This window comes from Megalopta genalis, chromosome 7, assembly GCF_051020955.1.
Source record: "Megalopta genalis isolate 19385.01 chromosome 7, iyMegGena1_principal, whole genome shotgun sequence".
NCBI classification, from domain to species: domain Eukaryota; kingdom Metazoa; phylum Arthropoda; class Insecta; order Hymenoptera; family Halictidae; genus Megalopta; species Megalopta genalis.
The window spans coordinates 1,000,370-1,288,727 of record NC_135019.1 but is presented as its reverse complement, the minus strand read 5'-3'; the positions used below and the strand labels follow the sequence as shown (position 1 = coordinate 1,288,727).

The window sequence follows — 288,358 nt, the reverse complement described above, 5'->3', positions numbered from 1 at the left end:
TTTTAACAAGAATAAATTAAAAATCCATTTTAATAAGAATAAGATAAGAATCCATCTTTCGCTTTAGTATTTCTTGTTAAAGTAAAAATCTATTTTGATAAGAACAAATTAAGAGTCCATTTTAATAAGAATAAGATAAGAATCCTTAAGAATATGATAAGAATAAAAATAGATTTTTATTTTAACAAGAACAAATTAAGAATCCATTTTAATAAGAATAAGATAATAATCCATCTTTCGCTTTAGTATTTCTTGTTAAAATAAAAATCTATTTTAACAAGAATAAATTAAGAATCCATTTTAACAAGAACAAAATAAGAATCCATCTTAAAAGGAATAAATTACGAATCTATTTTAACGAGAATGCACGAAGAATCTGCTTCGATAAGAACAGATTCTAACGGAAATAGTTCCGAAGTAGAGCAATGTTCGCGAGCTAACGCGATTCTCGCGTATCATTTCGGAAATGTTCGCGACTATATTCCGCGGCCAAAAATAAATTGCAACGGTGACAATCGTGTATTCGCAGCGGTGGCAACGACACCGCGCGTACGCGATAGAAAAATATGCTTGTGCATTATTTAGGGTCGCGACGCACGGTGTCTCCGGAGACCCGGAGACGGGGCGCTACGGACGTCACAGGTTTCCATCTATCCATCTGCATATGCTTTGAAACGTCGAATGCACGACGAGGACGGCTCTCCGTGGTAGATTTGATCTATATTCCTTCTAGCTCGGAGAAAAGAAAACACGTCTAAACAAGAACGACCAATCGGCAAACGGAACGTCGTAGAAATTCTTTGAAACAAATTACACGTACGCGCGATGAAACAGATAAATTTTGAGTTACAAATAAATTCGCATACTTCGATCGAGCAAAGATCGAACGTGAAAATCGTCGGACACGTTTCTCCTCGTCTTTTGTTTCGTTTAAGTTTTTATTTATTTTATTTAGGGCGGAGTTCGACGTGGAATTTCAAATATCGCGCGCACATATTGGACAGATAATGGCGATAACTATCAATAAACAAATTAATCGACGCATTCATTCTAAACAAGAACAACCAATCGGCAAACGGAACGTCGTAGAAATTCTTTGAAACAAATTACACGTTCGCGCGATGAAACAGATAAATTTTGAGTTACAAATAAATTCGCATACTTCGATCGAGCAAAGATCGAACGTGAAAATCGTCGGACACGTTTCTCCTCGTTCTTTGTTTCGCCAGCATTCGTTTAAGTTTTTATTTATTTTATTTAGGGCGGAGTTCACAACGTGGAATTTCAAATATCGCGCGCACATATTGGACAGATAACGGCGATAACTTTCAATAAACAAATTAATCGACGCATTCGTTCGCTTGAATTCAAATTTCTATCGATTAAATAGCGGGAAGCGAGATTGAATGAGCTTTAACGTGTAATTCCGCTGTTGAACAAGCAGAACATCGATTTGTAATAATGTTCAGAAGTTATTGTTAATCTTGAACAATTGTGCAGTGTTCGCTGTTGTCTAGGAATCTGTGAAAAGAGTCCGTGGCCTTTTTATAAATATTAGACGTGTAATTGTTTTCTAGAAAATTCCTTGTTGAAAATTGAAATTGGAGTAAACGCTTTATTGATTTTAATTAATCTATACTTTCCTCTGCACTTTAGATTGTTGTTTTAATACTAGAACTACCGAACCCTAAACGCGACTATTGTATATTATTTTATTAAAATGACAAGACTGGATTTACTTAAACTTCCTATGATTTATTATTGTAATATATATTTTAATAAAGAAGCGTACCTAAAAATTTCTCCTAGAAATATATTCGTAATTATATTTATAATAATTCGTAATATTCGTAATTATATTTATTATATAATATTCGACTGGATTTACTTAAACTTCCTATGATTTATTATTGTAATACATATTTTAATAAAGAAGCGTACCTAAAAATTTCTCCTAGAAATATATTCGTAACATCGGGAACTGTAAAATAAAAATATCAAGAACCAGTTATTTTAATTGGCTCGGTAGTTCTGGCGTTAAACATCGACGATAGAAAATTAAATGCATTAAATGCCGACGTTATCTTCCGAACAGTCTGACGAAACGTATAATAACGTTGTTAACGCGCTCGCTTGTCTCCAAAGGCGGGGCGACGTTTCAAGAAGTTAAAATTGGACGGTAGATTCCCGCGAAACAACGAACAACCGGCAAACAGCAGCGCTATAAAGGACCTGTCTCCGGGCAAAAGAATCGCCGGACTAATCAAAGTCTGCCGGAAGTGAGAAGGCAGAGCGATTAACCTCGCGTAATGGAGGTCAGCTCCTTCGGGGCTGAAACTCGGACTTTGCGAGAGCCAGTCTACCCTCCTCGGCGAAACCGAGCCGAATTGCAATCGTTTCAGTCTGAACTGTCACTTTGATTTCCGTCAGCGAACAATCGGAACGTCTAATGAGTTCAATTGAATTAGGCGCGATCGACCACTCTCTCGACGGAGCTTAACACTTCTGATATCCTCGTTCTTTCTGCTAACAGTACGTACGTTTGATCTTTCTAAATGTAATGTAGAATTAAGAAAAAGTAAATATTATGAAATATATTATAATTGTAATTATATGTATATGTTATATATTAGAATTATATATTAAATATATATTTATAAAAAGTCAATATAATAATAAAGAAAAATAAAGAAAAATAGTACTGTAAATTCTCCCAAATTGACGTTCAGCTTGGAAACAAAAATGGACAATTTGGGAAGCACGATTATTCCAGCCTTACGGCTCGTTTTTATAGTTGTTGATAATCGTTAACCATAAGATAATCGCATCTCTTCTTCCCAAATTGTCCATTTTTGCGTATAAGCTGAGCGTCAATTAGGGAGAATTTAGTGCACTTCTTCGTTCTATCTAATCGTTCATCCGGAAGCTCGGAGCGTTAAACATCGGTGAAACTGTTTAAACGAACGACGACACGTTGCTTTATTTGTCACGATTAAAATGTTACCAACAGCATCGTTGCTTCGATTTCGATCAGCACCGTCTAAAGCAGGGGTGTCAAACTCAAAAGCTAACTTGGGCCAAATAAACGATGCTTAACTTTAGGTGGGCCGCAAAAAGAAGATCAATGTTTATAGAAACAAATATTTCTATTTTGACTAGTACATTGTAATAAACATATATAAAGTTTAATTATTGTTTACGTCCTGATACTTGACATCTCTTCTCCGATACTATCTTTCCTATTTCGGGAGAAATTTGATTGGCCGAGACTACTTTGAAAATTTCTAATTCACATTGCTATTTTATTTTTACTTTGCGTCGGATATATTGACTGGGCCGCATTTGGGAGAATTTACTGTACTATTTTTCTTTATTTTTCTTTATTATTATATTTACTTTATATATATATAACTTATAAAAAAGTAAATGTATATATATATATATATATACATACATTTACTTTTTTATAAGTTATATCATCTCGGGCCGCGAGCTTAACACCCCTGGTCTAAAGTATAACACGAAATCGAAGAACACCCAGTCGACGAGTCGCAAACAGCTCGTCGAAAATTGTTGATTTCCCAGCTCTCGACACCTGGAAAGTCGACTCCGCTTCGCGGAAGCATCGATATCGCGTCGCGAAGTGCGAGCCGCCCGATGGAAGCGGTTTCTTGTGTCAAGCTCGACGTGCCGATGCGGCCGTCGACGACGGTGTGCACGCGCGCGTCTCGCTCGTCGATGGAATTCGAGGCGATTGTTTCCGCCAGGTTTCGGGGGGCGGTATAGTTTTCGGCGCGGCGCGTCGCGCCCGGTCAATCTATCAGTAACAATTCCGAGCGGCGACCGGCCTGGAACACGGAGTTGCCCGCGAAAGAAGCGATGGGTGGGGTTCCATTTTTCCGGTGAATTTCTCGGTTGGTAATCCTGCCACGTCTACGGAAGCTCGCCCCCGACCCGGCAGCCCTAACCGGATCACGCCTCGAGGATGATGTATGATTGTGCCCGCGAAAAAATTAAACGTACATTTGATAAATAGAGTTGGCGGCAGTGACTGTGGTGTCCGTGGAGAGGGAAAAGGGTGGTAAAAAGGTCGGTTAGACCGTGCCACGGTAACATTGCTGTAGTCGGCTGCTATAGTGGTAACGCGAGCTATCGTACCTTTCGGTTTTCCTCCGAAATTCACTGTCCCACGGGATCGCCTGCTCTCGATGGTGTTCCGTGCGGGAGATCGCGTTCGTTTGATCACACTTTCCGTAAATCATTAAAACCTTTTAGCGCGGCTCGCGAATAAAAATTTTCCCGCCGCTGACTCTTGGACCGGCGCTATTTCACGGTAAATAACCGATCGACGAATTAGGACAGAGCCGTCGTCTTTCGTGCTCGAACGAACATCCTCTTCGCCACACTTCGATCGAATTCAAAAAACGCGGCAGCTTGCTCGATTGACGACGGAACGTGTCGAAATCACCCCGTCCCGGTTTTCCTAAGCTTTATTTTTATCTATTAAAAAATCTGGCAGGAAACTATTGGGATTATGGCTTGGATTATTTCTCAAATGAATACGATATTTATTCTTTTTCTTAAAAGTTTCATTCTCGCGTAGGAGAATATCGCATAGCGTTGTAAAAGGATTGTCGCAATTTCCACACCGTGTCACATCGAACCCGGGTTCCCGAAGAACAGTATTATAGGAGGACGAACAAATTGGTTCAAGCGTTAAATTGTATCGCGGATTCTAAGTTCCGAGGTCTCGTTTTTTCACGCACCGAGAAATTAATCTTGATTCCAATGCACGCACTGACGGGAAACAGAAAAACCCTACATTCGTATATTTCTATCTTCTCTTATCTCGGATATAGAAATATAGAAGCGCGGCGTTTTATTAATATTGGGATTATGGCGTGGATTATTTCTCCAATGAATACGATATTAATTATTTTTCTTAAAAGTTTTATTTTTACTTTTATTCGAGAGAAGGTATATGCACGAAATGATCGAGCGACCAAATTCAACCGAGAGACCGGCGACTGAAAATCGCCTGCTTATATACCCTTTTCGGTGCGGTCTTCTCCACCGATCAAAGACGGTCATTCGTCGCGTTTTACATTGTATACGCGATACTGCGATCGCTAACAGTCGGAGCACGATGTGCTCTAACGACACCGGCGATGATGTATCGCGGTATCTATAATATACAGTTTGCATCACCATTTGTGCGCGCTCACGGAACCGGCGGAAATATAAACTGATATTTTCGAATTTCCTAAGTAAACTATAGGTTAATTTTTGTCCGAGGCTAAAGTTTCTTTTTCAACAGAAACATTGGAAGAATAGGCACGATTGTTTCGATGAAAATATATCAACGAAGTTTTATTGAGAAAATGAATATCTCTTCTCTATATTTGACACAAAAATTCTCAGTAAAAAATTTCTCTTCGTCTGAAAAACAGTCTGGATTCGGCAGTGTGTAAACTGGAAATAAATAGTTTTGGTCCACTAAGGGTTAATACGCTTTCAATTAACTGAACCGTGTCTAATTGAGATGATCTTAGAATGAGAGAATAATTTTAAGAGAATTTGTTACGTTGTATCGATCTAAATAATTTCATGGATTACGGATGAGATCGTCGCGGTTCTGTAACAATTTTTTGAGAAATTCTCAACCGTTAGTCTTCGATTTTATAACAATTAGAATACTGTGTGATCTTAACACTTTCTTCTCTGTCTTTATCGGTTTCCGGGCATTTTTCAAGAGATTAATAAAGCTCTATATGACCTATGTTTACATAATATTTTTTTCTTGCTTCGTGCCATAGAATACACTGACAAAGTTTGAACATTAAAACCTGGGACGCCCTGTATAATTAAAGTCACTCGATCGATCCCAGTGAAAATGTCTCCACGATATCAACAATTTTCAAATGAGAAATGTGCCAGTCTGTTCACCATATTTGTCTCGCCACGGCAGGGTTCGGTGTTAATCGAACGGTCGGTAGAATCCGAATAACCGGGTTCGCGCCGTTTCTCGAGCAAATACCGTGCGGGATCGGTATTCGGCCGCGAGCGAAGTAACCTTTAGCCCTTCGAAGGGAATCATTGGAAAGTGTCGGGGAAGAGAGCCGACGACAGGAAGTTCCGTTCCGTGCCATCTGAATTCTTCGACGCGGCCGTCGTGCCATCTTCCATACACAAGATCGTATCAAAAGCGAAAAGGAAGGTTGCGGCTGGTAGAAGCCACGGTGGCTGCAGCTCAGCCCCGAGAAATTATGGCTCTTGTCACGGCTGTTCATTTGTAGATGGAGTTTTTGCTCCCCGAGGAGGCTGCCCCAATCACGAGCCGCGGAAATTGCACCCCCCATCCCCTTCCCTTACTACTTCGCCTTCCCCATCCTCTCACGGAGCCCGGAGAACTACCCCTTTTCTTCTCTCTTTCTTCCACGCTCGAGCCCCGCAACCGCCTCGTCCTCCTCCCACCAACCCCGGCCCTGGTTTCACCCTAACTTTTCGCCGACGCCTTACGTCTCCGATACCGCGGCGGATCTATTGACGCGCTCCGCGCACTCGACTCGAAATGATTTATCGAAAATTGGAAACCTGACGATTGTCGATCGTCACACCCCCTCCCATCCTCCACTCTGGGCTGCCTCCGCCGGCGCGCGCGGAAACGAACATTTTTACCTGTCTGTACCACGCCGGCTCTCTCTCTCTCTCTCTCTCTCTCTCTCTCTCTGTCTGTCTCTTTCTCTCTCTTTCACTCTCACACGCAACGTTCCTTCGCCAACCTGCTAATTGAACGGTCTTTCTAATTGCTACGCGTTTAACGCGTTCACCGAACAACGCCGACCAACATGCCACGCGATCGAAACTGTTTGTTTACCGCGATAATAAATAATTTATAAAAATAAAATAATTTGCAATTAACCGGTTAGCCGTGGCGCCTCCTTTTTAGAGCGCGCGGATGAGTATACTCGTCGCGACACAAAATACAGTAATGTCTCCCTTACTGAAGCTCAGATTGCGCAGAACACTGGACAATTTGGAAAGAGGGGACACGATTATTCGAACCTTGACACAAACTTGACGTAACGTTGCACTTCGTTTTTATAATCGTTGACAATTCGTGACTATGAAAACAAACCGCAAAGCTCGAATAATTGCATCTGCTCTTCCCAAATTGTCCGTTTTCGGGCGCAATCTAAGCGTCGATTAGAGAGACATTACTATACTGCCGCTTCTCCGTGACGAGTATACTCGTCCGCGCGCTCTAAAAAGGAGACGTCACAACCATAACCGGTTAATTGCAAATTATTTGACCGATATCGATGCTTCGCTGTCCAAAACGTATATTACTCGTCGAACGCAGCTAACTGATTAGGTTCGAGAATATCAGGAATCAGTCGCGAGCAGGAGAAGATCTTTATCTTAGATTGGTTGTTTGGTATCGTTTATTAGCATCGGAGCTTCTAAAATAACAATAACCGGTAATAACGGTCGCTCGAATGAGCTTAATTACCTCAATCGCGGTAAAAAAATTCTATTCGAAGCGAGCAGCGTCAAAACTTTCCCAGTATATAACGTCGAGAGGGGAAACAGAAGGGTGTGAAATCGTTGCAGAAGCGTCATACCAACAATCACGGCATCTGAGGCTTTTAACGCGGCATAAACTATAAGCTAAATGATTTAACGAGCGCCGCGCGAGTTTTTATGCTTTGTGAAATTGGACGAACTGCATGCGAACGTGTGTCGCGGTAATAAAAAGATTATAAAGGATGGAATACAGATAATAGTTTTCTAGCGGCCCGGAATGGAATTTTAGGCAGCGGAGAAGGTTACGAAGCTGCCAAAAACACCATAAACATCAAAAATATATTCAACAACATGTTCGGAACATGCGTTTTTAAGAAACTGTGTCCGTAGAATTTAAGGAAAAAGAAAATTTATTCCACTTACCATCGTTATTAGCTCATTTTTATGCCATACGCCTCGGTAGTAACTAATGCCATGTAATGATATGTAACCAAACGGCTGTCCAATGTAAAGCAGCTGTAATAAATCTCGAAAGAGGTTGCATATGCTTAATAAAAAATAAAATATTCGGAATAACTAATAATTCATTAACAATACGTTAAAGGAGACTGGAAATGATTTAATATCCAAATACAGAAGCAAACATCTTTTTTTTTATTACAGATATTCCAGAAAATTTTCGTCGAATACAGGTATTAAATAGTAAATCGGGATAACATTGTTCAGGAAACATCAAAGCAGCCACATTGTAAATGAAAATTGATTAGTTCAACGTCTCATATTTTTACGTTCGTATCCTCTGATAAATCGAACAGATGATACTTAATGTTTTATCGGTTATAATATTTTATAGGAACGATGATCTGGATATACTCGTTGCACGTAATATTTTCTTAATTATATATGTTTGTTATATATTTATTATATTATACTAGTTATTATATTATACTAAACTATATTATACTACTTATATATTATACTAAACTATGTTATACTACTTATGTATTATACTGTTATATTGTGTACTAAACTATATTATAGTACTTATATATTACATTGTTATATTATACTAAACTATATTATACTACTTATATATTACATTGTAATATTATACTAAACTATATTATACTGTTATATTATACTACTATTATACTGTTATGTTATACTAAACTATATTATACTACTTATATATTACACTGTTATATTATACTAAACTACTTATATATTACATTGTTATATTATACTAAACTATATTGTACTACTTACATATTACACTGTTATATTATATTAAACTATATTATACTAAATTATATTATACTATACTAAACTACTTATATGTTACATTGTTATATTATACTAAACTGTATTATACTATACTACTAGGCTGACAGCTTCGTTACTATGAACATATAACAATATTTCTGTCTATGAATACAATTGTTTAAAGGCATCTCACTGTTGCACATAATTAATATATCGCTAGACAAACAAATGTATCAAATATTCGCGAAATTTTAAAAGAGATCAAGACAAATAAATCACTGTAACAAAAATATCACATAAAATCAACAGTGACCACCTGAAGCACACTTACCAAGCTATCACCATCGGAAACATCTATGAAATGCAAGCCAGTTCGAACGACGAAGCATTTTCCTTCGGATCCCTGATTCGCCCAAGATTCGAGTCGCCGAAGTTGTTCCGCGAAGAAAGGCACTCGTTTCGACCGCTCGGAACCGATTTCCCATGCGATAGCGTCGTATGGTAATTCGCGCAATTTCCTCCTTGGCCTTGCCTGTCGCAGGTGAAGTAACATTTTCGTAATTAAAGTCGAGGTGTATCAAAGAGGCAAGGCGAGACGCGACGAGACGAGACCAGACGAGGCGAGACGAGACGATGCAAAGAAAACCGTCAGAAGGAACGACCTAGGCGGATCCATCATGGCGTGGTAACGAAGGCATCAACTGATGACACATTTTAATATCTTAAAAACAAGCAGCTGGCAAGCCGAAGAATTTCTGTTCTCGTCGCCTCTCTGTCGCCACGAGCAACAAGAGACCGCGTCATGCATTATCCTTCTGGTTTTCCAGGCTTCCGTCGAAAACCCGCGGTAGAGAAAGAGAAAAGACAGCGAGATGCCCTGTGCAGAGCTGCGTGGGCGGAGGCGACGAGCGAAGTCCCCAGGTGCCGGCAGAGAGCGATGATTAAGCTCGCATTTTAATCAAAGAGCCCGAGTGAAAAGTCTTGTAGTATGGAGATGATAGGATTTCCTGCTTGATAAATCAAATCGGTATTTGCTCCGGTTCGCCACTAATAAATTCTTTTATCTTCGGCTCATCCTACGAACGCGCGCGGCCCTTTTCACCGATTTCATATTCGATCCAATCATCCCCGATGTATTATGATTTTTCTCGCGAGCCCCGTCGCGACGTCTGACTTCTGCGCCCCCGTTCCCCGCTCCTACCCCTGCCGCTTTTACCCCCGAGGGCATCCTTGCGAACGTTCGCGCGAACTGCGGGAATATTACTAATATTTAATCGAAGCTCGCTCAACCGAAGTTTTCAAACACTTTTCTGTTCTACCGCCACGCAAGGTCGTCGCTGACTTCGAATGGAGGATTAACCGGTTAATCGTTTCCGTCGAGTATACTCGTCGCGAAGAAACGGCCGACGATTCACCCAACTAAAAAGCACGCGTATTATACATATATCTTTGGAAACTATGCTAACATGTTGACATAATGGAAAGGGGCGATTCCTGAGATCATTTGAAGCAACTTTTTCCTCAGCGAAAATTTTCTCCGAGGCGTCGTTAACGAGTTATTAACGAAAAACACTGACCAATCAGAGGCGACGGGCGGTCGAAGCCCAGTTCCGCTGATTGGCTCGGCCGCCTAGCGCCAGCCGCGCCAGGCCTCGCCTCTCATTGGTCACCGTTTTTCCTTAATAACTCGTAAACGGAGCCGCGGATTGCATTTTCGCCAAGGAAAAAGTTGCTTCGATTTACCTCAGGAATCGGATGTTAACATAATTATGGGGCATCCTGTATAACACAATTTTCTCGAGCTTATGATATTAAAGAGGAAATGAAAACGTAGAGGGTAGTAGAGAATCTAATCCAAACAAGATAATACAGAATACTTTAATAATATAGAATATATTATATTCTGAAGAATATATTACAGAATATATTATTATATATATTATAATACAGAATAAGCGAAGGCAATGAATCTGACTCCAATAAGGTAGCGATCGAACAAAATTTGATAAGCCTAATTATTCGGCTTGGAACACGTATAAACACCATGACAGGATTCAGAGAATAAGTAGCAACGCTGCAACATTCTTGGTGAAAACAATTTTCAGAACGTAACGTCGATACACGGCTTTCAAAAACAAAGTTTTATAAGCCTATTCTCGCCAAGGAAAAAGTTGCTTCGAATGACCTCAGGAATCGGATATTAACATAATTATGGAGCATCCTGCATTTCTCGAGCTTATGATATTAAAGAAGAAATGAAAACGTAGAAGGTAGTAGAGAATCTAATCCAAACAAGATAATAGACATGTGATACAGAATAAGCGAAGACAATGAATCTGACTCCAATAAGGTAGCGATCGAACAAAATTTTATAAGCCTAATTACTCGACTTGGAACACACACGAACGCCATAGCAGAATTCAGAAAATACCTAGCAACGCTGCAACATTATTGATGAAAACAATTTTCACAACGTAACGTTGATACAAGCATTTCTAAAACGTATAGATGGGGCGTAGTCCTGGCACAGATGCAGTTTTGCAAGGACCAGCTAACGAGGTTAGCTGCCAGGGCTACTATAGTCCGCGAATCAAAGTTGCCCGGAGGCAAGTGACCTCCTGTGTTCGAGCTGTCCGCGAAATCCCATGGCAGGCCGTTCCGGTTGGGTTTGGACACAAATTTTATGAACTAAATTATTATAACGGGCGAGATGCGAGCGAGCGCATGCTTTACGACTCCCAGCATTCTCGTATAGCCCCCTCTTCCCTTCGCCGTTCGCCCGGTGTTTCCGAGAGCGGATCCTTCCTCTTCCTCTTGTATACGATAGAGCCGAAGACACGTCGCCATCATCCATACATTATGTACGGACTAATGCTGTTTTTATTCAACGGTCTCCGCGCCGTATACACGGCCGGCCCCATCCGCGAGACGCTAAACCCCCGGGCATCGTTCTTTACGGCGATATAATTTAATTTTTCAGATTTAAGAACCGCCTATTCTCCCTCGTCTACGTCTTCGCGCCGAGCACCGCGCGCCAAGAATTTTACTCCGAAGAGCCACCGGCTACGAGACTTTATGGATTTTGGATTGTCTGTTGATGCCTGCCTAAAGGACCCCCGAAACGACTCGCTGCTCCCTCGCGTCTTGATGCGCGATTCTTTTTCTTTGCGTCGAGAGACCCGGGTTACAGCGCGATGCTGTGACGGTTTTGTAATTACGCTGTTCGACGAGTTTTACGGGTTCTGAAATTTTAGTAGAATTTTTAATATATCTTGGAAATTAGACACGTTGAATATTGTGTTCTAAATCGCTGTATAAAGGATTTAATCTTCATTGGAATTGAACAGTGTAATATTAACGGTTGGTAATTATACTGTTCGACGAGTTTACGGGTTCTGAAATTTTAGTACAATTTTTAATATATCTTAAAAATTAGACACGTTGAATATTGTGTTCTAAATCGCTGTATAAAGGATTTAATTTTCATTAGAATTGAACAGTTAATAGTGCTAAATAAACAGCTAATAATAACAGCTAATAATACTAATACTAAAGGTTGGTAATTATACTGTTCGACGAGTTTACGGGTTCTGAAATTTTAGTACAATTTTTAATATATCTTGAAAATTAGGCACATTGAATATGATGTTCTAAATCGCTGTATAAAAGATTTAATTTTTATTGGAATTGAACAACGTTTTTTATGGATTGAGTTTAATGTAACAATAGAAATAGTACAATATAAGATTATATTGTACGTATATATTATACTGTATGTCTAAGATTATATATATATTTTTTTTGGACATAATATGCACGTTCTGCATACCTTTTAAAACCGAATAACTTCTCTAAAATTGGCCCAAATGATTTGAATATTTTTGAGATAGTAGAAGGGTTGCTTTCGTAGACAATGCATAACAAATATTTTGCGGACATTGCACACATAAAATGTGTTGTTGAACTTTTGATTATATGCTCAATTAAAATAATTGAAGAGCTATTTAATCGACTATCTCTATTATTAAAATTTCTTGAACGAAACAACCAGAAATTCAAATATTAGAGCACCTATATCCCAGACAAGATACCACAATCTAAATAATTTCTATCTAATTAATTAATTTTTATCTAAATAATTATACAATTAAGCCTAGGCGGAGGGTCATCCTGTATTTATCTACACGATACTGTAGAAAATAAGATATAAAAACTGTATAAAAGAGCATCGTTGCAACAAAAATACAAGTATAAAATTCTGCGGACATTTTCCGACCATCCCTTAAGCATGTTAAGAAAGAAAACGCTGTAAATGATTGCACACGTGTCATTGCACAAAATTATTTCACACAAATTGTCAAGATCAAATGGTCGAAACTATTAAAAAAACAAGCTTCAGCAGGTGCGGCATCGCGGATTCGTCGGAGGACGAGTTAAAAAGCGGCGGGATCCAGAAAAAGTATCCGGGCCGAGGGCGTCGACTGTAGAAGCGGTCTCGGCGTTGCATGCGAGACGATTGCCGCGTCAAAGAGATCGAAATTGAAAATTTGAATGACAACCGTGCACTCTCGCCCGGACGTGCGTCACAGGGAGGTGCGCGAAGGTGAGTAGGTGAGACCCAGAGCGAGAGTAGCTTGCGACGCGAATGAACAAAAAAGAAAGTCAGAAGGGATGGAAAAGGGATGCCGCGTTCTCAAAGGGGACATACCGTGGATGATATTTTATTCGTGGCCCTCTGCCCCCGTCCGCCCCTCCAGACCCGACATCTTCCAGGTCTTCTCAGTCCCGTTGATGCCGTTCTCGCCGCACCAACGTAAGTAGCGCTGGCAAACGGGGCTCGAGGCCTGGTCTGATGGATTTCACGACTCCATGGGGTCCCCTCAATCTACGCTCACCCCTCACCCCTGACCTCGCTGTCGCTCCGACCTCTGTGCGTTTCTCTACACACGTTTTCACACGTACGCGGGCATAGGTGGCCGCGTAAGTACCACGCGTTCCCGCGACACACGTCGGAATCGACGCCCATCGGCCGCAGAACTCTCTCTCTATCCTTTCGATCCCTACGATGGACATGATGGTATCCCGCGTGATCTCTCACCTGGACCGACCGTTTAACCCTTCCACGGTGTTCGTAACAACTTGCGTTAACGTTGCTATTTCCTTCATTTTTCCGCGCGAGACTACTTTTTCACGCGAGATTTACGGTGCAACAAAAGCAGCTGTTTTAACTCTTTGCACTCGAGTGGCGAGTTTGGGGCACCGTTAAAATTGTTACATCACGTTGCAAGATCATTTTTATATTATAGAAGTCTAGACGTAAGAGATTGTTAGAAGTGTAATTGTTGTACGAGTCGCGAGACTATAAATTTCGTGTGCATAAAGTGCACTTTTTCGTATAAGAAGGAAATACCATAAGTCAGAAAAATTAATTTAGATTTACAGTTAAATTGACTTCGTGTGCAAAGGGTTGACACGTCCCGTGTCACGTGTACCACCGATGGTACATGCTTCGCATGTTTATTTAATGGACTGAAAAAATTGCATATAACAAATTTAGAACCGAATAAATAATTTCCACCGCAAGAATGGGTTATTATAAGTTCGTTTCGTTGTTGTGTATACGAGAATCAATAATTACGTGTAATATATCAAGTTTTAGTAAAATATGAAATAACCAGTGTGAAGAGTCGAGGAAAAACAGCTCGGCAGCCTGTGGAGCCTCCCTTTCAGAGCGCGCACCTATATGCGTCGCGAGAATCAAGCGACGAGTATACTCGTCGAACACAGCTAACTGGTTAATATTAGCCCTAGCGGTCCTTAGTACTCGAGAAACGCGCGGAGCGCTAAGGGTTAACCTTATAAAAGTAACTGTGACAAAATTTTGTTACAACTTACTCGCACGTTTCTCATAAGTCTTCTAATATTGTTTACGTGTATAGCAGGCTCTATAGCAGATATCTCTGCGGAGGGAAAAATACCGCTTATTATAATAGGAAATGGGTGCCAAAAGACGTCATACATTAATCCAAACGATAACGCATTCGACAGCCGCGTCAGCCATATCAGGACGGAGGAATCGTTCGCTTACTTCTTTCTAATTCGATCAGAATACCCCCCCCCCCCAAAAAAAAACTGTTGAAAATGTAATCGACGCCACAGAACCTAGCTGTTCAATTTTAATTCCATTAAACTTCGGTCGAGAAGCGTTAACACGCGCACACCGAGAGGCTCTCTTCGAGGTTTATTCGGAATTGGACGATTGGTTTACGAGCGGCGAGGCGGCGGCGTTGTAAAATGTTCTTGTAAAGAGGCGAAATGAGACGCGTGCGATTTTCGCGTAGCGACGCGACAATGCGATTACTAAAACATCGTCGTAACACAGTCAATAAAGCTGTGATACTACTGCCTGCGACGGCGATCCTCCCTCGGCCTCTAACGTTACGACTGCGATCGTGGCGAGGAGAGATCGGCGCGGCGCGTGTTGTCAGCCGTATACCCTCGCGCGGCCCGGCGAGGAGTGAACGCGCGATGGGAAATTCAAAGAAAGCGTAAAACCTTCCTTGGTGACAAATCCATTGGTCGTATTCCGTAGAATTTTCAATTATCGCTTAAATAAAATATCGCCCGGCGTAGGAACGATGGAAACGAAAAGCAGGGCGGTACGATATGACGTAAAACTTCCCTTACGGCGTCCTCTAACTGAATTGTGCATGCCTCGACGGTACTTTTATAGGGCCCCGCGTCTCCCAAGGTAAGGAAACGGGGGCTACGCAGCTCGTAAAATTATCGGACAGTAATAAACGCGGAACAACTGCGGCACGCCGATAATAAATTACGGTCGAATCGACGCCGCGAGGCCAGCCAAAATATTTATCCCGCACCGAAGAATCGTAAAAACACCTTCCCCTCAGCCGTGACCGATGCATCGTGGATTTGACGCGTATTCGTGAAATGTGCTGCTCGAAAAAATTACACCGCGGAATATTTTTCGAGAGAAATTGGCTAAATTCGAGCGACGATAGCTTTGCGAAAAATCGTCGCAGGACGATCAACTTTCCTTTCGAATAAAGCTCGAAGCCTCTACTTTTAGATGATATGGTTCTCGATTTTAAGTTCGATGCACCCTCGTCGCCATGACCGCCATTCACCCTTTGAACGTAGGGCCATGATGGTTGCGATGAAAATTGCGAAGTTCGACGAAATTCATGAATCTTGTAAAAATTGTGATTTTCGCTTCAATTGCCCCGCCAATGAACGTCGACTTCTATTCTAATTAATTTTAATAATTCTTTAAGTTCGACGGGCACATTTGGATTTTTATCGCTGGACGTCGCGCCGCGAATTCGTCGTTCTAAAAATCGCAAAATTCGTGGTTCTTCTTTATCGAATAACGAAAAAAGAAAGATTTCTGCTTGCGAAACGAAACGAAAAGTTCCAACTGTAATGGTTTGGAACGCGCTATCCTTCCCGCAACGGGCACAAATTCCGGCATTATCGCCGGCCGGACAAATGATAAAATATTTTCGAGATCCGGGAAACAAACGAGGAGGTTCCGCAGGTATTGCCGCACCCTTTTCCCGTAACCGGTCACGCGGAAACAAACGACGTTGAAGTTTTTAATATTCCCCGTAAACAGGCAACATCCACCTCTAGAACGAACTTTGAATTAGCAGAGACATATTCATACGTGGAGTTTGCATCGAGGGTCATTCCTCGGAGGGCACTCCGTCATCTCACTGCTTCTCGCTCAACCTCACCTTCCCCGGCACTGTCCCATGGACGTCCTTAGGGAGAAGCTGCTCATTAATTAAGTCTTTTTGCAGACTGACCCGCACAAGTGGCAACGAAAGCTTAAAAAGCAACCGGGCACCGTCACCTACACTGGCCGCACGGTCTCATCTTCCTTTGTCCACCGTTGCTCGACCATATTAGACTAGTTATGTTTGTTCTCATCTTCATCCGGACCATGGACCCCGGAGAATCGTTATCGAACCCGCCTTCGATCAATTCTTTACTCGATTTCATAATCATTTTAATGATACTTCCAATGAAACAGATCTATATTATTATATCAATGTTGAGTCGGAGCGGCCAATTCGTTGACTTCGACAATAATTTCTAGGAAATACAGGGTGTTCCAAAGTTATGGTATTTGAAACGAGGGGTTGTTGAGGTCATTTGAAGTAACTTTTTCCTTTGCGAAAATGCAATCCGCGGCTTCGTTTGCGAGTTATTAATCAAAATAAAGTGACCAATGAGAGGCGAGCTCGACTAGCGCGAGGCGGCCGAGCCAACGAGTGGAGGAAGCCCAGTTCCGTTCATTGGCTCGACCGCCTCGCGCCAGTAGAGCTCGCCTCTCATTGGTCACTGTTTTTCGCTAATAACTCGTAAACCAAGCCGCGGATTGAATTTTCGCCAAGGAAAAAGTTGCTTCAAATGACCTCAGGAACCCTTCACTTCCCAGAGGTACCATGATTTTAGGAAATTTTTACAAATTTTATATTTTTACAAATATATATGTACTAAAAATCTTCTTGACTATGCAGCTTCTTAATTTCTGATGGAGAAATGTTTGCCTATATTTACACGGCGGATGAAAGATGCTTCAGTAATTTCACAACAATGATTCTTGCACCTAAATAATTTCTCAGAATCGTATAAGCTATAAATTCGCGTAAGTCAACAATATAATCACCGATCTAGTAAATTTCGAACATTTATGCTTTCCAAAATTTGTCCGAAGCATTTGTTCCACGAATACATAATGCACTTCAAATATTCATACTATTAACACTAAACCTACCGCGGTCAAAGTGACCGCTTTCTTATTTTGCAATTCGGCAAAATTCCGAGACTCTTTCGTGGAAAACGCTTGAATAAGTTATATTATTGGAGCAAGTTTTATAATAAAAACTTTAGAAATTCCAAATAAATTCGGTCTTCTCACTTTTAGTATTATTGCTTGCCGGTTAGTATTATTGCTTGGTAGGTTTAGTGTCAAATAGTCGCACGAATGAAACGCCCGAAGATAACAGGGCGCAATAACCGATCAATGAAAACACTTTCGATTGGCTAAAACAGCGTTTGCTCGTGGATATAACTGATACGTCGTGATTTCCGCAGCTCGATTACACAAGACGTGCGAGCCGCAGCACGGCTATGGAACATTTGAAATTTAGAGGAGGCCCGTACGACCGAGCCGGGTCGTAGAATGGTCGCAAGTGAGTTTCCTCGGCGTGTTAGCGGCAAATTGTTAAGGGATAGGGAATACTACGTACGTGAACATGACATCTGAGCCGTGCTGGAACTACGGTAGCGTACATATTGCCTTCGCTCACGTATGCAAATAAGTTCCCGGCCGGGTTGAAGAACCTCGCAGGTGTGAAACGTAATAAGGACAAGTGATTTTCGATACCACGCTACGTCCGTTCGAAACGCCGGCACCTAATCCTGCAGTCTCCTTTTACTCTCGTATTGCTGATACTTCGATGCAACTGCCATTTGGAAATTCTGAGAACTATTAACGAAGGCAATAATTGCTTCGATGCTGAGGTGTTCGGTTCAATTATAAATTCGAAATACAGTAATTTCTCCCTAATTCGCGCTCAGATTGCGCACAAAATGGACAATTTGGGAAAAGGAGATACGATTATTCGAACCTTCCGGCTCGTTTATATAGTTGTTGACAATCGGTAACTATAAAAGCGAGCCGCGAGGCTGGAATATATAGAGTGTCCCAGAAATGTCTCGCAATCTGAACGTGGCGGATTCCTCGGGTCATTCGAAGCAACTTTTTCCTTTACAAAAATTTTCTCCGAGGCACCGTTAACGAGTTATTAACGAAAAACAGTGACCAATGAGAGGCGAGCTCGGCTGGCGCGAGGCGACCGAGCCAATGAGCGGAACTGGGTTTCGCGCGCTGGTTGGTTGGGCCGCCTCGCGTCAGCCGTACTCGATTCTTATTGGTCACTGTTTTTCGTTAATAACTCGTTAACGGTGCCTCGGAGAAAATTTTTGTAAAGGAAGAAGTTGCTTCAAATGATCTAAGGAACCCGCCATTTCCGGATTGTGAAACATTTTTGGGACACTCTGTATACAGCAATGTCTCTCTAATTGACGCTCAGATTGTCCACAAAAATGGACAATTTGGGAAGTGGAGATACGATTATTCGAACCTTTCGGTTCTAATTGACACTCAGATTGTCTACAAAAATGGACACTTTAGGAATAGGAGATACGATTACTCTAGCCTCGCGGTTCGTTTTTATGGTTACGAATTATCAACTATAAAAACGAGCTACAAAGTTCGAACAATCGTATCTCCTCTTCCCAAATTGTCCATTTTTGTGCGCAATCTGAGCGTCAGCTAGGGAGACATTACTGCATGTCTGAGCGTCAATTAGGGAGAATTCATTGTAATATGATAATTATCTTGCGTTTTATTCACAGAGGAAGTCAATCTCAACACGAGAATATAAAATCAGTCAAAGTTTTATTCGTAATAAATCCGACTGCGGATTTTATGCACTAACTGACAAAAATCAAGACGACGCTTTTGCAAATAATGTGCAAATAAATATAGTGCCAAACGATCGAACTATCCGGCGTTTCGTTCGATGCATTTCGCAGATCTATTTCACGAACGTGTTTCCTTCGTTTACGAACAAATTGAAATCAAAATTAAAAATAAAATACGACGCGAGACGGTAGAAAATAACTAAAGAAAGTTCTACATCCTGGTTGCATAACCTCGCGTGACATAACTGCAACATATGGACGTCACTCCCGTTTTCTACAACGACTGCAGGAAATTTGTGTTTCGCCCAAAAGATTCGCGATCTAGCAATAATTGCACCATATTTCGAAGCACTTCTTTCTAATTGTATATATATAATATATATTATTAATAATAATATATATAATAATAAAACCTATAATTTCCAGGTTGCCTATTGCTTTATCGGTGACCTCTGATTTTTAGAAAAAAACCGTTAAATCATGGCCTATGGATGAAACTCAAATGTACAGACCGTAATTGGATAAAACTAGAAATAATGACTCGGCGGGGCGGCGGAAGGATCAGAAAATTAGAATACGCAGCTCGCGAGCTATTTTTGCCAGGTTCGAAGTTGCACGGCAATTGACGAAGAGGAATCGAGGAGGAGAACGTTTTCAACCGCGAGATAGCCTTCACCCTCTCTCACTATCGCCACGGCCCAAACGAAACAAACAATATGTTAGCAACCCTCGACGATATTTCGAATTTGAATTTAAATAACTTGGCAGGATCGGCTCTGGGACTCTGGGACCACGCACGAGTATTCCTTCTCTCGTTTCTCGTATTCCCTTCTCTCTTTCTCTCTCTCTCTCTCTCTCTCTCTCTCTCTCTCTTTCTCTCCCTCTCTTTCTCTCTCTCCCTCTTTTTCTCTCGCTTTCTCTCGCGTCGTCTCTCGGTCTTCCGCGTTTCACCTCTTTTTCTCGTTTCCTCGATCTCTCGCTTCTATATGTACGTGCCGCGATATTTGACTCCGACACATCCGCGCGCACACACGCGCGCTCGCGGACGCTTGAACACACACACGCACGCAGACGGTCGTGAATGTGCACAGGCACGAAAGCGCGGCGCAAACACTTGCGCACACAAACAAGAATCGTCGGATCTCGACTTATAAAGTCGTTAGCCCTTGCAGAACCTCGAACGCCGTGAATGAGAAAGAACAGACAGGGGAATACTTGGATACTGACCGTGTGTTAATTCTTAATTGATCTAATATTTATAATATCGTCCAGTCTCGGGAACCTAGCCAGATTTCCCCTGGTGACCGGAGTTACGGCGCCGCGGTTATATTGAAAAATATCGAGCCGTCAAAATGTTTGCACGTCCTTTACGTTCCCTTCCTTTTTCCTGGCCTCTTTTTTCTCTGCCCGTTTTGTTCTCCCGGTTCCGAACACCCTTCCTCTGTGGAATTTTTGCCGGGCTCGGACCAAGGCACGGTTTGATTAAAGTTTACTCTCCGCGAGGTCGGCAAATATGTCGTTTAAAAACTAGTTTCGCCTCGGTCAGATGAAATCGTTTCTTCCGAGCACCCGCGAATTCGGCGATCGAACGCGACGGCCGTCGAAACTATGGGATTTTCGTGCGACGCGGTTCCTTCGTTCCACCGATCGTTTAGTATCGTTGCGAATTACGCCATTTCTCTCGCGTCGCGGCATTTTATTTACAATAAAGAGTATTAACTATAACACAATTCGATACAATTATATTTCAGATCTTTCAATTTGAAATGTTGATCGTTCGGCGGTCCGATCTCGACTCTTCGATTGTCTATTCGTAACACTCTTCCGCGGCAACCCCTATCTTCCATTATTTTTTTAAGTAATTGCTCGCAACAGGGCAGTTTCACGTTACAGCGACTCGATTTGGACAAGTCGCCGTAACAATATTATATTACACGTAACCCTACAAATATTATCGCACAGGTGATCGCCGATTGCTGTTAAGCAGTCAGCCGACGCTAAATTTTGACCAATTTAGAACATTTATTTCCATTGTAATGTATCTGAACAAGCAGAATTTGACTAGGACAAGAAGCCTAGATCAAGAAAATAATGTAAAAATGTAACGCAGAACTGTTGTATATATTGTTGCGAATCACTCCGTTTCTCTCGCGTCGCGGCATTTTATTTACAGTAAAGGATATAAACTATAATACAACTCGATACAATTATATTTCAGATCTTTCGATTTGAAATGTTGCTCGTTCGACGGTCCGATCTCGACTCTTCGATTGTCCGTTGGTAACACTCCTCCGTGGCAACCCCTATCTGCTATTGTTCTTTAAGGAGTTGTTCACATCAGGGCAGTTTCACATTACAGCGACTTAATTTGGACAAGTCGCCGTAACAGTATTTATGTTATTTTGGAAGCGTGGAATTTAAGGGAGCCTTTCGAGTACGACAGTCGAAGTGAACCGTAATTTTTCGCGATTTAAATCGAATCTGTTGAATACACGATGGTGTGAATTTCTTTTCTTTTTTTCTTGGAGATAAACTGAGATAACGATGAATTTATTCTCTTAATGGTAAAAATACGCGGTCCAATGATTAATTATTCGAAGGAACTTCTACATTTTTAGCGATATTTAAACGAAAACTTTAAACGGAACACCGTATTTGTATATTTCTATATTCAAAATAATAGAAATTAAAAATATACAGATTGACTTTTTGTTCGTTATTAAATATCAGTGAATTTGTATTATTCGCAATATTTAATTGTAGTATTCGAAGAATATAAAATTATCTATTAAGGCGAAGTTACGATGTTACAAAGAAAGTACCTCGAATAACAATCTTTTTTAGCGAGATAATTTACGCTACAGTACATAAATAGTCGCCTGATTCGTCTATGATCGCAGAACATGCGAATCTTCGGAGTTTGATCTGTCAGCACCAAGAAATAAAAAACAAGAATATACATATAGTATTATGAGATGCAATAAATAATTAACCCCGTGTCTCCAACTTTAACTTATTTCGCGAAATAAAATCGAGGAGAGCCCAGTTGGCAAAAAGATGGTGAATTATTTATTCCATTTCATAATTCCGTAATTAATAATTCCATTTCATTAATTTATTCCATTATATCTTCTCGACCCTCCGTCTGCAACTTAACTTTTTAGAAGCAGAGTAAAATCGTGGACTCGATATTCAAACGTTCGCAATTATAATAATAATAAATAAATAATAAATAATATATATTATTATTAGATACATAATATATATGACATTAATATTATTATTATACACATAATATATATTATATTAATATTAGTATTATATACATAATATATATTACATTAATATTATTATTATATACATAAAAAATATATATTATATTAATACTATTATTATATACACAATACATATTACATTAATATTATTATTATATAATAATATTCCAGTTCCCATTTCTACGTCTTCTTTTTCATATGCATTCGATACACATATTTTTAACCGACGATATTTTTAACTTTATTTTCACCGACGAAATGAAATAAAAAACCACTCACTGTGCGGTCCAGAGGGTTAAATAGATCGACTAAAAAATAATTCGACCGAGAACAGAAATATGAATGGACGTTCGCGTAGCATTGTTGCCAGCCGTTCGAGTACAGGGAGCCACGAAGAAGAGCGTCTACGCAGCGCAATCCTCCAAGGGACGCCAGGATTTTCCTGTTGATGCGTAACAGCACGTTCGTGTATTATTCCCGCAATGAGATGGATCCGTCTTTGGGCAAACAGCAAGTGGTAAGGATCAGCCCGAGCAAGCTGTCGCCTCGTCGGGCACCGGGTGACAACGTTAATATTTGAGAATCCGCTTATCGCGTGCTTAATATGCAAGGGTTAATATGAAGGCGCCCCCCAGGAGTCGTAAGGTGGTAGCACACGTATGCTGGATACGTCCATGCCACCCTTTACCCGCGAGTAACCGGGGGCTAACACTCGCTGCATATTTCATATTTATATTAACCTGATTAAGACGTGTCGTCCCGCGGCTTAATGCAGATATGTGGAGTTTGTTTCTGAACTGGCATTCATTTTAATGGAATTTGTAATTAAATGAGCTATGCCGCGGCTGGCCCCGTCTCGTTCGCGAACCATGCGACCCTCCTAACGTCCCCCCCCGCCGCTCCTTTCCTGTCTTCGATCCATCAAACATCCCTCTTCTTCGCGATCTAAGATTCTCGCTCGCTTCGTCAAATCTGGGTCAACGTTCTCCGACCACGTTCGCGAAACCTGTACGCGACCATTTTCTGTCTTATATGATCGTAGATATCAATTTTCAGTTTTGCTATATCCAGTTAGACGTAATATTAATTTCTTTTTTTTGGAAATAAACGATGAATTTATTGTATCGATGGGGGAAAAATACATGGTCCAATAATTAATTACTTGGGACAGGGATATGATGATACGGTTAATTATCTCTGCTTGATGACGATGAATCTCAGCTTGCTGGTGAATAGGTTTTGTACACTCACGATAAAAAAGTGTAGCTGTGATGTGCGAGTTGAATGCGGTAAAGATGTGCTATCGAATTGACGATGCCTTAAAAGTCTACGATAATACTCGACTTTAACGAATGTGTAATTAGTAAACATGTTAAACAAACCAAAGCGATTGAACGAGAAAAAGAATTAAAAATTTGATCGGATGTATTTAGTTTGTAAAAGTCTAAGGTGATAGAACGATTTTCCGCAGACTTGTTAAAATATATACAGCAATTTCTCCTGGAAATGCCAAATTTCGGGTGGCTAAGAATTTCCTTGTGCTAGTCCTACGTCTATGTAGTTTGTTGATACGTCGATGCTAAGGATCGACGTTTAGGTGTTAGTCAGATGTTAGTCAGAAGATATGTGACTCCGAATTGTCTTCGAATAGTGGCATGTAGCCTCCGAATTGCCTTTAAATAGTAGCATGTGGCCTCCGAATTACCTTCGAATCGTGTCACGTGGCTTTCGAATTGCCTTCGAATCGTGTCATATGGCCTCCGAATTGCCTTCGAATCGCCTCCGAATCGTGTCATGTAGCCTCCGAATTGCCTTCGATTTGTGTCACGTGGCCTCTAGATTGCCTTCCAAATTGCCTCCAAATTATTTTCAAATTGCCTTTGAATTACCTTCGAATTGCCTTCGATCGTGTCACGTGGCCTCCGAATTGCCTTCGAATCGTCTCATGTGGCCTCCGAATTGCCTTCGAATCGTGCTATGTGGTCTCCGAATTGCCTTCGAATAGTGGCATGTGGCCTCCGAATTTCCTTTAAATAGTGGCATGTGGCCACCGAATTGCCTTCGAATCATGGCAAAAAATTAGAAATAAAAAAGTTCATAGTAGAAATAAAAAAATCGTCTTATTCTAGCATAACTATATATTAATATACACCGGCATAATGGCCGCAGCCATTTTTTGCCGATTGCCCCGAGTTAAAATAAATCGATTTAAAATAAATGTGTCAAAAATTGACGATCAAAATAATAATCAAAATCATGGCAATCGTTAACAGAAACTGAACAGTGTTCCAAACTGAGGCAATTCAAAATATCGTAAATGACAAATCGATGAAGACAGAGACAAGGTATTGTAAAAAATCAATTTCGTTCTTTCACAAACAACTTACTGATTTTGGGTAATTTAAAAGAAAAATAATAACAAGAACAAGAAATGAACGATCTGATCGAATCGGTGCCCGGCTCGTGGAAGGTTAAGCGACGGAAAGAAAGGAGGACAAGATAGAGCCGTTTCACGACACGCGGGCTTTCGGTCGAGGTCATCCGTAGTAAAGAGGGTTAAGACGGCATCGGGTGATATTTAACGTTGCTAGTGGGCTGCGGTCGAATCAGGGTCACAGAGTGAACGAACCGCCCAGAGGTAGCAAAGGAGCGAAGCGAGCGGCGCGGGGGCGGGAGTTCGAGGGTCCGGTGCGAAGCTCGGCCGAGGGCAGAACGGCATAATGGACACATTAGTGCTTGGCCTCCAGTTTAATTAGTTTACATTACGGTCGCATCGTCACCACCGCGAAAGGGAAGGCCCGCGGACCAGAAAGGGAAAGAGAGGAGCAGGGATCAGAAGCCGGAAGGTGGAGAGAGAGAGAGAGAGAGAGAGAGAGAGAGAGGGAGTAGGGGCGAGGAACGTGCGCGGAGCACCGTAGGGCCAGGTCGACTTGATTAATCGGGAAAGTTTGATGTGAGTTGACGGAGACGCTAATCACGCCTCGTAACCGAATAATACTCCGCACTCTAACGTGCAATATTCATGAATCGTTCGCTGTACACCTACCAAACGGAATTCATTATCAACGCGAACCGTTCGATACGCTAACCCAAGGAGCCGGCTTCTCGTTTCATCGGCGCTTAAGATTTTCTATTGGCAGAGACAAAGAAGCTGAATCAGCATGCGACGAATCGTGTAACACAGGGGTGTCGAACTCAAAAGCTAACTTGGGCCAAATAAACGATGCTTAACTTTAGGTGGACCGCAAAAAGAAAATCAATGTTCATAGAAACAAATATTTTTATTTTTTGACTAGTACATTGTAATAAACATATATTAAGTTAAATTATTGTTTACGTCCTGATACTTGACATCTCTTCTCTGATACTATCTTTCCTATTTCGGGAGAAATTTTATTGGCCGAGACTATTTCTATTTTATTTTTACTTTGCGTCGAATATATTGACTGGGTCGCAAAAATGTTCATCTCAGGCTCTGTGATGTGCCTGCAATGTTCATCACGCGAGTTTGACACCCCTGATGTAACGGATCCGCACGCAATCGAGTAAATTTATTGTTAATAATACAATCGTTTAATATTCTAGCCTGAGAAGCTTATTTGTCTCATTGTCTCATCAGCGGGTCCTCAATTTTCTGTTTAATCCATAGAAATCGTTAGGAATCGTTTTTGATCGGCTTCTCATTTCATCGGCGCTTAAGATTTTCTATTAGCAGAGACGAAGAAGCTGAATTGGTGAGCATGCGACGAATAGTACAATTAATAACGTTAATATTCGTAATAATATTACGAATATTATAATATTAAATGTTAAATTCGTATATATAATATTATAATATTATTATATTCGTAATATTATAATATTATAATATTCGTAATATTATTATTATAATATTCGTAATATTATTATTATAATATTCGTAATATTATTACGAATATTTTAATAATAATACGTTTAATATTCTAGCCCAAGAAGCTTCCTTGTCTCATCATCGTTTGATATCCTAACCTAAGAATTTATCTATCTTTAATTCATCAACAAAGAAATAAATAAATTCTGCTAACGAAGAAATAAGCTTAAGACATATCGCTTCAAGCAGTGGTAATAATACTACCAAGTATTTAAGACAGCGTTCCAGCGTCCTATAAAATTCTTGGAGCGATAAGGGTTGATAATTGTCTTCGAACTACTAAATAAATATTCGATAAATAGACGAACCACGCATTGTTTCATCGCATTAGTTATTTAGAAAAATAGTCGAAATAATCTAGAAAGCATTGTTTTGTATCGCAGCAGCTGCAACTAATGCTACATATCGAGTTGAGAGTTTTACTCTCGGCAGCCGCCCTCGGGAGCAGAACTCCGCTGGACACGGAGCTGGGAGAGCAACTCTCCAATAGCTATCGTTCCTACCCTCAAGAGTAATATTCACAAATGCCTGCTCTTATTTAAATAAATATCGCAAGATCAATAGAGCACGATCCTAATAACTGGTACAAGAAAATAATAGAAATTTCAGCAGAATTCGATTTTATTTAACTCTTGACGCTCTCTTCTCGGGGAACATGATAAAATAAAATAGTAATATTCACAAATACCTGCTCTTATTTAAATAAATATCGCAAGATCAATAGTGCACGATCCTAATAACTGGTACAAGGAAATAATAGAAATTTCAGCAGAATTTGATTTTATTTAACTCTTGACGCTCCCTTCTCGGGGAACATGATAAAATAAAATAGTAATATTCACAAATACCTGCTCTTATTTAAATAAATATCGCAAGATCAATAGTGCACGATCCTAATAACTGGTACAAGAAAATAATAAAAATTTCAGCAGAATTTGATTTTATTTAACTCTTGACGCTCCCTTCTCGGGGAACATGATAAAATAAAATAGTAATATTCACAAATGCCTGCTCTTATTTAAATAAATATCGCAAGATCAATAGTGCACGATCCTAATAACTGGTACAAGAAAATAATAGAAATTTCAGCAGAGAATTTGATTTTATTTAACTCTTGACGCTCCCTTCTCGGGGAACATGATAAAATAAAATAGTAATATTCACAAATACCTGCTCTTATTTAAATAAATATCGCAAGATCAATAGTACACGATCTTAATAACTGGTACAAGAAAATAATAGAAATTTCAGCAGATTTTTATTTTATACTTTATTATTATTTGCAACGTTCTATGATCTCATGTTTTCTTTAAAGCATTACTTAGTATTAAATAAATACCTCCGAATCTTTGGTAAAAGTGTTTCAAGAGAATTTTCTGCATCCGAAAGGTTTATTTATAACAATTTATAACAATTAAGAACGAACTTTAAATAACCACAATTTTATCCTTAATAATGAAATCCATGAAAATGTTTTATATAGTGAAAGTTAGTTCGAAATTAGTTCAACAGGATAGAATTGTCAACGAAATTGTCTTTTCTTTTTTAGTAAGATTTTAGTAAAATTGTGTTTTCGCGACTTCGTCGCAGAGTCAACAATTTCATAAACGATTCGGGGGCATCGAGTTACGTCGGCAGACCCCAGGCATGGAAGGAAACAACAATGGGCTTCGTCAAAATAATTAAGTGCATCGTACGCAATTCTTCCTTCTCCCTGAAAAAAATATCCATCAACCCTTAGCAGCTCACCCCCAAGTACCAGCGAGGGGGCACGACTATCAATTATTAACACCTCCATCTGTTGGTATATCTTCTCGGGGCCCTCTACTCGTAGACTGTTAACAATGAGCCTCCTACATCATGTTACGTGTCGCAATGAGTATCATAGTGAAACCTACTCTTTAGTTTTTCATTGGAAAACTATAGCATTCGAGTCGTTCAACATTTTTCTCCAATATCTCGAATATCGAAAAGATAAATAATCTTCGCGTAACCATCGATGTTCATTAGAAACTTTCTGTTACAAGTCTTTCAACAATTTTAACAACTGATTTCTCCCTCCTCGATTATTTCATAATTTCTGATTTTACAGTTAGTTGGTAGTTATTTAATTATCGAAAATTGTCGAGATTTTCAAGACTATTTTTTTGACATGTTTGCATGAAAACTGAAACGAATTTTTTTTTTAAGAAGAAAACTATTTTTTGGAAGTTTCATTTTTGCATACTTACGCATAATAAGTAAATGTTTAACGTATACTGCTTTTTCTATGCTAAAATTCGTGTAACAATAAAATATTTAATGTATTTTAATATTTTAATGTTCAATATATATATTAATATTAGCACATTTGTATAGTATATTAATATTACTATATTAATATTAATATGTTAATATTACTATATTAATATTAGTATATTAATATTAATATGTTAATATTACTATATTAATATTAGTATATTAATATTAATATGTTAATATTACTATATTAATATTAGTATATTAATATTAATATGTTAATATTACTATATTAATATTAGTATATTGATATTTCTATATTAATATTGGTATATTAATATTACTATATTAATATTGGTATATTAATATTACTATATTAATATTAGTATATTAATATTGGTATATTAATATTACTATATTAATATTAGTATATTAATATTACTATATTAATATTAGTATATTGATATTTCTATATTAATATTGGTATATTAATATTACTATATTAATATTGGTATATTAATATTACTATATTAATATTAGTATATTAATATTACTACAAGTATTTTAATATATTAATATATTAACTATTTTAATATATCACAATATATATTTTAATACAGTAAAAATATTTAATATTCAATATTTCTAGTTAAATAATAACAATTAAATTATAACGTAACGACAAATTGCTAAAAATATCAACGAAATCTGTTAGCTTTGTTTACAAGTCAAAATGTTTGTATAGAATAAACGAATTTGCACTCATTTGATTGTTTTCGCGCGTTCGCAAGAGCTATCGCAGCAATATTAATTGTAAGATACAGAGCGGCATTCGCTAGACAGAGACAGCGTCCTTGGTTCGTCAGCGAAATTAGCCTCGGCGGAGCAATCCCTTTGCATCGTCGTGTAAGAGTGTTTTATGCGACGGAGAATGCAGTACGGTGTTTTAATCAAGTGGCGTAGCATATTGTGCCTTGAGCAAAATGCGATTCTACGCCGTCCGCTCCGCAGGGGTTCCTTCTACAAATTGCTACCTATCGCGCCCCCCCGCAGTTATGTCAACGATACGTCATGACACCCTGAATTGCTGAATTCGACATTAGAACGTATTATATCACTGTACCTGCATAAGTGCATAGTACTTCGCTGCGTTCGGACGTGTCATGGATAAATCCAATTGCATGAAATGATTCCCTAGAAAAGACTTAGCATAAGCTGATTATACTGTGCAATATTTTTCAATCTTCTTTTTTTTTAATATATATAAAACATTTTTATCGTTTTTGTTACTTTCATCGAGCCGAACTAAATTCGTGATTTTTCGTTTTAGCGAAATATAGTTGAATCGAAAAATTGTTAAAGAAGGAAAGTATTTTTGATTCGAATAGGAAAATGCTCCAATTTAGTATTGTTGATTATGTTAGTTAATATGATTTAATAGCGAACATTTCACAGAAATGTGAACCTTTGCGAGCTCAATTTTCAATTTTCAATTCTCAATTCCCAATTCTCAATTTTCAATTCTCCATTCTCAAATTCTCAATTAATAAATTCTCAATTCTCAATTCTCAATTCTCAATTCTCAATTCTCAATTCTCAGTTCTCAATTCTCAATTCTCAATTCTTAATTCTCAATTCTTAATTTTCAATTCTCAATTTTCAATTCTCAATTCGCAAATTCTCAATTAATAAATTCTCAATTCTCAATTCTCAATTCTCAATTCTCAATTCTCAATTCTCAATTCTCAATTCTCAATTCTCAATTCTCAATTCTCAATTCTCAATTCTCAATTCTCAATTCTCAATTCTCAATTCTCAATTATCAATTCTCAATTCTCAAGTCTCAATTCTCAATTCTCAATACTCAATACTCAATTCTCAATTTTCAATTTCAATTTCTATTTTCCTTTATTACTTATTTGAATAAATATCCAATAACTTGGCCTGTTTCGTCCATTCGCATAGACAAAATTTGGTCTGCAAACAGAAGAACGAACGAGTGGCTGGAACACGAGGGGGCGATCGAAGACAATAGTGTTTTTTAACGGTGTTATCACGGAAAAGAGAAGCAGGTCAGTGGATCGATATACGGGCTCATAAAGGCGGCAGTCATTACAGTTTTATGCGCCAACTGTCACTGCACAGCAGGTTGTGTTTATAGGCGTAAAACAATTTTCAGCATAGAAAATCACGCGTTATACTTTCGTATTATAGCATAACGGCACGCCATTCACCGTGGCTCGTAGGGCTAGCCCGGCATTCGTTACGGGGGTATTCATAAACCATCATAACTTTGCTCGCGTGGGTTACGGGACGTCCCTTCCTCCATTCGGGACACATTCGCCAACCTTTCACGAGAAATGAGTCATTAGGATATTTGCCAAAGTTCGCGAACGTTTAACTATCGGAACTGAAAAGCTGTAACTCCATGCAAATGCATTACATTATCGTAACATTTTATGGGGTGGTTCTGTTAGATCCGATTGATCACATTGCTGCAGAACAATCGTGGAAGTTCTACGATGATCCCTAGAATTTATTTTTAATTGTTTACTATTTAAGTATTTCCTCGTTTCAAGACAGTCGTTTATCAATATCTCAACGCACACTTTTAAGGGAACTTTATCGATCGTCGTTCACCTTTTTAAGGTAACTTAAATTCTTCCTTATTGCTAGACTGCGGATTTTGACTTGATTATTTAAAAAGTTCTGCCACAAAATGAGGATTAAGTCTCATATGTCATTATCGCGACAATTGATTTAAAATGTAGAAAATTATGATTTATTACAATGATTTCAGCATTCATGATTTTTATAAGAATTCACGTTCAGCGTCTCGCACATTCCTGCACTTAGTTCTCAAATCAAAATTAAGCGTACAGATCATTACGTTACATGTAATAGAGTTACACGTACGTCGCGTTGCACGCAGATTTCCCGAAAATTGTGAATGCTCGGGCCGATAAATGAATTTGCGGGAATCGCGTCGCGATTCCTCAGGCAAATTTAATTCGCCTCCGTTGACGACGAGCGTGCACGAAAGTGCACGAGGAAAGACACAACTATCTACGTGGACCGCTATCCTCTGCCCCTTGTACACGTTCTGAACGATAGTTTGCCAGAGATACAGACTAGTCCTTCAGGGCTCGCAAACCCAACGGCTAGCCACGGCGCCCACGGGAGAAACCCCGACAACTATCCTCGAACAGAGGAGCGAAGGAACTTCCGAATCCCGCGAACTGCAACTACGGTAGTTAGCCGCGTTGCTGTTTTTGATAAGGATATTAATAAAGTTTAATGCCCATACCGGCAGCTAATAACACGACCGAAGCCTGAGAACAACCCTCCGTTCGCCAGTTTACGCTAAAAAATCATTCATCCCGCGCGATCGCCGTCTACGAAAAAGCCAAATCGAACTGGCGACGGTGTTTTTCCTTGGACCTGCGAATTTAAGGCGTTCCGTCAATTTTTCGATTAGTATTTGGAAGATATTGGGTTGGCAACTAAGTAATTGCCGATTTGTTCAAAGAAATAAAAATTTTTTTTTACTTGGAACGAAGTTTAATCTGTAATGTATTTTCCATTTTGTTCGATGACCTTTCGCCACCTCTCCGACAACTTGAAAATTCCACGCTCGCAGAAAGTCTGATCCTTTTCGGCCAAAAACTGAGTTAAGTGAGATTTTACAGCGTCATGATCGTTAAAAGTTTTACCACGAAGGGAGTTGTCCAGGGATCGAAATAAGTGGTAATCCGATGGCGCGAGATCAGGGCTATATGGTGGGTGTAACAACAATTCCCAACCAATATCCATGAATTTTTGCCGAGTGGACAAAGACGTGTGCGGCCTAGCATTGTCCTGCTGGAAAATGACACCTTTACGATTGACCAATTCTGGTCGCTTTTCCTTGACCGCTGCATTCAATTTGTCCAGTTGCTAACATTCACGGATAATAAAAAATAACATAATAATAATAATAATAATAATAATTTTATAATATAACATTTACGAATATCATAAAAATGGGAGTGAGAGACATCTATAACTGAAATCGGCAATTACTTAGTTGCCAACCCAATAGTATTTGCGATCAGCGCGCCGAAGAAGTAGCGAAATGTGGGGTGCGACGTGCATAGTTGCATCTTTCCTCGTGCACGCTCGTCGTCGGCGGAAGCGAATTTTTGTCTGAAGAATCGCGACGCGATTCCCAGAAATTTATTTCTCAGCGTGAGCATTCACAATTTTCTGGGAATCTGCTGAACGCGAAAGTGCATGTAATGTAATAATTTGTACGCTTTTATTTGAGAACCAAGTGCAGAAATTAGCGCGACGCTGAACGTGAATTTTTATAAAAATCGTGGATGCAGTAATCATTGTAGTAAATCATAATTTTCTAGATCTTAAATTAATTTATGGAGTATCGTTGGTATTGACGAAGAGAACTTTATTTTGTACATATTGTGTATTGATATATTGTACATATTGTTATTATTATACATATCGTGTATTTCTTCAGACACTATAATATTTTCCAGAAGTATTTCCACGTATTGTTTGAAGTAACAAAACATGTAAAGAGGACAAATATCGCGGGAGATACTGTGTAATGATGGTAAGGAAACGCTGAATCATTTATTGAAGGGTTGTCACGTAGTATGATAAATAAAAATATATAACACGGATGAGGGAAAATTATTTGGCAGGAAGGAAACGGAATGGAGTACAGCAAATTCTCCCTAATTCTCCTTCAGCTTGTCTGCTCTTCTTAAATTCTTCGTTTTTGTTTACAAGCTGAAGGAAAATTAGGGAGAATTTACTGTAGTTTTAAAGAATTTACGTGAAGATAGAAATTATAGTAAAGAAAATCAAGAGGTGGACAGAAAACTGTGAAAAATACATTGTTGAATGTAATTGTATTAGTATTTGAAGGGAACTATTAATTAATCTAAGTGCACTAGTGAACAATATTATTATTGTTATCTATGCACTTAGATTAATTAATAGTTCCCTTTAAATAAGACACCATCGTAAAAAGGAATTTATAATATAGCCACTGTAAAGAGCATATAATTTAAAATAGTTTATGTTGAATTAATATCTTCATGAAAAATTACATCGGTTCAATTTCAACACAAATAATTACTGTAAGTAATAACTTGGATATAATAATTACTATAAATAATAACTTGGATATAATAATTACTATAAATAATAATTTGGATATAATAATTAGTATAAATAATAATTTAGATATAATAATTACTATAAATAATAACTTGGATATAATAATTACTATAAATAATAACTTGGATATAATAATTACTGTAAATAATAACTTGGATATAATAATTACTATAATTAATAACTTGGATATAATAATTACTATAACTAATAACTTGGATATAATAATTACTATAAATAATAACTTGGATATAATAATTGCTATAAATAATAACTTGGATATAATAATTACTATAACTAATAACTTGGATATAATGATTACTATAAAAAATAACTTGCAATGAATAATTACTATAAATAACAACTTGCAATGAATAATTACTTGGAGAAAATGATAAGACATTTTAACGCTTGCTCAGAAGAATCCTACCTGCGCGATGCGCGCGTCGATTACTTCACAGATAAACGACAGCCGCGCTTCCACCGTATTCAAACGAGATTTTCGATAAAATTAAGCTTGTTGCCGATCCATTACACTTCCACGTCCCCGGCGAAGTTCCAGCAAACAAATCTCGGTTTCGCGGTGACAACGAATTGTTCCATCGTGGTGCGGAGGTGACCAGCTCCCTAGCCCACCCCCTGTCACCCCTTGATACTCAGGTTGTACAGCTTTCAGCAGAGTCGGCAGCAGGAGTTCCTGAAGTCGTGACGGAGGCACGAAGCCAGCTAGTGGCCCCCACAGGGGCTGTGCACTGACTTTCGCCCCTATCTACCCTAAACCACGTTCTAGAAGCTTCTCTTCGTCCTCCAACCAGCAGATCGCTGGTGGCTTGGACCCAACTCCAGAAGACTCTACCCTCCTTCCCCTTGATTTGCCTCTTTTCCCGCCGACTCGCCGAATATCAGCGATACTTCTGATCTTTTCGTGTACGTCGATTTTGCTTCGTACGTACACGCGCGATTAGTTTACTACTTTACTTTTTAATATTAATAATAATAATAATAATAATAATAATAATAATAATAATAATAATAATAATAATAATATAGTCTCTGCGAAGCCGTGCTTCAAATTTTATACTTTGAACGGAGCCGTGCTCCAAGGATTGTAAACCGTGGACTGTGGAGTCCTACCAAATAAATCGTTTTCGTCTCCTTACGACCTCCGGCAGTTATTTTGTGCCGTGCACAAAATATATATAATATTATAATATATTATATATTATTATAATAATATTATATTAATTTAATTAATATAGTAATATAATTATTATATTATATATTAATTAATATTAATAATAATAATAATAATATAGTTCAATTAATATAGTAATTATATATATTATATTATTATTATAATATTACATTAAATAACATTATTATTTTATTATATTATAATATATAATATATTATCATAATAATATTATATTAATTTAATTAATATAGTAATAATACTATAGTTTACTACTTACTTTTTAATATTTTTAGACGAAGAGAAATTTTTTACAGAAAATTTTTCTATCAAATACGGAGAAGAGATATTCATTTTTTAAATAAAACTTCGTTGATATATTTTCATCGAAACAATCGTGCCTATTCTTCCAATGTTTCCTGCCAGATTTTACGGTTTTATTGATTTCTGCCGTGTGTTTGGCGGCATTGGACCGTTAAGGGTTAAAATTCCTCAGTTATCTTTATTAACATCAGTCGAAACGACTGATTTCTGATTTTTTCTTTTACAGTTTCCGATGTTGTACAAATATTTCTCGGAGAAATTTTTAGGTATATTTCTTTATCGAAGTATAGGTTATTATATAAATAATATAATAATATAATAATAATAAATTATAAATATATATGTAATAATAAAATATAATAAAATATAATAATAAAATATAATATAATAATATAATAATAATATATAAATCGTAGGAATTTTAAATAAATTCGGTCTTGGTCTTTTTAATTTCTTTAATTTTCTTTCTAGGTTCAAATAATAAAGTTTAAAAACGAGTGCTTTTTATCTTCTGCTGTCATTTCATGTAACAACAAAAATTAAAAAAGTTATGCTAGTCATTGTACCGTGAATTAATCCCATTAACATTTAAAAAATCATTCAAGTCACTCGGACCAACTTGAAAGGAGTCATTGCATTTCGAAAGTTGGACGAATACTTTCTGCCACGGATTGTAGACAGTTTAAAAATGACGAACGCGACTTTCTGGACGAAGCGCGAACAAAATTCCGATATTCATAGTCCGCGCGTTCGCCTTGTTTGGCAAACAGCGCGATTGTTGCTGCTCGGACAATGGCGCGGAACGATTCCGAAGGCGGGCAGGTTCACTTACCAATGGGAGATTTGCATTTTGAACGAGGTAAATTCACCTCGAGTAGAACGAAACAAAGACACCGTTGGGAATGCGGGAGAAGTGTAGGAATAACTGACTGGCGCTCGTAAAACGTCGCCGGGTAGTTTAATTGGCAAAATATGCTAAAAGTCAAGATCACGATGAGATTTATTTGTTCGCTCTTCCTCCGATCATGGCAACGTGCTCGGAAATTTATCAAAACCCAGGAGAGTACTCCTAGGAACCCCGACCCGTTATTGTATTGCTTCGGGATACGATACGTAGACGCAGGCGAATCGTCCGCGCGCGCGCACGCTCGCGTAGACAACATTTTATAGTTAATCTTAATCTTTTTCATACTGCGTTTTTCTGATCACGCTACTGAACGTTCGATGGTACCTGCAAGGCATCCATTATTCGACTTCTGCATCTTTTTTATCGTCGCTTTCAGCGTTGAAAAATTAAGGTAATCTGTTTTTTTTTTAAATATATTTGGTGATTCGCTCCTTTCTTTGCAGTCGATTGGTGGAATTCGTTGGTTCAAATTGTATATGAAAGTGTACATTTCGTGGTAAAGTTTATGAAAAATGTATTACGAATGAAGATCGGAGGAAAACATTGATGATTCTTCATTTTTAGTCTGGAAATATGCGAATCACTGTATGCAGTAATTTCTCCCTAATTGGCGCTCGGATCGTACACAAAAATAGACAATTTGGAAAGAGGAGATAGGATTATTTGAGCCTTGACATTGACTTTTATAGTTACCGATTCGCAACAGCTATAGAAAAAAGAGCCGAAAGACTCGAATAATCGCATCTGCTCTTCCCAAATTGTCCATTTTTCTGTACAATCTGCGACAATCTGATCAATTAGAGAGAATTGATGCTGTCTAAATCGCATGAATTAAGATAAAAGTATCATATAATACAACGATAAAACGATATTTACGAATAACACGTGAACAATGCCGCGAATCGCATTTGCGGCAAGGAAAAAGTCACAACAAATTCTGCCTAATTATCCATCGGCTTGTAAACAAAAATGGACAATTTGGGAAGAGGAGATAGGATTATTTGAGCCTTGACATTGACTTTTATAGTTACCGATTCGCAACAGCTATAAAAAAAGAGCCGAAAGACTCGAATAATCGCATCTCCTCTTCCCAAATTGTCCATTTTTCTGTATAATCTGAGACAATGTGATCAATTAGAGAGAATTGATGCTATCTAAATCGCATCAATTAAGATAAAAGTATCACACAATACAGCGATAAACCGACGTTTACGAATAACACGTGAACAATGCCGCGGATCGCATTTGCGTCAAGGAAAAAGGTCACAACAAATTCTCCCCAATAATCCCTCGATTTGTAAACAAGAATGAACAATTTGGGAAGAGGCGGTACGATTATTCGAAAAATCGTGTCTCCTCTTTCCAAATAATGCATTCTCGTTTGCTCGTCAGCTGTCGGACAATCGGGAAGAATTTACTGTATCCTCGAACATCCTTGAAGCTACCCGTCGTTTCCGGATTGCTGGTGACTTTCGGGACACCCCGCGGAGCAGAACAATTTACAGCCGCGTCGGTGTTTTGCCCTTCGTTCATAGATAGGATTAGAGAGCGTTGTATGGCCACAGAGGCGGCCGGGTTTTAATTAATTGCTTTAAAACGGCCGGGATCGTGTAATCCCTGGGAAAGCCCCATTCGAAAGTCCGGCTAAGTCTTTGTTTAACGCTCGGTCGGATAATCTCTCGCTTTGATGTTCTCGGAGGAGAGGGTAAATAGCGTGAAAGGAGTCGGAAGAGACTCGGGGACGGCGAGGAGACGCGTTACAGCTGCAAGACGCGTCAGCTATTGGCAACACAAGGAGATGATACAAAGGCGAAATGAATACAAATGATGCTTGGGTCACCTGCGCCGTAATTGGATGATCGTCTATTTCAAGGATTAGCCTTCGACGAATGTCCCGGGGAGGCCGCCCACACTCACGGTGCCCGCCCGCCCATTCCCGACTTTCCAGCGGGCGGACAAATTTCTGCCGGACCGGCAGCGTGGCCCGCAGAGTGGCCCAACAACGGCGGCCCTCGACAGTGGCCCTCGACACAGTGGCCCTGCCAGGCGTCCCGGCAGGAAGCGAAAGCCGAACTTTTGGGTCCCTCCTCCCTCCTCCTTTCGGTCCCTCCGAAAAGAAGTCTCGCGAGATTCGGCCGAGAGGACCGTAAATCCGGTTACGGTCTAACAACTCCTCACCGCCTAAACAAGCAAATAATGTCGTGTCGCGCGGACAATGACGGTACATCACGTTTCCTAATACCTTTCACGGGCCGTGGAAGTAGGCTGGCGAAAACGTACGGCTGCGGTATCTGGCGCGGTTTCCACGCTTCTAAACGGACCACCGAAACGTTTACGAGCGGAACGAATTAGCGGTTGGTTACCGCGCGGCGTCCGTTGACCCTCCTACCGCTCTTCGGGATACTCCTTCTTCTGCTTGCACGAGAAGATTCTATGGAGGTCCTGCCCCGTTAGACGACTCGTCGGGTTTTTGGAAATTGCGGAGACAGATTGGTTGTAGGACCGTAAATCGACGGATGGGTCCGTGGCAGAAACGTTAGGACGATTCGTTTCGAATTTGCATTCGTAGTGGGTCAATAGTATTAACCCTTTTTGCACTCGAGTGGTGACCCTGAGGCACCGCTAAAATTGTTATATCACGTTTTATGGTCATTTTGATATTTTTTATCGGAGTTTAAATTTTAAACATTATTAAAAGCGTAACTGGTGTATGAATCGAGAGACTCAATTTCGTACGCGTAAAATGCACTTTGTCCTGCAAAATGGAAATATTGGATAAGTCGGAAGAATTATTTTAGATTTACAGTTGAAATGGCTTCGAGTGCAAAGGGTTAAAGTAAATATAACGGGTTATATAATTATAACCCGCAAATATAACCGGTTAATATAAAGGGTTAAAGTATAATATTGTTCTAGCCTTGCGGCTCGTTTTTTATGGTTACCGATTGTCAACAACTATAAAAACGAGCTGCAAGGCTCGAATAATCGCATCTCCTCTTCCCAAATTGTCCATTTCTGGGCACAATCTGAGCGTCAATTAGGGAGACATTACTGTAATTAATTATTCCTTCCCGTCATTATTTCAAGGTAATTCAATTTTTATGTTAAACAAAAATCATGCTATCCAGTGCAGTAGAAGTACAGTGTCGTACAAAGAACAAATTGCATCTTCGAACTACTTCGAGAAATCGAGAAAACGGCGTAAAAATATTATTTTAATGAAACAATATTATTATATTATATTATATTATATTATATTATATTATATTATATTATATTATATTATATTATATTATATTATATTATATTATATTATATTATATTATATTATATTATATTATATTATATTATATTATATTATATTATATTATATTATATTATATTATATTATATTATATTATATTGTATTATATTCTATTATATTATAATATTCATAATATATAATATTAATATAACAACATCATTTCTCGTGTCTTCGCATAATTTTATATTCCAACGACACATAAGCGCATAAAATCCGTAGTCTGGGTACAACGATCTACGAGACCGACGGACCGACTCTCGCCGAGCAGCTCGATAAGATGACAATGGCGCACGCCATCGATCACCGGCGTAATAGGAAATGCACATATGACGAGGTCTTCATGGCTCGTTGCTCGTCGAAGCGAAGCCTAGAGGCACGCTTATAATGGAGAGAGCATTGCACTTGTCCGATCTGATGCGGTCTAAAATCTGACGCTCCCTCCGGGCACGGCCCCCTCGGTGATGGCCTCGTTTCCCCTCCAAGTAGCCGGCCTGTATCTCTACATTTAGCGAATTTGAACGATAGCTCGATTCTAAAAAGAGAGCGAGAGAGCTGCGACGATGCGTTCGTCGTTGATGCAGGGAACGGAGGAGGGGGGGGGGGGGATGGCAGCACGGCGATACGATGACCGCATCTGTTTGCAATTGAAACAAGTGGTCCGATCCTCTTGGTTTCATTGGTTTATTGGTCACCGTTCGACCTGCTGCGAAATCTCTTTCGATGGTCCTCGAGCCGCGCGCGAACTTTATTGCTTTTAATCTGTTCGAGCACTTCCGGCGTTTCTCGTTTCGATCCATCCCGCCCGCGTCCAGTTCAGCCTTTCCGCGTTTTCCCTTCCCACGACACCCGTGCTCTCTAAATTGCACCTGTAATCGGAACCGCGGGGAAGCCCACCGCGCAGGTGACCAATTTTCGACATATTTTTGCATAACGAATCGGTCGAATTTCGTCGACTCCGTCGCGCACATATTTTCTTGGCGACGAGGATGGACGAATCTGGACTTGCGTCGTTTTTGTGGATAAAAACAAGTTAATTTCGATACTTTTCGCTGGAACGGTTGCTTTTCTTTTTAATAGAGCGAGCGTGTCTCTTGAAAATTCGCGAAACTTGGGCTTCGATTTTTAATCGATCCACGCGTTGTTCGCGAAAATGTATATTGAAGGAACGTGTTGATAATATTTACAAGTAAATAACGTGCGGATTGCATCGTTTATCGTGTTCGTTTTAAGATCATCGAAACAAAAATGTCAACTCGCTTTTAGTTTTCTTTCGAGTTATTATTCCACGAGAATCGGTCCAAATCGTTTCTGTTAATTTTTGTCATTTACAATAAAATTATGGTAACACGTTTTCACGTTATACACTAAAAAATGAGACCTTTGTCCATAAGCTATAACATTCGCAATTCTTTAGTCTATTACTCGCAACGTATATAATTATTTAATTATAGAAACGCGTAGTTATTAAATAATTGCAGAATTTAATTATAGAATTTAGATCCGTCAACTTCTTTTCGCGATAGCAAAGATAATAGAGAGAAGTTGATGCGTACGAGATAAACGAGATAAAAAGTAATGTTATTTTATTTTAGTATTGTTTTGCAAAGTAGTTAGCAAGGGGCCGACTCGGTTTGCGGGCCAAGAAGTAAAAAAACAAAGAAATGATAGTTAAGGTTCGCGAGAATCGGTCCTAATCGTTTCTGTCAATTTGCGTCATTTACAGTAAAAATATGGCAACACGTTTTCACGTTGTACACTAAAAAATGAGACCTTTGCTCATAGACTATAATATGTGCGGAACATTTGCAATTCTTTGGTCTATTACTCGCAACGTATATAATAATTTAATTATAGAAACGCGTAGTTATTAAGTAATTGCAGAATTTAATTAGAGAATTTATATCCATCTACTTTTTGTCGCGATAGCAATGATAATAGAGAGACGTTGACGCGTACGAGATAAACGAGATAAACGAGATAAAATTTAACGTCATTTTATTTTATTATTGTTTTGCAAAGTAGTTAGCACGGGGCCGACTCGGTTTGCGGGCCAAGAAGGAAAAAGACAAAGAAACGATCGTTAAGGTCCGCGAGAACAAAGGGCCGGCGGCAGGTAATACCTCGAGAACATTCGCTTTATGGATAAGTGTCGACAGTCGTTTCCATACCGGTAAGCAGAGATGATGTTTCAATAAGAGGCGGCAGTTAGGCGTCTCTAACGTGCGTTTTGGCCGTCTGGCATTGTCGTTTCCATATCTGAACAACCGTTATTTGCAGCACTATCGCGGCCGCCTTGCGTATCACATTCACCTTAACTCCCGCGAAATCATCCCCATGCAGTACGTATTACTTTTGATTAGGTCTCGCACAATAGACCCGACGACGTGAACCCAAGTAAGTCGCTGTTGCCGCCGCTTCCGTATTTTCTACTTTAATTGAACCTGGTCTTGTTCGGGCGACGCATCGAGCGACGGGCATTTTTTTGTTCGATTAAACAAATTTGACGTTCCGCAAAAAGTCCGGCGTGTGAAATGTGCCGGAACCGCGAAATCTGTGTTCGAACAAAATATTGATTCAGAAAACGGCGGCCATTATAAAAAGCGGTTACACACCGCGTTTTAGCCGCCGCGCTTTGGCGCGGAGCAAATATTAGTTTTCGGCAGCTTCGCGGTTTTCACGCGTCCATCGCCTCGCTGCTTTTTTTATTCGGAATATCGAAATTTGCACGTTGCCGGTTTACGAATCGCTGTAAATCGAAACATATTCGAAAATCTCGTTCTTATAAATTGCTCGATAACGTCCGGAACGAAGCGAACGTTGCTTTGTGTTTCAACAACAAAAAATTGTGCCGCAATAAATGCTGGTTTATGAACGTTTGTTACGGGTTAATAAATGTAACGGAAGAAGATTAAAGATCCACCGAGCCGACATTAAAGTTGATCCGTCGAATAAGCTTGTCCTTTCGAAAAGTCGAGTTGTCCTGGAGAAGTCGAGTTTGTTCGTCGACGTTAAGGAAGCTGTATAAATTAAAATTCCAATTACGAGAAATAATTGACAAATAATTGACAGGCGTTTCAATAAGCTTGTCCTTTCGAAAAGTCGAGTTGTCCTGGAGAAGTCGAGTTTGTTCGTCTACGTTAAGGAAGCTGTATAAATTAAAATTCCAATTACGAGAAATAATTGACAAATAATTGACAGGCCTTTCGATAAGCTTGTCCTTTCGAAAAGTCGAATTGTCCTAGAAAAGTCGTCGTTTGTTCGTCAACGTTAAGGAAGCTGTATAAATTAAGATTCCAATTACGAGAAATAATTGGCAAATAATTGACAGGCGTTTCGATAAGCTTGTCCTTTCGAAAAGTCGAGTTGTCCTGGAAAAGTCGTCGTTCGTTCGTCAACGTTAAGGAAGCTGTATAAATTAAAATTCCAATTACGAGAAATAATTGACAAATAATTGACGGGCGCTTCAACGTTTGCCGGTGTCGTATCCGTTGACTTTCGTGAGCGATGAAGAGTTACTCTGGCCGTGCGATCGGTCGAAAACGTCGAAAGGAGACGGTCGTCGTGGTGCGCATGCAGCGAAATGGAGTATAGCGCGCTATTGTCTCGCATTAGGGGTGGGTGTAGTGGTCGAGACGCCTCGTTGGTCACCAAAGGACGATGCCTTTCTCTCAATCTGTCATAGCGGTCGCGAAACCATGCTGTTCCGTACCACTCGGTTCTCCTCTCCTCTCTCTCTTTCGTCTCTGTTTATAGACACCAACGAAGCTTCAGGTCCGTAATCCAAACAGAGGGTGCCGAACTCACTAACCGTAACCATCCACCATGTGTTCATTTACCGATAGATAGCTGCCGGTTTGCTGACAAGTATCTGCCAATCTGAAGCTTAAATTTTACTGTAAATCAACAGCGCCTGAAATCTCGGAGAAAATACTGGCCGAGGGAAACAACCAGAGACGCCTTTCTATTTAAACAGTTGTAAAATCATTTTCAATTTATATGTTTATTCGCCGTTTTGGTTTTTGATATTCTTGCTTCACTTTGTTGAGTAAATATTAAATTATTATTAAATTATTATTTTTAACTACAATTTTAATCAAATCATTATTACAATTTTTATTCACAATTAAGCAGGTTCAAATGCTTTTCAAATTTCGACAATTAATTGCTCGATGATATTACAGGATTGAAAATGAGACTTTTCGTACGAAATTAAACGGATGAAAGCGTGGTTAGAACGATTTTATTTTATACTCTTTAAGAATTTATTTTCTTTGTTCTTGTTTATGTTTGACAATTTTAGAAGTAGCTATGCATTTCGCAGGCAACATGTTAGTCAACGTTATTTGCAACAGGCATTATTACGTATATTATAGAGGCAAAATTTATCTATTCGTGGCCAAATACATCATAAAAAGTTTGCTAACTATATATCGCTTAATTTTCTTACAATAAATTCACAAAAGAAATCTAATTTGCGTGATTTGATTTAAAACATTAAATAGAGCACGGAAAAGACGTACCATAATCTGGAACAGCGATAAAACAGTTTGTAAACAAAAATAACAATTTGGTGCAAATCTCCTCTTCCCAAATTGTCCATTTTTGTTCATAAGCTGAAAAAAAATTAAGGAGAATTTACTGTAAATTCCAAAGAACCGATAAGAAAACTCAACGTTCTATGCACAATTTAACTATAACCTTTAATGAGATATAACGAGAAGATTGAAATATCCCAAAGAACATCTTCGAGAACATGAATAAAAGCTCCAAATAAATTGTTGAGCGTTCCCAATAATCGTCGAGCATGCGACGGTCGAAAACATCGATCCTGACAGGGTTGAATAACCATAATCCTCTTCTCAGCAGCGGCCTATTCCTACTTGACGGAGTGGTACTAATCGTCGCCGACTTTTCTGTAGCGAGAATCCGGTTAATCACGGTAATCTTTTGCCCTTGGTGATCCACGGGGTGGCGGCGGTGGAGGGGCGGAGGCTCGTCATATCTCGACAGAAATCCCTGGCGCAGAGGTCTCAGGTTACCGAAACGAGGCTGCTCCATCCCTCCGAGAATGATTCACGTATTAACGCCGCGATATTTGCGGCCTAGGCGGAGTTTCGACGAGGTCGACGCGTTCGAACATAAATCGCGGAGCAGTCGGGCCAGAAAACCTCGAACGCTTCGCCATGTGTTTCGGCGATCGGCATCTGTACACGGCCGCGCAACGAAAGAATTCCTCTCCTCGACCGTTCCGCTACCCCTTTCGCGAACGAACGACCCCTTCCTCGGTGCCCCGAGGCCCCGAGGCTCTGCCTCGACCGCGCCGCTAATTCATGGTCGGTGACATCTCGTTGCCTTCGTAACAAGTACCATTGTCCAGAACAACTGGATCCCGGCCGGCTTTGTGCGCCCTTCGAAGGCTACCCGGCGCATCCGGGCACGGTACCTGACAGAGGAAATGTTCACTGAGCAATTTTTCCAATTAATCAAGGCGCGCGGGGTAATTGTTTGTTTGAAAACACGGCTCGCTCCTTGCTCTTGACCGAACAATGGCCCCCGCAGATGCGACTCGGCGCTGCCATTTCTGTTCGGAGTCGCTCCGCGGGGACTTTGGCAGAATTCGGGTGACGTTCAGGGGGTGGATGCGGTGGATTTTGATTTAACGATATCTTTAAATGCTTCTAATGATTTTACGATTTTACGGTTCCGTGTTTGATCTATCTGCTGGTTATATTTATCGCGACGAAATATATAATATATTAACATATATATAATATATAATATAATGTATTAATCGCGACGAAAGGACAGTGTGTTTTTTGTTTTTTCAATAGGCATATCGAACGGTAGGAGAAGACGGTCGCGATTCAAAGTTAAATTAAGCTATTCGCGGTACAATAATATGACGAAAAATAGTTTAAAACTAGCAGACTTATTTTCTCGAGCATTCTCCATGAATGCATTTGTGTCACTAAGTGATTGAAACCATCGTCGAAGTGCAAAATAATAGACGAAATAGATAATAGACAAAATAAACGAACAAAAGTTGTCGCATGCAACAGGAATTACAGTAATGTCTTTCTAATTGACGCTCAGATTGTCCACAAAAATGGACAACTTGGGAAGAGGGGATACGATTATTCGACCCTTGACATAACCTTGACAATTCGTAACTATGAACCGCAAGGCTCGAATAGGATTTAGACAGCTATACAGAAAATTCTCTCTAATTGATCAGATTGTCGCAAATTGTACATTATTTGTAAATTATTCGAGCCTTGCGACTTATTTTATACTTGTTGCGAATCGATAACTATAAAAGTCAATGTCAAGGCACGAATAATCGTATCTCCTCTTCCTAAATTGTCCATTTTTGTGCAGAATCTGGGAGATCACAATTAGGGAGACATTACTGTAAACATATGTACAGGGTGTCCCAAAAATGTCTCGCAATCCGGAAATGGCGGGTTCCTTGGATCATTTGAAGCAACTTCTTCCTTTACAAAAATGTTCTCCGAGACACCGTTAACGAGTTATTAACGAAAAACAGTGACCAATAAGAATCGAGTACGGCTGACGCGAGGCGGCCCAGCCAACCAGTGCACGAAGCCCAGTTCCGCTCATTGGCTCGTTCGCCTCGCGCCAGTTGAGCTCGCCTCTCATTGGTCGCTGTTTTTCGTTAATAACTCGTTAACAGTGCCTCGGAGAAAATTTTTGTAAAGGAAAAAGTTGCTTCAAATGACCCGAGTAACCCGCCACTTTCGGATTGCGAGACATTTTCGGGAAGCCCTGTATATAAAAACGAACCAAGTATAAGCCTAAGTATAAGCCTAAGCTAGCCTAAACGCGAACAAAGTCACGAATCCAAAGAAATATCGAATGATGAAAAGTCGAGCGCCGCTAGCATTTCGTTCGAAATGAAAAGGTGTGCTTTACGCTCGGCGACGAAGGTGCGAATGAACTGAGCGTTGCATAAACAGACATAATTGGTCGCGCGGATCGCTCGAATAGATAGAGGCAAACACACCATCGATGGCACCCCGCATCCGCATCGATTTCGCCGTTCCATCGCGTGGCCTCGGCTGCGTTGGTAGCTTGTTATGAAACGCGGGCACGTTTGCATTTGCGCGGGCTTTCTCGCTTTCTCGCTTTCCCGCTTTCTCGTTTTCTTTCACTCCCTCTGATCGCTCCTCTCGTCGCTCTCCGCGCCCTCGCGCTCTCCTCTTCCGGCACCGGGTCTCTCGCTATCCTGTATGCAAAGCAAATGTATCATATCACACGGGCCCCCAGGGTTGCATTACAAGCCCGATCATAGTATGTTTCCGGGCGTATTAATACCCCGGTAAAAATGCAACCTCTATTTCGCGACTCGAGCGAACTAAACCGCCGGCTAATTCCATTTGCTGCCGATCGAGTGTATACAATGGCCACCACTCGCTCTCTCTCTCTCTCTCTACTTCTCTCCCTATCTATCTCTCTTCCTCTCTGTTTCTCTTCCTCTCTCTCTCTCTCTTTCTCTCTCTCTTTCTCTCTCTCTTTCTCTCTCTCTCTCCTGTTTTCCCATTACCGGCCCGCCACTTCTTTCCCAATAATTTATTCGCGTCCGTCAGATTCCCCGCAGAAAATAACTGCCGAATTGTTTCCACAATCGTTAAAATACTGCAATTTTTCTTCGTTTTCGTTCTCATTCTACGACACTGAAACCCTAAAATAAAGCTCATGTCCAGCCTCGCGGTTTATTAACCTGTTAACCTTGACATAATGAAATATTTCGTCGATAATATATGTAATATACTTAAAAGTGTCAGGGCATACTGAGGAAAACTGTATAACAATAGGATATTATATTAACTGTATATTGTTTATATAAATTATATAACCTTATAAAAATACTATAAGTATATATAATATGTATTAGTAACATATTTTACTTTTATAACTTATATAACAGTATATTAACAACGATCCAACTAAAATACATTGTAAATTCATGTAATATATCAACTCATCAAATTGACACCTTTGCAACGTAAATCGTCATATACATATATATAAATATTTCGACAATAATTATATATTATATATTACATTTTAACTGTACATTCTTTATATAAATTATATAACCTTATAAAAGTACTATAAGTATATATAATATATATTAGTAGTAACAACGATTCATCTAAGAGTCATTCTAAATTCACGTAATATATCAATTCATCAAATTAACACCGTTGCAACGTAAATCGCCTTGCACTTTCCAATTTCGATAATATACAATATATTCGATAAATTACAATATTTAGTATATACAATTATATTATTATATATTTTAATAATATAATCGAAATATACAATATTTATACTGGAACAATAAACTAGCGTTAATTGGCAATCTGCTCGAGGCTTAAATGGAAATGAAATTCTATCGCGCGCGTTGCTTCGCATACTCCGAACATACGAGACTCTGAACTTACTTCGATCCCCCTGCGTTTCGATTACATCGTACGCGCTTCGCTCGAGAAATCAATTCGATCGTTTGTTCCTTCGATCGAAGCAAGCTCGAGCAAAAAGATTCGAAGCCGCCGACAGGAAAACAGCCGAAAAATCCGGCGTCGACGAAAGGAACCGTGTGGCCGGAGAAACGCCGGCGTAAACGAGCGTAATTTTTGGTATCGCGCGCGCCTGCGTGTCGGAAAACGATTAACCGGTTGTTTTATTTCCGGGGGAAAGCAAGGTGGCCATACGGTCGTTCCGTGACCACGGATGTATACGCCGGATGAACGAGTAGTTGGGGACCAACGAGTGATAATAAAACCTGAACAATCAAGCGGCACGTGTAAGATGGTGGAAACCGAGGAACGAGTGTCGGGTGTACGAGAGGCGGAGTAGCACAGGATGCCTAGACGTCTGACACGGACCGCAGGATCTCGTTGGATGGCCGTGCAGGGTGGAGACGATAAAAAGCAACCTTTACGGCGTGACGGAATTACCACTATCCACCGACGAACCACCGACGAGAGCCACCGACGACGAGCCACCGCGGATGCCGTGCCGTGCCGTCGCGCGCCCTCGCCCCTGCCGCCGCCGATCCCCCGATTTCAACCTTATTCCTCCGCGTATAATTGTACCTCGGCCGAGATTCCGTAGTTACCGCTTTGTTAGCGCGTACGTAATGAGCTCTTTCCTGTTACCCAACTTTCCTGGATACCGCTTAGGTTTCCGGCATTGCACACCGAGGAGCCGGCAATCCGCCTCTTCGTTACGCGATCTTAATCGATATCGTCTCAGCCCTGTTCCACTTCCGATTAACAACGACGCTTTCGTTTCTCTCGGTGTTACGCTATTGTATGTACTTTTTTTCTTTTTAATTTAATTTATTTAACCAGTTAACCGGTTGGTCAGGGCATACTGAATAAAACTGTATAACAATAGGATATTACATTTTAACTGTACATTATTTATATCAATTATATAACCTTATAAAAGTACTATAAGTATATATAATATATATTAGTAGTATATATTACTTTTATAACTTATATAACAGTATATTAACAACGATTCATCTAGGAGACATACTAAATTCATATAATATATCAACTCATCAAATCATACACTTCTTAACCAGTTTGACGAGTATACTCGTCATGGAGAAATGGCAGTATTTTGTGACACGACGATTATACTCGTCGTGCGTAAGAAGTAGCGACCATTGGCTGTTTAAATTGTAATTTTAAGGGAAAGAAAAACATATTCTCAAATTTCAAGATGTTCAGAATACTTTTAGGTGAATCCTGCGCGAAGTTGTTTACATTGTTATAAGAATAAAATTAGAAAAGAATCGCGGTATTGGTGTTCGACGTGCAAAGTGCCGTTATACAGGATGTCCCAAAAATGTCTCGCAGTCCGAAAGTGGAGGGTTCCTCGGGTCATTTGAAGCAACTTTTTCCTTTACAAAAATTTTCTCCGAGGCACCATTAACGAGTTATTAACAAAAAACAGTAACCAATGAGAGGCGAGATCAGCTGGAGCGAGGCGGCCCAGCCAATGAGCGCACGAAGCCTAGTTTCACCATCTTAGGAAAATATTTTCTGGAATGTCTTTCAAGGATTTGTTGTTCAAAATTGTTCGGGTTGGCTCTTACACGTCAACGATGTGAAAATAATTTTGATAAACTTATTATTTTTACATTCTGTTCGAAACTTTTTGATAGGACGATTTCGTTATCAACGATTCCAAGAATTGTCCAACTTTCTCCGACTATTTAACTAGCGGTGAAATTGAATTATTTTTTGTTTATGCATCCTTATAATCCCTGTTACAAAATTTTTTTACGACACTGTTTTGTGATCAAGTTTATTGTATACGCAAAGTTTGTTGTAACAATAACGTCCTGTTACGACTACGTTGAAACAATTCGTTCGCAAGATTCTTTTTTGATGTATGAATCGTGGTTGCTATTATTTTTATTTACTTTGTAGTTCGTCGTCAGACAACATTACATTCTGTATTTTCATTTCTTTACACAATATCGTATATCGCGTTTCATATTTCGTCCAGCAATATTTTCTCAAATCGAACAAAAATTAAAAACGTATGATAATTTATTAATTAGCATATTATACGCGCGACACGGCCGAACAAAATTCTCCGCGACGATCGCAAAAATTCCGGATAGATTTTAACCCTAGAAAGATAACCATATGGCAACGTACGTAAAAGATAACCATACGCTTCAGAGGCGCATGCTTTTCTAAGGCGTCAATTTTATACTAACAATGGATATTTATTTAAGTTAATCTAGTCATTTTAAAGGTTTGGCATTATTGCAAAAAAATAAAGTGCATTTATATTATATTTTTTTATATTTTAAGTAATTTTAAACTTAAATCACTAGACCTCTATGAAAAATTAACAAAAATCAACAGTCTTCGCAGGCGCCTCTGCGACGTAGGTTATCTTTCTCGGGTTAATTACGAAAAAGTGGTTCCGATTTTGAAATCCTCGAAAATAATTGCGGTCATCCGCGCGCGGTCGGCCAAAGGGTCAAATGAAATCGATCCGCTATAGGTAGCTGAGAAAAATAAGTTCCGCGACGTTTTCAGCTCGGCGACTAGCGCAATGGTAAATGTACAAAGAAAACAAGCAAACAGGGTGTCCGAATTAAGCGAGGCGTGGAACAAACAGTGGATATTGCACGCAATGTGTCCCCGGTACGGGCCCCGGAATCAGTCCTCTGTAAACAGACTAATGTGCGAAATACACACATCCCACGGTGGCTAATATTGCGGGAACGTTGCCGGACGAGACCCTGTCGCATTGTCCTTTCGTAAGGAACGTTACTTTGATTACCACTGGGGACAAACAGAGACATTTCAATCCCGTCTGCGCTCTGTCGCCGGAACCCCTGTAAATAATGCGAAATATTTCGAACCGATTACTCGAACCAGAAACCACTTTCGATGCTCGTCGTCTATATACGAGCCGTTTATTTTAAAAGTGGCATAAGTCACTTTGTTCTTAAGTCGGTCACTTTGTTTTTAAGTCGATATATTTAAGGGTTTGCGTTTTAACACGTTTAAAAATATGGATGCTAACTTTCGAGAAGATTTACTTGTATTTGTTATCTCAGGATACTGATATTTTTCTCGGTATAAACAATTTCGTATAAACATTAAAAAATCACCACTTTTCGTTACGGTAAAGTGACTTATGCCACTTTCAAAATAAACGGCTCATATTTTGGCGACAATTTTCTTTTTCGCTGCGATCGTTAATTGGTAATCGATGAATTTCTTACCACGCTTTTTTAGCATAGCCATTTTAATTGTTCAATATTCTTGTGGAATATCGCAATTATTGCAAGCACGTCGATCTATTGTGATTTCCTCGAAAAATAAATTTAAGAACAGAGAAGTATTTAGACTTAATTTAAGGGATATTTTTATTTATATACTTATATTTTTATTTCCTCGGAGTAAAACTGCTAAGCAATTACAGATCTGAATCCATGGCGCAGTGTACAAGCTTGAATCTTTATATTTATGAAAGTTTTATAATTTTTTTTTATTATTTTAGAGTTTTATAAATTAATTTTATTATCTTTATGAAAATTTTATAAAACGATACGAGACTGTACATCGAATTTGACAGACTTGTTACGGGGAGGGAGATGCTTGAGCCTCTTAAAAATCATTGCAATTCGAGAGTAAAAAATTGCGATAATCCGTAAAATTGTCGAATAAGAAAAATTGCCGCTTTTCACTGAACTCTTCGACGTAAAACTATGTCCAAATAATAACCAATTTAGGAGCGTGAAGGTACAGTCTTCGCCCCATAAAACAAGTCCAGTACGACCATGCGCTCAATTTTTGTTCTCGACGTTCCAACGATTTAAGCGATTCTTTTTTCTCGGACAACGCTTTAACGCTAATTACGGCGCGCGTCATTCGCAATAAACAATAACTCGTAATAGAAATAAAATTCTATCGCGTTTCCTAGGACTCGCGATTCGTATGCAATCAAGAATCGCAAAAATCGAACGGACAGTTCCGCTTTTCGCGGTGCGCGCTCGTTCGAATGAAAATGTTTTCCGTTGCCGTTCAGAAGTTACGCTCCTGTCCGGGACTCGATTATACGAAGATACATATTTCAGGGGGCCACGTTGCGTAATTACCGGATGCACTTGCGGTCGGTGTCGCGATCCGCGATAATCGTAACACGATTAACTGCGCCCGCTGTATGACAAACATCTCTGTCACCTTTCGGTAAATATTTGGTAACGCGGGCCGCGTCGAAACAAAACGCGCGGCGTTTAAACAAAAATAGACCGTAGCCGAGATTATTATTCGCGGCACGATAAGCGATCGCACGGATGTGCGAAGCTCCGCGGATGGGTGAATCGCGCGTTCGTGTTCGGTGTTTCCCGTTTCGTTAGGGGTTGGAGGTGCGCGCAGAGGGATATCCGGGTGCGTTTACGCAATTACTCGATATTACTGCTCTGGGCATCGGTAACTCTACTAGCTCTGTACCAATAAATGCATAATCTCGTAATACCATTGATTTTCAATTCGTTATTTGGCCGCCCCTCGGGCCCCGCGCCGGCCGTTCTCGAATGGAAGAAGTGATTTTGCGCAGTTTAATCGACTCGTCGATTTGCGCCTTGGCCAACCGACCGTAAAGTTGCGACGGCTAGTTCGAAAAAACATTTGGAACCAAAAAAAAAAAAACGGCGCGGAGCTCTCGCCATCCGAAAGGCCAATGATCTGGAATGCGCCGCCATCGAAAGGGCCGGGCATTTTCGGCGAACGATCCGAAATGAATTACGTACGGGCCCCATTGAAATAGTTTGAGTTATCGCGCGAGAATCGTAACCGACTAACTGCTCGGTAATTACAACGGAATGCATTAATATCGAAATGTATCGGCCGTGCCGAAACGAATTCGCGGCACGGTCGAACCTTCGGGGTGTATCGGTGCGTGCGCCGATGCAACAGACCGTTTCAAATAGGTAATGCATGCGATATTAACATTGGCAATTTTTCGTATTAATTAACCGAGAATGCACGGCGGCGCCCAATTAAAGCCGATAAAATGTGTATGCCGGCCGCCGACATTGGGATCCGGAAGGATTCTTTCCGCGCGGCGCCATCTAATAAATAAAATATTATTTGTACGCGACGCGTGTTGCATACTTATTGCGTTTATTTCACCCGGCGGCCCCATAAATGCACGTCGAGACTATCGGTGATAATGAGTTGATTTGTTCGGATTTTCCATTGCATAATTATCATTCGGAGAGCCGTCGTAAAATCTCGTTGCCGGGGCCGCGTCTCCGTTTTATCATGGGCTTATAAGTAATTCGAAACCGCGGAATTTAATGCGTTTGCGCGCCGCCTCGTTGCCCGTGTGTAAAACGAAATTCTGTAACTCCCATTACGTTTTATGGTGTCGTTACGCCGCGGTTCTTTATGCAAGCCTCGATTTTTATCGGCTGTTACGTGGAAATCGGGATCAAAACATTTTCATTCGGCCGATGCCGAAATTCCTTCCGATATCATATCGTGTGCGTAACAATTCGTGCTTCTAACGTCGCGCTATCGTCTAAATATTGCTGCGAACCTCTCTGTTTTTCTCGCGTCCAGGCATTTTATTTACAATTAATATAGAATATAACGCAACGCAATTCGATTATATTACAGATCGTTGAATTCCTAATGTTGATCGTTCGACGGTCCGATCTCGACTCTCTCGACTGTCTGTTCGTATAACTATTCCGTGGGTACCTCTATCTTCCATTATTTCCTAAGGACAGCGACTTGATTTGGACAAGTCGCCGTAACAATATGTACAGGCTGTGAAAAGAGTAACGATGCCAGTTCGAAGTCCAGCGAATTTTCAAATATAAAGTTACAATTCATAAATATAACATGCAATAATTGACGATAAATATCGTCAGTAATCCATGCGTAAAGTACACAAGATGGCGCTAGAAATGGCAATATTTTGTATTACAACGCGTGCAAAAAATGACGCATGCGTAAAAAGTATTTCACTTCAATTTAAATTTGCCGTTTAAGTACAACAATTTTAGCGAAAACCGAAACATATTCTTAAAGTTTAACCCTTAGCGCTCCGCGCGTTTCTCGAGTACCGCCTACCAGCAACTCCGGCATATTTTTTGAGCGGAGCGCCCGAGATAAAGGAAATCTTATTTTCAGCGGAAAAGATTACACGTCCTTGCGAATGCATTTGATTTTATTTATTTCATAAATATACATTTTCCTATTGTAAATAAAAGATCAATTTTAAATTCTGTAATTCACCATGGTGCGATATCTTTGGTAACAATCTCCCGTGTGCATTCTGGGTTTACTTGGACAAGTGTCACAGTATTCGCTTTGCCAAATAAAGTTACCAGATATTTCTTTCAAGTTTAGAACATTTTCTGCGTAATCGTTGGTTTCCTTTATAATTTCATTTACCAATTCGTCCGTGAGAAATAATTTAAAATATCGTATCGGCTGTTCGATGTTTGTAGGAACTTGTGGTCCAACGACCTGTGGCAATACGATAAAAGGTATTCTATCTGGAATATGTAATTCTTCCGTAACATCGCGCCATTCGTCCAAGTCTTGTAACGAATCTTCGCTTTCGCTTTCAATAATTCTCATTCTTCGTCTCTTTGGTAGTATAATTTCGCTACTACCACTCGAAGTGTCAGAATCATACCAACATTGTCGTCCACAATGTCTTTTAACTCTTCAAAATCAAATACGTCTTCGGTATCGCTCGGCTCTAAATTCTCATCGTAATATTTATTTTTCTCCATGTTGCTAACCATAGAAAAGGTGAAAAAATGGTTTAATCGTAATGGTACAGACTCAGCACGTTTTAACTACAGATAAGAATTGCTAACGCCGACGATAACGTATGGTAAAAACATTTGGCTCCGCAGCGGAGCCTTCGGAGTTACGGAACAAATGACAAATGTCTCCGTAGCGAAGCCTTCGGAGCGCTAAATAAAGAGCGCTAAAGAGCTAAAGAGCGCTAATAAAGATATTGTGAACCTTCGAATGCTAAGATGAAATAAAACGGACAAATAAAACAATATAAACAACCATCGTGAAACCCCCATGCGCGGCACGAACAAATCCCTTCCTTTGCGACACATTTTACGTGCACGCTGTTCGAACAAGTCGCAACAGCTGACCGGTTAAATGACACCGATGTCGCGAGAATATTTGAAGTCGACGCTCGCCGTTTAGCCTGTCGAAGCAAAAAATTACGGTTCGATGTGTTCAGCGTTAATTACGGTTGCGCGAGTATACGTGTTAGGGAGGCGTCGGCGGTGATACGCGACGCGGATCGGGATTTTCGACAGTTTTCGGAAGTTCCGGCGGCCCGATACGAATATCAAATCGATATCAGAACCAGAGTTGAACGCCTTTGTTGCCTGACGTCATCGTCTGTCCGTAAGTTTATGCAAAGGGGTGGCAGGACATCGGGTCGGCGGGCAGTGGATACCTACATAGGAGAACAAGATGGCGTCGTCCCATGAGGATTCCCGAACGAGGCCGCAATCCAGCGGATACACGTCCCGTCGACAACGTTGGAAACCTCCCCCTACGTTCTCCCCGGCGCCGTTTCTGTTCTTCGTCGTATCCACACTTTTTTCCCCCGCTTTCTTCTTCCTCGTCTTGTTTCGTGCGTGGCTTAGCCGCGTTCCGCGGCGCCCGTCTCGCAAGCCCTTCGCCAACTTTTCTCCATACAATACGAACCTACCCTAAACACGTGAACATTTAATGGGGTCTGCGAGCGCGCACGCGAGCACGAGTCTGCGAATTAGCGGCCGGTGATCCATATCGACGAGCATCAGACCCTAATCCACTTAGAAATCGTGGACGAACACGTTCCCGATCTTCCACGGAATCGTACACGTAACACGGCCCTTCGATTGTCATTCGTCCGACGTTAATATTTATTTATCATCGATTTACCGATCTTTATGGTGAACGAATTCCTCGGGGTTCAAATTCAACTATTTTCTGTTTTTAGATTATTATTTCTTCGATTGCAGCGTTGTAAATGTTTTAGCTTGGAAATAATAATAATATAATATAAATATAGTAATATATGATAATAATATGATATAAATATAGTAATATATGATAATAATATAATATAAATATAGTAATATATGATAATAATATAATATATAAATATAGTAATATATAATAATAATATAATATAAATATAGTAATATAGAATCACAGTTGTTTTAAAGTCTACAGCACAATTAACTGAAGCGAGAAGTTAGTTTCTTTCGTGCAACTTATTTCTGAAGAACGCACGAAGGTTAACCCTTTGCCCTCGAAATTATTATTTCAACTATAAATCTAAAATAATCTTTCTGATTTATAGTATCTTCATTTTATAGAACAAAGTGCATTTTATGCATACGAAACAATTTTAACAATTTTTTAAATCTAAACTTTGTTAATACAAAAATTATCTTAGAACGTGATATAACAATCATTCGAGCGCGAAGGGTTAATCAATTGGAAGTAATAAATTAATCCAGCGACGAACATGCATCATCGATGAATGCTTTCCATCTTCGAAAGGGTTGAACAGCCTCTCGATTATTGCAGAGCTGACGCAAAAATTATTAAAATATCGGAGTGACTTTAATATTAATTTTAACACGTATCGATTACAAGAATTTCCATTTTCAACAAATTTCTTTAAGTAAGTTACAATTCTTTAACACTTAGCCAACCGAATGGGGAGATCTCCCCGTTTCAAATCCAGTCGATTGACGACCGAATGGATGATTAATGAAACATTAAAACTGATTGCTTAATTTTATTAAGAATGCTGAAGAAGTAATTGACGCCATATAAGTTTGCTTCGTAATTTTTGTTCAATAGAATAAAATATTTTAATTTTATGAAAATCTTCGAGGTCTCTAGCGCGGTCGTGGAAGTGTTAAGATCTAATCTCGAAAACGAAAAGTATTTATCTAGAAAACTCGCTTCATTCTCAGGCAGCGCAGAATACCGAAGTTCGATCGTCTACTTCGGGGACACCCCGTATAAGAAGTAGCAATGTGCGGAAATAACAATTACATCGGAACCGCGCAGTAATACAGACGCCGCCGATTGCGCGGATTTCCTATCTTACTTATAAGATACTCATTTGCGAAACAACGGTGTGTACATCGCGGGTCCCGGCGCAGGTTCCGTAGGATAGCAATCGACATCGCCGCTAATTGTAAGTACTCCGAATTACCACTGACCCTGTACATCGGCGATTTCATTCGAGGTTCGTCGAGGGGGCGGAAATGCTCGTGCGCCGAGTCGTTAGCCGATCGTTTTGGGGATGAACGCGGGGAATTCGGCCAGTTAGCCAAAGTGTAACGATGCATCCAGGTCGAGAAATCGTTCCGGGGAGAGGCGATACGGTGATCCGAGGGTGGAGAATGCGTCGGTCGAAGCTAGGACACCCACGAGGGCCGTAGGGCCGCGCGGCTTCCACCTGGATGCGTGTACTAAAAATTATCAAAAGTCGAACCCCGTTCTTCGGGAACGCTTTTCGAAGTAGCCTCCTCCGCCGCACAGATGCACGGTAGTGAACGAAATTATGCGACGCTTTGAGTTATCACGCTAAATCCTTCTAGGCATAGCGAAAAGTAAAAGTGAAGTCAATAAAAAATAAATAAATAAAAAAATAGAGTCAATGAAAAATAAACAAATAAAAAGATAGAGTCAATAAAAAATAAAAAATAGAGTCAATAAAAAATAAGCAGATAAAAAAATAGAGTCAATAAAAAATAAACAAATAAAAAAATAGAGTCAATAAAAAATAAACAGATAACAAAATAGAGTCGATAAAAAATAAACAGATAACAAAATAGAGTCAATAAAAAATAAATAAATAGAAAGATAGAGTCAATAAAAAATAAACAGATAAAAAGATAGAGTCAATAAAAAATAAACAGATAAAAAAATAGAGTCAAAATAGAGTCGATAGCTTTCGAAACGGTTGCCACGTTTGTTCAGTATTTTCGATTACAAAAATTGTCAAGGGTCGAGAGTGACAATTTAAATTTTCAATAATGTTTTCTGCAGCACCGCGGCACGATCATTTAATACAGCGTATCAATTAGTCGTGGAGAGAATTGAAAGTGTATAACAAATTAATTAAGCCATGCTTACTACACGTGGATCCACGAAGTATTTTTATCGCGTGTGTGACACGTGCAGCAACCCTGGAAGAGTCAATATTTCATCGTATTCGACGATGCCTTTTAAATCTTTCAGTGCACGCAATTAACAGCCACGTTCTCCCTGAAATAATCATTCGAAACGGTACGACATATTTTTTTTCTCTGTTAATGACTGTCAGTCTTCATTTTGTAATTTTTGTCGATATCACAAACGCTTGTATTTGGCGGAGCGCGGTCAAAATTTACTCCATGCAATATAATAGATAAAGTAAAAATATAAAAATATATAAATAATATAAAATATATATAATATTATAATAATATAAAATATATATAATATTATAAAATATAATATAAAAGCAAAAATATTGGAAGGAGTTACAGTAAATTCTCCCCAATTTTTCATCAACTTGTAAACAAAAATTGACAACTTGGAAAGAGGAGATACGATTATTAGAGCCTCGCGGCTCATTTTTTGTAGTTATCGATTTCAACAATTATAAAAACGAAGTGCAAGGCTCTAATAATCGTATTTCCTCTTCTCAAAAATTGTCCATTTTTGTTTACAAGCTGAAGGATAATTAAAGAAAATTTACTGTAAATGAAGAACTGTATGAAATGAAGAACTGTAAATAATTTACTTCTAGGCCAAGGGTGTCAAACTCGCGGCCCGAGATGAACATTTTTGATGTCAAGTATCAGGACGTAAACAATAATTTAACTTTATATATGTTTATTACAATGTACTAGTCAAAATAATAATAGTTGTTTCTATGAACATTGATTTTTTTTGCGGCCCACCTAAAGTTAAGCATTGTTTATTTATTATTATTGCCCAAGTTAGCTTTTGAGTTTGACACCCCTGTTCTAGGCAATTAAAAATTATCGACCGAGTCTAAATTGCGAGCAACAATAATAACAGTTAAATAGTATTAAATAATAAATTAAATAATATATAATAAGTTAATATATATATAATAGTATATATATAATAAGTTAAATAGTAAAATAAATAATAATTTTAAATATCGATTTAACGAACGTTGGTCGTTAAATATGCGCCGTTCTGAATTTGCAAAATAAAAACGGAAATTATTTGTACTCGAAGCTGTTCGCTGTTTAATAGGACGACCGATAATCCGGAAAAGTGTTCTGCTGCGTGAAAAATAAATTCGGAAGCACGGCCGATCTAAAGGAAAAGAATAACAAATGAAATGTGACAATAAGAGGGGAGCGAAGGAAATCTCGCGCATTATGGGTATTGGAGGAAAATGGAAAAAACGTAACCGTGGTACGGCCGGTTCTATTCACTTATAGATATATGTCATAGGGATCGTAGAACGGACAGGAAGGTATCGAGTGACCGTGCCAGCTTATCACTAATTCACGGGAACGTAGATCCCCGGATATAAAAATAATTTGCTTTATGGAAACAGACGCGTGCTCCGATCGTGGTAGGGCGGAGTTTCGCTCGTGGTCGCAATACCGTGCCCGTGGATCCGCTTGGAATAAATCATGAACTGCTGCCTCGAACTTTCTCAAAATGTATAGAAATTTTTGGTCCCATCAAATATTTGATTCGACGAGAATTCATTGGTTCGCGCTCTCGGCTCGATCGAGAACCTTATTTCATGGAACATTTCTGTTCGTTTCTCGGGAACGCGATTTTTAACAACCGAAAAGACACGTATGTTATTTTTACGTATTGCTTGGAAGTTGGAACGTTATTAGACGTTATTAAGACGTTATTAAGACGATGGGGATGTGTTAAAAATATATAACACGATTCTCGCTAAACTTTTATGTTCAGACCCCGGATTTTACGCATTCGTAGCAAAAATGAGTAGCTGGAAGATTAAATTGTGAGAAGAATTTGATAATATCCTTACGCTATTTTCTAGTTATCAGAATTGTTAGAAGAAACAATTTATTATAATCTCGTTTCTGTTTCCTCCGATAGTTTTGTACTTCAAAATTAGATGGTCCAGTGGGGAAATAGAAAAATGTAACATTGAAAAAAATAGCTCCTTTTATGTATACTAAATTTTTTAAACGCTTATATTATTTCAAACTTATTCGTTTATATACGTATCGTGTCATGCCTGCATTTTTTCACGGGAATTCGTAATTTGCTGTGTGTTTTCTATAATCAAATAAATCAAAATCGTATAAGTTTATTTATAAGTGTTAATTTTCTAAGACTATTTTCAACACGATCTTTCCACTCTCAACTCTGTCAACTCCCTCGACTCTCTCAACTCTCCCAACCCTCTCAATTACTTGAGTTATCAGTTCTCAGAGTTGATAGAGTGTAAACTCAGAGTTAAGAGCTGAGAGTTCTGTCTGAGAGAGAGAGAGAGAATTGAAAAGAGAGTGAGTTGAGAGAAAGAGAGAGAGAGAGAGAATTGAGAAGAGAGTAAGTTGAGAGAGAGAGAGAATTGAGAAGAGAATGAGTTGAGAGGGAGAGAGTGAGAGAGAGAGAATTGAGAAGAGAGTAAGTTGAGAGAGAGAGAGAATTGAGAAGAGAATGAGTTGAGAGGGAGAGAGAGAGAGAGAGAGAGAGAGAGAGAGAGAGAGAGAGAGAGAATTGAGAAGAGAGTAAGTTGAGAGAGAGAGATAATTGAGAAGAGAATGAGTTGAGAGGGAGAGAGAGAGAGAGAATTGAGAGGAGAGTGAGTTGAGAGACAGAGAGAGAGAGAGAGAGAGATAGAGAGAGAGAGAGGAAGCGAGAGAAAGACAGCGAGAGAGAGAGCAATAGAGGGAGAGAGAATTTAGAAGAGTTTGAGTTCAAAGAGAGAGAGAGAGAGAGAGAGAGAGAATTAAGAAAGAGAGAGAGAGAATTAAGAAAGAGTGGGAGAAAATAGAGAAGAGAGTGAGTTGAGAGAGAGAGAGAGAGAGAAAAAGTTGAGAGAAAGAATTGAGAAAAGAGAGAGAGAGAGAGTTGAGAGAGAAAGAGAGAGTTGAGGGAGAGTTGAGAGAAGTGTTATCGGTACAAAGGTAACCCTCAAAGGACGGGGAACAAAAACGCAACGCCTAATGACGTTGACGCGGCAACCTGTTGTCCAGCCCTTTTGAATGGGAGCATACAAGCAAGATAACCGCGCTAATAAATGGTCCTGTCCAGAGACGCATCTGCGTTGGAAAAACTTTCGCCGAAAAACCTGAGCACCCCTTGGGGGCCACTGCGCGCCCCCGCGTTCTCCCCCATCGGAACAGAGGACGGGTATTATCATTATAATTGTGTATCGATGCGCTGATCAGCAGTATTGTTACACCAAATGCTGAACCTTCAAGTAAACGAACGTGTACATACAATGCACCAGTACCGCGATGCTCTTATTGTCGTGTTCTCGTGAATACGGTTCAATGCGCGTAAATTATACGCTCGAACTATGCGCAAAATAGTGTAACTATTACGAAATTCACGATTGATCGCTGAAATCTGTTAATTTCTCGATCGGATCTCGTCAACTCAACAAGTTTTGAATCATCAAACTCGATGAATTTCAATTTTCAGCTCGCACGAATCTAACATAAATTGAATGAACTCGATGGGACGAAAATTAGTAGCGCAGTTTACGCGATAGTTATACGACACTATACGACAATAAAGTAAAAGAATTATTGGTTATTAATTAACTGATACGAATATAGATCTAATCAACACATTAATTATAGAATCGAAACGGAAAGAAATGCTTTCTTTCGCGAACTTACTTGGACTCCGCTTATTTTCTCTCTCCAAACAGCATAATGTTTCATATTTCGCTCATACATTGCACTCGAACTATTTATTGGCGAAATACAGTAATGTCTCCCTAATTGACGCTCAGATTTTCCACAAAAATGGACAATTTTAAAAGAGGAGATACGATTGTTCGAGCCTTGTGGCTCGGCTTTTTTATGGTTATCGATTGTCAACAATTATAAAAACGTGCTGCAAGGCCCGAATAATCCTATCTCCTCTTCCCAAATTGTCCATATTTCTGCACAATTTCGGCGTCAATCAGGGAGACATTACTGTACGTAGTAAGTAACGCTTTAAAGAAGATATGAAACGATAGAATGCTGGACGCGATATCGACATCAATTTTACGAAACGTTAATTTAATTTAACGTTTTTTTTGTATTAACGTTTTTTATCAATTTAATTAATCGTTAATTCTACCACAATTGTGCGCGCAGAGGGTTAAAACGTGTCCACTAAAGTACGAAATTTCAAATAGAACATTACAGGATCCAAATAAGAATAAAAATGAAAAGAATAATCGCGCGTCATTCGTTGGCAAAAATCGACAGCAAATCCCGTAACAAAAGCTCGCGTCGAATTCGGGGTCGCCGTGAGAATATTCTCGTTGAATTTCTTTTGAATTCTCGTTGAATTTCTTTTTCGTTCTCAGCCGCCGGTTTTTCGATCGCGGCGAATTGATAAACGGCAGATAGGCCGCCGGGTCCTAGAAGACAAAAGTAATCACGCATCCACTTCACGATCCGTGCCGTGCAAGTGCAAACAAACTCCGTCATAGAATTCTGGACAGTTTTGCCCCAGCACGCACATGTTCAGAATTCGGGCGAGCCTGTCGGGGGCTGCCACCCCACATAAGCATCGCATATGTTGGAACATCTTTGGCAGGACCCCTCTCGAGCGGCCTTCGAGCAGGATACGAGAGGCAGGATACGGGAGCCGGTGCCCCTGAAGCGGGCGCATCACGCTATACACGCAGGGTTCACCTATGGATAACATTACAGCGGGGCGAATGCGGTTCACTCCGTGGACACGCCTCCGTTGGCTTTCAAAGGACTACAATATCCTGCGTCGCACGCAAATTCGCACTGTCACTGAATGGGCGCCGACAAGTGCGCGAATTACCGTTCGAAGAAATCAGCTGGACATAATCGTTCTTTGTGAACGGGGAGGCGTGCGTTTCGCGACGTGAACGTCGCCCGATGGAACTACAAATCGTTGACGAGAGTGAACATTCTTTTTCCGGTTTAATAACGCGTGTGTTTTACTTCGTTCGTCGACTATTAGACGACATTACGGTAATGTCTCTCTAATTGACGATAAAATTGTTCACGAGAATGGACCATTTGGGAAGAGGAGATACGATTGTTCGAGCCTTGTGGTTCGTTTTTTATAGTTACGAATTGTCGACAACTATAAAAAACGAGCTGCGAGGCTCGAATAATCGTATGTATCTTCACTTCCCAAATTGCCCACTTTTGTGCGCAATCTGAGCGCGAATTAGGGAGACATTACTGTAATAGAAATTTCCAATGCAGTAAATCCTCCCGAATTGTCCCTCAGATTATAAACAAAAATGGACGATTTGGGAAGAAGAGATACGATTATTCGATTATTTCTCGTTTTTATAGTTGTTGACAAACGGGAACTGTAATAATATATAATATATTAATCGTATCTTCATTTCCCAAATTGTCCACTTTTGTGCGCAATCTGAGCGCGAATTGGGGAGTAATTACTGTAACAGAAATATCCAATGCAGTAAAACCTCCCGAATTGTCCCTCAACTTATAAACAAAAATGGACAATTTGTGAAGAGGAGATACCATTATTAGAGCCTCGCTTTTATAGTTGTTGACAATCGGTAACCATAAAAACGAACCGCGAGGTTCGAATAATCGTATCTTCACTTCCTAAATTGTCCACTTTTTGCACAATCTGAGCATCAGTTAGGGAGATGTTAATATAACCTTGACATAACCTTGACATAACCTTGACAAAACCTTGACATAATCTTGACATTGCCCGGTTTTCAATGTGAATATTTTCAAGCTAGGATAAGTGTAAGTATTACTGCGATTTCTCATCGAAGGGGAACTTTGACAGAGAAAATAAGACCTTTTAGGCCAATAAATTGACAACTCGAGCTAAATCCATTATTCTTTAACTTGAATATTTATTTTCCTCGAAATATTGGATCACTGAGAGCGCAAATTTCATTGAAAAGCCTAATGCAAAGAAACCATACGCGTGCATATATTACCGTGATTATGTATATATTACTGCGAGCCAAATACTGCGGACGTTCCGATTACTGCGTGTCGAGGTTATTATTATATCACAAATTATCAATATGAAACACATAAAAGAATTATGAAATTACACACCATAAAATGTGAGATTTCACTACTTTCATAAAATACCGCAGTGTATTCGGAGCGTCCGCAGTAATGCCCACACTTACCCCAGTCTATTTTGTAACACAAAAATGTACGATACCGGAAAATTCTGCACGTATCGACGAGATTCGATGATTAATTGAGCCGTTTATTTTGAAAGTGGCATAAGTCACTTTACCGTAATGAAAAGTGGTGATATTTTAACGTTTATACGAAATTATTTATACCGAGAAAAATGTCAGTATCCTGAGACAACAAATGCAAGTAAATCTTCTCGAAAGTTAGCATCCATATTTTTAAACGTGTTAAAACGCAAACCCTCAAATATATCGACTTAAAAACAAAGTGACTTATGCCACTTTCAAAATAAACGGCTCAATTAAGTAAACGTAAAATAGGGATTTTCAGATATTTTCAATAGGAACGCGGACCTTTTGTGTGCCGCGGTCGTATTAGGAGAAATAAGATTGACGCACTCGCGTTCACGCAGACATATGCCGGCCGAGCCGCGAACAAACAGGCAAACTGGAGACGAAATATTATCATAGCCCAATAATAGGCTTAGGACACTTCTGTGCTAGTTGTGCGGTCGGCACCGTCGCGACTCTAAGTCGTAGCCAATGAGGAATCGCGCGACCCTACCGATGTGTTATTGGATTTAGCCGGTGCGCCGATGTTCATTTGACATCATTGAGACAAGCGTTGCCACATTGACACCGTTTACTATTGGATTTGCTGAATATTTAGGCAGCCTTTGTGGTGCTACTCGATAGCGTTTCGCAGAAACGCAGACCGTCGAAACCAGTCTATTCCTAATCATCGATTTGCAATATCTTAACACGTTCCGTGCCACGTGTACCATCGATGATACACGCTTGCATGTTTACTTAGTGAACTGAACAAATTGTTTACAAGAAATTTAGAACCGAAGAATCAATTTCCACCGCAAGAATGGGCGTTGATAAGTTTTTGTTACGTTGTTATGTGTACAATTAATAATTGCACGTAATACATCAAGTTTTAGTAAAATATCAAAGTGTGAAGATTCGAGTAAAAAAGCTCGGCACGGAACGTGTTAAAAACCTGCGATACGATAAAGAATCTTAAAGGATTTCCTTTTACAATAATGATTACAGAGACAATTAGATCATGTTACTCATCGACGAATAAAATTGCTATTGACAAAATTATAAAATTCTTAGCTGCAAACGGAATTGAATCCGGTGAGATTCGATCGTTATTCTTTAACGAGCAATTAATGGCTGTGTTGCGCACGGCACAAAATTAAACCGCCGGAAGTCGTGAGGAGACGACACGATTTATTGATTTGGACTCCACAGTCCTTCGGTTTACAATCCTTGGAGCACGGCTCCGTTCGACGTATAAGATTTGAAGCACGGCTTCGTATGAACTATAAAATTGAAGCACGGCTTCGTATGGGCGCAAGGAGCGCTAAATAAAACTTGACTGTTAACGATAACGATATCTTGGAGAATCCCCCGTTATCAAATTTGCGGCAGTATATATAGACACCTGGCCGATGTTCAAGGAGAAGCATCGTCAGGCGTCGGAGGCCGGTCATTGCCTCCTAAGGCAAAAACACCGCGTATACATTTAGGCCGAGGCGAGCGTTTGACGGTCGGACCAACGCGCGTCGATCGTGTTATTGTCTTGCCGCCTCGCCGTTTATTCGACAAAAACGGCGAGACGGCGTACATCGAAAGTCGAACGTGCGTTGACCCGCGGTCCGCGATTCGGCCGGAACAGGCTGTTTTCTCACGATATAGTTCTTCGTAGAAATTTGCATCGATTGCAATATCTTAAAAATCTGCGATACTATAAAGAATCTTAAAGGATTTCCTTTTACAACAATGATCGCAGAGTCAATTAACCCGAGAAAGATAACCTACGTCGCAGAGGCGCCTGCGAAGACTGTTGATTTTTGTTAATTTTTCATAGAGGTCTAGTGATTTAAGTTTAAAATTACTTAAAATATAAAAAAATATAATATAAATGCATTTTATTTTTACAATAATGCCAAACCTTTAAAATGACTAGATTAACTTAAATAAATATCCATTGTTAGTATAAAATTGACGCCTTAGAAAAGCATGCGCCTCTGGAGCGTATGGTTATCTTTTACGTACGTTGTCATATGGTTATCTTTCTAGGATTAAATCATGTTACCCATCTCAACGAATAAAATTGCTGTTGACAAAATGATGAAATTCTTAGCTGCAAACGGAATTGAATCTGATGAGATTCGGTCGTTATTTTTTAACGGGCAATTAATTGCTGTTTTCTCACAATATAGTTCTTCGTAGAAATTTGCATCGACTGTAATATCTTAAAAAAACCTGCGATACTATAAAGAACCTTAAAGGATTTCCTTTTACAATAATGATCGCACAGAGAATTAAATTATGTTACCGATCAACGAATAAAATTGCTATTGACAAAATTATAAAATTCTTAGCTGCAAACGGAATTGAATCTGGTGAGATTCGATCGTTATTTTTTAACACGCAATTAACGGCTGTTTTCTCACAATATAGTTCTTCGTAGAAATTTTCGCTTCTTTTATAAAGCTCGTACAATAATTTATCAACTATTTTATTACAAAATTGAAAAATAAGCTATGTTAGAGGAGAATATTGGAATATTATGCTTTACTCTGTTTTACACACATTGTCTCTCTAACTTTCTCCATATAATTCTCTATAAGTTTTAGTAATTGGGAAAACGTAGAGATTTTCGTGCCAAATAATAGCGGCACACGTTAATTCTATTCAATTATTGAGATATATAAAATTTGGAACGCAGCGTGTCCCGGCTGAAATATTGGTGGGTGGAAATCCCCAGCTTTTTGCAAGCCGCGACACGGTTTTTTCTCGGATCAAACGTTCGCGAGGCGAACGCAACAGCTCCGCCTCCAAATGAACTCCCATACTGTGGACCACTCGGCTCGTTGCCATAAGATTGCAATGTTACAGGCTGTTGGGCAGCCGAAAAGGATCTCATGAATCACGGCTCCGAGAGACGAGCGTTTGAAAAGAAAAGGAAAAAAAAAAGGAGGGAGTGAAACCGGTTTGGCACGCGCGCATCTCGAACGTCTCATAATGACGCCTGCAGATCCTCGTTAAACTTCATTATCCTATCATGCGGCGGAACAGTCGTCTGTGTTCCCGTTGCAACACATCGATTCGACACACTTGCGCACCATAAATCAGACGTTTCAACCGGGCAATCAGCCTGAATTATGATATTCGAAAATATCGGAATTATTTGTTTATTATTGTATTATATTTAGTTATAGGAATAACTTCGATACGATTTTCGCTATTTGAACTTTCAATTAGAACTTTTATTTAATTAAAAAAGATATAAAATATGTTCTCTCTAATTGGCGCGATTAATTGACACGGTTAAAACAATAACGACAATCAGCCTGACGTTTCGAAAATATCGGAATTATTTGTTTATTATTGAATTATATTTAGTTATGGGAATAACTTCGATACGATTATCGCTATTTGAACTTTCAATTAGAACTTTTATGTAATCAAAGAAGGTATAAAATATGTTCTCTCTCTTTATGAGATGTCTGCGTTAATTGACGCGATTAATTGACACGATTAAAACAATAACGATTGGGGAAGAGAAAATACATTGTCGCATGCCTTCGCGATTAAATCAGGTGGTAAATAAAAATATATTTGCTAGATTGATTTTTGTATTCAACCTATTTGTTAAGATTTAATATTTAATTATTAAAGTTTCAAGTAGATAGAACCCTTTGACAGAGGAATTTTGAGAAATTATGTATTTAGAGAAATTATAACAAATCGTTGGAAAATTTATGTATACATTTTATTTTTCCCTCATATTTTAATCGAGTAGTACTATTACTATTTAAATAATAATCGTAAGAATTAATTTTGTGAACCTTAATACGTCTCTTCCCAAATTCGATTTAGATATGTTTTCAGGCATTTTAAATAAATGCCGCAAACATAGTTATTTTGTGGAATTGGTCCAATTTTACTAGCAGGTTAATCGATATGCATGAAATATGTAAAGTCTTCGGTGAACACGAGTCAAATATTAATAGATTCGTCGAGCCGGTACAAACCAGCGACTTTTATCCAGCATTCGGTATTTCTATCGATGATAAACCCTTAACGTTATACGCATTTATTCCAAGAGAAACAGTCTTTCGATCAAAATCGTAGAATTCAAGAGTAGATACAACGTACTCGTAACATAATCACACACACGCAACACAATGCACGAAATTATTTTCATCCGTACGAATTTATGAAATAAAATGATATAACCAGACATTAGAGTGAAACTAATCTAAAGCATCGTTCTAAACCAGGGGTGTCAAACTCAAAAGCTAACTTGGGCCATAATAATACATAAACAATGCTTAACTTTAGGTGGGCCGCAAAAAAAGATCAATGTTCATAGAAACAAATATTTTTATTTTGAAACATATATATTTTTAAACATATATAAAGTTAAATTATTGTTTAGGTCCTGATACTTGACATCAAAAATGCTCATCTCGGGCCGCGAGTTTGACACCCCTGTTCTAAACGATCGAAAACATAAATTTATAGTATTACAAATACGCGTAAGAAACAACGAAAAACCTCGACGTTCGTTTTAAGGTACGAAACGGGGAATTATTATCTTCGGAAATGTTGTTCCGGTTGTTTTCGGATGCAAAGAGTTCGAGGTGCGTCCGAAGGAGGACGCCGACGAAAGAAGGACGGGACGCCAAATTACCCGACACGGAATGTATTATCTTCACTCGATAGACCCTGCGCCCTAGCAGCAGTGTTTCTCAGACATGAATCTTCCCGCGAGCGAATTTAAAAGTAATAGGCTTTCGACGGGAGACCAAGAATATTGAGAAACACTACGATCTCTCACGGCTTTGCGTTCTCCCCACGGATTCACGATTTACTGCCGCCGATTCTTTTTAACGCAGAAATTTATTCGGACAAATTCTATAATTACTTTTCCGACCGGCGTGTCACGGAACTTAAGATTTACGTTACGTTTCAGTCGCTTCGAGAAGTTCTTACACTGCTCGACCCATTAAGTCTCATTTCAGCGTCCTATTGTTACACCGTGCACCGAGATCTAATAATGTAATGGCTAATAGAGTGATCAAACTTTCGTAGAAAATTAGAAGAGAATTTTATAAACATATTTTTGGAAGCGAAGTTTAGTTATTGCATAGTTATACGTACGTGTCTTTAATTTAAAAATAACAAATTCAGACAGCGTTTCGCAATAACCACGTTTCAGCTATGATTTTCTTAGGCTTCTTTTAACCCTTTGCGCTCGAGTGGTGACCCCGAGGCACCACCAAAAAATGTTTACATCGCATTCCAAAATAACTCTTACATCGAGAAAATGTAGACTTGAAAAATTGTTAAAAGCATAAACTGTTGTATAAGTCACAAGACACAATTTCACGCGCATAAAATGCGCTCTGTCGTATAAAATAGAGACAGCGTAGGTCGGAAAAATCATTTTAGATTTACAGTTAAAATGGCTTCGAGTGCACGAGTGACGAAAATTTCTAGTATTAACATATTAACTAAGGATGTTATTCTGTCCTTTAAAAAAATTCGAGCAAATTTAGGCACACGATAAACGTCAATTTTCTTTTCCTTCGAAGAAATCATGCAATCGAAAAATTTCTAATCGCAGCAACTGCGAAGAACATGGCACGTCAAGGGGTTAAATACAGAGCTATGGTGAAATAGTTAGCAATGTGTAATGTACGAATTTCAGAGGACCTTTGTGCGATCCTTGCTTCAGCCATGGGAGTAAATATTTGCAATAAACATTCTGGTAAAAGAGGAAACACTTGTAATAGCGCAACAATATTCTTGCACTTTTCTCAAGCATGAAACAATCATTTGGCGGTGATGTCAAAGAAAATGTGAATGGACCGAAGATAACCTCGGTTTAAAACATGTCGATCTAGCTATCTATTTTTCAATAAAAATATACCTTTCGATGAAACGTTGATACATTTTCAAAGCGAAGCAGCACTCGATGCGTCAACGACACTTGTTCTTCATATCGATCAAAAGCGAAACTGATTTCTCTCCGAGCCGCATTATTATTTGCTCAACCCATTGACTGCCAACTACGAGACTATCTCATAGTAAGCGTCTGTACCAAAACTGCCAGCTACGAGATATCTCGTAGTGGGTGCTGCGAGTTTAGATTGGCTACAAATGGCTATTTGAGTTAGGGACTATTAGAAAGGATCAATGAAAAATGTATATAATGTAGAGAACGTATTGATTTTCAATAAAAAAATACTGTAAATGCCATTGCAATATTATATCGGTAACTTAATATTATTATATTCTGTAAAACTTCGTGTTTTCTTTAAAATAAAACCGTTGCACCCAAAGCAAGACGCGCTAAATTTGCGTTGCAGTCAATGGATTAAACGGATAATATATAAAACTAGGAATTTGCAGGAAGATTTTTCCAGCATCGCGCTCGGTCGTCGGAAGAAACCGCATCTGTAAGATTTTAACGGCGATAGCCGCAGAGGTCCGGACAGTTTTTGACGGGAGTGTATTTAACACGGGCCATCGGCTCGCAGGAACACGTGTAAAACAGGCGATAGACGATCTCGACAGCGGTAGATCGTAACGAGAGATAGGAGCGGAAGGGTAGCGGAGGCACGCAAAAGTTTCGAGAGCGTGTAGGAGTCACGGTGCACCGTTGTTCGCCGGATATAATTAATGATCGCGGCGCTGCGGCGGCGGTGGTGGTGGCGGCGGCGGCGGGGTCGGCAAATCGCCGATGAGAGCGTGAAAAACGACGAAAACAGGGTTTTCTTTGAACACGGATTCCTTCGAAGACAAGTGATAACCAGGTGTAGAAAATTACCGAGAACGCTAAACCTGACAAGACGACGATCGGGCAGACCAGTCGCTCTATAGTGAGCCTTCTCTCGACGGTCTCCTGAGGGAGAGGCCACGGATTTCCTCGTACTTGATTACGCTCCGATAAAAACTGGAGCAGGCTAGGTGCGAGTTCGAGGCAGCTTCCACATCAAAGTGAGGTGTTTCTTCACGATACGTGACGCACCTGCCATTAAACGTCTGCACGTCAAGATAGCTTCCTTGCCAGACGTCGACGTCTCTTCCGAAAACGGTAGCGACTACTACGCCATACGGATATATTTCAGCATACCAACTTGCAAATACTCGGCCAGCAGTTCATTGCCGGGATTTTCTTTACGGCCACGTCGATTATGCTCGCTTTTTGCATTCCATCCCCGATTGGAGTTTGTTAAGTGGTGCACCACGCCGCGACCGAAAGCGAGACTGCGCCCGGAAAAACTTCGGCCGACTTAGCGGATCGGTCTCTGTTCTCGACCGTTTTAGTTAGTGGACCGCGGATTTTGGTGCGTTTATGACGAAAATTAATACAGTGATGTCTCTCTAATCGACGCTCAGATCAAAGGCGATACAATTATTCGAGCCTTGCGACTCGTTTTTGTGATTGTTGACAATTTGTAAATATAAAAGCAAACTGCAGGGCTCGAATAATCGTATCTCCTCTTCCTGAATTGTCCGTTTTTGTGGACAATCTATATGCGTCGATTAGAGAGACATTACTGTAGATCGAATACCTACGGAATAGCAAATACGAAAATGAATACAGTAATGTCTCTCTAATCGACGCTCAGATCAAAGGCCATACAATTATTCGAGCCTTGCGGCTCGTTTTTGTGATTGTTGACAATTCGTAACTATAAAAGCAAACTGCAAGGCTCGAATAATCGTATCTTCTCAATCTGAGCGTCAATTAGAGAGACATTACTCTAGATCGAATACCTACGGAACAGCAAACACGAAAATGAATACAGTAATGTCTCTCTAATCAACGCTCAGATCAAAGGCGACGCAATTATTCGAGCCTTGCGACTCGTTTTTATAATTGTTCACAATTCGTAACTATAAAAGCAAACTGCAAGGCTCGACTAATCGTATCTCCTCTTCCCAAATTGTCCATTTTTGTGGACAATCTATATGCGTCGATTAGAGAGACATTACTGTAGATCGAATACCTACGGAACAGCAAACACGTTCAAACGATTTGAATATACTGCGTAGTTTCTGCATCTTGTAATTAACACTAGATTCACGGAGCACTAAAAGCAGTTGCTTCATGTCGCTTTGTATGCGTAACAACAATACATTCATTCCGATTCTTAACACTATGCCGTCCGGTAGCACCACGCTGGTGCCATGCGAAAACTGCCTGTTGTATGCCGATGGTATCACTTTGGTGTCATTTTAAAAAACTGAAATAACATTTGAACTATATTTCTTGGATGTTAAAAGGCAGCAAACTAACTATAGCATTGTGCATATTTAACTAAGAATTAAGTACGAAAATTCTTGGACGACGTATCTTAATTTTAGGAATTTATATTACCGCCATCTTCGACATTTTTTTTTAAATCTAAAATGTCCAAGCTATTATGCCGGCGTCAAACAAAAGAATCGTATCTAAGATCTGCGGACGGCATAGTGTTAACAAGTGTCAAATGAATAAGTCGTGAACGTCTCTTTACAATCCAAATGATCGTGAATTGAAAAATTGGTAACCGATCATTTCGGCGGGTTTTGAAAACCCAACGTTAACGAAGACAATTTCTATTTTACACGAAGACTCGCGGTCCAGTTATTATACTGTATTCGTAACAGGACTGCGGATTTCATGCTCTTATTAAAAAGAAACAATTGAATTATACAACAAAGTATTTATGAACATCTATAGATCGTTCGCAGTTCACTGAAATTATTAAAGAGAGGAATTTTTAATTAACTCACGTTCGTTGCAATTTACGAAGATGCGTATTCATTTTGCACGAAGATCCACGGTCTGTTCGCAACGAACGATATGTTTATTTATCGGAAAAATAATGATTCAAACGTCGAAGAGAACGTTCCTGAACGATCGAGTGGGATTGCCGGTGTCGTATAATAATTCTACAAGAATTTCGAGAGAATTCGAACGATTTCATAAGCAAAGCTATCACAGTTGCCATCTGGATTCCGTGGAAGGCACTCGAGCTGGTCGGCGCTGTACGTAGCGCTATTGTTACGGAAAAATCGATGATTTCGAGGAACAATTACTGAAAGCAATGCATTGCGTTCTAATACGACCGAAGATTTCGTAAACGATATCGGAAAAATGATTTGTCGAAAACGAAGCGATTACTATAGAAAAATCGAGTTACTATAAGAAACAGTTAGAATTTAAAGTCGCGTCAACGTGATCTAGATCGATTCAAATGTTTATGTATATATAAATATTATTAGAAAAATATCTGCGACGAAGAAATCTCAATTTAGGATTCGATCGAATGACGCGCACTTTATTAATACTGTTTCTGGTGCAATCGATGTATCGACAATTTCGAGCAATTTCAAAGAGAGAGAAACGGTTAATGAGCGATGTTTCGAATGATAACGATTTAAAGCAGTCGACGCATCGATGGGTAAATGTGGTGCCATTTTAAATGTAAAAAACATTGCGCAACGACGTTAGGTCGGTACCATAATTTTTGCAAGAACTTGATCAGAACTCGAACGATTTCGCGAACTACGTTATCACAGCGTTATCATCTTAATCTTCGAGCTTCGTTCGCACCTTTCGACACGAAACGCCGCGCGTTTATTAGATATAATACAACAAAATTGATAATTCCATGAAACAATTTGTCGAAGCAAACGAATGCAACGCACCCCTTGAAAAATGTTATTAACAGCTACGGAAGAGATAATTTCTCGCAGACGATTTCATTATTATTATTAAAACTGCCTATACCGCGAAGCGACGAATCCCCGAAACAATCTAAATCGACCGAATCGAATGAAAATTTCAAGCAACGTTCGGAAAACGTTCGCGCGCAAGACGTCGTCATCGCCCAATTTTCTCGATTATCTCCATCGGGCCGCAAATTTCGCGAGCGTTTTTCGCAGCTCGACAAGATTCGCTGAAAATCCGAGGAATTTTGCGTGAAAAATACCGAGTTCGCGAAAGCGATTCGTCGAAGCGACGTCGTCTCGAAGTCGGCCGGCTCGGAGAGGCGTCGCGACGTCACCCTGGAACGTCCGCGGCTCGAGCCGGAATGACAGCCTCGTCGCGTTACCGTCACGGCGCCACTGTCTTTCGGCCGGTCGGTGGGCGTGAGGGTCGCCCGGTCTGGCCGTCCGGGATTGGCCGGCGTAGCCGGCGCGGATTGGCGGAGAATCGGGGATGGGCAAGGCGTCCTCGGAGGGCTGTCCCTCGCGGGTTGTCCGGCGTGGCCACGCCCCCGGCGATCCTCGAGACCCGTCCCCGTTGGGACTGGCTGGCACGCCACTCGTGCCGGCCCTGACACATTCGACAAGCGGCGCCGTAACGGGAAGCAACGCGCGGCTGGGGACCTTGAAGGACCTCTCTTCTGGTCACGAGACACCCTACCGACACTTTCGTGCCGACGATATACGCACCGCACGCCACACCGTCGCCCGCTGCTCAGATTACCGTTGCGCTCTCTGTACGCGTATCCACCTCGATTACTCCATCCCAGATGGATCGTTCGAGAATCTCCGAGGACTGGCCGCGTGGACACGCTCCGGGAACTCGGTCGAGGAGCTAGCCGAAGAGAAGACTGCCCGAGGAAAGGACTCTGGAACACTTGAGCCGCGGCCTCCGAATTTCCGGCGGCGGTTAGCGGTCGCTGACGCCTTCGCCCAGACACCGTGTGACAACCGTGTGAGACAGTTCAGTGAAGCGTTTGTTTTTATCGGGAAGACATTCCAAACGGCGGCGCGGCGCACCGCGGAGGTCACAGTGAAAACAACGAGAACCCACGGGAACCCACGCGGAACCTCCGGGGAACTGCGGGGAGTGGTGGTCAGTGGAGGAAACGGCGGTCGTGGTGCGTGTGGACAGGTGGCAAAACCGGGGTCGGCTGCGAGCAAGCGTGCCAGCGTTTGGAAGCGTGCGAGAGCGTGCGAGCGGGGTTGAATGTTGTGAGGGGGTAGCACCTGTTACGGACGTTGATGAGGTGAGAGGTGATCTCTCCCGGTCGGTCGCAACAGGCTCGCGGATCGAGCCGAACCGGATTCTCGCGGCGGGTGTTACCGAGAAGCAGGAAGCCTGTTGCCCCAGGAGAACCCGTACGGCCTTACGACGCGGTCCGACGAGTGGAGCGGTCTCCTGCCCAGCTCCACGATCGTGGGTGCTGGGGGGTCGCCATGGCTCGGACTCGGCGCTGGGGGTGGCACGGGGACCGCCACCGGCGGCGGAAGCCCCGTCGAACTCGAGGGCCACTGGGGACGAAAACTGTACGGGGCGAGCGTAGCTCCGCCACCGCCGCCGCCTCATCACCACCCGCGGGCGCCGCTCGTTTTCGCGCCTCAGGACATGAGGCAGATACTCAAGGAAGAGCCGGTGCCACGTGCTTGGCCGCAGCCTGCGCTCGCCAATAACGGAACGTGAGTACTCTAACCCTCTCTCTCTATATCTCTATATCTCTCTATCTCTCTATCTCTCTATCTCTCTAGCTCTCTAGCTCTCTAGCTCTCTATCTCTCTGTCTCTATCTCTCTTGATCGAGCGATCGATTTCTCTCTCACCCCCACCCCCTTTCAGGACCAAGTTGTATAGCCGATTCGTCGGCGCGGGCTAAGTCTGCGGTAGAAAATCGGTGACAATGACAAAATTACAAAGGCAATCAGTCCTGGTTCAATTTCTTTTTGCTCAATTCGCCGGATAGTTTCGGGGAAATGTGTCTGTCCCGCCTATTTAGGTATTCTGTTAAACAAGGTTGAAAGAGTAACGAGCAGAACGTGGCGAAAAAATGACAGTCTACAGGTGGCAAAGCTGCAAATCTGTCGCATATGTATAATCTCTATCAGTAAGATAGAACTTTCAATATCAATATTCTCTATAACAGCGTTGTAAATACTTTTCACGTTTTACTTTTTACGTTTAGTTCTCGTACAAAACGATTTTCTAGTATGAATCGATTAAGATGGAACTGTGGCAGTATTAACGTAAGTTTCTTGTTACCAAGAAATCGTTCCGTTATTCGGACGTTCGCGTTGCTCTGCTTAGCACGGATAATGGAGGTTCGACTGTAGCCAGTTACCTTTAAACGGTTCGGTTGCAACAAGAATTGAATTCGACTGTGAACTGAAATCTGTGTGTTGTAAAAATTAGCCACGGTTATTGGGGAGATCATAGTGTAACGCCATGTTTTAGGAGACGAAAGCGTCGTGTATTATGTTATTGCAGCCAGAGACGGGCAAAAAGCAGTTCAAAAAGTATTCAAATAACGAATACATCGTCAAGTAGTAATTAAAGTAGCCCTTGAATGTATTCGATGGTTGTGCAAATGCAAAATACTTGTACTCTGTTGCTTCGTAGAACGTTGAATATGCCGGTATTTCGTATTCCGTTCACCAATAGATATAGATTATGCTCGTATTTTGTACTCCGTGTACCCAAGTATACTAAGAATACTCATATTCGCTTATATTTTCGACTGAATATAGTTTATCGATAATATTATGAATATAAATTATCGAATATATAATATCGACTGGTATCGGTTGTAAACATATTATAGATACGTAACACGCATTTCTACAAATTGCGTAAAGTAAAGTTGAAAGTAGAAAGCAGAGTTATTGCGTTTGTTTACGACAATGTACCGACGAACGTGGCTCCGTAATTTGCTCGTTGCCGTGCTAATTCATTATCGCATTAATCGTGAGATATCACAGTATAAAAATTCTATTTCTATACGTGTGTGTACATTTATCGACCTATAAAATGCGAATATTTCTTAACCGAATATTTCTTACCCGAATACAAGCCGAATTTCAGAAAGTAATTAATATTGTATTCGGGTACATTACTGCAAATACAAGTATCTCCATTCTTATCGGTCGAAGAATATGTAATATTACTATAATCGGCACTCGACTAATCCTAGAATACAAATTACAAGGGTATTTAACATTCCGTAGCACGATCAAATACAAATTGTGTAAAAATATTCGCCAATTAATTCGTGCACTCGACAGAAGTATCCAGCACTTTACACGTATTTTAATGACAGAATTATTCAATGTCGCCCGTCTCTGGTTGCAGCTCTTTTACGAGTTATCAAGCGTTCATTATGCACGTAGGAATGTGTACACGGGTACAGAGCGCATTCTGTTTCAATCTCGAAGAGATAAAAATGCGTCGCTACTAACCTTTTCTAGGTGAATAATAAAAATTATGATATTAAGAGGAAAACGTCGGCGGAATAATCTCGCTATTAGTTGTGCGACCATTAAACGTCAAAATTAAGCAAAGAGAAAGGTATAGTTCCACACGACGTTGATATTTCAATTATAACGGTTATGAAATTAAAGATTATTGTCAATAACGCTTTAGCAAAGAGAATTAAGCAAAGAGAAAAGTATAGTTCCACATGACGTTGATATTTCAATAATAACGGTTATGAAATGAAAAATTATTGTCAATAACGCTTTATGGGGTATAAAATCGAAGTTTTAAGTTTCTCAATTATCTCTTGAATGGTCCAGAATTTTTTTTATAGATATTTTATAGATAACGATGTTATCTATGGTATTCGCAATACAATTAAAAAACAAAGTATTATGAGAAATATACAAGCAAAAGATAGTAAAATAAATGATGGTATGGAATACCATGAAACTTCGCAAGAATGAGTTTGATACGTACTTTCCATATGCCCTCGGCAAATATGCAGCGAATGCGTTGCACAGCATAGCCGTTGAATGCGTAGTCTGACTATGGTTTGCTGTATCTACTTAGCCAACGTTTGACGAATTTTTGAGATCGTCTTCCCCGAGGACGCAGCTCTTAATGAGCATTTATCCCATTTGTCGATTCAAGCCAATCAGAAATTTCGAATCATCTGTAACCGATCAAACTTTCGATAAATTGGGTCGGAATTGATCAGAGCTCCAAACATTAGCTCTTGGATTTCCAAAGTGGGCACGAGAACGATCTAAGAACACGATACTTTCAGTTTCGAATGACTTTAATCCTGCATTGTTTTCCATCTAATTTTGTAAGTTTCAAAAATTAAATGCACGATAATAAATAAACGGCTCGAAAAGTGAGAGTTTTTTGAGAACAGGACTGCGAGCCGAAAACGGTTCCAAAATTAGGGAGGCTTTCATAGGTTAACCCTTTGCACTCGAGAGACGACTCCAAGGCGCCAAATCACGTTGAAAAATAATTTAATTAATCGAATTTATTTATATCCTGAAGGGCTGTTAAAAGCGTGAACTGTGTTGCACGAGTCGCAAAATTCAATTTCACGTGTATAAAATGCGCCGTGAAATGCGTGTTATGCGAAATAGAAATGTACCGTGGGTCAGCAAAATTATTTAAAATTTTACGTTAATTTGACTTCGAGTGCACAACGGGTTAAATCTTTATCAAAATTGCGACGAGTACAATTGGAAAAGTCGATTCTGAAATGCTGATGCGGTCTCTGCAACTCGTTTGGGAATTTCCTTCGGAACAGTGGAAAGTAAACAATAACGTTTCTTCTTCCCGGAAGGCAATAAAAGAATCGCGTTTAATGGGAATAGTTCGAGAGAAGTTTCGCGGGAATTTGGAGGGATAGCGGAAGGCGTACTTTTGTGTATACAAATTGAAATCTAGCGTTCGTGCAAACCCTAATATCTTTTAGCCCCCCTCGCAAATATTTTTTTACGTTTTAGCAGACACGTTTCGTCTCTCTATTTTTAAAGCAGCGAAAAGATCGTCGTCGTTTCGTCGCAACGATACGTTGTTCGGTATCGCACATTGTCATATATTCAATTTTATAAAATGAATCCTTTATCCGAGAATTTTCTCATGGTTTCTAAATTCTGAATCTTTCGCATTCGGAAACGTTAATTGCTTAAATATCACGTTTAAGATATCATGTTCCCGGCGTCGTGAAACCGCAACAGCGACACGCTCCCGAGAGCGACGGCAAAACTGTAAAACCTCGACGAAGAAATTCTGTTCGAGAAATACTGTCACAAATAAATCCCGCGCAGAAATACTTCCCAAGGATACCGCCTCTGGTTCGCAATTTATTATACATCAAGTAATTACCGCGGTCGCATAATGCAGGCTTAAGGACAGCATTATTAATCTCTCGGTCGCAAGCCGACGGCCAACCGGAGAGCCGCGACATTGCCTGCTTTTAAAATCGGCGAATAAAAATTCGAACGAAACACCGACAGCGTTTGCGATCGTTCCGTTTGCTCTTCGTGATTTCGACGATCGCGTCTCGCCGCGATTTTCGATCATTTCTCAGCGAAAATGGTTTCGTTTCGTTAACCAGTTAGCCGTGGCGCCTCCTTTTCAGAGCGCGCACTTACGCGTGCCGCGAGAATCAAGCGACGACGAGTATACTCGTCGAACGCAGAGCGAGCGTTGCTGTTGAAATATTGAATCGGAGAGGGTTTTATTTTATAAATTTAAGAATTTTATTAGCGTATACTATGTATATAATAAACGAAAGATGCAGGAGAGATCAAATAAATTCAAAAAAATTCAGCAAAGCAAGGAACGATACATAATAAATATAATAATAACTACATACATAATAAACGAAAGATGCAGAAAAAATCAAATAAATTGAAAAAAATTCAGCAAAGCTAGGAACGATACATAATAAATATAATAATAATTACACACATAATAAACGAAAGATGCAGGAAAAATCAAATAAATTGAAAAAAATTCAGCAAAGCTAGGAACGATACATAATAAATATAATAATAACTACACACATAATAAACGAAAGATGCAGGAAAAATCAAATAAATTGAAAAAAATTCAGCAAAGCTAGGAACGATACATAATAAATATAATAATAATTACACACATAATAAACGAAAGATGCAGGAAAAATCAAATAAATTGAAAAAAATTCAGCAAAGCTAGGAACGATACATAATAAATATAATAATAATTACACACATAATAAACGAAAGATGCAGGAAAAATCAAATAAATTGAAAAAAATTCAGCAAAGCCAGGAACGATACATAATGGCAATTTGCACGTCGAACACCAATATCGCGATCCCTTTCTAATCTTATTTGAATAACAATGTAAACACCTATTGAGAATTACAATTTAAATGACAATTTAAACAGCCAACGGTCACTATATTTTTACGTACGACGAGTATACTTGTCGTGACGCAAAATACCGCCGCTTCTCCGTGACGAGTATACTCGCCGAGCACGGCTAAACTGGTCGAAAGACTTTCGAGGAAAAGGCGCTCGTCGATTCGTGCGCGTGGACGGATACGGTGTGTTCGATGTCGGAAATTTTGAAAATCGATATTTTCTCGACGGTTGCCGCGCGAACAGGTCGAATTATGCCGCATTATCGGGTGAAGAGCGACGATAACCCGGAGCGGCCCGAGAACAAGCAGCTAGTTTATCTTTCGGGAAGCGACCGTTTCAAAATGATTCACACGTAGATGCATTTGGCGAACGATAAACCGTGTTTTATTGCAGCCTCGCTTAAGGGATTTGTACGACGTGCAAACGACGAAGGTACAGATACGCGGACTCGAGGAGGTAAACCGACCGGGTTGGGGATGCGCTAATCCAATACCAGTTCTCTTAACTAACCCCTTCCAAGTGGCGTGACACGGGAACCGGCAACCAGAATCGAGTTAATGTAATTGAGAATTTTAGCGCCTTTTGCTCCCTCTCTCTCTCTCTCTCTCTCTCTCTCTCTCTCTCCTATTTTCCTCTCGGGCCCTCTTTTTCGTGATTGTTTTCTCTTCGGGCTATTACGGTCGTTCGGTGTTTCAAAGGAAAACTGAAAAAACTGCTGCCCGGCCGAATCGATCGCCCGTAACCAGCGATACCGATCGACGACGATGCATTCCCCAAGATTCCTGGTAATCGTGACACAATTAATCCTTCGCACTCGAAGCCAAATTAACGTAAAATTTAAGATAGTTTTTCTGAACCGCGGTATCTCCATTTTGTATAACCTAGTGCATTTTGAGCATACGAAATTGAATGTTGCGACTCGTGCAACAGTAATGCTTTCAACCGTTCCTTGAATATAAATAAATTCGATTAATCAAATTATTTTGAAACGTGACCTAACATTTTTGCAACAGTTATGCTTTCAACCGTTCTTGGAATATAAACAAATTCGATTAATCAAATTATTTTGAAACGTGACCTAACATTTTTGCAACGGTTATGCTTTCAACCGTTCGATTATTTTGAACTATTCGTTATTTATATATATTTGTTATTTTGAAACGTGACCTAACAGCTTTCAATGGCGCCTCGGAGTCGCCGCTCGAGTGCAAAGGGTTAAAATGAAACATTCTCGTTGCACGCTGCCGATACTGTGCCGTAATTTATTTAACGCTAAACGGTACCGAACGATAGAATCGACGGTGTAGAATCGACAATAGAATCGTGCGATGCCTCGTAAAAGTGAGAAAATCTAATTTATTTAGACTTTGTACAGCTTTAGCAATTGCTGCAATAACGTAGTTTATTCAATCGCAGCTTCTATAATGTTAAATTAGGAACCGGTAATTCGACCGTGCTAGGTTCAGCGTTAATCGCAGGCGGTGCGATTTCTTTTACAGCTACGTTGTAACAATTTTCTTAATAGAACGAGGACGTTTTTGTTTCGATTTTTCTTGTAGCTCTTCGTTTACTTTCGTTCCGAAAGCTAGTCCGCGGATTTTGTACATTTGCGAGGAAAATGCATAGCTGCGATTTAAAACAGTCTTATATAGGTTGCCTTTTATAAATAATTGACGAATGTCGCTTTTCGTCGAATACCTCCTGAAAGTGTTACAAATAAGACAGAATTTCTGATGTGACTCCTTTTTTCTAACGACAGATGCAAATATGTTTTATTTTACGTAAATATCAGCGGTCCGGTGACAACTGGAAAATTAGATTGCGTTTCGATTTGGAAGATTTAGAATTCGTATCTATATAGGTAGTATACTACCTATAGTATACCTATATATACTATACTATCTATATTATATTCTACATATACTACTACCTATATACTACCTATACTAATCCTATACTACCATAGGTAGTATATAGGTAGTATATAGTGTCTATATTTTTCTCCCTAATTATATACGGTAATTTAGTATACGCTATTATTGTTAATAATAATTTTAATAATAATCATTTTAATTAATTAATTAATAATAATAATTTTCCTTCAGTTTATAAACAAAAGTGGACAATTTGGGAAGAGGAGATACGATTATTCGAGCCTCGCGCCTTGTTTTTATAATCGTTGACAATCGGCAACTATAAAAACGATCCGCGAGACTAGAATAATCGTATCTTCTCTTCCCAAATCGTCAATTTTTGTTTAGAAGCTAATGGAAAATTGAGGAGAATTTGACATAGTAACTTGCGTATGAAATCTCCGTCTCGAATTTGGCGCTTTGTTACAGCGGAAAGAATTGAAGACAGTAATTATATTCGAGCGTTGCGCAATTATATATTTTATTTGAAGCGTTACATACTAATTCCCGCGAAGAAATACGTTCCAGATTCTAGTAAGCGATTCGAGAAAATTCACCGAGCGCGGAAGGTTGATATCTTTTCGATCGGAGATCGTTGGAATTTGGAGAAGTTTCGTGCTCCATCGTGGAACGGAAGCTACACGTTCATTTCGAATGGCATATTTTATTCTCCATTTACAGAAAGCACTTTCCTTTCGACTCCGATAAACGGTCTAATAACTATAACGTTATCTTGAAATCATATTTATCATCGATAAGACGGTGAACATTTCTTCGCGATAATCGAATCATTCTTTTATTCATGGCATTCCTCTTGGATTCTTACACGTATTTGACGTCTTCCCGTAATTTTGAACTACCTATTGTTTAGAACCGATATTTCCTCGCTATTCGAGTTACTTGATTTATGGACTGGTATAGTTTTTAACGAGGATACATGGACCGTGAGAAAGTTTATTTCCTCTTCGCGGGACGCTCGTTCCTTACATTACTTTATCGATTGAAATCGTACAATTTTGAATTCAATAAACAGGCAACTGGAATAAATAATATAATAATAAATATAAACATAATATATAAATATAAATATAATAAATGTAAATATAATATAATAATAAATATAAACATAATATAAACATAATATATAAATGTAAATATAATATAATAATAAATATAATAATAAATAATATAATAATTTATCTGAGACGCGACGATGTCGATAAGGTCTTGTAGAGGTCAACTCACTCTTTTCTGATCATAGTAATTTTATCCCTGGTACGTTCTACAATAATTTTAAACCGTATCGTCATTTTATCTATATCATTACGTTACTTGATTTATCGCATTTTATCTATTCGCGCGTTTCCGGATCTGCTGTTTCCTTCTGCGATTTGTTATAATAGCTTCATAATTCGTATCTATTTGTTATTTATTGGAAGCGTCGTAGCTCTCGACTGATCGAATAATATCTATTAATTAAATTGGTAGAACATGTTCAGTGATTCGCGAGACAAATAACTGTGGCTTCGTTCAAATTATCGAATCTTGCCAAGACATTCAAGAAACGCACCACAGTCAAATATTTCCTGTCATCCAGTCAAATATTTCAGTCGATCGTTTCTCCGGATCGACGCTCGATAGGACGGAACGCTATTTGAGCCGTTTATTTTGAAAGTGGCATAAGTGACTTTTTCAAAAAAATCGAGTTAATGGTAACACTAATTACAATTAAACGGTATCTTTTCATAAAAAAAAAAAGTGACTTATGCCACTTTCAAAATAAACGGCTCATTTATTAATCGACTCGACAGAAAAGATAGACCGATCTGCGAGAGCAACGTGCGCCGAAGAATCGCCGCTGCGCGCTCCTTTTACTTTCATCCCCGCAGTTACAGCGAAAGTCATTGTTTTTCCACGGGCGACACATCTCGCCCTTTCGTCGGGCACGACGACGCGCGACGGTGTTCGCTGCTTCATTAGGTGGGCAACTTCTTTTTTTTTTAGGAGTTTTTAAAAAGCGCGAGAGTTTATGTCTGTTTGCCGGGAGTTTTAAAACAGTTTCGCCGAGCCCTCTCGCACCCCCTTTTCAAGTCGCGGGTTCGGCACGTCATCTCTGTGTGTGTGTGCGCGCCGGAAACGCTTCTCGCGCGGAGGGAAACGAAACTTTCCGCCGTAAATTTGAATAGACGCGACATCGTCCCGGTTATAGTTTTGTCTAAGCGACTCGTTTAAACGGATTTACAACGCCTTTTCCGATTAAACGTCGTCCAAAGATTCCACGGATATTGCCGAACATTGTTTCATATCGCCTGCATTGTTTTTTTTATTTGACACTTTCGAGGCGTCGTCGATTTGATAAAGGGATCTTCCTCGATTAACGTTCTAATTGTCGAACAATTTTTACGATCGTTTTTCTTTTGACGAATATACGCGTCGTGCAGATTTTTATGTCAAAAACTCAACGTTTGAAAAACGTAGCGTTTGTTTCTTTGCGAATGAAAATTTATCAAGGAAAGCGATTGCGATAAAAATGTATGAGACATTTCGTAGTCTGTGCGAACGATGCGTGAAAATACAGTAAATTCTTCCCAATTTTCCTTCAACTTGTAAACAAAAATGGACAATTTGGGAAGAGGAGACGCGATTATTCGAGTCTCGCGGCTTATTTTTATAGTTGCCGATTGTGGACGATTATAAAAACGAGGTGCAAGGCTCGTCTTCTTAAATTGTCCATTTTTTGTTTACAAGCTGAAGGAAAATTGGGGAGAATTTATTGTACTTCACGAACCAGAACGAATTAAAAATATTGAGTAACAAAAGCTTGGGGTCATCTTGAAAAAAAGTTTCAATTTTTGGTGAACGAAATGCAAATTCTAAAAAGTATTGCATAATTTTACTCGATTTCGTTTGCTCGATTTCACACGATGATGGAACACACGCTTGAATCAATCTAGAGCAAAGAGCATATTATATATAATATTTTTAATATCCACCTAATATATTTATTAGGTTTAGAATATTATTATAGAATATTATATTTTTATGGAATATTAGATTTTATATTATAGGATATTATATATAATATTATAAAGTAATATTTTATTAATATTCTATAATATCCACCTAATATATTTATTAGGTGGATATTACAGAATATTAGATTTTATATTATAGGATATTATATATAATATTATAAAATAATATTCTATTAATATTCTATAATATATATATCCTATAATATAAAATCTAATATTCTATAATATGCTTTTGCTCTAGATTGATTCAAGCGTGTGTATATAAAATCTAATATTCTATAATATCCACCTAATATATTTATTAGGATATTATAAAATATTAATAGAATATTATTTTATATAATATTCTTAATATCCTCCTAACATATAACATATAATATTAATATTACCATTAAACTGCAAACAATATTAAATTCCAGGTTGTGCTAATGCTCCTGCGTCGAATAAATGCATAAAAATCTGCAATCTCCTTCTCACCCTTAAACATTTACAGTGTGAGTTGCTAATCATAATTTTTCTTCCTTCCTAACAATGACTGAAAATTAAAAAAAATATTTCACCTCAAAGCCCTTCGTCAGCGTCAGAAAAATAGATTGCATTTTGAAGTGCGAAACTTTTCGTTTGCAAAATCTCTGCTCGAAAAGAGCTCGCGAGAGTTTTTATAAATTCAGCGCGGGAGGGCGGGGACCGGAATTGATAATCTTAAACGAATTAATAAGTTTTTTGTCGCGTACACCCCAGCGCGAAACGCCGCCGCGTTAAATTGAACAGCGTCCGTGGCAATGCGGCTTGGTCGCGAATTACATTCAGATATATTACAAATTGCTCATTATCTCCTGGCGCATTATGAATCACGCTGGAAGCAAGCGTAAATAGACTGCGCTTCGGCCAACTCGTAATAACTAACGCCCGGTGGTATACATTAACTGCGGATTTATTGTAATTCTCCGCGATTGCTTTATCCACGAATTCGTAACCGTGTATCCGTAGGTTTGTGTTATCCGCATATTTCGCTCGTAATGCATTGTGCGCAAATAGCATAGGTTGCGGCTCCGGCGTAAAGTATAGACTAGTTTGTACAGTTATTCGACGATCTGTTCCCCGAAATTGCCAGCTAGTCAATATTTAAATCAGGGACCGGTAATGGCGCCCGTTCAGTCGACCGAGATCTCCGCTCTGTTAACAATAACGCTGTTGTTCGCGGACGCATTTTCGTCTCGCAATTTCTTAACACGTCGAATGCCACGCCGGCATTTTACAGAAATTGTCCATGGCGCCACGATGAATTTTCTTTCATGTGATATATATATATATAATGTTGAAATATTATCTGCAATAAATAAGTATTGTAATATAAGTAATATTGGTATAATATTACTTATTATTTATATATATATACTTATTATATATATATATATTATTACAATACTTATATTACAATAATAATAGTAATATAAGTAATATATAATTAATATAATATAATAATATAATATATATATATATATATATATATATATATATATACTTATATTACTTATTATTATATTATATTATTATTGTAATATAAGTATATAAGTAATATAACCATGTTTGACATATTAATTGCGAATTTCATTATAAATTACATATTTTTTATACAATTTCACGTAAATTCGTATCTAAATTTTATTATAAATTCATCCGTAATTTAAATTTTATTATAAATTCATTCGTAATGTTAAATTTCGTTACAAATTCATTTATAATTATAAGAATTGTTTAAATTTTCATATACATATAACCTTAAATTTTATTCTAAATTTATTTAATTTATCTATATGCACATGAATTTATGTTTTGTAACGTTTGCGTCGAGAAACTGTATTCATTGGAGGAAAGTGATCGGAAATGTCGATCTCGATTTCAAATTTGTGTAACGATCGACGAGTCGCGGATTTCATGCATTTCAGGAGGTGAAAATGAAAACGGTAAATTGGTTGCAAGAACTTAAGTATCTCGATATACATCGCGTTCAACTCATTACATTGATTAGCGGTGATCGATTGTACCGGTTTTTTCTCTGCAACCTTTTAATGTTACTTCCACTTTCCATTCATTTACCCTGCTTTCCAGGGCTCAAGCTTTATACGTATAGGCCATTAAACTTAACGTATAATGTTCTCGCTGAGAAACATTGTTTCGTCGCTTGTTTACAAATTGTTCATCGTCGCCATTTAGGAGTGATTCGCTGAAAATTGAGAATATCGACTTATTTCGTTTGAATTGGTAATTTTCGTCACTGGCTTCAGTGTGTCAAACGATATTGGTTAACTGCATACATGTTTTTGTAATTTAAGAAATTCAGAATGAGGGAAAAGTGTGTTATAATGATTAAATTTAGTTGTTAAAATATACCTTCCCCCCTTATTCTGAAAATTTAGTTATTATTACATATTTCTGCCTTTTTCTGAACTTCTCAAATTGCCCACGGAGATGTTTAAGGTTATGTCAAGGTAATATTATTTTGTTTTATAATAATTAAATTTAGTTGTTGAAATATACCTTCCCCTTATCCTGAAAATTTAATTATTATAACATACTTCTGCCTTTTTCTGAACTTCTTAAATTACCCGCGGAGATGTTTGAGGTTATGTCAAGGTTAAATTATTATTAGCGCAGCATGATTTTACTTCGACGACAGAATAGACGTATAGAAATGTCACTGCCAATATCATTTGATATATTGCAGCCAATGATGAAAATTACTGGTCGAAATAAAATAAGTAGACATTCTCGATTTAACTGTTTTTATTAACCACTGAACATAGTTATTAAAATTTAGTAACCGACCAGTAAATTTAGTTATTGGGATACAAATATGTTGTGAAAAATACAGGTAACGTCGAACCACGATGGCAAACGTGTGCAGTATCGTCGAACATAACTAACGTAACCTTGACATAACGAAAGCAGGAGGAGGACTAAATGTAAAGGATAGGAGGAAAAGGAATACTCTACATGCGAAGTATGGAAAGATGCAGTAAAAGCGGCGAAACAGGAGCATAGAGGGTCAAGGAAAGCGAGAAAAGAAGGAGAGATAGAGCGAGAGGTAGAGCAAATAGAAGAAGCGCAGCGTTAGTTCTGTCAGTTTTAAGTATTAATTGTAAGAAGCGGAAGCCACATGTAACCCTTAGGGGAACATTAACCGCTTTGGTACAGATTTATTTGAAAAAATCCTTGCGTTTGGCACGGATTTAATTAGCCGATGCGCGAAATAGTATAATTTATAAAGGCGGTAGATTTTGTGCGAGAATTCATTTGTTTGAGCGATATAATAATAGAAGTAATAGAAGTTTGGACGACTAGTTTTAATATTATTAAAATATATATATATATATATATATATATATATATATATATATATATATATATATATATATATATTATATCTACTATTATAATAGTAGTCATAATATATATAGTACTACTATAATACTACTATAATATTTTACTATAATATATATTTTATAGTATATATATAGTAGTAGTATAGTATATATATTATAGTAGTATTATAGTAGTACTTTTATATAACTACTATTAAATATATATATTATATACTTATATAATAGTACTATTATAATACTACTATAATATTTTACTATAATATATATATTACTATATATTATACTATATATTATAGTAAAATATTATAGTAGTATTATAGCAGTACTATATTATATAACTACTATTACTATTTCGTTACTATTATAAATAGTAGTAAAATATTATTATACGAATTAGACTCGCCATCCGTAACTTAGGCAAAACAAGTGCACGACGTGCTTGGGTCGTGAAGCGTATCCAAAGGGTTAAATAAATGCACTTAATAAAAGCAGCTACGTTCGAAGAAACGTTTCGTTCGTTTCGTTTTCGCCGAACTTCTGCAAACGCGGCGAATTCTGCAATCCGGTTACGGGCGTACCGGCTCTTGTTTCAGCGAGAAGCATCGGTTATAACAGTTATTAACAGTTATACCCGTTTGAACCCGTGAACACGAGGGTCGGCGTAGGGTAAACGATTTCCTTCGCAGGCCGCAGAGGCCGCGCGCACGCCGCAGCGAGCGGAAAATGACGCCGATAGTCGTGGGCTCGATCCGCGCGCAATTTACAGCGGGTATTTCGCGCTTACAATTCGCCGCGGGTCCGTTTTCGGATAATAGATAACGCGATTGGCGTCGGCGCGCAAACGCGTCGCTGCATTACATAGGGCCCCGAGGCTCCGCGTTTCTTTCGCGATGACTGGAGTAATGCCGCCGATTCGATCGGCGAACGGAGATAACCCGATACGAGCACGCATGCCAAATACACAAATGAAGATGTAGGACGCGATAGGCGCCTTTTCGTGCGATACCAGTTTTTCGTTGCTTCGATGTGCAGGGAAATCGCGGACGCCTCTGCGCGCGACGCGTGTCGCCGATTTAAGGAAATCGAACGAGACGGACGGACGGGCGTCGATCGGCCGCGATGCAACGGCGTTTCGGTTCGATCGATATCTTCGATCTTTTCGAACAATATCTCGGATTTTCTTCCGTCTATTCTTTGCCAGGACGGTAAATTCTCTCCAATTGTTTGTCCTTCAGCTTGTAAAAATAGAAGTGGACAATTTGGGAAGAGGAGAGCCGCGAGGCTCGAATAATCGTATCTCCTATTACTAAATTTTCCATTTCTGTTTTTACAAGCTGAGGGACAATTGGAGAGAATTTACCGTACTATATTACTACTATAGTAATGTCTCTCTAATTGACGCACAGTTGTCCACGAAAATGGACAATTTTTCGAGCCTTGCGGTTCGTTTTTATAGTTACGAATCGTCAAAAACTATAAAAAGCGAGCTACAAGGCTCGAATAATTATTGCATCTTCTCCCAAATTGTCCATTTTTGTGGACAATCTTAGCGTCAGTTAGGGAGACATTACTGTACTACCGTACTACAGTAATGTCCCCCTAATTGACGCTCAAATTGTCCACAAAAATGGACAATTTTGGCAAAGGAGACACGATTTCTCGAGCCTTGTGGCTCGCTTTTTATGGTTATCAATTCTCAACAACTATAAAAACGATTTGCAAGGCTCGAATAATCGTATCACCTCTCCCTAAATTGTCCATTTTTCTGCACAATCTGAACGTCAGTATGGGAGACATTACTGTATTTACCGAAGGACAATCGGAGAGAATTTATCGTATCCACGTATCAATCATCGTCCCTTTCTCGTGTCAATTCGACGCTACCTTCAACTCTCAGAGTATACTGTTCTCCTACTCTCTCAGCAGAACTCTGGAATATATAAACTCCTCTCTCCTCGAACAGTGGAGATATCGAAAATGACAAAAGTATTTCGGCGCGACCGTCGATTTCATTCGATTCTACTTTCGCTGCTTCGGCAACGGATAAACTTCGAAATTTATCGCCGAGGATAGAAACGATATTACTGTACGCGTGCACGCGTTAACTTTCGCTGGGAACCGCGCAAAATCCACGATCGACGGTGAACGCAATCGCGATTAACGTGAGCAAAAGAGTCGAAGAAATGAAATGCGAGCGACAGCGCGGCGCGGCGCGGCGCGATGCGACGCGACGCGACGCGTTATTGTTATTTTGAACGAGGATAGTTCTTGAAACCGCGGTCGCGCGGTGTCCCGTAATCCGCAACGGTTTCGAAAAAGGCGTGCGGGGGCGGCGCAGCACCGCAGGTGATAATGTAACGGCACGGGGGTAGGACGTGCCTACACGTTATATAGGAATTGGTGCATGGCAAACAGGGCAAAATAATCGGACGTCGAGAGTTATGGGGCGCGAACCGGCGGCCGGTTAATCAGCCACCGATAATTATCGACACGGGCAGTACATCACTCCCCTCCCGGCCTCTCTCTGCCACCCCAGTGCCCTCCTACCCTCCAGCGGACCCTCTCTTCGTTCTGCACGGGAGCCACCACCCTTGCACCCTTGCAGCCTCCTCCTCCTCCTCTTCCTCCGGTCCTCCGCCTCCTACGCCAGAGCTCTGCCAGCTCCGGCAGCTATGCCAGCGTTGCTCCGGCTCCGCTCCGCTCCGCTCTGCTCCGCTTTGCTCCGCTCCGCTCTGCTCTGCCTGCCGGCAGACCGACATCCCACCGCCTCCCGTGACAAACGCACCGCCGATACCATCATTTATTTCGCAAATGTGCTGCAAAACTGCCGCTATTCATTTTCGGTCCAGTCGATTCAGTTTTCCGCTCCGAGAGTCCGTCCTGATGGCATTCCGCGCACTCGCGCGATCGTTTTATCGCTTCACGCCGCCGCTGTACGCTCCCACGATCCGCCGCCGACCAACCTAACCGCCCAGCGAACGATAATGCGATTCATCCGCGCCGATTTTTAATCGACGCGACGATACTCGCGATCGTCGAATATCTTCCGCGGTCACCGTTTTTCATCAGTCGCGATATCTCGCGGTTCCTTGTCGCGCGCGCGCGTTCTATGCGAGTGTACCGGTAATTCTATCCAATTGGCGGTCGGATTGTGCACAAAAATGAAGAATTTGGGAGGAGGAGATACGATTGTTCGAGCCTTCTAGCTCGTTTTTCATAGTTGTTGATAATTTGTAACTATAAAAACGAATCGTTAAGCTCGAATAATCGTATCTCCTATTCCCAAATTGTCCATTTTTGTGGACAATCTGAGCGTCAATTAGAGAGACATTATTGTACTAGTAATTCTCTCTGATTGGCGGTCAGATTGCGCACAAAAATGGACTATTTGGGAGGAGGAGATACGATTATTCCAGCCTTGCGGCTCCTTGTCGTAGTTACCGATTGTCAACGACTATAAAAACGGACCGCGAGGCTTGAATACAGTAATGTCTCCCTAATTCGCACAAAGAAATTGACAGTTTGAGACGAGGAGATACGATTAACCAATTTATTGTCGTTTTTGTAGTAGTTTTTATAATTTCATAGTTGTCTCCTCTTCCAGAATTGTCCATTTTCGTGCGCAATCTCAGCGCGAATTAGGGAGAAAATCGAATTACTGAAAATCGAAAGAAAATTTGATTCTTTTACCGTAAAAATCTAGGAACGACGGCGAACAAAACGCCATACGATAAACAGAAATTGTCTCAACCTATTAGGCAAATTATTTATTATTTAATTAATTATTAAGCGCAGATAAGCGCTAATCGTCGACGCAGTTACGATAGAAATTGCAGTGCATTTAAGAGTATCGCTGTGCAAGGAAAGCATAAATTTGAAAGTTCATTTCCTCATTCGATGACGCAAATAACGAGCAAATCCAGACTCGGTAGATCGCAGAGCACGCGTACCGCGCTTAAGACGCGGTTCGTTGACGATTTGTTCGGCGATTTTGACGGACAAAGCCGTAACGACTGTGACACGACACTGAGAATCGTGTTTTACGGGTATCAATCGGAGTCCAGCCGTGTGTCCGTAGCCGTGCGCGCGCGGACTATGCGAAGCGGCAGACTCGAAAAGGGGACTTTCCGTGCCATTACTCAAAGATGGCATTGGAGTCCGGTGGCCTAATCTCGGCACATGAGACCTTAATGGGATTTTAAGGCGTCGAGGCCACCTGCGCGTTCGCCCACGGACAACCTCGTTTGTCTTTCCTCTTACCGGTTTGGGCATTCTTATTGCATTCAAGGTCGCGCCGAGTGTACCTATTTGACCCTAGAACAGAGAATCTCACCGGTGACGGCCGAATTTGGTATCGAGGATCGTTTTGCGACATTGCAACGGAATGCTCGCTCTTTTCGCACTCGTTCACCATAACGAAACGATCGCCATACCGTCGCCCGACACCGGTGAAAGCCGACGCAAACAATCGTGAAAACCGCTCGCTCTCGAAAAACGCGCTTTTCCCGATCGAATGTCGTCGTTGTTGCACGTGGATCAAATTATCTGTAACAATTCAGGCTTTCGTTTCGGATCTTCGCGATGTTTCGATTTGCAGCGAATACGGTGAAGCATCTGTTTCCTTCTTTGCTCGATTATTATGCCTGCATTCAAGTTCTTAAATTAGTTAAGTTACTATTAGACGAGTAAACTGTGAACTACGAAGTTCAATTTCTTCAAATGTATATGGAAAAATACAACATTTTCATGTCCCAAAAATGTCTCGCAATCCGAAAGTGGCGGGTTCCTCGGGTCATTCGAAGCAACTTTTTCCTTTACAACAATTTTCTCCGAGGCACCGTTAACGAGTTATTAACGAAAAACAGTGACCAATGAGAGGCGAGGCGACCGAGCCAATGAGCGGAACCGGGCTTCGTGCGCTGGTTGGCTGGGCCGCCTCGCGTCAGGCGCACTCGATTCTTATTGGTCACTGTTTTTCGTTAATAACTCGTTAACGGTGCCTCGGAGAACATTTTTGTAAAGGAAGAAGTTGCTTGAAATAATACGAGGAACCCGCCATTTCCGGATTGCGAGACATTTTTGGGACATCCTGTATATCCAAACGAAATAAATTCATATCGAAACAATGAAATTTCCGCAGTAAATTTAATTCGCGGGGCGAATAAATAGTTAAATCGATGGCCTCTTTCGTTAAAAATAAGATCGTTCGCATTATTCGCAAGCAATAAGACGACGCAGCGAACGTAATACTTTCGCGGAAGGCAGGGAAAAGCGTGTCACAACGGAGAGTGTTACAACGAAGCTTTTACGGATAGCTATTGTCGTCTTTAGAAAAGAAAGAGTTACAAAGAAATCCACGTGAAAAGCGAAAAGTAATTTTATCGCACGAGTGAATGTAAAGAGCTTCGAATTTCGCTTGTTAAAATTGATTGCCGATACTGCGGTCGTTGAAAATGAAATGGTGAACAATCTGTTTTGTTTGTTGATTACAGAGTCGGCGTGAGCAGAGCTCAGTTCGAGAAGCAACCGCCGAGCAATTTAAGGAAGAGTAATTTCTTCCATTTCGTGATCGCACTCTATGATCGACACGATCAGCCTATCGAGATAGAAAGGACCTCGTTCATGGGTTTCGTCGAGAAAGATCAGGTAATTAACCTTAACATTGCACCACGTCTACCGTATGAAAAAGCTGAAAACCGCGAGCAATTTTTCACGAAAACGGACACTTTTGAGTCTCCGTATTTATCAATGCCATTCGTCCATTTATTCGTCAATATTTTTAGATACAATTTCGCATATATTGGGTTGGCAACTAAGTAATTGCCGATTTCAGTTATTGTAAAATTATTATTATTATTATTATTATTATGTTATTTTTTATTATCCGTGAATGTTAGCAACTGGACAAATTGAAAGCGTTATGAAAGCGTTTCCTTGATCAAGACGTAGAAGAAATTGTCTAAAACGATTTAATGTTGCAATCGAAATAAATATGTCCAAAACAATAAAAAGAAACGACCCAGAGAGCGGACAATAATTACAACTATGTCGCGCGGATTTGTACGCTCTCATAGTTCGTAAAATTTCACAGAAGAAACATATAGAATTAAAATTTCCAAAGGATTTGCTTAGTTTTGTATTATTTTTGACATTTAGCATCGTGAATATCGGATGCAATAGTACAGGATAAATATTATTATTACTATTACTATTTTGATGCAGTAGTACAGGATAAATATTATTATTACTATTACTATTCTCATGCAATAGTACAGGATAAATATTATTATTATTATTACTATTTTGATGCAACAGTACAGGATAAATATTATTATTACTATTACTATTTTGATGCAACAGTACAGGATAAATATTATTATTACTATTACTATTTTGACGCGCAATAGTATTACTATTACTATTTCTCCGTTTCGATAAGTAGTATACCACCGATTTGCAATCGACAAATAGATCGATTCTGAATGATCCGTTCGAAATTGGGAAATTTATTCGCGCCGAACGAATGTTGCACGAGTGAAAATGGGAAGTCGACTTATATTGCACGGGAGTTGTTCGGTTGCCATGGCCATATCGATACCCTTACGATTCCGTTCGTCCATTTCTCACAGGGTCAATGGATTTTCGCCTGTCGGACTAATTGCTGGAAAAGCTGGAGGTGTATCCTGCCGACTATCGATATGTATACGCGTAGGCGGAGGCGTTTAATATTTGACGTCGCCCCCGATGGAAATGGCAATTATCGAGATAAGCGTACGCTCGCGCGATATTCCCCGATGTCATAAAGGTCCGCCTCTTCCTTTTTCACTTGTTCCACCGGGAAGACCGGGACTGCTACGGTCCCATTGAAATTCAGAAGTTGTCACTCGACGACATCGTTTACTTTTTTTTTTTAAATTGTTATCGATAAACGCGCGCTATTTTTCATCGATTTCTCGAGCAACCGAACACCGGCTCGCCAAAACGAAACCGTTCGAACCGTTCTATATCAGTTTCACCGAAAATTTATTCCGTTGAAGGATCGTAAGACCGAGGTAATTAAATTTAATGCTTGTACATATTAACCCTTTCGCTGCGGAGCGCTTGCGTCAAAATGCGATCGCTGTGAACGGAGCGTATTATCGAGTAGTCGGCACTGAAGTACGGAATGTATTTCTGGTTCCAAGTTTTCCGTAGTCCGAATATATTCAGATTTTTGTGATCTCGAGCACGTTACCGTTTGTCTCGCATGGCAAACGCTTTCGGTATCGGTATTTTCACTTTCAGTATTTCCACTGTCACTCGTGAAAAATATTCTCCTAAATTTTCTTTTCCCCATGATTCGATAATGGGTCTAAAAAAATTAAATACTTTAAAACTCAACGTATTATCGCAAAGGCAGAAATTGAGTATTTACCCGTGAATTATTAAAATTAAGCCAACAAAATTATTTTAGAATTATAAACTCGTGTAAATCTTTTAATCGCTACTGTTATAAATTGCAGGTATATATCCGTCGCTGGCAATGTTCTAAAGAAGACTGAAACTGTGTATCGTTAGAATAAAACACAATATCGTCTTGTCGATAGTGTTATATTTCATGATAGTCGATTGTTTAAGACATGCAGCGTTGCCAGATACTCGATTAACAAAAGTATCTCATGCAAAGTATGAAATAAAAGAATATATACGGTATGAACGTATATATACGCTCTTCGAACCTGCGCGCCCACTTTTCCAGAGCGTATATATATGCTCTTCGTATATGAATGGTCATTCTTCGAGGGCGTATATATACGCCCATCGGAGCGAAAGGGTTAACAACTCTATAGATACATACGTTAAAAGCTATATACAGTAATGTCTTCCTAACTGACGCTCGGATTCTGCACAAAAATGGACAATTTCGAAAGAGGAGATACGATTATTCGAGCCTTGCGGCTCGTTTTTATAATTGTTGAAAATAGGTAACTATAAAAACGAATCGCAAGGCTCGAAAAATCGTATCCCCTCTTCCCAAATTGTCTATTTTTCTCCACAATCTGAGCGTCAGTTAGGGAGACATTACTGTACATGGCGGAGCGAACAACCAAATTGGTTAAATTGAACAATCCGCGATCTTTTGCGAAAACCCACCGAATTTTTGCGCCTCGTCGTTACCTACGCGTGTCTCTCGTTTTCTTAATACAGTAATGTCTCCCTAACTGACGCTCAGCTTAGAAACAAAAGTGGACAATTTGGGATGACGAGATATTATTATTCGAGCCTTGCAACTCGTTCTTATAATTGTTGACAATTTATAACTACAAAAGCAAACCGAAAGGCTCCAATAATCGTAGCTCCTCTTCTCAAATTGTCCATTTTTGTGGACGATCTGAGCGTCAGTAAGGGAGACATTACTATACTTTCGTCTAAAAAAGAAATTGATCTAGAAGGTTAACGCTAGATTTACGGAGCACAAAAACAGCTGTTTTATATTAGTTTATAAAAGTAACAATGATTATTCCGATTTTATTCTGATTTTTAACAAGCGTTATTTTAACATTTGCCGCGAGCAACGTATAAATGACAATACGTACAGTGAATTCTCTCCAATTGTCCCTCAGCTTGTAAAAAAAAGTGGACAGTTTGGGAAGAGGAGATACGATTGTCCGAGCGCTGCATCTAGTTCTTATAATTGTTGACAATGTGTAACTATAAAAATGGGTCGCAAGGCTCGAATTCGCAATGCTCCTCATCCCAAATCGTCTATTTTTGTGGGCGATCTGAGCGTCAATTAGGGAGACATTGCTGTACAGTAATGTCTCCCAAACTGACGTTCAGATTCTGCACAAAAATGGGCAATTTGGGAAGAGGAGATACGATTGTCCGAGCACTGCATCTAGTTTTTATAATTATTGACAATCGGTAACTATAAAAACGAGTCGCAAGGCTCGAACAATCCTATCTCCTCTTCCCAAATTGTTCAATTTTATGAACAATCCGAGCGTCAATTAGGGAAACATTACTGTAACGCGAGTCGAACGAAACTGCATTTGCTCGAGGAATTAATACGACTCCGCGATTCATCTAAATAGTATCACATTACGCGATAACCATTGATTTCGAAGCTGTCGCAAGACCGAGAGGGTATGAATAAATGCAATTCATGCCACGCGGGAACATTCAATTAGGCTCGGCGTGGCCGTGCCCGTGTGCAGAATCGAGTCCCCGTTTACATTAACGGCCCTAATGCGTTTTCATCGAATCGAAAAGAAACGCGCTTAAGAATCCCCACGAATGAAGCCATTATCCTAGTTCGGAATCTTGATGTCTAAATGTTTTTTTCGTAAACGTATCAGTATCCGCGAATTTCAAACGAGCCGTTCCTCGGGCGACGAGAACGTTCCTCGAATTTATGACGTTCGTTGCGCGCGTTCGTTGCCGATCGGATCGAATCGAGATCGAGATCGAGATCTCGAGATCGCCGCGGCCAATAATAATTTGACTGGAACGCTTATGGGAACGCGCGCGGAGAGCCGCGGGGTGACCCCGTGAGAATATTCTGAAATGGGAAGCGATTGTCAGGAGCCAGGAATCGGTCGGAGCTCCACTTTCTATTGGTCAATTAGTATAGCTAGTTAAGGAAAAGTTGACTGCACGGCGGCGGCACGGGTCCGGCGTGTTCGGTCTTACGCAAGTGAAATCTCTCGTTGCACCGCGCCGCCTCGCGTCGCCTCGCGTCGCCTCGCCTTGGCGGAGAGACTTCGGACAAATGCGTTTGTAATACCCGCGTACAAACTACTACGCGGATTCGTACGAACGACCGCGTGCTCCTTCCTGCCATCACGGCTCGTTCGCAAGAACCTGTACGCGCTTATATGCCGCCGCGAAAAACTCTCGACACACTTGAGACCGTCGTTACAATTCTATATTGTTGGTAGATTGCGGGGCTTTATGCAAATGCGCGTAGTTTCGTCGATCTGAGAAATGGGACCGAAAAGATCTTTCTCCACTCTACTAGGGACAGCTGGGCGAAAAGTTATCTGATCGATTATTAAGGATTGCAACCGGTTAGTTATTGTAACTAATTTACAAGAATTTATAATTTATACGATTGTGACGAGTTAATTATTGTAACTTGTTTGTAACAACTGGGCAAAATTATTCTGATCGATGATTAAAGATTATAATCCCTTTAGTTATTATATCTAATTTACAAGAATTTATAATTTATGCGATTATGATGAGTTAATTATTGTAACTTATTTGTGACAACTGGGCAAATTAATCTGATCGATGATTAACGATTATAATCCTTTTAGTTATTATAACTAATTTACGAGAATTTATAATTTATGCGATTATGACGAGTTAATTATTGTAACTCATTTGTAACAACTGGGCAAAATTATTCTGATCGATGATTGACAATTATAATCCCTTTAGTTATTATAACTAATTTACAAGAATTTATAATTTATGCGATTATGACGAGTTAATTATTGTAACTTATTTATGACAATTGGGTAAAAAGTAATCTGATCGATGATTAACGATTATAATCCTTTTAGTTATTACAACTAATTTACAAGAGTTTATAATTTATACGATTATCACCTGTTAATTATTATAACTTATTTATAACAACTGGGCAAAAAGAAATCTGATCGATGATTAACGATTATAATCCTTTTAGTTATTATAACTTATTTACAAGAATTTATAATTTATACGATTATCACCTGTTAATTATTATAACTTATTTATGACAACTAGGCAAAAGGTAATCTGATCGATGATTAACGATTATAACCAGTTAGTTATTATAACTAATTTACAAGAATTTATAATCTATACGATCATAACCCGATAATTATTGCAACCAATTTATAACAATCGGGCAAAAAGTAATCCGATCATCGATTAACGATTATAACCCGTCAATTATAACAATTCATAATAATTTGCAATAATTTATAACAATTAACAGGTTGCGTTACTTTTTGCTCAACTCTGATCGGAGATCGTATTATCATTTGAAAAAGAGACAGACGCATTTCGTCGTGCAGTAATTTGATGGCGGCCATTAGAATTTTATATCGCTACATTTGGCAAGAAGCATTCGTTCGATCGAATCAAGTTTCTCCGTTCTGTTCCCCGTATTTTATTACACCACGGATGTTATAAATGCGCAATGATCGGCGGTCGAGTACTTACGGACTGGAGAGCTTCACGCACGCATGGCACGTGCCAATTTATAAAACGCGAAAGCACGCGTACGCTGATCGAATTATACCGTTCTTAGTCTATTTTACCACGATGAACGTAACAAGTCTATCGTTTTTAGAAGACCCGCGCGTATTTCATGAAGTCGACGGAACAATCTATTAGGTTTACCGGAAAGTTCTGTCTGTAATAGATTTTTCATAAATTTAGTAATATTAATTGTACAATATAACTTCCGCCATTACTTGTGACCTCTTGCCAGCATGATGGCAATTTGTGAGCAACATTTTTCAAAAATATATGTCCCAAATGAACATGCGCTTACCTATCGAAATTTGCAATGACATTATCGGACAGAACTTTCCGGTAGACCTAATATTTATTTGAATCCCTCGTCCGGATTTTGTATCGAAAATGATGAAAAGATATAATCTTAATCATTCGTCCGCGATCACAAAATAATCGATCACTGACCAACTCTGACAGAGCCGCGTCAAATTACAGTAATGTCTCCCTTACGATCTGACGCTCAGATCGTCCACAAAAATGGACAATTTGAGAAGAGGAGATACGATTATTTGAACATTGTTGACAATCGGTAACTATAAAAACGAGTTGCAAGGCTCGAATAATCGTATCTCCTCTTCCCAAACTGTCCACTTTCGTTTACAAGCAGAGGGACAATTGGAGAGAATTCACTGTACGTACTGTCATTTGTACGTTGCTCGCGGCAAATGTTAAAATAACGCTTGTTAAAAATCAGAATAAAATCGGAATAATCATTGTTACTTTTATAAACTAATATAAAACAGCTGTTTTTGTGCTCCGTAAATCTAGCGTTAACCTTCTAGATCAATTTCTTTTTTAGACGAAAGTATAGTAATGACTCCCTTACTGACGCTCAGATAGTCCACAAAAATGGACAATTTGAGAAGAGGAGCTCCGATTATTCGAGCCTTTCGGTTTGCTTTTGTAGTAATAAATTGTCAACAATTATAAGAACGAGTTGCAAGGCTCGAATAATAATATCTCGTCATCCCAAATTGTCCACTTTTGTTTCTAAGCTGACCGTCAATTAGGGAGACATTAGTGTACGTCGCGCGCTGTAATAACACGAATTTCTGCAACCTGTATTCTCCTTAATTGACCCTCAGATGGTCCACAAAAATGGACAGTTTGGGAAGAGGCGATTCGATTGTTCGAGCCTTGCGACTCGTTTTTATAATTGTTGACAATTCGTAACTATAAAAATAAACCGCAAGGCTCTCGAATAATCGTATCTCCTCTCCCTAAATTGACCATTTTTGTGGACAATCTGAGCGTCAATTAGAGAGACATTACTGTACGTAGCATCTATAGTAGAATCTTGATTAACCGAATTTCCAAGGCCTGAAGTCTCTATCATCGAACACGTTGTACAGTAATGTCTCTTTAATTGACACCCAGATTGACCACAAAAATGAACAATTTGGGAATAGGTGATACGATTATTCGAGCCTTGCGGTTCGACTTTATAGTTACGAATTGTGTCAACAACTATAAAGAACGAGCTACAAGGCTCTCGAATAATCGTATCTCCTCTCCCTAAATTGACCTTTTTTTTTTGTGGACAATCTGAGCGTCAATTGGAGAGACATTACTGTACGTAGCATCTATAGTAGAATCTTGATTAACCGAATTTCCAAGGCCTGAATTCTCTATCATCGAACACGTTGTACAGTAATGTCTCTTTAATTGACACCCAGATTGACCACAAAAATGGACAATTTGGAAAGAGGCGATACAATTATTCGAGCCTTGCGGTTCGATTTTATAGTTACGAATTGTGTCAACAACTATAAAGAATGAGCTACAAGGCTCTGGAATAATCGTATCTCCTCTCCCTAAATTGTCCATTTTTCTGAACAATCTTTGCGTCAATTAGAGAGACATCACTGCATCGTCCAAACGAGCAACAATAGCGATTTAGTTTGCAAGTGGTTGAACAAATGTCCTTTCTATTCCTTCGCTTCGATTTGCATCGCTTATCAGGACATCTCCACTGCTCGTGCCCCCCTCCTCCCCTCCCCGGTAAGAGCATGTCTATCTATAATTCACATGACTGGGACAGTTGCATTGCACGGCCTCCCTATTAATTAGGGTCACACACCTCGAGCATAGATCAGTCCTAGTGTCGAGTAGCCGTTTGTGTCTGAGCGCAGGAACGCCTGTTCTCACCCTGGCTTATCTAACCGAAGACACGGTAACATTAATACAGATATTTCCGTGAAATTATTCAATGGGACGAGCAACGATCAATCGGACGGCTATCATTGGCCGGGAATCGGGGACATAAAAGTCGGCACAGTCGAAGCGAGCCGAGCCGAGCCGCACCGGCCGTGACAGCCGCACGATTCCCGGAAACTGATGTCCTACGTAAATACAGGGTCGCCGTGTTCGTTCTCCATTCTATCCGCTTTTTGTCCGTGTTTAATTAAAAAGTAGTCGTGGATCGGTCGATATACCTGATTAACGTCCATCGTGCGCCTGCGAATTTTCGAGATTAATGGCCCCGGCGAACGCTCGCGACAGGAAGAGCAGCTTAATGCGCGCACAACACACGGCCAAGGAAAAACGGAAGAATGATGCCCGGCACCGATGACGAGCGAACGATGATTACCCGGCGCGCCGCGATTAGAGAAAAATGGACTGCGCTTTCCGTTACTTTGAAGAAACCGATATCGACGGGTTTACCCACTCGGACTTGTTTGTTCCGCCTCGAATATTCGATGTCCAATCGTGCCGCCTCGTTCCGCGATGAACTTTCGTGTTCTTTTTTTCTTTTTCTTTTCGAGCCGAACGCGAGGCTTCGTTTCATCGTTTAATCGGCGCGCGTTTTCTTCGATTATGTTACCTACGACATCGACGCACAGTGGGCCGATATTTTAGTTTATTTTATTTTTATTTTATTTTATTTTATTTTTAGGATCTCGAATATTCTAGTGACTTTTTGACAAACACCTAATTTTCTCATATCGATGTCCAGTGAATTTTTATTGCGAAATTTTATTTTATTTGAAATTTTATTTTAGTTTATTTTATTTTCATTTTATTTTATTTTATTTTTAGGATCTCGAATATTCTAGTGACTTTTTGACAAACACCTAATTTTCTCATATCGATGTCCAGTGAATTTTTATCGCGAAATTTTATTTTATTTGAAATTTTATTTTAGTTTATTTTATTTTTATTTTATTTTATTTTATTTTTAGGATCGAATATTTTAGTAACTTTTTGAGAAACACCTAATTTTCTCATATCGATGTTCAGTGAATTTTTATTGCGAAATTTTATTTTATTTGAAATTTTATTTTAGTTTATTCTATTCTTATTTTTTTTATTTTATTTTTAGGATCGAGTGCGACGCTGTTCTTCGCGGAGGTTTACGAAATTGTTCGAAAGGTTTTTTTTTCTTTCGCGGTACACGTTAAATGCGGGAAGTTCATTATTTTCAGTTTCAAAATATCTTCTTAGATCATTTTTGTGTCACGACGTTTCGTCTGTCTTCTTCGTTCGAAAGCACGAAAGATGGAAAATTGAGAGATTTATTCCTGAAATAAATTCAGGAATCGTCTTTTTTATATCGAGTTCTGCAACTTTTCAAGCACAAGAGAAATGTTTAAATTTCTTAGCAAGATTGTTCAGCTCACATTTGGAATCGTTAAATATTTAATCATTTTATCTTTAGGCATTTTATAGTATATCTGTCCAATATAAAGTCCAATATTAAACCCTTTGAATTGCTGCAGAAATTCTTCAATTGCAATAATTTCTTAGAAGAGAAAAAAAATTGATGCTTATTGCGCGACTTTTATTTAAATGCTTAAATATTAATAACAAGAGATCAGAATTTTATTCCAATTTTAAAGGACAGAATAACATCTATTCTCTCAACAAGTATAATTACTAGAAATAAAATACTTCTTTCTATAATTACTAGAAATAAGACTAACACTAGAAATACAGCTAATACTATAAATAAATGAACAATACATCGATTCTGTGAAAACTGGAATGAATGAAAAATTTCTATCACTCGACAGAAGATTCCTCGTGATTAAGATAAACCGTACAGATAAAATCTGAAAATAATAATGCGCACGAAGTTGGCCGTCCTTAATTACTGTCAAAACATCGTCGATAATAAATCTTGACTCGTGAATCTTAGTTTCGCAGAGATCGCAGAATCGATGGGCGAAACGCCGTTATATAAAAATCCAGCGGGACTGAATTTCCACCAGCAACGGTATCGGCCGGGCTAATTACGTTAATTTCGCGTAAAATCGATGCGACCGGTACCGAAGATCGTATGCAAGGCTGAAAGTCGTGTTCGACCGGGGGGTGTTCCAGTCGTAGGTGTTCCAGAGATAGGTAGTTGAAAATGCATTACCGTGGTCGCGGCATATGGCGCGATGCACGCATGACTCGTCAACAGGGCAGCATGATAATTATGCATCGCACGCCATACGTAATGGCACGGCTCTTACCGGCACATCAAGAAATTAATAATTAGCGTGAGGTGGAGCACAGGCCGAGCGCGAGAGTTACGTCACGGTGCACTTAATTAAAATAGAACGGGGCGCGAAGAACGCGCGGGGGCGGCGGCTCTCTCCGTTCCTTCGCGTCCCGCTCATTTGAACCGATTTAAGCGGAGCACGAAATTTAGCGAGATTAACGAGATTCAACGTTCAGTTTCGCTTATATCAGCCTAATGAAATAATGTGTCGCCGGCTCGATGTTTCGCCGGCGTAAAAGCCGTCGTCGCCTCGCCGCGCCGGTCTTCGGGAAATCTAATTTCGGCTCCCAAGATTTTCTCGATCGATCCTCGATATCGGTTTACAAGTAAGAAGGAAACGTTTATGTTAACTGCAACAGAAAATTCAGCCGCGCGATCGGAGCTTTTCTCGTGATGCTAGAACGATTATTAAATGAAATTAGCGAATTTCTTAGGAATTACAATAATCGTTGGATCGATAGAGTAACTAATATCTTATTTAGAAAATTTGACCGTTCAAGGAAGTCTTAAACATTGAGGAAAGAGAAATTATTTATTTGCAACTTCGGAGGCTAAATACGTGGACGTAATGTCGATATGGCAAAGTTTGTTCTTTCGCGATCGATAAGCAACAAACTGCAGATTTTAGCATGAATCGAACTCTTCTGCTTGCAATTTATGGAGGCTGAAATTAAATGTTAAGCTACAAACAGTGCTAACTTTTTTACAGTGATGTGTTCATCTATTTTAACCGAACTCTTCAAAAACTTGATCAAATTATTTAACTCTAAGTCTAAATTTCGAAGAAATTCATTAAAAAATATATCTTCGAAAATCGACAGAAATGTATTCGAATTCACCTAAACATTCGTTTCTGTATAATGCCTACGTAGACGAGTATTTTTTAACAATACGTAGGCAAATAAACGAACAAATAAAAATACATTGAATCGTAGAAAATCGTAAACGTTGTATGTTTGCTTTCAGGAGTCCGAAGGCCAAAAAACGAACAATGGAATCCAATACAGCTTGCATCTGCTCTACTCCAACGGTGAGTAATAAACTGGTGATATTAATTCTGACTCATCGGATACATCTGTCTATGAATTTTTAAATTATTTTTATTATCGCGGGCGCCGCGGGCGGCCGTCCGAAATGTTCCACGATCGAAATTGCAAATTGAAACGACCATTTTCTTTAAAGGGTACAGTAATGTCTCTCTAATTGGCGCCCAGATTGCGCACGAAAGTGGAAAATTTGGGAAGAGGCGATACGATCATTCGAGACTTGCGGTTTATTTTTATAGTTACAAATTGTCCACGATTATAAAAAGTCGAGCCGCGAGGCTCGAATAATCGTATCTGCTCTTCCCAAATTGTTCACTTTTATTTACAAGCTGAGGGACAATTGGAGAGAATTCACTGTACATAATCGTAGCTTCTACAATTTCATTATTTCTACAAAATGTCTCGCAATCCGTAAATGGGAGGTTCCTGAGGTCATTCGAAGCAACTTTTTCCTTTGCGAAAATGTTCTCCGAGCCTTCGTTTACGAGTTATTAACAAAAAACACTGACCAATAAGAAGCGAGCTCGGCTGGCGCGCGGCGGCTCAGCCAACGAGTGCGCGGAGCCCAGTTCCGCTCATTGGCTCGGCCGTCTCGCGTCAAGTGATCTCGCCTCTGATTGGTCACTGTTTTTCGTTAATAACTCGTAAACGAAGCCGCGAATTGCATTTTCGCTAAGGAAAAAGTTGCTTCGAATCACCTCAGGAATCCCCTGCTTTCGGATTGCGAGACATTTTTGGGACATCCTGTATATTCGAGGAAAATGCAGTCAAAAGAAATGAATTTTTCTAATGTCGAAGTCCAGAATATAGTAATGTCTCTCTAATTGACGCTCAGATTGTCCACAAAAATGGACGATTTAGGAAGAGGAAATGCGATTATTCGAGCCTTGTGGTTTACTTTTATAGTTATAAATTGTCCACAATTATAAAAACGAGCCGCAAAGCTCGAACAACCGTATCTCCACTTCCCAAATTATCCATTTTAGTGGACAATCTGAGCGTCAATTCGAGAGAATTTACTACAGCGCGGGACGTACAGTAATGTCTCCCTAATTGACGCTAAGCTTAGAAACGAAAGTGGACAATTTGGGAAGAGGAGATACGATTATTCGAGCCTTGCGGTTTATTTTTAGAGTTACAAATTGTTCACAATTATAAAAACGAGCCTCAAGGCTAGAAAAATCTCCTCTTCTCAAATTATCCATTTTAGTGGACAACCCGAGTGTCAGTAAGGGAGACATTACTGTAGATACCAGCTCGTAGAAGTGTTAAAATCGTATTTCCACCCTCTGAAATTCGTACCTCGACAATTTCGTGCTAGAACATGCATCGAAGCATCGACAGAATGAGAGAAAAACGCAGCGACAGAATCTCGGCCGCCTCCGTTGTTCCCCGACGCAAACCGTTAAGAATCTCCATCGTCCGTCCCGAGTTTCGCACGAAATCACGACATTCGGTCCACGGACAAGCACGGTACGTTCCGAAACGTCGAAACGGCGCGGTAAGTCGGCGTTCGAGGATTTCGCGTCGAATCATCCGGCAATACACAAATCTGTCAGGCGGAACCTTAGCCAGCGGTGTTTGTTCGGTGCTGTCGAAAAGAGGAGGACGGGCGAAATTACGTGGCATCGAGGAAGGCAGATGGAGAGACGGTAACCGGACATAGGGGTGCTCCCGGGAGCATCTTCGACAAGCGTGAGCTTCTTCCGCGGTCGCGACGAAAGTCGGAGCGAGAACGGGGGATTTACGATCCCGGAGGTGCACCCGCAGGTATTCCGTAGTTTGCAACAGTTAGTTATTTCTTGTTTGCGATGTTGGCAACACGTTTTAGTATCCGTAGATGGCAGGGGCGGCCCTTCTCAGTCAGTTCTGCCAACGCAAAAATCCCGCATTGATTGATCGGCTCGAAACGGAGCGGCGCGGCGGCCGGCAAGAAGGCCTCCGCTGTGCCCTGTGTCTGTACAGGCCGAAGAAAAGAGAAAGGGAGGGTGAGCGGAGAGGGCGAAGCGGCGGGGAGGGAGCGGGGTAAGAGAGAGAGAACGGAAAAGAAATGAGGAGAAGAGATAGTCGGGAGAAAGAGCCACGAGAACCGGGCAAAAAATCCCGATGAAGAAAACACCGCGGAGCCCGATCTTGTTCCCTGACATGCACGGGATGAAAAACCGTTGGAACGAGACCCGGCAGATAGCGCCTTGCGGCTTTTTAATATGATCATAATGCGGCCACGTTTTTGGGGGGTCTGTTCCCGGGGACCACCTCTAGATCATCGACTTCTTCGGCCCCGGGGCCCCCGTTCGCCGCACTTGTCGTTTCCCTGCTTCGTTCACGCACTCCCGTTTCTCCCGGTTCTTCGCGGGACGGAAGCTTCGGTCCTTTTTGCCGGCGCGCCGGGGCCAGTGACATAAAATATGTCTCTGTTGCGATCGGAGAGCACCGAAAGTTCCTGAGCTTTTTAGCGGTTTACCGAGACCGGGTGTCTGCCCGGAATCTTGATGGACCGTCATCGCCGCTCGACGAGGCTATTACACACGGGCACTCGGGAGCCGGGCGAGTTTACATGTCCGGTCGGTGCTCGTTTCAAAGCGACGACGTCTGCTCCGCTGGCTGCGAGTTTTTAACGAGCGTATCGACGAGCGTTAATCGTCGAATAAGGTTCGAGACGGAGCGGGATCGTGGAACTTTATTTGACAATTTTTAGACTACGGCGTTCGTAAGGTGTTTCGAAAAGATCGACTTCGGAGAATTTTGAAAGGTTTTTTTCGGCAGTAAAGGGTTAACGCTAAATTTACGGAGCACGAAAAACAACTGTTTTATACTAGTTTATAAAAGTAACAATAAGACATTTGATACGATTTTTAACAAGTGTTATGGTAACATTTGCCACATTTGCCATTTGCCATATAAATTGAATAAATAACTCGTGAATGTATCTTTACGATACGAGTAATCGTAAATTAAAAAATTAGTGACCTGTCGTTTTCACGAGTTTCGTAAATCTAGCGTTAATCGAACGATGATTGAAAGTAAAACGACAGGGTGAGTCAGACTAATACGAAATACATAATGAGAAATATTGAGGGATTAAAAAATTGTGATGTTACAGACAGTTGAATTACAACCTACTTTAATTATTATCTACAATTATTATCTAGACAAGCGTACTATTTTGTAGAAGCAATGAATGAATGACTGCATATATTGAATAATTGCGATTGCTACGACGATCTGCAACCAAGTGCAATAAGTCGCAGCATTTTTCCGGGTCGTTGGACAACTTCGAAATGCAGGAAATTCGCAACAAAAATGAACAATTTGAAAATTTTGCGATTATTCGAGCCTCGCACCTCGTTCTTATAATCGTCGACAATCGGCAACTATAAAAACAATCCGCGAGACTGGAACGATCGAATCTCCTCTTCCCAAATTGTCCATTTTTGTCTGCAAGCTGACGGACAATTGGGCAGAATTTACTATAGATCGCGAAGCTCGTCGCGAAGATTCCGAACGAGCGTACGCGAATATATCGACGGACAATAATGACGCTATCGTTTAATTATTGCCAGAAGAAATTTCCCGTTTTACGAATACAAACGTTTGCTTTCCGTCTACTTACGATGTTCGGCGCGCATCGAATCTCCGCGCAAACAGCGATGAATCTAAAGCGTGCATCCGGTTCAATCGGATAACGAAGATCGTCTCCGTGTTTCTGTTCGGCGGATCGGTATGTAAACGGGACGGTATAAAATCAGCGGGTTCGAACAAATGAATTCATTTATGCAAGTGCGCCGATGCATCTTAAGGGAGCACACGATTACCAGCACGAGGCTGTGACGTACCACGTGAACGCGCGTACATTTATCACAGGCATCGCGGCGACTCGCGATCATGCTCGGAGCTACGACAATAAAGGCAAAAGATCGAGAAGAAGCCGCGTAAGAAGCGGCATCGCGTGCCAAGTCCCGCTGAGAACAGGCAGATAGGTCCGCTCGCATTAGCATAACTAGGCAACCGACTTCTCTATGTACAAAAACACATCGAGAAGAACCAGACACCACCCATTTGATTCGTTCGATCGGGTTCCTTAATCAGCGCGGCTCTTATTACGAGCCGTTATATTCTCCTATACAACCGTCTTCTATTAGAGTCGTCTCTATCAAACGTTTCCACTCGTTCGAACCAACGTTCGTAATTATTCTTCGTCGGCAATTATCGTCGGAGCAACGTTCCCCGAATTTTCTAACTTCCCGTTGATCCTGGTGTGCCAGGCACTTGCTATACTAATATGTACATCGGATCGATTCACTTTTTGCGCTATAATTTCTTTCACGGCCGCCTCGTTTAACGCCTCTTCGTCTTTACGAATCTCCCTAATCGATCGAGAGTCATGCGCTGCATCGTGCACTTTCGTTCCTAGAATTTGGAAGAGTCGAACGATATTCTTATTTAATAGATCATGCACGAAATAGATCGTCACGATTCTTTGTTGCAGCGCAAAGGGTTGATGCTCTTTTGAGAATCGATGTACATTTTTATAGTTGTTGGAAATCGGTAACTATAAAAATGAGCTGCAAATAATCGTATCTCCTCTTTTCAAATTGTGACTATTTGTTCATTCTTGTATACAATTTGTCCAAATGTCCATTTTCGTATACAATCCGCGCGTCGATTCGGGAGAATTTTCTGTACGTGCAGATACAATACTCTCATATACAATACAATAATCTCAACCTTTTTAACCCTTAGCGCTCCGCGCGTTTCTCACTTCTTTGACACCGAGAAAATATTGAAACGTTCGATCGAACGATTAGCCTGTGACCAATCAAATATTTTGCTCGCCATTTTATCTGATCTATTTCTTTGCTTTTCATCGGGTACAAGAGCTACGTTATTTATACTTTTTTCATCACGGAACAACTTGACATAACCATCCAACCCTTAGCGTTCCGCGCGTTTCTCGAGTACTGCCTACCAGCAACTTCGGCGCATTTTTGGAGCGGAGCGCCCGAGATGAAGGAAGTCTTATTTTCAGCGGAAAAGATTACACGTCCTTGCGAATGCATTTGATTTTATTTATTTTATAAATATACATTTTCCTATTGTAAATAAAAGATCAATTTTAAATTCTGTAATTCACCATGGTGCGATATCTTTGGTAACAATCTCCCGTGTGTATTCTGGGTTTACTTGGACAAGTGTCACAGTATTCGCTTTGTCAAATAGAGTTACCAGATATTTCTTTCAAGTTTAGAACATTTTCTGCGTAATCGTTGGTTTCCTTTATAATTTCGTTTACCAATTCGTCCGTGAGAAATAATTTAAAATATTGTATCGGCTGTTCGATGTTTGTAGGAACTTGTGGTCCAACGACCTGTGGCAATACGCTAAAAGGTATTCTATCTGGAATATGTAATTCTTCCGTAACATCGCGCCATTCGTCCAAGTCTTGTAACGAATCTTCGCTTTCGCTTTCAATAATTCTCATTCTTCGTCTCTCTGGTAGTATAATTTCACTACTACCACTCGAAGTGTCAGAATCATAACCAACATTGTCATCCACAATGTCTTTGAACTCTTCAAAATCAAATACGTCTTCGGTATCGCTCGGCTCTAAATTCTAATCGTAATATTTATTTTTCTCCATGTTGCTAACCATAGAAAAGGTGAAAAAATGGTTTAATCGTAATGGTACAGACTTAGCACGTTTTAACTACAGATAAGAATTGCTAACGCCGACGATAACGTATGGTAAAAAATTTGGCTCCGCAGCGGAGCCTTCGAAGTTATGGAACAAATTCGGAGCCTTCGGAGCGCTAAGGGTTAATTATTGTTTCGTAATGAGCGAAAGCTTGTTTTCTTATTCTTCCCTAAAAAGGAATTGCATTTAAACGAGTGCTTTAATGCTTCAACGTTGAGAGAATTAACATTTCTCATAACATACTTGAATAGCGCATAGGTACGTAAGAAACGCTGATATCGGCACTATCCGACGAAGTGGAGAGAGAAAGAGAGAGAGGATGAGAGAGAGAGAGAGAGCGAGAAACCGTCGGGGCAAGCGAGTATCTTCCGGTAAAGCCGCGACGGTTTCTCGAGGTAATTTGTGAGTTAGTTTCGGGCGGAGTATCGTAATCCACGGTAACGTTATGCGGCGTGAGTCTGGCCTATAGTAGCCACCACGCCTGGGAGTCTTATGTCGGGATTACTTGGCTTACCGGATACGCGAGGCCGGAAGCCACGGGGGTGTCTGTCCAAAATACACCCCGGGATTACCTGGTGCTCCCTGTGGAAGGCAGGCGAACGGTTTCGAAAACTTGCCACGACGCTACCGGGCTCTCTCCCGGTACACATCGAACATAGTTCGCCTGCCGATAACGGATAGTAATAATGCGGTAATGCATACGGAAGATGATCGCGCGATAGAATTGCCTGCTCTAGCCAATAAACCCCCGCTATCGTGCGCCACATCGAGAATCCTCGTCGTTCAGAAAAATAGCCTGTTACTGTCGGCGAGCATTTTTTTTTAGAAAAGTGCTGATTTGACAGAGGTAACGAAGTACTCATTACGGAACACCGGTCAATTGTCGCCCCTTCTAGAAACAGTGATGCAAACGATGCAATAAACAAAACAGATAGAGCTTATGCGAGAGAAAGAAAAAATTCTACCTATATTTTTAGACTTTGTTTTTTGTAAATTCACTCGCACAGACGCTGTTGTGCAACGATCAGTCGCAAAAAAGGTGCTTATTCGAATACGAATAAAATCGTGTTTCTAAGCGAATTAAACCGACGATTAATAATATTAACTACGAAAATCAATAATAACTCTCGCGTCGAATAAATGTACGAATAATTTATAATCGGACCACGGATGCGACGAATTTACGAGAAAAATAAATAGGTCGAATGCAACGGAGCAAATGCACGGATGTTCGATTATTTCGAACCGATTAAAAATATTGAGAACGGAGATCAATGTTATTTAACGCTTAAATCAGTCACGCTTTATCAATTTTATTGAACGCTTGTCGCGATCGAAGCTGGGTTCGATTCTCGTTTCGCGCGAAACTATTCGCGGTCGAATAACGATAAACGTTAAAATATTGTTTAACGGAATACTTGTTATCAGAAGTATTGGCAACTAAGTAATTGCCGATTTCAGTTATAGATGTCTCTCACTCCCATTTTTATGATATTCGTAAATGTTATATTATAAAATTATTATTATTATTATTATTATTATTATTATTATTATTATGTTATTTTTTATTATCCGTAAATGTTAGCAACTGGACAAATTGAATGCAGCGGTCAGGGAAAAGAGAGCAGAATTGGTCAATCGTAAAGGTGTCATTTTCCAGCAGGACAATGCTAGGCCGCACACGTCTTTGTACACTCGGCAAAAATTGATGGATATTGGTTGGGAATCGATGTTACACCCACCATATAGCCCTGATCTCGCGCCATCGGATTACCACTTATTTCGATCCCTGGATAACTCCCTTCGTGGTAAAACTTTGAATGACGATGACGCTGTAAAATCTCACTTAACTCAGTTTTTGGCCGAAAAGGATCAGACTTTCTACGAGCGTGGAATTTTCAAGTTGTCGGAGAGATGGCAAAAGGTCGTCGAACAAAATGGAAAATACATTAGAGATTAAACTTCGTTCCAAGTAAAAAAAAAATTTTTATTTCATTGAACAAATCGGCAATTACTTAGTTGCCAATCGAATATAACGTAGTTGCAACTTCGATTTTGACGAAGGTGATATAGATCGGAGGGGCTGCTCGATTCCGCGAAGCGGACGACGGGTTTCCGGTGGCAAAAGTCGCAAAAATAATTAACGCACTACACGTACAAGAATTTGCGTTCCTACCGCGGCGCGGTGGTTCGTTGCATAGCGATCTCCTCGGTGCAGTCGGTACTCGATCGTACAAAGTATACGCGGTGCTCCCATGCAAAAACCACGGAGATTGTGCATACGTCCCCGGGGGATGCGATCGGGCCGCCTGCCTCGCCGTCCACCTTAAATGCTCCTTAATATGTAAGTTTTTCTGGGACAGTCCCTTTCAGCGGCGCCCAACTTGTCAGAATTTGGACTCGTTTCCGTATTCGTCGTATTCCATGCACATCCGTCGCAAATGCCTGCGCGCAACGTTCTTAACTTAATGGGCCTTCTTACCGGATTACTGAAAAACTCGCTGGCTAAATTGAATAAAGAGTAGCGTTTGTCTTTATATTAACCGGGGGAAAAAAAAGGGCCGATACCATCTCGGTTCAGCGAACCGAGGCAAACGCTGCGTTAACATTAGCCTATTCGACAGATTTTTCTTAGATCAGACAAGATTCTAATCGAGGATAAAACGACGCAACGCTGACAATAATTGCAGCAAATTCTCTCTAATTTTTCTTCAGCTTTTGAACCAAAATGGACAATTTGGGAAGTGGAGATACGATTATTCGAGCCAACGATTATAAAAACGAGGTGCAAGGCTCGAATAATCGCATTTACAAATTGTATATTTTCATTAACAAGTTGAAGGAAAATTAGGGAGAATTTACTGTACTTCGTTTGAGTAGAATTTGAGAGAAGGATCGACAAGGATCGTACAAAAGAAAAGAATTTTCAATATTGTCGATGCCATAATTATCGGCAGCCTCGTAGAAACAAATCACGAAGCAAGAGATTATACTGTAAAAATGTATGTAAAAACAAATTCATTTATTCTATTCGTTATTTTTGTTACAGGTGTCAGACAGGTGCAAGATATCTACGTTAGGCTGATCGACTCGGCGACGAAACAAGTGAGTAGCAATATTTATAATTATGTATAATAATGGAGTTAATTTGATCGTTTACTGTGTGCTATCGAGTCAGTCTTTTAACAAAGATTTCAAAGAGACTTCGCATCTCGATTACGTTCGTCGTTTCTCCACTGTTCCGTCGCCATTTAATGTACTTATTTAACCACGATTAGTGACAATAAATTGAACGAATCGAAAATATATGAATGCGAATAATGTAAAAATTATCTTGCGACGCGATATAACAATTTTAGCGGTGCCTCAGAGTCGCCACTCGAGTGCAAATATGCTTAACATAATAAAAGTCTAATTATAAAATTAGACTGCGGCTTTTATGCATTTATAGCAAAAATGTGTAGCATTTCAATTCAAAATCGTTAGTAAAATAGTAAATCAGTAAAATAATTTAGTTTCTATTCCTTGCAATCGATGTGGACAATTTTTATTTCGCACAACAACGCGCGGTCTAATAGTTATAACGTATTACAACGTATGTTATAACTGGACCGCGAATTCTATGGTTTTGTAACAAAAATAAGTGGACGAAAAAAAGAAAAAAAAAGAAACGATAGAATCATTTAACATTACTGGTACATTATTCGCAACCTACTGGAACGATTAACAGAGAAAATAATTGTCCATTTAGCTTCCGTTTTATCCAACGGATGCAGACAATTTTAATTTAGCGCAACGAGATATCCGCGGTCTAATTACAATAATGCCTCTCCAATTGACGCTCAGATTGTCCACAAACATTAATATATTATTATATTATTATATTAATATTATATATTATATATATTATTATATTATATATTATATATATTATATATTATATTATACATTACATATTATATATATTATATATTATATTATACATTACATATATAAAATTATTATATTATTATATTATTATTATATTATAATTACAAATTGTCAACGACTATAAAAATAATCGTATCTTCTCTTCCCAAATTGTTCATTTTTCTGGACAATCTGAGCGTCAATTAGAGAGACATCACTGTACAACGAATACAATATCGTAGACGGTGTGGAATTATTAACAACAATCCGGACAAAGAATTTCCGAGCGCAATCAATCCGGCAGCCGGCGCGGCGCGGCGCGTTCGTTTCGTTCTGGCTGGCATTTCCGTGGTGGTAGGAAACTCTCGGCGAGTAGACGCAGTGACGCGTTCCTACCGCTGTTATCATCTGAGCTACAAGCACTTAATTTTCCGGGGGGTTGATTCCTACCCCTCCGGGATAGCAACCACCGTCGCGCGTCTGCTCCATCCTGTTATCTGCGCCACGTGGCGAACCCTGCGCACGGTCCGCGAACCACGTGTTGTGACCCTGTACACAGGACCGTAGATCCTTGTGCAGCGATAGCGGAGCAAAGACGGATCATAACCTTCGAGCAAACGCAAATACACGAGCCGATCACGGCCGCGATAAGTCCTTTATGCGGCCGGGGGTGTTCTTTTCGGTTCGAACTCATTCCTACGGGCACGAGAGTCGCGTTTCGCGCCTACTATACAGGGTGACCCAGGTTTTAATGTTCAAGCTTTGTCGGTATATTCTATGGCACGAAGTAAGAAAAAAATGTTATGTAAACGTAGGTCGTATAGAGCTTTATTAAGAAGTTATAACAAAAATTCAGAATAGGAATAGTAATCAACTAAAAAAAAAAATAAAAAATAAAAAAAGATCTTTGATCGATGTCAATCATGTATTGTCAACAACGGTTATTAATACATTTCGAAATGTATTAATAAACACAGCTTACATAAACACACGGCATGTGCTGACCTATTCGAGCCAATGCTCGCAGTAACAGCAAGTTGATTACTATTCCTATTCGGAATTTTTGTTACAACTTCTTAATAAAGCTCTGTATGACCTATGTTTACGTAACATTTTTTTCTTACTTCGTGCCATAGAATACACTGACAAAGTTTGAACATTAAAACCTGGGACACCCTGTACATCCCACCCCTGCGCAGAAATATTCCATCGAAAGCATCGATCTTATTGCTCGAATGATCGCTTAAATTAAAAAGAATAATCGCGAATATCCGCAGGCATGAACGTTTAAACGTTTGATTTTTAACCCTTTACACTCGAGTGACGACTCCAAGGCGCTATTAAAAATTGTTACGTCACGGTTGAAAAGAATTTTATTAGTCGAATTTGTTTATATTTGAAGGGGACTGTTAAAAGCATAACTGTTGCACGAGTCGCAAGATTCAATTTCATATGTATAATATGCACCAGGTTATGTGAAATGTAAATACCGTGGGTCAGAAAAATTATTTTAAATTTTACGTTGATTTGACTTCGAGTGCAAGGGGTTTGCTAATGTAAAGGAACTTGACGAATTAATTATATTCACCCGTTCATCGAAAACACGTCTCTTTCTGTCTTAAATTTGAAGTCAGTCCTGCTCGATGAATGTAAAATAGCTGCTGTATTCTAACTGTACAAAGCATAATAATGGCATAATCGTGTGTCGTTCAATCGAAGGCTAGAGTGAAGAGGTTTGCGACATGTAAACTGTCTCGTATTAAAGGAACAAATGAAATTTTCAGTAAAAATGCTTGAATGATATTAAGGGACGAGAATATTAAGGCCCCTGTAAAATTTTATAAGTTCTATTGAACAAAAGAGAAGAATGAGAACTTTGGTAATTTTATGGAATTCATTGTCTCGATAATTAATATTAACACAGACTTTGAAGATTGCTAACAATATTGTTGCAGCATTGATACTTGTGCGCTATTTTTCCAGTGTAAAACTCTATATTTTTCAAAGTATATTAGTTTTGCGAAGGTCTACTTCCGCGAAGAAATTGGTCATTGAAAACACAGAAGATAAATTTTGCGCATCTCGTCCACCGATAATAACTTGTCAGATACAATAATTTCTCCTCTTCCCAAATCGTCAATTTTGTTTATAAGCTGAGGGACAATTCGGGAGGATTTACTGTACTGGAAATTTCTATTACAGTAACTTCTCCCTAATTCGCGCTCAGATCGCGCACAAAAATGAACAATTTGGGGAGAAGAGATATGATTATTCGAGCCTTGCGGCTCGCTTTTATAGTTACTGAGTGTCAAAAACTATAAAAACGAGAAATAATCCTATAATCGTATCTCCTCTTCCCAAATCGTCCATTTTTGTTTATAAGCTGAGGGACAATTCGGAAGGATTTACTGTACTGGAAATTTCTATTACAGTAATTTCTCCCTAATTCGCGCTCAGATCGCGCGCAAAAATGAACAATTTGGGAAGAAGAGATACGATTAATATATTATATATTATTACAGTTCCCGATTGTCAAAAACTATAAAAACGAGAAATAATCCTATAATCGTATCTCCTCTTCCCAAATCGTCCATTTTTGTTTATAAGCTGAGGAACAATTCGGGAGGTTTTACTGTACTGGAAATTTCTATTACAGTAATTTCTCTCTAATTCGCGCTCGGATTTCGCGCAAAAATGGACAATTTTGGAAGAAGAGATACGATTAATATATTATATATTATTACAGTTCCCGATTGTCAAAAACTATAAAAACGAGAAATAATCGAATATTCGTATCTCCTCTTCCCAAATTGTTCATTATTGCGCGAAATCTGAGCGCGAATTAGGGAGAAATTACCGTATTCGATAAAATATTACAACGCATCGCATTAAAACCGTGCGCCGATCGATGTCGTTCATTTTGTTAATACACCGGTCGAAGAACGGTCGACAGAAACGTTTATTGCGTTTATTAGGAGGTACAATTTTCCCGAATTCGATTTGCTCGTGTTTAGAGAAATAGAAACACGTAACTGTCGGCGGTTTATTCGCAGCGAATCGATGCGGGGGGGATGCTCGATTAAAGAGTGCAGAACGCGCGGATTGGGTGATTCGTCTCTCCGAAACTTATTCAACGTCACGACAACTCGAAACCGATTAATAAAAGGAATGGATCGCGAATTGAGGAACGGTCTCTGCCGACGCAAGGCCATCGCGGCTTAGTAATTTAATCAGCTAAAACTAACATCAGCTCTCTGTTTCCCCAACCCTCCTCGTCCTCAGCCGCCTCTTTCTTCTCCCTACTGCTCTTCTTACCTCCGTAACCGACCAACCCCAAGATGATTTAATCTCCTAAAATGGTGCAGGTACCTATAGGCTCTTAGGTCCTGGGGTCGCGACACGAAACAAAATAATTCAAGAAAGTAAGTGTATCTCTTGCACGATAGACGCACGGTTCCTGCGGTGCAAAATTTATTTCGGCACTCGCTGCGGGAACAATGACGGGCGATCTTTTCTTGAGAAGAAGAATTTCCGAAATAAACGTTTCTCGAAAATTCAATACGTTTTTCTACAGAGAAAGCATACATCATGATCTATAGTAATTAATACGTTCAGGGCCGCGTGAGTCGCGTATGGGCGCGACACTAATTTTTAACCAGGTTTTTGAAATTCATTTTTATTGTAATATATTGAACAAATTGAATGTCACTAGAATTTTTAACTAGGTTTTTGAAATTTATTTTTATTGTAATATGTTGGACAAATTGAATGTTACTAGAATTTGTAGAATACAAAATAGCTGAACCGATATTTCCTGCGGTAAATTTTCACTTTCTAATTTCGGTGTCGTTAATTAAATGACTTTGATATCCTGTGAATTTTTCGAATTAATATTCGAATTAGTAGATAGCGGATTTTCATGTCGAATGAAAATTGTCCGGGTTACTTGAAAAATTACAGAAGCTACGTACGTAGCAATTTATTTCTGATCTTAATCATTTTAATAAATTAAAAGCGATATAACTCACGTTTTTACAGTTTTGTATTTCATTCGTTTTTACTACAAATACATAAAATCCGTAGTCTAGGAATTGCTTAATCAAAAATTAATAATATTAAAAATATCCATATGCATCAACAATAAATTCGACGCTCTTTCGAATAATTACGTATTGTTCGACACAAAGTTGATAATCTTTCGAACGAAATCATCGGCCTTGTAAATAATTTCGTGAAAACGTGCGACATAAATATTTTATAACCCGTTTCTGCCTCCATCGTTTGTATCGTATCAACAGTTTCCATTTATGCGACTGTTATTTATATTAAAAATGACTGCGCGTTGCATATCAATGACGTGGCTGTTCTAATTTAAAGTTATCAATAAAACAAGCCGACTGCTTTTGCCTTGTACGAATTGTACCGGTTAATATAAAATGTAACAATCAAAAGTACAAAGTACGGGGACCAATTTGGGTCATTAAAACTACGAATAACGTTTTCATATCGTTGTCACTATAAAGAATACTTTTAACCCCTTGACGTACCATTGTGTTCGCAGTTACTGCGATTAGAAATTTTTCGATTGCAATAATTTCTTAGAAGGGAAGGAAAATTGATTCTTATTGCGCGCTGCTTGAATTCACTTGAATGTTTAAATATCGATGACAAGAGGTTAGAATTTTCTTACAATTTTAAAGGACAGAATAACATTCATGCTTAGTTATTGCTAGAAATTTTCACGACGAGTCGGTCTCGTCGAAGTACGGCGAGGGGTTAATAGCGAAATTAATTTTTCCATCGCTGTTATTTTTATGAAACAATGCCTGTAAATATCAGAGTTTGTACAAGCTATAAAATTTCGAAAATTGAGAATATATAATGATCTAATATAACTGATATAATATTATAAATATATTATAGCTATGATAAATATAATAGATATGTTATATATATTATATTTGATATATTATAGATATGTTATATATATATATATATATATATATTATATTTGACAAATATTATAGATATGTTATATATATTATATTTGACAAATATTATAGATATGTTATATATATTATATTTGACAAATATTATAGATATGTTATATATATTATATTTGATATATTATAGATATGTTATATACATATATTATATTTGACAAATATTATAGATATGTTATATATATTATATACATATATTATATTTGATATATTATAGATAGATAGATAGATATTTATAACTAATATAACTACACGTCTCGTCGAAAACCGTTCGCAAAAGTGAAAATTCATTCGACGACTATTTTCGAGACGATTGTTCGCCGCGCTAAGCTCCGTCGGAGACGAGAGAGAGAGAGAGAGAGAGAGAGAGAGAGAGAGAGAGAGAGAGAGAGAGGCGTAAGTGGCTGAATTTGGAGCAGGCAAAAGTATCGGTAAAAGAATGAAACGGAATCTTGAGCAGAGTAAACGCCCGGATAGTTCTCGAGAACGATTGTCCACGAGGAAAAGAAAAGCAGAAGTGATAGATGCCGGGATACCCTTTTCGTCTCTATGGAGGAATCGTGCCGGTAAAGGGAGTAGAAAGTTAGATGGGGAGGTGGGATCGAAAACGAGAAAGCTGCAATTTATACATCAAAGCCTCGATTGAACGCGTCTCCTCCATTCTGGCAAAGTGAGAGGAAGACATACAAACAGAAGAATCGATATATATTTACTCTGTCCGTGTATGGAGTTTCGCGAAACAACTCGTACGAAGTGTTTAGCAAATCCGGGTTGACGTGTTCAGATTCCGTGCTGTAGCCGCCTGTGTCCTGCTAAATTAACAAGCGCCAAGGGTTCCTTGGATTAAAGCTCGAAAACGAACAAAAAAAGAAAAAAAAGGAAAAAAAGAAAAACAAGACTCCGTCGCGGTTTCAACCGTCACGGAGAAAAATTGCCCGGGAAACCTGGCATCGCGATATTCCGAATTAATGACAAATCTCGAGAATCTCCTGTTTTTGCGATGCATAACTTATGTTATAATTATTAGACCGCGCATTAATTGGCAACGATTGACAACGGTTTTTACGGATACGAACGATTCTCGGAAAATTTCCTTCTTCCTTTTATCGTATTCTTAGAATCTACAGACTTCGCTGCACGCGCCGATAAATTATTAATCTCCAATCGCAATAATTGAATGGAAAACACGTAACAATAATCGTATCAGTATTAATAAGATTAATAAGATTTTGTTAATGAAATAAAGCAAGGCACAATTTTGACCTGAACGCCCTTATTCTATGGAACCCTTCGATTGGAATCGAATAAAAGCCTGATTCTTTTATCGAAAGTTTTATTGAGACTCAAATAAAATAGAAATTTTATTCCATCTAATTTTCGTTACGTTTTATTATACCGCCAGATTTACAGGATTAGGATCGCAATTTATATTTAAAATCTGACATCTTTTATAGTATTTGTACGCGTATCGTTGCAGTGCTGTAACTATAATGCACGGCCAAGCCGAGGATTATGCAAATCCATGTTTTCACGATCATGTCTGAGAAATCCAGATTAAAGCAAAAGCTTCTTTCTTGTTTTAATTGTTTCATGAAGATGAAACCGTTGCGGCGAAGAATGAAATTCTAGTGAAATTACTAGCTTCGATGTGTCGTCGATTTAAACTGATATAAATGATTTGTCAAATTCACAATAATGATTTACTCGTAATTTTTGCACGTTCAGAACGTATAAAGAATTCTGTGAAAATTTATTACAGCACATTGAAGTGTATAATTTATGACTTTATGATTCAAATGTTCTATCGAAACTAAAACTAAACTAAATAATTACAATTATGTTGGAATAAATTGATGAGAGCGTTAGATTATTATTAAAATTTCAGTGTAACCTCGCAGAGTCAATTAACATGAAATACGATGAAATTTTGTTAAAACTGTCGTTCTATTCTTTTCTTAAAAGATTTTCGCAAATCGACGCAAACTTCGACGAGAAATGTCCGAAAGTATCGTTCGAACAATTCCTCGGAAACGATCCGAACGTGTTCCAGGATCGCCGACTACGAAATCACGAATCAATGAAAAACGTTCCTCCATAGTATTAGCTAACGCGAAACGAGAGAGAGAGAGAGAGAGAGAGAGAGAGAGAGAGAGAGAGAGAGAGAGAGAGAGCGCGCGCGCCGTCGTTCGCGACGAGTCCACGAGTGCACGAATGCAACGATCGAGCGAGGAAGAGAAAAGATAGATAAATTCGAAGATAGTCATTCAAATATGCTGTAATGATTTCCGTCCCGAATCGATTCGAAAAGTCCCCTGGGAATCTGTGTATCGCCTCTGCAACCCCCCGATGCCTGACGTATATACTGTACAACATGCGTACAATGTTGCTCTCACCCCTCGAAAGAACGTCGACCGACATGGGGACGCGGCTGACACACTCTCTTTCTCTCCTTATCTGCCGAGGATTAACTTATCTCGAACTTATTATTTCCTTAATCTATATGGTTAAATACTCATATTTCAGTATTAAGCGGGTAGACGCGACGTTCAAGGGCTGATATCGATTCGACTCGGTAATGTTTGAGGATTAGAAGACGCGGCTCTTGATCTGGAACGCATGCTTCGTTTTCCAAATGCTCCTGCCCGCTCGACGCGTTCGCGATCGGTGGATCGGTGCCTTTTTTCATTCGATCGTTTGGAAAGATTTCCGTGGGTTTCCGGATTTTTATTAGATCTTCTTATCAATTGCATTGTACAGTAATTTCTCTTAGAAATTTTCGGAGCTTGGAATCGAAACCGGCAGATCCGAGAATACTAAGTCGCGGTTCGTTTTTATAGAAACTCGGGGCAGTCGGCATAAAAAAGCAGCGGCCTGCATTCCGGTGTACATTAATATGATTATATAGTAATGCTAGGATAAAAACGATGACTTCACTTTGTTATTTCTAATTTTTTGCCACGATTCGAAGGCAATTCGGAGGCCACATGCCACGATTCGAAGACAATTCGGAGGCCATATGTCACGATTCGAAGGCAATTCGAAGACCACATGACACGATTTGAAAGCGATTTGAAAGCGATTTGAAAGCAATTTGAAAGCAATTCGAAGGAAATTTGGAGGCCATATGCCACGATTTGAAAGCAATTCGGAGGCCATATGCCACGATTCGAAGGCAATTCGGAGACCACATGATACGATTCGACGGTTAGCATCGACGTAGCAATAAATTACATAGGCGTAGGACTAGCACAGGGAAATTCGCAGCAACCCAAAAATTGGTATTTCCAGAAGAAGTTATTGTATTGCGACACTAAAAAAAAAATCTGATTAGTCAAGAAGTTATTTGAAATGTTTCACACACATACACCACACCAGTCTTGGTATTATCTTATTAATTATAATTACTAGACAGCAGATTTCATGCATTTATGGCAAAAATGGATAAGCGAAAGACAGAACAGTGAAGACAACGTCTCGTTGCAATACTTTCACTTTACTAAAAGCATCGAAAGAAGAAGAGGTGCACCTCGATTCGAACTTTTCTTTCGTAAAATTGATGCGAACCATTTTTATTTCCCATAAAGATCCAGCACGATCTAGTAATTCCATCCGGGGAATAGAATTTCGAAAAATCTGTGGAGGGCTCGAGAGACGATTTCACAGTCTCTTGCCACGCTTGAAGTTCTCGAAAAAGCCGCAGAGCTTTCCGAACGATTCGATGCGCGCGATATACCGCAGTCGTCCCTCCTCCATGGCAACGAAAACGAAAAAAAAAAAGAGAAAAAGAAAAAAGAAAAAGTTCCGACTGATCATCTCCAGCGGCGGATAGAAGTTGAAGCTTAAAAGGGTTACGTACAATTTCCTGTTGTTCATTCATTTAGAATAACGCCGGTGCGCGGTTCGCTGCTTCCCCCATCCTGTAAGTGCTTTTTTATCCCCGGAACTAATTACCATTTAGCATTTTTAATCCTGCGAAAAAGCGCATTCCGGCCCTTCCCATCTTTCTCCTGGCTTCCTGCGGGCCGGAAGTTCGTTCTCGAACGTTTACAACATATGTTGTTAGCGCCATTCGGCCGCACGGTGTGCTCTCCTCTCTTTCCGCGGAAGCTGCTCGTATTTTTCTGGAAATTTTAGTGGTAAACGCGCGGCAGTTCTCGACATTCTGTATTTTTTCTCCTACTTTCCCGTCGAGGGTCCTCCCGGGCTCTCTTCCTCCCTCTCCCTCCGCCCTCTCCCTCGCGCCCTTCGCTCTCCTTCTCTTTTCCGCCGCTCCGTTCTCCTCTCTTTTTCTCCCCGTTCCTCCCTCCCCCCCCCCTTCTTCCCTCTTTTCCTCTCTTCTCCTCTCTTTTCCTCTCTCTTGAGCTCCACGCCGACGCGAGGGCAGATATAGATATAGATATAGCTATATGTATATCTTGGTCAGAAGCGAAGAAATTGAAGAACAGCTTAGGGGTAGGAAGGCTTCACCACGGGCTTACCAGCCGGCTCGGTGTAGCAAATTATTGCGGATTTATAACCGTCCACTTGATTCGGTTTCGGAGAACTCCGCCGCCGCGCTCGTGAATTGAAATTTGCCAGCCGTAACCGAATATTTGCTTAGAAAATTACCCTGCGCGTAACGTAAAAGTTGCAGCGATTTTTACATCGACCGTGAAAGCGAATTTCCATCTTCGCCCGTTAGACTGTGTCGGGTTCGTTTCAATTAATACGAGAACACGATCGAACAAGATTAGGTGTAATTACAACATTTTATTCGACTCTCTGGCTCGCAACGATGCGACGTTTTACAATTACAAAGCATGCGACTGAATATTTCGCGTGAACATATGGATTCGCAGATTCATTAGCATTCGTTCGCTATTGGGTTGGCAACTAAGTAATTGCCGATTTGTTCAATGAAATAAAAATTTTTTTTACTTGGAACGAAGTTTGGAAAGATTTCCGTGGGTTTTCGAATTTCTATTAGATCTTTTTATCAGTTGTATTGTAATTTCTCCCTGAAATGTTCGGAGCTCGGAATCGAAACCGGCAGATCCGAGAATACTAAGTCGCGATTATGCGAGCCTCGCGGCTCGTTTTTATAGAAATTCGGGGCAGTCGGCATAAAAAAGCAGCGGCCCGCATTCCGGTGTACATTAATAATATTAATATATAGTATACTATAGTATACTATAGTATACTATATATTAGAGTACTATATTAATATATAGTAATGCTAGGATAAAAACAATGACTTCACTTTGTTATTTCTAATTTTTTGCCACGATTCGAAGGCAATTCGGAGACCACGTGACACGATTCGAAGACAATTCGGAGCCCACATGCCACGATCCGAAGGCAATTCGGAGGCCACATGCCACGAATCGAATCTATAATGTATTTTCCATTTTGTTCGATGACCTTTTGCCGTCTCTCTGACAACTTGAAAATTCCACGCTCGTAGAAAGTCTGATCCTTTTCAGCCAAAAACTGAGTTAAGTGAGATTTTACAGCGTCATCGTCATTAAAAGTTTTACCACGAAGGGAGTTGTCCAGGGACCGAAATAAGTGGTAATCCGATGGCATGAGATCAGGGCTATATGGTGGGTGCAACATCAATTCCCAAGCAATATCCATCAATTTTTGCCGAGTGGACAAAGACGTGTGCGGCCTAGCATTGTCCTGCTGGAAAATGACACCTTTACGATTGACCAATACTGGTCGCTTTTCCTTGACCGCTGCATTCAATTTGTCCAGTTGCTAACATTCACGGATAATAAAAAATAACATAATAATAATAATAATAATAATAATAATAACAATTTTATAATGAGAAACATCTATAACTGAAATCGGCAATTACTTAGTTGCCAACCCAATATTTAACCACACATTCGTTCACTGGGAATATTCGACAGAGCGAAAGCATAGTAAATTTTCCCTAATTTTCCCTCAGCTTGTAAACAAAAATGGACAATTTCGGAAGAAGAGATACGACTATTTGAGCTTCGCATTTCGCTTTTATGATTGCAAGCCTGGTTTTTATAACTGTAAGCTTTATAATCGTAATCGCAAGGCTCGAATAATCGTGTCTCCTCTCCACAAATTGTCCAGTTCTGTTTGCGAGCTGAAGAAAAATTGGGGAGAATTCACTGTAATCGTAACTCAAATGCTATCTTCGGTGCCGCGACATTTATGTCAAAATGGAGAACAGCAGTAAATATCCATAAAAGAAATTTAAAGAGAGAGAGTTGTACTCTATTGCAATTGGCATTGTAGATAATGTACTTCGAAGTAATCGTATTCTGATAATACAGAGTACCACTAGAAGGTAGTACCTTTGCTACGCCAAACATATTAAACACGCAACGTTATCTGTTGCGAGACCGTCATACTTATTGCTTCGAGCTAATTACTTTCATAGGCGAAATTGAAGATCGCGTTCTTTGTATAAAATAGAATACGTAGCAAAAGATCTGTAAAAAGCGAAGCTGCCTCGTCGTGGTTGTTGAAAATCTCTCGATTATCTATAAAATTGCTGCATACGAAACGCATCGTCTCATCGATTCTCTTCGATGTTCCTTCTTTAGAAAAGAATTTCGTAGCTCGTGTCGGCTGGTAACGAAAGGAACTTTTGGAACAGAGCTTTCTCGAGCAGTGGACGAACCAGTTTATTTTTGCGAAACCGTTAAGAATCGACTTAGGAAGCGAATTATCGCTATTAGTCCTTCGTAAGTAATTCCCGTGGGAATTGGGGGGTAGTGGGGGGCCCAAACGAATCTACTGGGACCGAAGGGTGCCGCAGGAAAGGCCCCCTAGGGGTCACGACTGGATATATCTTCGTAGAGTCGTTCGCATCGCCGACATTCCTCTGGTCTGGCTAGTAGAACCAATTCTACTGAAGACATCCAACGATGAACACGCGCGATGCGAGCACCGCTATCTCCATTTCCCCATAAATTTCGATTATTCTTCGGTGCACTTACCATTCGGACATTTTTGCCAGTTACGATATCGTTGAACATCTTCGGGGATTAATTCTTCTAAAATAACAAATCCGACATTTTAGCTTCTCTTTAGTTCATTTATATCAGAGTAGTCTATGTTGATCATCTTCGGGGATTATCTATAGTCTTATCTATAGTTGAACATTTTCGGGGATTAATTCTTCTAAGATAACAAATCCGACATTTTAGCTTCTCTTTAGTTATATCAGAGCAGTCTACGTCAATGAAAATGTTGACGTCTTAATACTTTTAACAAATAACAGTTTTACTTCTTAATTTATGTTCCTTATTACAATTTTCCAATTGTCCGGTTTCTCAAAATGTTTACTATTTCTTTCCGCAACGTTAGCAAACTTCATTAACCGGGTCTGGCATTTTTCGATCGAACGCACACACGACTTTGGTTGGCGCTGAAAGGGTTAAAGGAAGATATTTGGTAAATTCGAATAAGAACCTTCGATATTTACATAATATTGCCAACAAATCTGCCCGATCCGATAAAATCGTATTCCGAATATGTCGAATTAAATTTTCAACGGCGTTTTGAACCGTTTCTTGGCGAAAATCTTCCATGCGCTTACTGTAGATTACTTACAGCAGATGCGATTTACAACGCTACACGAGCACACATTCCAACAGCAATGTAATCTAAAACGATCGAGTTGAAAACGACGGAAAAACCGTGATGATTTTCGTGCAACCGAACAGAAAGAAAAAGGCGGATCAAAATAATTGCGAACACTGCGTGTTGAACGACAGCATAAAATACAACGCCGCTCGAATTATCTCGAGTGTGCACAGTTTGGCCTGTTCAACGCGCTCGAATTAACTCGAGCGTACAAGTTAAGGGGTTAATTTTCATTCAGCTTGTAAACAGAAGTGGACAATTCGGGAAGAGATACGATCATTCGATTGCCTATTGACAAATATAGCCAAATAACACGAACAATTGAGAAAGAAATAATATGCGCGTATGCAGACGATTATTAAGGGGTTAATTTTATTAAGGGTTTAATTAAGTTAAGGAGTTAATTTTCATTCAGCTTGTGTAAACAGAAATGGACAATTTGGGAAGAGATACGATCATTCGATTGCATATTGACAAATATAGCCAAATAACACGAACAATTGAAAAAGAAATAATATGCGCGTATGCAGACGATTATGCATTTCACCAAATTAGAATGAAATACACGCGACGAATGTCCTAGGCGAGGTTAAGCATCAAAGTTGACAAGTGTACTTACAATCGTTTACGGCTTCGGACGAGATCCGAGATAGCGTCCAGCTGACATCGAATGAAAGCATCCGCCGCGATCGATCTCTGTGTGTGTTCGTTTAGGCGCGCGCGTACGTCATCGATAAGCAGCTTCGCCGACCCTAATACCGACGAAGGACAAACAAGGAGCAGCGTTTCGCGAGAATGAACGACGTGGTAAAAAGTAATTGCTCGAAATTGCTCGTAAGTGCGACAGGTACGCAAAATCAACACGTGTCGCACCGGTGGTAATGGCTACCGTGCAAACACTATCGCACGCCCTATCACGAGCTTCGTATTGACCGATCGTTGTTACGAATATAAAGAAACGATTATTATGGACAGCTATCCGAAGATTAAACAAGCAATGTCGGCAAAGCCCGAACGAGTTTATTAGTTCCGTTGAAATCCACGACACCGAGTGCAAGACTTCGAGGCGGCAGCTCGGGTAACCGGCTGCATTTTAGAAATATTTTCTGGAAGTTCGACGCGAAATTCGAAGCACAGCAAATTCTCCTTAATTTTCATTCAACTTCGGTAAACAGAAATGGACAATTTCGGAAGAGATTCGATTATTCGAGCTCTTGCGCTTCGTTTTTTTAATTGCTGGCAATCGGCGACTATAAAAACGAGCCGCGAAGCTCGAATAATAGTATGTTCTCTTCCTATAATTATTTTCCTCCTCCCAAAATATTTTTGGCAAGACTTTGAGACGGCAGCTCGTGCAACCGGCTGTATTTTAGAAATATTTTCTGGAAGTTCGACGTCAAAAATTCGAAGCACAGCAAATTCTCCTTAATTTTCGTTCAGCTTCAGTAAACAGAAATGGACAATTTGAAAAGATACGATTATTCGAGCTCTTGCGCCACGTTTTTATAATTGCTGGCAATCGGCGACTATAGAAACGAGCTCGAATAATAGTATGTTCTCTTCCTATAATTATTTTCCTCCTCCCAAAATATTTTTGGCAAGACTTCGAGACGACAGCACGTGTAACCGGCTGTATTTTAGAAATATTTTCTGGAAGTTCGACGCGAAATTCGAAGCACAGCAAATTCTCCTTAATTTTCGTTCAACTTCAGTAAACAGAAATGGACAATTTGGGAAGACATACAATCATTCGATTGCATATTGACAAAAATATAGCCAAATAACTATCTGCGAGTATTTTTTGGTGTTTGTAGACATTGCATTGAAATGCAGCAAATTCTCCCCAATTGTCCCTCACCTTATTAAAAAAATGGACAATTCAGGAAGAAGTGACACGACTATTCGAGCCCTCGCGCCTCGTTTTTATAATTGTTAGCAATTATTTTCCCCCTCCCAAAATATTTTTGTGTACAAGCTGAAGATCATTTAGAGAGAGAATTTTACTGTACCTTGAAAAATACGTACGAAAAGATTAATAAATGTCAAACAGACTTAATTATGTTTTTATCGAAAGTGTTTGCCGTTCGAACGTTGGAGGATGATTCTACGTAGATAGTTGTTACAGTGGAATTGTAATCTCTTTTGTTTGCGTCTTAGATTGATTTCTGGAATCACCCTTTAAAATATTTGACGCGCTTAGTTGTATGGGAGAGAGGAAAAGTGGACGTTCCCGGTAAAAGGAAAGCGAAAGGGCGCATAAAATGTTACGTGCCCTTTGACTATTACCGGTTTTAATAGCCGGTCGACATGCAATCTTATTTGTACCAAGAATAATTAACATAAGTGTCCGCCTTGTACGCATTAACCCTAATTCGGGGACGGAGACGGCGTCCACGAAACGAGCATGCCGTATTCTTGCAGCTTCGATTTTCAAAATGTTCACATGGTCGACGAGCAATCGAAATTATTCTTAGTTTCCTCAGGATTGTAGCTATATTTAAAATTACACAGTATACCAGATAATTAATTTTTCATAATTCGCGGAATAACAATATGAATCGTTTAATCCTTATCCAATTTGTCATATTGGTTTTTATATATAGAATTTACTGTACAAATATGCAGGGAAAAACTTTTTTTGTTGACAATCGACAACTATAAAAACGATTCGCGAGGCTGAAATAATCGCATCTCCTCTTCTTAGTTACTTCAAATGATCCCAGGAACTTCTCGTTTTCGGTTTGCGATACATTTTTGGGACACCCTGTATACTTCAATTTTATGATACTCTCGAGGTTTTTGGCGCGACCGTCAAAGTTAATATACCGTTAATATACCAAAATTATTAAAGGATGAATAAATTTGCTATTTCGTTTCTGTTTCTTGCAATCAATGAAGACAATTTTCATCTCGCATAAAAGTCCGCTGTCTAAAGATTAGGTACGTGGTCCAATGACAACGAGATATAGTTTCGAATTCAACACGTTGAGCGCTGCGTCGGTCACATATGGGAGACACTAATTTCTCAACAATTTGAACCAAATAATCGTCTTCATACGCATTGTTTCACACTTCTTTTGTCTTCGCATCGATTTACAACAGTCTACAGGATGTCCCAAAAATGTCTCGCAATCCGGAAATGGCGGGTTCCTCGGATCATTTGAAGCAACTTCTTCCTTTACAAAAATGTTCTCCGAGGCACCGTTAACGAGTTATCAACGAAAAACAGTGACCAATAAGAATCGAGTACGGCTGACGCGAGGCGGCCCAGCCAACCAGCGCGCGAAGCCCAGTTCCACTCATTGGCTCGATCGCCTCGCGCCAGCCGAGCTCGCCTCTCATTGGTCACTGTTTTTCGTTAATAACTCGTTAACGGTGCCTCGAAGAAAATTTTTGTAAAGGAAAAAGTTGCTTCAAATGGCCCGAGGAACCCGCCACTCTCGGATTGCGAGACATTTTTGGGACACCCTGTATATACAGTATCAGACTCTGCCGTCCAGGGAAATAGCCTCGCGCAGAATTCAGCCGTACCTAAAAGGTTAATAAAGTTTTCAAGGTTCGAAACTATTCTTCCTTAATTCGCTATGCCGGTGACGTACATTGGCGCAGGCTTTAAGGGGTTGAACAGACACATACTCACACACACAGAGAGAGAGAGAATCGAGTGTATTCTCGAACCGACATTTTTCTTCGCCAGGGGATCCGTTTCCTGATTTACCTAGCGTCACGTATACGCCGATCGTCGTGGTTCGTTTACGTTGCAATTCGGTTATTTCGTTCGTATAAATATTTGATGCCGGCCGAGAAGTCGCGCACCTAACTGCCGAGGCGAAATGTATTTCATATCGTTACCGACGTTCGCCGCCGCCGCCGCCGTCTCCGTCGCCCCGCGCGCCCAGCACGCACCGACGCGACGTCAACCCGACGAATTCCCTGGGACACTGTACATTTCAGGGTATTTACATTTTATCGCTTCTTCGCAAACTCTGGCAATTTCGGTCGTTACGCGCGAACAAGAATGAATGGAATTTCGACGTAAATTACGAAACTGGCACGATTAACGTGGCCGACACGCGGGAACAAGTGTGCCCGCCCGCCTGCCTGCCTGCCCGAAACGATCTTCTTCATGCAAATCGCATTTTCCTAGGTAATTTTTCAACAATTGATACGACGGGAACGTGTTTTTAAACAGCGCCTCTCCTGTGGTTAAGCTATCGAAGATCGAAGTCACCGATATTGGAATATAAAGTTTATTTTCTGTTTTGCAGTAAAAGCGATGCAAGTATTTAAGGATTTTCGTGCGTTACGCGATGCAATATTAGCTGCATAACGACGGACAAGCCGAAAGTAAATTAAATTAATTGAATAAACACATGGGCAGTATGATAAAAATCGAGAAACGTTGGTAAATCATGAGAAAATATTTATCGATCCAGATGAAACTAGGGAATCAGATTTAATAAACATTTTGGTCGCCTGTGAATTATGTGTAGACTTTCGATTATTGTGCAAACCGCGAATACATATAAGTTATTTTATGTTATTCTGGCTCAAATAAAATAATAATACCACTGATTTTATATATAAAATATTATTTATAAAATAGACGTTTGTCTAGAACGATTGCGATTAAAGTTCTCAATTGAATTTAAAAATCGACTAGAATAAAATTATTAATATCCTGCAACGTAAACAATCACTTAAGCACTTTCTTACCCCAATTTTGCTACCCCCGCTAATATAATACTTTAAACCTATCCATAGAATCGTCGCGATATCGCTTATGGAAAATGTTCGCGAAATCATTCGCGGACCATTATTTATTTTCGAGAGTGCGACAAATGTATCCGATCGAATCGGCGAATTTTTTATCCGTTAAAGGATAAACTGAGCATGCGCGATGTAAATTTCGCACTCTTTCAAGGATTTCCTTCGGCGAGATCAAAGGAAGATTGCCCTCCCGCGCTTTATTATTCCGCGGCTAATCCGCGTCTTGTTTCCCCACCGGTAACAGCACAAGCACAGGGCAACGACGCGTTGTCATTAAATAAAAATCAATCAGAAGGTCGTGGAGGAAGCTTAACGGATTTATGTAGGCCGAGCATGACTTAGCAGTCCACGGGGGGGCTCGACGACCTGCATCCGTAATCTCTATGGTTCTACGATAGATTTCCCATTACAGTAAATTCTCCCCAATTGACGCACAGATTGTACACAAAAATGGACAATTTGGGAAGGGAAGACACGATTGTGCGAGCCTTGCGTCTTTATAGTTATTGACAATCGGCGACTATAAAATATATATAATAATTAAAAGGATAATAAATAATAATAATAATAATAATAAATGTATCATATGATATATAATAGTAATAAAATAGTATAATAAACCGTGCAATAATAATAATAAAAATATATAATAATCGTATCTTCTCTTCCCAAATTGTCCATTACAATAATAATAATATTATTATAACTATTATATATATTATTATATATTATATATATCATATTTATTAATCTTAATATTATTATTATATATATTATTATATATAATTATAATAATAATAATAATATTATTTAATTATTATATATAATTATTATTATTATATATATTAATATATAATAATTATTATAATAATAGTGAATGTATAATATAATATACATAGTTTTTATAGTAACGATTGTCAACAACTATTAAAACGAGCCGCAATACGGACAAATTGTCCATTTCAATTTGTCAATTAGGGAGAATTTATCATAGTTCCTAAATAAATTGTCGTCTCTCTCTCTCTCTCTCTCTCTCTCTCTCTCTCTCTCTCTTTCACTGTCGAAATTTAAATGTCAACATTTTCATTCGAAACAATATTTTCTACTGTTTTAGGCGATCATGTACGAGGGACAGGACAAAAATCCTGAAATGTGCAGAGTCCTTCTAACACACGAAGTGATGTGCAGGTGAGTTGACATCTATCAAAATTATCGATACAGTGGCATATATAAAGTATATGCTTATTTGATAATTTAACAAAAATCGTTTTTATTACCTCTTCCTTTACATTTTGCAATCTTATCGACTCAAATTGTGTGTTACAAAGTTTTTACGAGCAGCTTGGCATCCACGTTGGATACTGTTTGCTTGTTATTAGCTTCGAGAGACAATTTGTATAACTATCGAGGCTCGAAAGTGTCTTATGAAGCTAGAATTAAATGTGCACGAGTGTTCTAGTATGGTTGAAAAAGAAATTGATGAAACATTTTGATCGATAGCGTCGTTTTTTAAATTCATTTTCAAACGAATAAAAAGACCATTTCGCGTCGATCCATAAATCTTGATTTTGTGTCCAACCTTTTTTGAAGCTCCGATAAAAATTGTTGATCGTGCAATAGGAATAAGTTCGCTGAAGATTGTTAGAAAATGTGAAGTTTATCGGACAACTAGATCTTGAGGTCTCGTGTCAGCCATATCAGAAGATGAGGTTTCGAGGAAAACGCATTTGAAAGTTTTCTCTGTCAGCTGCATGAAAATGCATATATGTACGGTAAATTCTCTCCAATTGTCCCTCAGCTTGTAAACAAGAATGGACTATTTGGAAAGAGGGGATGCGATTGTGGGAGCCTTGCGTCTCTCGTTTTTATAGTTGTTGACAATCGGCGACTATAAAATATATATAATAATAAAGAAGATAATAAATAATAATAATAATAATAAATATATAATATAATATACTAATAAAATAGTATAATAAACCGTGTAATAATAATAATAAAAATATATAATAATCGTATCTCCTCTTCCCAAATTGTCCACTTTTGTGGAGAATCTGAGCGTCAATTAGAGAGACATTACTGTACTTCCTTAAGCATCGATGTTGTCGACGTTGACAATTTCACCGACAGATTTTACAATTATATTGTTCGCTGCGGGAGGAGAAGATCCGTTCTCTATGCAAGCAACCTCCCTCTCGCTAGCAAACCCCAAACGTAACGAAACACACGAGGACGTAGTCATTCTCCGGGGGTGGCTGACTCATTGACCCATGGGACTTCGGCCCGACTGCTCTCCACCCCCCCCCGAACTTCGAGGTCTCAAGGGCTCCGGTAGTTTTTAGACGAAAGTTCTGACCCCTCCGGATCCGATGGTCGAATTTACTTCCCGAAAAAAATTGCGTCCTCCCTGAAAAAAGCTGTTTGAAAATTATGCGCAGCGATGTCTAACCGTCTCTCTCGTTACCTTGCAGCCGGTGCTGCGACAAGAAAAGCTGCGGGAACAGAAACGAAACGCCCAGCGACCCTGTGATCATCGACCGGTGAGTAATTCTATTAAGTAAACTATTCGTTTCGTTTCGTGCTCGAACTACTCGCTTCTATGTTCGCGGTGAATTGTTAATTATATCTTAACGGATGCGAGCTCTTGAAGAAAAGAAGTACAAAAAGAAGTATGTTTGCGTTCGCATACTTATGTACAATCTTCGCAATGAGATCGTTACTATCATTCGTAGAAGTCATTGAACTTGTCTCGTCGACGCCGACAGTAGAAAATACTATATTATTTTCTAGTATTATTAATACTAAAATAGTATAATTAATACTACTATTGTATAGCTGCAGGATTCAAAATGAACACCCTATATGTATACAGTATACATGTCTAACATCTAATACACTCTACGTAAATTAATTGAAATGTATGATAATGGCTTTTAGAATGATTAATGACTTTTTAGAATACAGATAACTCTATCAAACGCGTTATTAATATCAGCACAACAATGCATAGATAAATATTAACAATAATTTCAATTAATACAATTCACCCTAAACTTGACTCAAAACATCAATATACTTTATAATGCGACTAATAAAGTTATTAAATACTATAACTCAATGAATAGTATAATACATGCAATAAATTCTCCCCAATTGTCGCTCAGCTTGTAAACAAAAGAGAGGAGACTCGTCGATTGTCAACAATTATAAAAATAAGGCGCGTTGCAAGTTGTTCATTTCTGTTTACAAGCTGATTGGGGAGAATTCGCTGTAAAGGTCTTTCTTTGCTTGGAAGCAAGTAATGCAATCATCGGCGAGTATAAATCATTAATTAATTCTATTAACACTTCCACGAGCGCGCTAGGAACCTCAAAAATGTTCATAAAATTAAAATATTCCATTCCATTAAACAAAAATTATGAAACAAACTTATATGGCATCGATTGCTTCTTCAACATTCGTACCTCTTGCAAATAAAATGAAGCAATCATTTTTAATTTCTCATTAATCATCCATTCGGTCGTCGAATTTAACTTTTTAGGCACAACGCGCCACTATAGTGGCTTCCGCGGATATCATCTTTTAGAACGACACGCCACTATAGTGGCTTTCGCGGATGTCATCTTTCAGAACAACGCGCCACTATAGTGGCTTGCTCTAGTAGCTCACTCGCTCATCGTTTGAACCAAATAATCGTCTTCATATGCATTGTTTCACACTCCTTTTGTCTTCACATCAATTCACAACAGTCTACAGGATGTCCCAAAAATGTCTCGCAATCCGGAAATGGCGGGTTCCTCGGATCATTTGAAGCAACTTGTTCCTTTACAAAAATGTTCTCCGAGGCACCGTTAACGAGTTATCAACGAAAAACCGTGACCAATAAGAATCGAGTACGGCTGACGCGAGGCGGCCCAGCCAACCAGCGCGCGAAGCCCAGTTCCGCTCATTGGCTCGTTCGCCTCGCGCCAGTTGAGCTCGCCTCTCATTGGTCGCTGTTTTTCGTTAATAACTCGTTAACGGTGCCTCGGAGAACATTTTTGTAAAGGAAAAAGTTGCTTCAAATGGCCCGAGGAACCCGCCACTTTCGGATTGCGAGACATTTTTGGGACGCCCTGTACCTAAAAGGTTAAAACGGGGAGATCTGCCCGTTCGGTTGGCTAAGTGTCAACCTAGACACTAGGAAAGATCCTAGTTTCGACAATGACGGGCGATCTAGCGATCGAGAAAGATGCGCGAGAGGCCTTTCGTCGAACGCCGGGGTAGGAAATACATAGACGGTCGGATCCGATCTCCCGGAGACAGGAGCGTCTATGATATCAGTTTACTACCCTTCCTATCATCTGTCGCAACGATCTGCGAAATAAGGGTCCAGATAACTCGTTCTTGAAGGTACCCACCTGCAAGATAGCGTCGCAGACCGTGTCGCGACTAGAAACCCGGGATATTTAGGCTTGCAAAATACGTTTCCTACGAGGTGTGGCGACGCTGCGAGGTAGAAGAGCACTCGAATACTCAGGCGTACTTATACCTCCACCACCTTCTACTGCTTGTCCTTGGAAATACAGGCGCAATCTTTCTCTCTCTCTCTCTCTCTCTCTCTCTCTCACTCGCACTCTCTCTCTCTCTCTCTCTCTCGTTCCCTCTTCCTCTCTAATCTCTCCTCCTTCCCACCATCTCTCTCTCTCTCTCTCTCTCTAACACACATATACACAAGGTAACATAGGAGTAGCAGGGTGAGCCTGGTATCTGAATAGACTATAGAGTGTCCTGAGATAGGAACGGTAGGAAGGAAGAGGTTTCCCGCGGGACACAGGCCGAGATAGTCTTCAGGAGGACATCTTGCGCTCAGAGGTGCTCAACTCCTGGTTTTCAATACAACGGTGTCCCAGAGCTTTCATCCTCGCCCCCGGAAGATATGTGTTACACGTTGGAGACGGCTAAAGCCTACTAGGCTTGCACATAACTATTTTTCTGCGCCTAGCGGTCTTTTCGTATCAGCACGCCCGAGGATTTAAGCGCGACGCTACGACATAGGCGTTGTTTATGGCTTACCGGTAAATGGATGTCGTTGTTTGAGGAACCTGCGTCGAGACGCTCTCTATTCGGTTATGCTAGCTGCAGTCTTGCCGTGCGATTCGAACGAAACCCCGGCTACGATTCACTTCGAAACTCGCCGAGAATTATTTTCATTTCTATCGAATTATTTGGAATCCTTTCACCCCTCCTCCCTCCCCTCCAAAAAGCAGGGTGGTAAGATAAACGTTAGATCGTTGCAATTGATAGGGATATAGGATAAGTGTAAATTTTCTTTCGCTTTTAGGAATTTATCGCGTCGACAAAGTAGCGCTAATTAACTGGAAGCTGGATTTACGGAAAAGAATTCACAGTAAATGTACAAATAATCTTCATTCGAATCGAATGTTATAGACTTCGATATACTTTTTAATCTGTATAGATCAAAAATTGTTCCCGTCGTAAATAAGTATAATTCTGTTTAATGTAGAATATTTGCGTTAATTGTTCTTGAAACCGTGTGGATTTTGACCAGATATACGAATAATTTGCATTTATATCGATTAATTGGAAACTCGAGCTCTTGCAAATTATCTCGATGCAAATTATCTTGTAACAGAAACGTAAATAACGTTTATATATTTATTATATATTTATTAATATTTATTCGATCCGCAGACCGCGGAGTCCGAGTTCCACTTTCGTTCTTAAATGGCAATTTTCAATGAATGGATAAACAAATTATTTCTGGCAGAAACAATGCTTATACCTGGCAACAACAAATGCTTAATACCGTCGTGTGGTATCGATGATGGTTCCGGACAGACTGGTTAGGTTAGCATGTTGTTCGCGCGATGGATAATGGTAGCCGGAGGCGAAACTCGTTTGACGGAGCATTAGAAAAATTAATCTCGAAAAGGCTGGTTCGGCACATGGCACGCACGCACCTAAGCAACGTCGTATAAACCGTGACATAATGTAAATGCAGCAACGTTGCGGTCGCGTGTCACATCGAGCGCCACCCTAGACTACGTCTCTCAGCTTGGTTTGCGGTAGATCGTGCCGGACGCGGAGTAAATGAACGATCCATAGGATTAGAGGATTGAGTTAGCATGCGGATTACGTTTATCACGCATTTGCACTAATAATATTTACTACGAACCCTCCTCCTCTCGAACATTCGCGCCACGCGTCCTTGCGTTTTTTTCGGAAACGCGTCGCCAACATTTTTGCTTTCGATGGTTTTAAAATCTGGATTTTCGATAAACTTGCATTTCAAGTCGAATAAAAGCAGCGTCTCACGCTGTGAACTTCTCACTTCATTGAAACAATTGGAATGTTTCCACGAGCACAGTCCTCCAGTTCGTTTGTTTCTTGGTCCTTAAATTATTGAAAATGTATAAATAAATATATATAATAATAAAAATAAAATATAATAAATTATAGACATCGGTGCGTTTCCACGAACACAGTCCTCCACTTCGTTTGTTTCTCGATCCTTAAATTATTGAAGATGTATAATAAATATATATAATATTAAAATAAAATATAGTAAATTATAGACATCAGAAGAATGTGAAAATATTTTCATATCACGTGCAACATCCTGAAATTATTTTTAAAAGAGGGAAGACATTTTCATCCGACCGACGTCTCTTGTAAACAAGTGGAACAATTTCTCTTTCGCATAAAAATCCGCGATCTAACGATCGGTATTTTCAATTTCGCTTTTCGCGAGATCTCGATCGCCGATAAACCTCCGTTTCAATCCGAGGGAAATCGGTTTTCATTTTCATGAAAATGAACAGCACATTTTTGTAACCATTATCTATACCGTCATTCTTGTTTTTCTTTTTTTCCTGCATGAAATTGGTCACCCGGGGCTGAAAGTTTCGTAACGCTTTTTGCCTTCCCGGCCATTAAAATTAGCCTGCGACCCATATGAGAGTGACGCGGCCGCGCCTGTGTTGTTTGTTGGCGTGTACGTGTATATACACATCGGCCGGTTAATAGATTTTCGGTCTCGAACAAAACCGCAGCGCGGAGCAGCGCGGAGCAGCGCGTAGCGCGCGAGGGCCCGTAAGGGAGAATGAGCGAAGGGTATCAATGCCACTTTGATTGAGACAGCCCTGGTCGATTGTGACATGCTCGCTCAACTGTGCAGAAAGTTCAGCGCAACCACCATCAATTGTGTATATCCGGCTAGAAAAAGAACAAAAGCAAAGCCGGATTTTCTGCCTAAACATGGCCACTTTTTCACCCTATCACTTTCCCTCGATGAACGTTCAAGGGAACAGTCCGCGGATGGCCGAGGGGAACAACAATTAGAATCCGCGCCTTTTATGCTAAAAAAAAAAGAAAAAACGGGAGAGAAAACAATTCGTTATAGTTGTTGTCTAAAATCGTGTGTCCTAGACGAATGTCCTCGCGAACTGTTCCGAACTGTTTTCGGAACTGCGTGGAAATTTTTCGAAGAAATCTAATTTGTTCGCCATTCACTCTGCATAGTCTGCTACTTAGTCTACTACTATAATAATAATACTATACTATATATAATATATAATACTATATAATACTATATATATACTATATACTATAATATAATACTATATAATAATACTATACTATAATAATAATACTATAATAATAACTACTATAATATACTAATAGTGTACAACTATAGCGGCAATAGAATATCGAAGAAATCTAATTCGTTCATAATTCACTCTGCATGCACGATGCAGAATTGCAAATAATTTGTTTACGAACCAGTAATTTTCTAATCAAAAGAGATCGCTGACAATGAAGATATTCGATCTGCATAAGCTTTTTTATAAAAGAATTAATCCTAGCACGTTATAAATAGTGAGAAATTTCATTTGTGCTTACATTCTAATATTCTATTGCCGCTATAGTTGTATTGCCGCTATTAATGAACAAATATTTTACTATAATATAGAAGATATACAAAATATAAATAAAGTATACATTATGCAATTATATTGTCGATTCAATCCAAAACAATAGAACACGTCCATTGCCGTCCCGATTACAAAGACGACTCGACGTCGTCTCGAACAAAATCGCCGCGAAACATCGTCGCGGAAAAAACATCATCGGAAATATAGGTCCGCATCGTTCGCTGCAATAAATTTAAAAAAATTGACCCAGTTTTCACCGGATTTTGCGAAAAGATACAGCGAAACGATGCGCGTCGGGAGGTTGCCGCACGGCGGCGAAGCTGTTTTCACGGACGTTTTTACGCATCCGGAGCGCAGCATGCAGCACCACGAGCATGCAGAACCATCGAAACAGTTTAATCCCGAGCGATCGGTCGATCGATCGATCGATCGACGTGTCGCGTCGATCAGCGAGCGACGCGACGCGACGAGGAGATGCGCGGCGAGAATAGTCCTAGAGAAGGCGGTATTACGCCGGACTCGGAAACCAATTAACATGCATAATTAAAATGGCATTGTCGTGGCCGTAGAGCGCCAGGGGCTCTTCCGTCGACTGACGAATCCCCGGGGACAAACGCCGTTCCATAATTACGAAAATCCTCTCCCTCGTCCGCGGCCTGTTCCGCGATTCACTGCCGGCCGGCCTCTCCTCCCGCGCCCCCGTATCACCCTTTCTCGAATTGCAATCGGCGCGGTGCGGCGCGGAGCGGAGCGGCGGCCGGCCACCCACTGGAAAACAGGGATCGCCGGGGAAAAAATCGGGCATCGGGTCGTTGCGACGCGAGGCGACGCGACGCCGGTCGTCGGGACGCAGGGACAATGCGACGCGGGCCGACGCGGATACGCAACGGGAGCCGATAAAGGCCGAACCGGCAATTCGTCGTCGCGTCGGTCCGATTGGCTAACTTTATTTTGCTCGGTGGGCAGGCCCTTAATTTCGGGGCATCGATCATAGTCCTCGCCCATGCCCTTCGCTCCCGCAACTCGGTCCTCCGCGCGCGCGACCCTCGACGCACCGACGCGTCTATCCGCCGTACCCTCCGTCAATTTGACGGATTCCATTTCGGCCGGCGCACGACGACGATCGTTTCGTTTCCCTGGACGTATGGCCTCCTCGAAGGGACGACGCGGCAGAATTTTTCATGGGGAAACGCCGCGCCCCGCCACGGACGATTAATACCACGATGAACGCGCTGCGTTCGCCGATCGGCGAACCACGATTTATGCTTTTCCCGATTACGACGGCATTGTGTTGGCGGAACGATCGCGACGCCGTTAGCTTGTCGACGATGCTGAATAGACAACTAGACCGCGGATCTTTGAGCGAAAGACGAATTTTCGGGAAAAACGGGAAGTTATCGGGTTGTCCGGAAAGTTCGTGCCGATTTTCGGTAGGTAGCGTGAGAGACCTGACCGAATATATCACAATTATTGAAATCAAATGACATGTGTACATATTCTAGAAGAGATAACTTCAGCCAAATTTGGAAAAAAGCTTGGTCACGATTCGTTAATTTTTATCAGTTTTGTACGCCTTAGAATATGGTGGCAAACAAAGAGCATTATAGGCATTTAATGCTTTTCTTTTTCCGAAAGGGCAAAAATGCCACACAAGCGGCAAATAAGATATGCGCTGTTTATGGCGAGGATGCTGTAGCCGAAAGAACTGTGCGGAAGTGGTTTGCTCGGTTTAAAGCTGGAAATTTCGACCTTGAAGATCAAGAACGCCCAGGTAGGCCGTCCACCACAGACGAAGATACGATTAGAACAGAAATTGAGAATAACCCACGCTCAACATCGCGTCGATTAGCAGAAATGCTAAATAAATCAAAATCAACCATCCACGATCGTACTGTGAAGCTCGGCTCCAATATTTAAATGAGCTGCGTTTTAATTTTCCTAACAAATCGGCATGAACTTTCCGGACAACCCAATAGATAAAAAGAAGTATTTCTTCTTTTAATTATGTTACGAAGCGAGAGTAATGTAATTTTTCATTCTTCTCACGTCTTTGATACGCTTCGTTCATCTGTTTTTGCTAGAAATTCATAAAATGTTGCATTTTACGGTAAATTTTCCCTAATTTTCCTTCGGCTTGTAAGCAAAAGTGAACGATTTGGGAAGAGAAGATGCGATTATTCGAGCCTTGCGCCTCGTTTTTATATATTGTTGACAATCGGCAAATATAAAAATGAGCCGAGATGCTCGAATAATCGTCCATTTTTGTTCACAAGCTGAAGGAAAATTAGGGAGAAATTACTGTACTTCGTCAGCGATAACGCTCGATTGAAATGATTGTAATTGAACGTAGCAATACTATTGCACACTCCAACAAAAATGCGTAAACTCAACTGTCCCGATGGATTGTGCAACTATTATTATTTTAATGATACTATTAATATACTAATATATTGCATATATTTATCTTATGGGTGTTTGCGGTATACGTTGTGGTTGTGATTATTCAAAAATCGTCGGAAAAGAACTTGCAACGGAGAACAGAGCTTTAAAGTTGCAAATCAAAATTTACCAAAATTATAATATAAACTACAGTAAACTATAGTTATAGTTAAATATAAGCTATAGTCCTTTATTAAATAGTCGTATTTATAAAATTGTTTAAACGGTGTCTCCAACAGAAGATATTTGTGTTCCTAAAATTATCAGCTTCGATAATAATTTTGGACGCGAATATATATATATAATACGGGATTTAATTCAGCGATTTAATTCAGTAACAGATTTATTTAGCTCAGATATTGCTGAGAATCAGAGAACTTTAAGTTGAACGAATATAGTTCGATTTTAAAGAAAATGATCTAGGGTTTATCCCTTCGATCTATCACGCTTATTTAATGTCATTGTCCAAGCGTACCATTTACATTGTTCGCTAATTACATCGCATATTCACCTTTCCAACAAACTTCAAACGTTTGTATTAACCGAAATTGCGCACGTTAAATTTAAAGTTTAGGAGCGACGTCGAACGAAACGAAATTAAACCGCAAGAAATATTGCTTTCGAATAAAAAACGTGTCGGGAGAGATATTTTCGCGGTGAATTCTGGCGTCACTGGGAACGCGGGGGAAAAAAAACGTGTAAAATTTCGTCGATGGATACCGAACCACAAATACTCTGACCGCCTTTGATATCGAATCCATACTGATGGAGACTTGCGGCAACCGGCGCGAGACAACGTGGCACGATTCGGCCAAATTTGCATGCATTAACGCCACAAGCGCGACTGATTGACAATCCGTGTGTCATTGTGACATCGGCCAAATCGCTCGAGCATCCTTCACCAATCGCAATCAATTAAGGTAACGATTGATTGTTACGCGTTTCGACTCGATGAAGGGAATATCGTGAGTCGGTATTTACGTGGATGACAGACGCGCCATTGAAAACCACAATAACACCAGAGACGAGGGGTCCGGGCTTCAAACTTTTCCCTATACATATTTCATCGGCAATTTCACGGCGTTTTCGCATAACGCGGCCGGTCCCCGCAACATCTCTTTTACGCGGCGTTAAATCAAACGACTTGCGCTGCCGTAAGTATTTAAACGCTTGTCACTTTCCCGTAAAACATCGTGCACATTGTAATCACGGGGCCTGCGGATATTTAACCGTTTACGGGACGCGCGAGTTCGCGAAATGAAAAACGTGCGCACACCGATGGAAATCCGTTGCATTAATATTTTAGACGTTCGGATCAATGATCGATGAAAATAATAAGAATTTGCTGAACGATGCTTTCAATGTTTATGTTGCGCGTATATGCGAATAATAACGACGATTTATGCGAATAAAGAATCTTATAATTTCCAAGGTACGGTAATGTGTCTATTCAATTGACGCTCAGATTGTCCACAAAAATGGACAATTTTGGAAGAGGAGATACGATTGTTAGAGCCTCGTGGCTCATTTGTTATGGTCATCGATTGTCGACAACTATAAAAACGAACCGCAAGGCTCGAATAATCGTATCTCCTCTTCCCAAATTGTTCATTTTTCTGCACAATCTGAGCTGAGCGTCAATTAGGGAAACATTACTGTATTCCTATCGTAAAGATGCATTTGTGAGTTATTTATTCAATTAGTACGTTGCTCGCGGCAAATGTTAAAATAACGCTTGTTAAAAATCAGAATGAAATCGGAATAATCATTGTTACTTTTACAAACTAATATAAAACAGCTGTTTTTGTGCTCCGTAAATCTAGCGTTAACCTACTAGATCAATTTCTTTTTTAGACGAAAGTACAGTAATGTCTCTCTTACTGACGCTCAGATTGTCCACAGAAATGAAAAATTTGGGAAGAGGAGATACGATTATTCGAGCATTGCAGTTTGCTTTTATAGTTACGAATTGTCAACAATTATAAAAACGAGCCGCAAGGTCGAATAATCGCCCATTTTTGTGCACAATCTGAGCGCGAATTAGGGAGACATTACTGTAGATCGTAACTGGACCACGAATTTGTATGCGAAATAAAAATTGTCCGCGTCGCAACTGCAGGAAATCGAACCAAAACAGCACGTTTATCCATTCATTGATCATATTTAGCGGATTAAAAATAGTACATTGACATTTCGAAGAATGCGTTCTATCCCATTTTTTACACGCTGTTGAAAGCTAATCGGGCGGAACTGCGTGTTCTAGCTAACAAATAAACGGCGTGTGCGTTACGCGGGCAGCGGTGCTCTGAATGAAAATGATGAAAACTATTATGCGAGATAGGGACGATAATGACGGGTCTCCACTGGCTGCTCGTAGATGGCACACATCGATAAGGGAAACTTATTAAGCAAACGGCGTCCACGGTGCATACTGAAATGGGCTTGCCATTCATTGGTCGAATCAAACGATCCGGTGGGAAATCTCTCTCACCCACTATCCTTAGCCGGAGCTACGCCCCTTTGCTTTCTTCGGCGTCCACCTATGTCAACGGTGTGCCACTAATTTGCAGAAGGCGATCTCTTCGATCGCCGAAACGAAACGCGGTACGCGGAATCTTTTTAACCCTTCCGCTACGGCAGCTCCATCCGCCGAAGCACCGTCGCCGAACGGAAACTCGCCCCGGAAATACGCATACGAATAATCGTATCTCCTCTTCCCAAATTGTCCATTTTCGTGATCAATCTGGGCGTGAATTAGAGAGACATTACTGTATATGCGGCGCTCGGCGCGAAAGGGTCATAATTGAAACGTGTAAAACGTTTCGGCAGTTTGGCGAAACTTGAAACGAATCTAGTATACGCGGACGCGTCGATTCGCGGTCTTCGTCGTCGAGTTTAATCATCGTAAAGCCTGACTTTGTACCGGCCGAGTCAAACAGCCGTAACGAAATCGCATTTGTCATCATTTTTCGGCTCGACTGGTTCCGGACGCACTATTTTTCTAACGCGTCTATTAGGGAAATCAAAACACACTCGGCGGTGATACACGTTCCCGTGCGGCGTACGGCAAGCATATGGGACCCCATTGCCGGGGTATTACACCCTCCATTCTGGTTATACCCCTAAAATAAATGGACGAGAGTGCGTACACACGCTCCGGTACAGAAACAAGAACGGCTGATCGCTCGAGCGGGAAATCGGCGTATACGTATATGTATATATGTATACGTACATGCATACGTATATATGTAACGCCATGTTTGCGTGGCTAATTATTTTTCGGTTTCGCTCGTAGGAAAATTGAAGCCGATAAGTACGACAAAGTCTGCTCCGGGGGTTTAAACGTTAAACGAATCGCTCGCGAGGATCGTTCGCCGACGGCGATTTACCCGAATTACATTATTCAATGAAATTGATACAAGAAAAACGAAATACCGCCGCGGAATTTAATACGATTCTATGGTAAATTAAAGTTTCCTCATGAAATTCGTGGCCGTGCACGATAATTCGTATAAACGCGCGCAATTTTGGAAAGCTAAAAAGTCGATCGGAATTAACGATCGAGCCGGCGGCGATCGATTATTAAACGTTTTTTGCCGGAGGAGGCGCCCGGTAGGGGTCAAATTAAAGATTTCACCGATCGATTATCGTGGCCCGGCTGATATTTGGTACCTCGGCCCGTTCTTTCATGAGAAATTTAGAAATTCCGTGGGGTTTCGGAACGATTGTCGTGGGGGACAAAGGAAAGCGGCCAGGCATTTCAGGGGCCAAAGATGGCTCGGTTCCATCGTAAATCCGCCCAATTAGTCGAATCACCAAAAAATTTCACCGAATATACGTCCGCGATACCAGCGGATATGCGGGGACCCCGCGGAGGAGGAGAAACGCGCCTAAAACACACGCTTCACTCGCGAAATACGACTGGAATCTATATTGGATATTATCGATATCTCGATCTATTCAGCCTGCTAATGGAAAACTTATGCTAAGTTAACCCCTGTCGATCCATTATGTATCAGCGGAATCGGTTCTCGAATCGCTTCGGCAAACCATTTGGTGCGTTTTTTGGCACCGGCTCGACGGAAACAAACATTTGGCACCCCGCACGATTCTCGAAGGTGACGAGGACATTTGCGACACCGTTTGTCTCCCGAGATACGACACCTTCGGATCGAGGGAGCGAGATTTTTTGGAAAAAAGAAACCATCGGTCTCGAATTCCCAGATTCATTTCATTGAAATCACGGACATTTCCGTTCGAACGTAAGAAAAATTATTTGTTACGGCAAGTGGAATATTTTTTATCACGGATGGACTAAGTTCGATCGCATAAATTTTCTAGTCTTTAAAACGACGAGCAACGTGCAATACGTTCGTTAGAAAAATTATTTGTAAAATGCGATTCGAAAGAGTTCGGTAATTCCTTTTTGATCAGCCTAATAACTAAAATATCTTGCAATAATTGCAATTCGTAGTTATTTATCCAAAATGTTATTATAAAATCTGTGTTAGGTTTCTTTAATGGTACTTGTATACGACATAATGTGCAAGACTGGTTTCTACAAAGAATTTCGTACGTTTTAGTGTATTTTATGGTTTATTTAGCACGTTTCAATTATATGGTTTTTAAATACGTTTTATGGACAACTTTTTACGGTTGTTGCGCATTTTTACCGTGTAAGAAGAGACTCGAACGTATCGCTAAACTCATACGTAATTAAATGCGAAATAAAAAAATTCTGCCAGTGAAAATTTCTTTGCTTGCCTAATAATTTGAAAAAATTGAGAATAATATAACCGATCCTCTCAAATTATTTTAATCTTTGTACTTTCATTTAACGTACATAATCATTGTCGATGTAAGCGGAGATGCAATCCGTTTTCTATTCAGAACCAACCCGAATAAACAATTTTAAACGCAACGTTCATGAAAAATGTAAAACAATAATATCTAAAACAATAAATTACGTCCAAGCACGTTACAAGAAAGCTTTCAGTGTTCTAAAAATCAGAGAATACTGGAATAGAAACAAAGCAAGATGAATAAACGAACGTTGTATACCAGTTATTGTGACGTAACAATTTCTCCTATTTCGTAACAAATCAGTGTGACGTAACAATTTTCCTATTTCATAACAAATCGTAACAAATCAACGCGACAATTCTCCTATTTCACAACAAATTAATGCGACACGATAGTTTTCCCATTTCGTACGAATTAAATGTCGTACAAAAATGATCCGTTCGAATAATCGTACGTCGGTCGAAGAAACTTTAAGATCGGAAATCCGTATAATTATTCATACGAATCCTTGCTCGTAGAACGCGGCGGCGGCGGTGCGGCGGTCCAAGCGGGGGTGGAGAATCGCATTGTTCCAGCGAGAAAACTCACGACTTTTCGTAAGTCCTGACACAAGTGGACGCTGATTGGCCCGCCGTCTGCATGTACGAAAAGTGGCGAGCATATCCTCCGGTGTGACTACAGAAGGGCCTATATATATAGACAGATACGAAAATGCACCCCGGAGTGTCGTAGAGCCGCGGAATCTTAGTCGTACTTGAGACTTCGGCTCGATTCCCTTACGGTTATTCTACCTACCGAGAATTACCTCGATACGGTATCCTTATTTTCGAAGAATATCTTAACAGCTTCCCACACAGCGCTTGTTTCTTATTCCCTTCCTGTTTCGTCGAAGCAAAGAGCACGGAACAGGGCGAGCCTCTCTCTCTCGCTCTCTCTCTCTTCTCTTCTCTTCTCTCCTCTCCTCTCTCGGCCCCTTCGCCGTTCCTTTCCACTTCCAACGGGCTCTTTCCTCGAGCCGAGTCTCTCCGCTCATCCAGGTTTCCGTCGTTCTCTCTTCCTCGCGGAGAGAAGAAACCGATAGGGAGAACCGATCAGCTTAATGCATATTGATGCGCGCCGGGCTAAGTGAGTGAAAAATCGCCATCGATCTACCTTCCTGGAAGGTGGAGGCATTCTCTTTTTCTTGCCGTCACTTGCCAGTTTTCTTCCACCGTCTCGTTGCCAAAGCAGCTCGAAATTTCCTCCGCTACTTTATCGAGGCTAGACCTATTCTTCGCTGCGCGCTATCGGGTCGTGCCGCGGATACGTTCGTACTACTCGCGGCTTCTGTTTCATAAGCGCCGAGCGACGAGCCACTCGCTTCGATCAGGTTCAGACGATTACAGTAATGTCTCTCTAATTGACGCTCGGATTGCCCACAAAAATGGACAATTTGGGGAGAAGGAGACACGATTAATCGAGCCTCACGGTTTATTTTTATATTTACGAATTGTCAAGATTATGTCAAGGTTATGCAAGGCTCGAATAATCGTATCTTCTCTTCCCAAATTGTCCAGGTTTGTGAACAGTCCGAGCGTCAATTAGAGAGACATTACTGTAACTCCGAATCGAGCTATCAGGTTGGCGCATACGAAACGTCCGATTTTTATTACACGCGAATGCTCGGACTCCCTGCTTACCTGTTTTACAGACTTATCGTGCAACGCCGGCGACTTCTTTTTGCCAAACAGAATTGCTTGAAAATTCTGTATTTTCCGTCATTTATCGTATAACTTCAGGAATTGCAAATGAAAAATCAGTAACCCGTCGTTTGGATTGGTTTCATGTGATTTGATTATTTTGATTTTATTATTATTTGATCTTATTTTAATTCATTTGAAATGGTTCATAAGATTTTATAAAGTATAAAGTTGCAGCGTTGACCATCGCTCTTCAGGGACGAGTTCGAGTCAGTTTAACCCGGACGATCGTTGAATGAAATTCGCATTTTATCCTGTTTTGCGCGCAACCGCGAGTCCAATGCAGTAATGTCTCCCTAACTGACGCTCAGATTGTGGAGAAAAATGGACAATTTGGGAAGAGGAGATACGATTAATTTGAGTCTTGCGCCTTGTTTTTATAATTACCGATTCTCAACAACTATAAAAACGAGGCGCAAGACTCGAATAATCGTATCTCTTCTTCCCGAATTGTCCATTTTTCTGCACAATCTGAGCGTCAGTTAGGGAGACATTACTGTAATCCGCTCGACAGCACTTATTTTCTCAAAGTGCACGCACGCGTAAGCAGCGAGAAAAGCGAGAGCGCGTAAAGCATCGCGAACGCGCGCGCGCGACTTGTTTATCGCGAGATCAAATTTGATTCAGCGTCGGATAAGTGTCTTGCGGTAAATAATAAATAAGCCTTGCGGCTTGTTTTCATAGTTATAAATTGTCAACAATTATAAAAACGAGCCGCAAGATAATCGTATCTCCTCCTCCCAAATTGTCCATCTTTGTGGACAATCTGAGCGTCAGTAAGGGAGACATTACTGTAGCAGCGAAAGGACGACGAGATTCGGATGATTGGGTTCTCGATCCATAAATGACGTCCGAAGAGCAAAACTGGGGAATCGCGTTCAATTTGTGCGCGATGAAAAATTATGCGTTGACCGCGAATTTTGTGCGTTTAAGCGGAAATTTGTCGGATCAAATGCAAAAGAGCGAAAACGATCGAGCGTTTTGAAAATTTGTGAATCTGATTTAGTGCCACTTTTCACAAAAATTAATGGATCACTTGTACTCTGTAATATTCTGTAATGTAGTATGTTGTAGTAAATTCAATGAGAAATTTCCTTAATAAAAAGAAAAAGTGGAAACAGATCATCGCGACATTTGTGTAATTATCGCCATACGATGAAGACACATTTTTTAACACTAGATCTTCCAAGGGTGGTCAAAATGACTTGTTAGGCATTTCTTCCAATCATTATTCATTTTCAGTACATTTTGTTCTCTAAAATTTTGCGTGACATTTTCTAAAATTCGCGACTAATTAATTTTGTAAACCAGTTCCCTCTTTTTATCGTTTCGATGTAATTTTTGTCTTCAAAAGAACAACGACAGGTACATAACGAGGACTTTTACGATATCCAGGACGGATCCTTTCGAACATACAACAAAATAAAATAGAATTAAATTGTTTAAAAAGCTGTAAACGTCTCTTGGCCGCCACAGTGCGTCGAAAGAACGTCAGACTCGTCAAACTAGGGGCGAACGGGTCGTGGGAGACGTTTAAAAATCGTCCGCGAAAGAAACAAATCGGAGTCGATAAAGATCCGAGTGACGAATCGGCGGTGGTGGAAGCGGGTTTTTTTATCGGTGAATGAAACCATTCGGAAAAACGTGGAGCCAGCGTGTCGCTCCGAGAATCATTTTCAGCGTTGGAGCGCATATAGACGTCGTGACGGGACCCTTGACATTTTGTAGCGTTATATGCTGCCGGTGGCGTTGCTTCTGCCAGCCTCGTTGGGGTCTTGGCCCGCAGAACAGATGCCAACCGTCACGGCTCGCCGATGGCTGGAAGGGTGCCTCTAGATTGAGACACGGTGGATGACTCTAAATGGCATTCGGTCCTCCGCGCTGCCTCCTCCTCCCTTTCCTTCCTCTTCTCGCTCTACGAAATCGATCTCTTACTCCGAGTTAGTCTATCCTATCTTCTGTTATTTCTACCAAGATTCCAAGATACCCTAATGCTAACTCGGAAATTGAGTGAAGCCTCGCTTCGAGAAACGTTTCACGTCGGTCGACAGGTTTTTCTTTTTTAAAGTAAGTGCTTCGTCCTAATTTCGTGTAATTAGAACGCGAACTTTTTTTTCCTGTTGCTCGATAATTCAACGGTATTTTGAAACTCTCCCGATGGTTTTCACCGTTTCGTGTTTCAGCTGTTTATTTTCATTGTTTTCCGCTTTTTTTCTTTAAACTACTGAGATTCAATTATCTGTTGGTAGAGTAGAAATCCGTACGAAAATGTTATTAACTGAAAATTGATCGATTTAGGTAACTCTGGCAGTACCTGCGAGATATTTGAATTCGTTAAAATATATTATGTTGAAAATAATGTTTATAGACAGATGAAGTAGTTATTTTTATCCGAGGGAAACAGAATTGGAATTTCACGAACGAATCTAAAGAAGCACGAGTTAATTCGAAATCTATTTCTTCTGTTAAAAACGTGTTAACAATAAGATAACAGTATCCTCAAATTATCACAGTATAATCATCACAGTGTAATATAACAGTATCTTACTTAATAAAATCGAAAACTTAACGCGATCGTTTTCATTACACTTACTATTAGACTGTGCCATAAACAATTTCCAATTTGATTCACCAATAATCTAAACAACAATTCTACGTTAATCGATCACATATTTCGAGTTATCTGCAACGAGTTTCGTCCATATATTAGATTACACAAGTGCAAAGTCATCGAATCGAACAACGATAAATGTCTCAACAGTTTCTTCGCTTCGGTCGGATCTCCCGATGCTATCTCGATAAAATTTCACAAGAATTGAACCTAAAAATATTATAAAAAAAAAAATTTCAGAAAGCTCGGCAATTTTAAAACGTTAACGCGATTAAATTTGTCTCCTTATGAAATCAAACTACTTCGGAGGGTGCGGACGAAACTGTACAAGAGCGATCGCCTAATAATCGCGCGACCATAGCGATCGACCGTTCGACGGCCGAGAATGGATTCCTACAATAAGATGACACGGTTGTCCCGGCGTGTTACGCACCGGCTCGAAGCACTCGAAGCATTAGTGCGTGCCTGGTGTTTAGAGGCTCTAGAAAGTAATTGAGTTGGCCACGCGACTCTTCAAGTGGCTCCCTACCAACGCGGCGCAGCGGGTACCTCGCAGGCTCTCCTTCTCATTGCTAACCACCTGTTTTGAGCGGAACCCACTCTCTCCCCTCTCGCTCTCTCTCACCCCTCGCTTTCTCTCTCTCTCTCTCTTTCTCTCTGTCGCAGTCTCTATCTCGCTTTCTTTCTCCCTCTATTGCTCTCTCTCTCGCTTTCTTTCTCTAGCTTCCTCTCTCTCGCTTTCTCTCTCCCTCTCTCGCTCTCTCTCTCTCGCTTTCTCTCTCCCTCTCTCGCTCTCTCTCTCTCTCGCTTTCTCTCTCCCTCTATCGCTCTCTCTCTCTCTCTCGCTTTGTCTCTCCCTCTATCGCTCTCTCGCTTTCTCTCTCCCTCTATCGCTCTCTCTCTCTCTCGCTTTCTCTCTTGCTCTCAGCCACCCTTTCGTCAATCTCTTCCCCTCCGCCTCTCTCTCTCTCTCTCACTTCGATATCGTCTTTCCCCGTTTTCTCCCGTGCACGCGCGAGCAATAGAGAAAATAAATACAGGCGCACGCTGGTTGGCCACTCGAAATCCACGTTGTCTATTGTGCGACGAGTTTGGCATACGGCCGATGAGCGCCACCGTATCCGAACCCCGAAAAATAATGCACCACGCTCCGCCCTTCCTCGCCTCGCTCCGTTGTTGTCATTCTGCTACCCCGTATGTACCGATGCTCCCTTGCGATCTGTTTGCTCGTTTTCTTTATCGAGATAAACGAGTACTCCAGTGTGCTCGTGCGCCTCCGCTTTTAAATCGTACCACGTTAACGGATTATTTGCATATACGGCGAGTTCTTTTGATTGGGACTCGTCCGTGCGGCCGCTGTTTAGACGAATTTAATCCGGACCCGATCGCACCTGGTGTATTACCTTTGTCGATTACGCGATGATGCAGGTTCTATGTTTTCCAAGATCGCGACGCGATATCTTATCGTCGGACTGCGGATTTTGTGCATCTTCGCGAACAACGACTGAACGACGAAATTGTAAAGACGTCGGAAGAATTCATTAGAAGAATAATTGACGCTTAGATTGTCCATAAAAATGGACAATTCGGGAAGAAGAGACACGATTATTCGAGCCTTGCGGTTCGTTTTCATAGATACGAATTGTTCGAGTATTTTGTCGATTCTTTTTTTATAGTTGTTGCAAATTCGTAACTATAAAAACGAAACGCAAGGCTTGGATAATCGTATCTCCTCTTCGCGAATTGTCCAATTTTGTGGAGAAATCTGAGCGTCAATTAGAGAGACATTACTGTACTCTGATAAGAAATGACCGTAGTCGCGGTTTAAACATGCATGAAGTGTAAAAATCTGTATGATGCGTAAATAAAACTATAAAAACGAGCTGCAAGACTCGAATAATCGTATCTCCTCTTCCCAAGGTTATGTCAAGGTTATATTTCCAAGCTATTATGCCTCATGTCAAGGTTATGTCAAGATTATATTTCCAAGCTATTATGCCGGAAATATAACCTTGACATAACCTTGATATAACCTTGATATAACCTTGACATAACCTTGACATGAGGCATAATAGCTTGGAAATTTTAGATTTAAAAAAAGATTTCGAAGATGGCGGTAATATAGATTCCTAAAATTAAGATACGTCATCCAAGAATTTTCGTACTTAATTCTTAGTTAAATAAGCACAGTGCTATAGTTAGTTCGCCGCCTTTTAACACCCAAGAAATATAGTTCAAATGTTATTTCAGTTTTCTAAAATGACACCAAAGCAGTACCACCGGCATACAACAGATAGTCTTTGCACGGCACCCAGACGTGGTGCCACCGGACGGCATAGTGTTAATTATGAATTAATGATCGAACTCGTGCCTTCTTCGGCATCGCTTACAATCGCGATAACTTTCGCTGCTAACTGTCCTTTCTCTGCTCCGAAATCCCCGCTCGGAAACCCTAAATTAGAAGAGACGTGCGGTGAACGGTGCACCTTGGTACCATCGAATCCGTAACCTGCGGTCGAGAGTGCGCCGAAAGTGGTCGAGGGTGGACGATTACAAAGCACCGAGGTCTCTATCCCGGCCGTAGCGGTGTTACTCTCGCAGAGGTCGATTCACGGAACAGGCAAGAAATAATATTTCTGGCGAAGAGCGAAGGCGTTATTTTCATCGTGCGAGCCTCGCGAATTATTGCTGTCTCGGACGAAACGGCACCGAGTAAAAAGCGAAACGGCGAAGAAGTCGCGATAGTAGCAGCGCGGCGGAATAGTTGATTGACATCTCGGAATTCGTGTGTGTTTATTGGTAGCATGCAGAGGTAACACGCAGGGCAGCGGGCACGAACACACAAGCTCGTTAAGCTGTCGAAGGGATGGTATAAAATAAGAGTCGAATAGCTGGCATAGCTTGGCGCCTCTTGACTGTCCGTCAGCTCCGGGGAACTGCGGTGGTGCCCTCCTCTTTCTTTGGCACCCCAACGATCCCCCCCGCTCCGCTCCTGGAATCCGTCGCTGCTGCCCCCCAACCACCCCCCCCCTCTCGAACGGTGTTCGTCTTTCATCATCGGGCGACGTATATCGTTCCCGGGCTCCGCAGAAGGGTTTCGCCGTACCGAGAACTAAAAGGCAGGTTTAGGAAAAACGGGAAGTCTTTGCGCGCCTGTCAATCAGCCGTCCGCGGTTTTGCGGCCATCCGGTTAATGATGATCCACTGCTCTATCTCGTCAAGATCGTGCGTCCGCCGAGCCAGCTACCCCGGCTCGTCCGAACATGTCCCGATGAAAATAGCGAACGTGATTGTCGCGACCGTCGTGCTGCTGCTGCTGCTGCTGCTGACCGGCGGCGTAGCGTATGCGAGTTTCTAGACCATGGAATCTTTCGGACGACCTCGAATCGGTGTGTTTCTTTCTTTTTTTTCTTCTTCTTCTTCTTACCGATCGGTATCGGTCGCTCGCCGATCCGTCACGTACCCGAGCCAGATCCCTCACCGAGATGCGCGCGCTTTTATCCGCGAGACCGCGACAAATTCGTCCCGCGAATTCTCGGTACCCGCGGATGCGCCTGTTAAGGCAATGATTAGGATTTTATGCATTCATAGCAGCCGGCACTCGAAGTTTATGGCTGCGAGGACCCTCTGCGTACCGACGCGCGCCGGCCCGGCATTATACGCGAATGAAAAATTCATCTTGATCGCGTCGCGTTTTTGTCGCGCCCTGTTTCGGGAGCGCGCCTCTCGAATCGCGAGACGATGCTTCCGTAATTTTAACCCTTAACCGCGAATTTCCGACGAGCACTCGCCGAAATTCATTGTTCGGTAAATCGCGAACGCGATGTTCATTTTTACGTACCAAGTGAATGCAACGCGCGCTGCACATGTCGGGGTGACAAGGAGAGCGGAGGGTGCGCTTGCTTCCGATCGACCGAACTCGGATCCCTCCGTTGACGATCGATCGATCTTGATTCTTTATTTACCGCTTTTATAAGAATAATAACGCGATCGAAATTTAGCGGTGTCCGAGACTGCTAATCGCGGTTATATAAGTTACAATAATAGCAATGTAGCAATTAACCCCTTAATCGAGCGCCAAACTGTGCACACTCGAGATAATTCGAGCGGCGTTGTACTTTATGTTGCTATAATTTTTCACACTCGAATGCGATCGAGAATTGAAAATAACAATGTGAAAGCAAAAAAGAAACAATCGTTTTATTGATATTTATCATTTACATGGGATTGTAAGCTATAACACTTACTTATTCAAGTATAAAATATATCCTTTTTTTACTTATCACTTACGACTTATCTCTTCCTTATGAGCCGCTTTCCGACAGCGTATTCATATTCAGATTCCGATTCGCCCATTTTTCAATATATATTTTACTAAAATATAATGTAAAATAAAATATAATAATAATAATAATAATAATAGTAGTAAAATCCAAAATTGCAATAAAAATTTTGATTATTTTTGTATTTTTGTAATTTTCTTGCCAAGACAACGTTCTAAATTGTGTTTTTTTACATGAAAAAAAATTGATACTTTTTGGCCGGCCTTTTTAAAAAAAAACTGTGCATTAAGGGGTTAAGGTTAAATTGCAATTACTTATGACTTAAACAGTGAACCCGATTTCAATTGCGTCTTCGACACAATTTTTAGAGTTTTCTTCGAGCGATGGAAGAGGAGTGGGGGTTCTTTTGAATTTCGGCGAGGAGGAATTTTCGGGGAAAGGATTCACGGGGTGATCGTGGAGATGAAATTAGGCGAACCGGTGCGTCCCGAAACGCGTCGGAAAGTCCGCGCGTCAATAGATCCGACGGACTATCATCTGTAGATAGAACGTCGTGAGAACCTCCGCGGGTATTTTACATGCAAATTTATAGAGATCCTTCGGACACCGGCGTATCGAAGGGAGATGTATCCTCCCGGGACCGGAGACACCAGGACTAAGAGCGCTTCCTTGTACTGTCACTCTGCTCTGTTCGAATCAATCGCATAAATCTCGAAGCATTGATCGTCTCTTTCGGCAACGCGGTCGCCTCCGAAAAATTTCCAACGCCGAGGAAGAATCTGTCGATGCCGGAACATTGTTGTTCACGAGGATATTCGTTTTTTCTTTATATTTTGATTTTGATCGAGCATAGAAACGCCGTCTAGTATTTCGAAGCTGGAAAGCATCGCTGTGAATTTCGTTGTGAATCGATAACTCTTTGCGCTTGACGATTGTGTGGCATTGTGCAAAGATACAGTAATGTTTCTCTAATTGACGCTCAGATTGTCCACGAAAATGGATAATTTTGGAAGAGGCGATACGATTGTTCGAGCCTTGTGACTCTTTATGGTTATCGATTGTTAACAACTATAAAAATGAGCTGCAAAGCTCGAATAATTGTATTCTCCTCTTCTCAAATTGTCTATTCTTCTGCGTAATCTGAGCGTCAATTAGGGAGACATTACTGTATACTATATTTTTCGAAATAATGTTACTACTAAATTCTGTTATATTTAAAATATAACAGAATTTAAATTAAATTAATATATATATACATATATATATATATATATATATATATATATATATATATATATATATATATATATATAATATAATATAATATTATATTATATATAATAATCATTTAAATTGATATCATATATGTAATAATTTGTTCATATCTAGATATGAAAGAAAAATTGAGCAATCGAGCGATGACGAAAGTATACTATCTAGCCCAGACACTATAGTAAATTCTCCCGAATTTTCCTCGAGCTTGTAAACAAAAATGAACAATTTGGAAAGAGGGGATACGATTGTTAGAGCCTCGCGGTTCATTTTCATAATTGCCAATTATCAACAATAATAAAAACCAGGTGCAAGGTTCGATTAATCGCATCTTCTCTTCCCAAATCGTTCATTTTTGTTCACAAACTGAAAACAATTTACACAGAATTTACCGCATATAATACAGTTTTCTTGTAAGAATTATTCATATCGTCTCATCTCGTCTCGGCTTCGAAACGTTCCAAGCACCGCGAAATTTACGAGCAGACATATTTCATTTCCCAAAAAGAGATTGCAACGCGAACGGTACATTTTGATGCGCGACGAGCATACTCGTCGCGGGGCAAAATATGTATCGGCGATTTCTTCGTCGGCGTGCTCGTCAAAAACGTCGAGCCGGTTAAGAAAAAGAGACGCGAATCGACCGGCAAGATAGATGACAAATGTCTGTCTCGGCGGGGGGTGATCGAAGAAAAGAGATATCGCTGTAGAGAGGAAAAAAAAGTGAGATTCCTGTAAAACGGGAGGGACGGAAGAGCTACGTGAACAGTTTCGTAAACAACGGTTCATGAATACATTTGCCTCTATTGGATTTGGTTCGATCGAATCCGTATTCGGCCGAGATCAGGATACACGGCCGGCCGTCTCTCTACGTGTATGCAGACATTTTCGCTCATTCAATTGTTACCACGGATACAAAGATTCCCGGCGAGGAAAGCACAGCGCGGAGAGGATGCCCGGTGACCACCCTTCGCGGAACGCGGGTTCCCATCGGCCATCGGCACTGCACCCCCGAGTCCATTCGTCCATTCGTTCGGCCGGCCGGGTTTCCAGACTTTGGGTGTCGGGGGTGGACAAGCTAGGCTGACCGGTTGCCATGGTGACCATATGGATTGATCCGAGCAAATATCATCTCCGAAGACGCCCGAAAGAATCGCCGGATTTCAGAGAACGGCTCGCTAGATTTCTCTCCTTTCTCTCCCTTCCTCCCCCGCCGCCCCACCCTCCGTCTACCCGCTGCTTTATTCCCGCCATTGTTCTACCGCCGGCCGGCTCACGGCCGAACGGACCGGCCAAACGGAATTGTAAGTTAGGGGATGGTGCGCGATGATCGTCGGTCATCGACACCGGCCATTAATTTCCATCGATGACCGCTTTAGCTGGCTACACACTTTTCAATTTTACTTTCGAGACGCCGACGCGCGTTCGCGAGTTCGTACGTAGGAGGAAGCGGTACCGGTAATGTCTCTCGAATTGACGCTCGGATTGTTCACAGAAATGGACAATTTCGGAAGAGGAGATACGATTGTTCGAGTCTTTTGTAAATTGTTTTCTATAGTTGTTGCAAATTCGTAAATATAAAAACGAACCGCGAGGCTCGAATAACCGTATCTCCTCCTCCCAAATTGTGGAAAATCTGAGCGTCAATTAGGGAGACATTACTGTACTCTGATAAGAAACGACCGTATTCGCGGTTTAAACATGTATTAAAATATAGAAATATGTATGGTGTGTAAATGTCTGTGGATGACGCTACTTTTCGTAACTAACCAATGACTCGAATGATCGTGTCTCCTGTTCCCAAATTGTCAATTTTTGTGTACAATCTGGGCGTCAATTAGAGAGTTAATTTATTGTACTCGTCGATCATCGAGCGACGAAGATTTCAAACAGAGTTATCGACTTCTTTTTATTGTTTCTTTCTCTCTTAGATAATTATTAATGGCACATCCGTGATAGAAGCTATGCGAAAGATCGAATATCAACGAGTTGAGCCGTCAAGAGCGATGTCTGTGCACCGTACGGGTTAAAAATGCCGATCCCGTAGTCTTTTATGATTCTCTATTTGCATTTACGGTTCTCTATTTCCTATGCGTGCTGCATAATTAAATGTAATAGGATCTTAATCGAGTCTTCTTTTACGCGTTAAGTAATCGCGTGAGACGTGTCACTTTCCGAGGCCAGCTTTAAACGCGCGATAACGTTATTTGCATCCGCTTTTATCGTTCGATATTTTGCTTATTATTTTCGATAAAGTACTCCCATCTAAAAATGAACTTTTTTTTAAACTTATCGGTGAGAGAAAAGCACGATTTCGAATTTTACAAATTATCTTTCGCGCGCTCTTGCACTCGAAACGTGTTCTCGATTCGGAAATATTTTCACGGCGTCTTTAATTATATCGTACTTTTTAAGCTCATACATGTGCAATGTAACTTGGAAAGCTAATTCCGTTGACATGCTTACTTTACCTTTTTAAATAAACGTAACACTTTGGACCGACAGGAGGACACTGAAAATGCAGAGCAAAAGATTACTTTCGGAATACAGTAATGTCTCCCTAATTGACGCTCAGATTGTCCACAAAAATGGACAATTTGGGAAGAGGAGCCTTGCGAATTCGAGCCTTGCGACTCGTTTTTCTAGTCACCGATTATTGTCAACGATTATAAAAACACGGTGTAAAGCCGGAATGAATAATCGTATCTCCTGTTCCCAAATTGTCCATTTTTCTGCACAATCTAAGCATCAGTTAGGGAGACATTACTGCATCGTCTGAACAAAAATACGGACGTTTAGGCGCGCGACATACGAAACGACTCATCAACGCGACGCTTAATTGACTAGAAATCGTAATCGAAAAGATCTGTTGAATTTTTACAGAAAACGTAAATAATCGTAACAGAGTTAATTTTTATTATTGAAAACAAAGAAAAGGAAACACACGTAAAGCTAACTGATATTGGTTAACTGATAATAATAATATATAATAATATTATAATAATAATAATAATAATAATAATATATAATATAATATAATAATAATAATAATAATAATATATAATATAATATTATAATAATAATAATAATATAATAATATTATAATAACAATAATATATATAATATAATAATAATAATAATAATATAACTGATAATGGTTCGGCAGGCACAACTACACTCCCCGCTCGACCGCGTTCAACTAACTAAAGAACAAAATTTTTGGCCGTAGGAGCCTAAAAAAAAAGACAACGCAGACAGTGAGACAGTCGTCGCACTCTCTCGCCAGATGCGACGCAGCTCATCGTACAACAATATAATACCATAATTTAAAATATTATGTCCGTCGCAGGGACAACCTTCAACAAGATCGAGGCGATGAGATCGAGAACCAAGAGAACGAAAATCGGACAAACAAAAAAAAAAGAAAAGGAGACGATTCTATTGGAGCGCGATCGAGATCGTGACAGGGCACGTGGACGCGAACAGACGACACCGCTAATATTCTTTGCGAGCGTGGGGTGCGGGGTAGGGGGTAGGGGGTGGGTCTTAATTTTCCCGGTATTCGTCTCGTCTCGCGCCATTTGCCGGGCAAAGTAAGCGGAGAATTAATCGGGGCTTAATTACCAGGTTAGGCGGGTACTTGTTGCAGTAAAGCGAAGGCGTCTAGTGTACGAGGCGTGTTAGGGTGCCGTAGCGTAATAAGATTCCCTTTAATGGCATTACACGCCTCATTGGGACTTGCCAAGTCCGAAGTTCCCGCGACTTTACGCTGTGTTTGACTTAACCGGAAGTTACCGGCTCCCCGGCCGACCGCCGCGCGAACGAACTCGAGCAGCCAAGAGGGTTTAAGTCTCTCGGCGGATTACGAATTGCCGGGGCGAGCGATGTCTCTCGGAACGGAACCCCCGGTGGCCGAAAAATCCCGGGGCGGTCCGCGCCGCGCGTACAAATTTTCGGCGAGCGCAGAAACGCGGAGAAATCGCTCTCGGCCGCGGAATTTCGTCGGCGATCGTTTTAAATAAATTGCAATTCAATTTCCCCGGTGTCCCGGAGCCGCGGCGGCTCGGCTTTTTTCCCCTCCCCCCCTCTGGATCACAACTCGGCGGCGATCTCGGTGCCTAAAGCCTCCGCTATGACGCGCATTCCATGAAGATAAACCTCTCGGTTTGGTCGCGATGATCCATTAACGATGTTCCTCCGGCGTGTTTGCGCCTAATGCGGCGGTGGCTCGCCGCGGAAATCGTATTTGGACAATTGCGCGAAAAAGCATGTCAGCGCGCTGATTAATTACGCCATCGGGGCACCGGGTGGAGAGGCAGCAGGCGTAAGAAAGGCATGTCGCCGGCCGGCCGGCAATTAATTAAAGCGTCACTTGAATTTACAACGACGCCGGGGCGAGCGGCCACCAACGAAGCACCGATCAAAGCTTCATCTCGGCATTACGATCTGGCAGGCGGCTGTCGACAGGCGCGAAGAAGCCGCGCACCGCGTCGACTCGCGTTCGTTTTGCCCGGCAAAAACCAATCGGATGGAAATCCAGGTGTTGGGACTCCTCTGTCCGAGACGGTCTCCTGACCCATGGGGCTGCTGCTGCTGCTGCTGCTGCTGGCCGCTGCGAGCGGCGACGGCGTGACCATTCGGTCCGGGAAACGACCTCGGGGTCCGAGGCGGTCCCTATCCGGATTCGGCGAGCGTTCCTTAAACTCTCCGTAGGAAGTCCCCGGCAAGAAACCTTCAACACACATTTAATAGCTTAATTTATAATTCTCGCCGCAAGAAGAAGAAACCCCGGGCGAAAGGGGGGTGGGCCGGGGGCCGGGGACGGCAGCGGGGTAAAAAGGTAAAAAGAGAAGGAGAAGGAGCCGCGGATAAAGTTAGACGGCCCGTGGGCAAGAAGAACGCGGCCGAAGCGGGAGGACGGATCGAAAGAAGCGCGAGGCAGAGGAACACAGGGGTTACCGAGAAAAACGGATCGCGGGAGAGAGCGAGAGGGAGAGAGACGGATACGGAGATTGTGCGTCTAAGAAGAAGAAGAAGCCGGTGGAAAGAAGATAAAACGGAAGGAATGCCGACGCCGCCGCCGCGTCGCTCTGCCACTGCGTGCGTGCGCGCGCGCGCGCCCGCGAGCGAGCGAGCGAACGGAGGGCGATCGAGCGAGCACGAAGCACCGATGGAAACTGTTCGACAATGCGGTGCGACGATCATGGGACCTTTATATGGAGCGTCGTCCCCGTGGGTGGTCCCCCGCAGGACGTCTTGCCAGGCGTCATCCCGGATTCATCGGGACGATCGGCGCGTTGAGAACCACCGATCGCTAACCTAGAAGGTAGCGGAGAGTGAGATCGAGCCGGGACGCGCACTGAATCACTCATCGTGCTTAGATGTCGACGGCTGTTGTCGTTCGGTCGTCTCGTTCGGTCGTCGTTCACCGTACCGAGAGAGGCTCTCTCTCCGGCCGGAGAGGCGAGCTATTAACTCGCGAGCACTGGTACCTCATAGCATTCTACAAGGCTACATTATTTACTACACCGCTACTTGTCCGAGGAAAGTTATTACGGAGCGAACTCTGCCCGGCGAACGCTCGGCGACGGTGTCCACTTTAATTCAAGCCGATTTTTACCAACCGGAATCTCGGCACCGTTAATCGGTGCGTCCGCGAAGCATTCTTCGACGGACGGTCTCTGCTCGCGCCACGGGGAAACGTTTCTTAACGCTTCCACGACCGCGCAAGAAACCTCGAAAATTTCTTGCAATTTAACCGTTTGCGTACCGCGAGCCACTTTCGCGCTCTTCAGATTTTGCGTTGAGGAAAGCCAGGGCATTTGGCCGAAACAGACGACTTACGGCTCGCCCGAAATTTGTCGAAACGCGCTCGGTCTTTCGGACGCGTGTGTACGTCGCGCGTCGCATCGCTGTCAGTAATGCAATTTGCATTTTGTTGTTACCTGTTCTAAATTAATAGTATATATAGTTTCATTCGTAACGTTTCATTTTATGTTTTACGGCTTTTTTCGACGCATAATCGAAGGAGCGCTGTTGCGCTCTTCGGCTTTTTTCGACACATAATCGAAGGAGCGCTATTGCGCTCTTCGGCGCTTTTCGATCCTGTCTTTTTAGAACCATCTGGTACGCGAACGGTTAAAGTATTTCATTCAATTAAACAAAAATTACCGAAGCTAACTTATATGGCATCGATTACATCTTCGACATACCTTGTACCTCTTGCAAATCTTAATCAAATTAAGCGGTCATTTTTAATTAGACGTGGAAGATTTCACCGATCGGTCATCGATCGATCGAATTTAAAACGGGGAGATCTCCCCATTTCCTGTATTTCGAAGTTATCCAACGACCCGGAAAAATGCAGCGACTTATTGCACTTGGTTGCAGATCGTCGTAGCAATCTCGATTATTCAATATATACAGTCATTCATCCATTGCTTCTACAGAATAGTACGCTTGTGTAGATAATGTAGATAATAATTATTATAGGTTCTGATTCACAACTGTCTCTAACGTCACAATTTTTTCATCTCTCAATATTTCTCATTATGTGAGCGGTTTATTTTGAAAGTGGCATAAGTCACTTTACCGTAATGAAAAGTGGTGATTTTTTCATGTTTATACGAAATTATTTATACCGAGAAAAATATCCAGTATCCTGAGATAACAAATACAAGTAAATCTTCTCGAAAGTTAGCATCCATATTTTCAAACGTGTTGAAACGCAAATCCTTAAATATATCGATTTAAAAACAAAGTGACTTATGCCACTTTCAAAATAAACGGCTCATATATACGCTTATAATGCGAATGGGCTAACTTCGGTCCATCCAAATTGCACCTGGAAAACGATTTTCCACGAAGATCGTCGGTCCACCGATCACCGTTTCGCAAATAAACGATCGAGAGTCCCTTACATTTCCACGAAAGAGCGTTTCCCATAATTTTTCCTCTCGAATAGTGACAGCCATTTCAACCACCCCTTGTACACCTGTTTACCTACCTGTAACGACGATAAAGTGGCCACGATACTCCGAAATCCCGGCCGTAAATCAATACGAGCTAGAAAATAACTTCGCAATAATTCACGGGTGCGCGGGAATCCCAACGAAAGGCCATTGCGTTGCCGGTGAGAAATTAAAATAAATCAAACTTATCTGTTGCTCTGGCCACTTGCCGGTGTTGATCTGGTACGTGCACGGTTTCTACGTGGAGCTGTGCCCGGTTCACACGTAGCCACGTGTACACGTAAGAGGTTAAACAGCGCGCGATAGAGCAACGCCGAAGTAAAGAAATATTGGGTTGGCAACTAAGTAATTGCCGATTTCAGTTATAGATGTCTCTCGCTCCCATTTTTATGATATCCGTAAATGTTATATTATAAAATTATTATTATTATTATTGTTATTTTTTATTATCCGTGAATGTTGGCAACTGGACAAATTGAATGCAGCGGTCAAGGAAAAGCGAGCAGAATTGGTCGATCGTAAAGGTGTCATTTTCCAGCAGGACAATGCTAGGCCGCACACGTCTTTGTCCACTCGGCAAAAATTGATGGATATTGGTTGGGAATCGATGTTACACCCACCATATAGCCCTGATCTCGCGCCATCGGATTGCCACTTATTTCGATCCCTGGACAACTCCCTTCGTGGTAAAACTTTGAATGACGATGACGCTGTAAAATCTCACTTGACTCAGTTTTTGGCCGAAAAGGATCAGACTTTCTGCGAGCGTGGAATTTTCAAGTTGTCAGAGAGATGGCAAAAGGTCATCGAACAAAATGGAAAATACATTACAGATTAAACTTCGTTCCAAGTAAAAGAATTTTTTATTTCATTGAACAAATCGGCAATTACTTAGTTGCCAACCCAATATATCCTTGACTATCTGTCGCGGCTGTCCCATCGTTATTAAATAACGGGCCGCTTCATTTTCTTCGTACACAATTGCTGGATTTCGATGGTCAGCGTTTTCGAAATGAGACTTTGCGCCGCTCGGCTCGTGGAATCTCATCGGCTTCCCTCGACGGAGCCGTGATTTCTATGAGAAAGGGAAAACGGGTCATTGCCGTTAGAATTTTAACTTGGTCGACTTTGATCGTTCGATCGATCGCGAAATGAACAAAATAATTCCTTGACGCTAAATGTACCGAGGTCTAAAAGTGACTGATACGTTGCCTCGTCAGAATTACAAGATCGAACTTATTGAAATTTTTTCCAAGTTTTACAACAGTTTAGCGTTAGTTTATTAACAGTTTTACAACAATGAGTGCCTGGATAAAGAAATAGATGCGACAATTTCTAACGGAATCAGCTTTGCGACTTCGACGATTATGAAATAAAATATGTGAAACCGGTCGTTCGACCGACGCTAATAGGTTTAACGTTAATTAATGTTTTATACTCGAAAATTGATTAAGCTTGAGCTACACTTTGGAAAACGAGAAGTTAATACTTGAAACGTAGACGGATCTAATCGGGGCTTTTCGATAACTTTTTTTATTGTTGTAACAATTTCGTTCGTAAAACAAATTGTCCGAAGTAATACGATACTCGTTACAAAATTGTTGACCCTCTATTTGATATAATACAATCGTTGGAAAGTTTATTAGACAGACTTCTGATATACTTTTGTAAGAAGCAGTGCAATACACCGATTCGCTTAAAATTCTGATTCTGCGATGGAAAACGAATAAAATCTTAATAAATGTCCTGTCGTTTTTTCCAGGATTAACAAATGTTCAGAAATTACAGTAATGTTTCCCTAATTGATGCTCAGACTGTCCACAAAAATGGTCAATTTGGGATGTGGAGCCTTGCGAATTCGAGCTTTACGACTCGTTTTTATAGTTACCGATTTTCAACAATTATAAAAACGAGCTGCAAGGCTCGAATAATCTCTTCCCAAATTGTCCATTTTTGTGTGCAATCGTGAGCTTCGATTAGGGAGAATTTCCTGTGCTATCAGTATATTTTCGTAGCATATTTTATTCTACATAAAGATTTCATTATAATTACAGTAAATTCTCTCTGTCTGTCTCTCAGCTTGTAAACATACGAACAGTTTGAGAATAATCGTATCTTTTCTTTCCAAATTATCCATTTTTGTGTACAATCGTGAGCTTCGATTAGGGAGAATTTTCTGCGCTATCGGTATATTTTCGTGGTAAATTAAAAAGACTGCAGCCCGATCGCGGATCAAGGTTCCATCTCGAAAGCTCGATCGGTGCTAAGACGCTTCATACTCCGAGCAAGACTTATGTCTGATGGTATAGTAAATTCAGTCGTCTCTCCTCTCTCCCTCCTTGCTTTTCGTGAATAAATACGGTTAGTGGCCAGCCAAGGCCCTTTAGATCCCTTTGACCGTAGGGGCACTGTGCAAGGGTGGTGGTAACTGGTAAGTGCCTGGGGCGACCATCTGTGCCCTTCTGCGCCTATGCTGCCACGTGGATCGCGCTATGGTTTATGCGGCATTTGTTGCAGCTATGTGCATGTATTATCGTTAATGTTCCGGGTAAGCCGAAGTAAGGCAACGCCTCCAGGAGCGAGTCGTAGAAGCCGGTATAAGGAAACGGTACGTGTCGATCGAACCAAGAGGAACATGTTTTTCCAAATTTACTTTTTTCCCATTTATTAGTTTATTTATTTTACGCGATCGTTGAACCACCGAAACATTCCACGAAATCGAAGCGATTAATCGCGTTTCCGGTCTCTGCATTATTTTAAAAAAGCCGCGTACGTTGTCCAACATTGAATATTTAAAAATTAAATGATCTATTTATACATATAGAAAGTTAGGTTAGAGATTTTGCAGCTACGTTGATTAATGCTTATTTGTCACTGAGAAATTCCTACGTGAGACATATAATTTATATTTATAATATAATAATATATAATATAATAATATAAACATAAATAATATAATAATAATATAATAATTAATATTATTTATTTTATTGTTTAGCAGCCTTTACTAAAATATTCAAATAACAGAAGAATGGATTTTCATTTCTATTTTAAAGACACGAATAACATTAATATTTGGTACATCGTGTTTCAAATTTTCACAACGAGTCTGACACGATAGTTTAGAGCAAAGGGTTAAGAAAACAAAACAAAAGGAATTAATGTCGCCACAAATACAGAGTTCGGATTTGTAAGGGTTAAAGGAATGATAAATTTTATTTCTCCATATATTTTCAATTTTATTAAATTAATTACCGAGATTCTGTGAAATTCCTTGGAAAGATTGATCAGCAGTTGATGCATTAATAAGCTAATTAATCACTATGCTGTATCTGAAAAAGTTTACCAATTTCCTTTCAAACGATAATCTCAGTAGAGGTTATTTAAGTCATATAAAAATCCATCTATCATAAATTTTGTATACGTTTCCCGTTTTTTTTATCGATCACCCTTGGTGCAGTTTTTTTCGGCAAGTCGCTCTAGAATTGTTCTAAAACGTGCGAAATTTCTGAATACGTTTCACAAACATTTCAATCTAAATCGTAGGAGAAGCATTTTTGTTGTAAACTGTAAAAATATCATTTCCTTACGATTGAAAACTCGCGACTGAAAATTTCACAAAAAAAAAAGAAAAAAACAAATTCTCGACGATTTATCTCGAAATTTTTGGAGAACCGTAACGAGTTAACCCCATCGTTGCGATCGGGGCCGGCGATCGCGTGGATTAACGTCATCGTATCGCGATCATCTTGAACAAAAGTCGCCGCTTACGATACTATATCTCTCGCCCTTTATCATTGCGCCATCGCGCACTAAATTACACGGACACCGATCGTGACTAATTAACCATCCTTTCGGGCGATACCGATCGAGCAGCTCTCGGTACAAGAGAAAACAATAGCCGGTACGAAGAATCGCGACGATCGCGGTGACCGATAATCGCGCGAGCCCAGGCCGTTACGATAATTTCGCAACGCTCGTTACCACGATAATCGGTTACGCTCCTCTCTTATTTTATTATCGGGAATTGCCTCTCCATGACTAATTCGTGGCGCGTAGATACACGGGCGAGCGCGCGCGCGCGCGCTCGTCCGCACGCATACACGCACACGAGCAAAGCCGTGCTCGTCTGGTGGCGATAGCGGCATACGCGATGAACGACGTGTGCGAGAGAGGCGTATACCGTATACCCTGTGTATTAAGTTACGCCGCTACAGTTTGGTAACGCTGGGATCGTTGAGTCACCCCCTGCCGGGACTGTCGGGACACCTCCCCCAATCGGTGGCATTTTTTTTTTTCGTTGCCACCATTACAACCGCCCCCGAAAAAGAAAAAAAAAAGATCAAATTTATACCGCACTTTGCCAACCGGCTTGCGAACAATGCGCCGAGAAGAAATACCTTGGGAAAAAATTGGTATTGATACAGCAATGTCTCCCTAATTGACGCCCAGCGACTATTTCAGTGGCGAGATTTCAATCGTAACGCGACCTGTATACGCGTCATAAGGAAATGATATTTTTACATTTTACAACAAAAATGCTTCACCTACGATTTAGATTGAAATGTTTGTGAAACGTATTCAGAAGTTTCGCACGTTTTAGAACAATTCTAGAACAACTTGCCGAAAGAAACCGCACCAAGGGTGATCGATAAAAAAAGAAGAAAACGTATACAAAATTTATGGTAGATGGATTTTTAAATAGATCGACGCAGCTAAATAAACGGTTAACAACCTCTACTGAGATTATCATCTGAAAGGAAATAGGTAAACTTTTTTCTCAGATACAGCATAGTCATTGATCGCGCACAAAAATGGACAATTTGGGAAGAGGAGATACGATTATTCGAGCCTCGCGGTTTCTTTTTGCAGTTATAAATTGTCCACAATTATAAAAGCGAGCCGCAAGGCTCGGATAATCGTATCTCCCCTTTCCAAATTGTCCAATTTAGTGGACTATATGAGCGTCAGTAAGGGAGACATTACTGTGTTTAGCGAACAGACGCATCGTCGAATAATATTTATGTTAACCCCTTGAGCACAATCGACGACCGAGACTCGTCGTGCACGTGTCTTGCCCGAGTTACGAGCCTAACTCGTCGTTCAATCAGATCCGTTCCAAACGCAATCATTTTTTCAAATAAAACTGTAGGTTAACCCTTCGCATTCGAATGGCGACTCTGCGGCGCCACGAAAAATTGGTATACTATTTCTCAAAATCATTCTAAGAGCATCAAACTCGTTTATATTTAAAAGAAGCTATTAAAATTCCATTGTACTTGCCAATAGGCTCAATTTATTATTAATAATATTATATAAAAATAAATTATATAAAATTATGTAATAAATAAATAACCCGCAATAAATTATATAAAATTATACAATAAATAAATAACCCGCAATAAATTATATAAAATTATATAATAAATAAATAACCCGCAATAAATTATATAAAATTATATAATAAATAAATAACCCGCAATAAATTGTATAAAATAGAAATACTGTAGATCAGAAATCATGTTTCGGATTTCGAATTCAAATAGCTTCGACTGCAAAGGCTTAATTTTAAAGGGTTAATTTTATTTTCTCGCGAAAGGGCGAAATTGTTTTCGAACGACCCGATACAATGTGAATCTCTGATATCGGAACGAAACAATCGACACTCGTCCATGAACATTACGAGTCGTCGAAGATGCATCTCGCAGCAATACAGTAATGTCTCCCTAATTGACGCTCGGATTGTACACAAAAATTGACAATTTGGGAAGAGGAGACACGATTGATCGAGTCTTGCGGCTCGTTTTTATAGTGGCAGATTAATTGAGTCTCGTGATTCATACAACGGTTTGATAATATACTTTGATAAAAACTTTGATAAACTTTGATAATATAAAAATTATCTTAGAATGTGATACAACAATTTTAGTGGTGCCTCGGAGTCACCACTCGAGTGCAAAGGGTTGATAATAGCCAATGGTTCGTGTATTTAATTTCTACAGCAAGAAATCTTGCAGAAGACAGAAATTGTTTATTTTAATTACAAAATAATCGGCGAAACCGGGAATTTTCGCAAAGCTTCGCAATTTACCCGTCAAAACGAATGCACAGCAAGTACAGCAAACGTAGCAAATTGTCATCGCTGAATTGCGAATTTTTAAGCAAAATAAAAATTGTCTGCATCAATTACAAAGAATAGAAACCAAGTACGGTAAATTCTCCCCAATGTTCCCTCAGCTTGTAAACAAAAATGGACAATTTGCGAAGAGAAGATGCGACTATTCGAGCCTCATTTCTATAGTTGCTGATTGTCAACAATTATAAAAACGAGATGCAAAACTCGAACAATCGTACCTCCTTCTCCCAAATCGTCCAGTTTTCTTTCCAAGCTAATCGTCGATTAGGGTGAATTTACTGTACGCTCCGAGCAGAAATATTTGTTTAAATATCGGAAAATGATTCACCGTGCTCGGACAAACGGACCGCCGAAGATACCCGGTGTCGAACAATGTCGGCATCGAATGAACATACGACTGCACCCTACTTCCACGGGTGCGCGGTTCCCTGAACCCCAAATTGCCAATTTTATCGATAATACGAATCTAGTAATTCGATAGAGAGATATAATGCAAATTCAGTTAATTGTTCCTTCAAAAGGAGGAGGCGGCTTCGAAAGGGAGTCGGCACCAGCACGCTTTCTGCCCTTTTGTTAGCCGCAGGACGGCCCGGGGGGAGGGGTGGCGTGAACGGTGTTAGATATCTTCCTGCAAGATTGAGTTTCCTTCTGCATGTGTTATCGATGAACGGAGGACACGACCGACATCGGGACAGACCGTACGACTGGCTCGAACAGATGGCGCGGATCTATTTTCCGTTTCGTAGAACATCGCGAACCGATGTTTTACGCGTTTTGTCCAGCGAAAAAACGCCGGCCGCTGTCCGAACTCAGATTCGAATTCGGGACTCGTCGCCGAGTTTTAATTCGTCGTACTTGTCGCCGGCGAACCAATCGGAGCGATGACAGCACAGCAGGAAAATTGCGAACAGAATTCATTTCGCGCAACATATCCTATGCTGCAATCATCGCTTACCCTGACCAACATATTCTACGTTCGATCGGTTATCTAAACGCGACGCAGCGAACTCTTCTTTGGCGTGCGCGCAAGCGACAACGAGACCTTATTTCGTTATTAGACCGCGGATCTTCGTCTATCTACGGCGTCCGCAAGCTTGTGAAATCGGAGGAAATGTGCATCTTTCGAAGGCTATGTGTTTGTCGCAAGAAATCTTGTCCATGCGGTGAATTTGTCCCTTTTGTTTCGCGAAACAACGATGGAACGTGCGAATTTGCGCGATAATTCGTTATTTGCTCGTTATTAAAATGTTATTTTGTTAAAAGGTCGATGAAATTTCAATTTTTACTCAACTTCATTTTGAGTTGTAAAAATATAGATGGAACGTGATATCAATTATTGTTAATGCACCCGATTTCCTGTAGCATTAGAGGAAATGTGCATGTTTCGAAGGCTATGTTTGTCGCAAGAAATCTTGTCCATGAGATGAATCTGTCCCTTTGTCTCGCGAAACAACGATGGAACGTGCGAATTTGCAGGATAATTCGTTATTTACCCGTTATTAAAATATTATTTTATTAAAAGGTCGATGAAATTTCAATTTTTGCTCAACACTCGGTGAAAAAATTCTTTAGAATTTGCCTAGAATGATTCATATAGTTATAACGAATTTTTCTTATAAATTTGAGTTGTGAACAGTATAAGGAACATAACATCAATTATTGTTAATGCACCCGATTTCCTGTAGCGTGTAAATTTACAGAGCCCATGGATGCGGAAAAGTCAGCAGTCTGAAGAAGCCATTTCGATTTCGATAAATCGGATAGCATTTATTGATTTCATTTCGCTATCATGGATACAGTATAAGGATTGATTGTAAACAGTATAAGGAACATAACATCAATTATTGTTAATGCGCCCGATTTCCTGTAGTGTGTAAATTTACAGAGCTCATGGTTGCAAAAGAAGCCATTTCGATTTCGATAAATCGGATAGCATTCGTATTTATTGATTTCATTTCGATATCATAGATATCAAAAGTATCGAGTACTCGCTCGACTTCAATAAATTCGCACAAAAGGTCTTCTACGTCATCAACGAACCTACTAGCACGTGCCTTCTTATTCGAACGAATTCATCATCGAATAAATCCTTATTCGGATCGATTACTATCTAGATAAATTTGTATTCGATCGAATATTCATACGGTACTGTCGAATAAAATTTGATTCGTTAATCTCTGTCTGTTGCCCGTCGTCGTTCGAATAAAAATGTTGCCGAGCTTCGGTGGGAGAACCTTATTTCTCGCAGGGGAGGGGTTAAAAAAAAAGCCCCGGAAAAACAACGATTCGGTCGGCGAATACGTTGCGATAAAATTCGATCGGCAGCGACGCGTGAAACCGTGCCTGTTCATCTTCCCTGAACCAGAGCCAGATCGTATCCCCTAATTTTTTAAACGGCCATTTAAAGGGTTGCCGTCCTAATTAGCATGCTAATCGGAAAACCGGCGAAAGTTTCGAGCGTTGAGACCCCGGGACAGCAATAGTCCTGTTAAAAAACAGCGGCGAGAACGGGCAGAGCCGCGGCGCGACGCGACGCGCCGCGACGCTCTTCGTTGGCTCGTGGCGTCGTGTGTACCCTCGCGATTGTTCGGAATAGATAAGAAGATAATTGCGCGCTACCACTCATTCTCGCCACACCCGAGCAAACGAACATGCAGCTCGCGTGACGGCCGCACTTCCACACACCTTTCCTATCCGCTTCTGATATCAGCGTGATACACGCGTCCGCGGAGATACGACGGAACCATAAAATTGGAATTAACGACAAGATGTCACCGGCGACGAACCAGTGCGCTCGGAACTGAAATCGCGTAATAGGGTCGCGTAATAAGGTCGGTCGCGTTTCGTCGCGCAGAAATTGGGCGCCGCGGTCGCTTCTTTAGAAAAACTTGCTCGATTTAATTCGATTCTCTTTTTTTCTTGCTCGATATGGTGGTCCACCGAAACGCGTCTATGCTAGACTGAAATTTATCTAATTGAATTTTCTTGGTCTTTCCCGATGGAATTCGCGCGGTGTACGATTACAGTGATGTCTCTCTAATCGACGCCCAGATTGCGCACGAAAATGGACAATTTGGGAAGAGGAGGAACGATTGTTCGAGCCTCGCGGCTCGATTTTACAGTTACCGATTGTCAATAACTATAAAAACGAGACGCAAGGCTCGAATAATGGTTTCTCTTCTTCTCAAATTCTCGACTTTTCTGCGCAATCTGAGCGCGAATTAGGGAGAAATTACTGTACAGTGATGTCTCTCTAATTGACGCTCAGATTGTCTATAAAAATGGACAATTTGAGAAGAAGAGAAACTATTATTCGAGCCTCGCGGATCGATTTTATAGTTACCGATTATCAATAACTATAAAATCAAGACGCAAGGCTCGAATAATAGTTTCTCTTCTTCTCAAATTGTCGATTTTTGTACGCAATCTAAGCGCGAATTAGTGAGTCTCTCTAATTGACGCCCAGTTTGCGCATAAAAATGGACAATTTGGGGAGAGGAAGCTACGATTATTCGAGCCTCGCGGTTTATTTTTATAGTTATAAATTGCCCACGATTATAAAAACGAGCCGCAAAGCTCGAATAATCGTATCTCCTTTTCCAAAATTATCCATTTTAGTGGACAATCGGAGCGTCAGTAAGGGAGACATTACTATAAATATAAACTAAAATACAAGTAATGTCGACGATATATCGATAACTAGTCGATAAACATTACGTTATATCTAAATTGCGAATTTTATGCATTTAGGACAAAAATGAACGGGGAAAATATCAAATTGTAAAGACATTAGAATTTATGAAAGCGCCTACATTTTCCTCAATTTATTTAGCATTATTGACAAAGGAAATACATTTCTGTTTAATTTACGTTTAGTGAAATTGAAAATTGAAAATGATAATAAGAGTGTAATTATTTTATTGTGACGAATTAAGGAATGGCTCTTTAGACAGGCAATGTACATATCGATCCATCTATTTTAATAACTTTGTGCGCATTTTCAATCAATTACTCGCGTTGAAGAATGCAGCAGATAGAAGAACAGATTCCACGCGCAAGTATTATAATTTATTAGCGTATCGCGCGATTGACCTATTGATCTAACTGCTAATAAAAAGCACCTGGTTGTTCGTTTTAAAATATCTTATTTAACGAAGCCGATTGCCAAACCTCTGAAACAGTCTCTTCGTTACGACGCGTACGAATTACATATAAATTTCTCATTTCACCGTTTCTTCGCGCACAGATATGCAATATTGTCGCGCGACATTTAAATTTCCGACGTATTTTGTTCCACGCGGCAGGGGTATAATTGTACGACGGAAATTGGATTATAAGCAAAAATTGAAATTCGTTTTCTAGCCGGTCGGCGGTGTATTAAATTTAGACGTTTAAATCGCAATTTCGTTCGGCGACACCAGAACCAGTACCTATCGAAAATCGTTTCGAGAGAACTCGGATCATTCGATTCCGTATCACGTTAGCTATGGCGCAAATCTAATAGAGTGCCTGCAGCATCAAATGTCACTACTAGTTGTAGAGGGGTCGCAGTATTGTAGTTTTTGATTGGCTAATCCACCCTAATCTAATCGAACGTTCCCCGACATTGTAGCCGTTAGAGCTGTCCTGCAGTGTCGTTTCAACCAATCAGTATTCAATTACGAAGTACAATCTTACCGTCACTCGGTTTACGACTGTTCAACATTCGACACCGAAAGTTACAACATTTAATTGCTCCGCACAATATGCGCGCGATATAAAAGGCAGAATATAAAAATAATTCTGTTATATCCTTAGGTTCCTCTTGAAAGTTCTGTTAATACCGTTGTAAATTGAAAGCTCATTTTATTAAAGATAATTCTAAATGCATTTTAAAAGTATGGAAATTGTTGCTAGTTTCTACGTAACAAGGTTAATACGATTTTCAATGACTATTAAAATAGAAGAGAAAAATATTCTAATATTAATAATATATAATATAAAATATATAAAATATAAAATATAAAATATTATAATATTAATAACATAATAAAATAGAAGAAAATATTCTCCCAAATAGCAATTCCCAAAGAAATGATTGAATCAATTTACTTTTTATCACAAATGCCTTTAAAGATCAGTAAAGAAATGTCCAAAAAATTAAGATTTTTGTCCTTACTAAAGAAAGCATAAAATCTCGAATAAATTAAAAACATTTATTATCAGTCACTATGAATCGAGTAATCGATATTAGCATAAAAACCCGCTATCGAATCATCGCTGTTGAACAATTTGCTAAAAAGCTTTTAACTATAAATTTCAAGTGTAATAATTTTTAAAAAGCTATTAAATAGCAGATAAGCAACGTGTTATTACATCGCTGACAAAAGAGACACGTACTTGCAAAAGAGATGATAAGGGATTGCGTGCTGCGGATGCTCGGGTTACGCAACGTGCACGTAGATACGGATCCATTAGATTGCACTCGGAGTTTAGGAAATTTTAATCGAGCGTACTGCAGTCAATCAGTCAGCCGCGACAGCAAGGTGCATCGATGTTTCGAAGATCGAAAAAAATGTTGCATTGCGCGAAACCGGTTTTCTATTGCAAAGACAGCGACGGCCGCTCGAATGTGCTTAAGGATTATTCCAAGTTTGATGATATCAAATCGTCCTCGGCGTTCTCCGCATTGAATTATTCCAAGTCCCGTTTGCTGAACTGGTCCCTATGGAATGCGTCGTTCCAATTTTTTTACACCGGCCGGAACGCGGCCCTCTCTCTCTCTCGGTATTATTTTCAAAAACGAAGCTACCCGCGAAGAATGGAAGTCGCTTCCGACAACGGAATCAATGTTTTCCTCGAAATCAGGTTTCGACGTGCGAAAAATTAATCCTACTCGCGATTCGAGTGCAGCTTCGTTGCATTTTACCTCGACGAAAAAACACGGATACCGAGAGAGAGAGAGAGAGAGAGATCGTTTGAAATTCGAACATTTAACGCGTTCGTTTTGTTTGGCATGCGGATCTCTGCGCATTCGTAACGAAAACGAATGTTCGAGCCACAAAACTGTAAGTCAAAGTGTTACAGTAAATTCTCCCCAATTGACGCTTAGATTGTACACGAAAATGGACAATTTGGGGAAGAGGAGATACGATTGTTCAACGACTGTGAAAATGTATAACTCTAAATTAGATCAACTCGAGAGTATTCTTGCATTATTTTGGACTTGGCTCGATCTCGATCAGGACTTTGATTTTATAATGTACGACAACTGGTGGAAACAATAGCCGATCCGTCGACATCGTTCATTTTAGCCGACTTCGAGTAACGGAGCGACAAGTGGAATTACTTTTCCAACTAATCGGACTTGAATCTTCGCCCCGACCCAATAATCTATCAGGCGTATTTTTAAACAGCGTTTCTGAATCAGTTGATAATACCGTTCGCAACATTCGCGACATAGAACCGGACGATAATTCTGCGCAATTCCGGGGATTCTGCCGGTAGAAAGAGAATGGGAGTTAGTTTATCGAGCCGAGATGCTGCAACGGGTGCGAATATAGACATCCAATACACCCTAAGACCAAGATATCCGAGCACGATGGTGCACGCGGGGGTGCATACATTGTGTTGAGCCACCCTTCCCTTGGATGACGCCCCAGTAACATCCCCCGACCCCACCGAAGGCAATAATACCGTGTTCTAGTGGGCTACTACGACGGCTTATTATTTTCCTACGGCTCATCGAGCCCAGTGTGCTCGCTATCAATTACAGGACATTCCGCGCCGAGACCCCTTCAGAGGACTTGGACGGATCAGCCTAACCGGAATCCCATCTGGTAAACTTTTACGTCATGCCCATTTAGACACCGCACCGCCGGCCGCAGGATCAAAGCGCCTAATCGTTGGGTGCGGAGAGTCGGCTACGTTTACGGTTTAACGTCTTAAAAGTCACACTCGATCTCGGAATACATTTTCTGTATCCCTTGTTAACCCTTCTACGTAAAGTTTGTCTATCCGAATCGTGTTCTATCGCGAATGCGTAGAATAAGATTCATACTAAACTGGTTATTGCTAGGAATATCCATCGCGAGGCGAAGTTCGGCGAGGAGTTAATAATTTTTCCAGAAAGGAAAGTAATTTATCTCTCTCTCTCTCTCTCTCTCTCTTTATATATATATATAATTTATATTTATTTAGGAAAGTTTTGTATACAACATAATTCACATTTGATAAAAATGTAGAAAGTCGTGTGTATTAAAATTATATCGTGGAAGTCTAAAACGTGATTCAACATTTCCACAATTATCTTCTTCTACTATCGCGAAGACAAAATTGTCTAATAATATCTAATAATCGTACAAAACGTTCTGTGACAATTTTCCACCCTTAGCTTCTGATTACCAGAGCGAGTAGTAGTTCTGAAATTCTTTCTCTATATATATAGAAAAACTTAAATAATTCTTTTTAAAACATACGTTGCTTTTTAATAGAATTATGGCCAACAGATGTTTTAAATAACCAACATATGCTTTCAGAAAAATTATTTAAGCTTTTATATATGAATATATATAGCAATAAAATCATAAATGAGTCAAATTGTCTCGCTCCGGCAATCTATTATTAAATCGACTAATTGCTTTTCAAATACATCAAATTGAAACGCAATCGTACATGCAAACACAAAATTCCACTTTGTAGAATCAGTGAATTTCGAGGAGCAGATAAAACATAATATTAACACGAATTTCACGATGTCGACCAATTGTTCATTTTCAAAATGCAATAACTATTGGGTTGGCAACTAAGTAATTGCCGATTTCAGTTATAGATGTCTCTCATTATAAAATTGTTGTTATTATTATTATTATTATTATTATTATTATGTTATTTTTTATTATCCGTGAATGTTAGCAACTGGACAAATTGAATGCAGCGGTCAAGGAAAAGCGACCAGAATTGGTCAATCGTAAAGGTGTCATTTTCCAGCAGGACAATGCTAGGCCGCACACGTCTTTGTCCACTCGGCAAAAATTGATGGATATTGGTTGGGAATCGATGTTACACCCACCATATAGCTCTGATCTCGCGCCATCGGATTACCACTTATTTCGATCCCTGGACAACTCCGTTCGTGGTAAAACTTTTAACGACGATGACGCTGTAAAATCTCGCTTAACTCAGTTTTTGGCCGAAAAGGATCAGACTTTCTACGAGCGTGGAATTTTCAAGTTGTCAGAGAGACGGCAAAAGGTCATCGAACAAAATGGAAAATACATTACAGATTAAACTTCGTTCCAAGTAAAAAAGAATTTTTTCTTTCATCGAACAAATCGGCAATTACTTAGTTGCCAACCCAATATAATATCGCAAGAAAAGATACGTTACAGAGACGGTCCACACGGTGGTTTACGCGAAGAAAATCAGCGAGCTGGTATCGATAGGTCGGACGTTGGCGTGGGCCGCGCTGCGACCATCGAAGTCTGGAAAGGAACATACATATATGTAAATCGAAATAACGTTACCCGTTGCTCTTGCGGCTATAGCAGGGTAGATAGGTAGACAACTGGATGGAGGAGGACAAACGGAAGGAAAAAGAGAGCGGAGACCCGGGAGCGGGAACCAGAATTCGAAATTCGAGAGGAGGGAGGGGGACAAAATGCATTTCACCCGCCACCCTTGTCGCCCAGGGCGACTACATGTCGCAACGCAAACGCAAACTCCTCCATGCTCGACATATGGCCGTTCTAGTTGCTCTCTTACCTACACTTTTCTATACCCGCGCCGCCAGCAGCCCTGTAACCCGAATAGACGAACTTCAGCCAATAATGCCCCTGTCCATCGCAACTATCTCTGCGGCTCGTTTGTACCGCGATTGCACATTCTTCACCCTTCTTCGTTCAAACATTTTTCCATATTGAGAAACACGATTGCCCTAAATGTATTCCGTTTCGGTTTGATCTATTGGTATTTTAGTATTTTAGTATTTGTCGATGTTATTTCGTTTTTTTAAGTCAATATTGGGTTACTCGAATTCTTCGACGCTGATTATTTAAAGAGAATGTATCTGTATTTATACAGGAAAAAAACTGAACTTGAGTTATTTATTATTGAGTAATATTATTGAGTATAATATTAATATATAAATATATATATTATAACTCAATAATATTATTGAGTAACATACGAGGTAAAGCTTTAGATTTTAGACCAATGCTTTAGGTACTTGCATACATTTTAAATATCTTAGCGGTATTTTTTGGTGTTTGAAGACATTGCGTCGAAGTACAAAAAATTCTCCCCAATTGTCCCTTATCCTGTAAAAAGAAAAATAGATAATTCAAGAAAAGGTGACACGATTATTCGAGCCTTGCGCTTCGTTTTTACAGTTGTCGACAAACGGCGCCTGTAAAAACGAGCCGCGAGGCTCGAAAAATCGCGTCTCCTCTTCCCAAATCGTCGATTTTCGTTTCCAAACCGAAGGACAATTGTGGAAGAATTTGCTGTACTTACGCCCGACAGTGTGTTACTCGGAGTTTCGCCGATTTTTCGTCGAGATCGAACGTAAGTGGTATCGATGAATATTGATTTCGTGTGGCGGCACGATCCGGATCACGGTGTGCACCAGTTTGTAAAGCGGGGAGCCTGCGTCCGCGGCTTGGCGCGGCGTGGCGCACGCTAAAAATAGAGGAAACTCTGTCGCGAATTTGTATGCTTATTGCGTGAAAGGTTAGTATGGTATCTTGCTCGACCAGATCCATCACATTTGACAAGATCTATCAAACCCGTTGCAGCTCAACGATATCATTAAGCGGTGTTCTGGATCTGTTTCGACGAAAGGGTCCCTCTCCGCCGGGCGTTTCTTTCGCGCAGGGAATTCTATCGCAGGAAAAGACGTGTCATATCACAAGGACGGTCTGTGTGTGGCCGAGCCACTGGACAGTGAGGTGAGCTCCGGCTCGCTAAGTTGTCACTCGCAGTCAGCGACTCCTTTTTGTCAGGCAGAAGGAAAGGAGCGACGGAGGAAAGCGGAGAGATAGAGAGTCCTGAGTATCCCGGGGTTCCCTCCCTTAGTCCCCCCAGGGATCTCCTGGCCCGTCAAGAACCGCGGATTTCCAGTTTTTCTTTAAGCTGCACGCAACCAGCTCTCGATCTAATAGCTTGCGTCGTCCTTCTCCCTTCGGTCCTCTCCGCTTCCAGCTCTCCTCTCCTTCCCTCCTCGGCCGTCGTCTTCCTCTTCGGCTCTCGCGCACTCCCTTCGCCCTTCTTTCCCGGCTCGCCCTTTCCGTCCTTCTCGCTCTTCCCCCCCTCGTCTTTTCTTCGCGTCCCTCCGCGTCCCTCTCCGTCCGTCGACAAGATGTTTGTACGAGAGGCTACGAGCAGAGGCCAGCTCCGAGAGAAGCCAGACTGAAAATCAACCTAATGAGGATAATTCCTGCATCGATTGCCGAGTCACAATGAATGGTACAAGCAGTACCTGTCTGACCAGAGCCGCGGCTTGTACGCCCGGCTTTCCGACCGACTGTCATCGGTAAATCATTCTTAATTAAACGATAGACGTTGAATTCGGAAGACCCGGATTGAGTTCGCTACGAGGCGTTCAACCGGCGCATGTTATCACGGTGGGCGATTCGGTGGCATCTGGCGGAGTGATCTGGCCTGCCTTTTGCGCCTGCCTGCCTGGCTGACTGCCTGCCTGCCAGCCTCTCTCATTGTCAACCGAGGAACTGGCCGAGGCAAAAGAAAACATCGGAAAAAAAACCGATTAACGCGGTTCGACGCCGATGGAATTCGTTGCGAGAGGGATACGGTCTTGAATATTCATTAATTGCCACGTTCGAATCAACCGGGGATAAACGAATCGAATCTCGCTACGCTCTGCATTTGTCTCATCGTCGATTTATCGTTTTCTCGTTCGACTCTTTTACACGGCGGTCCTTATATAACTTTCTTTAATTGCCACGTCATCGAGATCGAGCGAACACGGGAACAGAATTGAAATCGATTCGCATTGTGCTCGAAAAACGATGCAGCGACTCTCGTGTGACTCGTTCAATCGTAGGTAATACGAGCCGTTTGTTTTGAAAGTGGCGTAAGTCGCTTTACCGTAATGAAAAGCGGTGATTTTTTAAATGTTTATACGAAATTATTTATACCGAGAAAATATCGGTATCCTGAGATAACAAATACAAATAAATCTTCTCGAAAGTTAGCATCCATATTTTTAAACGTGTTGAAACGCAAACCCTTAAATAGATCGACTTAAAAACAAAGTGATTTATGCCACTTTCGAAGTAGAATGTTACGTTATTAAATTATAGTAACAATTCATTTCTGAGACGAATACGTACAATCCGTGGTCCAATAATAAACCACGTCTCGATCTGTTGAAAATTCGTCGTCGCAAAAGAAGAGAGAACAAACAGCTCGGGGCGTGTAGAAATCGTTTAAAAAATCGGGTGTCCCGTATTAGCGACGTTTAGGCCGAGTCAACCGGATAGTAGCATAGCAGTTCGTTTTCACGCGTGTCGTGAAAAGATTAGTCGAAATCTTCGGCTCGTCAACAGGGCACTCGGCTGGCATATTTCACCGTAGCCAGCCACATGAGGCCCGGGGCAGGCTTTGGTTCTTGTTCGGCGTCGGATACATAAAACATTTAACGACTAATTTCTCAGCAGGTCGTAAGTTTCGGTATAGACGTCTCGAGGCGAGTCCGGGTAGTCGGGCAGATTGCGGAAAACAGGGTCGTCGGCGAGGAAGGTTCCCGGTCGACGATAGGTTTTGACGGGTCGTGACAAATGCCCGTCGCCGGGACACGCATCGCGGCAGGCCGAGGAGCGAAGGAGGGTCAACGGGTCAGGCAAACGCCAGGCGCCCCACTCGTCCTCGTGATCTGGTTCTCGTTCTTTGCTCAAAAGACATTTCCTTTCGGGGGGCGAGCACGACGCTTGTTTCCTTTAGCGAGCCAAGCACTCCGCCTCTCTGTCCGGATCTCTCGGTGCCGTCGATGCCCTCCTCTCCCCCCTCGCTCCCCGCCGCCGCCGTCGTCCAGCCCACCATTTCGCTTTCTTCTTTCCTGTATCTCGAATTACAAATTATACCGGCAATTAACGACGAGTCCGGGGCTTGTAGGATCCTTCCTCGGCGAATGCGCGGCCGACGACGACGTATCCGCGATTAATACCGGTAGGTGCTCTCCCGGCCCGCGGCTCTCCATCTACGAGGAAACTTAGCTGCCGGCTTCGACGGAGTAACTGTGCGCGCGCGGGTTTTCAGGGGACACGATTTTTTCCTCTGGCAACGTTCTATACACACCACTATGGCAGTGCGTGTCCTTAACTGAGAGCCCGCGTTATGCCGAAGACGCGATGTGGCGCAATGCCTCGGACTCGCCGTTGGACAAGGTCCTTGCAACGGAGTATGTCACTACCGACGGATCACCGTTCGAAAAGGAAATCGACGATTATGTCCTGGAAATTACGATCCTGTAACAGCGGATGCCCAAGATTAAATGCTAGAAGCAGCAGCCGTTGGCAGGCGAGTGCTGTTCGTATCGTGTGCCGACAACGTGAGTGAATTATCAAGCGCGGCCGGTTATAAAACTAACTGTCCGAGGATCGATTATGGATACGGCACGCCGGAGGACGACCCGCGATTTTAATTGGTGACGCAACAATACCCGATCGTTCGTTCGTTCGCTCGAAGAAGAGACCCGTGCGATCGATCGGGACAATTAAATTGGTTTACATGTATCGATTATGAACTATGAAGTTTCGGTGCGATTCAAGCGGTATGGCAGAGCCGCGAACAATCTTTTGCTCGTAAACAAGAGACAGCGTTGCAAGAGTTTTCAATTTGAGTCGCTGCGACGATTAATTAGATCGTGGATTTTATGCGTTTATGGCAACGTTCGGTAGTTGCAATTTAAGATAGCGTAAAGATTAAGAGCGATTTAAAACGTCGATTTGTGATTTTTAATCTATTAGGATGGTTCAAGGAAAAATGAACTCGCTAGGGTAAATTCTCCCTAATTTTTCTTCAGCTTGTAAACAACGTGTCCCGAAAGTGTCTCGCAATCTGGAAGAGGATGATTCCTGAGGTGATTTGCAGCAACCTTTTCCTTTGCGAAAATGCGATCCGCGGCTTCGTTTACGAGTTATTAGCGAAAAACGGTGGCCAATGAGAGGCGAGTTCGGCTGGCGCGCGGCCTACGAGCGCACGAAGCTCGGTTCCGCTCATTGGCCCGGCCGTCTCGCGTCTCATTGGTCACCGTTTTTCGTTAATAGCTCGTAAACGAAGCCGCGGATTGCATTTTCGCTAAGGAAAAAGTTGCTCCAAATAATCCCAGGAACCTCCCATTTTCGGATTGCGAGACATTTTTGGGACACCCTGCAGAAATGAGCCGTGAGGCTCGAATAATCGCATCTCCTCTTCCCAAATCGTCCATTTTCGTTTACAAGCTAAAGGACAATTGGGGAGAATTTACCGTACTTGGTTTCTATTCTTTGATACAGACAATCTTTATTTCACTTAAAAATTCGCAATTCAGCGATGACAATTTGCTATATTTGCTGTACTTGCTGTGCATTCATTTTGACGAGTAAACTGCGAAGCTTTGCGAAAATTCCCGGTTTCACCGATTATTTTGTAACTAAAATAAAAAATCTCCATCTTCTGCAAAATTTCTTGCTGTAGAAATCAAATAAACGAACCATTGGCTATTATTAACTCTTTACACTCGAGTGGTGACTCCGAGGCACCGCTAAAATTGTTATATCACATTCTAAGATAATTTTTATATTATCAAAGCTTAGATTTTAAACATTATTGAAAGTGTAACCGTTGCATGAATCACACGAGACTTAATTTAGCAAGCGTCAAATGCGCTTTGTCTTGTAAAACGAAAGTGCTATAAGTCAGAAAAAATGATTTTAGATTTACAGTTAAAATGACTTCGAGTGCAAAGGATTAAAATACATTGTATATACCTTCTTTCGCTCTAAAATTTTGCGAATGCCGTACATATTTTTCGGCGTTTTCGCAGTAAACGGAAACTACGGTCTTGTTTTTCGGTGTCCATTGACTTTTCCAGTGTAACGAGGGCATTACGTCCTCCAGAGAGGCGAAGTACAGGTACACGTCGTGCCCCGCGAGTCTCTTCGAAGCGAGCTAAGTGGCATTTTACTAGGCGTATTACATTTATTTAATATTATTTATGGCAGGTTTTACGATGCCAATGATACATATGCGGAGTCTATCCAATATCAAATATAACGTCGTAACCCGGGGAAAGCGCAAAGGACGGCGGAGGCAATAAATGTACGGCAAACGGCGTTTCCGATAGGCATCCTTACATACAGGTTCACCCTCCGAGCGTAGCTACCAATCGAAGATCCACTAGAACTTTATGTCGCGTCTGAAAACGGAGCAACTGAACTTTCCACTTTTCCTTTCTTCCACCGTCATCTCATCGCTCGCATTTCCATGCCGGCCGTGTGTATCCGACATAGAGGAAACGATTCGTTACGCGCCGATATAGACAAATCGACGATCTTCCTCAATATTTGCGTACCGTCTCTTCTCTGGATTTTCTTCTTTCTGGACGCGCGCGCCTTTTTAACATTCGCTGCATTTTGTTTCTCGCATTTCGATCTTACGTACATATGTACGTATTCCTCGGCTTTAAATTCGATTATTTTCTATCTCTGGATTTACCGGTAAATACAATGTGACAGATTTCTTCAAAGATACGAGAGAATATAATATTTTTCGTTTTCTCTTTCATTTCATTGCCGTTCTTTTTAGATTACAATCGATTATAAAATGATTTGATAATCGATCGCAAGAGCCGACGTACTTGTTTTTAAAGCGCGAAGCAGATAGTCTTAAATATTCCATTTGATATTCGCACGTTTGTTATTCGCAAGAAAATATAAATAAATCGAAAACATGCTCGTACGAAAATATTTTAAAAATATATTATACAATGAAATACAAGGTGTCCCAAAATTATGGTATTTCCGGGAAATAAGAGATTCCTGAGATCATTTGAAGTAACTTTTCCCTTTGCAAAAATTTTCTCCGAGGCATCGTTAACGAGTTATTAACGAAAAACAGCGACCAATAGGAGGCGAGTTCGGTTGGCGCGGGACTGCCCAGCCAACGAGCGCACGGAGCTCACTTCCGCTCATTGGCTCGGGCGCCTAGCGCCAACTGATCTCTCATTGGTCAACGTTTTTCGTTAATAACTCGTAAACGGTGCCCCGTAGAACATTTTCGCTAAGGAAAAAGTTACTTGAAATGACCTCGGCAATCCCTTACCTCCCGGAAACCCCATAATTTTGGGACACCCTGTAATCAAGGTTCCCTGTAATTTACTTGACGTATGCTTCACTTACCTGCACCGTGCGCAGCGTTACATTGTAATCGTAGGTAAAGATCGTTCGTGGTATCGAGGTTTATGGAAAAATAACTTTATTTTCGATAGTAAACTGTGTTCCACGCAGCGGCGGACACAATCTTCGATGCTGCCTTTGCTCGTAATCTCTACTCGAAACGCTTAAACTAACCAACAACAACTGTAACAACAATATATAGCCCCGGCTCACTCTCTCTCTCTCTCTCTCTCTCTCTCTCTCTCTCTCTCTCTCTCTCTCTCTCTCTCTCTCTCTCTCTCTCTCTCTCTCTCTCTCTCAAACGAAGAGATCTCTCGGTCTCTCTGTGATCCGATTGTCTCGTCACCTTTCGGAACGTTTCGATGCGAAATGGGAGGACACTTATGCCACTTTGAAAGTGTTTTTAAGTCGATATATTTAAGGGTTTGCGTTTCAACACGTTTAAAAATATGGATGCTAACTTTCGAGAAGATTTACTTGTACTTGTTATCTCAGGATACCGATATTTATCTCAGTATAAATAATTTTGTATAAACATTAAAAAATCACCACTTTCCATTACGGTAAAGTGACTTATGCCACTTTCAAAATAAACGGCTCATTTTTAGGGTATTCATGCAGAGAAGTCTGTGAATATACGTACGTTTAATTTACACGAACAAATATAAATGTAGGTCATCAAATGACCTCGGGAACCTCCCATTTCTAGACTGTGAGACATTTTTGGGACACCCAGTATATCGAACTCATTGTTACGAAAGTATCGTCGTCTATTCGGAACTTGAACTGAAAAATTGAGCAACGTCGCACAAAGCTGCAGTATTTTAGTTTATTCTAATATTTTTTTTGTAAATTCGAGAGCACGTCAACGTTCGAAACTGAAACGCACCGATATCACGTTGGATACATTCGACAACAGTTTCCGATGACTAACATTTTCATTGAAAAAAAGTTCAAGATACCAGACACTCGTGCAATCGTTCTGTAACTTTTAAATTGCTCTCCATAAAAAAGCTTGCTTAATTAGGAGCATGGATTTATGCCGGACGACGAAATTACGTTAAAACAATGTCAAGCAACGTCGTTGTTGGCCACGCGGTAATGAGCGCGTCGTTTAAACAACGGTCGTTCGAAAACTGTATTATGAAAAATCTGATGGACGCTTTATCCTGCGCGTTAACCAGGATATCTATGATATTCAATGTATTCGATCGGCGTCGTACAATTTCGTTGAATTCGAAAGAGCGGCGCGATTTAAATGCAATAGAATTTGTGCTCGCATGGTATTGATCGATATCAATCGGTACGCTGATAACAAGAAGTCCGCAGCCCTGTAAAAAGGAGGTCCGGTGGTCGAGGATTGCGCGCATTCAGTATCCATGTAAATCCAACTACCCGTATCGCAAGGAATTCAATTCGAGTCTCTCTCGTCTACTGGGACGATGGCGGCTGAGCGAAAGAAAAAGACTATAAAAAGATACAGAGAAAGGTTGATCTGAAATGGCTAAATAGAGAACGCAAACGGCACCCCAGTTTACGGGCGCGCACGCTCTTCCCGATTTCTCTCCGTCTCTCCCTTTCTCTCTCTCTCTCTCTCTCTGTCTCTCTCTGTCTCTCTCTGCTTATCCTCGTCCCACGCTGTTCCTCCGGCAATTCGTCGACCGACTCCTGCGCATACTTTGACACTCTTCCGAAAACTCGCCGAACCCGGTTCTCTGAACTTCCGAGAGCCGAGAAATTGTTTCGCGTACCGTTTCATCGTGATACCCGATTATTTCAATATTCTGTTACAAATTTCATTATACCACCGCGCTCGAGAAATATTCGATAATCGTATTTTACTCGAAGAATAAATTTATCGAGCCGCTCAGTTGCCAAATTGATTAACACGCCGTTCAAGAAAGGTAAGGAAAATCGATGAAATACGTAGAAATTTTTCTTATTTCTTGGCGTCGAGTCCAACGTCGACGAGATCGAATTAAATATTTTTTAAATATGAGAATATAAGAGTCGATTGAGTAGATTGACGCAAAGACTTAAAAGGATTAAAAAAGCGTAGTTAATCGATTTGGTAGGTGAACAGCAAATAACAGAAATTACTTTTATAATTTCGAGTATTATCTTTGCAGTTAAAAGGATATTAATTGTAGAAAACTAAGAATTTTTTAAAAGGGTTAAAAAAGCGTAATCGATTCGGCCGGTGAACAGTAAATAACAGAAATTACTTTTATAATTTCGAGTATTATCTTTGCAGTTAAAAGGATATTAATTGAAGAAAACTGAGAATTTGTAAACAGTCCTAGCGAATTGGCGTTATTTTTTACTTCAACATTATCATCGATGATCTGAAATATATTAATATGTACAGGTAACACTTTATTATCAGCCTCAGAGCCAAGAAAAGTTCCTTCAAAAAAATTCCTTAGCGATTAAACCTAAAAAGAACGAAAAAGTGAGAGAGAGAGAGAGAGAGAGAGAGAGAGAGAGGAGGGAATATGGCGCCTCGACACATTTTAGAATGGATAACGGCCCTGGCTACGAGAAATGCGCCCGTACGCGTAGCCATCTTACTGGTCCCTCACCTTGCCTTTGAATATTTTATGCAGACAATTCGCTGGTGCAGTTATTTCATGTTGGCCTCACGAAAAAGATTCCGCACTCGCGGCACGTACCGCGGAAAGGTTCCATACAACAGCGTACTATACATCTATTGTTAGCCACAATCAGTGTTCATACTTATGTCAAAACAAGCCTCGCATCGCAACAGATTTGCTCGCATCTAGTATCTATCCGACCATCTTACTCGATTCAAGTATTCATATTTTCATTTTCGTGCTATCATTCGATAGGAGGAATTCGGACGAATTTCGGAACACCGAGATTACAATATTATCCTTGGGGTCCCTTTTTAATTTTCATTCCTTGCACGATGCTAAATTATAAATAAATTCGATATGTTTCATTCTTATTTTATTCCTTCTTCTACGGTGTATTACTATTTACTTTGTACAAATACGAATTGATCGATTCTTTGAATTATATTTTTTTTATATTTATGATCTATGCTATAAGAATGGAGGAACTGAGAAAATGATTTAAAACATGAAATTATGAATGAAACATAATTGCTGAATTTAAAGCGTGAAACCTGGATCGCAGGAGGTTTGAAATTGTACCCCGACGCGTCTCTCCATCGCATTGACTTTTTATCATTGTGTCAATTTGTCACGAAGAAATAACTCAATCCGACTAACGAACAAATACAAAACTATGAAATGTAATAACGCCCGATTTAAAAATTGAAAGATCGTCTAAAAAATCACGGAGCCTCTGGTGCAATTATTACCGGCGACGGTTAAAACCGAAGTCGAACAGAAACGTTTTAATTGCGCGGAGCAGTTCGGCGATCGTTTCAATAACATGCAGAGAGCCCTTACAGAAGTCGTCATGGCGAATTTGTCCGAGTCGCATCGCGTTTAAGCACACCGGCTCGGCGCGTAGCTACCGTGTATAACGTCGCGGTGTATACGTGGCGTTATCGCTGCACCAGCGGCGATACCCGCACACCGACACAAAGCCAGAAGGGAGGAGGACGTACGTATCGCAGCTACGGCGGAGCCAAGTAGCATTTGCATGAATTTGTTGGGCCGATATCCAGACAAGGATCGTGCTTTAAGCCGAAGGAACCTGAACCTCCGTGCTGCGTGATCTTCGGAGTCGCCGAGACGGACTCCTGTAACAACTGCCCGAGGGGAGATGAGTTTTTTCAATTTGTTAATTCTGGCCGATCCTGAGGGTAGCTAATTTCAAGCCAACCCTCTTCCACTTCTTCTTCTTCTTCTTCTTCTTCTTCTTCTTCTTCTTTTTCGTCGTCGTCCGCTTTCTCTTCTCCTTCTTCCGAGTGACACTTTTCCTCGGCCTCTCCCCTCGGCCATTCCGCGACGTAAACTCTTCCTCCTGCGACTTTTAATCTCTGCTATATTTCTTCGGCGGCCTCCTGTCCGACTCCCGTTGTCTCGAAGGAGACGAAGGAAGGTGTTCGGGATGTAACTGCACCCGAAACTTCCTTCAAATCCGATTGCCAGCGATGAATCCCCGGATTCCATAAAACACTCTCGGGGATAATAATGCAAATTCTTCCGACGAGCGTTCTTTACGAGCCTCTCTGCACGATCCTGCTTATCCGTGACGCGAAAACACAATTCTCAAGCTGGCAGATCCAGGGAAATCGCACCTTGATTTTACGAATCGAGGACTATTTGCTGTTCCATCGATGTTCCCATAGTCGATAACGTAAGAATCGTTTGTTTTTATAAATTTGTACGGATCGATGTTGAGGTAACAGCGTCGTTCTTAAGTTCTTTCAATGAGTTTGTTATAAGAAAAAATTTATTAGAACTAGAAGTGACTGTCCACGGTCGGAAAATCAGCTGCGGGGACAGTGAAAATTAGGCTGAATTTTAATGCACAGTGTATATGCGAACTCCGTTTCCATAAATTAAATTTTAGCAGTGGCTGAACGCGAAATTATAATAATTGCTAGGAGACAAGTGAACTATTATATCAAGCAATTACAGTAAATTCTTCGAAATTGATGCTCGGATTGTACACAAGAATTAACAATTTGGCGAGGGGAGATACGATTGTTCGAGCCTTGCAGCTCTTTAACTATAAAAACGAGCCGCATGGCTCGAATATCTCTTCCCAAATTCTCCATTTTATGCATAATCTGAGCGTCAATTGGGGAGAATTTACCGTAGTCTGCCTACAGGTTCAATATAAACGGAATTCAACAATGCCCACATTAAACGAGCAAGTAAAGGAAAAATGTCCAGTTTTAAACCGTTTTCCACCAAAGCGTCCAGATATTTAAAAACGTTACGGTAGAAGCGTAAAGGGTTAACGATCACAGGGAAAATGTGAATAAACCGAAGGCTCGAATCCTTCAACTAAAACGATATCGCAATCTTTGAACGTTCTTGAGGCACGAGGGTGGTCGAACATGGAGCAGTGTACACATAGGGTTGCTAGTAGGATGACGGGCGTCGGCCATGTTGTCTTGACATTCTCCCTCGAGGGTTGTCGGGGGTGGATATATTTAGCCTGCCGCCTTCAGGGACCCTCGCCACCCCAACCGCCACCCAACCCCCAAACCACTCCCGACTTATGATGCCGTTGTCCGACCAACCCCAAACTTTGTGCCACTCCTTACACAAGGTTTATACACAAAGCTTTAGTGAATAAAGAAAACACGCGGCGCGCCTAAACCAATTGAAAAACAAGTTAACCCCTGTAATTATTGCTTTCGTTATGCTGTTTCCAATTATTTATCGATCGAACGGTAACGCGTATGTTATTTCGCGAAAAATTACATCAGCTTTGCTAGACGGTCATCTTCGCGCAAATTCCTATTTTTATACTATTTTATAAAGATCGGCGGGCGCGTTTCCTGGTATTTTTAAATTGCGCACATTATTATTACGCTTCTCGTTCGTTATATTGATTTAACCTTTTAGGCACGACGCGCCACCATAGTGGCTTGCTCTAGTAGCTCACTCGCTCATCGTTTGAATCAAATAATCGTCTTCGTACGCATTGTTTCACACTTCTTTTGTCTTCGCATCGATTTACAACAGTCTACAGGGTGTCCCAAAAATGTCTCGCAATCCGAAAATGGCGGGTTCCTCGGATCATTCGAAGCAACTTGTTCCTTTACAAAAATGTTCTCCGAGGCACCGTTAACGAGTTATCGACGAAAAACAGTGACCAATAAGAATCGAGTACGGCTGACGCGAGGCGGCCCAGCCAACCAGCGCGCGAAGCCCAGTTCCGCTCATTGGCTCGATCGCCTCGCGCCAGCCGAGCTCGTCTCTTATTGGTCACTGTTTTTCGTTAATAACTCGTTAACGGTGCCTCGGAGAACATTTTTGTAAAGGAAAAAGTTGCTTCGAATGACCCGAGGAACCCGCCACTTTCGGATTGCGAGACATTTTTGGGACACCCTGTATATACAGACAGAATATATAGTATCAGACTCTGCCGTCCAGAGAAATAGCTTCGCGCAGAATTCGGCCGTACCTAAAAGGTTAATTTCGCACACGTTTAACACGAACTCGTGAAAATTGTTGTCAACGTCGAGAGAAAATGACAATTTCTCCACTTCCGAGCGAGCTCTCGATCGTTAAGCAAGAACCGATCACGGACAACGCGACCCAACGAAGCTTTCTTCGTCGATTACAATCGGGAGGAAAAATTCTCGTGGTGCTTCACGGCGTATAGCGTAGTCGTTGTTAAGCCTAATAGGCTTCCGGCAGGTAAATCGTTGAAACGACGAGCACGTTCAATCAGAATCATTACCGCATGCCAGGGGCGAGAAGCGATATCAATTAACCCGGCGACTCCGCGAGACAACGATTCCCCGATAACGAGGATATATACCTGGCTAGTATCCCTGCATCATGGCCATCGTACCGAGAAAAACAAAGAGGTTCCGAAGAGGGAACGGTACTTCGTGCACTCGCCGCGCCGTTCGACGCGTGCATCCTTATACCTCGCTTTTCATCCGTGACTCTCCTTTTCAAACGGAAAAAGAAGTCATCAATATCGCGCGGCTTTTCGCTTCTGTCCAACAGAACCGCCGGGACAAAACTTCGCCAGCGAGTGGGCGGAGTCACGCCTAATCCCCAGAGTCAAAATGGAAGTCTCTGGAGATCCTCTCCTGCGGACCTACTTGCGAAAGTTCTGTCCCGCACGAACGAGGTTAGGCCGGACAAGGGGGTGGACGATACATCCATGGCCGCGTTGGGTATTACGTAACGGCCAGAACATTTTCCGAATTTTCCTGCGGCCAGGAGGATCCGCCGAGAGCTGCCCGGACAGCCCTCCGGTCTTCGCAAAAGGGAAAGGAGGCCCTTCCTCGGCTCCCTCTGCTCGCCCCGATCCCTACGCGCCAATACATCTGCGACCTTGCGCGCCCGCACGTGGATTATTCCGCGCCGACTTTCGATTTTTCCGACGACGCCGATCGAAATCGTATTTTCACGGAAGATTTTTAACCCCCTCCCCGACCGATCGCGTTCGAGTCGTTTGCGAATCGTCCGATTGTTTATGCCAGGGGTGTCAAACTCGAAAGCTAACTTGGGCCAAATAAACGATGCTTAACTTTAGGTGGGCCGCAAAAAGAAGAAATCAATGTTCATAGAAACAAATATTTTTATTTCGACTAGTACATTGTAATAAACATATATAAAGTTAAATTATCGTTTACGTCCTGATACTCGACATCTCTTCTCTGATACTATCTTTCCTATTTCGGGGGAAATTTTATTGGCCGAGACTACTTTCAAAATTTCTAATTCACATTTCTATTTTATTTTTACTTTGCGTCGGACATATTGACTGGGCCGCAAAAATGTTCATCTCGGGCCGCGAGTTTGACACCCCTGGTTTATGCCGTTTCGATACGCTTTTAAGAAAGCATTCGCGATTTTAAGCGGACAGCCACTCGTGATTTTGTTGTTATTTATTCGGTGTTCAAAGGGTCGAAAGCCTTGATCACGGAGATCAAGAAAACGCAATTAGCTCGTAGTTGATGGCTAAGCAGTAGCATGAGAGTAAGATAAAAGCGGATGTAACGAGATTACAGAAAGATTAGGTTTCTCGTGTCGCGTTCGCGAGAGAGCGTTTACAATCGAAAAGTGAGTTACGAAGGAAATCCAAAGAGTCGCGATAACGGTTTGTAGTACTAGCAATTATATTCGTCAAATGTTGTCCTATCTGTCGACATCCTGCACATTTTCTCAGTGTTTTCTGAGAAAAGTATTTTCTCCGTATTTTAACGCATCGTATTCTGTTCGCGATCTCGTACTTTAAACAAATATATGATATTGCAATACCATTAAGGAGCGCATAAATGTTAAACAGTTATGTTCGTTAGTTGATCAATTGCTCCAGGTTGTGCAAAATATTGCCAAAATATTGCTCCGACGATGTAAAACCGGGAGAACTTCGACCGTTCGTCTTTAAGAAAGAGTGGCTTTATTTCTATTGGATTTGTTTCGCTTCTTAATGTTCTTTTAAATATGTGTTTAAACATTCTACACGAACGCTCCTCTCGTAGCTGTGTATTTAAATTCGCAGAAAAATTTCAAGCTGCAAGAACAAGGTGTCTTCCTCTAAAGTTTCGCATCTCAGTTCGGTTTACCAGCGATACTTTTCTCGAAACTTCCAATTTCAAGATATACACGACTCTTTCTTTCTCATTCTGATCTTTATTATATTTTATTATACTATATTATTATTATACTATATATTTATTTTATTATACTTTATTATATTTTTCTTTCTTACATTTTATTTTCAATTAATTTCGCTGCCACTGCCCGATAATTTTTAGCAACAAATAGCTTAGATCTTTCTCGTTAGATAATTTCGATTGATTTTTGGTTACTCCGAAGAGACCGATAGCTCGATCCAATTCTTGAGCAACGTTAATTTCGCTGCCACTGCCCGATAATTTTTAGCAACAAATAGCTTAGATCTTTCTCGTTAGATAATTTCGATTGATTCTTGCTTACTTCGAAGATCGGTAGCTCGATCCAATTCGAGAGCAACGTTAATTTCGCGCGATTTTTCACGCAACGACGACTAAACGTTTAAACGTGGCTCCGTCGAACGATCTCCAGGATCTGGTTGGCAAAATTGAAGATTTAGTTTGCATTGTAATAACCCGATGTACGTAAAGGACATAATATTTCAATATTCACTCTCATTCTCCGCTTTACTATGCGAGGAGCTTGAAACCCTTCGTTCCGAGCGGGGAACAAGGAATCTGCAGAAGGCGGAAAAAATAGGGGTTGTAAGTTGCGCGGATAATTCTCGGAGGCGGAGCAGCGAGCCTTTTGTGCGAGAGCGGTAGGCTGAAAGAGGGTCGGCGGTCGTAGGCATGAAGGAGTAGGCGTCTGCGATACAACGTATAGAATTTTATACAATCTTGGAGAAACCTCACTCTCTCTCTCTCAAGACGTCTTGTTCCTCTGGCTTACAGTCAAATGACGCATTGTCTTCGCTACTGTAATTATTTATTTGTTAACTGTTATACGAGACGAACGTTTCTCAACACAATAAATTCTCCCTAATTTTCCATCAGTTTGCGAGCAAAAATGGACGATTTCGAAAGAAAAAGATAGTAAAGATAATATCAACGACTATAAAAACGAGACGTGATCGTTCATTTTTGTTTACAAGCCGAAGGAAAATTAGGGAGAATTTACTGTATTAATAATAATATATTAGTAATGTATTACTATATAATATATAAATAATAATAATAATTAGTATAATAATAGTATAATAACAATAGTAATATATTAATAATAACAATAGTTGAAGCCGCTTAGACAGTAATTTATTTCCTTTTTTAAACGTATCTTTAAAGACACTTTGTGTTTAAGCGAATTTTAAAATTAATCGCGAACAGCTGAGGAATTTATTAGATGATATTTCTGAAATTCTGGGTCGAGCTTGTTGGAAAGGCAACATCGTCCAAGGGTTAATTCCAGGGTTGCCGATGCAGAATGACTTTCAGCTAGCTGCAAGCATTGCGATTTCTTATTTAGGCATTTATTTATTTAACAAATGCGTGCTGTACGATGTCGATCGCAGTTTAAAGTATACTTCAAACTAAAGCCAGTTCAACTGAAGAATACAATTTTATTCTTACCACCAAGATCATAAAATATTTTCTGTTACTTTCGGTGAAAAAGATTATTGCAGAATCGATAACGATCGTTTCGGTGCTATATTATAATACTGCTAGATAAAAATAAAGATAAAATAAGAAGTATATATCTTCATATTCTTAGAAATGTTTTCGAAAGTATAAGAAATCGCGTAGACCAACCGACAGCGTTGAAATTTAATTTGCAACTTTGTACTTAACATATGAAATCGATGAAATAAATTTCTCCCTTATCTCGACACTAAAAAAACCATTCTAACAAATGTTATATTTCCTATAGAGTTCTATTTCGGTAGCATTTCTACGAGAATTATAAATCTGTAACCCGAAACCGAATAAATGCATCGGTTTCGATAAAAAAAAGGTCCAGAATCGTGTTCTGAAAATGTTAGAAATTTCAATGGGCGAATACGGGACGGTAAAAATCCTGTAACAAAATTGTTCTTCGGCTTCCAAGCTTTTCCTTTCCGCCGAACGGCCCGGCTCCATGACCCATGCAAGCTAGCCATAGGTGTTTAAGTGGAAAAGAGAGAACTCGGGAGGGTGAGAGAGGAGGAAGAGGAGGAAAGACGAAGGAAAAGAAAGGATATTAGGAGTCGCAGGACCGAGAAAGAGATCGCGAACCTCACGGGACTATCGACTGCTGGGTCCCGTGGGGCAAGTCGATACTCCAGGGACACCCCCGTCCTCTTCCTTCGGAGGTTCATCCTCTTTCTCCTCAGCTTCTCGTCACCTCTTTCTACCAGCGTTGCGAGTTCTAAACAGTCGGCGCAGGCGCGAGGCGCGGCTTTGCGAACACGCTGCCTTCGCTCTTTATATTTTGTCTTAAAACGAACTATGTCCCAGCCAGCGTCACTCCGTTAGTTCAACATCAATTTTCGTAGAACGGTGCCGCGGAATTGCCGAAGTATATCAAGTGCTTCGCGCGCTTCATTCTATAAACAACATCTCACTTGCGAGCTTCATTTTCAGGAATTATTTTATAAAAATTCTTTCCTCCAAATGGACGGCTTTTCGCGATGCGAATCAAATAAAGTTTGACTTCGTTTAATTATGCACGCTCGACACCGAAGATTATTCGATTTTGAAGAATTCTCGTGCCTCCCTCATAATAGCTAAAATATATAAATTATATAAAATATATATAATAATATATATAATAATTATATATAAATTATATAAAATATATATAATAATATATATAATAATTATATATAAATTATATAAAATATATATAATAATATATATAATAATTATATATAATAATATATAAATATATATAAAATATAATAGCTAAATGCTAATAAAGCTAATATATCTAACGATAAAATTGCCAATGGACAATTAACAATAAAGATGAATAAAAGAGATTAAAAGGACTACAATTGTAGCTAAATTTTGCAAATTTTGCAACGAATGCGCAACCATCCGTTGATAATCCGAGCGCGCGCGCGTCCCAAAAAAATGTTGCATTTCGAGCGGTCCGAAAAAAACAAGGTACGCGCATCGATGGCCGAAGTTTGGACATCGACTTCCGATTGTCGGCGTTCCGGCGCGAACACTTACGGTTAAATGTATGCGGCACGATGAGCGGTAACAGTGTGTGGTCGGGTTGTCAGCACCGGTAAGTTATTTAGCGGTTGAGACCGTAGCAGTTGGCAGCGCTGTCTAATTGTAACGACACCTTTGGGACTGGTATCACTCCCCGTATCCACCAAACCACCCACATTCCACCCCCGTAATCGTTGAAGCGCTCAGGTACTCTCTCACACTGTCAGCCGCTTCCTTCTTCCCTCGGCTCCGCGTCTACTCCCGGCGACTGTTAGACGTTGTAAACTAAAAATACGACGACACTTTGTCGAAGCATCCGCATCACGTATGTCTTAACGTCCGGGAAGTCTGCAGAGAAGACTGAGAACTTCCTTTAACTCGCTGAGCATTTCGAGACAACAGGAATTCATAATTCAGAAATTTTCCTGCATTTCTCAATGTTGCTTCGCGATCGAACGCGACAAAAACGCGATTTAAAATCAACGCGATCGCAGTGAGAAATTAACCCTTGCCAGTATTTCAAAGGCATCTTTTAGTTGTCGATTTTCTAACGATCGATCGTCCGTCGCGTTATTGCAATTTTGAAGTCGCAGGTTTTTCAAATCTCGTTTCGTTTCAACGTAACGTTTTATTGTTCTAGCAATTCTTTGCGATTGTACAATGCCTTTTGTAGTACGATTTTACAGATTTTGTAATTCCAGATCATTCGATTTTACGCGATAGGATCATCGAATTCGCAGAACGACGAGGATGAAGCTTCGAAGTTGAAAGCTTTCTGAGCCAAGCGTGCGCAGCGAGAACTGCGCTCTTTCAGACTATCGCTTAACCCTTTCGACGAGTCCGACTCGTCATGGAAATTTCTAATAATAACTTATCGAGTATATATGTTATTCTGTCCATTAAAATTTGAATAAAATTCTAATCTCTTGTCATCAATGTCTAAGCATTCGAGTAAATTTAGGCACACGATAAGCATCAATTTTCTTTCCCTTCGAAGAAATTATGGTAATCGAAGAATATCTAATCGCAGTAACTGCGAAGAGAATGCTATGTCAACGGGTTAAGGGTGGAATTTTTTATGAATAGAACACAGTTTTAAAGAAATGCTGACTGTTCGAATTTGTGTGCTCGGTTTTTGATAACGTTCGAACGAAAAGCATACGAGCTATACAAATATATTATATTATATATTATACTATATATATATATATATATATATATATATATATATATATATATATATATATACTATACTATATACTATACTATACTGTACTATATACTATATACTATACTATTATACCATTATATACTATATACTATATACTATTATACTATATACTATACTATATACTATATTATACTATATTATATTATATATTATACAAAAATATTAGGTCTACCGGAAAGTTCTGTCCGATAATGTCATTGGACATTTCAATAGATACGCACATATTCACGTGAGACATATATTTTTGAAAAATCTTGCTCACAAATTGCCATCACGCTGTCAAGAGGTCATAAGTAACGACGGAACTTATATTGAACAATATAAATATCACTAAATTTATGAAAAATCTATTATTTCCTTTCATTTCTTAAACGAACAGAACTTTCCGGTAGACCTAATACAAAGTACATGCCTGCGCGTGTTATAAAAGATAAAATAACTATTTCGTAGCATACGGTCAAGATTTCAAATGAATGGAACCGATGCTTTTCTCCCAGCCTCCTCGATCAGCTGTGAAAATGCTGTTTCGGAAAGAATCATCTAGAGTCTTATATATTCGTAGCGCTATTGTTTCGCGAGCAGTACGCGCGCGATTACTTTCAATCTCCGTCCGAAACGCTCTTACCCTCCGCGCGATCTCTTATCGACCAACGCGAGAGAAGTGCGTCTTTTCGAAATTGTCGAACGAGATTCCCTAAAATCTTGTATTGTTCATCCGGAGCCCGAGTTTCCGCGCACGCGATAGCGATTGTCCTGCGTACGTCCGCCGAAAGTCGGTCCCGTTGCACAAAGGCAAAATATCGAGTAGGTTGTCGCCTCGTAATTGCGCATCTCTCGAAAACCGGGTCTCTCGTAAACTTCCGTAGGAGCATAGACGTTTGCTTTATTGCCAAGGCTTCTGATATCGCGGCGGTTGGTAGCAACATCGGTAGAAAGGCAACCAGGCAGGCAGGCGGCATTATCTTCTCCCGGTGAGGGTGAGAGAGGGCGAATGCCCTCCCCATGAGATCACCATGGCAACCCCTGTACGGCCCGCCACGGCGTCATGTCCTGCGTGCTTCTATGTCCTGCTAGCATGGCGACTACTAACTTTCCAAACTTTTCTGTTGACGATAACCTACAAGTCTTCCTTCCTGTCATTTAGCCGCTTCGTCTTGCCCCGCTTTTTCACACTCGTTCGTTCGTTCGTTCGTTCGTTCGTACGGTCCTGCGACCGACCGACCGACCGACCTTCCCTCGCACCCCTTTTCCAGTTGGTTTTCGAAGAAACGCGGCGAACACCATTGTCAACCAGGACGCACGCTGCGTTATCTCGGTGCTCGACGGAATCGTTTCCGTCAGACGTACAGTAAATTCTCTCTGATTGACGCTCTCGGATTGCACGCGAAAATTGACTCAAGGCTCGTTTTCATAGTTAGCGATCGTTCAGCAACTATAAAAACGAGCCGCGAGACTCGAACAATCGTAACTCCTCTCCCGAATTGTCCATTTCTGTGAACGATCATTTTTGTGTAACAGTCAATTAGGGAGAATTAACTGTACCTCGGATTTTATTCCATTGAAACGTCTATTTTTCAATTTGTCATATTTTCGTGAAAATATTAACCCTTTGCCGTCGGATTGTACACGAAAATGAACTTGCGGCTCGTTTTCATAGTTAGCGATTGTTCAGCAACTATAAAATCGAGCCGCGGGGTTCGAAGAATCGTAACTCCTCTTCCCGAATTGTCCATTTTTGTGTAACAATCAATTAGGGAGAATTTATTGTACCTCGGATTTTATTCCATCGAAACGTCTGTTTTGCAATTTGTCGTATTTCCGTAGCCGTATTTTCGTGGAAACATTAACCCTTTGCCGTCGGATTGTACACGAAAATGGACTCGCGGCTCGTTTTCATAGTTACCGATTGTTCAGCAACTATAAAAACGAGCCGCGAGACTCGAATAATCGTAACTCCTCTTCCCAAATTGTCCATTTTTGCGAACGATCATTTTTGTGTAACAATCAATTAGGGAGAATTTACTGTACCTCGAATTTTATTCCATCGAAACGTCTATTTTGCAATTTGTCATATTTCCGTGGCCGTATTTTCGTGGGAACATTAACCCTTTGCCGTCCGAAGTGTATTCTACCTCCTTTCGGCATTTTCGCATGGCTTTTCCGTTCCAGCCAATGGCCGTAATAGCTGTCCACTTAATAACCGTTCAGTTTGAAGTTACAGCGGAATCGGCAGTTATTACGGCAGCCAGAATATGTCAGATTTTTGCCGAAAAAGTAGGTTACTATTTTATTATCCGAGCCTTCACGCAATAAACACTAATTCTCGCGGACTTCGTTGAATATCCGTTGCATAGACATCGCGACTTTGTTTAACAGAGTAATGGAACAAACCGCTTCTCGAGTTTGTCTAAACTCGGATCTTTATTCATTATTTACATATCATTTAAATATTATTGTTCGACGTTACAGCATTTATAAAGATAACTGAATTATTTTTAAATCCTACTTTAAATTGCACTGCCACACGAGTAAAATCAGGCAACGTTTAAAATGTGTGCAATAAATAAACTAAAGATATTCTTTTCCCGTATATATTCAAACTAGTGAAAATTGCATGCAACAGACATGTGTGCGAAGAATTATATATATAATATTATTATAATATACATAATATTATATCTATTATTATATTATACAATATTATATTTATTACTATATTTATATTATTATTATATTATTATATTATTATTTATATTATTATTATTTTTATAAATATTTTTGATCATTTAACATTCATTGGTGAAACATGTTCAAAGAGATTTAATCAAGTTTGTATCCCGAATCTATTATCGACTTCGTTTCCCATAAATTATCTGCCAAAAATTTCTATTCGCATAAAGATCCACCGTTTGACAACGAAACAACGTGCGCGCGAGACATTGCAATAATTTCAAGGCCAAAAGAATGTTCGTAGAAAATCGATTTCCATATTACTCGAACGAGTTCTCGTTGTTCCCGTTGCGCTCGCGTAAAAAAGAGATGTTTGTCTTAAGGACGCGCGAGTATGTGTGCGCATAGATTATGAATACGGCTACAATAAGAGCGTAACGGAGGACTGTTAAAGAAGGAAAGAGGGTAAAGAGAAGTTGCCGGGCGAAGCAGAATTGCAGATTTTTCCGAGTTTGAAACTGGGCGTGCTCTTCAAAGCGGGACGCCGTTCTCACGGGATGGAGAGCAGAGGCGGAGGTTTGGGGCGCCCTCCGTAAGCCTGTTAAGGAAGAGTCACGAGTTTCCTCAAAGGAGCCGCGAATATTAAAATCACATTTTAACCTCTCTCTCCCCCCCTTCTGTTTCGACGACGACGACGACAAACTCCATGACCGTGCAACGAGGTTAGTTAGGATTAAGCGGGCTTCCGGTAAACTTGCCGCACTCTGTTACCGTACACGGACACGCATCGCTGAATCGTTTGCTATCAATGAATTTTAAAGCGCCGCTAAACTCAATTGCCGCCGCGTTCATAACAATAACTTCCGACCACGGTGTAACGGTAACGCGCTTTACTCGTTAACCCGCGTGCCCGACCAATATTTTTCCGGGCCATCCATCATTTTGCTCTCTATTTCGCTGAACAATTTCTGCGACCAGATTGTTAACACTTTCGAACGCGACGAACAAATATGATTTTTTAGAGCTTTTGTAGCGAAGATTTTGCAGCGATTAGTAGTTGTTTTTCTTTTATCTTTTTTGAAGGAGACGACGAAAGAAATGTTCGTCGCCTTCGTTGTTTTATAAAACAATCCGTGAAGATGAGAATTTTTTTATAGATAAATACAGTAATGTCTCTCTAATTGACGCTCAGATTGTCCACAAAAATGGACAATTTTTGGAAGAGGAGATACGATTATTTTACGAGCTTTTATATTTACGAATTGTCAAGATTATGTCAAGGTTATGTCAAGGCTCAAATAATCGTATCTCCTTCTCCCCAAATTGTCCATTTTTGTGGAGAATCCGAGCGTCAGTTGGGGAGACATTACTGCACAGTGTATCAAGAAGAAGATATAAAATAACAAAGGAATTAGTTTAATATATTCTCTAGTTTACTATATGAGCAATTCGGTCATTGTTGTAACGTTAATTACGTGCGAAAAAAACAAATTAATTTGCGAAAACGTGAGAGAAAAATTCGAGGTAAAATTCTATTATTTCGAAGTTTCGGTAAGAATTACTATTTTATTAGGTACGTAGTCATTTATTTCGTGTAATTTCTAAAGACTGTATATTTTTCCACGGCGTTTCGATTCCTTTCGTTCGATTTAACACCAAGAAACAAATTAAATCAAAAAACTAAGAGCAGATAAAATTGTCGAGTATCGCGTTGTCGAAAGTAGGAGATTAATTAACCCCTTAACGCACAGTTTAAAAAAAAAACCGGCCAAAAGAAATCAATTTTTGGTGGAGAATTTTGATATACTGCGCTTTTGTTCCATGGAAAGAGGCTATATTTTATTCTACAATAAATAAGTGTTATAGCTTACAATCCCATGAAAATGATAAATATCAATAAAACGACTTTTTTTCTTTGCTTTCACATTGTTATTTTCAATTCTCGATTATATTGGAGTGTGAAAAATTACAGCAGCATAAAATGCAACGCCGCTCGAATTATCTCGAGTGTGCACAGTTTGGCCCGTTTAGCGCGCTCGAATTAACTCGAGCGTACAAGTTAAGGGGTTAAAGCAATTTTCTCGCGCTTCAAAATTGTTGAACGTTAATAATAGGTCGTATCGCGAACCCACAACATCGTGATTAAATCTCTATTGAGATTGTTGTTTCGAAATGAAATGTCCATGCTTCGTTTTAATGTGATAAAGTCGTCGAGAATCTTTTCTCAAAATGACCAAAACGATCCGTTTTATCGAGTGTTAAATTTATTCGACATAGAAATCTCTAATATGCAAAATGTTAAATTGACAGACTGTCGTTAATTATCGTGAACGAGAAAAGAAGGGGTTAAAATTGTCACCTGTTTTACGAAGGTCTATAAAAAAAAAATTAATATATCTAGAACGAGCACCTTGAGAAACATGTTGAAAAAAAATTGACAAATAAATAATAAATAAAGCATACTCGGTAATATTTATGCGAACAAGACCCGCCGTTCGAGACATCGACGACGTTTCACACGTCGTTAAAAAACCGGAGCGAATGCGCCGATATCGAACTTTCACCGAAAGTAATACGAAACAGGATGTTTTGGTGTCCATGGCGTTTCTGGCCTCGGTGAGAAACACGTGTGCTGGAGCATGCGCGACTTACGGCCGTTTTTGTCGATATTTGACAGCGGAACTTGAGAGGGTCCTAACCGTCCCCAGCGAACCCTCAGGGGGCTCCATATCTAAATGCAGACATTAATAAATCGCGGACACACTCGTACCGGCCGCGTACGAATCGTCGGTGTTAAGTTAGTTTATGTCGGTGGAGGTTCTGATGCGTTTATGAAAATGACTCGTGCCTTGCTCCGAAAGGGGACGCCCAAGGCATCGCGACATAATCCGACAATTCCCGCGTACCTCTACGCCTGGACGAAACACTCGGACACGCTTGCATTGAAAATTATACAAAATCCGGAAAATTCGAATCCGACGGTATTTAGTTCAACGCGTCCGCCGACGAACCGTAACTCTATCGCAAAATAATAATTTACTCCAAAAAACGAGAAGAATCGGGAAAGTTTACACTCGTCGCGAACGATTATTCGCATTTTAAAGCAATTCTCTCGAACGTGAAAACCACTAACCGATACTCGTTAAAATTGTTGCTAGAAATATTATATTATATAACGGTTGTTGAACATGTAACCTCGATATAAATTCACGAAAATTAAATATAATATAAATATAATATAAAAAATAAATATATATATAAATATATATATATATATTGTATATTGTATATATATTGTATATATAATACAATAATATATAATAATAATATAATATAATACAATATATATATATATATATATATATATATAATAATATAAAATTAAATATAATACAATATACGTTTGCTTGTTCAATACCAAACCGTAACAATGATAAAATAAGATCCGACAAGATCCGATTTGTCGTGGCAATTATTTGTGGTTTAACCCCTTAACGCACAGTTTTTTTGGAAATAGCCGGCCAAAAAAATCAATTTTTGCTGGAGCAATTTTTGTTCCATGGAAAAAGGTTGTATTTTATTCTTGAATAAATAAGTGTTACAACTTACAATCCCATGTAAATGATAAATATCAATAAAACGATTCTTTTTCTTTGCTTTCACATTGTTATTTTCAATTCTCGATTATATTCATTAGAATAGAATCATTAAATTAGAAAACGAAGAGCAGATAAAATTGTCGATTATCGCGTTGTCGAAAGTAGGAGATTAACCCCTTAACGCACAGTCTTTTTTTTAAAAACCGGCCAAAAAAAATCAATTCTTGGTGGAGAATTTTGATATACTGCGCTTTTTTGTTCCATTCAATTTAAATTAGAATAGAATCATAATTCACTATATTTATAGTGTGAAAAATTATAGAGCAGCATAAAATACAACGCCGCTCGAATTATCTCGAGTGTGCACAGTTTGGCTTGTTTAACGCGCTCGAATTAACTCGAGCGTACAAGTTAAAGGGTTAAAGCAATTTTCTCGCGCGTCAAAATTGTTGAACGTTAACAATAGATTGTATCGCGAACCCACAACATCGTGATTAAATTTCTATTGAGATTGTTGTTTTGAAATGAAATGTCCATGCTTCGTTTTAATGTGATAAAGTCGTCGAGAATCTTTTCTCAAAATGATCAAAATAATCCGTTTTATCAAGGTTTTAAAATTATTCGACATAGAAATCTCTAATATGCAAACTGTTAAATTGACAGACCGTGAACAAGAAAAGAATGATTATCACCCTAAAGCAAACCTGTAAAATCTTCAAAAACGAAGATAATTAAAAATTGACAAGGAATGAGAAACGAATAACACGTTCATACACAGCGCAATAAAGCTGTTTTCGATCAAATTAGATTCAATCGGGATCGTTAAAAATTGAAACCATTAGATGGTAACGTGAAACGTAACAAACGGTCCATTTAGCGTACTAATTGATTACTCGCGGATACCTCTGATATTATGTCAACATAAACACATGCATTTTTGGCGCGTCTGGCAAAGCTAGACCGAAAGTTCGGCAAATATTTGCACGGTTCCCGTGGCCAACGTTAACATTCCGGCTTAGTTAGTATTAACAATGTGATGGATGGTAAATCATTAGTTGTTGTTGTGTCGTAGGTGTAGAGCAAATCTAGTTATAGCAGCCGACCTCTCAAGCCGTCTTGTAGCTAATATGATAGACTGCCATTAGGGATATCTCGCTGTCGTGACGAAGGGGACTGTGAATCGCACGAGGGGGGCCCGGGGGGTGGGAACAGGGGGTTAGGGAGAAGGGCTACACAACCTAAAGCCCACGACAGAGTACGTTAGCTCAGGATATGCTAGCTACTAAGACGTATTACTTACATATGAATTATGCAGGACCTTGGTATGGGTACCTGCCGAATAGCCTTAACTTCTAACATCTTAGGGACTTAGGTAAACGAAACTCTCTCTGCTAACAGGAATTCAGTTAAGTTATCCACTGTACGCATCGGCGAGCCCGATTTCGTCTTTTGTAAACAGGAAAACCACCGATTCGATACAAAATACATACATTGGAACGCTGCTAGCATGGAATTTCGTGGCACCGCTGAACCATCATCGGGTGAAGATTCGTCGATTTTCTGTACCCGATGCTGTCGTATCTTTTATTCACCCGCGACTACGTGTAGCCGATCGTTCGATATATTTCTTTAAAATGTAGAATTATGGATGAGAAACGATAGGTCGAATTAATGTATACATCGAGAAATGGACGGAGACCGTAGTTTCTTTTTCATACAGATTGTTGCTGCCTTGCGCTTTGTTACGGTCTGATGTCGCTCGAATCGTTATTCAACTCATTCTACTCGTTAACTTTCGAGTCATTATTTTCAAAATACGAATTTCGTGAGACAGAGAAATGTAAGAAATTTTTATTCCAAATGTATAAACGTTCTTTCGAAACGATTCATTCTTTGTTTATCAATATTTGTTGTCCACTCAATTTCGTGCGATATCTATGCTCGTAGACTAATTTCATTCCTATTCGCGTAGGAATTTATAATTATATTATTATATTATATATTGTATTATTATATTATTATATTATTATATTATTATATTATTATATTATTACTATTATAAAATTATCTTATTCGATCGTTCCTCTTATCATGGCTTTGCGTGACACGTTTCCTGTTATACTCGCATAAAAAAAAGCGGACTGGTTAATAATTCTAAAATCTACGAAATACGATAATGTCTCCCTAATTGACAATTTGGGAAGAGAAGATACGATTGTTTGAACCTCGCAGCTCGTTTTTTATAGTTGTTGACAGTTCGAAACTATAAAAACGAACCGCAAGGCTCGAACAATCGTATCTCCTTCTCCCCAAATTGTCCATTTTTGTGGACAGTCCGAGCGTCAATTAGAGAGACATTACTGTACTGTGCATATTTTATACACAGGACTATGTCCCTCAGTGATAAATTTTCATTGTCAAACGCTTTTTGCAACCGCCACAATATCGAAGAAAAAATATCATTGTTACTGTAAAAAGTGTTCGTAAATTCTGCGAATATAACCTTAACGAGTGTACCAAGCTTGGAACGGTAGCACTCGTTGCTACAAAAATTATTGCGAAAAATAGAGAATGACCAAGATATTTAAAGCCAAGATACACAAATGCCGCCGACCCTGGAAGATTTATTTCGGAATTTTTAGCGCACTAAAAGGACCGGTTGAAGGCCCTAAGAACATTCGTAGCTCCTTGTCTGCTCACGCGTGAATTTATTCTACTTGTTCTCTCTCTCTCTCTCCGCGCTTCGCTCCTATTTACGTCCATATTCCGGTAAGAGGAAATTAAACAATGATACCATAAGGACAGGCAACCGGCGCTGCTCACACGTCACATTATTTTCTCAACTAGCCCGAAATGTTGACTTTTATGTGAATTAAATTAATGTTCGTTCCGTCCTGGTTCACCTCTAAAATACTGTGCGTTTTGATACGGGATACGGTTTCTATTTGAACTTCGCGTGCGTGTTGCCACGCAGGCGTAATTGTCGAAAGTGTTTTAAGAGCGTAACAAAGCTCCGCCCGCGTACAAATGAAATTTTAAAACGCATTATTTTCTAGGCGTTTCTGGCGAAGCAACTTTCCATCAGATGCAGATTAGCTCTGCTCTGTCCGGAGGTCGATAAAAATTGCATAAGTTTAATTGCAGGAAACATGTGTTAAATTAAAATGTCTTTGCGCTTTTAATAATTGTAATAAGTTCGAAATAATGTAACAGTATCCTTGAATTCTTCCAATTCCTTCGTTGCATTTCGCAATGTTGCATTTCTTCTGTTCATTTTTGTCGTATACGCGTGCAATTCGCAGTCTAATTATGGGTTACTTGGACGACAAATTGAACAATTGACTGAACAATGGAGAAAAATTGTGATATTACAAACCTTTCAACTATTTAACTATTCTACGTTCTTTTAACTCCACTATTCCACGCCCTACCATTTTCAGCCGCGTCTACTCAATTCCGCCATAAATGCATCAAATCCTCGAACCAGCAACAATTAGACCGCGAACTTTTGTGCAAATTAAAAATCGTCCGCGTCTGTTGCGTCAAACAGAAATAACTCGGAAGTTTCGAGCCTTCGTTAATCGTTTTAACAGATCGAAAGTAGCATATCCGCGCCATTAATTGCTTCCAATTGTTCCACGATTTGAAACCGCAATTACTCGGTAAAATCGCCGGTCTATTAATAACCCGCTTGAAAGTTAAACGAAATCGAGGCTAAATTAAATTCGAAGTTGAAACGTGAAATTATCGTGTCGCCGACGAATCGATTAGAAAAGCTGATCTCGCCGTAACGAGCAACGGCAAATCACGAAATTGTAATTTCGATGGAAGGGCGTACCGCGCGGGTCGAATCATGGAGCAGCATTCCCAAGAAGCTTTATCTCGAGATAATGATTCCGCGAATTAGTGGATAACTTACACGCAATCCTTCTTAGCCGTTTCCTATCTATAATATTTCCTGCGGAGAAGATCCGAAGGAACGGGAGTCAGTGGATGCTGGATGACGGCGGTGCGAAGGGGGTAGGAGGTTCCGTGAAGACCGGTGCAGGAGGCGTAATGGAGGCTAGTTAAACATTAAGCATCCCCTGATACCTTGCTAACCCCTTACTAACCCCAGTTAAGGTGTATGCAAGGTATACAGCTCTAGGTGGTTTCCTATACCTTACGGACCTCGGTATACATTCTTACTAATTGACGTCCTGCGCGTCTGCATTATGCACTCGCGATTACTCCCGGGCGTTTTCTTACTAAAATAATACATCCGATCGAAGGGTACAAGGCCGTATCTTCTCGGAAAGAAAGACCAGACCGCTCCTCTGCACGGGATACCCTCTCTTGCGCAGCTATTTTCTTCGCTTTTCGCTTCGGTTGGCGGCTCCCGGTGTGCTTTAGCCCATTAGACGTTTAACTATTAGACGTTTCAACGTCATCGTGATCGATTAGTTCATCGAAATTGAGAAATTATCGAACAATTTGGTATTAGGAGTCGTACTTTATACGAATTCGTAAGTTCTTAACAAGCTATTTCGTTGGAAGCTACAGCAATTTCTCCCTAATTCGCGCTCTGATTGCGCGCAAAAATGAACAATTTTGGGAAGAGGAGATACGATTATTCGAGCCTTATTTTTATAGTTACCGAGTGTCAACCTGTGTTTTTAACACTAAACCAACCGAACAGTAATGACGATTAGCGTGCATTGACTCGTAAGAGTGAAAAGATAGAATTCACTTGGATTTTGTAAAGTTTTAATTATGAGACTTGTTTCAATAATATAATTTGTTCAATCATTTCCTACGAAGAAGTCTCCAAAGTTCGTAGTATCGTAAAATAAAAAATCGGTCATTTTGACCGTGGTAGGTTTAGTGTTAAACCGATTCGAAGATTTTTTTTATTAAGTGCTATGTAGTGACAATTTTATTCCGAAATATTCTGAAATTGTTATTCGAAAGAAAAATACTAAACATCCTTTAGACGCAATCGATGCAACGTCTAAAGTCCAAGGAAAATGAAAATTCTCTCCGGTTGAATGGAGAATTCAACGCGATATCATTGCGTTGACAATTTCTTGATGCATATTCCAGAATCTGAAATTTCATAAATTATGTTACAATCCCTTCGGTGGCGGGATCATGAATTCTCTTAGAGCTTAATAACAATGAGCTTAATGAAGACGTACCCAAGGGGTACCTATTACCGAAGATATATTGTTAATACGACTGCTGAGTAAGGGTTTGTCGTTTAGACTTGCGATTAGTACGCTATTGGACACGCCTACGACTCCGGAATAGGCGGAATTTTCTTACTCGATGCTATCCTACCGAGATTCGAGCATGTCTTGGTTAGGTAAAATCTTCTTTGTTGTCTCTTAAGCTGCCTCGGACATTTCTCCTTGATCGTTTTACCGTTTGACTTCTGAATTTTTGGTAGGAGAATGCTTTTCTTAAATTAAATAAGTAATGAAAACGCTTCTTCCTGCATTTTTGTGAAATAATTCCTTTATTTGCTACCTTCTTAAGTTCTGAAAAAGAAACAATATTTTTGCCTATTTAAGTAGATGCTGAAAAATATTCTCGAACTTATTTACATAAATTCTCTCCCACTCGATACGTTTAACATTTGCATCAGAGCATGTTGTTGCCTATCCGAATGGAGGCTAAAGAATATTATTGCACTTTTGTATACCGTTTTGTTTTACCGTCAACCCCGTAATTTAATAATTGAGCCGTTTATTTTGAAAGTGGCATGAGTCACTTTTTCAAAAGAATCGAGTTAATGGTAACACTAATTACAATTGAACGGTATCTTTTCATTTAAAAAAAAAAAGTGACTTATGCCACTTTCAAAATAAACGGCTCAATTGTTACGAGAAGCAGATGAAATATTTCATTTCTCGTTGAAACAACGCATGACATTTTATTAAAATTAAAAGAAAGAATAATATTTAATTGGAAGAGAACTGCGAAGCGTTAGATACTTGTATTTCGTTTTATGTGTCGCGCCGAGTTAGACGGCACACGTGAACGATAGCACCGAATTCTCCGACGAAGTTTCGTCGCGCGCACTCCTCCTCTACAGTGTGAAGAAAAAAAAGGGAGCGTACATTGGAAGCCGAAAACATGATTAAAGATTTTCCGACGCGGGAGAAAATGGATTTCTGATACGTGTAATGCAACCCTATTTGGAACTATTACGCGTAAGTCCCCGCGAGTAAGCCCCCTATATCCATTCGCTCCCGCTCCCGAAATATATTTACTAGATCGGAAGGTATTTATTTGCGAGTTGCCGCCCTCCCACGCGTCGCGAATACAAAAAACGGACGACTACGAAGCGAACAATATCCCGTGGACTTAAATTCGACGTTCGGTTCCGCAAATTCAATATCCGCGCGGTGGGTGACGTCGCGTCGAATATATAAGTCAACATTTAAACGTTGAATTTGCTCATTGTCAAATGATAATTTATCCGTAGGGAGCCTGATTTTACAATGTTGTATCGATCAGAACCTTCGACGATTTTTTATCGAGAATACTCCAATAAGAAAATTTTACGAAGTTCTCGCGATAAATTCATGACTAACGCTTACAATCGCTTTTTAAGAATTTATTAAGCAATCTGCAACTCAATTATGGTTTATCATTTTATTATTATTTATATTTATTTTACTATTATTTTATATTTAATGGTAAATGAAACACAGAGCAACGAAGACGACGGAAGAAATTCAGAATTATTTTACTTATAATCTATTGAAACTATCAAAAGAAGAATCATCCCTGTTCATCCTCTGTTCGACTCTTGTTCCGTGACAATTCTAGCAAGAATTTTCAAAATATCGCATTTATTCGACCGTACGAAGGATTATTATTTTGCGAATGTGCAGATTGCACGAAAGTACGAAAATTCGCAGTCTACTCGCGAAGTTCGAAAATTAAGCGAGCCGCGGATTCGATCCGCGATTCGCGTGCATTTTTTTGCGCGCGGAAGAGGGAGGAGGCACCTCTTCCGACACGTCGAGAAAAATCGCTAATTGGTGGGCAGGAAACATTAACAAACCGCTGCGTAGGAATCTATGATCGCTGGGTTTGATTAAATTCATTTTCCACTGTTTGCCCGGCTTTTCCTCTTTTCCTCTACGCCCCCGTTTAGCCCCTCGCTCTGTTCCTCTCGCTCTTCGCGAGCCTTCAATATTTAGCGTTTTTCTATCGACGTCGTTTATTTTTTCTGGTTCGTTCGTTTATCCATCCCAACGTTGCGAAGTTGTATACCGTGGAACTGGAAACAGCGAACGGTGCACATTTCCCGCTACATGCCGTGTTCCTGGTTTCCCGTCTCCCCCTGCCCCACCCCCCCGGCCGGCCCTCCTACCACCATCACATACAATCCTCTCCGCTTTCCGCTGCACGCTGCTTCGTTTTATTTTCATTTGATCCCAGGCAATGGAAAGGTATGTTACTATCGGAAGGCAGGTTGGAAATGATTTCTCAATTGGTCGGCTTCTGTATATTTTATTCCGTGTCAATTCGTTAGCAACCGAGCAAAGGCCAATCTGGCCGGGAATCAATCGATCTGTCGGACGAATTCATCCATAAAACGCTTTAATTACCACGCGTTTCGGCGCGCGCCCTCTCGCTCGCCCTAGCACCCAGCGACAATCTCTTGCGCGTACGAACGCAAATTCGAATTCCACCTAAATGATTCGAAAACGATTCAACGGACGATCTCGATCTTGCTCGCGTTTTTCTTGTAATCCGTACGTTTTATTCGGACTTGAAAATATTTCGGTGTTCAGCACTTTGATCTCGTCGTTCGTGGACGAAGAAGAAACCAAACGTTGGAAAATGTGTGAAACCACTTCTCCTTGAACTTATTTAATTTTCCGTAAATTAATTATGTCGAGTGTGTATTACTCATAATTTTGTGTTTCAAACGAGTGCACAGAGTTCTTCGCAATATGAAATAAATCGAACATTTCGTGTCAATGTGTCTACGTGTAACTGTGTCCATTGTTAATATTGCGTTGCGAATTTTTTGCAATTTAAAAATCTGTGCACATAAATACATAAAAATCCGCAGTCTAGTTATTACATTTGAGAAATGATTGCCGAGTTATACCTGCATTAACACTTTGCAGTCGAAGCTGTTTGAGTTCGAAATCCAAAACATGACTTCTGATCTACAGTATTTCTATTTTATATAATTTATCGCGATTCGTGCATATGGATTTGAACCTATTGACAAGTACAATGAAATTTTAACAATTTTCTTTCAAATATAAACGAGTCTGATGCTCTAAGAATGCTTTCGAAAAATAGTATATCTAGCCTATTGACAAGTACAATGAAATTTTAACAATTTTCTTTTAAATATAAACGAGTGTCTGATGCTCTAAAAATGCTTTCGAAAAATAGTATACCAATTTTTATTGGCGCCTCAGAGTCGCCACTCGAATGCAGAGGGTTAATCACGCGTAATCGGAAACTATCAATCGTCTATTTATGTTTTATTGTGTCGTCGATGCATCTATCCCATAACACGATATCACTCGTGATATCTTGGGTCAACGTTAATCTTTTTTCGGGACCAGACTTCTTGTTTTCAACTCCGTTATAGACGTCTGTGCCAACTTTCAACTACAAAAATGTGCTGCAAGACTCGAATAATCGTATCGCCTCCTCCCGAATTGCCACTTTTTTGCACAATCCGAGCGTCAATTAGGGAGAATTTACTATACAGGGTGTCCCAAGAATGTCTCGCAATCCGAAAGCGGCGAGTTCCTCAGGTCGTTTTGCAATTTTGAACACGTCGCCGAAATATGTGCAATTTTTATGCAATTTTCGTGCAATTTTCGTGCAATTTTTGTGCAAGATACCATCGTCTTCGTCTTCCGACGACTGCTTTAAAATTCGGATTATGTTCCTTTGAACAGATACGCTTGTACAAATATTCATTTATTTACTTATTTATTGAGTTTGTACGGAAAGTTATCCATCAGTTATAAAATCAAAGAATACGAAGATTTAGAATGGACAGATACGAGGTTTAATCAAAGATAGTAAAATAACCGTAAGTCCTTAAATTAATATGTATTATAATATTATACAGGGTGTCCCAAAAATGTCTCGCAATCCGAAAGTGGCGGGTTCCTCGGGTCATTCGAAGCAACTTCTTCCATTACAAAAATTTTCTCCGAGGCACCGTTGAAGAGTTATTAACGAAAAACAGTGACCAATGAGAGGCGAGTTCGGCTGGCGCGAGGCGACCGAGCCAATGAGCGGAACTGGGCTTCGCGCGCTCGTTGGCTGGGCCGCCACGCGTCAGCCGTACTCGATTCTTATTGGTCACTGTTTTTCGTTGATAACTCGTTAACGGTGCCTCGGAGAACATTTCTGTAAAGGAAGAAATTGCTTCAAATGATCCGAGGAACCCGCCATTTCCGGATTGCGAGACATTTTTGGGACAGAAAGAACGTAGGTAGAAAGAACGAATGAACAGTTTCGGTGAATTAGTTTCGCGACAACGTGTTTCGCGAAGCGTGTCAATCCTGGTTGTCGAGTCGAACGACCTTTAACTTGATCGGATGCTTCAGCGATGTAAAATGCGCCCAGCAGCTGTTTCACGCGACGATCCGAAATAGGTTCTCTATCGTGAAAAGCGGTGGAAGCTCGCGGAAGGCATCGTCGGAGGAGAAAAATCTAATAGATGATCGAAATCGAGTTTGGGCTCCTGTAAGAAACTAGCCATTCCACCCTTCTCGCTCGTGTTCGCGTTACTACATTGTCGACACTGACGCCCCATCAAGCTCGGAATGAAATCCAGTTCGCATTTGAATCAGTAGGTAACGCAATCCATTAGGCCCTAACAGCCAATGCTCGCCGGATAGAGTGAAAAGAGGCGACTGCCGAGTGGAAAAATATAAGACGAACGAAGAAAGTTAAACACGAACCTCGACGCGCGGCACCTTTCTCAAATACTTTAGCCGTTAGATCTCGTTTTTTGATCGGCGTGTTTCATTTTTTGTGATCAACGTATTTCATTGCTCGATCGATACGTTTCTTTTATCGTCGATGCAACGATAACAACGACAACAAGATCTTTCCATAAATCCTGTTCGGAACGAAATCAAAAACGTTCGATTCTTCGCACTCGCCATTAAAAATGCCATGATTCACAACGGTGCTCCTGAATCTGCTCGTATTTAACAAATGAGCCGTTCATTTTGAAAGTGGCATAAGTCACTTTGTTTTTAAGTCGATATATTCAAGGGTTTGCGTTTGAACACGTTTAAAAATATGGATGCTAACTTTCGAGAAGATTTACTTGTATTTGTTATCTCAGGATACTGATATCTTTTTCAGTATAAATAATTTCGTATAAACATTAAAAAATCATCACTTTTCATTACGGTAAAGTGACTTATGCCACTTTCAAAATAAATGGCTCAAATGCTAAAAACTGGAATGCGTTGATCAATGACGGCACAGAATGCAAATACGAGGTCAGAAAGAATGTCTGCGTCGCGGAGGCTGAGCAGCTTCGACTCGCAAATGATTGAAAATTTCCGAACCGAGAAGAATTGCGGAAACGTCAATTTTTCGGAGTCCCTCCGACCGTATGAAAAAAAAAAAAAACAGAAAAAAACCGTGCATCGGATGACGCGTCGACGCCATTCTCGAAGTAACGAAGCCAACGTCGATGAGGTCGGTATCTTCGAAAGCCTGGATGCCGTCGTCGTTCTCCTCGCCCGAGGCGCGATAAAGACATCGTGTTTAGAGCGAGATTCACAGCGGGGATAAGCCGAAGTACAATGCTTTGAATACCCATCCAGCATCCCGATAGGATCTTAACGTCCTCTAAGAGTAAACGAAATTAAATTCGCCCGGCACTCTAAGGGCGGCCAACTGCAGCCGTTAACACGAACCTAGGAGTCCTCGGAAACGGATAGATACGAAAAGTATGTAGCAGGAGATCGATACGTTTCTTTCCCTTTCTCTTTCCGTGTATCCGCCCTCCGCCTCCTCCACCTACGCTTCCTTCCCTCTTTATATCTCGCTGGCGTTCCCTTCCGGACTCAGCCGCGAACAAGGGGATCCGGGGAGATCGGTTTTCATTTTTCCCTTTCACTTTTCCGAACTGTACGGATCCCGTGCCAAACATCCGACTCACAATCAGTTGACAATTTGTATGGGCTCTCACCGGCCGGCTCGCGGTAACAGCATCTCGTTTAGATAGTTCAGCCGCGTGAAATCTACGGTAATATGCGCGTTACACGATGCTATCTGCGGCATATGTTACTATCTGTCCGTGTATGTTACAAGCCGGTCTTTGTAATTCTCGTTAATGGCGAATTTTCGTTTCTTTCGAGATACAGTAATGTCTCTCTAATTGACGCTCAACTTGTGCACGAAAATGGACAATTTGGGGAGAAGGAGATACGATTATTCGAGCCTTGCGGTTCCTTTTTATATTTACGAATTGCCAAGATTGTGTCAAGGTTATGCAAGGCTCGAATAATCGTATCTGCTCTTCCCAAATTGTCCAGTTTTGTGGACAATCCGAGCGTCAATTAGAGAGACATTACTGTAACTTCGAATCGAGCTATCAGGTTGGCGCATACGAAACGTCCGATATTTATTACGCACGTAGTTTCTTTCGAAATACAGTAATGTCTCCCTAACTGACGCTCAGCTTGTGCACGAAAATGGACAATTTGGGGAGAAGGAGATACGATTATTCGAGCCTTGCGATTCGTATTTGTTGTAGAATGAAAGATTACTCAAAAGCACTTTATTTAGAGTTACAAATTCTACGCCAGAACATTCGCGTATCCAGTGAAATAAGTGATGGTGGTATATTGCAAAACTACAGAGGTACAGAAATCTGGTGTTGGTGAAAATCCCGAGGTGGCAACCTCACGGTTCGGTGTCTACTCTTGAACTGAACGTCTGGGCCCACCTGGGCCTCTGTAGGCAACGGCTCACCCTCGCAAGGGGCCATAAAACTGTTAGGTGGGTCATCGTTGAAATTCCAACAGTATTTATAGTTACGAATTGTCAACAATTATAAAAGCAAGCCGCAAAACTCGAATAATCGTATCTGCTATTTCCAAATTGTCCATTTTTGCGGACAATCCGAGCGTCAATTAGAGAGACATTACTGTAACTCCGAATCGAGCTATCAGGTTGGCGCATACGAAAAGTCCGATTTTTATTACACGCGAATGCTCGGTCTCCCTGCTTACCTGTTTTACAGACTTATCGTGCAACGCCGGCGACTTCTTTTTGCCAAACAGAATTGCTTGAAAATTCTGTATTTTCCGTCATTTATCGTATAACTTCAGGAATTGCAAATGAAAAATCAGAAACCCGTCGTTTGGATTGGTTTCATGTGATTTGATTATTTCGATTTTATTATTATTTGATCTTATTTTAATTCATTTGAAATGGTTCATAAGATTTTATAAAGTATAAAATTGCAGCGTTGACCATCGCTCTTCAGGGACGAGTTCAAGTCAGTTTAACCCGGACGATCGCTGAATGAAATTCGCATTTTATCCTGTTTTGCGCGCAACCGCGAGCCCAATGCAATAATGTCTCCCTAACTGACGCTCAGATTGTGGAGAAAAAATGGACAATTTTGGAAGAGGAGATACGATTAATTTGAGTCTTGCGCCTTGTTTTTACAATTACCGATTCTCAACAAATATAAAAACGAGGCGCAAGACTCGAATAATCGTGTCTCTTCTTCCCAAATTGTCCATTTTTCTGCACAATCTGAGCGTCAGTTAGGGAGACATTACTGTAATCCGCTCGACAGCACTTATTTTCTCAAAGTGCACGCACGCGTAAGCAGCGAGAAAAGCGAGAGCGCGTAAAGCATCGCGAACGGCTTGTTTATCGCGAGATCAAATTTGATTCAGCGCCGGATAAGTGTTCAGGATCGGAATTACTTCGGACGATTACGCGTGTTTCAAACGCGGTTTAACGGCCTTGTGATTCTTCGGCGGTGCGTGTTATTTATATTGCCAATGGCGCTGCCGTGCCCCTTAATGCTTTATGACGAATAAAAAAGGCAGCGACGGATAGGCCGATGAGACAGGGCGCGAGATAAATCAGCGCAATGATAGAGACCATAGTCGGCGTGCGCGTAAACGCAGCATCTGAACGATCTTATCCCTGTGACCGACCGTAAAATTAAACGGACCGACGTCGACTGTCATCTGGTACAGCGAGGAGCAAAATTGAGCCAATACGAGTGCTTTTTGTGAAAAAAGGATCATTTATTCACGAATCCGATAGAGAATCTTTGGGCAATACCGAAGGAGACAGTTACGGGACGAATATGATTCTCCGTTACATAATTTATGAGAAATGAAAGTGTATGATGTGTTTATGATATAAATATAATAATAATGATATAATAATAATAATAATAATATAATAATAATAAATAATAATATAATATATTTATGATACAAAGTGTTTATGATGAAAGTGTTAAATCCACTTAAATTTGTTATTTTCTATCTTACCTCGTAGTGAAACGAGAAATTGAGTCAGAACTGTAATTATGCAACTGGAAAACTATATAAACTACAGTAAAACTCTTATCTGTTTATTACATTGGAAAAATTGTAAATTAACGCACACCACTAGTTTCTTTCGTTTCCCAACCGGACGTACAGTGAATAATTATACGCTCGAAATAAATTTAACAGTTTCAGCGATGTTTAAACAAACATTTAACGAAACACCGTATTTGGGTATTTAGAAAATTTATATATTAATTGTACAAATATAATATTTTGTCAAGTCCTCTTTCATGTATCGGTAACGACGTAGAAGTTGCTTCGAGCCTATAATTGTGCACGCTCCTGTATAAATAAACTATAATTTTTGAAGAGGAAACACTCGCATCGGTTGAATTTTGCTGGCCACTGTACGCGGCTTTGCTTCCGGTTGCGCGGCTTCCGAAGCGAAAAACGCGAGCGATGCGACAAAGACAAAGACGGGGACGCCGCTGCCGAAGGAAAATATCGAAACGAACGGGAGGCAGCAAAAAGAAACAGACGAATCCCTCTTACAATTTCGCCGGGGCCATTCGCGCAAACGTGAAAGGAAAAAACCGGGCGTTGCTAGCAGAAGGTATGCGTTTGATTTTTCGATGGAGTCCCGGATCGTATGGACGCACTCCGCTGGGGGATGACAATGGCGTCCCGTGGGAGGACTGGCCTACCAGCCACCCAGAAAACTACCCCTTCGTCCCCTAAACCTCTTCATCGTCTCGGTCCTCCTAATTGTTTCCTACGCGGTTTCTCCGTTCTCTAGATCCATCTCCGATCCATCTATAGAGATTATTCGCGTTTCGCTTCGCTCGTCGCTCTCTTTCACGCTGTCTTCTCCTGCCTTTTCTCTCTGCCATCGACGCGAACACACGAACACCCTTGAAATTTTTCTCCGATTCAATATCCCCCGATATTCTGCATAATTCATGGACGACGAGTCCGCCGGTTTTCAACCGTAACCCTTTCTCTTACGCTCGTAGTTTATTATTTACACGTTTATTATTTATAAAGATATTATCGTTCTATGATAAAAAATATCACTGAATAATAATCTCAGATCGTAATAAACGTTCGATAGATGTGAAACATTAGTATAATAAAAGCAAGTATTCTCGTCCTATACAGAGTATCAAAAAAATTATGGTATTTCCGGGAAATTAGAGATTCTTGAGGTCATTCGAAGCAACTTTTTCCTTTACAAAAATTTTCTCCGAGGCATCGTTAACGAGTTATTAACGAAAAACACTGACCAATGAGGGGCGAGCTCGACTGGCGCGTAGCGGCCGAGCCAATCAGCAGACGAAGCCCGGTTCCGCTCATCGACTCGGCCGTCTCGCGCCAGCCGAGCTCGCTCCTCATTGGTCAGCGTTTTTCGTTAATAACTCGTAAACGAAGCCGCGGATTGCATTTTCGCTTAGGAAAAAATTACTTCAAACGACCTCAGGGACCCCTCATTTCCTGGAAATACCATAATTTTGGGACTCACTCCCTGTATACAATAATATTTCTACGCGAGTCCATGAATCCGAAATTGCATGAACAAAAGTCGCGTATCGTCGATTGCTCTAAAATAAGATCGTTCAAACAGAGCAAAGCAAGTCGAACGATAAAAATATCGAAAATCGAGAGATCTTCTTCGCAGAAATTCATTCTAACAGCTGTCGAGGTAATAATTTAGCACAATAACACACGTTGCAGATTTCCAGTTAATATTTGATCGACCCCCGTATTACTGGTGATAGATCGTGTTTCATTCAATGCACACGGCATGCAATAATAATGCGATTACCGAAAGCTTCATCGTGTATTCGAATTCAATGGCAAATATATCATCCAACTACTTTAGTATTTCCAGATGTATTTATTAAATCCATAAAGTTTCTTCCTTGTTCCAGAAAATGATTGAACAAGCAAAAATCGAAATTAATTCGGCGATGTTATTTTTGCGAGACGTTAGAAACAGAGTATTATACATAATCGTTTGAACCGGGCAGATCTGCGCGAGAGTTCGTATCGACGCCTTTGCCCCGAGTTATATGCCAGCAAGCGTTCGGTAAAATTAGAGTGGCACTATCTAATCCATTATCCGGTCGGCGAATGTTTTTCGAAGAATATGGTATTTGACATTTTGGTAAACGGACACGGTAGACGCGGCAGTGGGTGCAGCATATATAGCGCCCGTGCTCCCGGTCCTAAAGGTCGAAGAACACGTGGTCGAGGGTTTAATCTAGAGAAATGCTGAATAATAGAGGCGAGTAGAAGAGGGCTTGCGATTGGCTTATGCAATATTCAGACTTAGTTTCCGGCCAAGTTCGCGTTCTAATTAAGTTCTCGACGTTGAAAAGCGTTAAGCACCTTGTCAACTGTTTAACTGCAATCCTCCCCTGCTTTCAGATTCTTCCTTAAGTTCTTTCTCAAGTGCAACCAGAACTGCCTTAAGAATGCCGGCAACCCACGCGATATGAGGCGCTTCCAGGTGAGTTAACACTTAAATCTTTTACGAGATATATATACGCTTTGCAAGAAATCTTCTATTTACCTTAGACTTCTATTTAAAACAGACGCCCTATCAAAATTTCGCATTTATATATTATTATATTATTCCTCGAGTCGAGAACCAGAAGAGTGTCGGGCTGCGCTTTTCTTTTAAAGCAAAACTAGAACGGGGACTTTATATTTGTTAGATATTTGCGTAAATTTTGCTCGCAATTTTATCATATTTTTCGAAATGAACACCGCGTTGCTTTAGGAAATAAAAATTAAACTAGTCTTAGCATAGTTTCTATGTTGTTCTGTTGAACATGGAACTCGGAGGACTGCGACTTGGAATAAAATTCAACTAATGGAAAAGTGGAAAGTGTTAAACGAAATACGTGCAACATGTCAGTCTTTTGTTAACACTATATGAATATGTCCGAACGATGTACGAAGTTAAAACGCAGACAAAATACTATCGTTTTCCAGAACTTTAACGCATTTATTGCAGGACCTTTTATTGCGGCACAACAAAAATAAACGTAAAATTATTAGATCGCGCAGCTAGGGGCGAATTGTCGTTCCACGATTAAAATTGTTATTGCTATTGGAAAATGTATCAAGAAACCCTCAGTTATGACTATAACCTATCTATGAAACACAGAAGAAAATTTAAAGAAGTTTTAGAAGAATTTAAGAACACCATTGCTTCGTTCCGAACTCACAAAAATCCTTAACTTAGCCGATGTTTTAACAGAAGATGGATCTCGTGGCTGCAGAATATCCGGAAGGTTTGCTTTTCTGCCACAAATATTCGAGCCGGTGTGTGTATCTGACTGCGGGGCATATTTCTACACCTGATATTTGAGATTTAGCGGCACGATGCGTTCGGTCGGCGGTGTTGCCGAAATCGTGGGAAAATTTTCGGAAAACGGATAACGCGGTACAAAATTCGTTTGTCATTCGAGTCACGACTCATGAAATTATAGGAGAAGACGGGGGCTGTGGGGAGATGAGAACGCCGAAAGTCCCCAGGAATTGCGTGCCGGAGCAGGACGAGCGGCGCGGCGCGGAACGGGGCGGGCGTATCGCCGTGTAGCGCGTCTGAGAATGCGTACCCTCCACTCGGAGGCATTCTTTTTTAATTTCCAAAAGGAAAAGAAGTTCGTCGAGGAAACGAGCAATTTCTCGATGGTGGTCGGCTATCGTCGAAAGTTGAGATCCCCATCCAAGAGACGTAATCCAAGGGGTTGGCAATTAGCTCAGCGCGGCATCAACCGACCCACCCCTCTATATCCGTTCACCCTTCCACCCCATCTCCGTATTACGGTTTCTCCTACTCACCGACAGCCATATCTCGCCACTCCGGCCATGTCCGGACGAAAAGATAGAATTAAAAAATAAATTACCAAAAACTTTGTCTTCGTCTTTCTGCCGCTCTTTCTCTTCCTTTCGTTTCCTTTCTTGTTCTTTTGTCGCGCGATATCTACTTTGTCTGCGTTCTATCTTCGTCTTCGAAGCAAAAATTATAGTTCCAACCTGTCGGATCTGAGGATTTGCTTCGATGATTAACTGTGGAGAGGCGCGCTCTACGCGACTTCGTCCAAATATCTAATTATAAATAAGTTTATATGCTCAAGTATATAGTTAGTTCAAAAGTTCTGCGTACAGATTGTCCCAAAATTATGGTACTTCCGGGAAATGAGGGGTTCCTGAGATCATTTGAAGCAACTTTTTCCTTGGCGCAAATGCGATCCGCCGTTTTGTTTGCGAATTATTCACGGAAAACGGTGACCAATGAGAGGCGAGATCAGCTGGAGCGAGGCGGCCGAGCCAATGAACGGAACCGGAAATAACGTTCCCCTTTTGTAGGAATTTTTAATTTATTTTTTTTATTTTTTTATTTATTTTCGATAATTTTAATCCCTCTCGCGAAATATTATATTATATATATTATATATTATATTATATTATATATATTATATATTATATATTATATTATATATATTATATATTATATTATATATTATTATATATTATATTATATATTATTATATATTATATTATATATTATTATATATTATATTATATATTGTAAAACAGGGCGCTAACGTGTACCTTGGAAACTAAAGGCGAAATACGATTGCAAAATTAAAGAAAATTAAACAAAATTACAGGAGATATCAACCACTATAACAAACTTCAAGGTCATAAAATTCCGCGCGGGATACCACGGTCTATACAATTTGCGAATAAAATAGTAAATTGAATTGTTCTCGAAGATTTATCGTCATGCCCCGTCAGTTAATCACACGAGCCCGTGAACGAGCAATGCAGTCTGATTCGCGGAATCGCGTTATGCGATATTCGCCATGTATTTCGTGACTCTCGTGACCCCCTCCTATTTGCACGTGTGATAGATACAATCATACAAATGTATGAATATAATCTCATTAAGGCCGAATCTTGGGATACAGCTACGTTGTACGTTCGGAACGTCACGGCAGAAAATGTTTGTATACATATATCCTATTTAAATATTTCAAAACGATGATTATTGCACGCGTGATTATAATTATCGCGGGACGAACGCGCGCGCGCGCGCGCCAAACTGAACGCGTCGCGCTTTCTCTTTTTCGCGCGCGATACGTATTATGCTATGTATTGTATTTCTGTTTGATAGGCGCCGCCGCGGCGGCGGGAACGTTGTAAAACTTTCGGCAAATTGAAACAAGCCGTGTATTTAACCGGAAGTTTTTCGGGCGCAAACAAGGGGACGATGATTTTCGGGAGAAAGTAGAAAGAACGTTTATAAAATCGGCCGGGAGGTTGGTAAACGCCCGAAGTTTTGTCCTTTCGCGACTCCGCCAACTTTCTTGGCTAGTTGGCCGTATTACCTAGCGCGTAACGTAGTGCGAACTTGCAAGCTTGAGTAAAACCTGACGGTCCTTCGCCGCCCGCGCCGGTGGAATTTTCGAGGCGGCGCTAAACCTCGGCCGCTAAAATTTTAATTCGAAACTCCGAGTAATAAGCAATTCCTAAACAAATTCCGAGCCGTGATAACAACTTCATTTTGGTTCCCCCCTTTTGCTTCGCCCGAGAATTCGCGCGAACGCGGCCGCGTCTGCGACAAAATCCGAGAACGGCGTTGCGAACTTTTATCGAAGCCAATTGCGAAACGGAACCTACGATCTCGTCCGACGAATTGCGTTTTATCGATCATTTCGCGTTACGATGAAGTACTTCTTGACATTAACCGCGCATTTTTTTACTGGTTAGGAATAATGCACGTTCCAAAGTATTATATAAGCAGAAAGGAACATTTTGCGATGCTTTAGTCTTTTTTTTACAAGGACTATAATAGGAACAAGAAGCTAATTAGGGTTTATATTTATCGGATAAGATATACTAAATTTTTTTATTAAATAACAAACGAAATAAAAGAATGAGAAAATGTAATATATCTATAAAGTCAATTATGCCCAAAAACGATCCAAAGGCACTACCCTATATACGGAAAAACAAACCTCGTCGATTACCATATCCTAGAAATATGTTATAAAAGCTTATATCACAAATAACCGAATAACAATCAGTTTCCCGAGCGCTCCGCGAAAATATTTGAAAACTCTTATACGATTCGCAACTTTGAAAACTGCTTGAACCTAAACCTAAATTGTCCTTTTAATATTATCGTTCCCGTGTTTCATTTGTAATTAACCAGTTAGCTGTGGCGCCTCCTTTTCAGAGCGCGCACCTATATTTGTCGCGAGAATCAAGCGACGACGTGTATACTCGTCGAACGCAAAGTTTATTTTATAAAATTAACAATCTTATTACTAATATTTACTTACTCACTCAACATTAACGTATACTGCATAGATAATAAACGAGAAACGCGGGAAAAATTAAATACATAATGGCACTTCGCACGTCGAACACCAAACTTCTTGTGTTCGTGAATTATTTATGTAATTATTCATATTTTTGACTTGTTTGTTCTATTCTGGTCTGGTCTCAAAATATTTTAAACATCTTGAGATTTGACAATACGTTTTTGTCTTTGTTGAAATTACAATTTAAATAGCCAACGGTCGCTACTTTTTACGCGCGACGAGTATACAGTAATGTCACTCTAATTGACGCTCAGATTGTCCACAAAAATGGACAATTTGGGAAGAGGAGATACGATTATTCCAGTCTTGCAGCTCGTTTTTATGATTGTTGACAATCAGAAACTATGAAAACTAGCCGCAAGGCTCGAATAAATATCGAATAATTAATCGTGTCTTCTCTTCCCAAACTGTCCATTTTTCTGGACAATCTGAGCGTCATTTAGAATCACAGTAAATTCTCCCTAATCGACGCTCAGATTGTGAAAAATAAAAATAGAGAATTTAAGAAGAGAATATTTAGATTATTCGAGGCTCGCGGCTCGTTTTTACAGTTGACCGATCGTCAACGATTAGAAAAACAAGGCGCGAAGCTGGAATAATCGTATCTCCTCTTCCCAAACTGTCCATTTTTGTGCGCAATCTGAGCGTCAATTAGAGAGACATTACTGTTACTAGCTCCGACAGTTTGGTGTCATTTTTGACCGAAATCTCACGTAGGCGAATTTCAACCTTCTGTAACAGGTGGTCATTTCCACGCAAGTAGGAGTAGAGGGACCGCTACTGGCAGTCTCGGACAACATGTTCGTCCACAACAACAGTAAACATGGGCGCAGAGCGAAACGATTGGATCCCAGCGATCCCGGCGAATACAACAGTGAGTACCAAAAATTCTGACCGTACATACGCGCAACACTTTGCGCACGTATAATCGAGGGCATCGCGACTTCGAGTGTCGCTAAAAATTTATGTATAGCGTGACAAACACGGGATTTTCCATTAAAGCGAACGAACGGTGGGATCCGCGGGAAAATCGACTACGAGTGTAATACGCGGTTCGGGCCGCTGTAACGCCGGATAATGGAGTATTAAACGATGCTTTTACTGCGGCTCAACAACAACTTTAATATTCATAATCTATTCATTTGGACGCCGCTATGAATATCTTATTCCCGATTTAATTTGTAACGATACGATCATTCCGCGACCGCAATGGACGATGCGTACTTGCGCGAACGAAATGGAAGTTGTCGAAGGGAGCTTCGAAGTCGCTGTTGCAAAATACACGGATTTATCGTAGCGTTAGGTACTTAGAAATTAACCCTTCGCACTCGAAGCTATTTCAACTGTAAATCTAAAATAATTTTTCTGACTTATAGCTTTTTCATTTTATATGACAAAATTTCATTTTATGCATACGAAATTGAGTCTTGCGACTTACGCAACTTGCGGTTACACTGTTAACAATTTTTTAAAAGCTAAACTTTGTTAATGTAAAAATTATCTTAGAACGTGATATAACAAATTTCAGTGGTGCCTCAGAGTCACCACTCGAGTGCAAAGGGTTAATATAACCGACGCGTGGATGGTATATTTTAAAATAGTATTTTAATACCTTTAAGTTGTTGGGATTATTAAAGAAAGAAAATCGTTGATTTAGAACATTTTTATAATTTTCATAGCCTTGACATAACCTTGACATAACATTTTTATTTTGCTAGAACGTGTGCAAATTTTTGATAAAGGTCCTCTGCAAAAATGTTTATCTTAAAACTGCGAGTCGCTAATGGCAATTTCAGTCCACCATATTTTTCACCATACAGTGATAAAAGTGTTCACTTCGAGAGTTGACTTAATCGAAAGTAATCATTGAAGATTTTATTAACTCCTTAACGCACAGTTTTTTTGAAAAAAAACCGGCCAAAAAAAATCAATTTTTGGTGGAGAACTTTGATATAGCGCGCTTTTGTTCCATGGAAAAAGGCTATATTTTATTCTTGAATAAATAAGTGTTACAGCTTACAATCCCATGTAAATGATAAATATCAATAAAACGATTTTTTTTCTTTGCTTTCACATTGTTATTTTCAATTCTCGATTATATTCGAGCGTGAAAAATTATAGCAGCATAAAATACAACGCCGCTCGAATTATCTCGAGTGTGCACAGTTTGGCCTGTTTGCTCGAATTAACGCGAGCGTACAAGTTAAGGGGTTAAGCAAAGAAGAACACAAGACGGATAATAACAGTTGCATATATAGTTACATAACACTTACACATATTCTTACAATTCGAATATGCGTGTCCATTTTTTCGAACTTCGCAATGTCGGTATCTAACGCTTCCACCCGCGAAACGCGTGATAAAACGACGCGTTCGATTCGCACACTTACGCAGCTCGTCTCGTACTAAACAGTTTGCACCAGCGATAAGAAAAAATTGTTGTCTCATCGTAATGGAATTGTTAGAATCCTCGAACGAGTGGCGGAGGTCGAGGGACGAGGGGCGACGCAGAGAGCGAAGTCGGGGGCGGGAAGAGGAAACGCGGGGTTGGTTTCTTCGAGATCGGTATAACGACTCGAGAGCCATAGCGGAGGGTAGAATCGTAAGAGGACGAGACAGGGCGTGCTCGGAGGATAGGATATAAGGAGTCATAGGGCAATTCAGCAAAGTTTGGCGTCGACCGCGCATACAAACGGCTGATATCGTGCGGCCACCCCTCAACTACGCGCTCCTCTCTTTTCCCGGCGTTCTTCCTCCGTCCTTTCTTTCTTTCTGCGCAAAGGCAAGATGTAAATCAATGGGATGCGGGCAAACGGGGGTTCCGCCACGTTCTCTGTGCTTTCTTCCTTCACTATTATTTCCTCCGTCCCTATGTAGTCGCGCTTCTCTCTCCGCAGGTTCGAACCTTTCGTTCCACCTATTCGCGTCCCTATTTTATCTCGTCGAGCGAGAACGAAGAACAAAACGATAAAAAAAAGAAAACCCCCTCTCGCCAATCGGACCTCTCCGCCTTTATTCCTGGCTCTAACGTGTCCCGTTGCTAAATGCTCGACTCGCGTCTTTCTTCTAATCTTTCTCGTGAATCCACCGTAATCTTGACCAAAAAAGCGTGTAACCGTAGCTCGGTTATGTTTGGCGAAAATACAGAGGCATGTTTCTGGGACACCTCTTAATTGCGAAAATGTGACGAAGAAAAACAATAGTTACACAGGGTGTACAGCAGGGGTGTCAAACTCAAAAGCTAACTTGGGCCAAATAAACGATGCTTAACTTTAGGTGGGCCGCAAAAAAAAAATCAATGTTCATAGAAACAAATATTTTTATTTTGACTAGTACATTGTAATAAACACATATATAAAGTTAAATTATTGTTTACGTCCTGATACTTGACATCTCTTCTCTGATACTATCTTTCCTATTTCGGGAGAAATTTTATTGGCCGAGACTATTTCTATTTTATTTTTACTTTGCATCGGATATATTGACTGAGCCGCAAAAATGTTCATTTCGGGCCGCGAGTTTGACACCCCTGGTGTACAATATCTCTTATCTTTTAAATGAAACGCTGCGTTTTCGTTTCACCTAGCCATTTATGGTCGCAGATCATTAGTCCGGGAGATGCTTTAATTTGAAACGAAAACGAATATCGTGAACTTTAAGAGTCGAAGATAACGTTAACATCTCTTTCAATATTAATAATGTAAGGACAAAAATATGCATCTCCATATAATACTAATTTTCAGAAAGAATTGACCGTAACACAAAATATATCGTTCGCGGTGCGTTCAAAATAACCTTGCCATAATCAAATCGTATAAAGAAAAGATACATTTAAATGGCCACTGTTACTTCGTCGGAGACCACGCTGCATATAAATCATTCCCGTTCGCGATACAGAATCGAAAATTTCAACGGGTCGCTCGAGCGAAAGCAGTTCGATCGTGAAAGATGATTTTAATGAGCGCGGTCGCGGAGAAAGCAAGTTTTTTTCTAAAGAAGTTCCCGGGTATTTACCGGGGTGAACGAAGTTACGTCGCGATCCCACAGTGATCAGAGAGAATCGGACCGAACATGTTCGAGTACAACGGCTCCTCGACTTCGACGACGGTTTGGTGGTAAAAGAGGAGTTCGGGAGTAGAGAGTAGCACCCCTTACCGCTCAGTAATGGCACGGGGGATTTTATTTATTCCGGGTTGGTACGCTTGTTCCGGCCTCCTCTACTGAATCCCTCTTTCAACCCTCCTCCTCCTCCTCCACCTCCACCTCCTCCTCCTCCTCCTGCTCTTCCTCCTCCACCTACTCCTCCTTCCACTCCACCTCTTCCTACATTTCCGCCCCATACCATTTCGCTCGACAATTCTCTACCGGAGTGGTTGCCAACGTGGCCGCCTCTGTTTAACGACTTTCTTGTACATTGAACGCAATAAATACCTCTGTCCCATCGAAGAATCCTCATTTACACTCGGATCGCTACCCTTTAACGCTCCACCCCTATTCTTACGGACCTTCTCCGGCGAAACAAGCGACGAATAAAATCTTATTAAGCAATATTGACGTCTAATCGTTCGGAGAAGCAAGAAGGTCGGGAACAAAGGCGTTTCGATCGATGAAAATTATAGAATTTCTTGCTAGGATGACGTCAAACTCCGATGGTCAGCGTTTCGTCGACGGTATCACCGACCAAATATCGAAAAGAAGCTTCAAAACGGAGCTATTAAATCGTACTAGCTAAAGTTATTTCTTATTTCATAAAAGTGAACTATAGAGTCTCGAAAAACGCCGTTTTGTACCACCTCAAACTTGACATTTTCAAACTCGAAGCATTTTTATTACCGTCCAAATTATCGTCCAAATAATGACCAAGAAAACCAAAATCAAGCAACCAGATTCGTTATTTTTATTCCGCCGTAAGAACATATCCATATTGAATGGAATCGTTTCGACAGGGTTGGTTGAGAGCCGGTTTTTCGTCGACTACGTTAAGGGGTGGGTGTCCTTTAAGCTTTTGGGATTTAATAGGCGAACAGCGCGCAAGCAATCGAAGGTGGAAGCTGTTTGAGCATCACTGGGAGCAATATACCATGATGTCAGCCACTCTGCCGTGGCTCCGTTCTAGCAGGGTCGGTGCCGGGGGTGGCTTGGCTTCGCCGGGGTACAAAATGATATCATTGGGTTATAAATTCCAAGCAGAGACACCAACGGCCCGATCGCCCCCCCTTCCTTCTTGTTACAACTCTTCTCCGGCCACTCCGACCCTCATTCTCTTCCTCTCTCTCTCTCTCTTTCTCTCTCTCTCTCTCTCTCTCTGCCTCTCTCTCCCTCTCTCTCTCACTCGTTCTGCAAGGTTGACGTCTTTCTCCTTCATAGATTCTCCGTCGTTCTCCCTCCACCGGCGGCTCTCTCATCCTCGCGGCTTGAACTTGCTCGCCACGAGAAATATATACCCACCACTCACCCTCGACCAAATAAACAGAATATTCAGATAATTTTCCGTATCCCACCCCCTAACTAACTGTCTCGGCTCGGTGAGAGGAATCGCGTAATTTCTCGACTTACTCTCGTACGAGCCGTTCCTTTTTTCGACGCGCCAAGCCGCGTGTTATTGTTTCTCTGATTCGCTACGCCGGTCACGGCCGCGGAATCTTCGCCGGAGTTTTTCGACCGTTTAACGCGGACTGGGAAGCTGGTGCCTTCCGGCTGTGGGTAACGCTAGGCTCTGACCAGCTGCGAAAACTTTACCGCGATGGATTCAAATGGATCGAATTCTACCGTGAAACGTAGCATGCCTACGATCAAAATGACCGATTTTTTATTTTACGGTACTACAAAGTTTGGAGACTTCTTCGTGGAAAATGATTGAATAAATTATATTATTGAAACAAGTCTCGTAATTAAAACTTTACAAAATCCAAGTGAATTCTATCTTTTCACTCTTATGAGTCAATGCACGCTAATCATCATTACAGGTCGGTTGGTTTAGTGTTAAAGCGATAAATAAACTTCGTCTTTCATTTTCGTTTTATTAACTGAATTATTTTTTGTTGTACTTGTATTTTGTCAGATTCTCGCGTTGATGTTAGACAGTCAATGTGTAAACAAGCTCGACAGTTGTCGATTGTGTACGAGCGATGGAATTCTTTGACCAGATTCGTGTAAAAATTGAATTTGATTGCGAAGCGTTCGAATAAACTGATATCTCGAAATATTCTAGAAATATCCTAGAAATATTCTGGGAATTTGAATTCATGAAAAATTGTTGCTGCGAATGCATAAAGAATTCGTGGAAACTGCGATTTTTCATATCGATCAACGCGTTCGTAGTCGTCGAAAGCAATCCGCGTTCACGCTTTTTGATAATCTAAAGTATTGGGTTGGCAACTAAGTAACTGCCGATTTGTTCAATGAAATAAAAAAATTTTTTTTACTTGGAACGAAGTTTAATCTGTAATGTATTTTCCATTTTGTTCGATTACCTTTTGCCGTCTCTCTGACAACTTGAAAATTCCACGCTCGTAGAAAGTCTGATCCTTTTCGGCCAAAAACTGAGTTAAGCGAGATTTTACAGCGTCATCGTCGTTAAAAGTTTTACCACGAACGGAGTTGTCCAGGGATCGAAATAAGTGGTAATCCGATGGCGCGAGATCAGGGCTATATGGTGGGTGTAACATCGATTCCCAACCAATATCCATCAATTTTTGCCGAGTGGACAAAGACGTGTGCGGCCTAGCATTGTCCTGCTGGAAAATGACACCTTTACGATTGACCAATTCTGCTCGCTTTTCCTTGACCGCTGCATTCAATTTGTCCAGTTGCTAACATTCACGGATAATAAAAAATAACATAATAATAATAATAATAATTTTATAATATAACATTTACGGATATCATAAAAATGGGAGTGAGGGGCATCTATAACTGAAATCGACAATTACTTAGTTGCCAACTCAATAGCTAACCTGCTCTCTCGCGATGTCTAACGAACCCTTTCGTACGATCAGGTCTCTACACTCCAGTTCCCCTGCAAACACCGTGCATAAAGGCAATATCGCCGAACGAAGGCTGGACGACCGGAGGATCGACGGTGATAATCATAGGTGACAATTTCTTTGACGGGCTTCAAGTAGTGTTCGGGTCGATGTTGGTCTGGAGCGAGGTACTTAATTTATCTTCATTTCAAGCAGTAGAAAAATTTGGTAAATCGATTGTTTCGTTAATATTTGTACTCGATAAATTGATCATGCGAATTCTTCGTTTTCAGCTAATCACGCCGAACGCGATCAGGGTTCAAACTCCGCCGAGGCAAATACCAGGTGTCGTCGAGGTCACATTATCGTATAAGACTAAACAATTTTGCAAGGGGGCGCCTGGGAGATTTGTCTATGTTTGTGAGTATAATCATCGAATGTGTACCTTTTAGTTTGATATTCAATATTGCATTGATAACAGTTGGATTCGCGTTATCCGAAATTAATAAGAGTTTCGCCTAGTGAGTTATAATCGCGCCGCGGATTTTTGCGCAAAATAAAAATTCTATCCGTCGATTTTAAGGAAACAAGAATCATATAGAAATCTCCACGTTTCTTAAATAATTTCAATAGGTTAAATTTAACACATCCACACTCTTATAAACTCTTTTGGTCTTCTTGATAGCACAAAATGTTGCCATTTCTCGAAGGATGCGTACTTTGAAATTTTTTATTAAGTTATATATGTTATAAAAGTGTTGTATTCAGACAAAATAAGAAGAAACTCAAACATATACAGTATAATCACAGTAACTTGCACCCTCTTCGAAGAGATTGTTAACCGTTTAATCCATGGTCCCAAAATGTTCAAGATATTTCTATGTTTCAGTTGTACGATCGACTAACAATTTTCGTTCAATAGGATCTCGTTAAAGCAACACCGTGTTTTCGCTAATCTTTCAGCATTGAACGAGCCAACGATCGACTATGGCTTCCAAAGGTTACAAAAGCTGATCCCCCGGCACCCCGGCGACCCCGAGAAATTACCGAAGGAGATTATACTGAAGAGGGCGGCGGACCTCGCGGAAGCTTTGTACAGTATGCCCAGAAGTGGAAACGCGGGAATTACAGGTGCTCCCAGGAGTCCCGGATCGGGCCACCCACCTGCGCCGCCCACATCCAGTTCGGCGACGGCGTTCAACTCGTATACAGGGCAACTGGCGGTGACAGTGCAAGAAAACGGTAGTGCGGCGAAATGGACGGACGGTAAATATTCAAAGTTATTTCGTGTTCCACAGAAAATGGTAACCACGACGTCACACGATCAAGTTCCGTCCTCCAGGCCTTAGTTTCCCAAAGTTAGCGCCGAGAAGATTTCTGCGGCGTTCTTTCCGTTTCCGATTGCGGTGATTTCTAATTCGCGCTCAGATTGCCCACGAAAATGGACAATTTGCGAAGAGGAGCCACGATTGTTCGAGCCTTGTGGCTCATTTTTATAATTACCGATTGTCAATAATTATAAAAACGAGACGCAAGGCTCGAATAATAGTTTCTCTTCTTCTCAAATTGTCGATTTTTCTGCGCAATCTAAGCGCGAATTAGGGAGAAATTACTGTATTTCTTTTATTTTCGACGAAAATTGTCTTCAGCGAATTCCTTTTAGCTTTTCACTTTAAATCAGGGCCAAGCAAGCTTGGCCAAAGTGGGCAAGCAATAAACAGAATCGAAAGCGATCAGATAACACGGCGCATCGTTGCTGTTTCGATCTAACGAAATTAATCGAACGAAAATATCGTACACCACGTGCTACAATTTTAACCCTCGGCGTGTAAAGCTTTCTTCGATGCCATCGGAAGCTCCGATTTCGAAAGATTCTCCGAGAAATTTTTATCTCGATTTCTTTTCACGTGTCATAATTTGAAAAATCTTAAATTCGCGCATTAATTGGGCTATAAAATATCAGATTTACAATTCGTAAGAAAAGATTTGGCGCTCTTCCTTGAAACCATCGAAATAACAACGCGCATCAAACTATAGTAAATTCTTCCTAATTTTCCTTCAGATTGTAAACAAATATATGGGCAATTTGGGAGGAAAAGATACGATTATTCGAGACTTGCACCCTTTTTTTACAATTGTTGACAATCGGCAACTATAAAAATAATCCTGAGACACGAATAATCTTCTCTTATAATAATAATAATAATAATAATAATAATAACAATAATAATAATAATAATATCTCCTCTTTCAAATTATCCATCTTTCTTTACAAACCGAAGGAAAATTGGGGAAAACTTACTACAGTTCTAGATTTTCTGTACCAAAAACGCGAAACCGTAGTTATCACAGATGTACAACTACCGGTACCGAAAGGGTTGACCGCATTTCCGTTGTTCAGGACATCGATAAAGAGAGAATCGAACGGTCACGTTCGATCCGCAAGGAATCTCGTGAATTCGTTGCGTTTCCATTTGTTCGTAAAGGGCGAGGCCGAGAATCACGTGTCCGGTTATAAGGGTTAGGCAACAAGTTGCTCACAGAATGATGAAATACTGACGGGTTCGTCTGACGGGCAGGTTTCTATTTTTAGACGGTAGTTCCGTGACGACAGGAGCCAATGCTGGAGGCGGAGGTGGCGGAGGTGGCGGTGGCAGCGTCGGGGGCAGCGTCGGTGGCAGCGTCGGTGGAAACGTCGACGCCTATAGGCAAAGCAGTAGCGCGAGTCCACGCGGGGTTGTAACTGGCGGCGGTTATTGCGGAAGTTCGGCCAGCACACCCCACAGTCACAGCACCAATGGAAGTTACTCGGTCGCCAATCCCTACGCGGGTAGTCCAACCCTTTACACTTCGCGTAAGTCATTTTTCAGTACCCGCGGCGCCCTCCCGAACATTCTTGTCGATTCGTCTCATCGCTTCTTCGTCGCCCAAAATCTGTCGAACGTCGAACCGTCGCGGAATGGTCCCGGATAATTCACCCTCGGCATCATGACATTTGTCGATTTTTGCGGCGAATTATTAATTTTTGCGGTATCCGCCAAATCGGGGATGTCGAAATATAGAATTACATGTAATTACTCTTGAACTACCTTAACAACAAGTAAGAGGAGAACGAAACTTCGTCGATCGATTTAGGAAGCGTCGACAACCCTTCCAGTAACGACTGAAACGAAGATATGTAATAGAAGAAATATATTGAAATATTATTATGTATAATATATATTAATATATATTATTATATATAATATATATATGAATATTATTATATAAGAAATATATTGTTTTTATGAGTTTATATTATAATATCGTGTTACACGAAACCTATTCGGATTACATTGCTTGTGTACTTACATTATGTTTACGTTATAATTTAAGTAATTAGCTGATTCGGTAGACTGATATCGATCACTAACGATACTTACTGAATAAAATATGTCTAAAATAATATTATTATAACGAAAATACAAGATACTTATTCTTCCAACTGAGCGTGGATAAAATAATAATAAACGAAGTCTATATTATATTATTATTATTATTATTATCATTATCATTATTATTATTTTTATTATATTATTTTTATTATTGCTATTGCACTAATTACTGAGAACCTAGTGAAATATCTGTACTAGAAACTTTTCCAGGGACAATAGAAGGATCATGATGCTAAGGGTTGAAACGGTTCGGTAAATCGAATCTTCGACGAATATCAAAGATCGAGGTTCAATTTCGATGCGGAACGGCCGCTTTGCGTTGGCACGAACTTCGAGAACGGTTCGACTTGGGCACAGTTTGGTTGTCGTCGTCCGATTCCGATGCGCATGCGTGTCTCTACGTGTATGTGCACGTGTACACCGAGCCCTATAAACACGCAACAGCCAACAAGCTTCCCATGTTTTGTCGGTATTCACGTTCCGAGTGCACGCACGTTTATGAGTTTTCCTTATGTGAAATTTTCGTTTTTAGCGCACGAACAGTATGGCATTTTCTATACGTCCGGGGACGGGAGTGCGTTCGCCCCCGTAGTACGACCACCGACTACCTCAGTCCCACCGCACTGGTCCACACAGCACCACCTCGCCACAGCCGCCCAGTAACCGCTAACCGTCCACCATCACAACCACCATCATCACCACCACAACCACCCCATGCACTGCGATTAAAGAATTATGAGAAACATTCACAAGAGACGAGATTCGAGAATGTATGTACACACGATCATTTACGAACCGTTGATAACACCCCTGTTTACTGCCGCCACCCTTGATTACATTCAGTTTGCGTTCGCCTTCTCTCTTTGTTTTCTATGCGACTTTTTCTCCTGCGAATTATTCGATCTTCGGCGGATCTTTGTGCACTCGCGTAACTTCTGATAATTCTAGAAATGTCGCTGTTTTCGTTAAAAAAATGCTTCTTAGCCGGTCAAAGAAATTCTATTTCAGTTTTCACGAAAATGGGAATTTGCGCAAAGATTCGTGGACCGCTGATTGCTTCTAATACGCGTTAATCATTTTTGCTTCATTTCCACGAGCTTGTAGTATATGTTTTTAATTTGCAAAATCGCTTGCATACGCGATAACTGTTATCGCATTTCTTTTTTTTGCCGTTTGCCAACCTAGAAAACTCTGGCAAAAACAAATTTATTATAATATCCGGCGAATTCTAGACTAGGCGAGAGTTTTGCTGAATCGAATCGATAATTTACGGCAGTATTTAACGACGGTTGCTTTTCGTCGAGACAAATAATCCGAGTGTTCGATGAATCGTCTATTGAAAGAATAAAAAACAAACCTTCGCGCGCCATTATTGCCAGCGCCGTTTGAAAAGGCGCTACGGAGACGAATGTTATTATACCGTTTATTGCCATTGATAGTTAAGAGAACCACTTAGCCGACGAGATCATTAGAGTGGCAATTTTGTTGGCACGTGTCTCGACGACGCCTGAAATACAGCTCGTTCTTCGTGTTGTAATGTGCACCGACCTTCGATCCGATACTGCGTGCAGTTCATTCAAGTCTCCGCAGCGTGCGAGCTGACTCACGCGAACTGCTGCAAATCGATCAATTAGCTGCGGACTATGCAAGCCTCGCAACAATTTTCCAACGTGATTTTACGGCACAAATTGAGATTTTTGTCGCGAGGAAACGGGAGTACTGTAATTTCTTCCTAATTCGCGCTCGGATTGCGCACAAAAATGGACGACTTGGAAAATGGAGATGCGATTATTCGAGCCTTATTATTATTATTGAGACTTGTTTTTATAGTTGTTGGTAATCGGTGGACTATAAAAACGAGCCGCGAGGCTCTAATGATCGTATCGCCTATTCCAAAATTGTCCATTCTTGTGCGCAATCCGAGCGCGAATTAGGGAGATTTGCTGAATTTGTAAAAGAAGAATGCGAACTAGTTACTAGACCGCGGATCTTTATGAATATAAAAAGCTTGGGAATAATAATTAATAATAATAAATGATCGTATCGCCTCCTCCAAAATTGTCCATTTTTGTGCGCAATCCGAGCGCGAATTAGGGAATTTTGCTGAATTTGTAAAAGAAGAATTCGAACTAATAACTAGACCGCGGATCTTTATGAATATAAAACGCTTGGGAATAATAATTAATAATAATAAATAATCGTATCGCCTACTCCAAAATTGTCCATTTTTGTGCGCAATCCGAGCGCGAATTAGGGAATTTTGCTGAATTTGTAAAAGAAGAATGCGAACTAGTTACTAGACCGCGGATCTTTATGAATATAAAAAGCTTGGGAATAATAATTAGTAAAAATAAATAATCGTATCGCCTCCTCCAAAATTGTCCATTTTTGTGCGCAATCCGAGCGCGAATTAGGGAGACTTGCTGAATTTGTAAAAGAAAAATGCGAACTAATAACTACACCGCGGATCTTTATGAATATAAAAAGCTTGGGAATATTTAAAAAATATTTTCACTCGAAACAGAAACGTTTCGAACGTTATATAAATTCAACCTATTCGAATTAACCCTTTGCACTCGAGTGGTGACTCTGAATCACCGCTAAAATTGTTACATCACGTTCCAAAATAATATTTATATTATCAAAGCTTTGACACAAAAATATTGTTAAAAGTCTAAGTCTGTTGCACGAGTCACAAAATTGAACTACTATAAGTCGGAAAAGAATTAATTTAGATTTACAGTTAGAACGGCTTCGAGCGCAAAGGGTTAATTGTTTTTTTTTCAAGTTGTATGCACACGTCGCATGGCAGTTGATCCTTGTTTCGCAACGTTCTCGTCCGTTTATTTTTCATTTTACGTCATGGCGAATTATACTAACGTATAACCGACAGTGGGTATGTTGCAGGACTAGGAGAGGTTGTCGGTTCGCCGTTCAACATGAATCCATTTATGTTGCCCACCTGCAGCCAAGGATACTCAAACACCGCCAGTCCGTTGCTCTCGTCTAGTAACAAATAGTGTTACGAGATGTAAGCTCCGACGAGAACGCGAAATGTCTCCGCCTTCGCGAAAGCGAGATTCGCTGACGCCGAACGTTTCAGCGGATTCTAACGTTCCCTTAATCATTGTATTTGTAGTTGACAATATCGCTTTCCCGGGAGTCGGAGTCGGGCCTGTTCGGGCCCCACGTTTTCCCAGTTACAGCACAAAATAGTCGGGGGAAAAACAAAGAAACGCGTGATCGTTCTCGTCGGAGCTTGAGAAAATCGTGTTTGGAAGTTCTGTATATCGAAACCAGTGCAAAAAGAAATCGATAACGTTTTACGATCAACGATCGAATAAGTTAAGGAATGATACATATCGAGAAACACTTGTTTTCTTTCTCTTTCTTTTCCCGCATCTATCGACATAGTCGCTCGGATGGTACAATATTTATACGAAAGTGAAACCGAAGATAATTAAGATCGGCCGTATTCGAAGTGCGAAGAGCAATCTATCGATCGTTGTCGGTTCTCGGTGTTGTGTAACAGAGACTGTTGTAAAAAAAAAAAACGTTCAACCCTCGAACACGGTAACTTTGTTTCGTTGAGGATGATGCGACCGCACTCTTTCTGCTGTTCCAATCACGGTAATTAGTCGGCGGATCTTTATGCGAGATTCAGAATTTTCCGCATCGATCGCAGGAAACGGGAGGATAAACGATGATTTGTTTCGTCTCTTGATGATTTGGACACGTTGAAAACGATGTTACGATATTTATAAATTTTATGAATCTCTCTGTCTCTCTCCCCCTCTAAAATCCGCAGTCTAGTGAACTAAAATCTACCACGTAAGATCATTTTTCCTGGATTGTTTCGGTCATCCCGCCGTACCGTCAGCTTACGGAGAAGCTGTCCCAAGCTGTCAACGAAAAGATTCACCAGGCCGAACGACTATAGTCGTCTCGTAATACCGATGTAGCTGTATCGGAATGCGAGGAGAGCGTTTTCACGGATGGGCTCGAACGCGTCCGGCATTTTCGTCTTCTCTCGCGGGCGCGCGACGCCGTTTAACGCGACGAAAACTTGTGACAGAATATTTTTGAAAGTGTTTTCCATCGATTTTGTAGCAAGGTGGTCGAAGAAATTTCGCGCGACAAATCGTACGTGTTCGGTGAACGGGAGCAGTATACGTGTGAGCAGGAAGATAGTGCGTTGTTCACAGGGTGTCGGGGAATTTTCTAATGAATCCGAGCAGAAAGCTGTCGAGGGTCGGGGAACGCGGACACCGGCTAGACGGACATATCGCTTATCACTGAATAACAGACATCATAGTTTTAGAGAGCATTTTCGACTTTGAAATTTTAACTTCCTACCCGTACGTTTTAAGAAGACTAACCAATATCAGCTAGGTAGAGCGTATCGTCTAACGTGTAATTTGTAAATTTTCTTGTAAATATTGTTGCGATGTACAAAAAAAAAAAGACGACAGAATTATTTCTAGGAGCCCAACGAAACGATATTAAAACGGGATTGTAGGACGAAGAATTATTATATATAGGTGTACATAATCGTAGAGCAACCGTAGCTTGACTCCGTATAATTGTATGATTGTATGGCGGCGATCCAACCTTTCAACGTGCGGACTATACACGCGTATAGTCGGTGGAATAAGTGTACAGGGTGTTCCAAAATTATAGCACATCCTGGAAATGAGGGGTTCGTTAGGTCATTTCAAGCAACTTTTTCCTTAGCGAAAATTTTCTCCGAGGCTTCGTTTACGAGTTATTAACGAAAAACGGTGACCAATGAGAGACGAGCTTTGGCCGGCGCGTGGCGGCCGAGCCAACGAGCGGTCGACGCCCAGGTACTCTGATTGGTTCGGCCGCGTCGCGTCAGCTGATCTCGCCTCACATTGGTCACTGTTTTTCGTTAATAACTCGTAAACGAAGCGTCGTAGAACATTTTCGCTAAGGAAAAAGTTACTCGAAACGACCTCGGGAACCTCTCATCTCCCGGAAGTGCCACGATTTCGGGACACCCTGTGTAGTACATTCGACAAAAATTCTACCAAGCGTACAAGTATCCTCCTGTTTTCGATTGTTTCACCGAAACGGACGTCTCGGGCGAAAACAAACGTTCGCCGAGAGAGTTCGTTCCGAAAAAATTCCACCGATTTTACGTTCTCCGGGTGTTTTCCACGGCTAATTTCGCGCGATCGCGCCTGAAATTCTCCAAAGAGCACGAATCGTTCTAAATGTCGGGCCACGTTAAACAGCGGATTGCGCGTGACAACTCTGTAAAAAGATGAAAAAAAAAGTGAACCGTATACAGTATAGATGATTTGAATCATTGACGAGCCGGCCCAAAACGAATCTCATACCGAACGAATCTCACGAAAGTATACGAAGAAGCATATATCAGAACTTGAAATCCATAATTAGTCCAGAGTTTTCCAGTGGATTACGAGCGTAGATCGTATCGTTTATCGGAACGAGTGTCGTTAAAACAAAAAAAAAATTGATTATTGTAAACAGTTCCTTTTTGCATATCGACTTGGCGAGCACCCTCGCGCCTCGCGATGGGTGCGCTCTTTGTCCAGGAGCCGCCGCGCTCTGTGATCTTGTGATGTTGATTGTAATATTGATTATCACTTTCGTTCGATCATGTCATATTTTAGATGACGCGTCGTTGGTGTACGCTGGCGGATGCCGCACAGGCACGCACACGCGCGTACGGACACTCGTCGGTGTATATTAAAATAAATTCAACTTACATTTTTGAGAATTAAGAACGAACTTTTGTCATTCTTTTAATCCCATCGTCGCCTTCGTCGATCACAGTTGCTGCCGAGGTAGGTACGAAATATTTGTTTTTTTTTCATAAAATCTGTTTGTTAATTGACTCGTACTCGTTAATCCGGAGTCCGGTGTAACATCTTGTTTCTATTTTTAGAAAAATAGGTTGTATCCGAATGTATAAGTAACTTCGATCGATACGATAAATCACGTTCGAAATCATTTTATGTCGTATTTATTATACAGGGTATCCCAAAAATGTCTCGGGTTCCTCGGATCATTTGAAGCAACTTCTTCCTTTACAAAAATGTTCTCCGAGGCACCATTGACGAGTTATTAACGAAAAACAGTGACCAATAAGAATCGAGTACGGCTGACGCGAGGCGGCCCAGCCAACCAGCGCGTGAATCCCAGTTCCGCTCATTGGCTCGGCCGCCTCGCGCCAGACGAGCTCGCCTCTCATTGGTCACTGTTTTTCGTTAATAACTCGTCAATGGTGCCTCGGAGAACATTTTTGTAAAGGAAGAAGTTGCTTCAAATAACTTGAGGAACCCGTCATTTTCGCATTGCGAGACATTTTTGGGACACCCTGTATATTTTATACATTTTTATTATTTTATATTATTTCTTACATATTGTTACGAATTACAACACTTCTCCCGCGTCGCGGCATTTTATTTACAATAGAGAACACGAACTATAATACAACTGAATTAGAATATGTTAGAGATCTTTGAATTAGATGGTGTTGATCGCTCGACGGTCCGATCCCGACTCTCCGATTGTCCGATTTCTATATAATGATGATAATGAATTTCTTATATTCTAATATAATTAAAATGTAAAATTGAAATGAAAAATATTATGAAATTTCTATATTCTATTATATGTTTTCTATACAATTATTGTAATCAAAAAAATGTATCGTAAGAGAGCGAAAATAAATCGTCGCTGTTTACCGGAATACTCTCAGCCGACTCCTTTGTGATTATTATTCAATTTTATCGAGATGATCTCGTAATTTCGAGTCTAACAAAGTAGATCTCGATTATTTCACGTCGATCTAAAAATGATTAGAAGCACCTTCTGGTACAGCGCTTGTTCTCCCAGGAGAGACCACACGGTGGGATCAACAAATAGCGGAAGAGGATCTCGAGAGCCAATCCCGGGCGATTAGTTCACATGGTGTCCTATTACCTCCGGCCGCCAAACGGTAGCGCGTACACGACGCGCGTTATTGTAAGGCTGTTTGTGTTATTAGATTTCGATTGGCCGGCACGTGGCATGCGGCACGACCGGCACGTGCCTCATAGAAAAACGTTACAACGCGGGAACAATGCGAAACCATTTTTCTTGCGATATAGCTTCCCTACCAGGCTCCTGCGAAAACATTCTACTTCGTCGCTGATTTGTCATCCGGCTATTATTTTACGCGACGCGCGATCCACGGGAACGCGCAGCGACTAATTAATCAAATTGATTCCCTTGTTTTTTTTGTCGTCAAACATCGCGTGATTACCGACCACTGTTTCCAAACCGTTCGGATTGTTTTCGTAACGATTGAATGGAACAAAAGAGAAACGGAAGCGAAGTAAGTTCGCGCTAATTTATACATTTTTTAATCCGATTATTAACATCTGTACATTCAAATGTATTATAATAATATCAATTTTAATCCATATAAAGTTATTTATAATTCGTCGGATGCTTTTGGATTGATGTTTTCATGTAAACTTGACACGTATACGTTTTTTAGCAAATATTAGTCGATGGTTAAGAGCTTTTTTAAAGACGTTGTACACGTAAAACAGATGAAATTAAATGGAATAAACGTTATGCTTGTGTACAAACACTATTGTGCGTCACCGAGTGTAAAATAAAACATGAAAAGATCATGTAAAATACTGAAAAATGGCATTTATAAAAGAATTTTTCATAGCTCGAAACCATAAGTAAGTAATCTCAATAATGTGTACAATATTCATCACTGTGTCTTTCCTTTAGATAACATAACAATATTAAATATAACAAGATAAAAACGTAAGAAACTGTTCCATATTGTTGTACAAATAATAGCTCACTCATTGTAACATTCTGTATTTTACGAAAAACATGTTTCCTCGGTAGTATTTATTACAGTGCCCCTACTCGAGAAAATCAGTTGAACGTAAATTACGCTTATACGTCGCTGTGCAAATAGTAGATCGCTTTAATGGTGCAGCCAATAAATAATTTATCCGCGTTGTCCTTGACAAAATGGAGTGAATTGAAAGTATAATATAATGTGAAAAAAATTGTGGAACACACTGCAATCCTGTTCAAGGTTCGCAACAGTAGATTTTGCACTTCAGTGTATACTTACTAATAGGCTTTTTCACTCACGTGTTCGGAGCCCCTCGCTGCAAACAACCCGCCCCTGCTACCCGCCAATCCGCCGCGAGCCGTCAGCTTAGTTTTCTTTCGGCACGTGCAATCACATAAAACAGTACACGAGGTGTACCACACTCCATCTGATTGGTATCTGCGAAGGAAAATAAAGCTGTAGATTTTATGATAAATAGACAACATCGGTTAAATTTTTCAGTAACCGAATCTTTCGTACAGAATTTCGTTGTATCGATAACATTGAGATTCTAAATCCGGTTCCAAAACTTCTAACAAGATAATTTACTTATCTAAAACTTTTAAATATTAGTATTTTAATTACATCGAGCTCTAATTTTACATAGATTATGTAAATCTCTGCATCTCAATAAGAGTTTTTTTTATTATTATTATTATTTTATGCATTACAAATTAATTTAATCTAATGAGAAAAAAAGCTACGCGATAATCAAATAGTCGTTTAAGTTTGTTTTTATTCTTCGAAACTATCGTATAGATAATATATTAAATATAAATAAAGAGAAAACAGCTATCTTATCATCCTGATTCACAAATTTTCTCTCGCACGGTTCTAGACTTATTTCCATATTAAAATGTGAACACTGCAAATGTTAAATAAGAAGAAAATCTTATTTCCTTAATAACTGCAAATTATATCGTGCTAAAACATATAATATTTTGATGCACCGCTGCGTACACGCCCTTAACGTCATAGCGATATCAGGGTAGAATTTGAGTTGGGCGTCAAAGGGGATGAACCAGCGGGGCTTGGCAGGGATAGGAGCAATCCTGTGATGCACCCTTGACAGTTCGCTGCGATAAGATCTGCTCTTTCGACGAGTTGGCTCCATTTGAATTCTGTTTGTGAGCCCCGGCAATGCTACCCTCCGAGTATAACGTATCGCGCGTCTATCGATGTAAAAGAATATTACCATCTGCTGATTATCGGTAATCCTCATTCATAGCTATAGAGTTTCCTTCATCCTGCAGGCCTCGCTACTTATCTGATAAATAAAGCATTTTACCGCACAAACGTAACGTATAAGACACTCGAAGCTTCGTAATTATTTCCTAAAGGGACACGTGATCTTGACAACCTCAAAACAACGTGATTCGAGTTGCATCAATTTAATGCTTGCGACCAAAAGATTTATCCAGATTAAACGAGTTGACTCCTCGCGAGTTAAACGCAGTAAATTCGTAACAACAAAAAATTCCTTACGCATTACTCTTTGTAAGAATATAGTGTTATATTGGGTTGGCAACTAAGTAATTGCCGATTTCAGTTATAGATGCCTCTCACTCCCATTTTTATGATATCCGTAAATGTTATATTATAAAATTATTATTATTATTATTATGTTATTTTTTATTATCCGTGAATGTTAGCAACTGGACAAATTGAATGCAGCGGTCAAGGAAAAGCGAGCAGAATTGGTCAATCGTAAAGGTGTCATTTTCCAGCAGGACAATGCTAGGCCGCACACGTCTTTGTCCACTCGGCAAAAATTGATGGATATTGGTTGGAAATTGATGTTACACCCACCATATAGCCCTGATCTCGCGCCATCGGATTACCACTTATTTCGATCCCTGGACAACTCCCTTCGTGGTAAAACTTTTAATGACGATGACGCTGTAAAATCTCACTTAACTCAGTTTTTGGCCGAAAAGGATCAGACTTTCTACGAGCGTGGAATTTTCAAGTTGTCAGAGAGATGGCAAAAGGTCGTCGAACAAAATGGAAAATACATTACAGATTAAACTTCGTTCCAAGTAAAAAAAAATTTTTTATTTCATTGAACAAATCGGCAATTACTTAATTGCCGACCCAATAGTATAATTGTATGTTATAGTGTTCCATTGTTTGGATATACTAATTAGTCGAACTTCATAAATGATTTTAAATTACTTTTTTCTCGATGGAAAAGAAGCTGATCTTCCAAAAAGATCAAAAACTCGTATATTATTATCGAGTATATTCAATCGAATTAAAAACAATTGGTATTATTCTGCTGTTATGATACTTGAGTGATTACTTAACATAATAAATGCAAGAAGTCATTTTTTATGTCTCCGCGATGTACTATTTTGTATTACTTTTGAAAGTACTACATTAGACCCTAAAAGAATATGTATAATTGCTGATTACATATAAATAATTGCAAACGAGAAAATATGATTCAATTGTTTACTTCTACAAATCTTAAGTTCTATTCTTAAGTTATATTATCTATAATTAGTAGTAATAAGTTAAGTAATTTAATTAAGTAATTAGTTATATTATCTATATATATATTCTTAAGTTATATTATCTATACTAAGTTATATTCTCTGTCGTACTTTGATCATTTTCTTTTTTATTTCCGTCATTAATATTTTTCGACGTAGTAAACTGTACTGCAAAAGAATTTGCACATTTGTCGGTTCCGCGTACCAACGTCACTATAAATAGCAAATGACGGATATCTTATTAATATACATTATGAAAATATTATTAACTACACTATTTGAATGTATTCTTTAGAATATTTTATACAAATCTTTTAATTAATATTGAAATCGAATGCAACCACATCTCTACTAAAATGAAACCGATCTGGATACTAAGCCAGGTTGGCCGAGCGGTCTAAGGCGCCAGATTTAAGCTTTGGTTCCCGATAGGGAGCGTGGGTTCGAACCCCACACCTGGCAAATACTTTTTTTTTTATTTATCTCGAATAGAATAATTTAAGTTCAGCAGTAGCACTGTCACTACTATATGAATTAACATTTTTTTTCTTCTAATCGTTGGTATAATTTCATTACATCGATTTGTGTAAACGTGCATGGATAAGGTTCGGTAAAATAAATTGCAAGAAAAGAAGTGGAGAGACAAAAAAAGTATGACGTTAGAAATTTGAAAGAGAGAAAGAGAACGATAAAGAAAATGTAGAATAAGAAATTGAGGAAATAATAGATTAACAATGAAAAGATTGGAAATGGATATTTTTGTACGTAAGAGGAAGAAACAGTCGGTAAAGTAGATAACAAGGCAAAAATACTGATGGAAGAAAAGAGCCAATTGCATGTAGAACGATTATAAGACTATTTGTATATATCTTTAATATGGCTGAATCATTATAAAATTTACCACTTTTTTAATATACAATTTTGTATTCGATAAGTTCCACTGTTATCATTGACCATAATAGTTTTAACTCTAAACTGAATATTTCATGGTACACGCATCTGAAACAAAATATACATATTTAGGTAAGTTTGTAGAAACTATTGTAACTCTCATTTTCCATTAAAATCCTTCTTTCTCTATTCCTTTACCAAAATTACAAATCTGTTGAATATACATATATGTAAAGGATAAATTTATACTACTCATTATATACATATAGATGTTATACACTGCTTTCTACTTACATAGTTTTTTCAAGAAAATGTACTTGAAGAACTTTGCTGTTAGTTCCCTGAAATAATGGAAATATTTGTATGTATATGAAACCAATAACAGATCAATTTTCGTGTCAAAATAAGCTGTGAATAAAAAATAATGCATTTAATCTTATCGAAGTGTCATTAAATTAATTCATAATGTAACGAATAACACTTGACAATAAAAACTTCCGACGAATATCGTGTAAGAAACAGTAGACTTCTTGGTTAGATATGTTTCGATGAAATTATGAATTCCAAGCACCTTCTTGAATTTGCCATTCAAATTAGTGAAAACATCAATTGATAACAAATTGTGTAGAACATTTTGTAGTCAAAATATATATGAATGATTTGTTAAACATATTCTAAACAATCAAAACTATGAAAAGTCAAATTTCTACACAACACACTTCTGTCTAGTCCTAACACCACAAAGTACACACTTTATAGAGGTTGATTTACTTATTTACAAATTTATGGTTAATACACAATGCAATATCCTAGACTTAAGGTTCGTACAAATGTTACTTTACGTTGCAATCAATGTTGTAAAATTTGAAGAATATCTATCTCAGCATCGTCGGCGGTCGAAAGACGAACCTCAGCTTGTGAAAACGCCACTCAATAATAAAATAATAAATACTGATAGATTTACAGTTTCAGCAACAGCACCGTGCATGTGTATTATTGACTTTACGGATTCAGCAGATCGGTATTTGGTCATACAGATTACGTTACAAAAATGGTATTACCCGGAGATGTATAGCTGTTTGATAAATACGAGATGGAGCCACCGGCGTTTTCTATTAACCTTTTAGGTACGGCTGAATTCTGCGCGAGGTTATTTCTCTGGACGGCAGAGTCTGATGTGTACTGTACAGAGTCTGATACTGTATATACAGGGGGTGTCCCAAAAATGTCTCGCAATCCGAAAGTGGCGGGTTCCTCAGGCCATTTGAAGCAACTTTTTCCTTTACAAAAATTTTCTCCGAAGCACCGTTAACGAGTTATTAACGAAAAACAGTGACCAATGAGAGGCGAGCTCGGCTGGCGCGAGGCGACCGAGCCAATGAGCGGAACTGAGCTTCGCGCGCTGGTTGGCTGAGCCGCCTCGCGTCAGCCGTACTCGATTCTTATTGGTCACCGTTTTTCGTTGATAACTCGTTAACGGTGCCTCGGAGAACATTTTTGTAAAGGAAGAAGTTGCTTCAAATGATCCGAGGAACCCGCCATTTCCGGATTGCGAGACATTTTTGGGACACCCTGTAGACTGTTGTAAATCGATGCGAAGACAAAAAAAGTGTGAGACAATGCGTATGAAGACGATTATTTGGTTCAAACGATGATCGAGTGAGCTAACAGAGCAAACCACTATAGTGGCGCGTCGTGCCTAAAAGGTTAAAAAAAGCGCAGGTATAATTAAGCGTTTTATTGCCGGTTTGGATACTTTCTTCCCCGAAACCGTTACTTCATAGCATACAAATTGAAAAATTGTATATTAGACGCATGTTTATTCCATGAAGAAAATGTTAACAAATCCCATTTATGATTCGAATGTCTAAAAAGATAGATGAAATAGTTTGTTTGAATATTTAAAATAGATATAAAATGGCTTGTCCGAATAAATATATGGAATAGTTTGTTCGGAACAGATCGATCGAATAAATCAATGAAACAGTTTGTGTTGAAAAATACAAGTCGAATATCGCACCAAGTGTTTCAAATGGAGCACCAGGTAAACGGTTGCGCGAATAGAGTGAGATCGCAAACATAGTAAAGTGAGACAAAATGGTCGACATTGGTCGTCGGTGTGACCTGTTTCGTTTGTGGTTATGCCGACGTCGTACTCTCTTGCTCGCATGCCACTCCCTCCTTTTGTCTAATATATGAGGGCAACACTGTTTAGCTGTGAAGCGTCAACCAATCAGAGGAGAAGCAGTTTCTCTACCTGCTTCGTAATTCTAAGCCGGTTGCCGGTTATTCTCGCAGTCCCACATGGGCTTAGTATGGTGGAGGACCTGGTACGGTTGTAGGCGCTGGAACCGCAAAATTACAGGTTAGGTCAGGATTCAATATTATTTAGTAAAACTGTAATAATATTCAATGTGGTCTCTAAAATTATTTTAGGTCCTACAAACTGTACACATTATTTAATAATTTATAATAATGTACTGTTCAAATGTTTCGCTTCTTTTTATAATTTTATATACAATTTAAATTAAAACCTATGGTGTAAGAGTTAAATAATAGTGGTAAAAGAAAATGTTTATTAATGTATTGTAATATATAGAAGAAATAAATTTATTTCGTCAATGTAACAACGTTCCATTAAAAAATTTGCCAATATATCCGTTAACATTTTTTTACTATTATATCGTTATTTAATTTGAAAAACTGGAATTAAACAGCAAAGAAGCCATAATAAAACGTATCATCAAAAAATGCGATTAGGAAACTACGAAAGGAGAATTACTTCATCCGATAAATCAACCTTCGATCCGTATTGTTGATTATATTGTTTTATCAATAGCATAAGATTGTTATTAACACAGTGCTATATCAAATTGAGGATGTTCAGAATGACAAGTGCTCCTCATCTGTCATGCAAACTCACAATTAATTTATGTTTGTTTTATAACGTTTAATAATAGGGATATTACATATTTATATTCTTTTAAGGTTATTATAAAGCAATACTGTTTTTTTAAGTTTCACAAGAACTCTATAAATAATGTAAATGTAGTACATACACTTCTTATGTATATAAATTATTGTAATTATGAGACATATAAAATTTTCCGAAATTATACAACAAATTAAAGGGAAAAGTACTGTGCGCTAAAAGAAATAAAATAGTACTTTTTAATTTTAGACTTTGAGGTATTACTTGGACGTTAATTCTGTTGCTTTAAAAAACAAGATTGTGTGTTACAAACCTTTTTCATAAGTAATGTCTGGTTTTAATTAACCGCAAGCATTGAATGAGGTAGAGTATAGGTCTTACATATTAAGAACATATCTCTTCTTCAAGACTATAGCTTCAGCGTGATCCTTGTTCTCGGTCTCCTCAGTAGATCTTTTCCTCTGACATAAACTATCATTATATAATTTTCCGCGTGAATTTCTCTCTGCTTTATTTCGCAACTGTGTTAAATGTTCACTACTTTTGTCTTCAGATGATAGTCCTTTCTTTACATCGTTCATCTCCAAATTTTGACTTCCCACTTCACAGTATCTAATTAATAAGTATTATATCCAAAATTGCAATCATTCAATACATTTAGATTGATATTTCTATTAATAAATATTTACCATACGTATTTTTCTATCCATATCCAGTGTCTCCCAATTTTCTTTCTTCTTCCCTTCTTCCTCTTCGAGCTTCTCCAATGGTGCGCTCTGATTTAATACCTAGATGTAAAAAAGTTTTTGTTGTAATTTGTGTATCAAGCTTTATGTAATTAAGACCATTTATATACTTACATTGATCACACGTAATTAGAAACTATCAATCGTCTACGTTTTATTGCGTCATTAATGCATTTCCATACACCATATCACTCATGATATCTTCGGTCAACTGTAATCTTTTTTCGGAATTAGACTTCTTGTTCTCAATTCCGTTATAGTCGTCTGTGCCGATTGTCAACAACTATAAAAACGAGGCGCAAGGCTCGAATAATCGTATCCCCACTTACCAAATTGTCCGTTTTTGTTTACAAGCTGAAGGACAAGTGGAGAGATAATGTAGAACTTTCCTTTTATCGTAACAACATTTCCCTCCAGTTTACCATCATATATTTCTATCAGTCAATAATTCCTCCACTGAACTAACAAACTCTTCTTTTATATTCTTTTTTAATCTTACCATTTGCTGTTTAGAGATAAGTTATACTCTGCATTCTTGCTTTTTGAAAAGAGATTGCAATTATAAACTTATAAGCTCCGTTGAAAGAAGTTTCATTATTGTTTTAAAGGAATTACTTTCTCGAATTTGTAAATCTTTATATTCAGTACCTATTTCTCCCAAATTTCTAATCCTCTGTGCTAGAGGTTCCAATTCGTTTTTCATTTCCTCTACTTTCTCTATTGCAGTCTTCAATCGTCTTCTCTGATCTCTCTCTCATTTTTCTTTTCTCTATCTTCTCTAGTCGAGAAATAGTTGTGCGACACAAATTTGCATTGTCAAATATTTCATCAAATTTTTCTTTCAATCTTTTACCTTCGATAAATGGCCAACTAAGATTTTCTTGGTGGCAAAATATAACATAATCCAAAATTGGTCTTGTAACAACCATTATTAATGTAAGTTCTGTCTCAACGTTATCACATCAATTGCTTATTGATACCACCATGTCTGTACCCTTCATAAGCGTTCTATTAGGGGGACCGGAAAGTAATGTCGTTTCGGCGCATATTTATCTGTTTGAATTTAATGTAAACAAACGACATAACTTCCCGGTCCCCCTAATATATATTGTAGGAATATTGCCTTTTCTATCCACTATTTTGGTTTTTGTAACGGCTTGGACCTGTACAAAAATAAGAATGCTCATGAAATTAACAGTAATTAAGTATATAACATAATAACAAACAATTTTACCGAAGATGTCATTATCCAAGCCAGATCTTGTATAGAAAATTGTCCATGTTCTGAATCGGGAGGAAATTCGCTGCAAGTAACACATGTCAGTGCCTAGATAATTGTTGTTTTCCTGGTTAAAAATCAGGAAAGAAAAGTCACTAATCACAATAAAATACTAAATGAAGGATCAATGGCATGGCAACTGGATAACATTGATTCTAGTACTTCTGACATGGATTCGAATACTGTTATATATTACAGAATTGAATTATTATTAATATATTGATATTATTAATTCACTATATACATTCGAACTGTTCTTAATACTGTAGAAATCATAGCTTCTACTCTAGCTAGAAAAACTACGAGACTTAGAACACATTGGAGAGGACAACAGAGCACAAGAAAAAAGAAAAGTTACAAAAACAAGTGGATATGAAAGAAAGCGAAGTAGATGCGACGAGAAGATATTAATAAAATAAAATTGGAGATAATGCGAATTTTTGCTTCGTTTTCATCGCCAAAATTATGAATACCTCGCAAAGAAGTGCGATTTTCTGATTTTTTCTATAACCAACTGAGCGCGAAAGTAGAGTAAACAGTGAACATGAACGGTAAAGACACCGAGAAGATGGGATACTTGATAACCTTGAAATGCTCTCTTCTCGCGATGCGATGAATTTATTCCTTGAAAATTATAAAAGCATCCAGCGTAGCCAATTACGCAAAGAATGGATTAAAATTAATATTACAAGTCGTTTGAAACATTTCATTCCTAAATTCTAATGTTTTTTCTAACAGGATATTTAGTCTATGGCACAGAGCGGTGTTGAGAGGAACGATTTTAGGAACGCATCTCGAATCTTGTGCAAGAACCGACCAATTGGCAGCAACGAAAGGGGGAGGGGCACCAAAGCTTCAGTAGCCGCCATGTTTTTCTGTGAGTGGGGTGTGTAGAAGAGGCCGGGGTGAAAATCATCTCTCGAGGCATGCAGGTACGTCAAAATTCGAATAATTTCGTTTATTCGGCCGAGAAACGCGATTGCCTTCGATGTCGCGTGCTGACAGCCCGCAACCCGTGCGAGTCTCGGCTTGTTTCTGTTTCGTAACGTCACACGGTCAGACGTTTTCGACGCGAATGCTTATGACTCAGACGAAACGCATAGCGCAATCGAGCAAGGTTATTTGCATTGCTCGAGAGCGATGCGTCTGCCAACAATCCATATAGATAGACAGCCTTGGTGCGGCAGAATGCGTTCGAAATTGCAGTTTGTTTTCGTGCACCAGCCCGAGAGACATCTACCCAGCGGTCAAAGCTGGCCGATGATCCTCGCGAAAAACCACAAAACTTTTGGTGCCCTTCGCGTTTGATCGTTTCCGCGGCCGCGTATATAATCTGCCGATAAGCGGCTTTGACAGCATTTGATAACGGTGCACGAACGTTTCACACTGCCGATCTTGTCCTAACGTAATTGAATGCGATGCCCCTAAAACTCGTCTCCCAAGCCACGACGTGGAATATGTGTTTTTAGATCCACGATTCGTGCAACGTGACTTAACAGCCTCTAACGTAAACGCACGTTTCCAACTGCGTCTTATATTGTGCGCAAAAAATTTACGACCGACTCCGAGCCTCCGCGAACACGCGCTGTGTCGCTTGACGTTCGCGGACGTTCGAAAATCGCGAAACGCACAGGTCGATCGAACTTTTCGCGCCTCCCGAAGGGCAGAATTCGATTTTGAATTGCAAAATTGATTTTGCATCTATGATGAAACACCGTTGTCACGAAGCCTCATTTTCGATGACGTTTCGTAACACGGCGGTTTAATGTTACCCCGATGAATAAAGATAGGTTCGCGATTAACCCAACGTGTTATCTGAAAATGACATTAGTCACAAGTCAATCCCTAAGTAGTCAGCTGAAATATCTATGACTCATTTCGCTGTACATTTACATACCACTGCTGTGCGTATTTGACAACATCCGATGTTATCATCAGATACTAAATGCAACCATTTAAGGAATTAATAATTCACTTCTAGCTTTGTTTATCCGTACTATGTTTTGTTTATGTCTTCAACTTTCACTTTGCGTCTACTAATACATTGTTATTAACGAATTGCAACTAATATCCGTGTATCGTTGCATAACAACAAATAAAAGTTTTACACGATTAATTTGTTTATGAATTTTAGATTTTCAAGTTGTTTTTCAGAGTGTTTTTTTTCTGTATTCGTGATATCTTTATTGTACTATTTTATAATCGGAAAAAATTCTGGAATTTCAGCGTCAAAATGGGAAGGAAACTAAACTTGTTATCCTTCGCTAAGACCTGCCAGCCTCATTACTACAAAATATCCACCACCTGTGCACAAGAACCAAATAATTTTTAATCGACGTAACCAAAATTTCAAGGAATACTACCACTAATTGTGGGCTATGTAATTAAACTCAAGAAATTACAAGTAACCAAGAGGAAGAAAATAATATAACATTTATCAAGTAAATAAATGTCAAGGTGGTGGATTCCGTAAAATTGAAACATTAAAGGACAATAATATAATACAGTAACTCTATTATATAAATAGGTAAGTCCGGTTCTTGCTTTTCCTAATCGATGATCGATAACTTTCAATCGTATTTGAATCGATTTGTCCTTTTTAGGAGAGAAGATGATCACCCTGGAGGTAGTAGAGTCTGTGAAAGTTTTTGGGTCTAGGAGGAACTTTAATAAGAGGAAATGAGGAACCCGGCACTGCATCTGGTCGGGATAGCGGCGTCCCCTGGAGGAGGTGAAGTGTTCGGCACAAGGGCCGAGGAGGAGTTGCGTCAGTGGCTAGAGACGCGCCTGGACGAATTGGGAATAGACCCAATTGCGTACTCGCGGTTTGTGCTCAGCCTGCTGCGCCGCCCCGACTCGGCCCTAAGTCCTCCAGAAGAAGCTGTGGGTACAGGGAGGAACGGAGGACGTCGCATACGTGCCCGACCCAAAGCCAAGCTGCCAACGCAGGGAGACAGAGAACAGAGACGTGCTGTTGTGCAATGTCTAACAAGTGCTGCCGATAATGTGAGCACAATTAACCACCTTTGTCGCCGTTTTCGTGTGCAACTTTCTACAAAGATCTACCGTTGTTCTAATCGATTCGATGTCAATTACAGAAATGTGGAGTTGAAACACTGGTCGATGAATTATGTATGAAACTACGAGATTTGGAAGGTGGCGGCTCAAGCGAGAAAGAGGACGAATCCAAGAAATCTGATGACGAAAACAAGACAAGCTTAGAGTCGCTAACACCTCGCGATAGGGCTCTTAGATACTATGCAGCATTTCCTGCTTTGCAACCGGCAACTCTAAAGAAAGTCTCTCAGAGAAAGGAGAGAAATTTAGGAAACAACAACAACAACAACAATATTACCACAAACAACAACAACAACAACAGTAACAATAAAATCAACGGAGTTAGCTATAATAATAACAAGAACAATAATAAATCTCGCAATAAGAAAACTAAAATGTCCATTGTAAGTGTTTATAGAGTAGATTTTGTATTTGTTTCGTGTCTTCCGTATATGTGTAGCGGGTAAAAAAACAAACGATGACAATCGTGCGTTCTGATTTAGAGTATCGAGTCACGGAGATCAGAGGAAAAAGATAGCTTCGGATTTGTCAAATCAATGGAGCGCGAACGTGAAAAAGAGCGAGAATTAGAGCTGGATCAATTGAGATTGGCACAGTTGCAAGCGAAGTTTAACGAGAGCTTGGAAGCACTATGGGATTCAGGACCAGGCAATGCACAAGACACGGCTTCTATATGGGCGGCTCCCACTCTCTCTATTCCTTCAGGACCTCTTTGGCCGACAGACACTACCGAGACAATCTTTACTTTATCCACCTCGGACAATGGTTACGCTACTGACACACCGTACCAGGAATCAATTGTTGACGACTCGCCGCTCATTCCATGGGACATCGATTTGATCAGCATCGAGGATTACGCGGACGAATGTAGTAACAAGAATAAATCAGGTTGGTATCCCGGACCAGTTTCCACAATTTATGAGCATCACGATATAGTAATATTGACTTAAGTATATATCTAACGGATAGGAGATCGTTCGGAAATGTAAGTAAATGGTATGCGCACTAAGTTTAGACGTAGATCGCTATATCTGTGTCGTGCTACGAATGTTTCTCTTTCATTATCGTTTTCGTTTATCGTGTGTTCTTAAGTTTAGTCGCTGACCATTGCACCGACGTGTGGACCGTGTCGAGAGTAAACATACTGTGATATTCTAACATTTCAGAGAGTAACGTAAACTGGTCCGACTCAGCTATGGATGGGTCTTGGTACTGGAAAGGGCTCGGCAGCAATTTGACTGCCCTAGGCCGCAGTCCTCAGACAGGTAGCTGCTTCTTTCCAGTCGCACCCCGTAAAACACCCATAGGAACACGCAAAGAATCTCGTTCAAATCTGAAGGTGAACAACAGCCTGCCAGAGCCGGACGAGGACTTGCTCACTTCCGCTCGCACACACTTTCGTCCGATAAAGGATGACGGTCAGTGGGCCGATGGGACTACGTTTCCTGTAAACAATACCCTAGAGCGAGTCGCGTACCGCCGTTCCGATTCAGGAAACTTGTTGTACCTTCCCGGCGGTGAGAGCCCGTACATGGAGTACCGGGAGGGCGACTCGCCGATTCCTCCGGTATCGTCGAATCTAACGTTGAAATTCAGGGTGCGTCAGTGTGACAAGTGCGTTCAAACCGAGCCCATTCGATCTCCGGTCAAACGCAGAATTCTCTCCGAACAGGATCATTTCCATTATACTCCGGTCGGAGTGGAAGATACTGTTATTCGCGAAGAGGAGAAAGTCGAGAAAGATTGCTATGCATTGGGTCAACTGGGCTGGGTACGATCTAACGTACCTCTGCACAATGATAGGAAAAGGTAATCAACTAAAAGAGAACTATACACGGTTCTTCGCAGCTTCCTATGTTTTCTTTTGTTCTTTCTTTTTTTTCTACCATTTTATTTTATTCTTTCTTTAATTTGTACACGCTCTGGACCGCGCCGTGTTCCCATTTTTCCGCGGGAACCATAGTTTCTCAATGCAAAAGTATGGACACGGGCGTTCAAATTTTTCAGTTTCTCTTTATCTACGTAACCCTTTACCTACCAGCAGTTACCGAGCGGTTCTCGAAAGATAACTGATCTAAGCTTTTTTAATCGATTGGTCTCGAGTAATGTGAGAAGCTAGCTTCAATTGGCTCCCGGTAGGTAGAGCGTTGATCGCCGGACTTGAAAATTCGAAAAAGAAAAAAAGGGCTGTGAATTAGGAGCGGTTGGGAAACTATGCGTTTTTAGGTTCACGATCGTTTAAACGTTGCTCCCTCGAGCGAACTCGAGAGGGAGCAACGCTCGTCGCAAATACGGAGCGTATTTACTAGACCAAAGACCGATTGGCCAATTGGAACCGAAGCAAAATTTATGTTTGTTAATCGTTAGGACGTCGTAGAAATTTCGAAAGTATGCTTCTATTTTTTTCCCCTATTTTTTTGTTATGTTTGCCGTTGTGTGTCACAGTAAAAGCGTGAATCTCAGCGGTGTTTACCGGCTCGCCGGGTAAACGGCGTTAACGTTTAGGTTTAATACGCGAAGGTTCGGAAGCGGATACCTTTGGTTCGCCAGGAACCGAGTTCAAGTGACTCTTCAAGGTCGTTTACGCGATGTTCTCGAGCAATCGTCGTGCTGACCGTAACGTTTCGGTTACGAGATTGGAAGATAACCGGCGCGCGTTCCGCCGGCGATAGAGAAAATTCGACGACACGGTGGACAAAGCGGGGACACGATCTGCGACCTTGAACAGTAAATTGATTTTCGTGCTCGAGCAGAAACGAAAGATTGAGTTTTCGTTCGACGTTTGTTCGCGTCAATTTTTAGACGGCCGAGAAACAAATCGATTTTCTTTTCACGGAGTACTTCCGATCTTGAAGTTCATGCTTCTATTGTAACATGAAGGACGAGAAGTATGGAACAGGATGTCTCGGATGTTTATGGCACGATCAAGGGAGGTGGTGAAAAAGTAAGATAAAAATACAGCGTTAAATTAATCGATTTTTACTAAATTGATACGACCGTCGCCGACCATCGTGTTTTACTCGCTCGACGGATCGCGACGGTTCGTTCTGTATTTCTAACTTGCTCCTTCGCGGGGAATCGTTCCTGGTTGGATCATGAACGTTCGGACACCCTGTGTACACGTACGTAACATATATGTATATGTATACGTATGCGTAATCGATAGCGTGGCATGTAGCGACACGTTGCGAAATTAAAAGTATCGTCCTCCGAAGACCGCATATAACGAGCGTAGAAGAGATTCTTCATTGGCTTTGCGATGAACTGCGAGACGTCCGGTTTCCTCGGGATATCGCGACTTAGCGATTTATAATAGCATTATAGCGTTTGTAGCGCGTATACGGTCCGAGTACTTAGCCAGGAGCCGTGATTACAACGAAATCGTTTAACGTGTTTAATGTGTTTTTTTCGGTAGAAGGCACAGTAGCAGCTTCGGATGCCAGCCTCTGACGACTTTGCGTCCGTTGACCTTATGAGCCGGATAGATAACGAGCTGCTTAATATAAAAACGAAAGAACTAATAACACACACACACTCACGTACTAATGACACGAGCTAAAAAAAAAGAAAGATCGTAAACAGAGTACAGCGAACAAACGAGAATAATAACGTTGAAAGAATATAACTGAAACGACGACTGGAAATATCCGAGGTTTAGCTATGTACATGTTTTTTTTCCCCGAAAAAAAAAGATGGCGAAGAGAGACGGACAAACCGTTTAGAACGTGAACACGACACAGAGGGGGGGGCCTCTTGGCATGTGGAATTTGTTATGCATGTATCCAAGACGGCGCTATTAATAATAAATAAAATAATAAATAATAAATAATAGTAATAATAAATAAATAAACGACAAAAAAAAAGAAGTATCCCCCGGTTGTCGTCGAGCGAAACAAGCGAGTGGAAAGAATACGAAAAAAAAACATAAATAAATAAACGAGATAGCGAGACGAGAGGAAAAGAGGGAAATATTAAACGTTCATTTAGATAATTATCATTAACACTTTGACAAGTAAAGGAAAAAAAATGAAATGGAACAAAGTATAAAAAAAAAAACGTACAGTGTATATGTTACGCCAGTGTTTAAACAAAAAATTAAAAAAAATCACACGAATGGAGCGAGTGCGCGAGCGCGTGTGTGCCGCACGCCCGCCGACGAAAGAGAAAATTCAAAACGAAAAAAAAAGGTGAATTGTATCGAGAGAACGTAGTCCACAAGATTTCGTTTTTTTTGTAGCTTGTTGAATACTTTTACGTGAACTTTCGAGGGGGAGCGAGTGAACGCGCGAGAGAAAAACTGAGAGCTAGAGAGCATGAGTGAAAGGGAGCGAGTGAGAGAGAGAGAGAGAGAGAAAGAAAGAAAGAGAGAAAACGGCGAAAGAAAAAGAGACAAACGCAAAAAAAATTAGTGCGCTGATTTTTCTGATAGAAATGTATAGTAGAGAGAAAACGAGCAGAGAGTTTTCCTTTTTTCTGTTTCTCATCCGACGCGCGCAGACGCTCCGTGCGAGTCTCATTGGACGCGTTGCAAATTTCTAATGGAACAAGAAACGAGAGGAGAACGCGGAGAGGGAGGAAACGTCGGTAGCTAAGGAAAAAAAAAGAAAGAAAAAACAAAAACTCCTCTCGGGAAAATGAAACTAACGGAGAGCGAGCGAGAGCAGATTCGAGGACACAGAGTATGTACTTACGAGAGAACGGAGAACGGATGAAGCAGAGAAAAGTAGAAACTAATTTAAAAACGACGATAAAGTGCCGCACGATAATTGAACCGTAAAAAAAAAAGAAGCGATCGTCGAAGTACTGTTCTATTTTCTTGTTGTTTTTTTTTCGTAATTATTAATGGATTATCTTAATCGTATCTTCCCCCTAATTATAATTTAACTCTCCCTAGAAGATTTAACGCCCTAACCATCCCCCCCATTTCCACCCCCTTGTCCATCGGAATCCCGTGTTTCGAAGGAAATCAACGGTCCCCAGTAATCCAATGCTTTTCCTGTGCTCCCTCAGAGGAAATATATCGGATAACTGAAAGAGAGAATGAGATTGCGAGCGAGCGAGAGAGAGAGAGAGAGAAAGAGAGCGAGCGAGAGAACGAGGGAGAAAGAGAAACGTACACGTGAAGAAAAAGGAAAAACGGAATTATAACGAAAAAAACAAAATTAAAAGAACAAAAACTAAATAAATAAAAAAGGGAGAGTGAGGGGGGAAACGTGTAGTCCGGAGAGGGGGAGAGAGAGAGAGAGAGAATGAGAAAGTGGCGCACGCCCTCGCCTCGGGATGGGGGCGTGAACGAGGAACGTTATTAGAGAACGAAAAATGCCTTTCAAACGAGAAATAAAAAGAACCAGGATGAATATGTATGCTAAGGCGTGTTGCGAGGATGTTGACGACGGAGTCACGTTTCAAACAGGGGTCGTTCACGGAAACGACGAACGGACCGTGTCCAACAAAGCGACGGAACGAAAGCCAGAGGATAGAAAGAACAAATCGGAGTATGTGTTCTCTGCGCGAAATCATGTACGCGAAGGGAGTAACCAAATAAAGGCATTGCAAACGCTGACTCTTCGTCGATGTGTTGTTTCACCCAAATTATGTCTTCCGTCTCATTCTCACACTCCAGAGCCCATGAAAATCCGTCCAGAATGGTTCCTGGCCTGTAATTCCAATAAACTCCGGAAAATCTCTTTAAGGGTGCAACAATTTTTTACGAGAACACAGAGCTACTGGAACATAGACGCTTATAGAGATCATCGATCCGCCATTCTTATCGGCAGAAATCCCCGAAAAATAGTCGAAATTCTATTAGATCCGATTTCCTTTCCAAATATCGAGATTGCACAATTTAATCTTGAGGAAGGCGATAGAGCGAAACATCGACGTTCATTACAGAGGTCATAATACAGTAATGTCTCTCTAATTGACGCTCAGATTGTCCACAAAAATGGACAATTTGGGAAGAGGAGATACGATTATCCGAGCCTTGCGGCTCATTTTTACAATTGTTGACAATTTATAACTATAAAAACGAGCCAAAAGGCTCGAATAATCGCATCTCCTCTTCCCAAATTGTCCAGTTTTGTGGACAATCTGGGCAATCAATTAGAGAGACATTACTGTATTAATTTTTATTGAATTAAACTTGTATAATCTCAGCGCGAATTAGGGAGAAATTGCCAGTGCAGTAAATCCTCCCGAATTGTCCCTCAGCTTATAAACAAAAATGGACAATTTGTGAAGAGGGAATGCGATTTATTAGTCTCGCTTTTACAATTGTTGACAATTCGTAACTATAAAAATGAACCGCGAAGCTCAAACAATCGTATCTCCTCTTCCCAAATTGTCCATTTTTCTGCACAATCTGAGCGTCAGTCGTTCTGTCGGTAGAGATAGTTTCGATGCTGTCGGGTCTAATAAACTCGAGAAAATCGGAGACAATATTTTGCCAACGAAACAAAACTTCTGCCAACAAGAAGTTTCAAAAACGATGCGCAATCGATCCACCGTATCATCCCAAAATGTGTCCATTACAATTCTCATCTTCGTAACACGATCGTTTCGCCCATTTTATTCAATATTTTTTAATCCAATAATCATAGTTCCGGAGGTTGGCGAACTCAGGGAAATACAAAGTTATGTACACATTGTTTTGCGAAACGGTATAGAGATCTCTTTAGAATCTGGCTCGGAACTGCGCGGCCTGGAAGCCGTGCGCGGGCGGAGGCTGTAATTGGAACCTAAGCGGTTTCACTTTCGTGACTTTGCCCTTGGGCGGGCTGATCCGATCGATCTTAGTGATCTTCGCGCGACGTCGATAGTACCAGTATTCGAAGATCAGCGTTAGGCAGGCGAAGATAATCCCGAGAAATATGACCACGAACACGCCTCCGATATTGTGGATGCTGATCCCGTCGCTTTGGCTGTTCTCCGCGTCGCAGTCCTTCCTCGCCGGGTTCTTCTTCCACCACTTGTCCTTCAGCTTCTCCAGCTTCCTCTTGTTCAGCAGTTGCAGAATCCTGAAACGAATAGACGGCCGAAGATTAGCATTTGTTGCGTCGAATAAGTGCATACTCGTGTGCCGAACACAGTCAATTCTTCGTAATTAACGATTTGGGAAGAGGAGATGCGATTATTTGAGTTGTTGATAATCAATATATAGGGTGTCCGAAAAATGTCTTTCAATCCGAAAGTGGCGGGTTCCTCGGGTCATTCGAAGCAACTTTTTTCTTTACAACAATTTTCTCCGAGGCACCGTTAACGAGTTATTAAATTTTATTAAATTTTCATTACAGGCTCGGATGAAAAACTTCAAGAAGAGAGTTTATTACTTTTCTCGTCGATCCGAGTGAGAATAAAATTAAACAAAAAGCTGTAATTTCAGTCGTAATCTCTGTGGTCTAAAAAAATTCAAGTCTTCCAGTCCGGTCTGAGAAAAGTCATTGCGTTTCAAAAAGGTGTTCGTCTCGAGGTTGGAGGCGTACGAAAAAGTGTCGGTGAAAGCGACGGATATTCTCGTGCCGTGATTTATTCGCGAAGGGTCTATCGTTTTAGGTCCGTCGGACGCGACGTTTGGATCGCGTCGCGATCGCGACGGTCGTAAGCTGTTCGACGGACCGTGTCGGGCTACCACGCGGTCGCTTTCGAATGGAATTTTAGTCGAACGGTTAACGAACGTTGATTCGTCGTTGGTGAAAAAAACTGCTTTTCGGCGGAGCCGCGTACAGGCATTCGAAAGCTCGCCGAGGCGGAAACCGATAGGGCCAGCTTTCGGAAAGCCCGAGGATGTAGAAAACGCGAGGAACCGTGAATCGTCGAATGCCTCGACGGAAAAATCGAGCAAATCCCCGAGCGACTGTTTGCGTTCCGAGGTTGCACCACTGGTGGTGTATCGGCTGTATCGAGAACTATTTACGTACGCGTTGTTGAACTGATCTTTCAACGGCGATCCCTGCTGAACAGCGATCGCGAACGGTTTCCTCGAGAAATCCTCGCCCACTTGGATCAGATCGCAGTTCGTCATGGTGAGGTACTTAATGATCGTCGAGTCCTCTATGTAAGCGAACTCGTTGTTCGAATTCTGACGTCGAACGCGCTGCAATGCCTCCTCTACGGAGGCCGGGAAACCGGCTTCCTCCATCGCTTGCAACATCTTCGTGTATTTGTCGCTGACCGGGTAGTCCCAAACCGCCAGATTCGCTCTGTCCAGGTCGGACAGGCTGTCGTTCAGGCTCATCTCCCTCCAGATTCTACATGGACAATCGCGCTAAATCTTATCGGCATGCGATCGACGCGTTAACGCGTCAAGCGAAGGAAATTAAGAGAAAAGCATTTCAGTCATCGACTAGTAGACGAGTCCCTCTATCGTTTAAAAAATATTCAAATCGTTTAGCTCAGTATTAACCTTTTAGGCACGACGCGCCACTACAGTGGCTTGCTCTAGTAGCTCACTCGCTCATCGTTTGAATCAAATAATCGTCTTCGTATGCATTGTTTCACACTTCTTTTGTCTTCGCATCGATTTACAACAGTCTACAGGGTGTCCCAAATATGTCTCGCAATCCGGAAATGGCGGGTACCTCGGATCATTCGAAGCAACTTCTTCCTTTACAAAAATGTTCTCCGAGGCAGCGTTAACGAGTTATTAACGAAAAACAGTGACCAATAAGAATCGAGTACGGCTGACGCGAGGCGGCCCAGCCAACCAGCGCGCGAAGCCCAGTTCCGCCCATTGGCTCGATCGCCTCGCGCTAGCCGAGCTCGCCTCTCATTGGTCACTGTTTTTCGTTGATAACTCGTTAACGGTGCCTCGGAGAACATTTTTGTAAAGGAAAGAGTTGCTTCAAATGGCCTGAGCAATCCGCCACTTTCGGATTGCGAGTCATTTTTGGGACACCCTGTATATACAGTATCAGACTCTGTACAGTACACGTCAGACTCTGCCGTCCAGAGAAATAGCCTCGCGCAGAATTCAGCCGTACCTAAAAGGTTAATTATGAAAATATGCCAAATATAATATAATAATATCAATATAATACCGCGTATACAATAAATATAATATAATACCGAAGCTCGCTCCGATCGAATCGGAGACTTACTCGTAAAACTTCAATTCGATGTTGGCCATCCTTTTGAAATAGATATAAGCCGACGAGTTTATGGTCGGCGCGTACTGGATCTTGTACTGTTTGCTGAGATCCTCCAGCGTCTCGATCGGTATCTCGAGCCTCGAAACCGTGAGGAACGCGGCCAGATTCGCGGTGTAGGAGGCGATTATGATGAACCCGAAGAGCCACCACGTCGCGGCCACGAGCCTGCCGGACAGGTTCTTCGGCGCTTCTCCGCCGCCCTGAGGCGTCAGGGAGGTCATGCAAAACCAGAAGCACTCCCTCAGGTTGAACTCCCTCTTCTCGTCGTCGTTCCTGTACTTCTCGCGGTTGTTCTGGTAGCTGTACGGCGACCACCTGTCGAACATCCAGAGCAGCACGCTGGTGAACAGGTAGGCTGCCAGTATGCAGAACCAGACCTCGCTCTCGAGCACGGTGAGGAACTTGAAGAGCGACGTGGTCGTCTTCGTCTTCAGCATCATGATGGACAGGCCGACCAGATCGTAGAACGGCACCGTAAAATCGACGATCCTCTCGCGTTCCGCCGTCACCCACAAAGCGCTCAGCGCTATGTCCGCCCTTTTCGTGATCAGCTCCTTCATCATGCCGCTCCAACTGTTGTCCTGGTTCAGGTTACCGAACAACCCGTCCTCCGTCTCGCGGATCTCGTAATGGAACCCCACCATCTCCTTGATCTCGTTCAGCAAGTCGATACAGAAGCCGTAGTACTCGTTCTTCTGCTTGTCGAACATCACGAAGGGAGGGTAGATCACCGTGACCACCCTGTAGCTCTTCACCGCGGTCGCGTTCATCACCCTCTCGTTCGTAATCTTCGCAGAATCAGGATATTAGTTCGATCTTCTCGATCGCTTCTCGATCCCTGCAGCGGCCAGGGCCGACGGATCTCGTCTCGCGAGAACTATGACAGCTTCGGAGAGGCTTTCGGGTCTATGGGGATCGTCGGTAGACTGCGGATTTTCGCGCGGAATAAAAATTGTTTGTTCCGATCGCCGGGAACAGTGGCTACGTAAATCTTTCCTTCGTTTTCGAGTACAGTAATTTCTCCCTAATTCGCGTTCAGATTGCACACCGAGAAAGGACAATTCGGGAAGAGGAGATACGATCGTTCGAGCCTCGCGGCTCGTTTGTATAGTTACCGATTGTCAACAATTATAAAAGCGAGGCTCTAATAATCGTATCGCCTCTTCCCAAATTGTTTATTTTTGTTTATAATAGCTGAGAGATAATTCGGGAGGATTTACTGCACTGGCAATTTCTATTACAGTAATTTCTCCCTAATTCGCGCTGAAATTGCGCACAAAAATGGACAATTTAGGAAGAAGAGATACGATTATTCGAGCCTCGCGGCTCGTTTTTATAGTTACCGATTGTCAACAACTATAAAAGCGAGGCTCGAATAATCGTATCGCCTCTTCCCAAATTGTTTATTTTTGTTTATAGGCTGAGAGATAATTCGGGAGGATTTTTTGCACTGGCAATTTCTATTACAGCAATTTCTCTAATCCGAGTATCCGATTCCCTAATTCGCACTGAGATTGTACACAAAAATGGACAATTCAGGAAGAAGAGACATGATTATTCGAACCTTGCGGTGCGTTTTTATAGTTTCGAACTGTATTTCGAATTGAGATTTTTGTCACGAAGAAACGAGGGTACAGTAATTTCTCCCTAATTCGCGCTCGGATTGCGCACAAAAATGGACGACTTGGGAAGATATATATATATATATATATATATATATATATATATATATATATATATATATATATATATAAAGTTAATGACTGAATTTTCTTGATCCGGACATAAATCGTTATAAAACTGACAAAAATTCTATACAAATACAATCCTTCCGTCGTTAGAAAACAATAACGTACGTCAGTTACATTTAGAATTCGGCAGCTTTGGTGTTAAATCCTTCCGACATCTTTACCGTTTACGATCGCGCTTGCTATTGTCAGAAAGGCGTAAGGTCCGCAGTCTAACCAGATACCATTTCATAGAAAATATGATGGATACGACGCTCGATATTGCGTGTTACATTGCGGCAGAATATTGCTACTTACAGGATGTAATAGAAGCTGTCGGGTGGTATTATAGGGGCAGAAATTTGATGGCCGACGATAACTGCGCGTTTAAAGAGCGCGCCGAGTCGACTTCGCGGATTCCCTTCGCTCGGGTCTCCGGCTCGCGAGCACCCAGAGATCCTCGCAGTAAATTCTACGTGTGTCAGGTGTTAGAGAATTCCGCGAAACAACGGCCGCGAATGCCGGAGCACGTTTACGTGCCCGCGGGCTTTCGCTGCGGCGTGCACCCGATAAACAAACGAAGTTGCATGTGTTATCTTCATCGGCGCGCTTCGTTATCGGTAACGGTAAAAGGTGTAAATAAATGTGGTGAAGCCGCGTGTCAAGGACACGGTCACCGGGCCGGTCAAGGGTCACGGTCAAGGAATTATCGCAGCTGTAATTTTCCCTCCGATTATTCCAAGCGGCGAATCGTTTCTCTATGGGCAAACGGAAACGCGAGAAATTCAACGAAGAAGCTTCTTTCGCAGAAATATTCACGGTTGTTCCGAATGTACGTGTTTCAAGCATGAAACGATCGGAAAATTTTGATCTAACCCTGAGATCCGTTCCCGTCCGCGCGACGTCGATCGTACGCAGATTGCGGCGCGGAAAAACGGAGCCGCGGCGGATTTTTGTCGGGCAAATTTTTCAACAACGAATTTCGAAACGCGCTCCAGCCGTGACATTCGATTATCGAGACCCGCCGTCCTCGCGTGACTCAAAACCACCATTTTTTCGTAGATCAATAGACCGACCCAATTTCCCGTTGCGATAATGTCACGCACAGGCCTCCCCGTCGGTCGTCTTCGTGCGCAATAAATACTAAAGTACCATTCCCGGGGAATTAAACGAATCGCCGGGCCGAGTCGTCGATACTCTGACATTTTTCAATTCTTCGACTCGTGTGCACGAACCGTGGCTATTTCGTCCCTGGATCGCGCGATATCGCCGGTTTCTTTCCAACAAAAGCGAAGCGACCGATTGATTAATTATTGATTTAATTTCCCCCGGTTCAGAAAGCGAAGGTGACGTCGTTCGACCGAAAACGACGTTCTCGTTTGATCGCACCGAGCAGCGACGAGGAAGAAATTTATTAAATTAGGGTTACATTAACCCTTAGCGCTCAGATTGCGCAGGCAAATGGACAGTTTGGGAAGAGGAGATACGATTATTCGAGCCTTGCAGCTCGTTTTTATATTTCTTGACAATTCGCAACCATGAAAACGAACCGCCAGGCTCGAATAATCGCATCTCTTCTTCCCAAATTCTCTATATTTGTGAACAATCTCAGCGTCAATTAGGGAGACATTACTGTACCGTGTTGTACGAGGTTTACACGCTTGGACAATTCTCTTATCGCGTCCTCCCTCGTCCCTCGACTTACCTGCAAGGGCATCGAGAGGCTGACATTCCAGGATCCGCTATCGATCATCGGCAAAACCTCTCCGTCCTCGATGTTCACCAGGTGAATGGACATCTCGAACTTGGCATGATGCTTGCCGTTCTTGGTTCCCCAATGGATGCCGGCGTAAGTGGGCGTCGTGTCCGCGTAGGCGGCCTCGAGCTTCGCCAGGAAGTCGAACTTCCTCTCGGGCGTGTTGGTGTTGTTGTACCGATCGCAGGTGATGTGCTTGGGCAGCTTGGGCCAGTCGCCGTCGTCCACCGCCAGCTTCATCGCTTTGACCGCCAGCTGAACGAGATCGTAGTAGAAAGCGGACGAGACGAGCGGCTTCGGCAAATCAACTTCGGCGATCTGCTCCTTCCGGTCCCGGAACTCCGGGCGCATGAAGAGCACCGTGATGTTCTTGCAGCTGCACATCGGCTCGACGTCGCTCTCCGGGGTCAGCAAGAACCAGCCGTACTTCTTGCCGGTGAAGTTCAAAGACTCGGCCGCCTCCAGAACGACGTTCATGGTGCTGGCGTCGCTCAGGACGAAGTAATTAACGATGTCCAAGTCCCTCAGCTTCGACAGCTGCGTCCGCACGTCCGCCTCCCGTCTGGTCACCTCGTGGATCACGTGCCTGGTCGGCACGTTCAGCAACAGGCTCTTGTACTTGTGGTCCATCACGAAGTTCCCGTCGTAGAGGATCGCGGCGTTCGTGATCGTCAACCTAAGGGCCAGCTGCTTCACCGCCTCCGGGATCAGGTCCGCCGGAGGCATCACCTGGATCAAGTACTCCGCTTGATCCTCGTTCAAGTTCCTCCAGTAGATCAAGTCTCCCTCCTGACCGTACTGCGCGGACAGAGTGGGGACCCCCATCGCGGCCGTGAACGAGTTCGCTATCTTGGCCATCAGACCCGCCATGGTCGTGTCCAGAATCACGTCCGGGACTCGGAGGTCCTCCCCGTCGTCCACCGCGGAGTCCCAGGCGTCGCAGATGTGGTCCAGAGTGTCGTTCACGTTGGTCCCGTTGATCTGAACCGACCAGACCTTGCCGACGTACTCCGGGAACTTCTCCTTGAGCGTCTTCAGCCCGGCTAGGATGCTCTTGTTGGCCACGGTGTTCTTCTCGTCGTTCACGATGACTAAAGAGCGGACGTTAGATAATTGGTGCATCGATCGCGAGCGGTATTTAGACAGGGTGTTTCGACGAGAGCGCGGCGTCAGGCTTGCAACGCTCGTCGAAGAAGCAGCCGGGTCTCTCGTCGGACCACCCTGCGTCTGTCTCGAAAGCAACGAGGAAGAAAGTCAGCGCGAGACACTTACAGAGGTTGACAGGCCTACTTCCGCCGGTGGATTCCTTGTCGGTGGCGATGCTGTCGTCTTTCCCGTGAACCGGAAACCCGGCCCGAAGCAGGAGGAAGCCGCACAGAGCGGTCGCGAGGAACGATTTCATTTGTAAAGCGGAAACAGCCGCGAAGAATCACGTTCGCCGTTGAGCGCTCGCCGAGGCGCTGTTCGATTCGCGTCTAAACGTTCGGCATTCGGAGTCGAAGAGCAATCGATGGGGCGCAATCCGACACCCTCGTGGACTTGTGATCGGCGTCGACGACAAGTCGCGGCCGGAAACCGGGCGGAAATCGGTCAAGCAACTGAGCCCTCGAAACGAAGCCACAGGGGTGGCTCGCTCCATTTCATTCGTGTTTGCCCACCGGTTGCCGCGGGGATGACCTAATCAATTTCTCGACAACGCAACTACGCGACTGTCTCTTCCCGTTTTATTTTTCGTTTGGCCGGGCTGTCTATCGTCCCGCGAAAATTTCTTGTAGATCGCTCTTCTGGACGAGCATCGGCGACTCCGAGACCGCGAAGACCGCGACGCGACGCGACGCGACGCTCTCTGCCGCGAATTTGCATGACGGTAGTCGCGTGTCTCGAGATCCTGCTATCCGCTAATTGACCATCGGTCGGTCGATCGTCGCTTTTCCCGCGGCGCAACGCGTCCATCGTTCGTTTCGAGAGCTCGCGACGTGACGCGACGTGACGTGACTCGGCACGGTGTCGCGAAATGTCCGCGACTTTCCCCTTCGATTCCCCCGCAAATCATCCCCTTCGCGGCAACAAATCGCTCGAATCGTATTTCACTCGACGGCCACCGCACGATGATCACGATTCCAGAAAACGTGGTCGAGAGAATGCTTTGAGATACTTTCTTTTTCTTCGGATACTTTGTTCGCGCTCCGATAAAAGCGCGGACGCACTAATTACCGCGGCTATGCACTCGTTTCGCGAGAGAAACGAACTGGTCGATGTAAAGATATTATAAAGATATTATAATTTAAGATATAATTATTATATAATTATTATTTGATATTATAATTTATTATTATTATATTATAAAGATATTAACACTATGCCGCCCGGTGGCACCACGCTGGCGCCATGCAAAAACTATCTGTTGTATGCCGATGGTACCGCTTTGGTGCCATTTTAAAAAACTGAAATAACATTTGAACTATATTTCTTGGCGGTTAAAAGGCAGCGAACTAACTATAGCATTGTGATTATTTAACTAAGAATTAAGTACGAAAACTCTTGGATGACGTATCTTAATTTTAGGAATTTATATTACCGCCATCTTCGACATCTTTTTTTAAATCTAAAATTTCCAAATTATTATGCCGGCGCCAAACAAAAGAATCATATGTGTTAACATAAAAGTAAACAGGTCAAACGCAAAATTGTAAAGGCGTTAAAAGTATTCGGGGATATTTTTTTCGAGGCATTATTTTTAACTCGTTGTATTTCTTACAATCAATTTGGACAATATTTATTTTGCACAAAAATCCGCGGATGCCAAGTGAAAGCTGAATCGTTTCTAACTTTTCAATCTTTCTTTACGGGAACAATCTCTGCGATGCGATCGCCTACGAAACGTATTAATTAAATTTTCGTTACATGCTCGGCTAAAAAATTAAAAAAGAACGTGATCTTTCATATTTTTCTTGTCGTTCCAAGAAATAACAAAATTGAAAAGAAGCATTCTACTCGTTTCACGGCAAACTAATTCCATTAACATCGCCAGAAAATACGAAACATTTGGAAATGAAACATTTAAAAACTGTTACGAACATCTATAAAAGTGTACGAATACTTCGGTGACTGTACATTCGACTATCTGAGAAAGCAAAAATTTCATATCGCGCGCAAGATTTATCGAGCCAGTTTTTGAGACCAAAAACTCCAATCTGCGTCGTTCGCACAAAAAGAGCAATTAATCACCGACCCGCGTGACAGTTCTGGCCGCCGAAGGAAGCACAGAGACGCTGCTAGATCGACGATTCAATATTGCGGCAGCGATCAGAAAATTTCCCAATTATAATCGATGTCCATCGTGTTCCTATCGGCCGTGTATCACGTGCCCGAAACAAGATAGATAGCGAGGGTCGATCGCGGAAGTCGCCGATCTTTGCGATTTCGCGTCCTCGCCGGGCTAGCAAATCGCTCGGCGCATATTCATCTCGCGAATTAACACCTCAAAGATCGCGAACGAACGTTCGCAGCGGTTCGAACGTTCTGCGGATCGGGTGTCTGGCCGCGAGAAATTAGCGTTACGGGACCCCTTTCGTGGGATCCGGCGGAGCCGGGTGTTCCTTTCTTAACGAAGTCGAGCTCGAGCGGAATGGGTCCGTGGATTTCAACTGATCCTGTCGCGACAAGGGTTCCCAAGCGTAGAAGACCGGAATGTGGCAGAATTTCCTGATCTTGCGCCATCGGGAATGGTAATCGAAATCAGTCTCTTTATTCGAGCACGGAACTCGCTCTTCATTCGTTCCGACAAGCTGAATCGTACAAATCGCTTCTAGCGGTGCTACGTGCAAAAAACGCGGAAATCGGCGGTCTAAAACTTTCGCAGTCGCGTAAAAACCTTATCGATTCCCGCATCAAACCCGGAAGGTTTTCCGTCGTTTCTCAAAAAAAAAACAGAAAAAAAGACAGAAAAAAGAGCAGGGTGGCTGAGAAAACGGATTCAGCTAATTGCCGCGACAAACGGCGTTTCCGTCGCGTTTCCTGGGACGCGGGGGTTGTTTGGCCGGTTTGTCAGGACGTGACAAGTTAATCCGACGAGCGAACGGGAAATCTGTTCCTGGGAAACAACGGTTTTTTCCCCGGACGGCTCGCGCGCTCCGTCCATTCCTATCTTTCCTTCCATTTCCCTCGGTATGGAAGGAACGATTACCGCGCGGGTATGCACTCATTTCGCGAGAGAAACGAACAGGTCGAAAACCAAATTATAAAGATATTAACATAATAGTAAGCAGGTCAAACGCAAAATTGTAAAGGCGTTAAAAGAATTCGAGGATATTTTTTTCGAGGCATTATTTTTAACTCGTTGTATTTCTTAGAATCAATTTGGACAATATTTATTTTGCAGAAAAATCCGTAGATACCAAACGAAAGCTGAATCGTTTCTAACTTCACAATCCTCCTGCGATGCGATCGCCTACGAAACGCATCGATTAAATTTTCGTTACACGGCTAAAAAATTAAAAATGAACGCGATCTTTTATATTCGTTCGTCGTTCCAAGAAACAACATAATTAAAAAGAAGCATTCTAGTCGTTCCTTCCATTTCCCCCGGTTATTTCCCGCGGCTGCCGTCGTTCCGCAGGAAGTTTCCAGCTCGGAGCGTGTTCGCGGAACAACGCGAGCGAAAAATATTTCCGACAGAGGCTACGCTGTCCTCGGCTCCGCTTTGATTTCGGACGTTCGATCGATCGCGGGTGAGACGTCTTTCCGCAGGTTTCCCGTCGACGTCGCCGGGCGAACGCCGGAAATACTGCGAGCATAATATTAGAATGGAGAGCAGGACGCCGACGAGGATCAGCGAGAACACCGCCGCCAAATCGTCGAGACCAAAGCCGGCGTTCGGGTCTAAATCTGCCGGGCAATCTGCCCTCGAAGGGTTCTCGTCCCACCATTTTCTCTCGAGCTGCTTCAATCTGCCGCGTGTCGCCAGACGCGTGATCCTGTAATTAAATGTTAATCATTATGACGAAATCCGAGACTGCGCACGCCCGACGCCGCCGTCGCCTCTGCCTCCGCCGCCTCTGCTGCCAACGCGGAAACTGGAGCACGGCGAAAAATATCCCCGCCGTGCCTCGAACGCATTAACAATAGCTCCTACAGTTTTCCAATCCCTCAAACTTTCATATCGAGGCGAGCCGAGCCGAGAGTTCTTGCGGTCCCGCCGCGATGGAGTCCGAACCCAAAGAAAACTGAATCTTTGCCTGGATTCTCTTCGCGGTATCCGCCGCAAGTTTCTTGAAGCCGCTCGAACTTCAATTAAAAGGCGGACGATTACGATTGTTTATGCTCGAAGATTGCGGAACAAGTTTCCTCTCCGTTCGGCCGCCGTTCGCCGTCGCAGCTGACGATTTACAGCTTCGTTTATCGAATGTTCTCGAGAACGGATATTGTTGACGGGGTTATTTGAAATAAAAGGGCGCAGAATGAGACACGCGTAAATAACTATATTTAACCCTTAGAGCTCTATGGACGCATATATGCGTTTGGCGAAAGTCATCCGTGTAGCCTAAGGCCGCATTTATGTGTTTTCTCTAAGTCATCGGCCTGGACTAAGGGCGCATATATGCGTTTGTCGATTTTTTCAATCGATATGCAGTTATTTTCGTGTAAAATTAATACAGGGGCACTCGTTAGTAATTTGCCTTCCTTAGGTAGCGGTTGGGCAATATTAGGGTCATAAAAATCCCCGGGAATTTCCGAAACAGAAATCCCATTTTATGTGTCCCACTCTCTAACCAATTAGATTTCAAAATAATTACCTGCACTGTCACCATTTCGCGACTCAAAGCACTCAAAACGACTCGGTCAGCAGTATCGTCTTGCGAATGCAAGAACCTCACGGTCTCGCTCGCGTCAACAACGATAGTGCGGAATATAACTTGTACGATTATTTCTTTTTATTCGTGACACCCTACAAAATGTCAAATCTTGAGGAATATTTCACAAGGGACGACAGTGAAATAGAATACAGTGAATCACTATCATCGGACATTGAATCAGAAGATTAATTATTTAACCTTCTGCGAAAGAATCACTATAATTTATTACTGTTTGCACCTTGAATAGTCACTTCGGTGTGGCAAAAAAGTATTCCGCTCCCAGCGATGGTCAGCGATAGCCGCGCTCCGTCCCTACGAACCGTTTCGGCCAGGAGTATTCAGAGCTCAAAAGGCTAAGAAAGAAGCGAAGAGGACACACGGTGAACAAGCGCACAGTATGAGAGCACGGAAGAACCTGAGAGGCCTGGGCGACAATGCATGTTTTTATACTTGTGTACTCTCTCAGGTATATGGAAACTTTGCATTTCAGGTTGTGGAGTGTTTGGATGCGTCGTATTCGCACCCGATATCGTCACTCCGCGATATAAACTATCTCTCGGGTTGTAAGGCCGATTACGCTGCGCGACGGAGTGGTTCGATATCGTTGTCCGTTTAATTAAAAAGGGGACAACTGTTTGGTTGATTTAGAATGTGCCACTCAACAAGCGTGAATAAGATTGTGGCTGAATAAGTATGAACTGAGCAACTCAGTGACTCAGTAATTCAATAACTCAGTAATTCAATAACTCAGTAATTCAATAACTCAATAACTCAATAACTCAGTAACTCAATATAACTCAGTAACTCAATATAACTCAGTAACTCAATATAACTCAGTAACTCAATATAACTCAGTAACTCAATATAACTCAGTAACTCAATATAACTCAGTAACTCAATATAACTCAGTAACTCAATATAACTCAGTAACTCAATATAACTCAGTAACTCAATATAACTCAGTAACTCAATATAACTGAGCAACTCAATAACTGAGTAACTAAGTAACTGAGCAACTCAGCAACTGAGCAACTGAGCAACTGAGCAACTGAGCAACTGACGACTGACGACTGATCAAGAGAAGAATCGGTTTCGAGTTTTTATACTGTTTCATGGACAGAAAACTAGAAATTGGTTGGCCAGTGACGCGATGGAAGGGGATGTAAAGTGACGTAGCACGCAGTGCTGCGGGTAGCAAGAAACCCTGGACGGGCGACCGAAGCGGTGCGTGCTAGCGACCCTGTCATAAAAAATGCTGCCGATGAAGGTGTGCATTATTCGAAAGTGCAGAAATGACATTATTGCCGGAAAGAAGATGGTTCGAAAATCATAATCTTAGAAATTGCAAGAAAGAAGGCTATGGCTCTACGAAAATGAAAACGTAAAAAATGTGACCTTTTGTCGATTGCGCGTCGTTCGTCGAAGGACTGTTAAATTTGTCTCGTTGAGCCGTGAAGATTCCCCGTCAATAAACGTTTTTTTAAGGATAAAAGTGAAAGGTAATTCGTCCCGGAGAAAGATAGGCGGATGCAGCCCGAAAATTCCGTTGAAGGACGGGACATGGAGGCTTATTTCCAAGACTCAAGAAATTACTTCTTGCTTCAACGGATATCGTTGCCGCGCAGATTTCTCTCGCGATGAAAAAAAATCAGCCGGATTAAATAAGCAGATCGAACGACGACGGTACGAGAATAAAACCGTGGGACGCTCGCGGCGCAGGAAACTTCATTCAACAAAGTGGAACGTTGAGCCAATGGAAACGGGTCTGAGGAAGCCTGAATGATCGCGACCATTATCAAGATTAATAAAAATTTCAGGAGATACGAACGGCTCGTATAATTAAATGGATCGATCGGACGACGGTGGAATGTTATCGAATGAAACAGATCGTGCCAAGGTACTCCATGGAAGCTTGAGAGATTGCAACCGTTACCGAGGACGTTCGAAATTCTGAAAAACTGTGATGGGCCGCGGATCCGACGTAAGTAAAGGCGCGGATACGCTTGCGAGTAACCTGCGACTCGCTTTCGCCGGAACAACTTGCAGCGGCGCGTGCACGGCGTTGCAAATACTGTTGCAACTCTCTGCAATAATTCGAAAGTGTGATTTCCGAGCTGTACAGGGTGTGTCAAGATCTCTCGATATTTGAACCGTTTATTTGGAAAGTGGCCTAAGTCATTTTTCAAAAACACCGAGCTAGCTATTTTAATATATTCACATTTCTACGTTATACATATAATTTCATGTCAGCAAAGCTGAAAGAACGCAGTGGCCCTTAGGAACACAAAAACATTATACCACCATGTTATCGATTAGCAATATTTTTAAATTTATTAAAACGTAAAAACCTTAAATATCTGGATTTTCAAATAAATGGACTTAGGCCACTTTCAAAATAAACGGCTCAAATATACGATAAATTGGAAGGCGCGATAACATCGAAGGACAATAACGTTCGGTCGTTGAATTTTTATTGAAAGGGACCGTCGAAAGCGGTGGTCCCGTTTGAAACAATGAAGGCGACCTTTGTGCCGCCAGAAGAAATAACATAGAAACAAATATTTTTAGGGCATCGCGCGAACCATTCAACTTCATCTTGGAGACATTTGACACATCGAACGTATCTGTTCTACAATTTTGAAATCCCAGAGACGCTTCCGCCGGAAATCGTTAAATAAATGTCTTCGTTCGACCACATTTTTTGGTGGCTTTAGCCCTTTAGACGTTTAACTATTAGACGTTTCAACGTCATCGCGATCGATTAGTTCATCAAAATTGAGAAATTAACGAACGATTTGGTATTAGGAGTCGTACTTTATACGAATTCGTAAGTTCTTAACAAGCTATTTCGTTGGAAGCTACAGTAATGTCTCCCTAATTCGCGCCCTGATTGCGCGCAAAAATGAACAATTTTGGGAAGAGGAGATACGATTATTCGCATACGTCAGCGATCGGTTAGTTCATCAAAATTGAGAGATTAACGAACGATTTGGTATTAGGAATCGTACTTTATACGAATTCATAAGTTCTTAATCAGTTAAGCGCGTTTGTCGTCTATACACGTCAAACCAAATCTCTATTACGGTGCGTTCGACGCGTTTACTCGTCGTTAAAAACATAAAATTACCATTGACTATGAAAACTCGAAATTTTAATAAAATACAATAAGAATATTATTTGCTGGGATGTTTTCTTTATATTACCGATAGAACTGCTAAGTATTTTATACGAAGGGGGTGGTAGAAGATGTACCGTCTGTTCGAAAAATGGAATCCGTAAGGAGTCAAGATACTGGTGTAAGACCTGCGAAGCGCCGCTTTGTGTGGTATCGTGTTCCGAGAAATATCACACCCAACTCAATTGAAATTCTTAATATCTTTTTTTCTACACGTGTCTTTCTTGTTTATGTATTTTATTATTATTCGAGAATTTTTGAGTTTATAATAACGATAACTTTTCAGAAATAAATCGTTAAGTTTTTCTGAAATAAAAATGTAGTTCTTCTTCGTTTTTTATAAAATTTGTAATAGGACCATTTTGCCCTGCGTTCGTCGTGCATACACGTCATCGCTTGATTTGAATTCCGCACACCGTGAGGGGTTTTTGAAACTAAATTCGACGCTTAACTGGTTGATGCGAAGACTCCAAAAAATCCAAATAAATTCAACGTCGCGTAGCATCGACGACAAAGTTCGTCGCAAGCGATTCGATCTTGCTGGCTGTTATCTCTCGAGTCTCTACAGTCTCGAGTCTCTACATCTAGACGAGAATCGCTTTCTCGGAGAATGTCGCAAGTTACAGTAATGTCTCTCTAATTGACGCCCAGATTGACCAGAAAAATTTGGGAAGAGGAGATACGATTATTCGAGCCTTGCGGTTTATTTTTATAGTTATAAATTGCCCACGATTATAAGAACGAGCCGCAAGGCTCGAATAATCGTATCTCCTCTGCCCAAATGATCCATTTCAGTGGTCAATCTGAGCGTCAGTAAGAGAGACATTACCGTACTTCGCCGGCGCGTGCCCACCTTCGATACGGCAATTTGAAGAGAACGAGAATCGCCGGAAAGCCTAGGATCGATCGGAGCGTTTAAATGGCAGCGCTGTCGAGACAAAGGTAGCGGAACCGGCGACGAAGAGCCGGGAAGAGCGATCGAAAGGGGGATAGAAAAGAGCGGCAAAGTCGAGGACTCACGCGTCGTCGATTCTTCGCTTCAACGGTGAATCCTTTTGCACGGCGAGCGCGAACGGTTTCTTGCCGAACTCCTGCCCGACCTGTCTGAAGTCACAGTTCGTCAGGATCAGGTAGTTTATGGTCATAGCGTCCGCTATAAAAGCGAACTCGAAAGTGCGGTTTACTTTCCGGACCGTCTTCGCGGCTTGCTCGACGTTCCGAACAAATCCCGCTTGCTCCATCGCGCGATACATCTTCGTGAACTTGTCTTCCAGGGGATAATCCCAGACGGCGTACTGGGATCTGTTCCACTCCGGCGTGTTCTCATCCAGGGTGATTCGTCTCCAAACGCTGCCGAACAATTTCGCACCGTTGGCCGTTTTCGCTGTTCGTGAATCAGGATTATACGGGGGGAGGGATCGAGCGATCGCGCTTCTTAATAGAGGGTGTCTCTTAAAAATGTCTCTTAATCCGTAAATGCCGGGTTTCTCGGATCATTTGAAGCAGCTTCTTCCTTTACAAAAACTTTCTCCGTGGCACCGTTAACGAGTTATCAACGAAAAACAGTGACCAATAAGAATCGAGTACGGCTGACGCGAGGCGGCCCAGCCAACCAGCGCGCGAAGCCCAGGTCCGCTCATTGGCTCGGTCGCCTCGCGCCAGCCGAGCTCGCCTCTCATTGGTCACTGTTTTTCGTTGATAACTCGTTAACGGTGCCTCGGAGAAAATTTTTGTAAAGGAAAAAGTTGCTTCGAACGACCCGAGGAACCCGCCACTTTCGGATTGCAAGACATTTTTGGGACACCCTGTAATGTATCGCCGCGAGAGAGCCGGAGCGCGGCTTCGACGTCGCGTTCGGACGATGTAAGAGAGACGATCCCCGAACCCGCCGCCGCCAGGAAAGTAATTTCCTGTTAGAAATCGCTGCGAGATGTTATCGTCGACGCAGTTATTCGCACGGCCGTTCCTCGCGACGAAACGATTTCTATTATTCCGGACTGTCAACGCTCGGCGGTGTTCGACCGAGCCGGCCAACCCGCTATTATTATTCCGCAGTTTTCCATTCCGTTCCGTTCCCGAGCGGAACGTTTTACGAAACAACACAGCCGGCCGCGCTTAACATTTTTAAAATCTTCCACCGAATACGCCGTCGTGCATTTTACGATATTCGTTCTGAAACCCCGCGGGAAACTTTTTCGGCCGGCCGCGGCCGGGGCTGCTCGAGAACGGCCGCGCGGAGCCTTATTAAAACGTACACGTGTAAGACAATATCATTTCAGTCCTGCATACAATTCCCCTTTCTCATATTTTTCCCTACATTTTCCGGCGTACCTCCGCGGCCGTTTACTATTTACGTTAGCTTCTCGTGTGCAACCGTTTTCGTAGGTTATTTTATAAGTAAGGCGGAAAGGCTGTAATATATCGCGCGGAAGGAGCAGAGAGAGGAAATGCCAGTAACCCGTTGGCATATCATTTACTTTTTCGTTTATCATACGCGCAACCGTCGCTCTTTGCTAGCAACCGTTTACGAACGTATTAAGGAAAATTTCCTTGGAGGACGACCAGCTCGTGCCTCGAACACGTCGACGATGAGTCAAATGAACAGCGGCATCTTTGATCTCGCGTACATCGGCAAATTAGAGGCTCGCGACTGTTAGAAAGCGTTCCGCCTCGAAGTCGTCCTCGAAGAGTTAAGACAGAATTAACCCTTTCGGTACGAGCGTGCTGTCCGCGTGACACTCCCACTGTGCGGGTTGCCGCGCCGAAAATGCGCACATAGCACAGTGGGTCGGTTCACTTTTGTACGAAGATTTTCTGAAGTAACAACTGTGCTTAATCCGTTTCTAAATCTTTTGTTTCCTGTAAACATTCTGTAAAGGGCCTACGATATGTTAAAATCTATGAACAAGTTTCGAACAAAAATGTAACCTCAGATTTTAACACTAATGCCAGATGTATTCGACGCTTGTCCATACCGGTCATCGAATGGATGACGGTATACAGGGTGTCCCAAAATTATGGTATTTCTGGGAAACGAGGGGTTCCTGGGGTCGTTTGTAGCAACTTTTTCCTTAGCGAAAATGTTCTACGATGCTTCGTTCACGAGTTATTAACGAAAAACACTGACCAATCAAAGACGAGCACGGTTGGCGCAGGGCAGCCGAGCCAATCAGCGGATCCGGGCTTCGCGCGCTCGTTGGCTCGGCCGTCTCGCGCCAATCGAGCTCGCCTCTCATTGGTCACTGTTTTTCGTCGATAACTCGTGAACGAAGCCTCGTAGAATATTTTCGCTAAGGAAAAAGTTGCTTCAAATGATCTCGGGAACCCCTCGTTTCTCGGAAATACCATAATTTTGGAACACCCTGTATATCCGGCGCTCGGCCACACAGGTGACCAGACGGATGCCGGATATATCCGGCGCTCGTACAGAAATGGTTAATATTTGCCGACAACGTTGACTGATATCTATCGTGAACGTGCGCGCCGATATCAGAAGCGCTTTATACGTCGAGGAACCGATAACAGACCCCGCGGATATTAATGTCTACGCGGCGAATCAATAAAGCGCAAGTAAACCTGAAAATCAATTTCGACGAATTTGCATGAAGACCGAAGCTCGATTCGTCCCAGCCGGCTGTCCCATGATTCTCTATCGGCTCGATGAACCGACGGAAGGAGATCGGGACGATGGATCGATCCCGCTGTCGACAGGATCGACGGCTTGTACAGGAGGTTTCCGACTCACCCGAACAGCATCTCCTCGGTCTTCTTCATCGCCCGGAAGTATCCGTGGGCGGCGGAGTCGGCTACGGTGGAATAGGAGATCCGATACTGTTTCCCGAGATCCTCCAGGGAGCCGACATCCTTCTCGAGCCGGCCTAGGGTCACGTAAGCCGCGAGATTGGCCCCGTACGCCGCGACGATCACGAAGCCGAACACCCACCAGCACGTGGCTGCCACTTTCCCGGAGATGTTCTTCGGGACGTCCCCGCCGCCGTGAGGCGTCAACGACGTCAGGGCGAACCAGAAGCATCCCTTCGCCGTGCAGAATCGATCGTCCGGCTGGTCCCGATAACTCGCGCGGTTGTTCCGATAGCTGAACGGCGAGTATTTCTCCAAAACGAACAGCAGCAGGACCATCGAGAGGAGAGCGAGCGCGAGACACAGCCAGATCTCGAGATCCAAGATCGTCAGGAAGTGGAAGAACAGCACCTGCTTCCTCTTTTTCAGCATCATTATCGTGAAACCGCTCGGTCTCTGGAACGGCTTCGTGAAATCTACCACCTGTAGCGAGAGATCGAGCGGTCACCGATCTATCGTCATCGATCTATCGCCATCGGCGATCGTTTCAGGTTGACGTTGGAAGAGTCGCGAAGGCTTCGTAGAATTCTGATCGGCGAGCGCAGTGATCACAGACCACTACGATGACGACCAGGCGAGGGAGTAATCGCGAAATCGATTCAGAATCGCTCCGGTGATCGTGGTGATCGTTTAGACCGATATCAAACAGGTCACAATGACCAGGGATGGTAATTTAATGGAATCGTCGGAGCGGTCACTGACCTCTACGACGCGCGATAATGATTTTTTTTCCGCAATAATTTGACGGAACGATCAGAGCGGTCACTGACCTTTGCGACCGTCCAGAGCGCGGAACAAGACAAAGGGGAGTCGTGCGAAATCGATCGAGGATCGTTCCGATCGTCGCGACGACTGCTTAAACCGACGCTAACGAGGTCACCGACCTCTACGATAGATCGATCGCGGTCACGGATCTCTAGGACCTACTTAGACCGACGATCGTTCGAAAGAAACCCGCCTAACCGGAGATTGAAAGGTTCAACTTGGAGAGCGCGGGCAAAGAATTTGTTCGTATCGAATCTCGCGTTTATCGATCCGGCGATCCTTGGAACTTCGATCGAGCCTGGCTGGAAGAAGATTAAATATTTTTACCTTGATTCTGTCGGACGTGATCCATATCGGGCCGACGGCGATGTCCGACATGTTCTTCATTAATTCAGCGATCATACCGTTCCAGCTGCCGTTCCCTCGGTCCCTGTGCCCGTAACGCTCGTCGAACGATTTCCTGACGATGTAATCGAACCCCGCCAGGGATCCAATATCGTTCAGCAGATCGATGCAATATCCGTAAAAACTGTCGCTGCTGGTATTGTACATGACGTACGGCGGAGCGATTCCCGTAACCGCTCGATATACCGTTTTGCTCATTTCTTAGCTTTATCCGATCGGTCCTCGCCCGCGTTTCCCGTTACACCGTCGCGTCGCTCGAAGTTTATGGTCGCCGTGCCCACCCCCCGCGGAGCTACATAATTCAGAAAAGCAGAGCTAATATGAGAACGCGGTCGTAGATCGCCGCTAAGTCCGGATTATCGTTCCCCAACGACTCGAGAGCAGTTTTTCTCGCTAATGGTCACGATCTATCGCTTAATTACCGATACAATTACCGGCGGACTTTCGAAATAATGGCTTTCTCTCTGCCAAAGACGCCGGCTAAGTCGACTAGAAACGGGGCAGTTAGAGCTTCTCCGTGAGAAATTCCTCGATGTCCGGACCGACGCCGACCTGTTCCACTCGCGCGACGAGACCCCGGAACTTTTAATTTCATTAACCTTTTAGGTACGGCTGAATTCTGCGCGAGGCTATTTCTCTGGACGGCAGAGTCTGACGTGTACTGTACAGAGTCTGATACTGTATATACAGGGTGTCCCAAAAATGTCTCGCAATCCGAAAGTGGCAGGTTCCTCAGGCCATTCGAAGCAACTTTTTCCTTTACAAAAATGTTCTCCGAGGCACCGTTAACGAGTTATTAACAAAAAACAGTGACCAATGAGAGGCGAGCTCGGCTGGCGCGAGGCGATCGAGCCAATGAGCGGAACTGGGCTTCGCGCGCTGGTTGGCTGTGCCGCCTCGCGCCAGCCGTACTTGATTCTTATTGGTCACTGTTTTTCGTTGATAACTCGTTAACGCTGCCTCGGAGAACATTTTTGTAAAGGAAGAAGTTGCTTCAAATGATCCGAGGAACCCGCCATTTCCGGATTGCGAGACATTTTTGGGACACCCTGTAGACTGTTGTAAATCGATGCGAAGACAAAAAGAAGTGTGAAACAATGCGTATGAAGACGATTACTTGATTCAAACGATGAGCGAGTGGGCTACTAGAGCAAGCCACTATAGTGGCGTGTCGTGCCTAAAAGGTTAACTCCTTTATTCCGATAACGTTCCGCCGATCTGCGAGTCGCGTCTCGGACACCTCGGGCTAATCTTCTCGGCGGGGTCATTTTGGTCGGACGAATTTTACGACACCGTTGTCTAATGTTATTACGCAAAAGCACCTGTTACGAAACGCCGATCACTCGTGACCTTTTCTCGATACAGCGGCACTATTGAAAAATAGCCCATAAAAATCCGAAAGCGAATTCTGCCCATATTTTTGACCGTAAATTCGCTCGCGCAAGTACCGTTACGCGACAATCAGCCGAAAATAAATGTTTATTCGAATGCGGGTATCTTTGTGCAAGAACACAGCGTTCCATATCGTGTACCGCAATTTTTCCATTGTTCCGATTTATGCAACTGTTGGCATCGGTGTTTCATTTTCGATGTTCCCATTTTGGGACGCGACACGAAAACGTTGTTACACGATACGTATACGCGTGTTTTTTTTTCTATTTTACTCGTATTACCTTTTATTCGTATCGAATGGATCTATCAAAGATCATTGCGTTATCTAGGAGCGTCGATCTCTGCAGCGAATTTTGCCCAATTTTCCTCCAGCTTGTAAACAAAAATGGACAATTTGGACAGAGGAGACGCGATTATTTGAGCCTCGCGACTCAGTTTTATAGTCGTCGATTGTCAACAATTATAAAAACGAGGTTAAATTGGGCTTGAACAATCGTATCTCCTCTCCCTAAATTGTCTATTTTTATTTGCAAGCCGAAGGAAAATTAGGGAGAATTTACCGTATATCGAACGAAAATATAAACATTCAACAACAGCATTTTTTAATTGGGATAAAACCGACAACTTTTACCTCACCCGATATATGGAATCTGTATTAACAGTTTGTTAATCTGGTGATCTCCTAGCAGAGATTCGACTTGTTACATTGAATTTACTAAGCACGTCGGTGCACTTAGCACATGCAGTTACGTACAGCTACAGCTCGACAGGGTTTGCGCTTCGAGTAGATTCGGTTCCCGGCTCGCTGGGAATCGCTTGGAATCGCTCGGAATCGCTCGGAATCTCTGGGAATCGCGGGAACTTCTCTCCTCGCTCGCGCGCCGTCAACTTTGAACGACAAATCCCGTGGTTAAGGTATTATTAATCTTCGGAACTACGGCCGAGCATTATATGGAACTCTGATCGCTATCGCTGGCGGCGCTGCGATCCCATAAATTTCGCGGCTAAACCCGGTTTGCCACGGTTTTCGGTAATTAATGCGACGAGGAACGGACGGCCAGATAACGCGGGCAGAGTCGCCGGTGCAAGAAACCCTGACGCGCCAACGTCCGTTTCGTGTCCGTCAAAAATCGCTACAGCAATTAATATACCAGCCGAGAATTCGAGCGGGCGTTGAAAAAGTAAAAAAAAAAGGAAGAAAAATAATAACGGGAAAAACGACATTTAATGGAGAATGGTAATTGCTTTCCACGGTGTCGAACGCGTTCGTAATGAGAAAAATATTCGCACGGAGCCTGTCAAGGGGCTGCGAAAGCAGAATTTCCCATCGAGAAGTCGCCCGAAGAAGATTAATTACGCCGGTGGGTGCGGGATCGAACGATTTATTAACGAGCACCGTCGCCGACCGCCGGTCGATCTCGAAAATTGTATTACCGATCCGGAAAGGCGGCAGCCGGTGTTCGGATCGCGGCCAACCATAATTGGTCAATCAAGACCGGTGAATTTTTAACGAATCAAGGAGAGCAAAACGCGCGACGTAATTGCGAGTCTCGCCGACCCATCGCCCTCCTCGGCCCCTCGCCGACTATCTATAGGACGCGATCAGTTATTAATTCGTCGGTAACCTTTTAGCGGGGACCGATATCGGAATCGTGGATTTATCGCCGTTCGCAGCCGGGTGCAACAAAGGCAGACCAATTCGGCTTTGCCGGAGAATTAACGACGTAAAATTTATCGTTCGGTTCGCGCGACTGGACTCGCCCCGGGCCGGGCCGGGCCGCCCGTTGTTTTTTCTCCCCCGCGCGAAATATCGGCGTTACATGCCCGGGATCCCCGTCCGCGATTAATAACCCGAAAAACCATCACAAGGACCCCTCCCAGGCGCCACCTCGATATTCGATTATGAGTTTTATCACGAAAGAAACGGCCAAGCAGGCCGTCGAATAAATCCGAAAACCGTGTCACCGCTTTCTTGCTTTGTCGTTTATCGCCGAGTTTTCGTACGTGATCGGTCGAATTCGCGTCGGTATGAAACGAAAACGACTGAGAGTTTTAGCTGTACAACGTGTTCCAAAATTATTGTACGAGCGCGAACTGAGAGGTTCCCGAGGTTATTTGAAGCAACTTTTTCCTTAGCGAAAATGTTCTACGAGGCTTCGTATACGAGTTATCAACGAAAAACAGTGACCAATGAGAGGCGAGATCAGCTGCCGAACCAATTAGAGTAACTGGGCATCGACCGCTCGTTGGCTGGGCCGCCCCGCGCCGGCCAACCTCGCCTCTCATTGGCTAATGTTTTTCGTTGATAACTCGTAAACGGAGCCGCGGATTGCATTTTCGCCAAGGAAAAAGTTGCTTCGAATGATCTGAGGAACCTGTCACTTCTCGCTTGTACAATAATCTTGGGACACCCTGTATTTGACTCGTCGCGCTCCTACATCGAGCCTGACCTCGTAGCAACCGTTCGCAAGAGAAGCTATTCCAATTCGAAATTCAAGACACGTTTTCTAACCTACAGAAAATATCCATTTTATGCAGGATGTCCCAAAAATGTCTCGCAATCCGAAAATAGGGGATTCCTGAGGTCGTTCGAAGCAACTTTTTCCTTGGCGAAAATGCAATCCGCAGCTTCGTTTACGAGTTATCAACGAAAAACAGTAACCAATCAGAGGCGAGATCATTTGGCGCGAGACGGCCGAGCCAATGAGCGGAACTGGGCTCCGCGCGCTCGTTGGCTGGGCCGCCGCGCGCCAGCCGAGCTCGCCTCTTATTGGTCAGTGTTTTCCGTTAATAACTCGTAAACGAAGCCTCGGAGAAAATTTTCGCAAAGAAAAAAGTTGCTTCGAATGACCTCGGGAACCTCCCATTTCCGGATTGCGAGACATTTTATCGATTAATATATTAATAATATATAATAGATTTTATATTATTAATATATAATAGACATTATAATCGATTAATATATTTAATATACATTTATTCTTTATTCACGGATAAAGAAGAACGATCTGTACATGTACGATGATCGATCACTAATTAATTGCGGATAGATACTCGTACTCTGAACAGATCGTAGAGCGTAAATTCGATACCCGTTAAAATAATCCCGAAGTATCGTGCAGCAATATTTATTGACGTCGCTCAAGTGCGAAGGCTCAACAGTCTTCATTGAATAACAATCGCGGCGTTTCTCGAGTGTTTCAACGTAGTTTGCGAAAATGGATATGCAAATATGCTCGAGTTGCGATGGCAAAGTTCTTCAAGTAAAAGGCAAGAAAACGGTTTTGAAACGCGAACGGTTAAAACGCGGCGTACATAAAGCTCGCGGACGAGTCCCGGGTTTATTGCCGCGGGAGTCGTTCACGCGAAATTAGTTTACGAAAGTTCGAGTGTCAAGAATATGCCGAAAATCGGAGATTCATTCTAGAGAGACTTTCCGGGGCGGCCTGTATGTTTGCTCGAAGGTTCGTCGAGTTCTCAACTAGGACAGAAGGGCGGCGATTTTTGGAACGGCTCGCGCGGATCCCGGGAGCGCCGAGTTCCCCGTGCAAGCTGTATTATAACAAACCTAATTTCCGGTGGCTCGCGTGGCAACGCGAATTCTGTGTCCTCCGCCGGCTCGAAAATCGCGTGGTCGGCGGGAAAGTTTCGATGGCTCGAAGGAAACCGTTCGCGGCGTTCGTCGAGGTGATAGTAAATCTTCGGGAGGAAGGGACCACCCCGTGGTCCTCGCGTTCGTTCGTGTTTCCACACTGGTTGCCGCGGGGACGACACAGTCGAAGCTTTCCTGGTTCGCCCCGCACCTCCCCCCGACGGCCGTGCCGTCTCTTTCCACTGTTCCGTCGCTCTCGTCCCCCTTTTTTGTTGCACAAAGTATCCCCCTTTCCCGACAATGCCGGACACTGTAGTTGCCCGATGTATTGTAAATCACCGGACGAGCTTTTACCGCGTGTTCGCACGCAAATTGGGGCACCTTGACGTGCACGTGCACAGAGAGGCGCGTTTGTCGCGGTGCGCACACTTCGATTCCCAGCGAGCCGCGACATTATCCATGTTCGGTGGTCGCGCGTCTGTTCGAGGCTCGGTGGACCGTGGCACCGAAATCGAGACCTCGGCGAACGCTCGACCCTTTTAGAGGACAGTTCTTAGTTGACCCGACGATATCAAGCTCGGCGAGAAACGGCCGATCCGATTTTCATTTCGGCCTAATGCATCGCAATTTCCCGGCGCTCCTCGGTCGGCCGCCGCGGGATCGAATGCCGCCGATAAAAGATCCGCCATTTGCAATTGAAGAATCGACGTTCGTTGCTCCTTTTTTTTTGTACCATTACCGTGAAACCGTAACATTTCCAATAAGAGGCCGTCCAATCTAGAGCGGAGAGTCAGTGACCTGTGTTTGACCACTGGAACGACGATCATCGGGTTTCTGTGATCTCTGATCACTGCGATTCGTGATCGCTGTAACCGCGGATCTTTATGCGCGTTGATTATGCGAAAAGCGATTTGACGTTTATTCGCGAAAAATATGCACGGTATGCGCGGTGAAGACGCGTAATAATTTGTCGGTAATAATTAATTCGCACGCCGAAAATGACCGCTCCGCGACGCGCGATACGCATATTTTATTCGAGCAGTGTCGTGCCACGGGCGTTATACTAATTGTGATTTTCGATCGCACTTTACGCTTTTATCGCATGTTTTACGAGAAACGCTCTGTTCGTTGTTATTCTCGAGAATGAAATTGGGAGCGTTTTCGATTCAGCTTTTCGTCGATGTAATTCTCACTCGCTCAAAATTCACCTCGTCGCTTCAGAGATAAAGCTGAATTCGAAACTTTCGAATTCGAAATGTTAATAGCTGCGCCTAATGTTCAATTGCTAACTCGATGTTTTGAGAACATGATTTTCTGCTGCGTATATTCAACGTTCTATTGATATATAACCGGTAGCAACGTAATCCGGTTATGATACTGGTGCCCAGTAATAGAGTAAATTAATTCAACAAGATAGATGATTCGGACGAGCGCGATGTATGCGTGTACACGACCAATATATTATCGCGTATGTTTTTATAAATATGCAAAACATATGGATTATGCAAAATATGCAAAGTATAAAATATATTTTTGGAATCACCCGATCGCCGCTCTCTGTTCGGGTGCCGTTCGTGTACCAATTTTCTAAAAGAATATGCATTCGCATAAATATCCACGATCCAGCGATCGCTTGTTTACCCTTCCGATTATGAGAGTTTAGGAAGAGGAGATACGATTATTCGAGTCTTGCAGCTCGTTTTTATAATTGTTGACAATCGGTAACTATAAAAACGAGTTGCAAGGCTCGAATAATAATATCTCCTCTTCCCAAATTGTCCGCTTTTGTTTCTAAGCT

At 41.0% G+C, this 288,358-nt stretch overlaps 5 protein-coding genes, 1 long non-coding RNA gene and 1 other non-coding gene across 17 annotated transcripts; 3 read left to right on the top strand and 4 right to left on the bottom strand.

Annotated features, from left to right (window-relative positions):
• Positions 1–74,963: 74,963 nt before the first annotated feature.
• kn (EBF transcription factor knot) lies at positions 74,964–241,339 on the top strand. Of its 4 annotated transcripts, none has more exons than XM_033467136.2 (13): positions 74,964–76,059; positions 94,574–94,727; positions 105,808–105,871; positions 114,632–114,687; positions 133,993–134,066; positions 135,350–135,418; positions 221,190–221,271; positions 225,908–226,040; positions 232,165–232,319; positions 232,425–232,551; positions 233,095–233,397; positions 234,725–234,985; positions 238,473–241,339. In XM_033467136.2, the coding sequence occupies exons 1-13, from the start codon at positions 75,989–75,991 to the stop codon at positions 238,583–238,585; spliced, it is 1,662 nt and encodes a 553-aa protein (XP_033323027.1). In that variant the 5' UTR covers positions 74,964–75,988; the 3' UTR covers positions 238,586–241,339. The 4 variants fall into 4 exon arrangements, with proteins under 4 accessions (XP_033323027.1, XP_033323028.1, XP_033323029.1 ...); XM_033467137.2 differs by having other exon boundaries at positions 238,459–241,339; XM_033467138.2 differs by lacking the exon at positions 238,473–241,339 and adding an exon at positions 236,098–236,324.
• On the bottom strand, positions 165,778–247,198 carry LOC117218637 (uncharacterized). The gene is made up of 3 exons (XR_004489803.2): positions 247,146–247,198; positions 243,726–246,959; positions 165,778–166,008 (listed from the first exon to the last, which is right to left on the bottom strand). It is a non-coding gene; the product is annotated as an uncharacterized LOC117218637 (long non-coding RNA).
• Positions 246,339–246,422, top strand: TRNAL-UAA (transfer RNA leucine (anticodon UAA)). Its single transcript has one exon. It is a non-coding gene; the product is annotated as a tRNA-Leu (tRNA).
• Positions 247,199–248,574: 1,376 nt separating the features above from the next.
• LOC117218636 (uncharacterized) lies at positions 248,575–252,549 on the bottom strand. Of its 6 annotated transcripts, none has more exons than XR_004489800.2 (6): positions 252,282–252,549; positions 251,764–251,875; positions 250,644–251,692; positions 250,473–250,571; positions 250,097–250,395; positions 248,575–249,196 (listed from the first exon to the last, which is right to left on the bottom strand). XR_004489800.2 is itself a non-coding variant. In XM_076523702.1 (5 exons), the coding sequence occupies exons 4-5, from the start codon at positions 250,362–250,364 to the stop codon at positions 249,085–249,087; spliced, it is 312 nt and encodes a 103-aa protein (XP_076379817.1). In that variant the 5' UTR covers positions 250,365–250,395; positions 250,473–250,571; positions 250,644–251,692; positions 251,764–252,549; the 3' UTR covers positions 248,575–249,084. The 6 variants fall into 6 exon arrangements, 1 of the variants encoding a protein (XP_076379817.1); XR_004489802.2 differs by having other exon boundaries at positions 251,764–251,833; XR_004489801.2 differs by having other exon boundaries at positions 252,394–252,549.
• Positions 252,550–252,602: 53 nt separating this feature from the next.
• On the top strand, positions 252,603–260,449 carry LOC117218634 (uncharacterized). The gene is made up of 7 exons (XM_076523701.1): positions 252,603–252,740; positions 254,035–254,335; positions 254,412–254,814; positions 254,907–255,269; positions 255,369–255,774; positions 256,053–256,695; positions 258,302–260,449. The coding sequence occupies exons 3-7, from the start codon at positions 254,488–254,490 to the stop codon at positions 258,360–258,362; spliced, it is 1,800 nt and encodes a 599-aa protein (XP_076379816.1). The 5' UTR covers positions 252,603–252,740; positions 254,035–254,335; positions 254,412–254,487; the 3' UTR covers positions 258,363–260,449.
• A 976-nt stretch (positions 260,450–261,425) lies between these two features.
• Positions 261,426–269,731, bottom strand: LOC117218633 (ionotropic receptor 25a). Of its 2 annotated transcripts, XM_033467180.2 has the most exons (5): positions 268,788–269,731; positions 267,465–268,606; positions 263,982–264,820; positions 262,803–263,132; positions 261,426–261,902 (listed from the first exon to the last, which is right to left on the bottom strand). In XM_033467180.2, exons 1-5 carry the CDS (start codon positions 268,915–268,917, stop codon positions 261,560–261,562), a joined length of 2,784 nt encoding a protein of 927 aa, XP_033323071.2. In that variant the 5' UTR covers positions 268,918–269,731; the 3' UTR covers positions 261,426–261,559. The 2 variants fall into 2 exon arrangements, with proteins under 2 accessions (XP_033323071.2, XP_076379815.1); XM_076523700.1 differs by lacking the exons at positions 261,426–261,902; positions 262,803–263,132 and adding an exon at positions 263,735–263,864.
• A 515-nt stretch (positions 269,732–270,246) lies between these two features.
• LOC117218635 (ionotropic receptor 25a) lies at positions 270,247–287,633 on the bottom strand. Of its 2 annotated transcripts, XM_033467184.2 has the most exons (6): positions 286,537–287,633; positions 283,250–283,340; positions 281,499–281,868; positions 280,291–280,829; positions 277,566–277,895; positions 270,247–272,491 (listed from the first exon to the last, which is right to left on the bottom strand). In XM_033467184.2, exons 3-6 carry the CDS (start codon positions 281,772–281,774, stop codon positions 272,104–272,106), a joined length of 1,533 nt encoding a protein of 510 aa, XP_033323075.2. In that variant the 5' UTR covers positions 281,775–281,868; positions 283,250–283,340; positions 286,537–287,633; the 3' UTR covers positions 270,247–272,103. The 2 variants fall into 2 exon arrangements, with proteins under 2 accessions (XP_033323075.2, XP_033323073.2); XM_033467182.2 differs by lacking the exon at positions 283,250–283,340.
• Positions 287,634–288,358: the final 725 nt, after the last annotated feature.

Bases quoted from the DNA above. Each gene is read 5' to 3' on its own strand.
- LOC117218635 (XM_033467184.2), bottom strand. From the start codon at position 281,774: ATGAGCAAAACGGTATATCGAGCGGTTACGGGAATCGCTCCGCCGTAC. The intron at 277,896-280,290 runs GTGAGTCGGAAA...ATTGTTCGGCAG, and splicing joins ACCGAGGAGATGCTGTTCGG to CGTTTGGAGACGAATCACCC. The intron at 272,492-277,565 runs GTGAGTCCTCGA...ATTTAATTACAG, and splicing joins AAGCGAAGAATCGACGACGC to GATCACGCGTCTGGCGACAC.
- LOC117218636 (XM_076523702.1), bottom strand. From the start codon at position 250,364: ATGAACGATGTAAAGAAAGGACTATCATCTGAAGACAAAAGTAGTGAA. The intron at 249,197-250,164 runs GTAAGACCTATA...TTGCGGTTCCAG, and splicing joins AAGAGATATGTTCTTAATAT to CGCCTACAACCGTACCAGGT.
- LOC117218633 (XM_033467180.2), bottom strand. From the start codon at position 268,917: ATGAAATCGTTCCTCGCGACCGCTCTGTGCGGCTTCCTCCTGCTTCGG. The intron at 268,607-268,787 runs GTAAGTGTCTCG...TCCGCTCTTTAG, and splicing joins AAGTAGGCCTGTCAACCTCT to TCATCGTGAACGACGAGAAG. The intron at 261,903-262,802 runs GTACGTAAATAG...TATTCGTTTCAG, and splicing joins AAAGATCAGTTCAACAACGC to GATTCTGCAACTGCTGAACA.
- LOC117218634 (XM_076523701.1), top strand. From the start codon at position 254,488: ATGAGGAACCCGGCACTGCATCTGGTCGGGATAGCGGCGTCCCCTGGA. The intron at 254,815-254,906 runs GTGAGCACAATT...TGTCAATTACAG, and splicing joins TAACAAGTGCTGCCGATAAT to AAATGTGGAGTTGAAACACT. The intron at 255,270-255,368 runs GTAAGTGTTTAT...GTTCTGATTTAG, and splicing joins AGAAAACTAAAATGTCCATT to AGTATCGAGTCACGGAGATC.
- kn (XM_033467138.2), top strand. From the start codon at position 75,989: ATGAGGCAGATACTCAAGGAAGAGCCGGTGCCACGTGCTTGGCCGCAG. The intron at 114,688-133,992 runs GTGAGTAGCAAT...CTACTGTTTTAG, and splicing joins TCGACTCGGCGACGAAACAA to GCGATCATGTACGAGGGACA. The intron at 226,041-232,164 runs GTGAGTACCAAA...TCGTACGATCAG, and splicing joins CGATCCCGGCGAATACAACA to GTCTCTACACTCCAGTTCCC.